At 33.6% G+C, this 253,216-nt stretch overlaps 1 protein-coding gene across 2 annotated transcripts; it reads left to right on the top strand.

Moving 5' to 3' along the window:
* Window positions 1-29,704: 29,704 nt before the first annotated feature.
* Window positions 29,705-242,731, top strand: LOC140445311 (TWiK family of potassium channels protein 7). 2 transcript variants are annotated; one of them, XM_072537280.1, is made up of 7 exons: window positions 29,705-29,955; window positions 83,530-83,748; window positions 163,500-163,767; window positions 187,008-187,176; window positions 223,251-223,432; window positions 237,383-237,603; window positions 240,754-242,728. In XM_072537280.1, exons 2-7 carry the CDS (start codon window positions 83,587-83,589, stop codon window positions 240,913-240,915), a joined length of 1,164 nt encoding a protein of 387 aa, XP_072393381.1. In that variant the 5' UTR covers window positions 29,705-29,955; window positions 83,530-83,586; the 3' UTR covers window positions 240,916-242,728. The 2 variants fall into 2 exon arrangements, with proteins under 2 accessions (XP_072393381.1, XP_072393390.1); XM_072537289.1 differs by lacking the exons at window positions 29,705-29,955; window positions 83,530-83,748 and adding an exon at window positions 163,180-163,274 and having other exon boundaries at window positions 240,754-242,731.
* Window positions 242,732-253,216: the final 10,485 nt, after the last annotated feature.

Here is a 253,216-nt window from a genome sequence, read left to right as displayed (position 1 = left end):
TATTAATCAAAAATGTTGATTTATTATTCTACTAAATAATAGATACCTTTTTTAAAGTACGACCCTGTACTAAACTGTCACGACCAGCTGTTCCTAACTAAATGACTCCACCGCCATGAGGCTGTGTCGGTGAATCACCGAAATCAGAAGTTGCTATTGGACTGGGGGAACGCAGGTCTTTTGGTCTGTTTCAACTGACTTGCTTGATAATTTAATAAGGTGTATAATTCAGTACACCCAACAAAAAAAGAAAATTTATGCAACAAGAAGGTTTGTTTAGCGCTTGACGGCTGGAGCAACGTTCATAATGAACCTATAATAGCCGTATGCGTCACAGATATAGAAATAGAAAGTGAACGGGTGCATCTGATATGAGTCCATTGATACGAGTGGGAATAGTCACATTTCAGAGTATTTATTAGAGCTACTTAAAATTTCACTTAAGAAATGTGAAGAATATATGTGTACCCCGGAGGTAAAGGACACTATGTCCATTTTTATCGAAATTTAGATTATTGCACTTTTGAGTATAACTTTTCTGGCTCTACACATAGGTAAACCATACTATATCCAGAGACAATTTTACGGCAAGTTACCGACTTTTTAATAAACACCAAGTCCACTTCCAGTCAGAGGTAAACAACACCATGTGGACTTGGTGTTGTTTACCTCTACTATATGTGTGCACCGTCATTTACCATCCGGACATAGTGTTATGTACCCTTGTACACTTCCCGTCATATAAAAATGGTACACTTTTTTTTTCAATGTAAACCAGTGTTCAGACCAGAGATATATAAGAGAGCCTCTCTTACACATCTCTGGTTCAGACTGGAGACAATGGTTGGTTTAACAATTCATTGTTGCCATCACAGATAACGGAATTGCACTAAATCTAAATAAAAAAAATAACGTTTAAAAATGTGTTTAGATAAATATTATTTTTATTATTAACAACAAAAAACGGTATCTAATAAATTTAATAACCAGAGAGACGGTTGAGTTAATGTCCAAAATGTTTGAAGAATTTTTTAATAATGGAGATATGACAAAATACTATTATTTCAGCAGTTTCGAATTATAATACATATATTTAAATTCCACACTTCCACTGTAAAAGTTATTCATTTTGTATTAATTTCAAATTAAATTTTTAATTTTTTCAGTGTGTTTTATTTATTCTAGTATGCCACAACTCAATACAGTTTTGTGCTACACTTTACGAGAAACGAATGACAGCTCTCGATTTGAAATTAAACATAATAATTTAAAGTCATGTCTAAATTTTTTATTTTTAAACATTATTTTTGAATTAAAATATTTTCATAAATTATAATAAAACACGATTCAAGTCCTTCTTTTAGCTGGTTTGATGTAATATATTCGTTATAAGAAAGAAGTGGACGAAAATGATAATTTGTTTGGAGATAAAAATTCGGATATTGATAAAATCTATGAGCCTCTAAGTGGTGAAAGCTCAGAATCGGACGACAATGATATGAGACGTATAAGTAAACCAGCGAAAACAAAGGTAAAAGAGAAAGCTATTATTACTCCTACGATTAGTGGGGCAATAAAAAAAATCTTCAGGAGGATTTATCCCTAAGCAGTGATGCAGGCAATTTCAATGAACATAATGAAGTTGTTTTAGAAGAGAAAAGTGTTAAAAGAAAAAAACGTAAAAAACGTGTAGTATATGAACAAAATTGGGCCTGTAATGTTCGCAAACGAAAAATAGCTGGTGGGAAAGAGTATCTCAGTCAAAGAGGCAAAGACATGCCTGCAAAAATGTTAAAGCCTCCTTGCATGTGTCGCATGAAATGCTCTGAAAGATTGCCAGAATACGAAAGACAAAAAAATTTAAACTCATACTGGACTGAGACAAACGTTTCAGATCTTAAAAAGCAATTTATCTTCTCATGTATCGACATCCAACCTACTCTTCGATCAAGAAAAAAAGATCTAAATTCTACCAAATCTAAAAATAATAGGTACACTACACTACCATTTTACAGTGAACAATCAGCTATTGAAGGTGTGCAAGGTTATGTTTTTAAACACACTTTGTATATCTAATTTAGTAGTAGTAAATATGTTGAAAAAAATTGAGCCAGGAGGTTTAATAAAACCTGATCAAAGAGGTAGACACACGCCAACCAATAAAACTCCTACCGAAACCATAAATAGTATACATCAACATATTAAATCATTCCCAAAATACGAGAGTCATTATTCCAGAAAAAGGAGTAAGAGAGATTATCTGGGCACAGAACTTACAATAGAAAAGATGTATCAACTGTACATTGATGAATGCAATGAAAGACATGTAGATCCAAAGCTCAGAGCAAAAAAGTGGTTGTACGCAGATATTTTTAATAAAGACTTCAAGTTGTCGTTTCGGGTAAACCGCCCGAAAGAGACATTTGCGATACATGCAGTACATTCACCGCTCAATTAAAAAATAATAATCTTACTGCAGATGAACTAACCAGTGTACAGGCTGATCATGATGCTCACCTAATTGAATCTAAACCTCGGTATAACTTAAAACAATTGGACTTTATAATAGCTAAAGAGTCACCAAAATACAAAGTACTATCTGGTGATTTGCAAAAATGTTTGCCTTCACCACTAACAAACAATTGTATTAGTTTCTACAAAAGGATGCTTTGGACATTAAATTTTACATTACATGATGCCTTTGGACCGATAACTTCTATGGACAAAATAAAAATATAAGTACATATTATAATGTGCTATTTTTGGATACTGCAAATAAAGACGATCACTCAAAAGTTTTTACTGAAAGGGCACACACATATGGAAGCAGACACTGTTCATGCTTTAATCTAAAGAAAAAGAAAGAAACTCTCCAATTTGGCCATTTTAACACCATGGGACTGACAACAACTAGTTGGGCAAACATCAGGTAAATACACAGTAGGTACACAATATGGAACTTGCAGATTTCAAAAACTTCAAAACGCTGTTCGATAAGAAATTGTCATCTAATCCTCCTTTTGTAAGTAGAAAAAAAAATGTTAATAAAGACCCTGTTCTACTGTCAACATGTGTTTTCCTACAAGTCCAACAAGAACACATTGGAAAGTTCTTTTATAAGACCGATTTCAATAATCAAAATATGTATGAAGTGGACTTCATGAGGTATCGAAGACAGCAAGTAACGTTTCCAGCCCAATTAAATGAAGTCTCAGTAATCCCATTACCAATCACAAAACAAAAGTACAATGACTTAATTGCACTACTGCGTTTTGTTCCGTCAGTTTGTCATGCGTTTTATCAAAATTTAACACATATCGATGTAGCCACAAACGATTACCCACAAGAAGATGAAGATGATATGGAGCATCTTTAACAATTTTGAAACTTGTCGTCTATAATTTTACTTAATTATTATAACATTATAATATTTACCTCTAATAAAATAAGAGTATAGGCTGTTTAATGTGTTTGTATTGTTTATTTCGTAAAGACCTTAACATGCAATGCCACATTATTTAAAAAAGTTGTTAGAGGTAAACAACACTATGTCCAACTACACATTTTTAAAAAAATTTAAATAATGAACGGTAAACCTCAGGTATATAACACTTCATGGAATGAAAAACGATTATACATACCACAATAATAATATATTAATCTTGGTTGAATATAAGAAACATTTGAGTATTTACTGATTACAAATTTAAAAAATTTTAAAACTGCTCTCCTGAAAAAGTAAGAAAATGGACATAGTGTCCTTTACCTCCGAGGTACCGATATGTAATTGTAAGGTAACCAGTATAGTCACAGACAACGCTGCAAATGTGACCAAAATGAGAAGAGATTTGTTTGAGGAATTAGACAGGAAATATATAATAACTTATGGTTGTTCAGCTCACATATTAAACTTACTTGCCCGTGATATATAAGTGCCAGGAATAAAGAGTAATATAAAAAAAATTGCAAATATTTCAGAAATGTACATTTTACTAATGTAAAATTCCGAGAAGCTGGTGGTTCTGCTCTTGTATTGCCTCAGTATGTTCGTTGGAATACTTTATCGGACTGCTTAGGAAGTTACTTGAAAACTGGCCAATATTATTTCACGTTTGCTCAAACAATAGAATAAGTATTGATAAATTATAATAAAGCTTGTAAATGATACAAATTTAAAGACAAATGCCCAAGAGTATTTAAAAAAGTATATTGCAGTTGCTTTGGACAAAGTTAAAAGAAATACTTACACTATAGGACAGGCTACAGAGCGAATTTTCGGTAAGTGATACAAATAAAGTCAAGGAGCGTATGGAAATGGCTTTGAGCCCATTTTTTGGCAAATTTGCTTGATCATCACTTTAGTGGAAATAAACTTAGTCAAGAGCAAATTAATAGAAAGTGGCATGGAATATGTAGAAACTTATCATCCAGGAGCATTGCCAATTATTATAAATTACCAGGCGAAGTGTGTACCCTTTAAACCATACATGTTTTCTAAACATCTGTTTGAGAATGTAATACCATTGGCATGGAGGCGATCTATAAAAAATATAAATACTACAGCATCGAAATTTGCTCAAAAGCTTCACACAGCTATTGCATCGTCAGCGAACATAGAAAGAATCTTATCATCCTACAGTTTAGTCAATTCTAAACTATGTAATCGGTTAGGCAATGTCAAAGCTGCTAAGTTGGTTTCAATTTTTAAAGAGCTTAATTAGATAAGTGATAATGTGACTGATTAGATATCAGATTGATGACTTGGATTACAGGATTGTTAAAAGACTGAAATAGTTTGAGATATTTATTAACTCTTGCATGCAAAATGTGTTAAGATTTCCAATTTTTGTTGTGTTCCCATTATTAATAAATAACTATTATGTGATAATGTATTTGAGAATTTTTTTTCATGTTTAATTATTATATTAATAAACAAAATGAAAAAACACGCTTGTTTAATTTAAGTGTTCTAAACATATTTTAAACTGTTTTAAACGTAAGCAAATGTATAAAACAAAACAACCCTGCCTTGGAGTTATGATAAATGAGACAATTGCCCAAAATGTTGAAAGAATTTTTCCTCTAAGAATAAGAATGTTAAAATACTACGTGTTTAATACCTTATTGTATGGCGTAGAAGTGTGAAATCTCGAACAGAATAATATAAAAATATTAAGAGCTTCGGAATGTGGTGCTATCGCTAGATATTGAGAATATATGTCGATAGAATCACAGAAGCAAAAACGAACTAACAAACGGTAACGAAAAGACAATGTTCTTCTCTAGCTTAATCCTTTGTGTTCCAGTTTTTATTTTAGTTCTCTTCCAGTATTTCTTACTATGTAGAAGTAAATATGTGGTTCCACTGAGGCGCTAGTGATGGGCACTAATTTATATTTTGGGCGGTATAATAAAAAAAATAGCAATTTCGAAAATATTCATTTTGGAAGGTCATTTCGCTTTATAGACCTCTAAAACTGAATTGAATGCATCCACTGGCTTCTTCTGCCGACAAAAATCGGGTACACGTAAACTCCAATTAGCATAAATGCACTCGTAGATAGTACAAACTCATCATAGACATGGAGAGACTTGTAAACTGTTCACTGGCCTACTTGCACTTCGGGGCAGGTAAAGACCATAAAATGGGTGCTAACCGTTAATGTTTTATAATTTAAGTCCGGATGTATTAAATGTAAATACAATGCATTGGCGACTATTTGGAAATTTCATTAAATTCTATTGATAGCTACCTAAAACTATGCGAAACGAACAATGTTTCTTTATTTGGCCCTGTTCCTTCAACGTGGATTGTGAATTGCTCAATAATGACTTCTAATAGGCCACTTACCGTGAGACACCTGATATAAATATATCAGTTAAATTTTAAAGCAATTCGCTTAAAATAATTTCTGAATATAATAGATTCCAACGTAAACAAGAAGTGTAACATAACAGATAACAAATTGTCTCTTTTATTGAGACAATTTGGCCTTTTTTCAATTTCTATTGCTTCTTGAATAATTCTTGATTTATAGAAACGAATGCGAACTATGGTTCTGGAGTTTTCAAAATCAATTTTGTGACCTGTATGAAGATGGTGTTGACCTAGAGCTGAAATTGAATCGGAATTGCGAACAGAAATGGAATGTTCATAAATCCCATTTTGGATTCTACGATTTGTTTGGCCTATATAATATCGGGGACAGTCTGTACAAGGAATTTTATAAACTCAAACAATATGTGTTGTTCATTTGGAATGTTGTCTTTGATTGGTCGGACAAGAGATGAAAGTTTTTGTTGGGGTGTAAATATTGTCTGTATTCCTCTTGATTTAAAAATTTTGTCAATTTTGTCAGTGACACCTTTGATATAAGGAAGAAAAGCTTTCGTATGATGAGGGTCTGAGTCTTTGGGTTGAAATTGATGTCTGTGGATGCTACCCTTGATACGATTTTTTCGGTAACCAATTAGGCTTGTTTTAAACTAGAAAGCTCAGTGGATCTATTTACATAATCGCAAAGGCGTATTGATCTGGAGACAAGGGTATTAATGACTGAATTAATTTTTGAAGGTGGATGATAAGAGTTGGCATGCAAGTAATGATTAGTATGGGTTGATTTTCGATAAAAAATAATGAAAACATTAAGATTGGCTTTTTTTATGATATCGTCCAGAAACGGTAGGGATGAATCAGTTTCCACCTCCATCGTTAACTGGATACTACGATGTATATAATTCAGATGGGTCCGAAAAGACACTAAAGCATCCCTGGTGTGGGACCAAATGATGAATATATCGTCAACATATCGTAGCTAACATGTGGGTTTGAGCATTAATGTGGATAGTATTCGGGTCTCGAAGTCTTCCATAAAGATATTAGCAATTGGAGATAGTGGACAGCCCATTGGGACACCATTTACTTTTCTGTCGAATTGATTTTGGAAGATGGAATAAGTGTTGGACATACAATTTTTAATAAGAGATAAGTGGTCTTACTGGATGCTTATTTCATCTTCCAAAATCAACGTTTGAAACGTTCTAAACGTTTGGCATTCCTTTCCTCAGGTAGCTGTTGCTTTATTCATGGATGTATTAGTTGTTTCTCTGGAAACCACAGGGTCTTCTAACATTAATCCCATAAATTGGTCGCCTTGCTCCTGTAGTGATCATTTTCCAAGTTAACATTCTCCTATTTTAACTTAGTTGCACCGTACTGATGACGACCAAAAAGTCAGAAATGCGTATTTATGGTTGCCTTCTATCTTATACGAGTATACCTATTTTGTTGATAGATTGTTCCTATCCGTTCCGGATGTTGGCGATCATCACGGCTATCTTTTCTTTATTTATTGCAGCGCAGAACAGTTCAGTGGTAGTCGTGTTATACCACTTTCGCAAATTTTGAAGCCAGGAAATGCGTCTTCTTCCCGGTCCCCTCTTACCATTTACTTTTCCTTGGAGAATCAGCTGGAGAAGGCCGTAACGTTCTGGATTTCTCATTACATGTCCTAGATATTCCAACTTTTTAGTTTTGACGGTCATGAGAATTTCACATTCTTTCCCCATTCTACGCAGGACCTCCACATTAGTAACTCTGTCAACCCAGGATATACGTAAGATGCGCCTATAACACCACATTTCGAAGGCTTCAAGCCGATTCATAGATGCAACAGTCAGTGTCCATGCTTCCATTCCGTAGAGCAGAACTGTGAATATGTAGCAGTTCAATAGACGGCATTTTGTTTTTAATGATATGTCTCGACTGTTGAAAATGGTTCTCATTCTAACGAATGCTGCTTTTGCTTTTATTATTCTCTGTTTAATTTCTGTTGAGTGGTCCCATTGGCTATTTAAATTGGTGCCTAGATATGTATATTGCTCGACTCTTTCGATATTCTGTTGGTTGATTGTAAGTTGAGCGTTTAGTATTGGTTTTTTACTAATTGTCATAAATTTTTTTTTCTTTATGTTAAGAGCTAGTCCGTATCTGTTGCTGACTTCTGTTATGCGATTTGTTAATATCTGTAAGTCATTCAGATTATCGGCAAAAACTATAGTGTCATCTGCATATCTAATGTTATTCAACCATTCACCGTTTATTAGTATTCCTTTCGCACAACCGTCTAAAGCTTCCTTAAATACCCATTCAGAATAAATGTTGAACAACAATGGAGACAAAATACAGCCCTGTCGTACTCCACGTTCTATTGCAATTTTATCAGTTAACTGGTCTTCTATTTTAATTTTGGCCGTTTGATTGTAGTAAATGTTTCTGATAATTCTAAGATCTTTGTTGTCAATTCCAATTTCTTGCATTAGAGTCATTAATTTGTCATGTTTTACTCTGTCAAATGCCTTCTGGTAATCTATAAAGCATACGTATATGTCACAATTCACATCCCTGCATCTCTGAAATAGCACCTGTACAGCAAAAAGGGCCTCCCGTGTTCCCAGAGCATCACGAAATCCGAATTGTGGTCTTGTTAGTTGTTCCTCACATTTTGTATATATTCTTTTGTGAATGACCTTTAGAAATGTTTTAAGTAAATGGCTCATAAGGCTTATAATTCTATAGTCTTCGCACTTTCTCGCATTGGGTTTTTTTGGAAGATTTATAAAAGTTGACACTAACCACTCTTGGGGAACCACGCCCGTATCATATATACTGTTAAATATATTTGTCAACCATTTTATGCCATCATAGTCCATAGAAAAGTTATTAATCATTTTTAAAAAACATATTTTTAAAGCTATTTTTGCAACAATTAGGGAACAAATTAACGAAAATAAATTTACAAACTCTCATTTTAATGGATTTTCTATGCTTTTTCGGTAAAATTGTGTCACTTTTCCATATAATTTACCGGTTTTCATTCACATTTAGTATAATAAGATAACGTTTAATCTTTTGCATACTTTGTTTATTACATATTCTTATCACCAAATTTATCAAAACCAGTTATTAGATACCTGTATCAAAGAGTGCCACGAAAAAGGCTTTTAATTTGCTAATTTCTATGGTATATAGGCATAAGGTATATGTATAAGATAGATATGCAGAACTGGATATCACATTACTGGCCTAGAAACACAGAAGCGTCCAATTCTCGACAATGAGGCATGGTACTAGGGCAGAGTCTCAGTAATATTTTCCAATAATATAATTATTATTTCTTCTCCATATTTCGTGATTTGCTGTAGTTCACTTCCTATTTCCGATAGCAGAAACTCCGATATGAGCAATAAAGTCCGAGATATAAAATTCTTTTATCGTGAGACACGGCCGTAAATTTCAGCGGGAATGGGAATCCAATCCTAAAGTCAGCCTAATCAGAATATATCTTTTTATTATTAATAAAGAAAGAATTGACCTTTCGCAACGTAGTAAACTAGAACAGGTGGATTTTTACAAAAGGGGGAGATAAAATTATGGGCAATGGCAATACCGGCGAGGCGTTTTAGTGTAATAGACTTAGATATCATGCACGAATGGATCTCTTAACTGTAAGATAATATAGTATTCAATGAAATAAACTCCCATATCATATGGAAAAGTAAAAGGTAAACTGTATTTCATAATAATTTTATTTAGACTTCATTACTATTATGGCATATTTTAAATTATTGAAACTGAGAAAAAAAGACAAGATTTGTTGTAACGAAGACACATATATTAAATGAAATCAGGTTACTTCGGTTAAAGTCAGTTAACTAATCGTCTGAAGTGTGTATATCAGTCATGTCGTGTATTTTTAACCAACCCCTGAGTGAGCCCATCCCAACTTTCCGCTACACTTGTGGTAAGTGTCTTCAGGAACAGCGTAGGCTATTGTTTTTGGTAACCCTAGTTCGCTGTCAAAAACGTACAACCGGGGATAGTCTCCCACACAGTAACTTAAATACTCAATGTATCCGTAATACAGAAACGCGAAATGACGACGACGCTTGTCGTGTATTGTAACTATGTTGTGTATTGTTACTTTTTTGCTAGTTCTCTGTTTAGAAATCCTCTGCTACACTTTGGTGTGTCTTATTGGTAGTTCTCGTAAAGGCACTTGAGTACATTCGATTTCTACCACTTGTGATTGGATAGTCTGACAGAGCAGATTAGAGAGGACACATTGGCTTTTCTCAGATTTTGTCGGTTTAATTATTAATGATACTTTTTTTTATATAAAACGCATTAAAGAAAGCTGTGGCTGTGATCTCTCCATAGACAAGTAAGTATAATTATTGTTTAAGGTGATCGGGAAACCACAGAAAACCTATCCCTTCTTGCCTGTATCAGCTGTGTGCAAAGTTTAAAGTCCGTTATTTAACTAACGGTGTTAAAAAGATGAAGTTTTCCATATGTGAGTAATCGTGTATTTGCTAGAGGTTCGTTGCTGACAAAGGCCAGCAATTTGGGACAATTGTTTCGTCTTGAGGTCTAGGACGATGATGAGTATAGAGGTTTTACTATGTTTTGGTCTCTGATGTTTTGGCAATAAAGTTTTAAAAGTAAAACTCCTAGTCAAAGAGGAAAATCTCTTTTGAGTGTTAGAAAGTTTGATTTTCGATAAAAGATGTAGGTACTTCCACTGAAGGATAGTCTTATTGTTTGTAGTTTGTTTTACGTAGAATTCTTCTTTAAAAAATTAGCAGCTTTTATAGCTGTAGAATAACGTTCTTATATGCGTCCGTTATAAGTTATACTTGTAGAAAAAGTACAGGGCAAAAGATCAGTAGGAAGACGTCATAACTCGTGGCTGAAAGACCTGAGGAGATGGTTCGACCGCTCATCCGCAGAAATCTTTCGCGCAGCGGTTTCCTGTACTACAATTGCCGTTTGGATCGCCTACCTTCAAAAAAAGACGGCGCCATGAGAACAAGAAGCGTCTGTCCGAATTAGCCACGTAGAGCATTGGCTGGGTCGACTCCATCTTTTACCCTGTCTAGGGTTGCTTCAATGTTAGGTCCCCAGTAGTATTCTGCTGAACATTATTCTCAGGTACGTGATCTGATCAGTTCCGATGCTAGGGTGCCCATCTGTAAAACTAGCGGCCTTCGGTTTTAAAAATTTAATTATATTTATTTAATTTTTGGCAATCGTAAAAAATTTAGTATTTAGTTAAATAAAAATAATAACTTTAACACCTCAATGTTATGCGTGTGCAGTAATGTAATAAAAGTACAGTATACTTACCAAATATAATTTGTTGTTAATTTAATGCAACACTTGATAATATTCTTTTAATTACACAGTACGCTGACAAACAAATCTTGTATTGCTAAACACATAGAACACAAAATTGGCAAAGCTGCTAATAAACTAAATTTTATGTAAAATGTTTATTTTACTACAAACTATTCATTTACAATCCTAATTGCTGACACAGAACCTTTAAACAACTTCAAAGAAATTTGATAAAAAAACAAAGCATTTAAAATAAGTAGCTGTAATGATCTTAAATTCATTGTTTTAGATTATGTAGAGTGAGAAATCTTGCGAAACTCCTGAGAGTGAATGGGGTTGAAAAGTAATTTTGACTTTAACCTTGGTTCTACTATTTAATAGATATGAACGAATTAATTTGACTAAGGGAATGAGTAGGTTTAAATTCAATTGCTTCTTCAAGAGACCACCAAGCTAGATTTGATCTAAGTATTTTTCCTAAAGAGCAAAAACTATGCCTAGAACGAATTTTTGGTCATCAAGATTTTGTGTTATGTATGTGAAGATTTTAGTAAATTCAGTCCTTGTGAAGTGATCTTCGAAAGCCAAATTGGGAGTTATAAATGATGTTTTCCGTGGTAAATTTTATGAGTCTCTCTCTAAGACATTGCCGTGAATGTTGGGAAGCTCTAGCGGCCTGTACGATTCAAGGTTGGTTTGAGGTTTGCAATATTTTGAGAACAGGATAGCTACTACTTTCCAAAGATTTGTAAAGTAACAAAGTTTGGGGAAAGCGTTGAATATTTAAGTCAAGTTGAGAGTAGTGCTCAGGCGAAGTTCTTTTTTACAGTTTCTCTAACAGTTTTCAAGACGTCGTCGTGTTGTTGTTGATTGTTTGGTACATACTTTTGAAAGTTTGTTTGTCGACGAGTAGCATGCGTGTTATTTCTTGTGGATCGTGGGGGTTTTCGAAGAGCTCTTGGATTGGTCTTTCCGTAGTTTCACTGAAGGTAGGATCAAACCTAGGGTTGCCTAGAGCAGGGGTTCACAAACTTTTTAGTCGTGGCATCCTTGTAGGGCTAAAAATATTTCGAAGCAAACCAACCCTTGAAGCGATTTGAGAAACGACAAAAAATGAAAAAAATACAATTCTGAGGCTCATTTGATTTCAATATAAACTTTATTTCAGATGAATAAAATACAGTACATTTGATATTCAAATATCCTTACTTAATGTGATGAATGAAACTGTTTCGATGATGTTTTCATTATATCCTTTATAATTATGGGAATCTTTGTAACTTTGACTCTCAAGAAGTTTGCATATGCAGAGAAAGAAGACTCACAGAGATAAGTCGATGTGAAACACACAAGTTTTTTACTGCAACCTTGCCAACAACATTATTTTCTGAATATACCTGCATCCAGAACTCTTCTTGGCTTCCTTCACGGTATTTGAGTTTTAAACTGCTATCTTCGCTGATCTCAAGTAGATTTTGAAAAACTTCGTTTGTCATTCCGACAGGTTTATTTTTTGGGTCGCACGAAAACGGGTTCATCATCCAGCCATATAAGTCATCTACGTCAATGTCAGGAAAATAGTTTACAATACTTTCTTCAAAATCTTACAAATAAGTAATAACAATTTCAAAGAAGTTCGTTTGAGGATTGATTTCATTTGTTATAACAAATTCCTGTAATCGAGAGAAATTTGTGAGTTTTCTCTTTTCAACACATGCTTTGAACAATCTAACGTTTTTACGCAAGGCTTTAATTTTATCTAATTGTGCTCCTCCTTTGCCTTGAAGCAAAGTGGTGGTTTTATTTATTATTTCAAAGATGTCTGAAAGGTATCCCAATTTTAGCAGCCAATTGACATCTTTTAATTCTTGTATGAAAGACTCCTCTGTAAATGTGATAATCAGTGGATCTTTTAGTTCAAATAGTCTCCCTAAAATTGTTCCCCTCGATTGCTACCGGACCTCTGTATGGAGCAAGTGATCTATACCCATATCTTCAGCGGTGAGCTTTATTAATTAGTTAATTATTTTTACAGAACCATCCAATAGGTCTTTTAAATCTTGCGGCATGTTTTTAGTTGCCAATGAATGGCGAAGTAAGATACAATGACTATTGGAGGCATTTTATGCCACTACGTTTATTCTAGACACCGCCCCTCTAATTTTACTAACCGTTGCAGCCGCTCCATCACTGCAAATATCCACACATTTACTCCACTCTATATTCTTCTTCTTCCTATGCCTTCCCCATTAACGGAGGTTTCGACCACATTTTTAAAAGCTTCTCTGTCTTTTGCAACGTGGAATAATTCGTCTACAGTCATGTTTGTCCAGTCTCGAATATTTCGCAGCCATGACTTCCTCTTTCTACCTATTCCCTTTTTGCCATCGACTTTACCCTGCATGATGACCTGCAGAAGACTATATTTATTATTTCTTAGTATGTGTCCAAGGTATGCAGTCTTGCGTACTTTTATCGTTCTCTATATTATTCCACTCTATATTATTTTTAAAAATTTCTTCACCTGTGGCATAACTTTTAAGCTCTTTACACATAAGGAGTTCTTTTTCTATTTTAATCCCGAATGAAAACCTCAAAACACAAGCAGCAATGTCAGTACTTTCATCAATCTGTAAACTGAAGAATTCACAAGTTTTTAATCTATTTATAAGCTCTCTCTCTACAAAGTCTGAAATAGTGTGAATTCTCTTGCTTATAGTGCTGTTTGACAGCTGCACATTATCAATCTTCTTGGTCATATCTGGACCTAACATGCATTGTAAGACATCCTTCACGCAAGGTTTACTCAGTTCCTCGGCAATGGTTTTCCAGCTTTTGCAATATGCAAACGACAATAAATGATGCTTCAATGGTGTTTCCGTTTTAATTTTTGCAGACTCTTTCCATCATGCATGACCCTACCTGAAGAGATGAAGCACGACGTTTGAAGGTTTCTTCGGCCTTATTACTTTCCTAGCATCAGGAATCAAGCACCTATTAGCAACAATTTTGTGACAATTAACGCATTGGCCTTCTGGTGCCTGTTCGTTGCCAACTTGAATAAAGCCATATAACGTGAGATAGCTAGGATCATACCTTCTTATTTTTCTCCGAATTTCTTTTTGGTAAGGAACTTCCTTTCCACGAATTGAGGGAGAACAACTTGGGTGAGCTGGACTCGAATGGATCTCGTGGACATTTGCATCTTCTCCATTTCTGCTAGTTGTCACTGAATCAGTTGATTCAGATGCTTCAGTGACTTCACTACATTTCTTTTTCAAAGACCCAGATTTCAGCCAATTTTCCATTATCCTGGAATGAAAAAATGTCCCAAATAAAAGAGAGCAAAATATTACCAACAATGAAAGATATTTTTCAACCGTAATAGTGCAAGACATATTTTATGGCAAAACTAGCAACAAAAGTACATAATATTATACATATTAATGTCAATGAATATAATTACTTACGTTGTCACTTTTCTTCTGCAGTTTTATCAAAAACTTCCACTTTAAAATCTCTCTAATTTTTACAAAAACTCACTTATCGGCTGCAAGAATTAAACTGTGGAATGAATGCAGGTAGCAGTCGCGTCGCTCGAATTCAGCTGTTTGTTTCTCGGTTGCCATCGAGAATACACAAGCAGAGAACAACCGAACTTATTCTATGACACAAGTACAAATAGTCAACATGTTTCGATTGGACAGTGGCGCAGCGGCCGGTTGTTCGACTTTTCTTAATTGTTCCACGTCACCCTTGGCAAATGCTTGAGGCACCCCAGGGTGCCGTGTCACCCACTTTGAGAACCTCTGGCCTAGAGTGACAAACATGTTTTTGGAGGTGTTTTTCTTAAACCTTCTAAATATCGAAGTTGAGAATTTGATTGAAACCTCTCGGACCCGGCCTTTATAGCTGATCAGTCGGATTGTCGAACTTATGATGGTAAGGGATGCTGTTATCATTTGTGTTGACAGGTTAGTTATGGTGAATAATGTGAAGTAGGATTCCAGATAAAAGAATATTCTGCTACAAAACATACAAAAATCCTGACCTACTATTTAAGTAATAGTAACCTATTTTTCATTACGTTTCTAATGTTTTATTAAAATTAAAATCCTTTTACTCAATCAGCACTTTTTATTAAGATACCGATGTCTTTATTTCTAAATAAGCTGCATGTTTTAACTTTACTGTAGATATTACATATACTCGTTAGACCTTCAAAACGATTTCACTAAAAAGTTGGTTTATTGAAGAATTACAAAAAAAAACCAATTCCTTACTTTGTTTTGCTAAATTTAAAATTAATTGCCTTTTTATCAATATTTCTCCCGTAGTTTGGACGGATATTGACTATGTAGTATTTATCAATGTTAATATAGGTATTACAGTGTAGTTTTAACAACTCAAGATACGACCAAATTTTTATTTTTCATTTTTCACCGACTAGAAGACGTTTATAGTCATGTATATAGTAGTCTTGTACTTTATGCCCACTTTTCACGGTAATAATTTTCCACCTGTCGTATTTTCTGTTTTGCCGTTTTTATTGCAATGGAGAAACTAGTGATGTATTTATAGGTGGGTATACGTCCCAAATTCCATTCCTAATTTTCAGCAAATTCAAGTTAACCTTAGTTGTAATTATCGTCGCTAATGAAAATATATCTCCATCACAGTGGAAAGTAATAACGAGAATCGTACCAACAGCAATTTTAAGAGGATTTAAATACACGACCGTTTAGTGTTTTTGGTGAAAGATTTATTATTATTTTATCAAAATTTACGTTTTGTTGACTGAGAGTTTGAAACGTTTATATGTAACTGATAAAATTAGACTGTTTCTGTTAATGCACTGCTGAGCCTAAAATGAAGGTTTAAAAATGTAAATAAACAACTTTATTTATTGTATTTTTATTTACTTTAAAATTATTAGAGATAAGTATAAAAAAAACCATTTAGATAAATATCAGGGATAGCAGCAGGTCAAAAGCTAATTGCCTTTTTCTTTTTCTTTATTCCAGGGTTTTGAGTATTTGTTGTATGTTTCGGCATACACTTCGAGTTCGAAGTATGAACTCGAGCCAAGTATGAGTTCGAAGGTTTCTCTAGTACGGATGTGCACTTGGCACTAATCTTGTTATAAAAAAGATAGTAATTTGTTTTATTCGCACTTGAATGAATAATTTGCTAAGTCGCTAAGGCTTTAATATTTATTAAGAGATTTCTTATCAGAAATCGCATTTCACTAGGTTAGATTCTAGTTATCTTTGTGCCTTACTACCGAGCTTTCATATCCATATAAAAGAGATGTGTTGTGTTTATATACAAGTAAGCCACAATTGATTGCAATGAAAATTTCATTTTTAACATTTGAAATTTCTATTTCCACTCCGGAAATAGTTTTTAAAAAAGTCTATTTAAGAATTTTGTTAAAAAGATTGTATAATCGCCATAAAGTTGTTAATTAGGTCTATTTTTTAGAAATAATTTATTTCTGAGTGGTACGTTACTTGATTACATTGATTATAAATTGGAAAATTAAAAAAAAAATGTTTGACAAGCCAATAAATTGTTTAAACGCTTCGACAAAAAAAACTACTTCCATCGTGTAAGTTAAAACGTGAATCATAATCTGGAATTATTTTTTCCGGTATAAAATACGATGTCTTGCTAATGTGTTCTGCATTTGAAAATAAATAATCACGAAGAAATAAGTCCAGGTCACGGCCAGGTACTACCGCTTGTTTTTGTTTTTCTTCTTCCAGTACCTTGTTTCTTCCAGATCGTGTATTTGAAGGGCTCGGGTGAAAATAGTGGTATGAAAATAATGATAATTGTGTAGATATCATTTTTTACGTATAATTACGAGACTAACGAATATAACCAATTCACAAGTAGTTACCATTGTTTTCATCAATTTACATGTGCAGTGATACATTGTAAAGATCAAGCTAATGCTTTTTAATTGCATTTATTTTTTTCGAATGTTGACAAAACTAATAAGTATTTTTGAAAAATTTAAACCCAGAATGAAAGACTACATTACGAGCAAGGGATCAAAGTCCTTGAAAACTTGTACAATGTGTATTTTAATAAGTTACGGGAGTGAAAAAGAAGAGAAAATTTAGTGTGAATTTTAATTTTAAATATCTGATTCAAAAGAAACTTTTCGCTTATTCTAAGGGACTTTTTACCCTCGGTAATAATGTAATCTTTCATTATGTGTTTAAATTATTAAAAATACTTATTAGTTTTCTCAGAATTCGAAAAAATGAAAGCATTTATAATGCATTAGCCCGAAATTTTCTTACGCTAAAAAATGTTCTGTTTGTACAAATGTACAATTTCTTTTGCAGAAACATCGTAAGATATGGCCTACACCGTTATCCAACCACAATACTAATGCAGTATCTGATGAACCTGACAAGGAAAACCCTGTTTGAGGATGAAAAAGGAAACGAGGATGTAACATTGATCAGCGTCAACAAAACAAACGGAACAGTGGTCAATCATATACTTGTAAAAGAGGAAAGGGAAACGTTATACCACAAAAATCGATGGGAGAAGATTGTTTGTGCAAAAGAAAATGTTTTGAGGTAGTATCAGCAGACGAAAGGAAAAGTATTTTTCAGAAGTTTTGGGAGATAAATAATTTTAATACCCAAAATGCGTATTTATTTGGATGCATACAGATTAAAACAAAGGCCCGCAGTACCAAACCAAAGGAGTCGCCTTCCCGAAGAAGTCACTCTGTCGATTATTTAATATCAACTACAGGCAACACGAGGTATCAAATTTGTAAGAAAGCATTTCTAAATATTCACGGACTACAACATAATAGGGGTAGAGTCGAGAATATTGCTAAAAACATCAAACAAGGTTTACTAACACCGAAAATGGATAGAAGAGGACGTCATGCAAATCACAAAAAAAAAATTTTCTAATGAGAACATCCTATTTCTTAAAGAATTTATTGAAAGACTCCCAAAATATGAGAGTCGCTATTCCCGAAATGACAACTGTAACACGTATTTTATGACAATGGACTATAAAGAAGTGACACAATAGAGAAGTGCTATGAGGTTTACAAAATTGAATGTCTATCGCAAAATCAAGAATGTGTATCTGCTGATAAGTTTCGAAGAGTATTTACTGACAATTTTAATATTAAATTTAAATCATCTAAATCCGACACGTGCCACATATGTGATTCAATCTATGTTAGTATGAAAGAGGATACAATACAAATAAATGACGAACAATTCAAGCGTTAAAATTGAAGCAAGAACTGCATCACAGGAAGGCTAAAGCTGGACAAGACGCGATAAAAAATGCAACAAAAAAAGCACAAGAGAGCAACGAAACATATGCAATAACAGTTGACCTTCAACAAGCACTTCCAACTCCCAAATTGTCTACTGGTCCTACATTTTATAAAAAGAAACTTTTTTCTTACAATCTATGTATACACTCATTGTATCCCTCAGAGGGATATTTTTATTTGTGGGACGAGTCAACCGCTGCTAGAGGTGCAGACGAGATCGGAGGCTGTCTGCTTAAACACTTCCAGATGCACAATATTAAAGGACATACGTTAATAGCTATCTCTGATAACTGCATGGGCCAAAATAAAAACTGGTCTTTGGTTGGAGTGTGGCTTCGTTTACTAGCTCTGGGAAATTTTAAGGAAATAATACATATTTTTCCTCAGGTCGGACACACAATGTTACCATCAGACAGAGATTTTGCTGTTGTAGAAAAATACGTACGAGCCCATTGTCAATATGTATATTCTCCAGCTGAGTGGGAAACATACTAAGAATATACCAAAAGAAAATTCCATTCATCGTTTACAAGATGAATCAAGAAGATTTTTTAAAAATGAGAAAATATTTTGCGAAACTAATGCTGTGCGAATGCGCTTCTCTGCTGAGAACTTTGAACAAATCGAAATCGCTGATACATACGATGGTGAGTTTAATTCATACTCAATTCAAAAAAGAGGAAGAACTGGGATCCTACAAGAACATTTTATTCGAGATTTTCAGAAAAAATATGCTACACGGCTTGGTATTGAACCTAGTAAACTTGAACATGTACTTTCGTGTTTGGATTGGATTCCCAACGTTCATCACGAGTTTTACAGGTCATTATTTGCAAAGTCCCTGTAATGTTTTTCTTATTTCTATTATTGTGTCTTGTGTTTATTTCTAATAACATTTTTTAGTATATTTGTTTCATTTTTATATCCTATGTGCAATTCAATAAACGTAAAAAATGGTATCTACAGTGTTTTTTATTCAAAGTATCTTTTTACTCGTAAATTTAAAATTCGTTTTTAGCGGTGAAGTTAAAATAAGCTAGTTAGAAGATTAACCAGTATACATGTGAAAATACTGCTATGACAAATGTCATTGCAACAGAGCAATCAATCGGTAAACTTTTAAGTTCAATTTCTGAACATTTGTAGAAATGTGACTTACCATTATCTTCACCCGAGCCATTCATTTATAAAGATTTATTTCACTAAATATATTTATTACGTGGAAGAGATTAGTTTGATTTTAAATACGGTCAGTATTGAATATTAAGTAACGCCCAATCAAAATTCTAATATGGCTGTCATAATATAATCAGTCCGTGAGTATTCTTTAATTTTGATGGCTAGTTGTTAGTTATTATTGTCTAATTTATTGGTTTGTTGGTAAAATCTGTTAGAAAAACCTAGGTACCAGTAATAAAATAATTCGGGAACGATTCATCAGTTTAAATATTTGATAATATATACAACTGTAATTCTGTAATAAATGTACTGCCAACATTTTTAAGAGTATGGATCATATTATCACCCAGACATAAAATTTTTCGTTCACATTTTTTATAGTGCAAAGTTTTTAGCTGTGTTTTATGGTAAGTACATACATAGATAGAATCGTATAGCAATATGAGAAAAACTTTTCTTAGAATTGGGGTCAAGTTTAAGATCAAGTTTTGGTATAGAGAGTTGTCAGAAAGTTTTAACAACTTGGTTTTAATAAAAATATCAATGGGAATAGAGTTTTTTTATTGTATAAGCATTTTATCAAATGATTGTGTCAAAATTTTTTTGATAATTTTGCAATTTATATACAATAATTAATGCACCACTTAGAAGTAGATTATTTCTACCTAAATAATTATAAACATTGGCCTATATGTTGATAGAGCTGATAATGTGGCCTTTCCTTAAAGAAGTTTTAACCTGATTATATGTGGAATTGTAGAAGAAAAATTTCTCTGCTAGTCTTCGCATTTTAACTTACTTTGTTGTCATTGATGATTATTGCTCCTAGATATTTTAGGTGAATTTTTACGAGCCAATTCTTATAGAATCTAGTAGATGGGCACTCTGTAGCACCATACAAAATAAACGTCAAATAAGCCAGACAGCAACTCAAAGAGCCATCAATCCTCGATACTTAATAGTATCTAATCTGATCTTTATATCGATAAATTTGATTCAATAAATCTTTAATAGACATTTCTTCTTTACCATTTTTATTTTTATTTTTATTAATAGTGCCAGACCACTGTGAAATTAGAAATGTTAAGTTATACAAGTAAATTGGAGTTACAATTCGTTGGCCTTATATAAAAAGTGCCCAAGTCCAAATTACCAAATTTTACAGGAGACGAAAGAAACTGATTTAAAAATGATTTTGACTTAGAACTCTGTCTTACTTGACACAGCTACTAAGAATGTCCATCAGTCTTCTCATAAAGTTATCCCACTTTATCCCCGTTATCCTAAGAGTTGGTATGAGCTTAAATGTCATTCCAATGGTTTCTTAATGTTGAAAGAACAACCGTTAATGGTAAGTTAGTAAATAAGCAAGTTAACGAAGCTGACAAGGATATACCCATCAGGAAGTTTAAAATTATTTATGAAAGAATTGATTCTAAAAGAGTCTCCAACATTAAACTCGTTATCATCGTTATAAGCTTTATTTAAGATATTCAATAAGAACTTAGCTAGGTTACCATTAGGGGAATTGATGAAAGATACAATGAGCCTCATGCTGAGTTGGGGTTTGTGAATTTTTGGAAGACAGTGAAGTTTAGGTGAATAGCCATTATAGGAGTGTAAAAATTTGGCCGTAGGGTCATCAGTTACATTAGATCTCTTAAGTTGAGTAATATATTTATTGATTTTATTAGTGATAGTGAAAGTTGAATTCCTGGTTAATGGTTTGTATTATCGTAATATCTCATCGTCCACCAAAGTTTGGCTAAGAGAAAGATATTGTTCCGTTTCCATGGCAATAGTGGCATTGCCCTTATCACTCACAAGAACCAATAAATCAGAATGGTTTTTTAGGAAATATGGAAGTTTCATTAAAAGCCAAGCCGACCTCCGAAGGGGAGGAAAATGGTTTATGTGTACAGTTTTGAAGAAGATTGTTGCAATTGGAACGAAGGTCCGTGAGATCAAGATCACTGTCATGTAACAGGACATTTTTAATGTCTGCAAGAACATTGCAAATAGAATAATAATCCTTGAAAGGGGGATGTAGTCCAATTTTGAGACTCGCAGCTAAATCCTTAGAGACATTAATTTTAAAGGATAAATTAGTTAATCCTCATTAATAAATATTTTACTGTTTCATACCAGACATTTACTAACTTTGACTAATACTGGAGAATCAGATGCTTTCTTATTACATTTAAATGGTCCACCAGTAGCTATCTCTCAGAATTCTTCCACGACATCTAAAATCTTATCATCATCCCTGCCTGCTATATTAATTTTGAATTTATTTTCAAAGATACCTCGTAGCTCTTGTATCGATGGGCTTCCCCATTACGGTATCTACTTTTAGCTCCTTGATTAGCTTTCTATTGTCATCACTGTACACCTGGCTTATGGGTTGCTGGCTTCACCTTGTATAAAGATATGAAGTGGTGGAAGATTCAGCAGGACTTTCAACGGCTCTGTAGGAGTTATCTTATTTAGCATCCTTATTGCTCCTATTTGCTGCGTCTTTTTCTACCACGTCACAGATCTATAGGTTATCGTTGGTCTAATAACCCTTGTTTATAATCAAAGGGTCATTTTGAGGTAGACAACCCAATTTTTACAACACATCCTTCTGTATCTACCAAGGACGTAGTAGCTTTCAGTATGTGAGTATTCTATGTAAGCTTATGATCAAAATAAACCCCTAGGCACTTTGTTTCTTTGCCAATAGGAACCTTTGTTCATCCCAGCACTGGTGATTTTAGGCCTGGTAATGCTGTCTTTGCGTAAAGTTGATGATTTGTGTTTTTTGAGCATTGACTGTCAATCTCTCTTGTTAACATTAGTGATCAACTATATTTAGGGCTACTTACATTCTTCCAGATACAACCTGGGTGAATTTGCCCCTGACAACGATTACAATATCGTCAGTGCATTTTAGACAGTATATATAAAAGTATTTTGTGGACAGATTTTTGAGAAGATCATCTAACAAGGTGGCCCAAAGTCGAGGTGACAGAACTCCTCCTTGGGGACAGCCTCTACCTGCTCTTGTTTTGATGATTGTTTTACTCAGAGTGGATATTACTAGGCTATGCTCCAGAGATGCTCATATCTATCTGCATATTATCGCAGATGTACCTCTACTACTCATTCATTTAACCAAAGATTTGGTGGCAACATTATTAAATGCCCTTTTAATATCTAAAAAAGCGGCCTTTGCTATATCTTTGTCTTTTATTGACTTTGAGATAAGCCTTCTTAGATCATCCAATGATGAGTCCGTATATGTACCAGGTTGGTATGCATATTGACGATTGTTTAAAGGATTATCTTTTATCACTTCGTCTGTTATCTATCTACCTATCTATCTAGAAGTCTTTCTGGTGTTTGTAATAAAAAAAGACAGTAAGCTTATTGATCTATATGACTTTTGTGTTAGGTCTTTACCTAGATTGGGCAAGTATATGACTTTAACCTTTTGCCGTATTTCCGGTAAGATCTCCCATGCGAAACTGGCTTTGATGATCTTACATATGTGTGGTATCAGTACCTCTAATACCATATGCAAAAGTATTTAATATATGCCATCTGTCCCTGGAGACTTATATGGCTGAAATTTATTTATAGCCCATCTAATTCTGCTTGGTCTGGTGATTGCTGCGACTTTTTCCCAATCTATAGAACTTGTCCTAGTCGGCCTTTGGTCTATGTTAGTTCGCCTATCTGCATCATTAAGAATTGTTGAGGCCGAAAAGTGCGTGTTTATGAGTTCCCTAAGACTTTCTTCTTTGGTCCCCGTAAATTTGCAATTCGTTTTCATTAGGAAACCTACTTTTTTAATGGTAGAACCATCCTTTGCAGGACTTTATGGATTCGAGAGCAGGCCGGGATATCTGCAATTTCCTTGCAAAACTCTCTCCATGAATTCCTATTGGTTTTGTTAAATAAGATTCGGACTTCTGCCTTTAGCTTCTTTAAGCCGTTGTTTTACCAGACTGTATTACTGTCCGTATTCTTCCTTGTTTTTTTTTCGAACAGTTTTCATGGTAACCCGACATAATAGTTTCACTCACCATTTCTGCTGCTGAATTTATAGCTACTACGCTTTTAAACAAGTTCGTATTTTCTCTGAGATTTCTACTGAGGGATTCTCTATATCCGTCCCAGTTTGTATCTCTAGGATTTATGTATTTACTTCCATATGATGCTTTCTAAAAATTTGTATCGTTCCTGCAGTTTTTAATCCTATGATGAAGAAACGAGGTTTCAAATTTTATAACAATAAAATTTTTTTTTTGTTTGTGATATTTAGATTGGAATAAAAGATTTCCTTACCAAAACTGGTTAAAAATTGTTTACGATACCATGTCAATCATTGACCAAGTTACAATATAAAAACAAAGATGTTCTGAAACTGTTTTCTTGTAGCATGTTATATAATATTTTATATGGGAATAAACCACAATTGATTCTAATGAAAATTACATTTGTTTTAATGTTTTAATTTAAAATTCGAAAATCGTTTTTAAAAATCATTAAAATAAAAATTATCAAAAAATATTATATTTTACAGGTTAAATTTTTTGATAATTTTTATTTCAAAGATTATTGTAACGATTTCACGATTGGAAGTCAAAAGATAAAAACAATGTAAAGTGTTTCTCATTACAATCAACTGTGGTTTAATCCCGTATAAACTAATATTAAAAGAAAATTATGTAATTTTATCAAAAATTCTAAGGGTGTCCATTTTTCGTGTCCGTGAGTGTATATTAATAATTTTCTCTGTTTTCTACTCCCCCTGTAAAATTCGCCAATAGAGGGTAGCAATTTACTCCGGAAGGCGACTATATGCGCCACGGCGTTAACTAAATGTATCGAATGATTCGGTAAATTCAATTATGTAAATGTTGTCCACATTCCACAAGAAAGAGACGGGATCCGCAGTTCATGAAACGGCAAAAAATGTAGACGTTATTGTAGAAAAACTGTAACGATGCTGTTCTGCTTAATAGAACTTGAAAAAGCCTTTATTGACGCCAAAACTCATTCAGACTTGTAATTAGCAAATATTCAGTTCTGGTATTACCAAAAAAGTTAATTGGTTAAAGTTCTCGGAATGTCAATGTTAAGACAATAGAAAGCACCGTTTATACTAAATGCCTTCTTTTTTATAATTCGAGTTTGCATTAACGATACACGAAAGATGTAGATTGTAACAGTTAAAATGTTTATAAGATTTTTAGCTAAACTAAAAAATATAATAAATATAATCAATAATTAAAACGAAAAGAGAAATAAGATAAGAAGTAGAGAAAAATAGTGCACCTCTCTGAAACTGCTACATTTGTGAAGTCATATTTTGTTTACCGTTTATTAACCTTTGTGTCTATACCCACGTACCTGAGTATCCTTGGCAATTGTTTTATGTAAATCATTACGATCATCAATTAGCCTATATTTGTCCACTGTTGAACGTAGGCCTCCCGTAAAATTTTCCACCTATTCCTATCTTGTGCTTCTTGCATCCAGTTTGTGGTGATGCGCTTGATATCATCCGTCCATCTAGTCGGTGGTCGTCCTCTGCTTCGATATGCCTCTTGCCTTGGTCGCCATTCCAGAATTTGGAATCATTACGATAGTATAAATATTTTTATTACAGCTTCTAGCTATTCCCAAAATTATTTAGAACGAAGAGATTTATAATAGACACCAAAGAAAAAAAGGCACGTAATATATTAAAAATACCTGTCAAAGTTTTTACACCCGGACGTATTACGTCCACACCCGTGGCACCCGGGTTACACCAATGTTTAGTAAATCATGAAGCTAAGTGTCTATTTTTTTTATAATAAAAGTGTATAGAAACATATACACTCAGGTGCAAAAAAATCGATCCATTCCTTATTTCTTATTTATTTGAAGTTGTATAATTTTAGAGACATTAAATTACGTATGTAAATTTAGGTGTACCCTCGTATACGAGAAATAAAATAATATTTTTAATATTGCTTTTTATATTTCTTAAAACAAATTGGTATTTCAGGTTTTTGTCAAAAAGGGTCTGAAGCAAGTAGATATTTATTGAATGTTATTTTTAATTCAACAACCATACTAGTGGTTTTTAGTGGTGATTTTATTTTCAAAACGTGTTATATTTTTACTTAATTATCCTTCCTAAATGTCTCTAACTCCGACAGATGCTGCAAGGGCGGTGACTTTAGTTCAAGATGGTCGTAGCCAATATTATGCAGCTAAAATGTTGGGTGTTGAAATGTTGGGTCGACTGTTTCCTTTCCGTCTTAATCCGGGTCTTTTGCGATAGATTTGTAAATATTCCGAAGGCTCGTATAGTAATTTTTCTGTAAAGACCCAATCTCGGGAAAAACCTAATCTAGGAGATTAGATTAAATATAGTCATAAATTCAGTGTTTAATACAAGTACAGTATTAACTTCAGTGAATTAAAGCAGCAGTCGTCAGGAATAATTACTGTAAGTGACATAATTTTAATATCTCCACCTATCTGGGCAAGTAACATGGTATAGCATCATATCATCTTCCATTATCTGGACGTATCTAACGATCAGACATGTCATCAAATGTAGTTGAGAGTAGCTACTGAATTTTGCAGTCAATTAAAGAACATTCTATATTTTTTTTTTGTTACGAACCAAATAATCGACTTAACCAAGTGCGGTTTGGTTAAATTTTTATGTTTTCACTTCAGTAACTTTTTTGGATTTTTGTAAATTTAAATTTTATTAATTTTTGTTATCTTTGGTTTTTGTTATAATTTGTATTCAATTTTATTTGCTGTAATATCTCGAGATACGCCAAAACTTTATTTGTGCATGATTGTGTTATACTTATATCTTTGTAAAGGTATTTTCAAATTATATTTCTGCCTATTTTTATATGTATACCACCATTTTATAGTTGTTGGTGTATTTTTATTACTTGTGTTGCATTCAGCAGCGTCGTAATTTTGTTGTTGTTTAATATATTGTTATTGTTTTATGTATGTATTTTATTTGTCGACACCTAACAACGTTCCCTGATATATTTGCTTTTTACCTTTAAATATAACCATACCTTTGACCAGTAGAAAGATCAGGCTTATTAAGTTTCGTAGGTAAGTAAGTGTAATACCTTATATATTTATTTTTTGTTTATGTAGAGTGTTGACTAAATTTATTCAATATCTAACTGTTAATATCTTTTCTTGGGTTCGATCTCTGAACCTAAATATCTTTCCTTATCTCTTTGCTTTTCTAAGGTTTCTTAATTTTCTCCTTAAACCCCAAAAAATTAAGTGGCGCCCTGTTTCCTATCTTATCTTATCTTTGGTAATTTTACCCATCTATCTTTTTGTTTATTTCTGTATCCTTTCCAATATCTCTTATCGTATCTTTACTTATTTCTAAATACTAGCTTTACTTAAAAGCTAGTTTCGAACCCACGACTCGCTCTCCACCAACCATCTGGCTGCCGTCCACAGTGTCTCCATTGGTGACCTTTCTAGCACCATCCAAAAAAGGTTTCCGAGGTTACACTCTCTCAAAGTGAAGATGATTTAACATGTTAATTTCCCCAAAAAAGACAAAATGCATGGTTATAACAGCAAATTTAGTAAGATGTAAATAATCTGAGAGTCTGTTACTTAGATAATACTGAGAATATGCTAGGAGTTTAAATATCTAGGCATCACATTATCTAGCTACGGAAAGCTCGAAACAGAAGTGAAAGATCAAGTGAATAGAGCAAACAGAGCCGCAGCCGCAGGTTGCTTGAATGAAACAATATGGAAAAATGAAAATATCTTTACAGAAATGAAAGGCCGAATTTACAAAACAGTCATCAGACCAATAATGACATACTCGGCAGAAACACCACCTGACACAGAGAGGACAAAGAGGATGTTAGAGACAACGGAAATGAAAACACTGTCTCTCACAGCAGAGAAAAATTGATGGTAAGACACTATGTGACAGCTAGAAGTACAGATATACGACGTAGATACAAGGTGGAGAACATTAAAGACTGAGTAAGAAATAAAAGAGTAGAATGGAACGGTCATATAAGCCGAATAACGAAAAACAAAGCAGTAAAGACCGCAAGAGATGGTCCAATTAATAGAAAGACGATCAACGTGCCCTATCAAGTCCCCTTGACGTTGGCGATTAACATGGCGAAACTGTCTCTGTCTTGAGCTATTCTAAAGAGTTGCTCAGCTTTCCTCATTCCTGTCCACTCCCTGATATTCTTCAACCAAGAGGCCTGCTTTCTACCAATTCCTCTGCGTCCTTCGATTTTACCCATCATAATAAGTTGAAGAATATTATATCGGTCTCCCCTTACTACGTGTCCAAAATAGGCCATCTTTCTACATTTGATATTATCAAGCAGCTCGCGAGCAGCATTTGCTCTCTCAAGGACTGCCACATTTGTCAGCATAGTCGTCCGTGGAATTTTTAGTATACGTCTGTGCAGCTACATTTCAAAGCCCTCCAGACGAGTAATGGTGGATATTTGTAATGTCCATGCTTCGACACCGTATAAGAGGACTGACCAAATGTAGCATTTAACCATGCGCTTTCGAAGTTGAAGTTGCAAGTTATCATTACAGAAGAATGACTTCATTTTTAAAAATGTCGTGCGGGCTATCTCGATTCTACGTTTTATCTCTTGATCTGGATCTAGTTGTTCAGTAATATGGCAACCAAGATAATTAAAACTGGACACTCTTTGAATTATATGACCATCAACATATAATCGTGCATCTTGATGTGCTAAACGGCTAAACACCATGTGTTTTGTTTTTGAACAGTTTATGTTTAGGCCAAACTCTCTTCCCACTGTATCAATGGCATTTAAAAGACATTGTAATCCATTCATGTCATCACTTAAAATAACTGTATCGTCTGCACATCTGATTGTATTTATCAGAATTCCATTAACTTTCACGCCCCATTCCAAATTATGCAGCGCTTCTTTAAATATTCTATCTGAATATAAATTAAATAACAGTGGGGATAGTATACAACCCTGTCTGACACCTTTTTGTATTTTACATATTTCTGTTGATTTTCCGTTTATGCGAGCTGTCGCTGTTTGACGCCAGTAAACCTTTTCTATGAATCGTATGTCTTGACTATCAACTCCTTTATCTTTTAATATTGTAAATAATTTGTGATGCTGTACTCGATCAAAGGCCTTTTCATAGTCAATAAATACAGCAAAGAAGTCTTTCCTTTGATCTCGACATTTCTGCAGTAATACATTTAGTGCAAAGAGGGCGTCCCGAGTTCCCAGTCCATTTCTGAAGCCAAATTGTGTTTCATCCTGGTCTTCTCAGTAGTAAGACCAGGAAAACGACGGAATGACAACTTACTGAAGGAACATTGAAAAACAAGCAGTCATGTTTTACATAACGGTATAACGGAAGAAGAAGATATTAACGGTGGGAAGTTTATAAAGTAGTACGTAAGGCATGTAAGAAGTAGCAGTGACAGCAGATAGAGAAAAAATGAGAGAATTGAGCTACGCGTCGATAGAAGGAAGAGAGGCCGATGTAGAAGATCTTGGAAAAAACGTAGTGGACGAAATTATTTTAAAGCGGCGAATGGAATGACAATGATAAATAATAGGTTGAGCAGGAGAAACAAGTGAAAACTAAAACATATTAGAATGTAATACTAATAGATCCAATAAATGAAAAAAACACGAAAATGAATATTGAAGCCCAAAGTACCGAATATGGTAAAATTTATATAAATTACAATAATTACACTCAGCTGTTCTATCTTTTCGTTATTGAAAGAAATAAAGCCACAAAGCTTAATGATACCCACAATTAATTTGACATATACGATATTAACTGTGTTTATATGTTTTCCAAACTGCTTTCAGAAGTAAATTAATCACTTAAAATAGTAGAAAAACGGAAAACTATGAATAGATCCTAGTCTGTGACATTTTTTCAGTCTACCGAATAACATTAGTCGTCCAAATAAAAACAAACTACGGCGGCTGGCAAACGAAACCCTTAATGTAGCTTTTGGACGCGCCAACTTGCTAGTCACTTCTTCCCGGCGGCTCCAGAAGGACGTCGCGAAGCGTCGGGTCGACCATAGAGTATTTGATAACGCGAGAGTTGCGGAAAGTACGAAAACTTTCGGAAAACTTTTATGGTTCGGGGATTTTTTAATTAACGATGAGTAGGAACTAGAATATAGTGTTGCATTTGTTTCGAAATTTACATGGATGACTAGGTAAGTAGAAAAATGGTACTCAAATTTTGTTATGTTTAATTTGGAATTTACCTGTTTGATCAGTAATAATATTAATTACTGCAATATATTAACATTAACTGCAGCATGTTAACAATAACATTTCATGCATTCTAATTAAAAGGATGTTGCAGGTTTATGATATAATTTTATTGAGTTTATCCATTAGATTTGTTACCATTCTTCCTTAATAGAACGTTTCTAATCCTTTGATTGATTGATTTATTTATTTATTTATCGTATGACCCTTGACACATATATATTTTTGTTTTTGTCAAGTTCATTTTGAGGTCAACTTCATTGCTAGCTACATTTAGGTCGCTTATAAGTTCTTGTAGCTCTGCAGGATTATTAGCAATCAGAACGATGTCGTCTGCAAATCTTAGATGGCTGAGGTATTCTCCATCAATGAATATTTTTTTGTTCTACCAGTTCATTTTGCTCAATATATTTTCTAGAGTTGCAATGAAGAGCTTTGGTGATATTGCGTCTCCTTGTCGGATGCCTCTGGTAGTGGGAAATTCTGGAGTGTTTTCATAAATTTTTACTTTAGATTTTGCTTGTCTGTATATATTTGCTAAAGTTTTTATATACGGTTTGTCAATGCCTTGGTTGCTCAAAGCTTCTATTACTGCCTTGGAAAATATAGAATCGAAAGCCTTCTCGAAATCTATGAAGGTTAATGCTAACGGTATTTTATATTCTTTAGCTTTACTCATTAGTTCTGAAAGCATATGAATATTATCTATAGTACTGAATCCATTTCTGAAGCCAGCTTGTTCTCTTGGCTGTGCAGCATCTAATACATTTGTTAATCTGTTGTTAATGATCTTTGTGAATATCTTGTATACGATTGGTAGTAGACTTATATGTCTTTAGATTTTAATAAAATCTCTTTGCTACCTTTCTAATGAATAAGAATTATGTTTGCTGTATTCCAGTGGTCTGGTATGCACCTCGATCTTAGACTGTTCGTAAATATGCCTGCTAAGATTTTCCAGGTTTTATTTCCAGCGTATTTACGCAGTTCCCCTGTTATACCATCTATTCCAGCTGTCTTACCGCTTTTCATTTTTGTAATTGTTGATTCTACTTCTTCTGGAAAGACTTGTGGTACATCTGCTTGGTGTGCCAGGGGCATTATATAGTTCACTGTAGAATTTAGTCACGAGTTTTCATGTCTGTCTGTAATTCTGGTGTTATAAGTTTACAAACTTAAATCTAAACTATTTAAATGGCCCAGCTACCCAGAGGTCGTCGTTAGGAAGTACAATCATATTCGACTCATCCAGCAAATACTACTAACTTATGTTTTTAAATTATCGAATAAACCAAGATAAAGTTTTGATTAATGCAAAAAAATCGGGGGTTTTTATTTACTAGATTGTTTTTATATTTATCCATTGTGTTTACCGTATTGCTCCATTTGTGCTTTTAAATATGTCAATTTTGTTTCTTTATCTGTTAACCGTTCTCTTAGAAACAACGGTTGAAGCGACCGTCGGCTTTGCATGTCAGTTACGCGCGCGAAATCAATGTTCAATAAAATTTGTATCAGCTCGACGGTAAAAATTCGATATCTTTTGAATCAAGTAACTTATCGACAAAAATCAAGATGCGTTGTAAAGATAAAGAGTTCAGCTTTCTAAACACCTCTCGAAAAAAGTAAGCAACGAATGTGTTAAACTGTATTTATGATTAAAGTCTACATAGAAGTTAAATTACAAAATATTATCCCCCGTTAATAACCCTTAGTGGTTGATGCAAGTATATTTGTTTAAATAAAAAAAAACATTATTGCAGTTCTTCATCGTCACTGCTTGCAGTGATTTCATATTTCTATGATGTATCAGAATGTAGAGTTCTATAGAAGCCATGGTACATAGTAGAAATTCTTCCAGTATCGGAAAGCCATAATAACCCAGTTAACTTCTTCTTATCTATTAGCAAAAGATTTGTTTTTGCTTTTGTTAGACCACACCTGTTAGTGTGTGAAACTATTAGACCAAAATCGAAACTTAAATCATACTTATAAAAACATTTGGTATGTTATACAAAGTACTGATTTCCTTTATTTGACTGAGTTGGATTATTTCTTTTCCTTTGTCAGTTTTCCAATTTTATACATACTTTTATATATACTTTTCCGATAGTTTTGGCCATTTTTATCAAAGTAATCCCTTGTTCAGGAACGTACAAGTCCGACAGACGTTTTTTCGCGTTTTCAATGACAGCATGCATGCTGTCTCCATCATTTTGGGTGTGACCTATCTCTAAAAATGTATGAGTAATACTAACTTATAGGAAATAGATAGCTGCATAAGCAAACATTAAAAATATGGTGTGGTTTCTATTTTGCCCACCACAGTTATCCGAATAGAAGATGAAGTGATTAATTCCCTTCTTTTTTTGGATCTTTATAAACTGCCACAAACAACTAGCAATTTGGTTTGAACCTCGTTTAGCAATTTGTTCATGCCATACATAACAGAAACCGTCATTGTTGCCTATATCGAATATGGTGAAGTTGTATGTGACATACTTACTTTTGTAATAAAAATCGGTTACTATCTGTATCACATCTTGCAAGTTCAAAAAGTCTTTAAAAATCCTGTGTCTCATTACTTCATTTATTTTTGTGGTACACTTAAGCCTGCATGTTTGTTGGCAAGGTTCGCCTATTTTTCTTGCCTTAACCAGATTTCCCTGTCGATTTGTATGTTCCAACCCACGATCTAGAGTAGTTTTAGATTTTACATCGATCCATTTTTATTCTTGTCTTTCTTGTTTTCTACCCACATTAACTCTAGCTAACTATTTGTTCCTTATTATCTTTCATATTATCATATGGAATTTTCTTATTATCATCTTTTAAAGGTAAATAATCTGGGTCACTATCTGAGCTTGCATGAAAAGGGTCTTCAGTATTAACTTCAAAATGTCGTTAACTGTATTCGTTCGTTCCTTTTCTGAAAACAAAAGTCGATGCATCTTACATTTTAAATCTTTACTTATTTATATTAAAACAAACCTATAGACGCTTCGATATTAACAACTATAACTTCTCTGGTCGTATTTAGGTCCAGGTTATCACAAATTATTTCTAGAATGAGATATAAATAATTCATGTTTCTATGTAGTATATTAAAAATATACTAACCTCTTGAACAATGCGCTTGTTGAGAATCTGTTTCTCACTTGTTAGCCGTCCTTACTAAATTTACTATGAATTGACCTCTCGAGTACATTCTAGATACTTTTTTAAAATTATACAAATGTACCCTCTATTCACACGTATTATTTTTGATAGCAATTTATACATAAACACTGTTGTTAATGTACGCGTACTTTACTTAACCTCAAAATGCGATAACTGTATTAACTCACGAGACAACGACGTTTCCGTTCGGAGTGTCGTGGAAGACCATATTAACTTAGGATAGGATAGTTTTCGTTGGAAAATGTAAAGATGTACAAGTTAGTACAATATCGAAGTGCAAAATTGGTTACCTAAACATGGTGATATTAACTTAGGACTTTGTTCGGTGAAAGATATCACGGTAATCTAATTCTTTAGGGGTGTAACTCAAAAACACCAAAAATTGAGTTAGTACAGTCTTCGCTGGGCGAGTCTATGATCCTGTGGGACACTGTTCTATAATATGTCCATAATATGTCTGACGTAGAACATTTGCTGTGTTGGATTTTGATTCTGTTCAGCATAGACTATGTGTAACATGCTAGATTCAATCCTAGTGATTTTGGGTGATACAAGGCATATTGCTATTTTGTTGTTTAGTCTATTCTCGACTCCATGCGTTCTTGAAGTTAAACTCATCTTCAAATGTCTTTGCCGAACTTGTTGAAATTCGTCTGGAACGAAGTCGGTTATGGTTGGCAGCATCTATGTCTTGATAGATTAGTAGGTAACGGTTGTCGATGATCTTTTTGCACTAATTTGTAAGGGAGTGTGTGCATCGTAATTCGGGTGAAGGAATGGAGCTTAGAACTGGAGACACTGCTACTGTTGAGGTGGATTGGATAACGCCAGCAATCATTCTCTTTATGGTGTTTAATTGGGCATCTAATTTTTGTACATGTGTTATTATTATTATGTCAGACTTCTGAGTAGCATTCGAGAAGACCAGACCTAACAGATGATCGTATAGTGGATACCGATACTCTCCATATTGTACCACACAGCTTTTGGATAATATTGTTTCTAGCAATCAGTTATGGTGACGGTCACCCCTAAATACTTGGTTGGTATTTTGATATTGATATATTGAGATATTTATATTACTGAGCCGAGCTTATTCAGCGTATTTTCCGGACATAGCTCACCAGTTCAAAAACCATAACTGGACGAGCAATATTGGTGGCAAAAAATACAGATATCAAGGATCTGAACGTGACCATTCTGAATTTTCTTTCAGAAAAGTTCTTTTCGTTCAAATTTGTTGACAGGGTAGTATCCTACAGAGTTTTTGAATTCATGGGAATTGTCTGGCTCCCAGCTAACAATTTACAATTAAAAGTAGGATCGGTTGTCAGTCAAACTCGACTATGCCATGGAACGAGACTGATTGCGAAAAGGCTAATGAATAATGTCATTGATCTTGCATATACCGATGATTCCAACGAACGTACCATTTGATTTTAAGCGTTTACAATTTCATGTACGTTTGGCATTTGGAAAAACAATAAACAAATCACAAACTTGGTACGAATCTGCCATGGTTCCTACTACAATGTATGCTAAAACCTTAGTGAAAGGGTAAAAAGCTTGAAAATCTTAGTGAAAAATACGAAAAAAATAATAAGAAGACCTTTTATTGAAAACCTATTTAAACGAAAAGCTTTAAGTTCATTCGGAAATTGTCATGGACAATGTGATGCAGATCAGAAGACCAGTCTTATTGCTTAGAACAAGGAGTAGTTGCATTTTTAATATAGTTATCGAAGTATATTTATGAAATATAAAAATTATTTATTTATTTAACAGATATGTATTTAAAATATTTATTACGTTTTTAAAACAAGATTAATTAAAATTTTAAATATTTTGAGATATCTCCAAGAGTAATAGTTTTTTCCTTCACTTCGGATGCTTGCATCAACCTTTAGGACTTTAACCAATTTAATAAACTGTAAAAATTTATAACGTATGAAAAAGAAAGCTAGACGAAATAAATTATCGATTTAAAAAGTTCTGAATTTTCGCTTGACACTAAAGCTGAAATAACATTAAATAAATGTCACAATTCTCTGGTCGTAAATCACGAAAAAGTTTTCTCAAAAAAGTGAAAATTGGCCATAGAGCCAAAATCTTACATGATCTATCTGCTTGATTTTAATATTTGACTTGTAAGATTGAATACAGAAAGTTTAGTAGTTATATGCTAAGGGGAGTTAGTCAAATTCACTAAAGTGTGATTGGCGAATTATTTCAAAAATCGATATTCACTAATTTTAATGTTAATTTAAGGAGTCATGTTGCAGTTTTACGACTATTTGTTCATCTAGATAAGTTGTTTTTCTAGGAGATTGGTGGACCTGCATCTTTGAAAGTTCGTCGTACTAAAATATCAATGTTTTGTTTTGAATTTTATGTACAGGATAGCGATCGCCGTGCTAGTTCCAAAATTTGTATGTTTTTATTAAAAATGCATAGTTTGGCAGGAAAACGTAGAAATGCATAGTTTATTTTGATGTATACATTTTTGCCATCAACTTAAAAGTACCACATTTAAAACTTTCAAAAAGAAAAGAAAAAAATTCATTCATCGTTTGGTATATCTTTGAAAGATAACGAAAGGGTTGATAATTAGAGATATTTACTTGAAGCTTGCTTTTGGTTGAAATGTTCTCCTTAAAGGCCCCATACACATTTATGTATACCTGAACAGTATACATGCACAAGGTTATTGCACAAGTATACTGGAATGTGTGTTGGGCAATACTTGCACAAGTTTGTTAACTGTAAAAGCGACATGAGACTTGCGTAAGTGTAATTAAGCGTGTGTGTGAAAGACTTGTACAAGTTTGAAACAGTTAAGTTTTGACCATTCGTGTAGACGGATGATATTGTTGGTTTCGCTAGACTGGTGCAATACGAGTTTGGTTAGGACGAGTCACATAAAAAATGGACATCAAGAATGTCTCGAAGAATTTATTTCGATTTACGAACAGGAACCATGTCTGTGGTCCATAAAAAGCAAAGAGTACCACGATAGGGAAAAAAGAGAGACGGCGTATAAAAAAGTGATACAAAAATTGAAGGACATCAACCCAAAAGCAGATCTTTTTTCAAAAGCAGACCCAGTTCTCTACTGTTTTTAGCATCTGATCCAGGTGGTTTCGAGTGGAAGCCAATAGTTTTAAATCATCCATATACAATAGACGATTAAGCTTTGCAACAATAGTAGTTTTATTTTTGATGCTAAAACCAGTTGAGTTCAGTATCTGGGATCTTGGGTTCATTGCTAGACAAAACCACAGTGGGCTCAAAGAATCTCCTTGAAATAGGCCCCTCTTGATTGCAAGATTTTCAGTTTCGATATTGTTTTCACCAGGTATTTTGAGGTGAATTTTTGTCTTCCAATCTGATATTATATGTTTTAAAAAGGTCACTATGTTATCATCGATTTTATATATGTTTAATATATCTATAAGCTATTCATGCGGCACCAAATCAAACGCTTTCTTGTAGTCAATGAAAGCAGTAAAGAGATTCCGTTTTTTGCTATATGCTTGGTTAGAAATAAGTCGATAATAAGTTGTTCTTTGCAGCCCATGGAACCCTTAGCGCATCCTTTTGTTGAGGCTCTATGATATTGTTTAGACCACAGTGTTGGTTGATACGCTGGGCTACATAGGATGTGACCAATTTATACAGAGTTGGAAGACAAGTAACTGGGCGGTACTTAGTTGGATATTATTGGGTTGGGTGTTATTTTGATCTTTGGGAATTAAATAAGTTGTTCCTTGGGTTAGGAAAGATGGTATTTCCTGCGGAATTGAAATAGTGTGATTAATTATTGCTGATAAGCACTCATGAATACTATAAAACTTGAAGCTCTTATGAAGCTCTTTGATATTATTTAAAACTTCTTCAGTAGTGTTGGCAATTGTGCGCCGTATCTTCGATCCATCCAGCATTGATGTTAAGAGCAGCTGGTGTGGAAAGTTGATTTCCCCAAAAATGTGGTTGTTGTTCTTGTTGGGCTATAGCTGATTGTATGACAGGGGCCCGCCTCCTCAACACCCTGCCACCGACGTCCCGCATGCTGTCATGTCCAGCGCCGGCTCCAGACGTGCCCTGGCGATCCCCAGGCAGCGACCCTAAACATAAATTATTATACTCCATTATCATGGGTGTGCATTTTATACCTACTGACAGGTGTCAGTTTTTGTTCCATGGCAGGTATCCCTGCTACCCTCTGGGTATCTGCGATACGAATACCCAGAGAGCATCCCCCATTCGCAGGGGGCCGCTCCTGATAGAAGAACTGACAAAAAACTCCCACAGGGAGTTTATTAATATGATTTTTATTGTAACCGTCTCAAGTAAAGGCTAGCTTTAAGGAAGTAAGCTATTATAGCAAATACGCATTAGTGAGAGTAGTGTGGTAATCTGTATTAGATGGTATTAGCAACTATTGTAGATTGTAGAATTGTAGATTACCTAGACGTTCTCATAAAACAAATCCACAATTAATGAATTTTCCCATTCAAAATCACATAACAAATCCAGTTTGCAGTGAACCTATAACATAGATATTTTAAGAAACATGTTTGTTAATGTTTTCTTGTAAGACAGCCTTTTCGTGAATTCACAACTAATTCAATGTCATTTTATTATTATTTGAAAAATTTAAAACACCTCGAAATGAGAAAAAAATTCTACGGCGTCAAAAAAAATTAGAGTGAATTCATAGTAAAAGCTCATGGACTAACCTAAAGGACGTTTCTTCATTTGCTGCAATCAAAATGGATTCTTAAGTGAAAATTTTATAGCCAAATGCACTAACAGAAAGTTCTATTTGCATTTTTCTTTCCCCAACAAAAATAGCCCTGCTGCATGCATTTTATTTTATGCGTAAAAAGCTTTCTAACCGTTGCCGCATCTTAGCTTCTTATACGAGGAAAATTTAAAAAAATCTTGACCTAGTGGGGAAGAAACAAGATTAGTATTTATTAAAAATGTATTGTATGTTTAATATACTCCCTCCTAAGTTCAATACCTTCTGTGAGATTTTATAAGACCCGAATTGAGTCTCGAAGACTGCGGAAAGATTTGAAAATATTCCTTTGTCACTGCTGTTACAGCTTTACTTGATTCAATGCGTTCAACAATTATTACAATATTCCTTATATTTTGAAATAAAAGAAAATTAGGGTGTGCGAAACTCTAATAATTTATTCTTTGTATCTAAGAACGAAAATTTTTTCCATTTTAAACCAAGCTTGTTTATTCAATTTTTTGCATTTAGGTGGTCAAGATATATTTATTATATTACATTATAAAAACCATCTGATCTATTTTAAAACATCCTTATTTATGATTAAAGTTAATCGAGTGTTTTTGGATTTGGATAGTCTCTTTGAATATCCATGGAAATTCAGGCGTATGACATTCTACTAAGCATCTGTGTTTTTACACTGACCTAACAACTGAAGAAAAGCTACATTAAATTCGATTAACTCCTGGTTTAGTGTTTATTTAGACTTGTTCTTTTGTTGTCCTCATTGCTTTAAAGACTATACACTAGACAGAAGATTTGGCCAATTCTTAAGAAGACTTCACCTTTTTGTCTTCGTTGTTGGTTGATATTGTGATTGATCATCTTTTAATATATAAATATTTTGATATCACTTGGAGAAGTTGCACTGAAATGAACTTAAAATTGGTTGTATGATAATAATAATAATTTACTACGATTAACCAAGACTTTCTTGATAACAAATCGTCGAACTATTAGTTGACACCAGAAAAGATGTTCCCTGCAACCGAAAATTCATTACTCGCCATTCAGGATCAGGTTAAACCAACCAGAAATTACCTAAATGATATCGTCAAATACCCAGGCATTTGTTGCAATTGAATATATGGAATAACATGACTTAATAGGAAAGATTCTTCATCAAGAGACAGCTAACAAACTGGGAAATTGACCTACAAGCTATGTTTGGACCGACTATGCTCATAAAAGCCTCGAGGCTCTTTACGGAATAGACGAAGGCATCCTTCTAAATGGTGAAAGAGTAAACAATGTTAGATATGCCGACGACACCATGGTGATAGCAGATAGTTTAGAGGGACTTCAGAGGCTAATGGACAGAATAAACGAGTACAGTCAACAGTACGGACTAAACATTAATACCCACAAAACCAAACAAATGATTGTCAGCAAGGAGAATATAAATGGGGCTCATCTATACATTAATGGGACGCAGATAGAGCGAGTAAAACAGTATTGCTACCTGGGAACTATTATAAACGAACAGTGGAGCAATGTACAGGAAATAAAGTGCCGCATAGGAAAGGCAAGAACGGTCTTTAACAAAATGAGCGCCATCTTCAAAAGTCACAACATATCCCTGGATACAAAAATGAGACATTTGAGATGCTATGTTTTCTCTGTGTTGTTGTACGGGGCGGAGGCATGGACGCTTACAGACACCACTATTAAAAAACTTGAAGCATTTGAGATGTGGCTTTATAGAAGAATGCTGAGAATATCATGGACAGCAAGGATCACGAACAAGAAAGTTCTAGAAAAAATGAAGAAGGAACCAGAGATTGTGTTTACGATAAAACGCATAAAATTGCAATATCTGGGACACGTTATGAGAAATCAGCACCGTTACTCCCTGCTGCAGTCTATATTGCAAGGTAAAGTCAAAGGTAAGCGAGGACCCGGTAGAAGGAGAATATCATGGCTGCGGAATTTAAGAACATGGTTTAAGAAAACCTCAACGGAGCTGTTTCGAGCCGCAGCGAGCAAGGTCATGATTGCCAATATGATTTCCAACATCCGAAACGGATAGGAACCAGAAGAAGAAGAAGAATGCTCATAAAACAACCAGTGGCAATCAATAGACCAGATCTCATACTGGATAATAATTTGGAAAAAGAATGGAAATCAACACTTGCTGGTTTAGTTTTATAAATTCTACTTTTCAAGTATCCACAATAAAAATAATCTGTAGAATTTAAATCAGGTGAACGAGGAGGCCATTCAATACAATCTAGTCTACCAATCCATCGCCCGGGAATTGCCTGATCTAAATAACGCCCAACATTTTCACCAAAAATGAACTACAAGTCGTTTCCAACGCTGGTTTCTGAATTTAATTTATTTTAATAGTCATTGAGATATTCTATTTGTTTATAAGCCAAAAAATTGTTTATAATTATAAAACATATCTTAGGCCGCACAAATAATCCATTTTTAATTCTATAAAGTACGTTAGATAGGAGGATGTCTTGTTTCAATCTGAATTTGTATCATTGTTTTATAAATTAATTTTGATTAACATTGTAAAACATACACATAACGTGATGTAGACCAACATCTCTACATACTCTTCCTCTTATTGAGTCTATAACATTGTTTAGGACCCACGGTGTATTATTTAATTCTTAAGATCTTAAGATCTTCCAAATCCGCTAGAGGAGTTTTAAAAAAGGGATTTTTTAAATCTGGCCACAGAAGAAATCACAGGAAGTCAAATCACAAGATAGAGGAGGGTAAGTGAATATAATAAAATTCAAAATTTGCAGCATTGTATGAATTCGAGCCCCATCTTGCTGAAAATATCCTTCTATTAACTCATCCATCAATTGATTGAAAAATGGAGTTAAAATTTCATGACGGTATCTTTCAGTACTTAGAATCTCAACTCCAATCTCAAATTCCAAGTTTCTCTAGATATAAAGGCGTTTCAATAAAATATTGCGGGTTATCTGCACTCCACATCCTCATCTTCTGAGAATTTGTGTACCCAGAAAGATGAAACCAACATTCGTCAGTAAAAAAGGTTTTGCCTAATACATCATCATTATTATTGAGATTGTTCAAAAACCAATTATAGAAGGCTAGGCTTTGGTGATAGTCGTTTAGAGTCATTTCGTGGAAGACTTGTAAAGGATACGGATGAAAAATATGGAATAAATTCCATATGAAAGATCTACCTGTTGATGTAATGATACAATAACTGTTCTGACCAGTGGCCGTATTTTCGAATTCGTTCGAGCATATTTCGCATACGAAATTAGAAGAAATTCGCTCGAAATCCAGTTTTTTATATTTTCGAATAGTGCGTATACGAATTTTTTCGTATACGACGACACGAATGGGTATGAACCATTCGAATTTCGATGCTAGTATACGATCAAAGTAATTTTTGTCATTTCAGTTGTCACTGGGCCCGTGTACGTCAGATAAAATTTCAGCTGATAGTTTTTAATCGTTGTTTTAGATTGAACAATACAATAAAATTTACATTAATACCTACCATATTTTTACATTGAACTTTGTTTTTAATGGGTGGTTTAAATAATTTTTTAATAGAAAGAAATAGTTAACGCCCTTGCCGAGGCGATAATATTAGCGGAACGAAGAGGCAAGTTTACCAACCCATTCTTAACCATCTGGAGGACTATTCGGATGTACAATTTCAAAAATTGTACAGATTAACAAGGCCCCTCACAATGGAGTTAATAGAATGGCTTTTTTTGTTCGGCCGACACTAAACCACCATATTTCATGACCTTTTTTACTTCTTGTTTTAGATAACAAATTCACCATAAACTAGGTTAAGTAAAACTGCCAATTATTCTTCTTTTTTTATTATTTAAGTTTTGGTTGTTCGAATTTGCAGTGTTGCCGGTGCAAATTCTTTTAGTATACGTATAAAATTTCGAAGGACGTTCAAAAATATAGATTCAAATTCGTATACGAAATTTTTCTTTCGAGTTAATTCGTATACGAAAAAATTCGATTGAATTCGAAAATACGACCCCTGTTCGATGTTTTCTTCAGTTCGCACTTCAGGCCTGCTTGCCCCTGGCTTGTGAGTTACTTTTCCCGTTTCTCTACAAGCATCTACAAAGCGACGAATAATCCTGCAAAAGACGTCATAATGAATCGCAACATTGGGAAATTCTTCAAAAGCATCTCGGTTGGAGTAAACTAATTCTCCGTTAATTCTTTGGCCATTTTTAAAATACATTTCGAGCATAGATCGCTTTTGTTCATTAAGTCAAAGTTGACGTAAACTGATAAGTATCTGAATTTATGATAGACATATTATGTTTTATAGCTATCTCTGTCTTTCGGAGCCCACGATGATGTTAATAATTTTGGATCAGTGGATATTATGCAAAATCTATTAAATTGATTTTATTGAAATTTGGTGGACTGTTTTATTATATTATAAAAATTTCTAAACAAACTATGAAGGTCCTAAGTGCAATCTAAGTGGTTGAAAAACATTGAATTAGACAAGGCTTGTTTCCTCCCTTTTTTATATTTATAGCTATTTTGCAAAAAGGGTAATAAATTAAAACATCTTTAACTAGTCATATCTTATAGAAAATGTAATTATTGATATTCTGTTTAATTACAACTTTGCACAAAAAGGAATCGTTTTAAAGTTATAAGCAAGGAAAGTAAAAAAAAGCGATACTTTTTGTGATAAAAATCAGAATACCACTTCCCACATCCAAATGAAGTCGTTTTTTCACTAACGACTTTTTTCAACGTCCATACTTTAACGACATATATGTGGACAATACATAGCCTTTTAATGGCGTTGTTTTTAATTCTAACGCTATATATTTATTGATTATTAACATTTTTATTTTCAAGAAGTTGGCTCGTGCTATTGATAACTGGCATCTTATCTCCTTTGCTTGCCCTCCTTTTTTCGTTAACCATGTGCCAAAGTGCTTATATTGTTCTATCTTTTTTATTATTCTATTTGAGATACTTAAGGCTTCATAATTGTTGTTTTTATGACTTTTAGTAACATTTATAATTTTTTTTAAATCCATCTTTATTCCATAGATATTGCTTATGTTATTTAAATATTGTAGCGCCATTATTTATAACTTCTCCCTTATTATGATGCCATCTCAAATATAGCTTCCTGGAATATGTTTCTTCTTCTTTTTGATGTGCCTATCCGTTACGAATGGTGGTGATCATCATGGCAATATTTATCTTATCTGCAGCAGCGCGGAAAAGCTGCACAGATGTTGTATTGAATCAGATTCTGAGGTTCTTTAACCAAGATGATCTTCTTCTTCCTGGACCTCATTTTCCCTTGCAGGATGACTTGAAGAAGAGCATATCTGGATTTATTTCACATAATATGTCCGAAGAACTGTAACTTTCGAGATTTGATGGTGGTCAGTACCTCTCGGTTCTTATTCATTCTTCTGAGAACCTCCTCATTTGCGACTCGGACAGTCCACGGGAACTTAAGCATTCTCCGATATAGCCACATCTCAAATGCTTTCAGTTTTCTGCACATATCTTCGTTCAAGGTCCACGATTCAACACCATAAAAAAGGACAGAAAAGACGTAGCATAGCAGCATTCTTACTTTTGTATCAAGAGAGAGGTTGTGACTCTTCAAGAAAGCCCCCAACCGATTGAAGGTGGATCTAGCTTTTCCGATTCGTGCTCTAATCTCCTGGTTGTTTTCTCTCTCTCTCTCTAATCCCTTTCTACAAGGGATTGGTTGACGTAGAGTTGACCTTCTGTTATCCTTTTCTTGCTAATTATCATAAGCTTTGTCTTCTTAACGTTTATATTGAGTCCATATTGTTAACTGTAATACGTGATTTTGTTCATAAGAACTTGTAGGTCTTCTAAGTTGTCCGCAAATACTATGGTGTCATCTAAATATCTGATGTTGTTTAGCCGGTAACCATTTACTAGAATACCTTTTCCAGTTTCGTGCAAAGCTTCATTAAATATCCTTCAGAGTACAGATTGAAGATTAGAGGAGACAAAATACAGCTTTGTCTCACTCCACGCATGATTTTCATATAGTCAGTGTGTTCACCTTCAACTCTGAGATTTACTGTATGATTCTAGTAAAGATTCATACTTATTTTCAGATCTTGGTTGTTAATTCCTGTTTCTTTTAGTATTTGTATCACCTTGGCGTGCTGTACTCGATCAAACGCTTTCTCGTAATTAACCAGACATACGTATACGTCGCAGTTGACGTCTCTGCATCTCTGGAATAAGACTTGTACTGAGAACAAAGCCTCTCTAGTACCAACAGCATTTGTGAATCCGAACTGGTTGGGGGAAATTTGACTTTTACAGAGCTTGTCGATTCTCTTATGAATTATCTTTAGGAACAATTTTAGGAGATGACTCATGAGGCTTATAGTACGGTACTCTTTGCATTTTTTGGCTTCTGGTTTTTTTCGAAGTGCAATAAACTCACAAAAGTATTTCTCCAGTGTTGTACATGTTGTTGAATATCTTTGCGATTATTGCTATTGATTCATCGTCCATTAGTTTGAGTAGTTCTGCTTGTATATTATCAGGGCCTATCGCTTTACCATCCTTTAACTGTGTTATTGCGGAATAAGCTTCCTGCTGTAATATACTTGGTGCATCATTTACCCCTTCTTCTAGCTCAAAGGTGTTACCACTTTGGTCTTCAAATAGTTTTTCTAGATATTCTTTCCACGTTCTTATTTTACTCTGTTTGTCCAAGATGATGTTTCCGTCAGAATCAATAATATTTTCTTTCTGCCTTCGCCTTAGTTCCCCTGTGAGTTCTTTAACTTTTCTATGTACATTGTGACTATCGTACTTTGACTTCAGAGTCTCAATTTTTTCGCATCTTTCCCTTGCTTCTTTTTCTTTCGCTTCTCTAATTTTCGTTCTTATTAATATATTTATGGTTTTATATTTGTCCGGGTCATTTTTGGCTTCTCTTCTCTCGTCGATTACTTTCAGGATGTCATCTGTCATCCATGATTTTTTCTTCAATAATCTATCTGTCTTTAAGTGTTTATTTTGCATTATTTCTGTAATGTGTTTGATCGTTTGTTCTTCGTTCTATTCGTCTCTAATTGCAGTAACTTGCTCGTTTAACGTGGCTTGGACTCTCATCCTGGTGTCAAGGTTTTTCAGCATACGTAGGTCATATGATTGTGCTTTCCTTTTCTGCACTGTTTTGAGTTTGACTCGAAATACTCCTACCAGAGGAACGTGGTCTGTCTCCAAGTCTGCTCCAGGATAAGTCTTGACAGATGTAAAGCTGTTTCGGAATCTTTTATTTACTAAAATGTAGTCTATTTGATTCCTTATAATTCTTCCGGGTCTGACTTAAGGAGATTTCCACGTATACAGCTTGCGAGGTGGTACTTGGAAGAATGTGTTGGTGACAACTAGTTCTGAGTCTTCTGCGCGAATTTTTCTAGGAGGTCTCCTCTCTCGTTTCTGACTCCAAGTCCATGTGCTCCAATGTAATGTGTCTTATTTCCAGCTCCAATTTTGGCATTAAAATCGCCCATAATGATGAGAACTTCCTGTCGGGGAATATGTTTGTTCATTAATATCTTTTCTCAAGATCCCAATAAATTTGTCATGCCAACTCTTATAACATGCTTCTCAAAATCAATAAAGTATGTATACATATTTTGATATGTTAACAGAAAAAGGCTAGTGTATTTCTTGTAGATGTACTACCCGACGCATTCGTGTTATTAGGGGACATATTACAAAGTACGAGTAGAAAGTTTTTTTAGTACTTTTCACCCAGCCCTCATACATACTTCTGTTTGTATTCTGTATAATTTTTTTAACTTCCACCAAACTTTAACAGTAATGGTTATATTCCACTTAGTTTCAAAACCAAAGTTTTTCAGTTCAGACTAATATTTGAAATTTTCTCGATATGAGATATTTTTTCTCTTTGCAAAACACCACTGAATAAAAGATTACCAGTGTCTTATTTTACATTTCAGCTGATAAATGGCTACAGAGATTTAACTTTTTCAACATAAATTTTGTCCTAACAGCTTGATCAAATCCAGAGCGAATCCTATGCTTTCGTATATAATCACAAAATAAAGGGCCACTCAGGAGAGGGTTTCAAAAGGGATGAAAATTACTTTTTGTTGAGAGAAAGCTTGTTTATTTTAATGGTATTTTAAAATTTTGCTGATATTTAGCTCTTTAATAGTAGTGTTTAGAATGTATTTATACATACAGTGTGTAAAAGCCAAATGGAATAAATTCATTATTTAGGTTACTGTACATATTTATAAAAAATCCCGAAACACGTCAAATTTAAATTATAACTTGACATTCTTTAACGTGAAAATGCAACCCCTACCTTCAACCCCCTTAGAATGACAGGTACAACCCCCAATTTTTAAAATAGGAAGTATAGGCTTGTGATATATCGTTTGAAAGGTTTTTTCATTCTCCATTCAAAAATGTTGTCGCTTTCAAGTTTATTAAGATTAATTAAGATAAAATAAATTAAAATCATGTGGTTACCGAAATTCGCTACAATACAATCAAAAACTAAAATGTAATGCAAAACGTAATAAAATGTAGAACACGAAAAAGAACTATGAATGTTAATGAAGTAGATGTTCAAAATGTTCACCGCGAACGTCTTGGCAACATCCTAATCTCAAATAAAACTGTCTTCTAACATTATTTAACATAACAGGCGTGATCGACCTAATCGCAAGCGTTATTCGTTCTTTTAAGTCATTTAAATCAGAAGGTTTAGTTTTGTACACATGGCTCTTCACATATCCCCATAAAAAGAAATCTAATAATGTAAGATCAGGTGATCGCGCTGGCCATTCAATCGATCCTCGCCTCCCTATCCACCGAATGGGAAATATTGTATCGAGGTACTGCCGGACATTAAGTTGGTAATGTGGTGGTGCTCCATCCTGCTGAAACCATATCGTATTCGCTGGGTTTCCTGGATCAGGATATAAATTTGTCAACGTTGGAATGACATCGTTTTGAAGTAGTGCCAAATAATTGTTGCTATTCAAGTTGCCCTCAATGAAAAAGGGACCAATGATATTGTTTCCTACAATCCCTGCCCAAACATTAACCTTTTGAGGGTATTGAGTGTGTTCGTCTCTCATCCAGTGAGGATTTTCCGTGGCCCAGTAGCGGCAATTTTGCCGATTAGCATGACCGTTAAGTGAAAAAGTACACTCATCAGAAAACATAACATCTTCTAATTGGATAATATTGTTATCCAACATGTCCATCATTTGCTCACAAAAAAAAGTTCTCCTATCAAAATCGTCTTCCATGAGCTCCTGAGTAGGTATCATCTTATAGGGATGCAATTTATTTTCTTTTAATATGTTTACTATCGATGTATGGCTAGCATCGAATGTAGTGGATGCCTGTCTACTCGATGTATGTGGATTTTCCTGAAACTCAAGCAACACATCTAATTTGAGTTCATCACTCAGTGCATTGGCAGCTGCTTTTTTTATCTGCCTTACATGACCAAACTAGCGAAACTGCTTCTCTATTTTACTTGTTGTTCCTTGTGATATAGGTGGTAAATTAGGAAATTTCTCATGAAATAGGCGAGTTACTTCCTGTTGTGTTCGGGTGTTATCTCCGTAACCAATCATTTGTAAAACTGTTATTTTATGCATTTCCGTTAATCTAACCATTTTTCAGAAGGGAATTGAACGAACTTTTTACTTAAATTAAAATACTGACAACTTAAATAAAACAATTTACTAATGCGTGTTAAAATAACGTTGCCACGGAAATTCTTTAAAGTTTTTTAATGGTTACCATCTAAAAACCACATTGCTATGGTTTTTGTTCACTTTCTCATTATCAAGACCTAAAAGGGAAATACGTTTTGAGTATATTCTAGCGAATTTCGGTAACCACATGATTTTAATTTATTTTATCTTAATTAATCTTAATAAACTTGAAAGCGACAACATTTTTGAATGGAGAATGAAAAGACCTTTCAAACGATATATCACAAGCCTATACTTCCTATTTTAAAAATTGGGGGTTGTACCTGTCATTCTAAGGGGGTTGAAGGTAGGGGTTGCATTTTCACGTTAAAGAATGTCAAGTTATAATTTAAATTTGGCGTGTTTCGGGATTTTTTATAAATATGTACAGGAACCTAAATAATGAATTTATTCCATTTGGCTTTTACACACTGTATATTAACCATGTCTAGGAATAATTTAAATAACAAGGTTATTATTTTATTGTCATTTACTTATATCTTATATTATCAACCGCAAATCATTTACAAAAAAATTAGATATTAAAAATATCAATAATAATTATTCGCTCGGACTGAATCGACACTTCTTGATCAACATAATTTTTTTTTTATTCGGAAGTTACTAAAAAAATAATACAAAAAAAAGTCTTTCTTAAGTCTTTCTAAAATGATCAATATAACAATTGTAGCGTTTTCACTTTTCTATTTTTTCGTGGTTAAATAACACTACCGTTGGCATCTAAATATTGGGTATGTGTATTTAGTGCCTAGGACCTTTATATTGGTCCTTTACGGCACGCGGCCATGTTTCAACCAATAGACAGCGAAGTGCCAAACATGTATGTATATGGAATGTTACTTTGGTGCGAAATTCATATCGGAATGTTTAATATTCGTAGACCAAAAAAGACGACGACTTAAGACCAGTTAAAAGGAGACTGATTTTAAAATAAGTATTTGTAATGTATAATTGTATAATTAAAGAAACTTTTTTTTTTTTTTTTTTTTTTTTTTTTTTTTTTTTTTTTTTTTCGTCTTTAATAGAGGGGTGGTCTGGAATATTCAAAAGACATCTCAGTCCAGGACGCCGCCTGACTAACTTTAGTGCAGGATTCGTTTTCTTCGTGCTCCCGGCGATAGTTCCCGAGGTACTTTAAAATGCCCTCTCGTCGCCGAGTCTACGCCGAACGCCTACCTGCTAAACCAGACCCTCCTCTGTCATCCAGCGATCCGGAAGCAGAATGGCCGCTGTAAGGCCGGCATCACTTCCGAATCACTACCTTTATTCATTCATTCTCCATTCCCTGTCTCGTTCCAGGTAGCGCGTAGAAGACACTCATCGCTCCTAGTTCGGCATCATTCCCAGATGGGCATTTTCTTCTTCCCCACAGTCTTACTCACGCATTCTAACTCATACAGTGTGACCCATTTTTCTACCTTCACCTTTCAGAATCATTCACTCTTACCTTTATCGTTGGTCCAGCAGTCTTTCTTCCTCTTCCTTTTTCTTGATCACTGCACGGATATAGCTGTGTATTTTAGTCCAAATAATTTATTTACAATCATTCCCTCAATCATTTCTCTCACTGTAACAAAATTCACACCTGTCTCTCTCTCCATTTTGTTCCTTTCCACTATCCATCTGCTGCAATCTAACATCGTATGTGTCACAGTGTCCGAGTATCCACAGTATAGGCATTCATCTGTATCAGCCTTTCCGATCCTATAGAGGTAGTCCCTAAAATACCCGTGTCCTGTGAGCACCTGCATCAGGAAATAATAAAGTCGCCTATGGCCACAGTCCACCCAATCTCTTATGTTCGGGATCAGCATTTTCGTCCACTGTGTCACATCTTCCGTGTTATTCCATTCTTCTTGCCATCTTTTAACTGACCTTTCCCTTTCCTGTCTTCTCTCGGCCACAGTAAGGTTTGGACCTCTTCTCTCATAAAGCTCTTTTTTTTTCCACCGCCAAAACATGCAACGGAACACATCCAGACATCCAGTGATGGTCCATAAGACTGCCGCAGACACAGTCCTGTAGGCGCATGCCACTCGCAACAGACTTGTTCTGTCTACTCGTGTCATGAGACTCCTATAGGTCGTTATCTGTACCGCCTCGCTCCAGACTGGTGCCGCGTAGAGGACGATCGACTGTACAACACCGTGTAAGACCCTCCTCCTTTCGGATTTGGGTCCTCCAATGTTCGGACCCTCCCCAACGCAGCCGCACTATTCGCAGCCTTCCGGACCACCTCCCGCACGCGCTCCCCCCATTTTCCATTCTGGTGCAATGTCACTCCTAGATACTTTACTTGTTTCTTGGGTGTTAGACATGCTCCCGCACATTTTAATTCAATATTTTGCCTGTTCCTTGTCCCCTTCAGAATGATGGCTTCGGTTTTTTCTGTCGCAAGTTTCAGTCCGTGCTGCGTCATCCATTTCTTTACGACGCCGCCTGCGTTTCGAACCCGGTATTTGAGATCTGGCTCATCCCGGGCCACTACCAGTACAGCTAGGTCATCCGCGAATGCGAAGGGGGTTGTACCCTCTCCGTATTCACAGTGCATAACCCCATTATATGCCAGATTCCATAGCGTCGGGCCCAAGACAGATCCCTGGGGTACCCCGGCCGTCACGTCCACGATCGTGCCCTTTTCCACCATAATCCTTCTCTCGGACAGATACTCCGCCACCACATTGATCAGGTAACCAAGGACATTCTCTCTCCTCCATTGCCTTCATTACCTCGTTCCACTGCAACGTATTGAATGCATTCTTAACATCAAACAAAAGCAGGGCCGCCCAGCGATGTTCATCCCCTCTGTTCCGCAATGCTTCGAGTACACTCATGATTGCATCAATCGTAATTAAAGAAAACTAAAGCAATGCAATTACAGGAAATAAAACAAAATATATTTTTTTTATTTAGTATTTTTTTATTTTATTAATTACATTAATTTACTAATGTTTTTATTTTGAGAACGATTTCCGAAGTGGAAATTAAAAACGTCAATAAACGTACTTTAACCTTTAAAAAAAAAAAAACAAAATATATTTAAATAAATTATAAAAACTTAATTCCATACTATATTCCATACATAATGGGAAATAATCAGAAAATATTTATTTAAGGACGGTTTACTAGATATTATAAGTATAAATGGCGAGCGTAATTATAATTTGGAATCAGCTGAAAGCCTTTCATACCTTCGTCCATCCGCTGATACACAAGAAAAATATTTTTCTTATTTTAACAATGGAAAGAGTGACTAGTCTATCATGAGTCCAATTAGAATTTGTAATTGGCCTTGACAGTTAACTTGTAGCAAATTCAGAAATTAATCGAAAATATCGTGCAGTGCAGCATTGGCATCATATACGGAGAACTGAAAATTTGGGACCTCACGATGGAACAGTATTTGAGGTAAAGAGAGTTTTGGTAAAAGCCTCTAAAATTACTGGCCTATTCGGTTTTTTTAGAAAATGAAACAAAAAATTAAGGTTTAAGAAGCAGAAGGAATTTTAGTAAAATATAATGAAAACTCGTTTACCGTCATTGTTGTAACACCTATTATGCAACAAGCCCACAATCTTCCATTTGCAAAAGATGTTATTTTTACAGATACCACAAGTTCTTGCGATGCATTTAATCATTCGGTTTCATTTATGTTAACCCTTTGTGTAATAGGAGAAGTGCCTTTGGCAGTTATTATTACCAAAGATCAACCAATTAAAGATTATGCTGCAGTATGCCAACTGCTCAAAGGATTGATACCTAATGCATTAGATGTAATGGGGTATCCCAAAATATTTAATACAGATGATAATGACGCGGAAAGAAAAGCATTAAAACGTGTTTGGCCAGCATCAATACCCCAAAACAAACGACAACTTTTATTCAAGACGTTTCAAGCTATATTATTAGCATGGATTATAGAGAATGTCACAGAGTCATTTAAAATTATTCTTGAAAACCAACGATTTCCGCAGTGGAAGAAATATATTACTGAATATTAGAACAGAAACGAAGATTGGTGCATCGCTTATAGAGACGCATCAACACATGGCCACCAAACCAAAAATTTCAGTGAAATAACAGTAAGGCTTTTTAAAGACGTAGTTCTACATAGAAACAAAGTTTTTAATGCTATAGCTTTAATAAACTTTAGCTGTACTGTCTAAAGAATATTATAGAAGGCTTCGAAATTTTGAAAATAGTAGAGATGCTGCTCTAAGATTACCCTTTAAAAGGCAATTAGAAAAAAATAAATATTTACAACAGGAAGATATAATTAAATTATCTAAAAATGTATACAAAGGTCCTGGTGAGCAACATAATAGTGTGCTTTACGAAATCAATATAGCAACAGAATTTTGCAGCCGCGAAATTGGAAGATTAGGTGCTTTTTGCAAGCATCAAGCAGCGATTGCACACTTATCTAATATATCTTTTTGCAACGTTCCAGCTACTAGTCCTGAAGATCGATACGACGTAGCTAAATTAGCTATTGGCGAAAAAGTTCAACTTTTATTTAAAGCGGGCTTGCAGGATGCAGTAAAAGTATTACAGAACATTATACTAATAAGGGCATTGATAAAATTTACGAAAATAATTTTAGAGAATATATTATTTTAAACAAAAATGAAACAGCTGAACAACAAGAATCTCCTTTTGCTAATTTTTGCAACGTTATGAGTTTCCAGTATCTCTTTTTTCATTTTTGTACTTACTGCATTCTTTTCCACATAATAATTTTTCTCTCATTGATTCTAATTAGTTTAAACATTAAGACATAAATACATCTGCTAATTCGCTAAGCCTGTTATAGTTTTTCTTTTACCCCATTCTCTTTAATTTTTGTTTTTTAATTTTCCATTTAGAATTCACAGTATATTTAGAGGCGTGTTAATTGACTGGCTCCCCACTTACCGAATGAATATGTGTACTATATTTCGTTTTGTCAAGCCTACTTCCTACCTAATGCAAAGTAATTAGCAAACTGTGTGTTCTTCTTAGAGAGTTTATTTAAGTCGGTGTTCGTAGCTGCTAATGTCATTTTCTGCATATTTCTGAATAGCCTCGTACCATCAAAGAGATTCGCATAATCCAACCGGAAAATAGTAGAAACACAAAGGAATTAAAGAGGATCCCTTCACTACACGTTAATCAAACAACGAGTGTTTTTTAATTTTTCAGTCAGTCTGTTCAGTGTGCGAAATATGGAATAAATGTCAATTTGAATTTCCTAATTTTACTTAGTAATTAGGATTATAATAATAATAAGCCACGGTAACCAGGCATAGACAGCAGCGGTTTGAACAATGAAGTTGTCTAAAAAATGACAAAAAAAAGAACTAATAAACTTTGATAGGAAAAATAATCAGTAATATTATAATTAGACCTCGGCAAATATGCAAATAAAAATGTATATGCGCATAAATATGCACGTGTTTACCCGAAAATATGCAAATATTTTACATAATATGCATACAAATAAATAAAAAAATCGTAAAATAGTAACAATTTTATTCAAAAAAAAAAGTGTACATAACTAAATATTTCCTACTATTCATTAAGATTTACATTTATTTTAAGTAACTACATCATTTTTAAGTATGAATAAACTTATTTAGAATTATGGTAACAATAAATGACCAAGTGGTGTTCAAAATTTTCTAACAAAAACTTTTGGCTTCTGTCTGAGTACATATATTTATATATGGAAAAACTTCGTTCAACATCAACTGATGTAACGGGAGCATTTTTCAAACTAACCAAAACATTTGGTTCTAAATTAATTGTTTCCGAAATATTTCCAGCTAGAACACTGACTACTTCAGAAAGAATATGGTAACCTTTATTTTTTTCCATAGTAGCTTCAAATTTTTTTAAAATATCTTTTCCAATATTACCTCTAACGTTCCGACAACATGACGCAAATTCTTTTATTAATGCTGTACTTTCGAACAATGACAGTTTTGGTGATTTTAACTGAGTAATTGTTTTTTGAACAAAACTAAAATTTGATTTTATAAATGAAAGTTCTTGTTGAAGCAAGTTACTCTGAAAAGTTTGTTTAGAATCCAAAAGAGATTGGGAACTTTCATCTGTTAACGTATCAATTATGTTCTATATTTTAACAAAATGATCTGCATAAAAATAACCATGTTAGGAGGAAGAGGAATGTTAGGTAGCATTTCTTTATAAAGTTGAATTCTTATAGGAGATTTAAGAAATACTTTTTTGACACTGGAGATCATGGTATTTACAAGAGGAAACTTTTTTCGTATTTCCTCTGCAACTCTGTTTAATCCATGCACTACACAAGTAACATGTATTAAATCTGGGAAAAATATTTTTAAATTTTGTCCTGCTTTCACCATATAAGGAGCAGCATCCGATAAAATAAGCAGTAATTTATTAGAAGGAATAGTTGTCGGAAGAAAAAAAGTTGCTAATGTTTCTTGTATAAAACGCGAAATTGTTAAAGCATTTGTTTTCTCAAGTTGCTGGCATGAAATAAGATGAGATTTTGGTAAGGTATCTTCTTTAAGAACACCAATCAATAAATAAGCAATATACTTTCCTGAGGAATCAGTGGTTTCGTCTACAGATATGTAAAAATAATTATCTGCAATTTCTTCCTTAATATTAATTAACACCGACGAGTATAGCCCGTTCACATTATTTCTTCTTAGAGACCGATCACTTGGAACATTAAGTTTGCAATATTTTTTTAGAAACGAACTAAAATTTACATTTGCTAATTTTGAAAGCGGTATGTTTGCAGACACTAATGCGCGACACAAGTCTTCATTAAAAGTTTCTTGCTCATCTAATTTTTTTGAAGTAGATTGGAAACATTTAGCCATTGAAGTTTGATGTTTTCCTCCTATTTTTCCTTTTTTTGGCAATGTGTGAAGCAGTTCTCACATGTTGGTCTATCTGAAATTTCTTCTCACATGCTATCTATAAATAAAAATAAAAACATTTATTTTAACCCAACCTTTAAAATATAAAAATATACAAGGTGTTTTTGGTTAATCAAATAACTGGTTTGGAAAAAAACACTTGCTAAGTGTTTTAAATGCAGTATTAATCCACAAATTAGTTTTTGTTACTAACCATTAGTACATCATATAACTTATTTTAAAATTCAACAAAAGTTTTTTTTTTGTTAATTCAATTACAATAAAAATAATTGTGTTTTAGAATAGCTGACTTCATAAAAAAAAGTAAAGGTGAAAAATTTTTCTAAATACACACCATTGTATTGTACCATGGACAATTTTTTCTCACTAAAGGAAGCTATTTTTCATTTAAAAACAACCTACGAGTACTAAATTTCAAGTAAATACGTTTATTGGTTTTAAAGTTATTGTTGTTATTAACTAAAAGAATTTAATTTTTTTTAATTTTAACACCCTGTATCTCGAAAAGTAAATAAGTTTGACCCCTCATTAACTATATCGTTTTGTTCAATTTTTCGAGAAGTATCTACAGTCAAACGTTGTAAGTGTCATTTGGAAACACCCTGTATGTATGAAATATTAGATATTTAATAGAAAATATTAGATACTTACAATTTTGCCACAGACTGAACAGTAGATTTTTCCCATATCCATAGACAGCTCTTTATAAGGTTTAATCCAAGTTGAAGCACTGGTTGTTTTAGGCATTATAAAATCACAATCTTCCTTTTTGTTACGCACAACGAGTGTTTACGCTTTGAATATCAAAAAAAAAATGATTTACAAATCTGAGCATCAAATTAGAAATGTTTAGGTACCTAATTCAATAAACTGGGAGATTTTGGAAAATCCCTAAATTAGGAACAAAACTATTAGCCGTTTACCTGCTGTTAAGATACAATAAATTGTAGATAGATTTGGGGATTAGATCATAAAATGCAAATGAGCGAACCCTTAGCGATTATCCAATAACTGAATGCCTCAGTGACCGAGACTTTCTAAGAATGTTGAGGGCTACTTAAATTGATCTTCTTTGAAATTGTAAATGCTTTGTACCTGTAGAGATTACGTACTTAGATCATTTCTTGATTAAAATGACTACAAAATTTTATACAAGAATTGAAATAAATTGGTATGTTTAAAAATTTTTAAATACAGTATAAAAATCTGAACTTTTATGCACTTTATGCAAACTTTTATACAAATATGCCAAAATATGAAATATTTGCATAAAATATGCACAATATGCAAAATATGCAATATGCATATTTGCCGAAGTCTAATTATAATAAATTAAAATTATAATATACGATTCACTAGGAAATATCGGAGATCGAAGAGGTGCGGAAAGGCGCCCAAAATTATTCGCTTAAAGTCAGTGACGGCTAGTGATAATCTTGTACAAGGATTCGAGAATTAATTTGATTCGAGAATACATAAAAATAAATAGATACTTAACAAAAGCCTTCTTAAAATTAAACTCCATTGTTTTGAATTTTACCGCATATGAACCTTTCCATCACTTTTTCGTTAAAGTCAAAAATTTCTCCAGCTAAACATGGCAACAATAGAAACATGAAAATAAGAAATACAATTAATTGATTGTGCTACCATCTCTAATAAAAGCATTCTTCCCATTCGAGGTTCGCAGAATAATAATGAGTAACAACTCTCACAAAGCCCCACGATTATATTTAATCGATAGGAGAATCCTAAAACATCTATCCAGGAAATCAGTTCTCATGCTTACTATTGTTTATAATAGTGCAATACTTAAGTGATTTTCCAATCCAGTGAGAATATGCTTATATTATAATGATTAAAAAGCCAGGTAAATAACCTACAGAACCTTCTTAATATCGTCCAATAAGCTTGTTGCCCTTGATGTCCAAGATATTTAAAAGACTCCTGCTAAATAGAATAAGCGAAACTGTACCACTCGAGAAAATAATATCCGAACATCAGTTTTGTTTCATATTTAACAACCCAACAGTGTCATAGAATAGTAAATACAATCAAGAAAAGTTTGGAAGAAAAGACTCAGTATTTTTCGATATTCAGCAGGCTTTTGATAAAGTGTGGCACAACGGTTTGCTTTATAAATTAAAATCTTTACAGTCTAGCGATATGTACCTTATACTGAAGTCCTATATTAACGAACGTTCGTTCCAAGTAAAAATCAATAATGATTTCTCAACCTATCACTCAATCCAATCCGAAGTTCCTCAGGAAAGTGTCCTCGTCCTCGGTCCCTTCCTGTACCTATTCTTTACTGCTGACATACCTATTATGGATGACGTCACAGTGGCGACTTTTGCCCATGATACAGCTGTTTTAGTTTCAAACAAAGACACAGACATAGCATCTGAGAAGCTGCAAAATTACTTGCATATATTAGAGAATTGGTTGACAAAATGGAAAATTAATGTCAATAACGAAAAATCAGCCCAAATCAGATTTACAGCAAGAAGGCGCAATTTTCTACAAGTTAGTCTAAACAATGCCACCATTCCTAATAGAGACGTGAAATATTTTAAATTTTGACCTAAAGCTGACCTGGAAGCAACATATTAACGCCAAAAAAACTCAGCTCAATATAAAATTAAAACAAATGAATTGGTTACTTAGCAAAAAGTTACAACTCATTGTGACTTTGTGCCAAGTAGCCAAGTCATTGGAGAACAAAATCCTGCTTTACAAAGTCATACTAAAACCAATATAGACTTACGGCGAAGAACTCTGGGGCTGTAGCATGCCTTCATACAATACAAAAATTTTGCAGACTTTCCAATCAAAAACATTACGTATGATAGCTAGCGCCCCTTGGTATGTGAGCAATGCAATCACCCACAATGATCTAGCAGCACCAACCGTAAAATATGTCATATCACTTCACGCCAACAAGGCAAAATTCTTAATTCAACACACCACAGCCAAATTATTAGTGAATTATATCAGCCACCAATGGAGGAACGAAGACTGAAGAGGACTTGGCTAGAAAACCTGGTTACATAGGTATAAATGGAGAAATGTCGCTGGACGGTACCCAAATCAAGTCAATATTGTCATCACATTTACTAATTACTCAATGTAATGTTTATGAGTAGATTGTAAATATGCATTTAAAAATAAAAAATAAAAAAAATTAATTGATTGTAAACCATTTTTCTAGGGAGCAGGCGCCTCGTAGCGCTCACTCACCAGCCGCCATTGACATAAAACAATCGACCAACAAAACATCGATATAGTTATTTAAATCAGCGTTCACATGTTCATAATCTCATACTAAAATATTAACTGTCCTATGAATAGATAACACAAATGTGTGCCTTTTATAACTCTCAGTCTTAAAGCCTGCTAACACGAGAAGAGATCATTTCTTATTTAATAATATTTGATAAAGTTCTGTTAAACACTTCACAAAACATTAAAACTTTACCTCACTTATTTTCTCGGGGTTGCATTAAATTTTTAATGAACACATTTTCCACTTTGTCTGAAAAATGAGACAAACACGATTGCACATGACGGAAGACATATTAATCTCCTGTTTAAAGACAAACTGCGGTTATTAGCAAAAATGTACAACGAACAGCTACTGCTATTACTTAAGCTGCATTTTAACCGTTCCACCTAGGGCGAACAATTCGTTCTATTTTTTGTTATTTTACGAGAATTATTCTCTTATTTGTCTTAAATATGATGAATCGGTTTAGAGGCATGTAATTAAGTATACAGTTTCAAACTCCCATTAATGATTATCTACGAGAAAAGTTTTGTTTAAGTGGATTAGTTCTTGTATTAGTAATTAAGGGCTGTAAGAAGATACTATGTTCTTTCGTGATGTGTATAATAAGAACAAGTTAAATTAACAATGTTGATGACACGCTGTTATTTTGTTACGAGGTGGATTTAAATTACGAGGAGGATTGAAAAAAAAAATACAAGAGCTGTACAAGACATAGGATTTTGTCAAAATTGACACCGTCGACATACAGGACGATTCTTACCGGTGAAATTTTGCACTCATAAGATGGGTTACACTACTATGTAGCCTAAAATGTCTTTTAGCTCATTACTCTGTTGTTCTATCTACCCCAAGTGTGTAAATTCTCTTAGTTATTCGGGTTCTCACTTTGCATAATGAATTGGCAGCCACTATCCATCGCCATATTATAAATGTGTTAAAATATTAAACCGAACATTAACCCTTTCAGTACCGCTTTTTTTTCAGCAAACAAAAAATATTTTTTGCCTAAAATGTTCTTAACACAGTTCATATAACACTTTTTGGACATTAAGAAAAATATGAATATATACAAAAAATTATTATAGTTTCATTTGTACCCAAAACTACTTAACAAATCTAAAAAACTAGCGCATTTGAACATAAAAAAGCAATTTCAAGGTACAAATGGACATTGCACTTCTGAAATTTCCATCTTGATTTTCCTGTACAACCAGGGTTTTTGCGTAGCTGTGGGTGCTCTGGAAAATGTCCAATATTATCAAATTGCACCTCAGTAAAAGGTCTAACTTCAATGTTTTGGCGTTTTGCAGGTACTACTGAACTAAATGTATCGCTTGAAGGTCTTCTCCGTTTTCGGTTATTGAAAGAGTTGACTTTTATGAGAGCTTCACCAACTTTCATCCTAAAGTGCACAAGGTCCATGATATATTTTTGTGGAATTCCTAAAGTATGTATGTCTCGTTTATAGTCTAACCAAGAGTTTGTAGGGTCATGTCAACTGCATGAACGATTAGTCGAACAATCCACTTTCTGCAACGATTTTTTGTTCTGTAAAACGCAATAAGAGCATCTGTTTTATCTATGCCACTCATGGACTTATTATACTTTTGCATAACTTCCGTAACGTCAATAAAACATTTTGTTTTTTTATTCCAACGTTTTACAACATCTTCTGTAGTAACCCCAACGAAGTTGGATACCATTATCACTGGCTTGTTATCTAACCATCTGGTTACTACAATTCCATCAGAACAGATAATTTGTTGCGTTGATCCTCTCTCGTTTTTTGAAAAATCTTTGACATCATTTAGAGGTGTTTCACTTATGGTTTCCAAACGTGGACATTTTCAAAAGCAAACATGGACAAAATCATAAAAACCCAAAGAGCAATGAAAAGACAAATGTTGCACATAAGACTAATGGATAAAAAGAGAAACGAGTGGATAAGAAAGAAATCAAAAGTGAGGGATGTTAGACAAGAAGTTGCAAAATTGAAATGGAGATTTGCCGGACACAATATAAACGAAGCAGAGGAAGGCCTCAAATGAGATGGGCAGATGATATTAAGAAGCACGTGGGCTCTAGGTGGATGACTGTAGCGACAGACAGAGAAGAATGGAAAAGGATTGGGGAGGCCTATGTTCAAAGATGGACCGAAGAAGGCTAATTAGATATAATTGTCGTGTTACATATTGAACATTCTGTAACCATTCTATATATTTTTTTAGAGTGATGAAGTTATTATAGTTACCATCGTTTTCGCCCTGTTCATCATCATCCTCCTTTTTATTCTCATTATCCTCTTCCTCTTCCTTATTCTACCCTTCGTTTTGTTTTTCCAAGACATCATCTATCATATGACCAATTCTGTGTCTTACTTGTATTTCGTATTTCTTCTTCGCAGTCACTGTCATCACTAACACATCCTTCTATGTCGGACAATTTTTCTAGCTCTTCTAGCAGTTCCTTCTCCGTTAAATATTTTATTGGAGGCATTTTACTCTGAAAATAAAAATAACCCTTAGTCATTTTGGATACAATTGTGCCCATCGAATTTGAGGTACACTTCTATATTTGAAAAAAGTAAAATTTTAATAAAATATATTCACAATTAGTAAGAAATAACACTACTTTTAACATTGCACTGAAATATAAACCGCGATTGACTTTTATTCAAACTGATATTTGAAGAAACAAGTACACTTACTATTCACAACAATGCAATTGCCACCATGTTGCTTTTGACATTAATTTTCTTTTAGAATAAAACGATCCATGCACTATCTGGGTACAAAACGCGGAAGTATAGTACCTATAGAATATAAATTTCTTTAAACTGGTTTAAGTTACATATTCCTGTAGAATTATATATGCATTCAAATTAATGGGTACAATTATATTAAACATAACTGAAAGGGTTAAGCCAATTGCGTTTCGGTTAAGTAAATTTTCCGAAAGTTTTTAAACTGAGGATAAATGTGGGAACTAGCAACCTTAGAGACACAAACTCAACACAGAAAACTGAAATTTTTCTTTTAGCGAAACTAACAACAGACATTATGGTTACGTTACTCATTTTACATTGTAAAGGAATCTTTAATGTAACACTCTCTCACCCAGCGCTCCAAAAGTAAAATGACTGTAGGACCGAGCAACACTTCCAAAGCATTACTTTCATTTATCCACAGACTGTTAGCAAGGAGGCTCCCTGTCCTTTTTCTCTGCTACCCCTTTTTTAATGCCAAAAATAGCCGAACATTTCTTCCTTCCCCACTTGTTCGCCTCTTATCAAAACGTATTTTCTATAACTTCAACTTTTCTACTATTTTGTAATTTGAAAAAACCGTTTTCTCAGCCATCAGCTTAAGTCGTCAATTTCTCATGAAAAGTTTCAAAAAAAGAAAAAATAATCAGTTTTAATTTATAAAATCTAAAAAAAAATTTATTGTATAAAATATTTTATTTTCACATCGGCGCTCTCAAAATTTGGCTCGTCGGACAATTGCCCGGATTGCCCGTCGTGCGCTGTATATATCTACTGATAGTAAACGATCCGCAACATCTTTGAAATTGTATCTAATATAGCTATTACACAAACCGATAATAAATCGTCCAGGAGATTCATTTATACCCAAGTTTTCCTTTAAAATTCAGATGACAACACAACACAACTTTCTTTCCTGTCAATGGTGAAATTCCCACAGGGATTTCGACCTATAATGTATACGACACAGCTTGGGCGAAAGCAGAAACTTAATCTAAAAATATCCTAGCCGAAATTTGATACCGCCACCCCGAGTGTTTCGTTTGCCAAATCTAGGCCGCCACCAACAAAATGTCATAATACGAGTTAACCACTAAAAAGTTTAATGGGGCTATAGTTTTATTTTTCGAACATAAAGTTCGTGAACACGGTATGGCTGCGGATGTCATTAATTTATTTAGAATTAATGATTATTGTACTTTCTATTTATCCTTTTTCACAGTAAATACGAATTATTTATATTAACGTAAAATAAAATTAAATGAAATTATATTTGCCACTTTAAACAAAGCTTTCCGCATAACATAAAAATGCATTGATGTATCTCTCACTCTCTCTCTCTCTCTCTCCCTCTGGTGGTTTTCCCATTACTGAGGATCAATATTCCTAACAATTTATTCTTCATTGGTTTCTATCTTCAGCTGCTCTGATAGTTTCACAGAATAAGTTTCCAGCTAAATTCTTAATTGGGTCGGATCATCTAGTTGGTGATCGTCCTTTTGATCTTCCCTCCGGTGTTAGTCTGTTGAATAATGAGGAATCTGTCGACCACCATTATTTTTGTCTTAGCTTAATTAATTTTCAGATCAACTTTATTGCTTTCATACTCAACTCTTTCTTCTTCTTTGTGGCTCTATCGCCGTATCCTAAAAATACCATGGACAGCGAAAATCACAAATATAGATGTCCTTAAAAGAATAAACCAAGAACGCCAACTTTTCGAAACCATCAAGAAAAGGAAAACGGCGTATCTAGGTCACATCATGCGAAATGAAAAATACCAGTTCCTCCAACTTATAATCGAGGGTTAAATTGAAGGCAAGAGAGGAATGGAACGCAAGAAAATGTCCTGGCTCCGAAACATAAGGCAATGGACAGGGATTAACGACATACAATCTCTGATACATATTGCAAGAAATAGAGAATTAATGGAAAATGTGATCGCTAACATCCATTAGTGGATTTGCATCTAAAGAAGAAGAAGAAGAAGAAGTACTCAACTCTTTGCAGGAGATTAAACATTTCTTGCTCATTTGCTGCTATAAGTGTAGTGTCATCGGCAATCTTTTGGAGATTTTCCTACTAGCCAGTTACTCCACCGGCCCATCCATCTAAAGCCATCCTCATGACATGTTCACCATAAATGTTGAATAAATCAGGTGACAACACGCATCTTTGTCTAAAACTTTTATAGGCCTTAAATTGGTTTGAGAACTTCGGATCTAGTCGTAGTGTTGCTATATTGGAGTGATACAGGCTTTTAATAAGTATCACCAGGTGCATTGGTGTGCCCATTTCTATTAAAATGAAACACATTTATCTAGCTTACACAATCAAATGCCTTTTGGTAGTCAACGAAGCATATAATCATAGGTACTTAGAATTCTCTAGACTTTTTAATGAGTTGTCTTAGGTTCAGGATTTGTTCCCGTGTACCCTTAGGTACGTACGTACCGACAGTGTGCGGTAGTTTTCACATCTGGTAGTAGTTCCTTTTTGTGTAGCGGAATATAAATTGAGGTACACCAATCAGATGGCCATTTTCCTGAATTCCAAACAGCGACACAGATATAATGGATCATAATATGTAATCCTTTGTTACCTAGTAACTGTAGTATTTCAGTTGGTATTGAATCAATGTCTGGGGATTTATTTCTTTTTAGCGATTTAATTGCATCTTTGACTTCAGAGAGTAAGACAGTAGGCTCTCTTGGAAACTCAGAGAGCCGCTGGTACCTCATTATTTTTATATGGCTCACCACAGCAGTTTCGCCATGTTTCCAATATTTCGTCAATATCAGTCTTAAGATTACCTTCCTTATCTATTACAGACCGCGTTTGAGATTTAAATTCTCTGGTAAGGAGTTTGATCTTCTTAAATAAATCCCTCGGTTCACGTCCACAGTCATTGCTGCATAGTTCCGTCTTATTCGTTCTTTTTCTCAAGTGCATTTACCTACGGTAAGGTTGTTCCTCTTATGGAAGCTGAATTATACCCTTCAAATATCTGCTTTATTGAACTTCTTGAGTTGCTGGGAAAATCAGTTATTACAAACAAGTGACAATATAATATTTCTGTAAAAACTTTTGTAAAGTTCCACTAGCGAATCTACTATGGGGATGGTGGTACAATGATTACTATAAAAGAGTTTTCCAGAGTTATATGAAAATAACATTAGTTTTTGATAAGTCAGCATTACTCCTGAAGATAACACTCTGTGATGTACATAGCACATACCTCCTTAGCATGGTTTCTCCTATAGTAAGAAGTAGGGAGTACGTTTCTAGCGCCTCACGTGTCGGGCCTTGAACTAAAACATTTGGCGGCTGATTCATATAATGTATTCAGATATGTTTTAAATAATTTGTTACTAACTACTCATTTAAAAGTAATGAAAAATGGATGTAGCCATAAAATTACAAATAAAACTTATTCTATGCCAAAAATATATTTTCTCTGTCCGAAAATATAGTATACACTAAAGATAGCTTTATCTTTAGCGTCTAGCAAGTTTCATACTATGCAAGTCTTTATTTTTCCTGGATTTTTCGGGGGATTTTTCGAGTACAATATGTATTATTTTGTTGAGCTACCCCAGATTAAAAAATGAAGGATCTACGTACCAAAGAAGTCGAGATATTGCAAATTTTGTCGGCGCACTTCAATTTAAATTCCCATTCTAAAAAAACGGAGCTCGTACAGTTCTCCCCTTCACTTTTTTATGTAACTTTTTGTATAAATTACTATAAACATAAGGGTTTTTACAATTATCTCGTTTAATTATGTATGTATTTTAATTTGGAAACTCTATGTATGTATTTTTATTTTCTTCAAAATGTATAAGAAACGTTTTATAGGCAAAAATTAATTTTTTTACTTTTTAAGATTGTTAAAAAAAAAACAAAGCAAAATCAGCTGTACGTCTTATCATAGATTTTGATCAGCTACCCCTCATACCTTGTTAAATCTTCAAATATCTGTGTAAGGTTCTTCATCTTTTTTTCTTCCTTAACTAGGGTACTCGTACTATCCCTCGAATGAAGAGAAAGAATATTTAAGGTGTATTTTTGGGTTTTTTTTTTATTTGTATTTTTGTATAATCATTTATTGTTAGAAGTAATTAATTAGTTAACTTAAAATGTATATAGGGTAGGATCACCTATATGTGATTATGTAACTTCTGATACAAAGATACTACTACTTGCCGTTTGAGTAAGTAATCACAACAGTTATAATATCTTTATTTTTCAAGATTCGTTAAAGAGTCCATAGTTCAGGGATTATTTTCGTGACCCAACTTTAAAATTGTCCGGTCCAATTTAGGCAACCGTATTGTAAATTAAACCAGTCCCATTTAGTTGTCATCACGTGGTAAATACGGCAAATGAAGCACAAAATATTTAAGCAGTACTATTTCCGCTCTTCGTAATGGTTCTTATAGGCTTAATGAATGTGCAAGGTTGTTTAAACCTGAAGCTACACTAAAAAGACATCTCGAAGAGAAAAACAAACGGGCAAATAATGCATCTTAAAACATGGGCAGGTTTACTGTAATTAATGAAGAAGTTGAAGCAGAATTGGCTAAGCATATTTTGATTTCCCTCGAAGAGGGAAGGTTCGGGATTCGGGAAACAATTTGACATACACTTTCAACACAGATAAACGTACGGCAGGCAAGAAAGGCTGCTGAATTTAGCAAAGCACGAGTTGATAAGTTCTATGGACTTTTGCAAAGAATTTGTGAAGAGGAAAAATTGACCGCCACACGCATATTCAACGTCGATGAGACAGGCTGCTTAACCGTACAACGACAATGTCAGAAAATATTAGTCAAGAAGGGAAAACATCAAATTGGGAGCATTTCTAGTGAAGAGAGGGGGTAAATACTACTGAAGTTTGTTGTGTTAGTGCACAGGGCAGTTTGTACCACCCATGACAATTTTTAAGAGAATACGTTTTTAAGAGGAACTTTCATTAGGTGCTCCGCCTGGCAGCATTGACACTATTAGGGATACTGGATATATCAGTAGCGATCTTTTTGTGACATGGCTTAATGATTTTATTGAAACAGTTAAGCCAAGCCCTAAGGCCCCTGTTTTGTTATTGTTGGACGGCCACAGTACCCACAGTAAAACCCTGAAAGCTCTACAAATTGCCAGGGATAATGGAATTAGGTTATTGCAGTCATACCACATACAGACTTCAACCGTTGGATGTTGTATTCTTCAGGTTTCCGGGATAATTGTAGAGGCTTATGGGCTTGCTGCAACAGTAATAAATGTACAGAACGCTTTTCGTGCTAGTGGCATTTGGCCTATAGATGAAAATGTTTTTAATGAAACTGACTTTGCAGCTTCAATGATGTTTAATAGAGCATCAAACTCTAACCATGAATCCCAACATTCTCACCCAACGAAGAGAGCAGTGTCATTCCCTAAATACTATTTCAGTTCAGGATATTTCGCCGTTGCCCATAAAGAAATCAAAATTATCAAAAGTTTTCCGCACCCAGGACGCAGTTGAATTGACTTGTTCCCCGTACAAAAATGAACTTGAAGCACAAGCTGAGGCATCTAAAGTAAAATCGGTTAAAACTACTTCTTTAAAATTGTTAAAAATTGGTTGTTAAAAACAGGTAGCAAAATTAGGTGCAGCTAAATCTGACGTCTTTTCTTCCTCATCATTATCATTGTCTAGATACACGACAATTTTCTACAATATGGAGTGTTACAAAATTAGAATAGGTCAGTCAGGCGAACCGATTGACAATCGGCGTCTTTCCACGTCCGGGGTGGGAGATGTGAAATGGGCTACCGGGCTCAATGCGACAGGGAACCAGGTCGCAGGTGCACAAAGGACTACTGGAACACTAAATAAAATCTCTTTTCGGAAAACCAACAGATTTGGAACTTGGAATATACGAGGTTTGATCCAACATCCTGGAAAGTTACATATAATAGAGAGAGAAATGGCTGATTATCGAATTTCTATGCTTGGCATCAGTGAAACTCACTGGAAGGGTAAGGGGCATTTCCGAAGCGCCTCTGGCAATACCATTTATTTCTCAGGCCACCAAACAGAGAGCATCAATGGGGTTGCAATTATAATACCACCCACATTCCAGAACTACGTAAATGGATATGATGCAGTTAATGACAGAATTATACATCTGAGACTAAAGTGCTCAACATCCATCCTCCACATCATACAAATATATGCCCCGACAGCCACGGCAGAACAAGCAACACTAGAAGACTTTTATATGGCTCTCGAAGGTGTACTTGATAAAATACCAAACAAAGACATAGTGGTGATACTAGGCGACTTTAATGCCAAACTTGGAAGAACGAATCTAGATGACCACATGAAGATGATTGTAGGGCCATATGGTCTAGGAGATAGGAATGAGCGAGGAGACCGACTATTAGAATTCTGCAACCAAAGGAAATTCTCTGTAATGAACACGCATTTCAAGCATCATCCGCGTAGACTCTATACCTGGAAATCACCTGGAGATAGAACAAGAAATCAAATAGACTTTATTCTGATCAGTTCGAGATGGAAGTCTTCAATTACCAACGCAAAAACATTTCCAGGAGCAGAATGCGGAAGCGATCACCAGCTCTTGATGGCTGATTACAGAATACGTTTCAAGAACATACGCAAAGCTTCTCCCCGTTCTTTTAGGCTAACGGACCCCGAATTAGCTACCTTTAAAGAGAGAATTGAACCAGCACTAACCAGAATAGAGAACAATCAGGCAGAACAAAGTGTGGATGAAGCCTGGACAGATATTAAAGAAACCATCGTAACAACAGTGAACCAATGTCGCCAACCATCTATAAATAATAGCATTAAACCGTGGATCAGCAGAAACACGTGGAAAGTGATTGAACAAAGAAAGCAACTTAAAGTTGGCCCCTGTGATCAACAGACATATAAAGCTCTCTCCAGAGATATTCAACGAAGATGCCGAAAAGACAAACAAGAATACATCTCTGAAATCTGTCAAGAAATAGAAAATCACGGATATCGAAATGAAACCAAAGACCTCTTCCGGAAAGTGAAAATTCTTGCGAGAGAATTTAAACCCAAGAACTATGCAATAGAGGACAAACAGGGTATTATCATAAGTGATATCGACAGAGTGTTGGAAACATGGAAAAACTATTGTTCAGAGCTCTACAGGGAAGAACACGTAAATCTAGGCCACACTTCGGCCCTCGAAAACATCGCATACAACCCTGAACCTGAAATTCTGCTGTCCGAGATTGAAGAAGCTGTAACTCACCTCAAGAAGAATAAATCCCCTGGCTGCGATGATATCACGGGAGAGCTCCTTCAGAACATGGGACACAAAGGATGTTACATAATGTGGAAACTTTGTAATAAAATTTGGAGATGCGGAAAGTGGCCCAGAGAATGGCGCACATCATTGTGCATACCAATCCAAAAAAAAGGAACAACTACAAAGTGTAGTAATTATCGTACCATCTCACTGATTTCCCATCCAAGCAAAATATTACTAAGAATCATTAAACGCCGTTTGCAACAATACTTAGACAAACAAATTCCCCAAGAACAAGCAGGCTTTGTCAAAGGGAAGGGTACGAGAGAGCAAATCCTTAATATGCGGCAGCTCATAGAAAAGGCCCGCGAATTTAAAATTCCAATAATAATCTGTTTTCTAGACTACCAAAAGGCATTTGATTGTGTGAAGTGGGAAGTTCTCTGGACAGTTCTTCATGAGATGGGAGTTCCAGATCATTTGGCAATATTAATTAAAAACTTATACGAAGATAACTCAGTTAAAATAAGAATTGAAAACCAGCAATCTGATACCTTCAAAACCAGCAGAGGTGTACGACAAGGGTGCATACTATCTCCAGACCTGTTCAATTTATATGGAGAATACATAATGAGGAACGCACTCGATGGATGGAGAGGCGGCATCTCCATTGCAGGAAAAAAGATCTCAAACTTAAGATTCGCAGACGATACAACACTGATAGCAACATCTGAAGAGGAGATGTCGAGACTGATAAAGAGAGTAGAAACCGAAAGCAACAAGTGTGGGCTCAAGATTAATAATCAGAAAACAAAAATCATGATTGTGGACCACGCGAATATCCTCCAAACAACAGGCGCCCTAAATCAATTCGAGAAAGTAGACGAGTTCACGTATCTAGGATCTTCCTTAAGCAATGCAGCCTCCTCCCATACGGAAATTCGCAGAAGAATAGGGATGGCTAAGAACGCGATGAGTCGACTGTCAAAAATATGGAAGGACCGCTCTTTATCCAAAAAACTCAAAATGAGACTGGTACGGACACTCATTTTTTCAATCTTCAGTTACGCTGCCGAAACATGGACAATAAAATCAGAGGATAGGAAAAGGATTGACGCATTCGAAATGTGGTGCTGGAGACGAATGCTACGCGTCTCGTGGACGGAGCACAGATCCAATTAGTCGATTCTCGAAGAGCTAAACATTCAGACCAGACTCTCCTCTCAGTGTCTTGCAAATGTTTTAAAGTTTTTTGGCCACATTGCGAGAAGAGACAATGACAACTTAGAAAGATTAATTGTATGCGGAAACGTAGAAGGACGTAGAGGCAGAGGACGCTCACCTATCCGATGGTCAGATCAAGTACAGAAAGCCACTGGAGAGACGTTTTCCGAGTCCATGAGAGCAGCCCAAAATCGCAAGAGATGGAGAGAATTGACAGCCCGCATTGTAGGAAATCACGATCCTCAGCAATGAGGAAACGACAAGAGAGAGAGAGAGAGAGATACACGACGCCATCTAAAGTTAGATCTAAAGTTTGCTCAGTTATACCATGGTCATGGTCCAAAACCTTTTTCTAACAGGCATTTAAAGTTCTTGGTCTTATTTGAGAAGAAGCAGATGCAACATGAGTCAAACAATAAAACATAGAAAATTGCTTCCACACATCTTTTACTGTTAAGAGCTCATTTTCTAGTTTACTCACAATAGATTTGGATGTTGCATTTATGTAATATTTTTTAAACGTAACAATTATGCCTTGATCTAATGGCTAAATAAGGCTTGTTGTACTGAGCAGAAGAAATATTATTTGAACATTTGGATGTTCTAAGTGCGAATGACCTGCTGCATTGTCAATAATTAATAAAACTTTAAAATCGAGAGATTTTTCATACATATAGGCTTCTACTTGTGGCACGAAGCAATTATTAAACCATTCTGTAAAAATAGCTGTTGTCACTCAGGCTTTCTTGTTAGCCATCCAATGCACTGGCAGTTGTTTTAAATCTTTGCCTTTCAAAGCACGTGGTCTGAGAGATTGATTTATTAAGAGCGGTTTCAACATCCATTCATCCATCCATCCATGTCCACTTACAGTTTTTTCATCCTTTGCGATGTAAGTATGGTTAGGCATTTTTTTCAATACAGTCCCGTTTCATCAGCGTTAAATACTTGATCGGTACAATAGTCTCCATCTTCAATAATTTTCGCTAGCTCCTGTGGAAATATTTTTGCTGCTGCTTCATCTGCTATAGCACTCTCTCCTGTAATCTTAATATTATGAAGTGCATTTCTTTTTACAAACCCGGTTAACCATCCTTTGCTAGCTGAAAATTCTTTACCAGCTTGGGAAGTGGAAGTTGGTGACTCTGACTGTTTCATTAACTCATAAAACGGAAGAGCTTTTGCTGGATTAATTAACCACTTACAGGAATTTTTCTTTGAATTAGTTCCTGAATCCAAATTGCAATGGCTCTTTCTGTTCTTTCTAATAATACATCCCTTGAGTAAGGTGAAAATGTGGAGCTTAATTTTGTACCAGAAATTATAGATTTTCTTATAGCAACTTCATTCGTTTTAATTGCTCTAACAGTTGATTCTCCCAAATTAAAATGTTTTCCAATTGCCGTAGATCCTTTTCTTTTTCCTAAGTGATTGTAATTGATGAAAATTGCAATTTTCGTTTCCAACGAAACTGATTGTCTTTGATGTTTTTTTTTCTAGATTGGGCCAACTAAAATATTAAAAAAGAGAAAGAGAGAGAAACCACCGCTAACAGAAAAATTATTTTAAACATTAACAGGTTATACCTTTCAATACGAAACTCGCAATGATGTAATAGGGACATCATATAACAAGGGAATTCCCGAATTGCAAACGCTCACTTTACTGACATCTGGATATGAATAGTTAATATTTAATGATAATAGTTAATAATAGTTAATAAAATACAAACCGAACAACTTTAAAATCGCATAAAAATAATCCGCCTAAAAAGAGACTTGACTGTAAATATATTTACTTAAAACAACTATAATTAAAATTCATCAAAAGTCTTTCTTCTTTTATGTAATTTCCAATCAATAAATTACATTACTATGCAGTAGTTAAGTTCAAGGCTCAAGTTTCAGCACTCGTTTTGCCAAAAGAACATTATTTATCGACCCAAACAAGATTTCTTTTCCTCTGTGTTGATTTAAATCGGTCAACGCAAGCTTTAGCTATAAAATGGTCACACCATGCATGTTTCAAATTGTTGATTACCAAACACTGGTAATAAAAACGGAAGGGTTAGCTTGTCGCAATATTTTTAACGGACACCTCGGCACTCCTCAAAAAAATCAATTCCTACAATCGACGTTGGCGATAAAAACCTACGGAAAAGCGTTTATTTTTCCTTTTAAAAATGGAAAAACTATAATTTATTGCAAACTACATATAATAAAAAAGTTTTTCCAACTTACATGGTGTAGACAATCAGTCATAATTTTTTTCACCTGTGTTATTGTGATATTTATCCCTTGTATTATTAAAAACACTCGTGAATTTGAACAATTTTTAGATTACTGTTATTGAAAACACTTAACGAAGTTCAATATAGGTACTTTTATTCTGATGTTCAAATTTCATTTAAGGATAGAAGTGTTTCGATGATGATTTACGCAGCAGAAGCGTATCTTTTAAGAATTAGGGACACTTTTATTCTTTTTAAGTAGTCTTGTCATCTTTACTGTGGTCCATAGTAAGTGGTTGACGATCTTTTATCATTTATATTAACAAGGGCTCAAAAGGGAAGATTTCTTGTTCTGGGCTATGCATACTACTGAGTAATAGAGGTTAGGTTATGTTTTAAAGAAGTATTATTAGTATATAATAATAAAACGACAAATACTACATTCACAGATAGCATGAAATTAACCGTTCAACCTCCTATCATTAATATTCCTCTTTGTTATGTGCCATCTTCACTACCAAAGTTTTTTATCATCGTGGTAATTCTGACCTTGGAGGCAGCTGCTCGGAGCAGTTAAATAGAACTGCAAGCGAACCATTCCTTACGGTTACTCAACCAAGACATTCTTTTCGTTTCTATGCTGCACTTACCACCAATCTGTCCAGGTATAATATCTTGTAGCAGTAAATATTTATCTTCACGTATAACATGTCCTAGAATTTTATCATTATAATAGTCAATATCACCTGGATTCCAGGATATTTTCAATATCCTTCATCGGATAGTAATGGGACTGTTTCGTTCCCAAGTACTCTTTTACTTAATTCTTCCCAGTAGACATTTAATAATGTTGGAGTCAACAAACAGCCCTTTTGGACACCTCTTTTGATCTTTATTTTATTTTATAAAGAGCAATTGATTCGCACTGCACCTTCCTGTTCATAGTAAATATTGTTTATTACTCGGATGCCTCTTGTATATATGTTTTATTTTTAAGTAATTGTATCAATGCCTTATGTTGTACTGTATAAAATGCTTTGTTCTTCTTCTTCTTATACGACATGGTCCTAACTATTCGATCATCTAGCTTTTATCTTGTTGATGTCTAGCTGTTAGATCACCTTTTCGGCGCTCTTCCTAGTGGTCTTTTTATATTGGGTTTATGTGATTTTACCTATTTCGTGATTTTTGTTGTGTCCATTCTGTCAACATGATTTCTTCATTTGCAGCGTCATGCTCGTATTTATCTCACCACATCCTGGATTCCAGTTTCTCTTAATACATCCTTATTCCTTATTGTATCTCTTAGAGAAATTTCTCTTATAGTTCTTAACATTTTCATTTTTGTAGTTCTCACCAATCTTTTTTTGAGCAAAGTTTTAGCTCTTGTTTTCGCTGTGTATGTAAGAACCGTCCTTAAACATGCTTTGTATAAGGATAAAAATTTTGATCTATAGTCTCATATATTTGTTCCTTCATATAATATATCCTGTATATCTGCATCATCCGCATAGAAGAGAAAGAGATTCGGACTGAGAATATCCCCCTGCCTGATTCATGCCGGCGATATGTTTATTTCTACGGTCAGTCCATGTTCCGCTTTTATTCTTGTTTTATTGCTACTTATAATTCCCTTGATTCTTGCTATTAACGTTTTTCTGCGACATGATTTGGATTACGTCGTTTAGTTAGACATTATCAGCCGCATTTGTGAGATCAACAAAGCACAGGAAAAGAAGTTTGTTAAACTCTATAGACTTCTCTATAATTGTCGTAATATAAAAAATCACGTCGGTTGTAGATCTATGGGTCCTGATTCCTTATGCTTTCTCTGATATGCCTTCTTGTTCTTCTCATTGCGCCGTCTCAAGGTTGGCGATCCAAATGGCAATTGTAGTTTTGGAAACTGCTGCGCGAAAGATCTCTGCGGATGAGCGGTCGAACTATCTCCTCAGGTCTTTCAGCCACGAGTTCTGGCGTCTTCCTAGTATGCCTAGGCTGTTAATTAACTCATGTAATAGGATTTTTGTTTGCAATTTTAATACAAACTGGTGCAGCATTATTTCTCTGTAAATATGTGGTTAGGTTTTTAGTCCTTTCTTGTTTATTGGTATTGGTATGCTTGTTTTCTATTCCTCTGGTATGGTACCTTCTTCTTCTTGTAGTTCCTTCTCCTATCGGAGGTTGCCTATCATCACAGCTATACGTACCTTATTGGCGGCTGCTCTAACAAGATCTACTGAGCTGCAACTATACCACTCTCTTAGGTTTCTCAGCCAGGAAATCCTTCGTCTTCCTATGGATGATTTTACCTTGCATTATGAGCCTTAATATCTCATATTTCGCACCTCTGGTAATGTGGCCTAAACATTCCAGCTTTCTTGTTTTGATGTGCTTTATGACCTCGCAATCCTTTTGTAGCCTTTTTAACACTTCTGCATTGGTAACTCGTTGGGTCCATGGTATTTTCAAAATCCTTCTATAGCACCACATCTCAAATGATTCCAACTTCTTTATATTATCCACTTTTAGTGTCCAGCTTTCCATTCCATACAACAAAGTCGAGAACACGTAGCATATCAAGGCTCTTATCATCAGATCCAGAGGAAGGTCTCGATTGACAAACATTGTTTTCATTTTTATAAATGCTTGTCTTGCAATTTCAGTGCGTGTCCTTATTTCTCTACCTTGGTCATTGTTTTCACTTACCCAGGTTCATGGTAATTTATCTTCTTTTTTCCTCTTGCATGTTCCATATCTTCTTTTGACCGTAAATTCGTGAATTCAAAAGTAAAAAAATATTTTACGACCGGCTGTTAAAACCTTTTAGTAAGAATAGAACATGCAGGAGTCGATTCAACTAGTTTGTTTTGTACTAACTGATCGGCGCCAGAAATAAATTTTTCTTATAATAGATATGGAAGTATTAACTCATAATGTTTGTTATAAAGCTTCACTAAATTAACTGACAACTAGAGTTTGGCGATTCAAATATTGTATAAATAATATATACAAGAAATACAGGTGTGAAAAATAATCGAGGTAATACAATTTGAGATATTTATGAGATTAAACACGTTTAAAAAGACAGTTATGTCATCGAATGCCATAGTTTGTGGACTAGTGCGCATTTCGATGCGCATCGCCCCGCCTCGAATTTTCCCATTGGCTCTTGACCTGGAAATCCCTATTTATCGCTCGAACGGCACATATAAATATTGGCGATTTTCCGGTCAGCCAGGTCAGTCCCTCACGGGCCCTCCGGGAGCTTAGTGCTCTTGGGGCGCTGCTTCCTGCTGTTCCAATTATACTCTGATGCTTTATTTCGACTTGGTGTACCTTTGTCATGTAAGAAATATCTTGTCTTTTTCAAGACAAACCATCAGAAGATAAATATTTACAAGTCCATACCCAGTAAATGGACTTGGGTAGAGGAGCTCTTGACTGCGATATTCGAAGCCCTCTACAGAGCACCCGGAGATAACAGAAGGTGTATAGACCCGTATTTGTTCCCCCGAGGTGACAGTTAACGAAACCTTGACCTTTTTGACCTCGACATTTATCGAACTAAAATTATTTGCGGCCTTTTTTTGACTGGCCACTAGTCCATATTCTCCTGTTCTTAAATGTATGTAAACATGTGAGTTTGATTAACTACGTTACATCACGTGAACCTAGTGATCTTGCAGTGGGATCTTAGACTATTAGATTAAGATAAAAAACATCTAATAAAAGTGAATAGGGAAGAGAAATTTCTAATAGAAATCGTATATAAAGTTTATTTTCTTAAATGAATAATTTTTCTACAGAAATATTTAAACGTGTTCTTATAACAAACTTTTATTTATCACTCCACCAAATCTCTAACATCTTCACATATATCGAATCTTAAATCACAACTTTTCAGATTGCCTTTGTCCAGATTGCTTAATCTACCATATACATATTCCAAACTTTACAAAAAATCTTTCAAAGAAGTGCCGGACTCTTAAGAATGATGGATCGACCTAATCTGATGTTTTCATTCTGGTCGTGTATCACTTTCACAAAAAGGGACCAATATTTAGTTTTATGTATCGTTATGTTGAGCAAATATTGGTCTTGTCTGTGGGAAATCGGTAACTTCCGGTTGTTGTTTAGAAAATAACATATTTTTGTACAAAAATAACAAAAGTAGTTGATTATAATAGTAATTACCAATATTGAATAAAAAAATAATTTGTTATGCAATTTTTTTTGGTTTTTATCTTATTGCGGAGTTTTTCTTAGGCCATCAATTGTGTTTTTTGTCGGTATAATATCTGTTGTTACCGCTTTTACTAAATGTCTGTACGTTTTTTTTATACATTAGTCTGTTTGATTACGGATTGATGACGGACTACTCGTTCAGGTGTACCTGAAATAGGGGAGAACGGGGCTTGTTATTTGGCTACGTGATCCTAAAGAGCGGCTGCTACTTTATAGAGACTCTCAGTTATGCCAGTGCAACAGGGCGAAGTGCACTTGTTCGATTAAAAATACATTAAGATAAAGTAACTTTTAACATTCACAGTATGATTGTAATATCTGTATTGGTAATCTGAAAATGAAAATGATATTACATATTTTTAATTTTGAACTATTTAATATACTAGACAATTATTAGAACTGTTTATTTATTTACACTTTAGCTTAAAAATTAGAAACAATTTTAAAAATACGACTGGGGCTAGTCACCGCAATATTTCGGGGCATGTTGGCGCATACAGCAACATTGTATTTTGTATACTTTATGTTCCGGAAAGAAGTTTAAGAAGATTTTTCCTAAAAGTAAGTCAACATGACTTGGGGTCTGCTGAGATGCCAAGAACCCATTATAAGTTATTCTAAACCACAGCAAGTAAAAAATCTCTTTTTGTATAAGTATACATCTTAATTTTCACGTGGATTAATTCATTTCGGGTGTTCACTGACATACAAGAAATCCTGCTAGCCTCTTATCTTCTTATTGCTGGCAAAGACTGGTTCACTTGTTTTACGAAATGACACAGAACATTATCGATACGAAAACCAGAAGCCACAAGTTTGGTAAGAGCTATAAGTTTGAATAAAATTAATATCAACAATTTTTTTTGAAACCTGAGCACCGTTTCAAATCGTCTCAAATTTAATTTCAACAATACATAATATCGATGAAACTGGAATTACTACAGTTCAAAAACCGGATAGAATTGCAGCCAGAAGAGGATTTAAATAAATTGGACGAATTATCTCCCAAGAAAGAGGCTCAACTTTGGCCGTTGCAGTTTTAGCTTTAGGAAAAAGCATACCTCCATATTTAATATTTCCTAAATTTCATTTTAATTTTAAATGCAAATCCTTCGGGGTGAATAGCAGCAGCACATTTTTTAGAATAGCGTAAACATTTTGTTAAGCATGTTAAGTGTTCCCAGAAAAAATTTGTTCTGCTATTGCTAGATAACCATGACTCTCACTTGTCCATTGATGCTTTAGATTTCCTAAAACAATATGTCGTGACAGTATTGTCTTTTTCTCAATACTGTTCACATAAATTGCAGCCATTGGAGAGGTCGGTTTACGGACCTCTCAAAATATATGTCAACTCGGCCTGTGATTCCTGGATTACAAATCCGTCCAAAAGGCAATATAGACAGATACTCTTCTCAAAGAAGCTCTTAGATAAGAGCAATTCGAGAAGATTCCATCAAGAAAAAAATTATTTCAAGCAAACAAAAGCAAACAAGTTCCAAAAAAAAGTCTTAGCTTACAAATATCATCAAATGTCTGCTGATTCTACAAACAACGAAGACTTTTCTTGCCTTTTCCGTTTTGACCCCTTTAAAAACAGTTACCCTGGTGTAAACTTGATCCAGCGTGTTACGTGTCATCAATACAACAGAATGCGCTGAGTAAGTTAACAGTGATTTTTCATGTATTCTTTGTTTAAATAAGGACGATATTTAGGAATAGATAATGATAAATAACTTGGTGTTTATTAAATAATATCTTCTTTTTGTATTTTTTATTAAAAAATAAAAATAGTTTAAAATTAGTCTATTAAATTAATAAAAAGAGTTTGCGGCAACGTGTTCCGACCCTGCGGCAACCTGCCCCGAAACGAGGTGGCACTGTGACACTCCAGCCTCCGTCAGGTCAGACAGGACTTGTCCTATTCGAACTCTGAAGGTCCGGTTGCTCGAGTACGAAGATATTTGTCTCATCATTGTCCCATTTTATGCATAGCATCTCATTTTGTAAATTAGCCCTTTATGCCAGACTCTATCAAAAGCTTTGCTTGCATCCAGGAAGGCTGCCCCTGTGTATTGTTTGTCATTTAATCCAGCTGCTATGTACTCTATTAGTCTGAGTACTTGTAGTTTGCTGAAGGGTTCTGACCAGAAATCAAACTGCGCCTCTGGTATTATTCCTAGCCTATCTATTTCTGTTTGGAGTCTGCCGAGGATGACTATCTCTACGATCTTGCTGATGGCTGGAAGTAAGCTTATCGGTCTGTAGTTTTGCGGGAACGTGCTGTTCTTTTCTGGCTTTAGTATCATAATGGCTTGGATAACATCGCATTGACTATGTTTGTTAGAAATACTATGGCTCTCGCCGATAAGTGTGTCAGAGCCCTATTTCTAATCTGGTCTGGTCCAGGTGCTTTCCTTGGCGAATTGTTTTTGATTAGTTCATATATCTCCTCCGATGATGTTGGAGGGATGATTTCATTTGGTCTATATCTTCATCTGGGTTTAATATCCTATCTGAGAGTAGGACTACGTTTTATACCGTGTCTTTCGTTATATATAACTATTGCTATTTCATTTGTGTGTTTTAGATTATCTATTTCTACGAAGTATACAATATGATGTTTGGACGTTTACAAAGGAAAATATGGAAAAAATAGTAAAGACCCAAAGAGCCATGGAAAGGCAAATGCTGAACATCAGGCTATCAGATAAGAAAAGAAATACTTGAATCCGCAACAAAACAAAAGTGACCGATATATTAACGCAGATAGCAAAACTTAAGTGGAAGTTTGCTGGACATACCATAAGACAGAATTACGACAGATGGAATAAGATGATTAAACACTGGAGACCATATAGTTACAAACGAAAAAGAGGAAGGCCACAAATGAGATGGTCAGATGACTTGAAGAAACACGCAGGCCCGAAGTGGATACAAACTGCCTACAATAGAGAGATGTGGAAGAAGGAAGAGGAGGCCTATGTCCAAAATTGGACAGCAAGGGCTGTATACATAGATAGAGATCGCTCGTACATGTTTCTCCCGATAGAAAATTTATATATGATTCTAAAACAACTTAAAAAAAATTTGGTACAATAAGTACGGCTACAACCGCTAAAGTATTAACTGTCAGCAAAATAAAGTTTGGTTACGCATTACTTGATCCTTGTAAAGTTTGAAACAAAACGAACGACTAGTCGACATCTTCAACTAGACCACTCAAAGTAGAGGAATTCATTCAATGATCTATTCAGATAACTTGTTCAATTGAACATCCACAAAAAACCATTTACGGTTTTTTGTTATCGTTCGTCAGAAAAACGGGAAAATACAAGTAAAGACATCCATTTGTTTGTTTGTTTATGTTTTTCCTTAATGTGTATACCTAATCTCCCTGTAGGTCAAGAAATGAAGCAATAAAAAGCTCTAAATCTAACAATTTTCCTCAGCAATATGAATTAATCTTCTTATTTAAGAATCAAATAAGAAAAAAACGTTATCACTAATAAGACATAAAATATAATTCAAACAAATTAAACAAGTTTTGATCAAACACCAACAAAAAACAAAAAAAATCTGAGTGTCCGGTTAATTTTGCACCCCAGTGTTGTATTTTTACTTAATGTATTGTGTCTGTAACCCAACGATATATTTTTCATAAAAAATCCTTGTGTTGGATCCTTGTCTATAATTTTAAATTATAATTTTATATTATAATATAATATATAAATAACACGCCTTGAAGGCAAGTTCGTTTTTTATTGGTTTACCGTTTTATCAAATAATATTTCAGCTTTACTCACACACCTACAAAAAACAATACATTCAGCAGCTATTCGTTAGTCATAACACAGTCGTACCCAAGATTATTTATTCACCAATAAAAATGTAAGAACTTAAAACTAGTTTTAATGACAAGGTGAGTAAAAAACTTGCCCCAAATTTATTTCACTAATAGCAAGTTTTGGGTGTTATCGATTTATATTTATTGGTTTTGATTTGGACGAATCACATTGGCTTATTTTGAAATAACTTTCTTTTTAATAGGAAATTAGAAATTTTTGTCAATTTGGAGGGCTACTGTTATATGAAAATAAAACAAAACAATGTGATGTTTGTTGAAGTAGTTATGTTAAGAAAATATTTAAATTTTTACAAATGCGTCACACGTAACTACGAGTATGTGTTTTTTAAGTAAGTACCGTTTTGGAATTAAAAAAAGACGTGCAAAGATATGGCAATAATTTTATTTTTACATGAAAGCCTGTACCTTAATCTACTTTTCTACATAATTTCCGTGAATATTGAGGCACTTGTCATAACGTGGCACCAGTTTTTGAATACCCTCCTGATAAAATTCTGCCGCCTGACTTGTTAACCACTGCATCACAAATGTTTTGACTTCGTTATCGTCTTGAAGACGCTGACCGCCCAGGTGTTTCTTCAAGTGCTGGAACAAATGGTAGTCGCTGGGCGCCAGATCACGGCTGTATGGAGGATGATCTAGAGTTTCCCATTTAAACGATTTGATGAGATCTTTGGTCTGATTAGCCACATGTGGACGGGCATTGTCATGCAGCAAAACGATACCCTTACTCAACTTGCCACGTCTTTTGTTCTGGATTGCACGACGCAGATTTTTCGATGTCTCACAATAAGACGCTGTATTGATTGTTTCATTACGAGGCAGAAACTCCACTAGCAATACTCCTTTTCTGTCCCAAAAAACTGTGCACATGATTTTCCGGGCAGAAATTGTTTGCTTAAACTTCACTCTTTTGGGTGATGATGAATGTCCCCATTCCATGGATTGTTGTTTCGATTCTGGTGTGACGTAGGCCACCCACGTTTCGTCACCAGTAACAATTTGGTCTAAAAAATCTTCACCTTCACTGTGGTACCGCTCAAGGAAAGTCAATGCACTGCCAAAACGTTGGGTTTTGTGCAAATCCGTCAACATTTTTGGAACCCAACGTGAACACAATTTCCGGTAATTCAAGTTCTCGGTAACCATGCGATACAAAACACTACGAGAATACTGAGGAAAGCAGTCGGACAATGATGAAATTGAAAAGCGTCTGTTTTCTCTCACCTTTTCGTCCACTTTCTGCACCAAATTTTCATTAACGACCGAAGGACGCCCACTCCGTTCTTCATCATGCACATTTGTGCGGCCATCTTTAAATGCTCTCACCCATTTCCTTACCATTCCATCACTCATAATGTTTTGTCCGTAAACTTCAACGATCTCACGATGAATATCGATCGGTTTTACGCCTTTAGCACTAAGAAATCGTATAACAGCCCGTACTTCACAATCATACATAAATGCGTCACTCGTACATAACCTAGAGCTAATTACATCTACTGTTGAACTTGTGATTTCTTAAACGTTTTTTTTTATTAAATTGTTTATTTACGATCTACTCGGTACATTCTGAGTATTAAATACATTGTGGTTGATTCACCTTGATTTGCCAGAACCTGATCTTCTGGCCATTGTCGCTTCAGTCTTCTAATTCTTGCTGGAGCATTGACAAGGGCGTTGATTAGTTCATTATCATGGTAAGTTTTTATTTCTGTATTTTGCTACATATTCATTCTTGTATACTATCTTTTATGTACGGTATTCTCAGGTGTATTCTACAGTTTGATTGGATGTATACCAAGGAGCATATTATGCCACAATTCTCAGCATTTTGGACTGATATGTTTGTAAGATGCCGTAAGATGTGTTATGACACATGCACATTGCATGTGCATTTGAAGATTTTGCATATCCCAGAATTCTATGCCGTATGTCTAGATGGGTTTCAGTACCGTTTTATGCACTATCAGCTTGTTCTCTGGTGTTCATTTTGAGTTTTTGCCAATGAGCCAGTTCATTTGTTGGATTTTGATATTTAGGGGAGACGGGTATAAGGACACATTTTTTAGGCAATGTACTCTAGCGGAATGAATCTTCGAAAAAATCTGCGTTTAGAGTTCTGTTGCCTGTGTACATTTGTCTATAAAATTTGATAGTTATTTAGAGTAAAGTAAAAATAGTAACTTGAAAATTTTCAGAAATATGCAATACTGAATTTGTTTCAATGTGTACCACCGGTGGTACAGTTTGAAACACAAGGTAGTTCACAATGAAGCGTGTTAAGAACAATGAATAAATATAAAAAATATTTATTATTTCTTCAAGTTACCAAACAATAAAATTGTTTAACTCCAAACCAAATCTATAATAGCAAGATAGTCGTTTGTTTTCTGTCTATATAGGTGCTGGAAATAACATAACAAAATCAGATTTCAAACCCATATGAATATCAGGAATATCTGAAAAGTTAAATAAATTTTATGAATTTTAACCTTTCGTACTCCTTAAATATAAAATTTAAAATTCATGAAAGTTCACAATTTCCAAAATTTTAGCTACATAATGGATGTTCTTCTCAAATTTCATAACACAAAAGAGTCTTTTAAAATTTCAGTATTTTCAGCAATTGCGTAAGAAGTTCAGTATTTTATTACTGCATCATAGGAGAACTTAATTCATCATCTAAAGAGTCAGCCGGCTTGGTCTTTTTTCTGGGAGGGTCCTTTTGACAGCCTTTTTGGGCTTAAAGCTTCACAAATATTTCGTTTCGCTTTCTTGACTGCTGTTGTTGTGGGGGTTTTCTTAATTTCCTTTTTATAAGAAAGGTGTTTAATTGTTGTTGTACTAGTTAAAATGAGACTTTTCTTTGATTTCTGTCTACGATTTGAATTTTTTCTGTATGCGGCCTTAGGAAAACCCCGTATGTCGAATGAGGTAATAAAAGGACTTTTTGACGTCGAAGGTATTTTAAGAGTTGAGTTCGGTTCAGATTCTTGTGTTGTATTAGATGAAGTAGAAGCTATATTAATTAAAGATGAAGATCCAGATGCATTTTATTCGTGATTCCTAATTCCGGATCACGTAAATATTTTAAAAATATTTTCATTTTATTAAAGTTACATATAGCCCCACCTCTTGTTTCTTCTGATTCTTCACTCAAAAAGTTTTCTGAAAGCCACTTAACATTTTCTTTATTAAATCGATATAATACTTTAAAGTCACGATCACACGTACTTCTTGGTTTATAATATCTTTTTAAACGCAAATTAAACATGAACTTAGCCATAGCTTTGCCACGATGAAACTGAAGTCTGGTAAATATTAGACTCCAAATTTATGGAGTAGATTCTCATCCTAAAGAGCATAAAGATATTTTTATTCGTACCAAAAATGAGAACATTCTCACAACAAACTGTACATAAGAGTACCTACTCAAGCCGGATATCTACTTCTGTTTTTTATTCATACCACATAGAGCATTTATTACAAAATTTGGAGTATAAACTAAATTTTCATTTTTATTCATAATCCCCAATGAATCCCAAATATTGAAGTGTGCCGATACATCGGAAGTTGAATGTCGATATGAAAATATTGATAGAATTTTAAAATTCAACGGTATATTTACTGTATCGATACATCATTACTTTTTATAAAGTTAAGTAGTTTCTGGCTACGTGGGAATGCAGCATAAAACCAAAAAAGACGTTTTCTTACTTATCAGAAATCACTATAATCTTATTTCAATTAACTTATTTAAGATTAATTAAATATTGAGTTAATTTTATAAAAAGATACTTCGTAACTCGAATAAAATAGGTTCCAATAAAACAGGTGGATTCCATTTTACATACATTATCCCACTTAGAAAAACACAGGAATTAAAACAATATACTCTGTCATTTATTTCAGGGAGAATTTTGTTTAGCTCATTAATTAAGTACTTAGTTCTAAATATAAATCATCGACATGGAGAATTTGGTCCAGACCCGCACCAGAGTGTACATCAGTTCGACGATGGACGTAAAATCGAGAGTTCGGAATTGGTGGAAGAAACTGCGGTTGAAAAATGTGTTTCAGCACCTCGGGTTGCTGCTGATCCTGATGGTGTATACGTTGGCAGGAGGACTGGTGAGTGACAATCTATCATAGTTAATATATAATAGCATTAAGTCAATAAATGTGATTTGATTTATTTTTTGGTTGTGAATAATTTGGTATACATTTATATAGTTGTTCTTAAGGGTTACTGTTATTTCTGTATATAAATACATTTATTATCCAGAAAGGTAGACTAGTTTGTAAGGTAGATTTCGTCAAAAAATATACATACAAACAAAAGTAAATAAAAGTACATAGATACAAAAACTGTAAAACAATAATTTAAATTTGTTTTCAGGATATTTCTCTTAGCATACTAGAAGTTAACATTTAACATTTTAGCTATATACTTTTCGTAATCGAGGCGGAGTAATAAAACAAAATTTTAAGGAAATTTACAAAGCGGCTCTCACAAAATATGTATATTACTAGAGTCTGTCGCTAAAAATACTGTGAATTTAAGAATTTTACAAGTACCCACCGGTATTGAGAAAATATAACAATAGCTATACTAGAGCAATGAAATAATGAAGTGACTCATAATCGTGATCTCTTGTTATCATATAATTTAGCTGTCCCTATGAGTTTTACTACCAAGAACCGTATTACTAGCAGGGAATTTATTTTTAATTTACTATATAGCATATTAAACTCATATAATTAAAAGCAATATTTAAAAAAACAACCTTAAATGGAGTATTACAAATGAACATCTAATATATCAATATAACACCTGTACGGTGTTTGTATACTGCTATCTGGTCACAAATGACCAATTATCAGTTATTTTCTGACCTAACTTAATAAACAGCAAATTCTTAAATCTAAGGGCTTACCGTATGGCTTACTCTTATTTTATCTATCAACTAATGCACTACAACTAACATGCAATAACATCATAGCACTATAAACTGCTTTACACTAAACTGTTACACATTTACACTAACTCAAATGGTTTTGTCCTTATGAGTCTTCTCTTTAGTTCAGTGTTGTCAAGAAGCTGGATTGCCTCGACCTTCACATGACTATGCAGCCTCTGCTCGTGACTTGCTGCTGTTCTCTTGATTATTTCGATCACAGTTTCCATACCCAGGTCCTGGTGGAGGTTGCTGTTACGGATATACCAAGGAGCATCCTTAGTACTTTGTTTTGAAATCTCTGGATATGTAGATTACCAGCTTTGGTACAGCCCCAGAGTTGACACCTATATACCCATACTGGCCTCAGTACGTGCTTGTAAATGGATAATTTATTATGAACGGATAATTTTGAATTTTTCCAATCAGCCAATACAATTTCTCATATATAATATCAAGCCCACCCCTTTTCTTTTTGACATGGACTTTTCAGCGCAGCCTCGTGTCTAGGGTGATGCCCAAGTATTTTGCTGATGTTGCATAAGGAACTTGGGTATCATTTATTCTAACTGGGAAATTTTCTATTTTTTTATTTGTACAGTTAATGTTTGCAGATTTAGTTTCACTTAATTTTATTCGCCATTTTCTGGTCCAGGTATGTATTGTACTTACTGATAGTTGCAACTTATCAGGTCGCTCCTTCACCAGTGTCTCCTATCGCTAGTATGGCTGTATCATCCGCGAAGGTGGCAATAGTATTTTGTTCTAGCTCTGAAATGTCACACGTATACAATAGGTACAAGACCGGACCTAATACACTCCCTTGTGGCACGCCAGCTTTGATTTCTGTATGTTTTTAAGATTACTGAATACTGTTTAGGCATTAACGTTCTTAGTTTATAGTTTAAATCCTCATGCCCGGCTTCATCAAACGCCTGTGTTACGTCCAAAAAGATTGTAGAGAAGGTTCTTTTCTTCTAATGTTTTTTCTATTATATTCGTTATTCTGTGAACTTGATCTATAGTGGAATGTTTATTTCTGAAACCAAATTGATAATTTGGTATAAGATTTTTTCTTTTTTTTATTGGTTTTAATCTTTTCAATATAAGTTTTTCAAATAGTTTTCACATCACCGGAAGGAGTGATATTGGTCGATAGGATGTCACTTCATTAGGAAGTTTACCTGGCTTGACGATCATAATGACGTCGGCTGCTTTCCAGAGTGTGGGAACCTATCTTAATCTAAAAGCAGCATTTATTAGGTGTGTCAGCTTAACTATGGCTTTTTTGGTAGATTTATTAATAGTTCTCCTGTTATGAGATCATATCCTGAAGCTGTTTTAGGATTTATATTTTTTTTTCTCTGTTAATACTTCTCTAAATGATTTCAACGTTATTCTCTCTTCGGTTTGGAATGGTTTTTCCTATCGTTGTCGTTGAATTTGAACGTGCTTTCTAAATGATCTGCAAATCGTTCTGCTTTCTGTTCGTTACTTCTAGCCTAGTTGTCATTTTCCATCCTAATAGGAGGAGACTGAATAACTGGTCTCTTCATTCTTTTTGTTGCCTTCCATAACGAATAATCTGTGTTCTAATCAGCTGTTAAATTACTTAAAAAGGAATCAATTGTTGAATTTTTATATTCTGTATCTCCGTTTTTAGTTTTTGTGCAACATTATTTAGACTAGTTTTGTCTCGTGGAGCTCTGTATTGCTGCCATTTTTTCTATTATGAGATTTCTAATTTCTTTTGGATAGTTATTCGCTTTTGTTCTAGTAGTTATTGTGGAAGTATTTTCCCAAGCTACCTGTTGGATATTTTTGATAATTACTTCTAATTCGTCATCAAGTTGCTTAGTGTTTCTCAATGGCACAGCAAGATTAATTTTGTATTCAAGGTTTATTTTGAAGGTCTCCCAGCCAATTTTTTTCTTGGTCAATATTGGATTAAACTCTTTTTTGATCACTGTATCACTCATAGTTAAAATTATCGAATTATCGATTGAGAAAATTTATCTGTGTCTCGTTTCTGAAACACATTTCCCTAAACAGTCATATATAAAATTTAGGGGATATAGCATTCTACTGTACATCCAGATTATGCAGTCATTCGTTTTTGTTCTTTTTTGTTTACTTTCCATGCCTAGTACTTCTTCAGCTGCTTCGTTCATAATGTTTCTGCACCCCTTCCACTCTTTATTTATGTTTTCGTGTTTTATTTTGTTTTCTAATTTGATGTTTATATTTTGTTTATATTCTCTATTTTTATTTGTATTTTCGAGTCCTTCTACATTGTATCGTTTATGTTTAGAACCTCTTTCCATTTTTAAATATTTAAAATTCTTACACCCTACTTTCGACCCAGTACAGTACAGAAGTGATAACTAGCATTATCCATTACTACAATCGAATATTTTAGTAACAGTTCTAACATCCGCTGAAAATATTCTTCAAAAACATTACTGTTTGCAATGCAATATTTTCATGGTAGTTTCCTGTTTTTTTAAGATTAAAATATTAAAGAACTACTTCTAAAAACCCGTTATCATTCCCAATATGATTAAAGTAATTTGACTAGAACTAAAGAGGACACGAAAAGTATGAACTTCCAATTTATAACGTTCTGCACTCTCCAGCGCTTTCTAGAACTCGACGAGCATTATAAATAATAGTGCGGGTCATGATATTTATTAGCATTTTCTATTAATATTTTCATAGTTAATAAATGATAGTACTTAATACCTTCCTAAATCCAGCTCGTTCCCTGGATTGATTGATATTCATGAAATTTTGTCGTTAATTTAGTGGTTAATATTTCACTTTAGGTCTCATTTATCTTTATTTTATGTAAAACTGTAGTTAGGAATTCATTATAGTAAATAATAATATTTTTTCTCCATTTTTTTAGTTATTTGAATGTAAAAGGAATTCTCTGAAACTGTTTTCTTGTACCCTGTTTTAAGTTAAATATTTTTTTATATGGGATTAAACCACAATTGATTGTAGCGAGAATTACATTTTACATTTGTTTTGACGTTTCGATTTTCAATCTGAATATCGTTTTTAGTCAAAAATTTGTTTTAGAAATAAGAATTTATTAGATTTAATCTGCAAACTAATTTTGCATAGGGTGATTTGAAGAGAATTTATGTCACATAAATATGCAGCTTTTCACAGTTACATCCATCGCCTGGAAACCATTCCACTTTCTCAGTCTAGCTATAAAAAAAAAAAATAATATTCTCAAACAAATAGCAGTCAATAATGGATATGATCACCACATCATCAATAAACTCATCCATAAAAGACGTAATAATAGATTAAAGTGAACAAAAATAGTTAAAAGTGTTTAATAGAAAATCTACAGTGCTTTTCACCGATTGGCCTGAAATTGCAGTGAGTACAATTAATATTTTCAATAATACAAAATACAACATATTCTAAAAATCAACAAAATTATTACAAAGGCCGCTCCGACCGGTCCCCAGAGCGACTTTTATTTAAAAGTAGAAAAAAAAAGAGATCAAGTAATCGTAAATTGTCTTCGAATCGGCCACACAATACTAACACACCAACACCTTCTAAATAAAGAACCAGCTCCGATTTGTACCTACTGCTCTACTCAACTCACCGTGAAGCATCTGATAATCGACTGTCTGCAGTTCCAACCTCAGAGAACATGCCGAGGAATTAGTGGAAACCTGAGAAGTGCGCTTACGACAAATATCTCGGATTTATTGCAGTTCCTAAAAGACATAAACATTTAAAATAAACTTTAATTAATCAAACTGTACTACTGTGTATGTCACCCCACTAATAACCCTTGGTGATTGATGTGGGTTCTCTATGTTTAAATAAAAGAAGTTACTGTTTTCAAAACAACGAACACTACGACGATGTTTTAAATCTGTCGGACTAAACACAATATTGTTTTTTGCAAATAGCTTCCCGAAAAAATAATAAATTTCAATATCGTATATTCGTTTGAACTAAGAAACAAATCCAATATGTTACAATGTGGACGCTGAAAAATGTTATTTACCATAATAGGAATGTTCAGAAAGTTTGTATTTGTTTGAGACTAGAATAATAATGTAGTTGGTTAACATAGGAATTCTTTACAAATGTGAAGTTATATTCGCTATCTGTGTAATATACTATACAAGGAGTTTTTGTGTTTGAAATATTATAGAGCAAATTACTTGTAAATAGGAATGGAATATAGGACATGTGCACTAGAATACATAAGAGGAAAGGTGGCAAATTCGGACTTTCAATTGGTTTTTACTTTTATAACAATAAAAGTTTTATAATAGCATTTATACTAAAGTAGTTTACATTAGAATTTAAGAAAAAAACTAAACTAACATTATCTAGGAAAACTTTTCTTAATTTGAAATATTTTAAAAATATATTATATTATATGACTCTGCTAATTATTGCAAAAGTTTATAAAACGGGCACTTAAAAGTGCTGTAAATTCGGGCCCTTCTATTTCCTCGTATTTCGTACCCTCTAGAAATCTAATTAGATTATTACTGGGATTATGACTGGTGTAGAAATAATTTACAGTTAAATAAATATATAAATTTATTAAATTTAAATATATAAATTTATTTCATTTATAAAATAGATTGATTAACAAACTGTGTACAAATCTCAGTTTTAAGTGACTTAAGTACAAAAATATCAAATTAAATTAGCTTTTTCATAAAAGGCGTAGGCCTATGATCGTTTTAAGTTTGAATCTAGTTCACTGGCAGAAGTCGCATGTGTAATCACCTTTTTCCGCACAGGTACAATTAACATGTGCCCAACATTGACACATTAGGCATTTGATCCACTCTTCACCCGTCACTGACTTGGACCATTTTTCATCGCGGAACATGCACGTCACATCCGATTCATCCGGTGTTTGTCCTGGTCCTACAACGAATCCGATTGAAGAGACTGATTTCGGAGATAAATGATCTTCCTTAGATGAAGATCCCTAGTGTATGTCAATCTCTGATTTTCTCTTGACCTGAGAGCTAGGTTTATGCTTTTTACACTCTTTCTGTAAGTTTTCTTTATTTTCAGCCTCAAATATCTTCTTTTTTGTTCCAGTCTTCTTCCATTTTCCTTTGGCGTCTTTATGTTTTTGACGTGACAACGTCTTAAATTAGGTTGTGGCTCGGAGTCATTTATGAAAAAGTGTAACGCCCGCTCACGTCTGTTACAGTGAGTCGCCGAACGAGAGAGAGGCCCGCCGGACCGGCGAATGCCTTGCGTCTCTCTCCCACTTAAACATGATCGGTCCGCTGCGCGCGGCACTAGAGAATTAGGCGCGTTGAATCGCTAAAGTTGAAAATCGTTGAAAGTATCGTCAGCTGTGTCTGTACTGAAAATGTGGAGTGCTTAGATTCGTCATTTACAACAACTACAACAATAAAGGTAAATAATTGTACACTAATATTTCATTATCGTAAACTATGATTGATTGATTAATTGTTAGATTGACACAAAAGTTGAGAAACTGAGTTTATAGGTTATGTCATACTATTGACAAATGTTGATAGTGTTAAGTAAATTATTAGTTTAAATCACTCTGCAATCAATCGTAATTCAGTCGATTGAGAAGAAACAGCGCGTATTGCTAGTCAAACATTTAAAATAACAAATTATAACTTCTAACCTGTTAAAACAGGGCGACCAAACAAACGAACTAAACCGACCAATCACCACTTGCGGAGTTAGAATTTAACTGTGTTTAGCAAGAATTTCAAATTCCAATTTTAGTAAATGTTTTAATTTTCAACTTTACCATTTACATTTACAAATTTTAATTAATTTCAAATTTATTTAGCAAAAATTTGAACCTTCGATCTGAATAAGTGTTTTGATTTTCAAATTGATTCTTTAAAATTAAAAATATTAAAATATATATAATCAGAAGTGAACGTCACATAACAGTATCTGTACTTATTATTATTTAATATGTAGGCAAATACATGTGACCATACTTGGTAGACACAATTGGAAATAGTAATTTTTTATAACTGAAAAAAATAAATATATAAAATACTGGTAGCAAACAATAACTTCAATGATCGATATCTCCGCAACTAATTGATATATCGAAAAAATTTTCAAATAAATTTTGTAGAAAATAATAAGATCAATAATATAATATAAAATAAATAATATATAAAATAATATATAAAAATATAATATATAAAATATAAATAATATATAAAATACCTAATAAATCGGTAATGCAATTCTTATTTTCATTCAATTCCTTGTTCCTATTGTGCAATTTAATAATATTTATATCAATAAATATTCTACCGAGAAAAAGACGTTGTCACGTAAAATCTTCGCCCGTAAAACCGACTTTACAGGCAACCGATTTTTTTGGTCTTTTTCTCCTGACAAAAACTTTTTAATAATTTCTACCTCTAAGTCTGCTTTAAGGGGACGAAGTGATTATTGTCGATTTGCAGGACTTGCGGCCTCTATGAGTTTTTTACTAGTTTGGGCACAGGCAGGAATTGAAAGGGGCTTGTGTAAACTGGAGAAGGATTTGAAAGAGAACTTGATGAGGGGAATGGCAGCGGTAGGAGACGAGGTTCTACCAACTGAGTTGAAGGGGACGCTTGTTCGTGTGCAACCCATAAACGAGAATGTGTCACCAGGTGAGAAGATTCAGGATTTTCATCATCAAGTGTGTTGTTCGAAGATGTTTTAACAGGATAATCAGATGTACAGCCATTATCATCTTAATTAATAGGTTTCTCTTTTTGGGCTTCTGCAATAAACTCGGCATCAGAAAACTTGTTTCTATCCAGTGGAAAAATTCCAGTTGTCTTGAACCCATTGATGGCTATTTTTACCATTTGACACTTTATGTAGGCCTTGTTAAGCAGCTTCATTACGTCAAATGCTATTAGAGGGCGTTGACTTATTAACAACCATTGTCTAATCTCCTGACTATATTAAGTTTTTAAAAGAGACAAAAAAACTTATATAAGGGCTGCAACCGATGAGTTAAATGAGGCGGTAAGGAGATGATTGTAACATAGTTCCACCTAGCCTTCTCGATAATGTCAATATTTCTGGTTTGACTTGAATGCTCGTGAAAGACTAGGAGAACAAGTGATTCAGGTGTAGGTTTTGTAGTACTCAAAAAATGGTCAAACCATTTTGTAAACAGTTCTGTTGTAATCCATGCTGATGGCTGCACGTGAAAGACAGTACCTAAAGGAGCTCCTTTTTGCAACTGAGAATTTATGTATTTCCGAGGAAATATCACCATGGGTGGAACATAATCACCACCAGCAATCATACAGACTACAATTGTTATTAAGGCACCCTTTTATGCTGATGTAGGAGAGCCTACCTGCCTTTTTCCTCGGAGACCAATGACTGGTTTTACTTTACTCTGAACTACTGTAAGGCCACTTTCATCAACTTTGAACATTCTGTTTGCTGGATAGCTGTGTTTTTCAAATGCATATTTAATGTTGTCAAAAAACATTGGCACATTTTCTTTGTTGAAACCTACAGCTCTTGCAAATGAGGTTCCTATTGGCTTACGAATTGAAAGTCGGCCCTTATGTCTTTTCATTAATAGGTTTAGCCACGCTTTACTTGCCATGTTGTGTTTAACAAAAGGGTGCGTTATGCCATTTCTTTCAGTCAGTTAAAAGGCCATCCGTCGAAGGTCTCGCCTAGCCAAACCAAAAAATGTAGATTCCATGACCAAAAAATACTTAACTAACTGTTCCTTTAATTCGGGAGGCAAGACAGTAGGCCTTCCTGTCCCAACAGAAGCTGCTTTTGCAGTTCTCCATATTTTTCCATTGATAAATGCATCAGCGTGGTCTTGGGTACTTTGAAAGTCTTGGCAGCCATTTGACCACAACCTCTTCTTCTTTTCTTTAGTAGTCTTCGGCATGGTTTTTTAATCTGTAAATATAACATTCGGAATTAGTTCTATCTAATTATTTTATTCCTGGTTTTATTTTCGCGTATTATTAGTTTTTGATAAGTTCATTTCATATATTTTTATACATTTCTGCTTTGGGATTTGCTCATTTCTTGGCGACCCTAAAAATTTGGAGATCTTATTTATCTAGTTTTTCTTCTTTTTGTACTGTCTTCTTTCGAAATTGGAGATCCACATGGCAATAAAAGCTTTCGAGAAAGACCGGTGCAAAAAAGATTTCTGCAAATGAGCGGTCGAAACCATCTTCTCTGATCGTTCTGGTGTATTCCCACTGATCTTTTGCCCTCTACTTTACCTCTTAGACGTGGCCACGATTAGTGTGGGTTGCAATGCTGAAAATCGCGCCCCCCTCGCATATATTTTTTTAATTTCCAACAATGATATTTTCATATATGGAAAACAGCTTACAATTATTTTCTTTTATTATCGGCGTAGTACAAGTTTTATTTTATTAGAATATATTTACAAAAATTTTGACATATATTTATGAAAATGTATGTTCGGTTTGATTTATGATGGTTTGATTTACTTAATTTAACATTTGGACAAATATATTAACCCTTAACTACAGAGATCCGGTATTTCTTACCGGTGCGCGGTCTTAACCCTTTCGAGACGGTTTGTTTTAACGAGTTTTAAAAACATATTTTTGTGGTTTTTTATTTTTATATACACAAATATACCCTTTTTTAACAAAAAATGTTAATAAAAACGTTAGGGTGTTCGTGGGGGTAGTGGTACACATATGTACCATTAGTCTTGTGTATTGGTACATATGTGTACCAACAGTCCCACATAAAAATATAATTATATACCACATAATATATTTGTATTACTTTATTACTCAAAAATACAAAACAATTACTCAAAAATACAAAATATTATTTACGGTGATATACTGCGAAACAGTTTTTACATAAAGGAATGTCACACTCTTCGCAAAGGGTTTTTGTACGTGTTTGAGTTTTATTATCAGTGCACATTTTACATCGTCTTCTTGTGCTTCCTTCAATTGGAAGATGTAATGATACACTCTCGAAACGTTTTCTTTTCATAGATATTCTTCCCGTCTTAGATAAACGTCGTATAGCAGCTATTTTTTGTCCTTCAGCTATCATTTCTTCTGCCAGAGGTACCAAAAATTGAATCAGAGGAATTTTTTTCTTATTTTTTTCATTATAAATAATCCATGAGTTTACAACTGACATCATAAGTAAGCGATGGAATACTTTTTTCCACCATTTGTTTGATTTACGATCTAAATCGTACAATCCTACCATTTGGTCTGCTAGATCAACCCCACCCATAATTTTCCTGTAGCACGCTATCATTTCTGGACAGGACACATTTACTTTCGAACCATCCCTCATGGTTTTATTGATAGATGAAACACTGTCATTATGGCAATTACTCAGCATCAAGACTTTCTTGGTGTCCTGCCATTTCACAAACATTAGTCCGTTTTCACTGCACTGAAATACGCATTCACCTCTTTGCAATTTATCTTTTATTTTTGGCAAGTTTTTTCTATTTTGGTTACAGGTCCCTATTGCTGCGTACTCTATATTTTCCAACAGACAAACCGAAGTAAAAAAACGATCAAAGCAAAAGGTTATATCTCTTTCTTTTGCTGTGGAAACAAGTTTGTTCACTACACGTTCCCCAAGAGTTCCTTCTACACATTCAGTTTCGCGACCTGTGTAGATGTTGAAGTCGTAGGTATATCCAGTAAACGAGTCTGACCTAAGCCACATTTTGATTCCCCTTTTTACTGGTTTTAGCGGCATATACTGTTTGAGTGACGATCGACCTTTGAATTTCGTCATGGACTCGTCGATACTTTGAAAACTGCTGTCTTGTCGATATTTTTGAAAGGTACCTTTCAAGCATTGTACAACGTCATCAATGTAATACGTTTTTGAGGCTTCTGTTGGTTTCTTTGGTGATGCAAAATACATTTTTGACGATATAACTTTGAATTTGTCACGGGATATTGCATTTTGAATTGAAACGTTTCCCAGTGAAGGATGAGTTGACCAATAATGACTGATTTCTGGTACACGGTTGTAGCACATAACTAGCATACAACCAAGAACTATTTGAATTTCTCCTAAGTCAGTTTCTTTCAGACGAGCGTTTCTTCTTGACTGCTTACATATTCCAATCCTTTCATTAGTGCATTGAGCAATATACATATACAAAGAACGTGGAAACAACTTTTTGAAATATTGGTATGGCGTCAAGTTAGATTGTATGCCAGCATCCAATGTACAACTACGTTGACTTAAAATTTGTTTTTTCGGAGCAAAACCTTCATTTGGTGTTGACCACAACACAAAAGAACTACTAGGTGTGGCAGTTTCTTGTAAAGTTTCCTGTGTATCACGAACTTCTAACTCTGATTCTGATTCTTCATCAGAAGTTTCGTGAAAATTATCTTTGCAGTCCTCGTCTGATTCCGATTCATCATCAGAAGGCTTATACATGTCATCACTACTTCCAGACTCGGAAAATGATAATTCTGCATAATATTGAAGTTCTTTCTGTGTAAGTGGCCTTTTCTTATCCATATCTAAAAATGACATGAATAAGACTAATGGTACACTTACATACCGTACTATAAGACTATTGGTACTTATTAGTACCATAGATTTTAAAAACAGTCAAATGTTTATTTTACTATAAATAAATAACAATCTAAATATACTTACTATAAAAAGACACAAAAACAAACAGTCTGTAAAATGATATAATACAATTTAACTATAATTTGTATCAAAAAACAATGTATTTATGCTGACTGTAGCAACCAACACATCTAAACGTGACTCAAACGATGCAATGGAGAACTGACTGGTACATTTTTAAATAATATTTAACGGCAAAATATCACTTTAGGCTTGTATGCAAACATAGTGGTACACATATGTACCTGGAGTCTCGAAAGGGTTAAAACGCGGATTTCGTGGTATCCGCACCACTTACAATTTCATGTGTGTCATACCTCTCGGGCAGTTTGTATTACAGAGCTAATCAAAGCGGTCGGCGTGTATTGTGAATATTGTCTTTCATAGCGCACATTCAAAATCTTAACCGGTAAAATTTACGGGAAGTCTGTTTTTAAGTAAGTATTTTTAATGGACTCTGGAAGTCATCCTGGACTTTCAAACAGGCTTAAATTTGGTGTGTATGTATAGATTTTCGTAAATGCTATTTTATATTTCTTTTATAATTCTATATTAGGTTTATTTCTTTAAAAAAATCTAAATTTTTGTTCATTGCATTTATGGCTTTTTGTTTCAATAGACCAAAAATGTTACCAAAATTGTCCTTTAATATATTATTATTTAAAAATCTTGTATTTTATTATTAAAATCACTCATTTCACCAGTTCTCCCATATCTAGACATTACAGAAAAATACATAATGCATTTTTTTATTAACTTTCTATTTAACTTTATATTTAACTCTGTTTTATAATGACCGGTAAAAAATACCGGTGCTCTGTTGTTACATGGTAATAATGGAATGTCTGTAGTTAAGGGTTAATCGTCATTTTGACACGTTACAAAGATCACCACCAAGAGATTTGAATAGTCGACATGTGGATGTTTTACTTATATTCAGTTCAGCAGTAATTAACGCAGTACATGGAAGGCTTCGTTTTAGAGACTGTAAGATCTGGTCTAGAACGCATCCTTGATTGTTGTTGGTAACTTTTGTTAAACGACCGGACCACTGCACTGACACACACTACCAGTGTAACGAAATTTCCCAACGATTGCTAACATTATACTTTTACTGGGAGCTGCCTTGTTAAACATTTTTTTTTATATTTTGTCGATATTTTAGACAGTTTTGTCAGATACTTGTTTCAAACTTTCACCATTATGCCGTCTATTTTCGTATTAGCGGAAATAATCAACTACGATAAATACTAATACTTTTTCCTCAGTTGGGGGAACCATGTTCACGACGGTTTTAATAATATAGCACTGTTAATATAACAGTTAATGACATATAAGCCCAATTGCATTTTTACAGCCGAATTAATTTCTGTACTATATTTATTTTGGCGAAGTATTTTTCGAATTTTTATATTTATTTTTTTCAAAATCGTCTCCTACTACCATAACTTTTGTTTTGTTGTTGTATTATTTTCATTCCGTGATGATTTGAAAGCATGTTATGTTGCACATATCCAAGTTTTTTTGCATTTGCTTTTCATTTTTCACAATAATATTCATATTAATATCCTTATAACATTACGACTCCAAAACATAACCCATATAACCATAAAATGAGACATATTTTATATACTTAAATACTTAGCAGTTCCTTCTCGGTTTCCCGTCTGTTTTTAAAGCCCCTATTGCAGTATTCTATTACAATAAAAGCAAAATAAACGTTTCTAAAAGAAACAGTTTGTCTAGTTTCCTTATTCTTAATGCGTTTCAAGAATTCAGTACTGGAAATCGATTTTAATTCAACTGGAACACATCCAATAACCTAATTTCCATGTTTGACTTTAAAAAGGGTTCTCTTCTTATGGAAATCAGCTATTTTAGACGATTATCTAAGGGAAGTTAAATAAATCATCTATTCTAAAAATGCCTTTAAATTTCGCCAAAAAAGCAATATTGAATGTTGTTTTTGACGTATATATTTAAATATATACTTTTATAACCATCTACGAGGATAATCGAAAGATTAAAAAGTGATTACAGGAAAATTCAATAAAGAACGAGTACCAAAAACGAAAAAAATATTTTTATTTAAAAAAAATGATAAATACAAATGATACATATATATATAAAATTTTATGAATGTTCTGGCCTGAGACCATGTTTTGATTTTTTCTATGCCATCATATTCGTTAAATCCTAAAATGTCACAGTTTTTTTTTATGTTTAAATGCATATGTACAATCTAATTATAAACAGTACATTGAGTAATTAGTAAATGTGATGACAATATTGACTTGATTTGGGTACCGTCCAGTGACACTTTTCTATTTTCACCTATGTAACCAGGTCTTCTGGCCAAGTCCTCTTCAGTTTTCGTTTCTCCATTGGTGGCTGATACAATTCACTGATAATTTGGCTGTGGTGAGTTGAATTTAGAATTTTGGCCTTGTTGGCGTAAAGTGATATGACATATTTTACGGTTGGTGCTCCTAGGTCATTGTGGATGGTTGCATTGCTCACATACCAAGGGGCGTTAGCTATCATACGCAGTGTTTTTTATTGGAAGATCTGCAAAATTTTTGTATTTGAAAGCTTGCTACAGCCCCAGAGTTCTAAGCCGTAAGTCCATATTGGTTTTAGTATGAGTTTGTAAAGCAGGATTTTGTTTTCCAATGACATGTGTGACTTTCTGTCAAGTAACCAATTCATTTGTTTTAATTTTATACTGAGCTAAGTTTTTTTTGGCGTTAATGTGCTGCTGGGGGGAATTGTTTAGACTAACTTGTGGACAAGTGCGTCTTCTTGTTGTAAATGTGATTTGGGCTGACTTTATTGACTTTAATTTTCCATTTTGTCAACCAATCTCTATGCAAGTAATTTTGCAGCTTTTCATATGCTATGTCTAGGTCGTTGGCTAAACTGCAGCATTCTATTATAGATAATAGTAAGCATGAGAACTTCTTTCCTGGGTAGTTGTTTTAGGATTCTCTCATCGATTAAATCGAATCCTGGAGCTTTGTGAGAGTTGATACTCATTATTATTCTGCGAACCTCGAATGGGGAGAATGCTTTTATTCTAGGTGATAGTTGGCAGGGTGCATCTAAATATTCACTAACTACATCATCAGTTATGTTTTGACCTAAATTTGGAGTAACTATATTTTCTTAATATTCTGCAAATACATTAGCTTTTTCAGTCTGCGCCCAACTTCTATCAGGTTTTCTTATTGGAGGAATTGATAGTGTCGGTTTCTTGAATTTTTTAGAGTGGTCATCTGAAGAGAGATTGTTTATAAAAAATTGTAGGTGTCATTACGAGCTTGATTTAGCGCTGACGTTAGCTGGTGTGTGTGTCTAGTTAGCTGTGTTTTATCCTGTGGATTTAGGGACTTTTGCCATTTTGCACGCGCTCTCCTTTTTTCGGTTAAAATTTGTTTGATATGTAATGGCACATTATTGTCTTTGGGATTATTCTTTTTACTTATAGGAGTAGATTCCCAAGCAGCGTTTTGTATTACAGCCGTTAAAAAAATGACACAAATGAAAAAAAAAATTCTGACTACGCTATGTATAATATTATAATTGATGTGCTGTTCTAGTCTTATACTATTCTAGTCTTATACTATATTTTTCTATGTCATCATATTTGCTAAATCCTAAAATGTTGCAAATGAAAAAAATTTTTGCCTACGCTCGGTATAATATTATATTTTTTGATGTGTTTTTCTGGCCTGCCACCAAGTTTTATTTTTTCTATGCCATCATATTCGTTAAATCCTAAAATGTCAAAAATGAAAAAATTTTTTATATATCGACATTTTTTACTGCACACATGTCACCTGCCAGATGTCCAGTTGATAAATAATTCCGGTTTTGGCTAAGGTTTCTATTTTGACAAAGCCCGGCCGGTAATGCAGGTGCAATGCTTATCGATATTGGCGCCATGTCTGTCTGGCGCAACTGGCCCATACTCCGCTATGTCATCCAATATTGTACCTTCTATTCCTATGAGTTTTTTGATTTTTTTATTTCTTATTCTCTCCCTTCTCGAAATCCTTAGCGTTCGCCTTATTACATCCATTTTTATGGCTTTCTGTCTTCGGTTTCTCTCTGTTAATCGCCATGTTTCCGTTAATGGGTATAATAGCATACTTTTTACCGGAGTTTCTTAGATACTAAACTTTCTCTTCTTTTCTTTGTTCTTGTCCCAGAGAATTTCGTTAAGGTATCCTACAGCTTTTTTGACTCGTATTATTCTGGTGTTAATTTCTTATAATCTTATAATCGAGGGTAAAATTGAAGGCAAGAGAGGAATGGGACGCAAGAAAATGTCCTGGCTCCGAAACATAAGGCAATGGACAGGGATTAACGACATACAATCTCTGATACATATTGCAAGAAATAGAAAATTAATGGAAAATGTGATCGCTAACATCCATTAGTGGATTTGTATCTGAAGAAGAAGAAGAAGAAGTTAATTTCTTGGTCACCTTGGTTGATGGTTGCTTCTCCATTGAATATTGTTTATAGATAATTGTATTCATCAACAGTCCATATCTTATTGTTATAATCTAGTACCAGATTTGCTATGTCTATTCCAATACTGAGATATTTTTTTTTCGGTATTAAGTACATATTAGTCTCCGTTTCTAATATTTTTCAGCCAACTTTCTTTCATGTACTTCATATCTTCCTTATCGATTGCTAGGACGGCTTAAACATCTGCAGTTTGTATTTAAAGTGTATATAGTCAGATATTATTTAATTCTATTCCCATACCATGGAACTTTCTTTTTTTTTTTAAGTATGTAAGGCGTTTGCTATCATCATCATGATTCTGGCTTTACAACCTTGTGTGGGTCCTAGCCTCCTCAAGAATTTCTTTTCAGTCGTCCCTATCTATCGCCTTCCTCCGCCAATCCCATATTTCTCATGTCTTCATCGATGTTATCAAGGAACCTCGTTCTGAGTCTTTCTCTTCTTCTCTGAGCAATGAGTCTATCAAGGAGCGTTTTTCTAGCTAGTTCATTTTGTTCCATCCGCATTAGATATCCTATACACCTCAGACCTCCTATCTTAATATGTTTTACGATATCTGGTTCCTGGTATATTCTATAAAGCTAGAAGTTGTATCATCTTCTCCACACTCCATTGTCATTCACTGCTCCATAGATTCGCCTTAGTACTTTTCTTTCGAAACATCCTAACATGTTTTCATTACTTTTTGTTAGAATCTAGGTCTCTGAACCATATGTTAGGACTGGGCGTATTATTGTTTTGTAGAGATTTATTTTTGTATTTCTCGATATAATTGTAGATTTGAGGAGATTGGGCCCAAAATAGCATCTGTTGGCGGTGCAAATTCTGTGGTTTATCTATGCGGTAGTATTATTTTCTTCACTGCTTCGATGACGTCATTTTATTTAACAAGTGGTTGTAGGATTTGTGGTTGCGTGCTTATTTTTATATACTTCGTTTTGTTGGTGTTTATTAATAAACCCATTTTTGTAGCTGATTCTATTAATGCTACATACGCCTCTCTTTTTAGCATTTTTTTTCTCCCAACAATATTGATATCATCAGCATAGGCAAAAATTTGCACTGATTTATTATATATTGAACCAATAGTTGTGATTTGTAACATACGTATTACTTTTTCCAGAGCCAGATTAAACATAAGAAGAAGGTCTCCCTGGCGCAGCCCGTTATTTGTTTTAAAAGATTCAGACAGTTCCCCCTGAATTCGTACTCTACCTTCAACTTTTTCAAGAGTTAGTTTTGTTAAATTTACCAACCCATTTGGTATTCCTAGCTCTTTCATTGCTTTGAACATTTTCCTTCTATTCGTAGAGTTGTAGGCTGCTTTGTAGTCTATAAATATGTGATGAGTATCTATGCCCATATTCCAGTGTTTTTTCTAAAATTTGATTCAGAGTTGCAATCTGATGAATTGTCGATTTACCACCTCTAAAACCAGCGTGGTCTTTTTTTACTATTTGTTCTGTATATGGTGCCATACGATGACATATTACTGTGGAAAATATTTTATACGCTGTTAGAAGCCTAATTCCTCTGTAATTAGAGCATTCAAAAATATCTCCTTTTTTGTGTATGGTGCAAAATAATCCAATATTCCAATCATTGGGGAGGGATTTCTGTGTCCATATTTCTTTTATAAGCTGTTGTTATGCCATTATGATGTGGCCACCTTCTTTATATAGTTCAGCTGGGAGATTATCTATTCAGGGTGATTTGTTTCTGGTTAGTTATTTAACTGCATCTTTAACTTCAAGAATCGTTGGTGGTTCCTCTTTCCTCTCGTCTGTTTCCTTTACTCATCTCTTTTGTTTTCCAGGTTTTCTTCTTCTTCTTCCTCTATATTAAGTGCCTGGTTAAATTATTCCACCCGTCTAATCAATACATATTTCCTTGTTGTTAATAGGTCACCGTTCTGACTTCTGCATTGTCTTGTGATTGCCTGCCCTGTTGATGTAAACTTTCTTATAGAATGCTCTGAATTCTTTCTCTCTGTTAAGGATTTCTATATATTTAAGCTCCTTATTTAAGTGGTTGAAGTGTTTGCTACATATATTTTTTATAGTGTTGAAGAAATGCAGCAACCTTGAGGTAGCCTTTTCGTCACAGCAAATCCAGGTGATAGGGTGTTATATATTTTAATTCGAGATTTCGACCCATTTTATAAGTTTCGTATTGCTTTTATAAGCACGTGATTTATATTGGTGTCTTGAATTACTTCGCAAAGTTTTGTTATTGGCACTGTATCGTAGGTCTTTTGCCAATCAATAAAAGTTGTGTGTACTTCCTAATTGTTTGCTGTTTATTTTTCTATGATCTACTTTAAGCAAAACACATTATCAGTACAAAACCTGCCAGACCTGAATCCACTTTGTTCTTTTCCTGGCAATTGCAGTATTCTTCTTTTATAAGGTATCTTAGTACCCTTCTACATATACGACTAAATGTACTAGTTACTAAGACACCATGATAATTATTTGTGTCTTTATTAAAGACTTTATTGTGTATTAAGGAGATGTGTGCTACGTTCCTTTGATTGAGAACAGGATCTTCATTTATAGCCATATAACAAATTTTGTGATCAAACAAAATATTTTTTCGGTACCGCATTTGAGGAGTTCGCCTCTATTGCTTATTGCTTTAGGACCACTTAGTCTGTTATTTTGTTAATAACATTACAACTATCCTTAACATGTTTTAGATCACACGCTTTTGTATTTAAATCTTTTCTTCCGGTACTTTACCACGCTAAGGTGATCTAGAATATCTAGATTATAAGAATTAATCCTAAGGACACCGGTACATAACAGGCTCCGTTGCTCAGTACTGAAGACTATGGGCGGGGTCATTTTTAGAGGTAAGTAACACAAGAAAGAATACATATATAACAACAAAAGGAAACAGAGCAGAGATTTACTCTTCAAAAGAAAAAGAGCGCCACTGTTTTTAAATTTTTGACTCGTAAAAAAAACAGAAATGGGATATTTAAGAAACAAAGAGAAAAGCAAATATCATTAAATAAAATTAAAATAAGATTTAGTAAACCAAAATATATTTAAAAATATTAATATCACACATATTAACATACATATAAAATCAGAGTTTATTGTTTATTGAGAGTAAACTACATGTAAAACCAAATACTTACCATGTCGGGATAGTCTTACGAGGTTTTTTCCTGGTTTTTGACGTGACAACGTCTTAAATTAGGTTGTGGCTCGGAGTCATTCATGAAAAAGTGTAACGCCCGCTCACGTCTGTTACAGTGAGTCACCGAACGAGAGAGAGGCCCGCCGGACCGGCGAATGCCTTGCGTCTCTCTCCCACTCAAACATGATCGGTCCGCTGCGCGCGCAACACTAGAGAATTAGGCGCGTTGAATCGGTGCGTGCTTGAATCATCGTCCTATCCTCAACAAAATCACTCAAATAGAAATTAGTTAAGTTTAAGTTTACATGTACAATGTTTTAGTAAACAAAATATATTTCTATAGTTAAAATTTGTGCAATTCTTATTTTCATTCAATTCCTTGTTCCTGTTGTGCAATTTAATAATATTCATATCAATAAATATTCTACCGAGAAAAAGACGTTGTCACGTAAAATTTTCGCCCGTAAAACCGACTTTACAGGCAACCGATTTTTTTCCTCATGATTTACTATGGAATCACTAACAGGAGAATTTTACTGTCATCATAGCATGTGGTTGTATTTTTAAAGACGAATCACATGCTATGATTTTTCTGACGGATATTTTCAAGTTAAAGTTGATTTCATGAAATGAACTATCTTTTAATGAAGTCGTCCCAGGAACGCAACTCAGCCATATTGGTAATATGATTGTCATAATAAATGAGTCAGATAAAATTCAATTATTAGAAGAATTTTTTACCAAGTAAAAAAAACAAAATTTGTTTAATTTATTAATGTTTTGTATTTTAATAACGATTTCCAAAGTGAAAATTGAAACTTCAGCGGTATAAGTAGACCTTTTTTATATTTATATATTTTGCAAATAGATAAAATTATAGGATTAATAAGATTTTTGTTTATAAATCGTAAAAATTAATTGATTTTCTGACTGTCCTGAAAATATTGCTGTTTCGTACTTATTTATTAACTTACTTAAATATACTCTTCAATTAGATGTCACACTAAAAATAGTAGAAAAAATATTACTATACATGCTACTGAACTGCTGACATTCCAATATATAGAAACAGTCAATAAACCAGAGACAAGAAAAAATATCGCTAGGCTTGCACTACGACTTTTTACCCACCAGAACACGTTGTCAATGATAATGAATTCGGGACCTTATGGCGAAATGAAAGAAAATTTGAATTTTTCTTTATATTATCTTTTTAACCAAAAAAGTTAGTAAAGGAAATTCGGAACGTCCACAAAGCCACGTACAATTTACAACTCAGTGGTTTAGCTTAAACACGTCAATTGCTCTAAAGGATATCGAAAAAAATATTTGTAAACAATTTTCTTAATAAACATATTTGAAATCCTATGTGATTTCGGCTAGTGAAGCTGAATCTGATAACAGATTTTCGTATAACATACAGATTTCCCATTTCTCCATCCGTCACATATAAAACATGAAAACTTTGTAAATCTTGCAAATATTTAAATAATGTATGAATACTCGGCTGATTAAATATGTTCAGCTGTTTGCGGAAGCATTATTTAACGCCAAGCTTTAACTCGGTTTCTAAGTAATCTGCTGGAACTGTAAAGCGAATGTGAATGAAGCGAAAGACTTCATACTTTATGGATGCAGATTTTAGACTTTATTTGCTACATAAGGTGCACATGTAGAATAATATATACACTTGTAAGCTTTTCATTTAATTTATTTTGTAGTTCGGATCTATTTGAGCCACGTAAGCCTACAGCTGTATGACTTCTTTCGAAATTTCCTTATTAAAAACTAAATAAGTAGTTTATCTTCTTATCCGATTTTTAATATGAACATATTACTGATCCCAAAACCTGTTTTTTTCTATTTTAATCGATCTATATGGTTTTCTATTTTTATTTTATTTTTTTTTTCTATATTGTGCTAGTTAAGTGATTAGCCTTCTCTTACAAAAGTAATTTTTTCCTTCGTCAATCCCTTTATCTCATCATATAGTCAGAAAGGATCTAATTTTTCTTTTTTATTCCTAGTTACGTATCATTCCTTTTAGATTCTGTTATTCTTCTTCTACGTAATTATCTCCTTTTTTCTATGAAAATTTACTGTTTTTTCTTCTTCATGTGTGGTCTCCTGTCAGAAGATTAGGAACCGTCATAGCGACTCGAATCTACGACGTCCCTGCTCTGAGCAGTTCTATGGAACTGCAGTTGCGCCACGTTCTTGGATTGTTTCGCCAGGAAAGACATCTTCTACCTTAATTTCTTCGTTCTTGTATTTTCCCCTGCATGATTATTATCAGTAGCGTTCGTAGCGTTCACCTCTTATAACATGGCCCAAATATTGTAACTTTCTAATTTTGATAGAGTTTAAGATTTCTTTAATAAAAGCAGTTAAAGCACTATACAAAGAAAACAAAGTAGCTATTAAATGTGGAAATAAAGCCTACAATCCATTTAAGACGACAAAAGGACTTCTACAAGGCTGTGCTACGTCCCCTACTCTGTTTAAAATATTCTTGGAAAAGACACTCAAACCATGGAGGAGAAAGTGCAAAGGAATGGGCATACCAGTAAGAGACGAATATCTATACACCTTAAGTTTTGCCGACGATCAAGTAGTCATCGCACAAGATGAAGAAGATCTCAGCTTTATGCTCAGAAAACTAGAAGTGGAATATAAAAACAACGGAATGGAAATAAACTTAGAGAAAACCGAATACCTAACAACAGAAAACAAGGATATGAGAAACCTAGAGATAGACGAGGGAAGACAAATAAATGGAACAGATAAATTCAAGTATTTAGGAACCGTAATATCGAACAGAACAACAGGGAACAACAGAAGAAGATATAAACAACAGACTGAGACAAACAAGAAACTGTATAAGACAACTAAACTCAGTGTTGTGGGATAAGAAAATTACGATAAAGACAAAAAAGAGAATATATAATACCCTGACAAGAAGTATCCTGACATATGGGTCCGAAAACTGGACAATAAACAAGAGAAATAGAGGTAGAATAAGAGCAGTAGAAATGGAGTTCCTGAGGAGAAGCTGTAGACTTACAAAAAGAGACAGAATTGAAAACGCAGAGATTAAGCGGAGAATGGGAGTGCAATCAGACATAATCGACTATATAGAGGAGAAGAGACTATCCTGGTACGGCCACGTCAGAAGAGCGGACAGAGGACGCTGGATAAACAAAATCACAGAATGGAGCCCGATTGGAAGAAGAAAGAAAGGAAGACCCCGAAGGTCATTCCGAGATGAAATCGACGAGGCTATGGAGAAAAGAACCCTGCGAGATGGAGACTTGAATGACAGGGAAAATTGGAGAAAACGGTTGAGTGAAGGAAGACAGTGAAAACTGTGGAAATCCTTAGTAGTAGTAGTTAAGATTTCTTTTTGTTTTCTCCTTCTTTCCAATTTTACGTCGTTCGTAACTCTATTCACCCAGTTTATTCATATCATTCCTTTGTAAGTCCACATTTCCAAAGCCTCTAATCGATTGGCGATCTGTTTCCTTAGTGCCAATGCCTCCACTCCGTATGGTAACACAGAGAACACGAACACCTCAAAAGTCTAACTCTTAAACCGATTGACAAATATCTGTTACTCAAAATGTTTTTTATTTTAGTAAATGCGTATCTTGTTTGTCCAATATATTATCAAGTTAAAGGCCACAGAAAAAGAACTTGATAAATCCACTTTTTGACATTTTTCGTTTTTAATACCACTTTTTAGCTTTAATTACATGGTTTCTAAGAGTAATACCATACAGAGTAATAACTTGGTAAGTCAAAAGATATAAGTGTTTAAAAAAACCCTGTACACTGAAAGAACTTGACATGTTTATTCACTATTACTCTAATTCTACTAGTTGGAATAATGGCATGCGACATTGGGTAACCTAATTTCTGCAGGTGCTTTCAGTTTCTGTGTTCTGAAGGTTATGTTATTGCTCACTTTGTTTAATTTTAAAGTGAAAGTGATTATTTACACCATTTGATATTTTTATCCGATAAATCAAAATAATTATGGCAGATACGGGTGAGTGTTCAAGTGATCAATTATATTGTGCTCGTGGGAAAAACTCTAAGAAAAGAAAAAGTTTTGGGAGGATGCAAGATGTTTCAAAGAAAATAAACTAACAGTCTCATTCAACTGGCGAAGCTGTAAATGTGCTAAGAAATGTTTTGATGCAATCTCTGAACATAAAAGACAATTTATTATAAAAAAAGATGAACTCTTTTAAAAATAATGAGGCAATAAACTTATATTTAGCTTGTACGGCGAAGAAGGGCTATAAAACCCGAGAATAAGGCTGGTTTCCGAGATTGCATAGTCTGTTATCAGGTGAAGATAAAACGGGAAGCTAATAAGGAAGATATCCAATTGAGCAAGAATGCTTTTGTGCCATTTCATGGTATAAGTGCCACAAACAAACCTAGGGTTACAACATCACTCCGAGATCAAAATGGATCATTTTCCCTGTAAATCTCCATAAGAAAATCCAATGTCCAAAATAGCAAATTGGTAGCAAAGTCGTACAGCTCGAAAACAGCTATACGGATCATGAGTTATGAGGTACCGATGGAAAGGGAGGGAGGACGGGAATATTAAAACAAACGTGGCATCGTGTCAAAAAGGTATTGTGACGTATTTTTATTGGATCGTGTCATACGAGATATCAAACGATTGAATTTTATGTATACAATAAAACTACCTATATAAGAATAACAAGACTACAGGGTATCTTCAAAGTCTGTAATGTCCACTGATAAATATAAGTAAACATATACAGGGTGGTCCTTAAGTAATTGTACAAACAGAAACCGTAGAATCTACACTTTAAAATATTACGATTTAAGCCAAATTTCTTTAATAAAATGTTGATATTAAGAAAGATACAGGGTGTTAAAGTGGAAATTTAACATTTTAATTTTCGCTATAACGTTTATGTTTGTAAACATTTATGTATCAAAATTCATAACTGGGTACTAATAAACATCATAAATTATAATTTGATGCATTCTTTAATGTAGCTGATAAAGGGCGCCACATATGCCACATATGTGGCATACATTTGCACTTAACTTTTTTGTTCTTTAAGTTACTGGTGTTTGTGATATAAAATATTAAAGATACATTATTTTAACAAAAAAAAGGTATACTTGTTAATAACTTCAAAACTCAACAGTTTTCGAGATAATCGCATTTTACAAATCAACTACATAATTCAGATTTAACGCAACTACTCCAAGCAACGAAAAAAAATTAGACAAAACATCAATATTTCTGAATTTTGGTATAAAATGCCTTTAATAAAGTTAATAGTTAACGAAATATTAAATAAAATAAATATATTAGCGGGATAGAATAGTAGGATTTGACAAAATAACAGAATAATTGTATTTTACATCAAACATTTTACGTTTTGTATTAAATTAAAATCATAATCAAAATATTTTATTTATAAACCAAATTAAGAAATAGTTAAACTAAATAACATAACTTTTTTATAAAGTAATTGTTCGATATGTCCACCATTTTCTTTAATTCATTTGTCAAAATATTCCATAAAAGATCATCTCATATCAAATAGCATCATTGGTTCTAAAGAAAATGCTGCATTATTTATAATGAGTATTATAAATATAATAATAAGCATTCTTTTGGGATTTTTGTGAATTAAGTAATTATATTAATATCTCACCACATGACCAAGGAATATGACTACCACGAACAATCCAACGTTCAGGAAAGTTCTATTTAAGTATGTTCTCACTGCCCTCTATAATGTGGTGGTGTACAGTCTTGCATAAACCACATATTTCGCCTTAAGTTTGATGACAATTTTTCCAATAAATCAAATAAAATCATTTTATAAAAAATGTAAATAAATCTCACCATTCAAATTACAAGGTTATTCGCATGTCCGTAAAAAATAATTACCAATTGTTCCAAACCGTACGTTTATTTAAAATTCATGTTTAAAATGCATATCCCATGGTTTGGTACCATTTGTAATTCTTTTTTATGGACATGAGAATTACCTTGTAATTTGATTGGTGAGATTTATTTACATTTTTTATAAAATGATTTTATTGATTGGTACACCACCACATTATAGAGAAAAGTGCAGTGAGAACATAATTAAATACAACTTTCCTGAACGTTGTTGGATTGTTCGTGGTAGTCATATTCCTTGGTCATGTGGTGGGATATTAATATAATTATTTAATTCATAAAATTCCCAAACGAATACTTTATTATTATATTATATTTATCATATATTATACTTATAATACTTATAAATACTGCAGCAGTTTCTTTAGAACCAATGATGCTATTTAATATGAGACGATCTTTTATGGAATGTATCGACAAATGAATTAAAGAAAATGGTGGACATATCGAACAATTACTTTGACAAAAAGTTTAATGTTATTAAGTTTAACTATTTCTTAATTTGGTTTATTAATAAAATATTTTGATTATGACTTTAATTTAATACACAACGTAAAATGTTGATGTAAAATCCAATTATTCTGTTATTTTGTCAAATCCTACTATTCTATCCTGCTAATATATTTATTTTATTTAATATTTCGTTAACTGTTAGCTTTATTGAAGGCATTTTATACCAAAATTCAGAAGTATTGATGTTTTTGTCTAATTTTCTTTCGTTGCCTGGAGTAATTGCGTTAAATCTGAATTATGTAGTTGATTTGTAAAATGCGATTATCTCGAAAACTGTTGAGTTTTGAAGTTATTAACAAGTATACCTTTTTTTTGGTAAAATAATGTATCTTTAATTTTTTTTATCACAAACACCGGTAACTTAAAAAGCAAAAAAGTTAAGTGCAAATGTATGCCACATATGTGGCATATGTGGCGCCCTCTATCAGCTACATTAAATTATGCATCAGATTATAATTTCTGATGATCAATAGTACCCAGTTATGAATTTTTATACATAAATGTTCACAAACATGAAAGTTATAGTGAAAATTAAAATTTTTAATTTCCACTTTAACACCCTGTATCTTTCTTATTATGAACATTTTATTAAAGCAATTTGACTTAAATCGCAATATTTTAAAGTGTAAAATCCATGGTTTCTTTTTGTACAATTACTTAAGGACCACCCTGTATAAAGAGTAACGTTCACTGACAGGCATGAGTCTGTCGAAACATCTATACCGAGCATAGTCAAAAGTATTGTCAAGAATTGTCTACAAGAAGACTAGAGATTAATTTCACTAACTGAAAAACTGGAATTATATTGTAAAATATTTTTTGTGACAATGTTTGCTCTATTTCCGTGTTTTTACTTTTTACAAAAAATAGACAGCCAATGATTTTATAGGGAAATAACGTGATTAGTTTTTCTTTACAGGGAAAAAACTTATTAAGTCACTTGTTAAGACAAGTAATAAACAATTTATAATTAAATTTAACTTAAATCTTAAAAACTTACAGTTCTGTGTTGATAGTTCTTGGCACAAAAGATGGAGTAGGTGATGCTTTGAATTTAAGGTGAAGATTTGCTTAGCACATAGTATTGTGTTATGAGAGATTTGAGAAACAAGATATTGTTATATCACGAAGCACTTTACTATTATCTCTTAGAAGGCAGGAGCTGTACATTGCACATTTGCACAAAGTACTGTATGATTTGAACAAAAATTTGAAATAAAAAAACATAGTATTGCTTTTACCTAGCACTCATTATTTAATTCACTTTTTTATGTTTTCTAGCAATTCTAAAATATTGTCAATTTTTTTTTATTTGGATTTATATATTTTATTTATATATTTTATAGAGTTATAGAGATTTTTCTTGTAATAGATATTGGGATCGATATTATCTCCATCTTAGCGAGGAAATTGTTTGCTTTGGTTCTATATATTAACTGTTTTTTTTAATTTGCTTTAAAATAAATTAAACACGTGTTTTGTTTGTAAACCTTTTACTCAAGTCCCCACCCGTTGTTAAATATATTGCTTGATAAAAATATACTTTTATCCCGTGTCCTTTTAAGTTTGAGCCTCGTATCAATTGCCAGTCTATTACTGTTTACATTGTTTTTTTTTTTCAGAGAAGTCAAAGGTCGTCACAGAGTTCAGCGTTTGAGATGTTTAACCTTTACCCGTTAAACTTCTAACAAACTTCACTTACGTTACTTTTTCTAAGTTTCTAATTGTTTTACTATTTTTTCACTTTTTTACAATGGAACACAAAAATGCAAGTGTTTGCTGCTACAATATGCCGTTTACCCCCATAAGCAAAGCATAAACCAAATATTTTTTTTTGTTTCAAGTGAGCCAGCAATTTTATTATGGTTTCCATCTTGCTGAAAATATGGACCCAAATATTTCGAATGGAGTTCGGTTCTGCATCGATAACTATAATATTGTATTCAATGTGGGCTCCGAATATTTTTAACATTAACAAAGTTTAATATAAGTTATAAATTGTGAATCTTAATAATATATTGAAATAAACTGTAAGTGTACAAACTCTTTACATAATATCCATTTAAAGTAGCATTTAAAGTCAGCAAATTGCAATTATTTGTTATTGTTGTCAATAAACAAATCTAGTTTTACCAGCAAAATAACCGCTTTTAGTAAAGACCGATATCCCTGTTTTAGCAGGTGTACAGGGTCGGACTTACTTTTAACTTAACGTTTAACGAAATGAATTCAAACATGGAATCACACAACAGTTCTACAATACAAGACCATCAAAGTCAAATAAACGCATCACAGTCATACTCTTTGGCAGCGTCGAGAGTGCAATTTCCTAAAGTCCCAAGCAATTATCTTTAGTGCCTTAGAAAACACCAAACTTCAAGACTGCCTTCTCCAACTTGGAAATATAATTCAACCTAAAAATATAATCTTCTCTTTTAGATTATCTAATAATCGCATATGTATGTATTTATCCAATAAACAAATAGTGGATGATTTTATGAATAATCATGGTCAAATAGAAATACAAGGTGAAATTGTCAGAGCAAGAACGTTAGTTACACCAGCGGAACGACTTGTGCTCTCCGGCGTATGCCCTTCAATACCGCACGACTTGCTAATCAATGAGTTACAAAAAATCGGCATAGTTCCTGTCTCCCCCAAAACATTCCTCAAAATGAGTGCTCCTATGCCTGAGTATAATCACATCCTTAGGTTTCGAAGACAAATCTATATCAGTCCTCACAGTCTAACACTACCAGCGTCATTTACTCTTGTTTTTGACAACACGAATATTCATTCTTCAATACAGTTTAGTTTGCTTTAGATGCAAGAAGCCAGCTCACATTGCTTCACAGTGCTCCTAACCACTAACTCAACTAAACCCCAACCAAAACAATGAAGCATCGGTATCCAGTGCAACAAATATATCCTTGCACTCTGCACCCAATGACACAAACCCTTCTCAGTGTGAACAAATGTCTATTTCTAATATCCCGGAGATACCGAACAAAGAAGATGCACCAAATAAGGACAGTCTCATAATTAATCAACCAAATCGTAACTTTGATGAAATTATTTCACCTGAAGCAGATCCATCTTCACAAGAATGTACCATTTTTCCACCGCCTTAAGTCCAAGCAAAATCTAAAAAAGCTAAAATTAGTTCAGCAAGCACTTCTGAATGCTCATTTTCTCTCTTACTTGACCCTGCTAAAAACTTAATAGAAAATCACCCTCTACCTTTCCCTCTAAACTTTGATCAACTTAACATGCCCCTAATGAATATCACGGGATCAACAGTTCCTATTACCACAATTCAAGAATATAACACAGACATATCAGCTTTGTCCCATATGTTCAGTCAAGTTTACTCCCATTTAAAGGAAAGATCCATAAAACGTAAATTCACGTCCATAAGGAAAAAAATCAATGATTATCTTGGCAGTGAGGCATCGGACGCGGAAAGCGACACATCTCAATTAAGCCAACATTAAAATTTAAGTCTCTACTTCAGTGGAATATTGATGGATTTTTTCATCGCCTTGCTATGCTCCAACATCTAATATGTATTTATATATGCATGATTATCTTGGCAGTGAGGCATCGGACGTGGAAAGCGACACATCTCAATTAAGCCAACATTAAAATTTAAGTCTCTACTTCAGTGGAATATTGATGGATTTTTCCATCGCCTTGTTATGCTCCAACATCTAATTGGAGAACAATCTCCTGATGTAATATGCCTACAGGAAACTAATCTGAATCCCCAAAAAAGAAGCAGATACTAGTGCGTGTAACGCTATCACCAGTGACGCATCAGAACCAGAGTGTCAGAGTGTCGCATTCGATCTAAAAGTTTACTTCAAAAATGAGGTGTTAAGTGCGTGGAATCGGGAGTGGAATGAATCTAGTTCGAAACTCAGAACCATCAAAAGTGACTTTTTTCATGGAAGTCCACAGCCAGAAGTAAAAGATGCCAAACTATTATTACACGTCTACGACTTGGACACTGTAGGTATACTCACGCTTATCTCTTCTCAAATAGTGAACCTCCAAAATGCGAAACATGCAATACAGTGGACAGCTAAAAGTGTACAGCGGCTGCGGTGCTACAGGCGCTCGAATCTTTTAGACCTTTCCGATAATGTTATATATGAAGCGACCGGTTGTAAAACATGTTATGTAACAAAATCTAAAATTTTCAGATGTCTGCATGAATAACATGTTAAGTTTTGATATTACAGATTGCATACTTCTAATTCATACTGTAACACATAGAAGTACGCTGACTGAAAGCGCAAACAAGCTGTTAGGTTCAGATTCTGATTTAGATTTCAGTAAAAGAGAAATATCGTCGGACAGTTCCGAAATTGAACAAATAAGTTTTAGGTCAAGCGCCCACAGCGCAACTGTTTTAAAACTACGGTCTGTAACCGGTCAGTGTAAATGCATGGGGATTTACCCACGAGGAGATCCGCCTGGGACTAATTTTTCACTAGTTTTCAACCATTATGCTAAAAGAGTTGCGTCGTGGGCGCTTGACCTTAAGGTTATAAAAACTGTTAATTTCCGTTTTATTTGTTTGTTTGTTATTAATTATTATGGTATATAATTAGTTTGTTAGTTAATTTGTATAGGTGGATGATGAGAGTTGGCATGCAAGTAATGATTGGTATGGGTGTGTTTTCGATAAACAAAGTGATGAAAACCTTGGGATTGGTTTCTCTTTATGATAACGTCGAAAAACCATAGGGATGAACCAGTTTTACCTTCATCGTTTACTGGATACTAGGATGTATACCATTCAGATGGGTTTGAAAAGACACCAAAGCATGCCTTTCATGCCAAATGACGAATGTTTCGTCAACATATCGTAGCCGTGTAGTAACGTACCAACGTAGTGTAAGAAGATTGTAGTAGTGATCTGAATTCATACAATTTATATTCCTTTATTTTCAGACTTTGTCAGTCTACATTCCCAATAGTTGTTTTTCGAATTCTAACATCGTTCAATGATGGTTCTGTATTATTGGCTCAGCAGAAATTCAGTATATATTTGTGTATTTATAGTATGTATCGGTGGGCTATATAAAGCTGTGATTGTTACCTCATAGATCTTAGTTTTAATTTCAACAGTAAAAAATAGAAAATAAACATATTTCTTTGTTTTATCCGTTTACCAAGAAATGTATTAATTTATCTTTTACACAAATAAACAGGAAGATTAGAATCATTTATGTTTTACATCCGATAACGGCAAAAGTGCCTTTCGTCCCTTGACCGCAATAATCTTAACGCTGTACCAACCCTTTCCACAGATAAGATCTTTTGTCCGCAAAATAAATTATTGATAAAACTATCCAAAACAAACAGTTCTCATACCTATATATCCTCATAAAAGTCGAGAAGAGAAAAGAATTCTGACAAATAGAAAGTGTAGCGAGCAGTCTCTGGAAGTAATTTTCCTGAAAGTCGCCAATACAACTCTAAATTTTAATCCTATCTTTGGTGCGGACTGCATCGAGAATTTAAATAGTTTAGAAGTAGAGACGAGTGAATGTTATCCAGGATAGTCTGTTAAATTTTTAGTTGTCATTGGGAGAAGAATAGTAGATTGTATATTTCGTATTCGAGTTACTATAAGATGAAAAGTTTTATTTAATTACCTTTAACTAAAAAATAAAGAATTTATAATAAGTCTCAATTGATAATATATGCCCATACTTTTCTTCATATAAAAAAGCAAAATATAGTAATAGTCTCCCGTTTTATACCGCTCGCGGCTTTGGGAGTATAGCAGGGTAATCTGCTATATCTAGGGCCTACGGTATACAAGGAAGGTAACATGGCCAGTGCTACGCTTTAACCGCCTATTATTACCCCTGGTTTTACCCAAGGTACTCATTTTATTCAGGCTGAGTCGACCTGGGGCCTATAGACATTTTTAAAAATGTCTAGTTATTCTTGCCGGCGGTAGGATTCGAACTCCGGACCACCGGCATGCGAGGCAAGCATCCTACCGCTTGCGCTATGAAGGCCCTAAATATAGAGTATTTTGTATAATAATATTAGAAAAGTCTATTAAAATGAAAGAGAATTTAAGCAAAGGTGACTTCTAACCAATTTGTGACGGATAGAAGAAATAAAAACCGATCCGGAGAAAACCAGTGCCATAATCGTACTTACAGCAGCGAACAATATGCGTCAACCCTTCCGTTTTCTAGGAATAACTTCATGGTACCTCCGATTCATAGGAAACTATTCGACAATAGCAGGACCACTAAACATGCTTCTGAAAAAGAGAATAAAATGGAAATGGACCGATAAACAGCCCCAGTGTTAGTATGCCCAGATTTTTCAAAAACATTTTACCTGCAAACAGATGTGGACTTGCATTAACGCAGTAGTATGACATACAAGTTCTTGGAACATCTTGCTCCAAGAACTGAATGACATACTACAAGAAACTGGGCTGGAGATAAATTTCGAGAAAACCAAAATGATGACCAATATGGTTCCAAGCGAAGAGATACAGATCAATAACAAGGTAGAATTAATCGATAAATACACATACTTGTTTCATGAAATTAGAATAACCAGAGACAACCAAACCTGCGAGCTAAATAGACGAATCACGTTGGGAGGGGCGGCATATGGAAGGATGAGAGACATTTTTAAAACAAATACCCCAATTCACCAGAAAAGGAAGGCATTTAACCAATGCATCTTACCAGTCTTGACCTACGGAGCAGAGACCCAACTTTAACGAAAGCTACTGCCGAAAAACTGAGGGTAACACAAAGGCGAATGGAGAGATCAATGCTGGGCCTAACCTTGAAAGATCGCGTGAGAAATGAGGAGATACGCCAACGAACTGGCGTAGATGATATTATACTGCAAATCAATAAAGAAGGAGGTGGGCTGGACATGTTGCTAGAATGGAAGACGGAAGATGGACGAAGAGATTATTGGAGTGAAGACCAAGAGCCGAAAAGCGAAGTCGAGGCAGACCACCCACCCGATGGACCGACGACCTAAAGAGAATAGAAACAAACTGAATTGCAGCAGCTAGAGATAGAGAGAACTGGAGACGTTTGAAGGAGGCCTATATCCAACAATGGATGTGAAAATGGGGCTGGATGATGATGATGATGATGATGACATAAAAAATAAAGTAATCACAATTGCCAGTCGAACTCTCACATCGGCCGAAATAAAGTACTCCACAACCGAAAAAAAAGCCTGTCGATCCTATACGGAATAAAACAAATGAGGCCATACATAGAAGGATACAATTTTAAGGTTATCTCAGACCATCAGTCCTTGAAATGGCTAAGGAACCTCAAAAATCCCTTGGTTCGATTAGCTAAGTGGAGTTTAGAACTACAACAGTACGACTTTGGGATAATATATAGAAAAGGAGTCCTTAACAAGGTAGCAGATACTTTATCCCGGCAACCACAAGAAACTCGTATACAACTTTCTGTGGCAAATGGACTTGATTCCGTGCCATTATCCTTTCTCACACACACAAGAAACTCGTATCGAAGAACCAGAGCTAGAATTATTATCATCAGCACTAGAATCGTGCAAATGGTACAATAATTTATACAGAGAGGTCCTCCGAAACCCAGACAGATATCCAGATTTACAAATATTAGAAGGCAGACTGTATAAACATATATGGAACATCCGAAATTTAGCAGACCCAGAATTTAACAATCCATGGAAATTATGCGTACCAGGGTATAAAAGGAAAGAACTTTTAGAGGAGAATCACGATACAACTACAGCAGGCCACTTAGGAATTGCGAAGACAATTTGCTGAATGGCGCAAAAATACTACTGGTCTAAAATATTTAAACAAATTGCAGACTATGTTAGAGCCTGTAGGATGTGCCTTCGGTATAAACTGTCACAGATACAACCAGCAGGAAAAACATCGACACTCTGCGCTCAAAAGTATTTATGCTGTTCGGAATCCCAAAGAAAGTCATTTCGGATAACGGTTCTCAATTCACAAGTAGCAATTTTAAAACATTTCTAAAAACATACAACGTAAATCATGTCATTACACCACCTTACTCGTCACAATGCAATCGAGTAGAAAGAACTAACAAGGTACTGAAAAAAATGATAGCTACATACGTGAAGGATAACCATAAAGATATTGCTACCATATTGCTACGCAATAAACTCGTCAAGGCAACTGGTATCATTAGCAAAAAGAAAAATTTTCCATCGATTTTTAAGATAGTTATGTCATTTATACAGATAAAGAAAAGTAGAGGACTCAGTACTGAACCTTGTGGTACTCCACATACAATGCTTTTGTAACTAGACTCAGTATTATTTGCTTTAACTAGTTGTTTCCTATTCCACAAGTAAGATTGGAACCAATTCAAAGAAATACTTTGAGTTCCGTAGAAATTTAGTTTTTTTTATCAAAATGTGATTTACACAATCAAAAACTTTGGCATAGTGACTAAAAACAGTGACAGTGTAAAGATTATTGTTTAGTGCTTGATAGACCTCATGTAGGACAGAAAACATAACATCACTGGTACATTTATTAGATAAGAAACCGAACTGACTTTGTGATAAAATGTTGTTTTCAACGAGAAAAGACGGGTTTTTTTAAGTCTCTCAATAATTTTGGATAGGACCGGTAGTAAGGCAATAGGTATATAGTTGCAGACATTAGATTTTTCACCCCCCTTATAAAGAGTAATAATAACGGCTGTCTTTAGGAACTCCTAAATATACCTTTTTCAAAGAAATCATTAATTAGTGGGACAAGGAATTCCAACACATTTTTTGGGAGACTTAAGAAAATTTTATGAATAGTCCATTAGTACTACAGAAAGATTTGCTTATATACTACTGATTGTTTGGATCAGTTCAGATTTGGTTCAGAAATGATACCTATAATCCAGTACCATAATCCATAATCCAGTCCGTATTTTTTCAATGTTTGAAAAATGTTCAGTTTGGAAGATATTTTTTAACAAATGTTCTCTCAGATTATTCGAGTAAATTGTAAAACTAAAAAGCTAATTTAAAAAACAGAACATTTTTATTATAAATTATTGCAGGGTTTCTTGTTTTTCGTACCGATTATGTATATGACTACAATATTTGTTTCATCTGAAAAGATAATTCGCTTGTTCTACTTAAAACATCTCGAATTTTGTGTTTTTTGTGGAAAATGTTTGCCAGACATTTTATGACTGTATACCATAAAAAAATCTGCAAAGGAATGTGAAGGTTAAAAACCGTAAAAGGCCTCAACGTGCGATAAAAACAAAGGAAGAGCGGTGTTTGTTAGTCTAGATAGAATTTTAAATGAAATTAAAAACAAAAATGGCTATTTTGGTCTCTTGATACTAAATAAGTGTTTTTTAGGAATGTTGTCCTTCATATTAATGTTAACAAAACATATACTCTGAATTCACAATTTATCTAATTCATTTATTAAAAGTGTAATAAAGTACCTACTATTCTCCTTTTACTTTTTTCACAATGGATTTATTTTTTGTTGCACTATGTCTACCACCAAATATGTCGTATGCAATGTTGAAAAAACAGGGCGCATAATTTCCAAATTATACGTGACTGTAGTTGCGTCAGATTGAGATCACTTTGTCACGTCAGCACTACGTATAACTTAATGCGCGCTATGTGCAACGCTTGAACTGCGTGCTACCACCGAACTACTAAGGACTGCTCTAAGGACCATATTATCCAAGCACTATTGTTGTTACGTTAGCAGCGCCGTGTTAGCAGCAAAGAACGTTACACCTGAATTAAGTGTTGTGATGGATAGCATTATTAAAGTGGTGAACTACAATAAAACACGATCCGTGAAATCAAGACTTTTTCATAAACTTTGTGGAGAAATGGGGACCGAGCACACCTCCTTAATTTATTAATGCAACTCTTGTTAGATGTCCAAAGGCAACGTACTCGCACGTGTATACTAATTAAGAAATGAATTTTACACGATTCTACATACAGAATCACATGATGATGCGCAAAACTTTATTAATTCAGAGTTTATAATAAAATTAGCATACCTCTGTGACATATTTAACAAATTAAATGATCTTAATAAGTCTCAGAAGAAGTTGCTCTTATAGAAGAGAGTTTCCATGCTTTACAAGGTATTCTACAAGAAAAATCGATAGAAATCCTTGATTCCTCTTTAAAAAATATGTTTACACAACACATGTTATCATTAAGCGAACACTTTGCGAAATATTTTCCCGAAGATATCAAGCAATATGACTAGGCCAGAAACCCTTTCCTGTCATGCACGCCATCGACACTTTCAACAGAGGAAGAAGAACTTCTTCTTCTTCTTCTCCAGCCTTAAGTAATCCAACTTTGGACATAGGCCTCCCCCAAATCAATCCAGTGTCTTCTATTTTGCGCCACTTGCTTTCAGTTGTGTCCTCCGATCTTCTTAATATCACCAGCCCATCTCATTTGCGGTCTTCCTCTGCTTCTCTTTCCTAACCATGGCCTCCACTGTTGTATTTCGTGGTTCCATCTCTCATCCTTCAGTCGGGCATTGTGTCCTGCGCAGCTCCATTTTAATTTGGCAGCATGTTCTCCTGCGTCTTTTACTTTCGTTTTGCTTCTAATCCATTGGAATGGAATGGATTAAATGGATTAGGAAGAAGAACAACTGACAAAATTGTCCTGTGATTCCAGCCTAAAGCTTTAATACAAGGACAAACTGTTTCTTTCTCATGAATATCATGCCATTAGCACTGCTGCATTAAAGCTTTTATAACCATTTGCGAGTTCGTACTTGTGCGAAATGGGCATTTCTGCAGTTGCAGTAATTAAAAACAAGTACAGGTCAAACATAAACTTAGAAAAAGAAATGTGAGTGGCAATTTCCAAACTGAAGTCCCGATTTCATAAGATGTGCTCAAAAAAGCAAGCACATCACTCACATTAACCAGGCAGTTATATAAACAAATATCTCTTTTCATTGTTGTGGCTGTTTTAATTTCGTTCTTAATTTCTAATAAAAAATATAAATGTTCAAATAGTGTTTTTGTTATAACTATAACCTGTTACTAGGCTAGTACTAAAATTGGTAAGTATTATTGGGGGTTGGGTTGAGGGGTCGTCGCAAAAAAATTGCAAAGTCCCAAGGGCGTCACAGTACGAATAAGTTTGGAAAGCCCTGGTATATCCATTATTTTTGTCATATTTTTGTGCTAATTTTTATGCAAAAGCCAAAATCTGGCAAACAAGTGTTTTCTACTCACATATTCCCCTTTACATAAATTTTATTTCCCAGAACGTTTTGGAAACGACCTTGGAAATAATGGGTTGGTAATTGAATTAACTTTTCCAGAGCTTTGATAAGTGTCATATTAATGATAATTTATATCAGTTCGATCAATCGCCAGATACACTGCACTAAAAAAATTTGGTATAATGACATACTAAATATCTATCTAGTAACGATTTTTTATTTCTGTAAAGGATACAAATAGGTAAATAGCTCTATTTTTTTTTAATATACAGTTCTCTAACAAAAATTAAATTTTAAGATGAAATGCCAAAAAGAATTTTTCAGTGTTGTAATGATTGTGTAGGATGTATGTAGATACGTTTGCTATAATTATATGATGGCAGATTTAAATTTTTTTAATATTTTTTCCAATTGTTGATAGATGGCGCTATAATCGGAAAACACGATTTGTCCCGATACGCTAGGAAAATTATGGAAATGGCCTAGAAGTGGGGCGGGGAAAACTTTAAAATCTTATATAAAAGATTTTTTATTACAAATTCGGACTGTACGTGAAAAATTGTATTCAGTACTATAAAAAAGAGAAATAAACGGTGAACAATTTGAGCATTTGCTACAATGAAGTTATTGACGCCAATCGTGAGAGGCTAGTACACCGATAAGTGAGAGGCGAGGGGACTGACTACAAACAAGTAAACCAATAAGTAAGAGTCAAGGGGACTCACTAAAAACAAGCACCCTGAAGGGAATAAAAACTATTACACGCCGTTTTTCATCGGTTATTCAAAAAGTTTTTTTTGGTAAAGTTAGATACAAAATCAAAGAAAGACGTTTACTTCTTATTAAGTGTAGAAATACTTTAGCTTACAAGAAAATATTGTTAATTTATATTTAAATGGGAATAAGCCACAATTATCTCCATTATTAGCCGATATATTTATGGAAGATTTTGAAACAAATATTATTTCTAAACAAAATTTAAAACCCTCAGTATGGTGGAGGTATGTAGATGATGTATTCTCAATATGGCCTCATGGATCAGAGCTTATTCCCATTTAAATATAAATTAATTTAAAATGCCACAAGAAAATAGCTTCAGAACAATAAGAAAATATTGTTGTTGCAATTAGAGCGCCATCTATAGGTCTACTATGGTATCATTAGATAATATTTACAAAAATATTAACTATTGTGTTTCGAAGTGTATGTCCTGAGAAATTTGACCTGTATGGTGACTTTTGATCTGTAATTATTTTTCTGTGATAACGGTGCCATCTATCGCGAACAGAGAAAAAAAATCAAATAACACTTGTTTACTTTTTTACGTAGAATCCAAATCTGCAAGAAAAAAATGAGTTTTTCTTTTAAGACTTGTTTTAAGTTGCTGCCTCTCCTAGGGGTGGCGATTGGAGTCATGTTTGACGTCATTCGATAGATTTTTATTTATTTTTTACTAGATAGATAGAGAAAAGCCAGAAGCTCTTTCAACAGCCTTGGGAAGATTCTCTGCAACTTATCTTTAAGTATCAATATACGCATAAGAATTCTTAGATGTTATGTGTTTAGTGTCCTCCTCTATGGAGTAGAAAGCTTCTGCCTTACAGAAGATGCCATAAAACGATTAGAGGCATTTGAAATGTTTGTGAAATAACTATTCTCCAGAAGCTAAGAAAAGACAAAGAAATTATTAACCCTAGAACCACACGGTTACGTCGGATCCGACATCGAGTCTGACATTTTATGCGTATAAGGTAGTGGGGTGGGGTTGGCGTCTACTGCCGTCTAGTAGCCTCCTAAGTAGTCGTTCTCTTGATGCCCACGAAGTAAGGTGAGTCAAATGTTTTTCGTTCGAATTTTATTCCGCGTTGATGTCGGATACGACGTTACCGTGTGGTTTACGTAATATTTTTTTTTAGAAAATGGAATTGTTTTGTATAAAACTTAAGAGGTCGCTGGTTAAATGATAATAGATAAATAATTATAAAGTAAAAATGTAATATTTTGTTTGTGAATAGATTAGCGACAAATAGCAAACACAACTGTAAATAAATTAAGAAATTAACTGGTCTTACTCATTATTGATGTTTGTACAAAGAATATAGACTTACCCTTTGAACTATTGGAGTCGTAGCCAAGGAACTCTCGTTGGTACCGCGTTGGGGCGCCCGCCGACGCGACTCTATGGCACGAGAGCCACAAAACTTGGTGTGTTTCGTTCGCTGTCTGGGGATGAAGTGGCTTGAGTTGAGACTTAAGACAATCAGAAACCACCCTCTGACCACGCTTCGAGGTGGTCGGTAGCAAGAGGACAAACCCATAAATCACTCTATTGTATTGTTAATTGTGACCGTAATACGAAACCGTACACTTGTGTGTATTGGCGACACAAGACAAAAGAGAAGTCAAATTCTCCGTACTTAAAACATAATACATGAGATGTCCAGTTTAACAATTTTACAGGAAGCAATATATTTTACCAAAGTCGTTGGGATACAGCATTGAATTAGTTTACATTACAGTACCGTAACAGAAAAATATTAAATGTAAAAATAAGAAAGAAATGGTAAGTACATACTTTCCCAAACAGGAATTTAATCAAAGATATTTATCTAAAAAGGAGATTTTGGAAGAAATTTCCAAAATAGAAGATGGGGAAAACGATTCATCCATAGATGACAGTGTAAGTGAAATTGAGGACAATATTTTATCAGATCATGACTATGAGGATATCGAGTATGTACCTTCTGACTGTGACAAAAATGACGAAGGTATGGACGTGCCTTTAGCAAATAAACCACTAGATGAGAGAAATTTTTTTTTGGGTACAGACAATGAAACAATTTGGACTAACATTCCATTGAGTAGTATACACTCTCGAACTCATTCGAGAGATATTATTACCCAACTTCCAGGAGCAAAGGGTAAAGCCAAACGTCTTACTGACGAAATAAATATTCTTAATCTTTTTATAACAGATGAGATGATTGAACTGATTGTTCCATATACTAATGAAGAAATTGAGAGAAAATCATCGTCATATAATTCAGAACAGTCTTACCTATCTTCAACAGATGTTACAGAAGTAAAGTCCTTTATTGGCTTGCTATATTTGCTTGGTACACTAAAAAATTCAGGCTTGACATTACTGGATGTGTTTTCTCCAGTTTTTGGTCCCAGTTTATTTCGTTGGGTCATGAGCAAAAATCGTTTTGAGTTTTTGTTGAGAGTGCTCCTCTTCGATTCTAAGATCACGAGGGAACAACGAAGGAGAACAGATAAGTTTGCTCCATTCAGAGAATTATGGAGTTTATTCGAGAATAATTGCAGAAAAAATTACACTTCATCGAAGTATATAACCGTGGATGAGACTTTGTTAAGCTTTAGGGGAAGATACCCGTTTAAAATGTATATACCAAGTAAACCAGATAAGTATGGACTCAAAATTATTTCTCTTTGTGATCCAAGAACATTCTATTTCTATGGGGGAATTCCTTACATTGGCAAAGAGAACAGACCACAAAGTGACCTGCTGTTACCAACTCAATATGTTCTCAAGCTGGTAGAACCCATTAAGAACTCAAACAGAAACGTTACCACCGACAACTGGTTTTCGTCTTTCGTTTTCATTTTTCGTCTTTCGTCTTTCGTCAACTGTCTGAGGAACTTAGAATCAATAATCTAACTTTAGTAGGCACCCTTTGAAAAAATAAGAGGGAGATTCCTAAATCCTTTATTGACACAAAAGGGAGTCATCACGATTTTTGTACAGTACAGATAAAATGATGATATCTTATGTACCTAAGAAAAATAAAAATGTAGTTCTGATCTCGTCAATGAATTCTACTGGAGACGTAAATTAAATTTCCAATAAACCTGATATAATTGAATTCTATAATATGATGAAGGGGGGAGTCGACATCTTTGATCAGCTCTGTTATTCAAAGACCACCAAAAGAAAATCCAACCGATGGCCTATGAAGTACTTTTTTGGAGTTCTTGACGCTGCTGCTGTGAATGCTTTTGTAATTTACAAACTGAATGTAGATACACCCCCATCCATCCATCCATTTTTCACACCCATAAGTGGGTGTGAAAATTGGACAATAAATAAGAAAACCAAAAACAAAATAAGAGCAACAGAGATGGAATTTCTAAGGAGAAGCTGCAGAGTAACAAGAAGAGATAGGATAAATAACATGGAGATTAAGAGGAGAATGGGCATGAACTCCGACATAATAGACTACATCGAACAGAAGAGGTTAACCTGGTACGGACATGTCAGAAGAGCAGACCAAAATCGGTGGATAAATAGAATAACAGAGTGGAGTCCGATAGGAAGAAGAAAGAGAGGCAGACCCCGAAGATCTTTCAGAGATGAGGTGGACGAAGCAATGAGTAGAAGAAACCTACAGGAAGGGGACTGGCTAAACAGGAAAAATTGGAGAAAACGGTTGAGTGAAGGAATACAGTGAAAAGTGTGGAAATCCTTGTATATATATATATATATATGTAGATACACCTGTTTCGAGATCTCAATTTTTAAAAAACTTATCGCTCGCCTTATCGGCTACTCACATGGAGCGAAGAATTCAAAATTCGAGAATTCCAGTTGCCCTAAAGACGCAAATATCTATATTGCTTGATAAAGATATCCCTTCTGCTACAAATATAGCTGCTGACGCTCAACAAGGAAGCTCAAAAAGACCAGGATTGTGTGCCTTCTGTGATCGGAGAACGAGAAAGAGAAGGAAATTACAGTTGTGGCCATTGTAATAAAAGTGTGTGTGGTGAGCACAAACGAATTGTTTGCCCCCAGCATTATGATTAATTAATAAACATTTTGTAATTTATTATTTCGTTTAACCGTATTTGTTGTTTTTTTTTTTTGTTCGATTTTATAACTTCGAATATGAAGAAATGTATTGTTTAATCGTACTTCTAATGTATTTTATAATTTTTTTTATATATCCAATAAACGTATTTTTCACTAAAATCTATTATGAATTTCATTATTTAGTTTACAATTGTTTGTTTTGTACATTAGAGTAAGTTTTCGATATAAAATAGCGGTAAAATTAGAATGATGTCGTATCCGACGTCACGGTACTAGATATGTCCCAATCATCACCGTGTGGTTCTAGGGTTCACACTGTAAAGAACAGAAAATTGGCTTATTTAAAATAAATCAATAAATCAACGTTGTAATAAATCAATAAATTTAAAAGGTTGTCTTTTAAATAAAGTCAATTTCATAACAATTTAAAAAAACCATCTTTGTTTTATTCCATTTCAAAATTCTATACCTCTAAAAAAACACACATTACATATATAATATTTTTTTCTGGTTTAAATTTATTCGAACAGTGTATATAGAATATGAGTATACTAATAAAAAAGTTCATAAATAATCGAGAGGGATTGGGAAAGTGTTTCTTGTCTGGATTTGACAAATCATGACAAACGCAATGACGAGATCAAACGACTAGACATAAATAAAGATGCCATCTTTCTATTGATTTATTTCTCCCTTTAAATAATATATATAATTTTTTGCTTGATGTATTTTAATTTAGAAGCAGATAATCTAAACAGTTTTTTTAATGAATTGATTAGATGCAGTCCATCGCAGGAAATTGGTTCCAATAACGTTATAGTGATAAATTTAATCAAAAGTAAAAAAAGTTGTAATTAAAAAAAAAGGAAATTATTTCTGGTTCTTATAAATAGTATTTTTATAAAATTACTAAAATAATGAAAATATTTTTATCAGAACGTTTTCGGTCTTATCCCGACAACTGACTGATTGATTGGTATCTGTGGTCAGACCTACACGTAGTCACCGTTTCGGTAAGGGTCAGTATGTTCCCTTTCAATTAAATCTAATTGAAAGGGAACATACTGACTAATCTAATCATCGACTTTTGGCTTCAATTTTCACTTTTACATTTAATCCAAAGATTTTCACTCATTTTAAATTGGCTATTTGTAAATGCTCAAGTTTTCACTAATGATGATCTAATTAGATCGAAAAAAGTTCTGAGGAAAATTGTAATTCTTTTAAATATTTTCATTACTTTAGTAATGTTATAAATACATATACAGTCTGTCCCAAACCCTTCTTTCAGTGCGTCACTAATTTTGACGTCATATAGGATTTTAAGAATGTCGAGAATTATTGCATGACATTTTAGTTAAATCTGACAGTTGCAGGATTGTAATCGGCTAAATGTGAAAAGATTATTTTTTTAAAATGTGAAGTAAAAACTTTAAGAATTCAAATTTTTTTTACTTTACATATTAGAGGTCCCGTCCTGTATAAAAATTTTTATTGCGCCTTATATTGGAACGGCATTTTGTCATAATTGCTATTCTATACATTCCAAAGAAAGTACTTAATTAGCTAAGATTTATTTATGGATTTATTATTATTTAATATAAACACTAAGGAATTGGAATGTTTGTTTATTTAAAATAACGCTTCCTCCTATAGAATCTTTTAAGAGTTGACTGCGAGATAAAAAAATTTACTGGCAATTGCAAGGCATCAAAGCAAACATTCCTGTGATAAAATAGCATCGATTGAAATCAGTCATATTCGGATAAGTAATTTTCGGAAAGTTTCTGTGGCAGCCATTAGTTTAATTTTGTGAAGATTTATCATAAAATCGTGAAAATAGTTTAAATAGTGAGTTATTCTACTAGATTGGATGTGCAAATGAAAGAGTGTTATGAAGTTTAAGTAAAAAAACAATGGACAGTTTAAATAGTAAAGCAGTTGATTTTTGAGTTAATCTATCAGTTTCGGTATGCAGATGAAATAGTGTTAATGGAGTTTAGTTAAAAAACAAGATACCGAATGTAAGCTTACCTTCTTTTTTATGAATAACAAAAATGAATATTATATTTCAAACAATCCACAATCCGATTCAGAACCTGATTCAATAAAATCAATGATTACAGGGGATATGTGGCTGGCATCAATTATATCTTATATTTTAATAAAATGTGGTTCTAAAAAGAACCGTTTTAATACATATGAATATCTTCTAATTGAAAATAATTTAATAATTTTAATATTACTCTTTGTTCTTTCTCGGTATATCTCGGCATATTTAAAATATTTTTATGACAATAAATACAAAATTAAATTTTCACTGTAAAATGTCTGAAAATACTAACCTGGAATGACAATTATCATTTTATCAGTTGACATTGTCATAGTACTGTCACTATTGAGACCATCTGCGTCAAATTATATTTATGCGCATCATTGATTGGATATCTATTTAGCGCATTCTAAACTCCAACCAATTATATATCCGTAAGTAGAATTCGCTTTAATATGCAAATACCCGTGAACAATACATAATTTTCTAAGTTCTATGTATAATAATCACAGACTTACGTTTTTTTCTGTCACTTCTAGCTTAATGCGTTAGAGAGAATTCGATCAACTATGACGCTCTGAAAGAAGGGTTTGGGATGAACTGTACCATTTACACTTTAATCGCACTACATATGTTTTATAAAGGTAAGGGGCTTGCTAGTTTATCAAAAAATTGTACTTAGATTTGGGTTCATTTTCTTAAAAAAAATGTAAAAAGCACAAAAATTCAATTTTTTGATATGTTTTACTGTTTTTGTCATCGAGTCCGCAAAAATTATTCTAATTGCTATTATTTTTTTAAGTAAGGTAGTCAATTGACTACCTTAGTCTAATAGTTTATACTGCGCTTGAATTCTTTCATTACTTTAAAAAAAAAAAGATTGTCGGAATTAGCCATGTCCCAAAATGGGAACGTTTGCATCATTGAGTACCTAATATACCCAAATAAATTATAATGTCGTTTTTGTTAGCTCGTAAATTTTCAAGGACAATAACGATTAGTGCAATCGCCTTTCAAGTGATAATAGGAATTTAGGAATAACAAACAGTCGATCAGAGCTGTTCAAGAAGGACACATGTGCACTTGGTTTTTTTTCTGTCTGCATTGTTTATGCTGAGAAAATTAGAATGGACACAGAAACATTTTTATGGGTAAATTTAGAAAAATAATTTTTTAATTAGAGTCAAATTCATCAGTTTTTCTTAAGTCTTGCTTCTTTCTTTAAGTAAGTACATAACTAAAAATAAAAATCTATTGGTTTAGTTTCTTTTGATACATATATTTTCATATTTTTTACTAAGAGCACCGAAGGCAAAACATAATATTATGTAAAATAAGACAGTATTATTTTACATGTACCGTTCTCTTGAACCATGTTTCTTAGATATTTCATTGTTTTAGGAAATCCGTACGCCGACAAAGACTATTACGGGATGTTTTGGAAGATGTGGAAACCTCAATATCCTCTAACATTGATGTTGTAATACTTCCTCCCACTTTAGGAGACCGATTTTGGACTTGGTTGACATGCCAATAGAGGTTCCTGGAGAAGTAGAAATTCATGATGGTGATGCCGAATCAGATGACGAAGGAGAAGTCAAACACCACAAAAATGGAGGAAATCTGAAAAAGGGGCAATCCAGCAAGAAGCACAAGATCTACCTAAAGTAGGAGCTGAGCATATGGGCAAAACTGAGTTTGAAATATTCTCTTTGTTTTTTACTCCAGAAATTATTAGTTTTATACGTAATCAAAGCGAAACTTACGCTCGAAGCGATCAAAATTTTAATAACTCCACAGTTTCTGATGAAGATATTCATCAGTTTATTGACTTGCTCCTGATTAGCGGATATCATAATCTACCCAGCGAAAATGACTACTGGTCAACGGCGGGTGCCATGCAGGCTCCAATCTTTTCGAAAACAATGAGCCGCGAAAAATTCAGAACAATTAAAAGAGAACTCTAATTTAGCTAATTTAAAAGTAGCTAAAGTTTTACCACTTTTCGAAAAATTCAAAATTAATATTCAGCAATTTGCAGTTTTTCATAAACATGTAAGCTTTGATGAATCAATGGTTCCATATCATGGCCATCACTCAGCTAAAATATTTATTCGGATTCAAACTATGGATGCTCTGTGGAAATGATGGATATCCATACAACTTTGATATTTACTGCGGAAAATCGGGAAATGCTCAAACTCCTTAGGAACTAGGAGTTGTAAATAATATGTTAGAAATTCTGTAAAATACGAACAGCCATGTTGTATATTTTAATAATTTTTTCACCAGCTATTCCCTTCTGAAATAGAAAATGGTAGACGGGCTTGTGGTACAGTTCGAGAAAATAGGATCAAGAAATGTCCTTTAATTTGATCGTCAACCATCAAAATACAAGATCGAGAGACGTATGAGTACAAATCAGATGGTGATGTTATTATGTGTCAAATGGAATGACAATGGTCCTGTAATAGTCGCAAGTAATCATTTTGTAGTAACCCCTGTTCAAAATACAACCAGAAAAGTGAAGTCCGAACATAAAAAAGATGTAACCCAACCAAATTTGATAAGACAATATAACATTGGACTGGGTGGTGTTGACTTTTTGATCGTTTAGCTGCTTCCTATCGTCCCCGACTTAGATAAAAAAAATGGTGGTGTGAATGCAGGAACAAATATAACACACCTTGAGTTTCGTAGAAACGATGCCCTAGCACTGGTAAAAGCAGGATCAGGTCAAAGAAAAAAAAAGGCGGTCCATCTGCACCTGTTCTAAGCGACATATTATAATTTGACGGGATAAATCACATTCCCAAAGGCACTTCCAAGGGCATTGTGTTATAAAAATACTAGACTACAGTGCAGTAAGTGTGAAAATTAATGTTTCGACCAATTTCATACACCTATAATAATAAATAATTGTTTTATATTTTATCTTATTTTTACTTATTTTAGACATTTGTGCTAATATTAACCCTTTTTTCAAACAGTTAAGGTTTTTATTTTTAGAAAATACATAATACCTTACATGCCAACGTTCCCAAAAATGGAAACAACATGGTGAAGACAAAATACAACAGCAATATTTTTTTTTCCTTCAAAATCTAATAAAATATGTCAAAATCAAAAGAACTTTTACCTGTTTATTCCAAATATTGCATAACGCCGCCATTAAAAGGTTAAGGTAATCAAAAGCCTTACAAAAATCGGATTCTGTAGAGTGAATCTATTTCAAATTCTCTAGGCCTTTATATACAGGGTGAGTTTTTAGTATGACATCGTTCGATAATTCCATTATGGTCACCAATTATATTCCCTGAGGGTCGGTTTCAAAAACCTACTACACTTCCGCGGTCCGAACACTCAGCACTAAACCAGGCAATAGCGTAACCCGTGGGGGAGGTTACCCAGAGGAACTCTTCACCCCCCTCAGGAGATCATCCTGGTTACGTAGTTGAAACCAGGCACTCGTTAAGGAGGGGTATGAAATAAAGTCAAGGAAAAAGATGATTATAAAGCTATTATATTGTTTTTTTTTTGTCTTTGTTTTATAAATATTTGCGGCGTAATTTAAAATATTTGTATCTTACAACTTAATTTAAGCATTTAATGCTACTGTTTCTGGTTTGTTTCTTTTTGCAACTATAATGTTCAACAATTTTATGAAACATTAGTTTAGATTACGAACATTTCTATATAGTATTAGTACTCTGCATTTTAAAAATGTAAAGATATTTATTTTTATTATTTATTTATTTATTTAAATTTGATTATAATTTTATTACTATAAATTTAACAGCGGTCCGCAAAAAACAAGTACAGGGTGATTGATAACTACGTGGTATAGCAAACATACAATTTTTAAATGGGACACCCTATATATTTTTTCAAATTTGTATTCTTATAATTCTTGTTCTTATAGTATTGGGTTTTGCATTACTATGCAGAGTATTTAACAAGTTATGGCCATTTTTATTTCGAAATCCCTATTAAATCAATAATAAAATAGAAAATATGGAAATATTAAAACATATATTAAGATAACGAATTTAACAAGAAAATTATGTCTAACAAATAGAATTAAGGCGTATTTTACGAATATGAGTTTTTTAATTTTTATTAATTTGTACAGAAAAATACGGAGAATATTGACAATGCGCCTACCAAAACTGACAAAAAAATTACTTTAAAAAAATACTGTATTGTGTTTATGTACGATCAAAGAATTTTCATCTTATGGCCCGAACTCATACTACAACACTGTGTTTGCAGGTCAAATGTCACGTTATTCTACAAATATATGCAAAAAATGTATTATAAAAGCAAATTTAATACTTATTTTAAATTTCAATTCGTTATTTTTTAAAAGCATTTTGTTATCAGGGCACGCTCGTGTCGGTCATGGAAAGTAATTAATGTCTTATAATGTGTACTTACGTGCGCGAAAAAAGGTAAAATTTAAAATATATTTGAAGATATTTATCAAGGAATAAATTACTTGAAATAGTTTGCACATAACAAACAATTTTCTGTTCTTTTAAAAACAAAAACAATAAATTATTTTAAGGGTATAAATATCATAAAACAAATAACAATGAGTTAGAATTTTAGAACACAAAAGTACCACGAAGCTCAATAACCAAACAAGACACAATATAAAAAACACAACAGCTCTCAAAAAAGTCTTAATTTTGCTGTAATCTTTTAGTTCCTGAACCAGACATAATTAGTGCTATTGAAAAAGTCTGTTATATATGATATAATTTGAAAGATATGCGCTTAGAAAATAAATTATTTATTATTAACTGCAAAAAATTAACCTACTACTAGTTTTTAGTGAAATGTAATTATTTTTAGTAACGTTCAATAACAATTAAGTAGTACAATAATTGTATTAATTCGTGAATGTTCTGTATTATTGCTTAGAATTAATTTGAAGTAGAAATGAGTGTCAAGCAAAGAATTGAAATACTCATGATGATTGGGTATGGAGACAAATCGCGAACTCAGATGGAAGTGTGTAATTTATTTAATGATAAATATCCAGAAAGACCCATAACGCAGTCAACAGTAAGTAAGATTGAAAAAAAAAATTAGAGAAACTGGTACTGTTGAAAATGCACGCAAATCAGGTCGTCACTCTGTAAATTATGATACAACATTAGATGTTCTACTTGCTTTTGAAGAAGATGCGCACAATTCTGTTCGTAAAGTTAATCGTGATCTCGATGTTTGCAAAACAACGGTACACAAAGTAATAAAGCGAGGTCATCCACGAATGCGAAGGGGGTTGTACTCTCTCCGTATTCACAGTGCATAACCCCGTCATATGCCAGATTCCATAGCGTCAGGTCCAAGACATATCCCTGGGGTACCCCGGCCGTCACGTCCACGATCGTGCTCTTTTCCACCATAATCCTTCTTTCAGACAGATACTCCGCCACCAAATTTATCAGGTAACCAGGACATTCTCTCTCCTCCATTGCCTTCATTACCTCGTTCCACTGCAGCATATTGGATGCATTCTTAACATCAAACAACAGCAGGGCCGCCCAGCGATGTTCATCCCCTCTGTTGCGCAATGCTTCGAGTACACTCATGATTGCATCAATCGTGCTTTTCCCTTTACAAAAACCAAATTGCCTCCGAGATAAACCACCTGACCTCTCAATCATGTCGTCTATGCGTACTCGCAGCATCCTTTCATACATCTTACTGATGCATGGAAGAAAACAGATGGGGCGATACTTTTCCCTAGCCTTGGGGAGCAGTATTAACCTCGATGTCCTCCAAGGCTCAGGAAAGGTTTGTGCTTCCAGCAGTGCATTCATGTGTTCCAGAAGCCACGCAGGATCCGTCCGTTTTAAACCCTTTAACGTCTCAGGTGATATCTGATCCAGGTTGGGGGACCTATGTGTGTTGACTGAACCCAATGCCTCGACAAGTTCATCCATGGTAAAGGGTACAGCCCGCTCAGCTCCTTCATTCCTCCATATACCATGCCATCTGCAGTTTGGAAAGAGCTCTTGTTTTACCTCAAGCTTCTTGTCCATAGGCATTTCGTAAGTCTAACAAGAGTTAGACTGGGATTAGTGAATCGAGTATACATATCATTTTGATTTTATTATCATTCTGCGTTTGTTATTTTATATATTATTAATGACAGTAAGCAAATTTAAATTAAGTTTTGTGTATTATTTACACTGTTACTTCAGTTACTTTCAGTGGTAAGTTTTAGGTTACGGTTCTTGTAAAAAATTCTATAAAATAAAATAAAGAAAAACAGTGTTATTTTAAAAATGTTACTAAATTTTATTTTTTGACGCTACACTCTGACAGCTCTTACGTATGGATTTCATGATGTTTACTTAACTCTACAGCCTTACACCTAACGGTAGAAGGGCTTAGGACTAAGTAAAAAAAAAGTAAGTACTTAACTCTAACATAATATTAGTCGTATAATAACCAAGCCACAGCAAAGCTTTGGCCAGGTCAGCTAGTAGATATATAAATCTAAAATATATTAATAAATCCAAAGGTGTTTAAGAAATTTTGTTGTGATACAATTAATGTTAAAAAAGGAAGCTGCAACCTCAATAATGTATTTTCAATTTTACAGATTCGACTGATCTCCAATCCAACATTTGTTAAAAAAACTTATTCTGTACAATATAATGTATTTGACAAATAAGTTGTTTTATTTTTTCAAGAAAATTCAGAATCTGAAATTAACTCTTAGATATAAAACTGAAAATATACAGAACCAACAGAATGTAATAATTAAAACAAGACAAGCAAAATCATAAAATGATTGTTAAAAACACAAAAATATTCCCTATTTACATTTAACTTCATTTCTGGCAACAATTCAGGCCACGCCAATTCATCCCGCTAAACGAAAATAACTGGAAAAGTACTTTTATTAGTAAAATAAATATTTCTACGAAATTTAAGTGTGTTTAGGATGTTGATCCAATACAATAGCGCACGAAACGTTTTATAAACTGTTTGGCCTGTGAAAATTTATGTTTGTTGAAAAAAAAAAGAGTTTTCTTTCAGCATTAAGATGAAAGCACGTATTTTGTGTGGTAATAAGTAATAAAATGTGCAGTATAACGTTTAGCAGGATATAAGTAATGAATTTTGTTGAATAGCAGATCTAAAAATAGGCGAAAATTTAATGATTTCACTAATGCACAAGCATGTATGGAAGCAAACGCATTTTTAACAAAAACTTAGTATTATACTGTGTTAACAAAGTATTATATTTTGATATTGTAATCATAACTGTTATTATTAAAGTTTACCATTAAATCTAAATAATGGTAGACTAAAGTTGTCAAATATCACAATTTTCATTTAAACTCAAATATGAGAAAAGTAACTAATTCAGACTTAATTGATTTTTGCAGGGATATCAATAAACCATAATTGAATAATATTACTATACAATACAATAAAATACAATTGAATAATTTATATACGAAATGTTAAAATAAACTTATTTTAAAGTAAACACAAAATAATAATAAATACAAAAAATAAATAATAAATACAAACATGGTAGTGTCATATTTTACGACCTAAACATACAAGAATACATACAGGGTTTCCTGTACCTATACATATACCATACCTACACATATACAGGGTTTCCCCGAAAATAAGATGCATTTCTTAAAGGTATAGGCAGAAGGCACCATGTAGAGCAAAAAAGTTCTAATATTTTTTTTTTAAATTCAATCGTTTGATCAAAAAACGAAAATACATTTTTTTTTCTTCTTCTTCTTCTTCCTCTTTATAAGCAATTCTGTTTATTCATTGGCGGATTCATACCTCTATGAAAGGTTGTCACTCCATGTTCTGCGCGGTCGTTCGATACTTATTTTGCCGATTGGTGACTTACCTGTTGCTATTTTGACGACACGGGTTTCCTCCATTCTGCTTATGTGGTTATTGCATTATTTTTTTCTATTCGTGTTCATTCATTTATACACTGTAAGTTACATTTTCTTCTAAAGTCTTCACTTCTCTTTCGATCTCTCAGCGTATTTCCTGTAATTCTTCCTAGTACTCTCATCTCTGCCGTTTACAGTAGAATTTGCGTTGCGTCTTGTTTCCGAGGCATATGTCATATTGGTCTTACACTGGCTTTATAAATTCTTGACTTCATCTCAGTGTTAATGTGTCTATTTCGCTATATAGTGTTATTAAGGCATTCAGCCAGTCTATTTGCTTTTTGTACTTGATCTCTCAATTCTTTGTCCAGGTCTTCATAGCTAGACAGTGTAATTCCCAGGTATTTGATTTCCATTACTTGTTCAATACTGATGCCATCAATTTCTATTTTACATCTGGTTGGTTCTTTGCTGACTAATATTATTTTAGTTTTCTGAGACGACATTGTCATATTAAATTCTTTTGCTCTTATGTTAAATCTATGGACCAGTCTGTGCCGACTATCTTCATCTTGGGCTATCAATATTGCGTCGTCTGCATAACAGAGTATTGTTATTTCTTTGTTTCCCATTCTGTATCATTTTCCTTTGTTAACGCTTTTGATGATTTCATCCATGATCAAATTGAAGAGCATGGGGCTCAATGAATCCCCTTGTCTTATTCCGCTACCTATTTATATGGGTTCTGTAAGTTTTCCATCTATTCTGACTTCCATTTTGTTGTTTTGGGTAGATGTTTTCGATAGTTTTTATAATATTTAAGGGAACTTCTCTATTATACAGAAGACGGATTACATCTTTGAGTCTTACTCTGTCAAACGATTTCTTTAGGTCAATCAGTCGCAGAAATGCTGGTCTATTATACTCTGGTGATTTCTCGGTAATTTGCTTTATAACGAATATTGAATCTGTACACGATCTTCCACTACGAATACCCTGTTGTTCATTTGTGAAACTTATAAAATTTTAGTTGTAAGTTTTAGCATAATATTTGCAGTTTTCTGACTGTTCTTTATCTCCTTTTTTAAATAGTAGAATTAGTTCGCTCGTTCTCCATTATTCCGGTATTTTATTGTGTTTTATAATTTTATTAATTAATGTTGTTAACTGTTCCGTCATTGCTGCTCTACAATATTTCAGAAATTCGTTTGTTATCCCATGTTTACCTGCTGCTTTTCTGTTCTTCAGGTTTTCAAGTATTTTCCGAATTTCGTGTATATTTATATTCTTCATGTTCTTATGTTCTTATGGTTTTCATTTGTGGTAATTTCTGGTGTTTTCGGTTCTAGCCTCGTTTGTTCCTCCTCCGCATAGAGCTTTTTTAGGTAGTCAATCCACGTATCCTTTTCTATGAGTTTTGGTTCTATTGGTTCCTTTATCTCCGTTCTTTGACCTCTTATGAAGCGCCATATTTCTTTTTGCAGACCGTAAAAATCATGTTCAATTTCTTTCGGAAAACGTTCCCAGTGATCATGTTTTTAATTTTTCTTACAAGTGCATGTGTTTCGTTTATAATTGTCTTGTAATTATGGTATGCCTCTTGTGTTTTGGTGAACTTGTATTTCAGGTAAGCTTTTTTCTTTTCTAAACATTTTTCCTTTACTTCTGTACAAAACCATTGAGTTCTTCGCCTTGGGAACGATTTATTTTTATTTATATATCTTTCACCAAGAACTTTCTTGGCCGAGGCTAAGATACATTTTGGAACAGATATTTTGGAACAATCGTGTTTAGTATCACCGTGAAAATGTTTTCGATTCGTAAGTTGATTAATTTTATGAAGAAGAGTAGTGTAACAGTAATTAAGCTGTCCAAATTTATGTACGTCGGTATCCCGAAAGGCGAACTCCTAATGCTCGAACTTTTGTGAATGTTTCTCAAAGATTATGAGAAACCAGAGTTCTCTCTCTCTCTCTCTCATAAACTAGAGAGAGAGAAAAGAGAGTTCAGATTTTTTTTCCAAAAGTTTATTTTAGTTACGAAGAATTTTTGGGTGTGGTGTTCAGAACTCATTATCACTTTTATCATGCGAGGATAACGTTCATTGTTATTTGGTTTGCCGACTCTATAAAATGGTACAGGACTTTCTTGACATCAATGATTTCCAGGGCTAAATTAATTGTATTCTTATCATGATCTTTCTTAATTTGTACCTCTCATGTAGGTTCAGGGACGCCCCTAATTAAAATAATGTTGGAACGTTATATGCGGTCAGCGACTTTACTGAAAATGCTGTCAATAAATTCTGCTGTAATAGAATTAAGAGTTAGACACTTGACTTCAGTAATATTCCCAATGTTTGAACTACATGCATTACAAAATATAAATATCACACCTACTTTTTGCCTCGAAACTTGATCATCGATCAACAGATTCGTGCAAGCGATGTATATTCGTTTTTTACAGCCATCACACTGGAGCTTCTAGCAGTAAACTGGAACAATTGTTCAGCAAACATTGAACAATTTGTCCAAAACGATGTATTGGGCATGATCCACTTTGTGTTAGTTTTAGAAATAAATTTTAATTATCGGTTTGATAATAAACAGCAAATCTATGTTATTACTTACTTAAATGTTAAAAAACACAATCAGAATAATTTTTTAACATAACATTTAAAAGCAATTAAATTTAATTTTTTCGAAGTGTATACGACCACTTCAATTGTAGTTTAACAAACAAAATTAATGAATATTGGTTCTAAAAAAGCATAAAACATTATACTTGACTTAATTCGACAGACAGTTTTGTCGACGTAACACCCGGTATATTCTTAAAGATATTTACCACACGTAAGATTCTGGCGGGATTTTTAATGAATATAATCAGAGATCCTGACGAATATACTCTCCGGGGAACATTTCGGGGAACATTTCGGAGAGAGTCAACTCACGTGTCACTACAATAAAACCCATTGTGCTTCAACAATGACATTATTGCCGTTCATAATAGCTTGACTAGTAATTAAAGCGCAGTGGGGATTAGATTATCCCTTTGGTTTTACGGAAATAGAGTAATTACATAGTGGCAAACAAAAAGCGGAATCGATGCATACATTCTGGAACAGGAGCAACACTAAGGAGGATGGGGCACGAACATATTTGCTGGTTTTTATGTTATATGAATAATACATTGGTAGCGAATAGTAACAGGAGACATACCGCAACCATTTAAATCTTTGTGCTTTTATGACTCTTAAAAAGTTGGCTATGCCTTATGATCGTAATTAAAGTATGTTGCGGATTTTACATGCTGATGGTTGGAAAAATTTTGCAAATCGAAAATGTTTTTGCGTGGTATTATATATATATATATAATCGAACACCTCTCTACCCTAAGGTGTGAGGTTAATACAAATACATGTTACAGATATACATTACATTACATCTCAAATCCAATGAAAATACAGAATTTTCTTTTTTTTTTTTTTTCTATTCTATTCTGTGCACGAATTTTGTCCATTCTTGCTTGTTTTTTGCCTTATTTTGAGCTTCTGACCATTCCATTCCCCTACTTTTCAAAATCTGCCCTACTTCGTCATCCCAGGTTTTCCGTGGTCTGCCTCTGGTTTTAAACTTTTTCACATTAGCCTTCCAGACTTGCTTAACGGGTCGGTTGTCGCTCATTCGGCACAGATGACCAAACCATTTTATTTGTTGTGTTTCAATAGCGTGTAGTACAGATTCTATGCCCAGTTCTTCTCTAACATCTTCATTTCTTATTTTGTCTCGTCGTGTTATTCCTTTGACTCGTCTTAGATATTTCATATCAATGGCTTGTATCTTGCTTTTTAATTGCTTTGTTAAAACCCAGCTCTCGCTTCCATATATCAAGATTGGTCGGAATACTGTCTTATAAACTGTCATTTTGGTTCTTCTGCTGATTTCAGGTTTACCTATGAATGCTCTACTAAGATTATGGTACACTTTTGAAGCACTACTTATTCTTTCTGTTATTTCATTCTGCATGGTACCTTCTCTGTCTATTGTAACCCCTAGGTATTTGAATGCATCTACTTGTTCTATGAGTTGTTGGTTAATTTCTATGTTAACATTTCGGTTCGTTTTCGCTATTAACATCACCTTGGTTTTCTTAACATTAATCTTCATGTTTCTAATTGCCAGCTCATTATTCCATCTATCTATATTTTTCTGGAGGTCTCTCTCGTTGGAAGCGCATAACATGAGATCATCTGCGAATGCACACTCAGCTATACCAACCGGTCGTAGTTTACTATATCCGATATGTACTTTGTGTATACTTGCTTTTGTTTCCTTAATTATGTCGTCAATAATCAATATGAACAGTATGGGGCTCATAACACCTCCTTGTCTTAGACCCTCGTTTATTGCAAACATCTCTGATTCCAAGTTATCCTTACGCACATAACTCTTGTTATTTTGATACAGACTTTTGATAGCACCTGTTAGTTGATGGTCAATATTTCTATTTTGCAGACTTTTCCAAACTGCTTCCTGGGACACTCTGTCAAATGCTTTCTCAATATCTAGAAATGCCATATATATTTCTGTGTTCTTTATTCTAGCTTTCTCAATTATTTGTTTCAACGTAAATATATGGTCTTGCGTACTGTGTCCCTTCCTAAACCCACTTTGTACTTCATCCAGATGTGGTTCAACGATGTGTCTTAATTTCTTTTCTAGGATGCTTTCATATATTTTGGAGACGATACTGAGTAGATTAATTCCTCTATAATTTTCACAAGAACTTGGGTCTCCTTTCTTAAAGATTGGTAGTATTATGCCAATTCTCCAATCTTCGGGGACTGTACATCGGTTCCAAGCCATGTTCATAATTTTGGTTAAAAATTCAACTCCTTTCGGTCCCATTGTCTTTAACATTTCAGCAGTGATTTTGTCATGACCAGCTGATTTACCTCTCTTTGTATTATTAATTGCTTCTTTGACTTCTTCTATTTGAATATCATTTTCTTGTCCATGTTCTCCTTCTACTTCTATCATTACAGTTTCCTCTTTCGGTTGTCTGGGTGTTAGGAGTTCGCTGAAGTATTGTCTCCATCTTTCCATAATCTCATTTGGACTGATAATCAGTGTGCCGTCTTTACGTTTCACCTGTTTCATCGTTGTTTCTTTACCTTTTCTTAGCGTCTTTAGTGCCTTGTAAAACAATTTTTGGTTACCACGACTATCTGCCTCCATCTTCATTCCAAACTCATCCCAGGCTTTCTTCTTCTTCTTCAGTACCATTTCTTTCACCACCTTTCTTTGTCGTTTATATTCTTCGTAACTATTTTCTGTTTTCTTGTTTAAGTATATTTTCCATTTCTGTTTTTTATATTTTATTTGGGCTTTTAATTCATCGTCCCACCATCGTGTTTGCTTCTTATTTCTGTTTACATGGTTTATTCCACACGTTTCTTTTGCTGTCGTCACGATGGTTTCTTTAAATTGTGTCCAAGTTTCCTGTAAGTTCTCAGTACTATGTGCATTCGTTAATTTGGCTAGTTTTTCTTCTATTTTACTTTTGAACATGGCCGCGATTTTTTGGTCATTTAGTTTATAGTTTTTAATATTCTCGTTCACTTTATTATTTTTCGTTCTTTGTTTAGTGGTTTTAGGGGTTTTTTGAGGTAGTCTTATCTTTGCCATTACCATATAGTGGTCACTATAGATTTCCGGTCCTCTTTTAACTCTGACATCAGTGACCTCTTTCCTAAATTCTCTATTAATGAGAACATAATCTAGAATTGATTTTTCATTTCTGCTCCTGACTTCTCTCGTGAACTTGTGTATATCCTTGTGTTCAAAAAATGTGTTGGTGATAATCAAATTATTCTCCATGCAAAAGTCTATCATCCTTCTTCCATTATCGTTTCTTGTATCTTCCCCCTGCATACCCAAAATATCTATGTTATCATCGTCTCTTTTACCAACTCTGCTATTCATATCGCCTAGAATGACTATTCTACCTTTCACATTTTCTATAGCATCATTGAGCTCTTCCCAATATTCTTCTTTAACTTTCAATGGTTCGTCATCATTAGGGCCATATGTGACTAATATAGTTGTTATTTCTGAATGACCTAGTGTTATCCCTATCTTTAAATTTCTTTGTGATATAAATTTCCAATTTTTAACATATGACATATAGCTTGCTCTCATTAGGCATCCTACACCTTCTGCCGCTCTACTATCGGTACTGACTCCACTGTACAAAAATACATGTTCTTTATCCAATTCATCCATTCCTTGACCTTTCTTCTTAGTTTCCGTGATTGCCTGAACATTTCGGAGAGAGTCAACTCACGTGTCACTACAATAAAACCCATTGTGCTTCAACAATGACATTATTGCCGTTCATAATAGCTTGACTAGTAATTAAAGCGCAGTGGGGATTAGATTATCCCTTTGGTTTTACGGAAATAGAGTAATTACATAGTGGCAAACAAAAAGCGGAATCGATGCATACATTCTGGAACAGGAGCAACACTAAGGAGGATGGGGCACGAACATATTTGCTGGTTTTTATGTTATATGAATAATACATTGGTAGCGAATAGTAACAGGAGACATACCGCAACCATTTAAATCTTTGTGCTTTTATGACTCTTAAAAAGTTGGCTATGCCTTATGATCGTAATTAAAGTATGTTGCGGATTTTACATGCTGATGGTTGGAAAAATTTTGCAAATCGAAAATGTTTTTGCGTGGTATTATCATTTTCACTAAAAACGTTGTTTATAAACAAATTGTATTCAAGTTTTTATTAAAAACCAATAAGTTAGATTATAATACCTCCCGAATAATTAATTTTATAGTGGTTTTGTGAACTTGTGTAAGTTACCAAAAAAGTCTACTTATTCTAAAGCAATCAGTTTTAAATTCTGTATAAAAATAATTAATTATTAATTTTTGACATTTTATGTAATGAGTTCAACAATATAGTTTCAATAAGTGAGAGCAAACTGGACTATCTTACAAAAAAAATTGACGAGATCCATAAAATAAATAACCTGCTGAATCCTGAAAATGTTTTAAAATCTATAAGGCAGATGGAACAAGATATTTTCAATACATTGTCAGTTTTTTTCTGCCGTTCTGATGACACTTCTTCTTAGAGTGCCGTCTCCCTACGGAGGTTGGCAATCATAATGGCTATTTATATTTTTTAACTTGCTGCTTTAAACAAATCAATCGATCTGCATTGATATCAATCACGTAGATTTATTCTTCAACCATGAGTTCTGCCTTGGGCCAACAGATCTTCTTCCTTGAATCTTTCCCTGTATTATGAGTCTCAAAATTTCATATTTTGGTCCCGTCATCATGTGGCCTAGGTATTAGAGTTTTCTGGTTTGTATAGTGGGAATTAATTCTGTCTCTTTACCAACCCTCTCCAGTACTTCTTTATTTGTAATTCTATCCGTCCATGATATTTTTAATACTCTGCGGTATAACCAGAATTCGAAAGCGTTGATTATTTTTAAATTGCATTTTTTTAATGTCCAAGTCTCAGTTCCATATAATAATATTGAAAATATATAACAGCGAATGGTACGTAGTCTGATCTCCAAATTTAGATTTTTGTACGTTAGGAGTGGCTTCATTCGTATAAGTGCTGATCTGGCAATCTCTATTTGCCTGTTTATTTCTGTTAGGACATATGGCATATGTCACATGTCACCTTAACATTTCCGTTAAATACCATTCTCTCTCCTGTTGCCGACAAGAATGTAGCGTAGAATAATTTTTAAATAATTTTAACCTGTTTGTCCTTGTTTTAGTGTAGTGTTATGTACAATTTATGTTTAATATCATGTTTATTACATTCTGCGCTTGCTGGATAGCCCAAATTTGACGAAATGCCCCTGATGATGCTGTAGAAAGCGAAAGTACTTGGGCAAGATTTGATTATTAAAATTGTGCTAGATATTTGCCTTTAATTTTTCAAAGTACAATTAATAATAATCAGTCCGTTTTAAGGAAGAATAAAGTAAAATATTTGAGCCTTCATCTTGACCAAATATTAACGTGAAAGTAACATAGATGAGTAAAAAAGCGACAGCTAAATATCAAAACCCAACAAATGAATTGACTCCCTGGCAAAAAATTCAAATGATCACTAGAGAACAAGCTGATAATATACAAAAGTATACTGAAATCCACCCGGCATAGAATTGTGGGGACCTGCGAAACCTTCAAATACAAAAATCTTACAAATGTATCAGTCCAAAACGCTCAGAATGATGGCAGATGCTCCTTGGTACGTATTCAACCAAAATATTTATGGAGTCCTAAGAATTCTTCTTCTTCTTGTAGTGCCTATCCGTTTCGGATATTGGCGACCATGATGGCAATCTGTATATTGCAAACCAAAAATCTTGCTTTCTCTATCCTACATTTTATTTCTAGGGAATGGTCCCAATTTTCATTGACGTTCGTACCCAGGTAGATGTACGTTTTTACTCTTTCTATTGGTTGACCATTCACATTGACTCTTTCAATTTGCTCTTCCTTCTTAGAGATCATTATACATTTTCTTTTCTTAATGTTCAGAGAAAGTCCATATCTCTGACTCACTTCTGTGATTCTATTCATTAACTTCAGGAGAGATTTATAACTGTAGCGAATACCACCGTGTCATCCGCGTATCTGATGGTATTGATATATTCTGCGTTAATTCGAATTCCGGCTTCAACATCCTGAATACTGACTGGATAATGGCCTGAGAATACCATTCATTAAAGACGCTGTACACGAACATACAGCTAAATACAGAAATGGGAAATTAAACCACGATAATAAACTAACCAACGGCCTTGTCAATGCTTCATCAAGAATTAGAAGACTGAAGAGACGCTGGCCAGAAGCTGTGGTTAAAAGAATCAAGGTGAATCGGCACATGCCGGCAACAATCACTAGCTATCATTATCAACCATTTTATTTAATACTCTGAATGTGAGATTGTAAAAAAAACAATTTATTAAAAAAAGCGTATCAGGGAACGTACGTTCAACAGTAGACGCAACCAGTTCTATAGGTTGTGCAGTTATACGAGTGACCCATTTGTAAAAAATATTTCATCATCATCATCACGTAGCGCTACAACCCTGGGTGGGTCTTGGCTGACTGTACAACTTTTTTCCAATTTGTTCGGTCTACCATCAACCTAGGATCAAATGGAATGTTCATTTTCCGGAGGTCTGCTTGGATGTTATCTCTCCATCGCATCCTGGGACGTCCGAGTGGTCTTTTGCCTGTGGAAATCTCCTCCCATACCAGTTTACATTTAAATACTTTCTTAACTACTTTAATAAACAATATATTATTTTGTTTTATTTTAATAAGACTAACAAAAATTTCTAATTTCCTACTTAAAATATAATTATTCCAAAATAAGTAACTGCCAATGTGATTGTCCTTACACACCCAACACCCACTTTTATAGTCAAATAAATTTGGGACAGGTTTTTTACACGTCTTATCAGTAAAACTAGTTTAGTTCTTATTTTTATTGGTGAATCAATCATTATGGGTACGATTGTGTATTACTAACCAATAACTGCTGAATGTATTGTTTTTTGAAGGTGTGTGAGTAAAGCTGAAATATTATTTGATGAAACGGTAAACCAATTAAAAAGGAACGTACTTTTAGGGCGTGAACTTTTTTTATGTAGAAAATTATGGACAAAAACGATTTTACTACTTAAGATAAAGTATTACAAAAGCTGTAACTTTGATTTTTTTTCTATATTGTTTTGTTACATACAAAATACATTAAATAAAAATATGCACGTTTGAATACTTTGGCTTTAAAGAATTTTTTTTGACTTAACAAGCGTTAAAACGAATTAAGTAGTTTTTTTTAATTTCAAGTATATTTTACAAACTCGTATATGGATTGTTTCATAGATGTACTAAGGACCAAGAAGATTTTTTCATAGCTGAGTTTTTCTCCTCTGTCAGTAGGCAGTTGAATCAGGCTTAGGTGAGTGTATCGTGGTCAGTAGTTTTTCATTTTGATCGAATGCTCCTTTTTCCTTCCTTTTGACCAGTGGCTAGCAAGGCGAAAAGCTGGGATAGTGAGAATGATAAGATTCTTAGTAGATTTCACCATGTTTCCGAGAACTTGACGACCTTGGAGGTCAGCAGGTGGAATTTCTGGTTGTTGCAAATAAACAAGAACTACTATCTATCTATCCAGCTTCATGCATTTGGACTTTCTTTGGTAAAATGATTATGTTAAATTTTCTAGCGGTTATATTAAATTGGTGCAGCATTCGTTGTAAATCATCTTCACTTTGACAGATTAGTATTGCATCGTCTGCATAGCAGACTATTTTAAGTTGTTTTTCTTTCATTTAATATCCTTATTTCGTTCTTAGTTTTTTTATTATTTTATCTAAGATCAGCTTACACAAAATAAGATTTAAAGAATAAACCTATCTGCCAGTCTTAATTGGGTGGGTTAGTTTAATCTTTCCTTAAGCATTTAATAATGTCCAGTTTCTTTTTTAGTTCTCTAGTAACCCTTTAACACTTTTCAGACATTTTTCTTTGTACGGTACTCAATTGAATGCACTGAATAAAATGTTTAGTTTTCTTAATAAATACGTCTGGTTAATTTGTCAAATACTAACATAAAACTGAAATTGACATTGAAATACTAGTCCAAGGAAAATAATAATCGTTATTCCATCAGTGGTGTTTCCACAAGCCGGTTAGCGTGTTACAAAATCAACCCAAGATCAATAGCTTCCGGCTAGTTGCGAGCAAGTTACTTACTCATCTTGCCAAAAATTCATTACCCTAAAACAAATTACTTGAATTCTCGATTCTTAGGTAGTTAGTTTCTTATGTTAAGTCTTTTTGTATGATTTATATAAATCACTTTCCAGCATGTTACAAAAAGAATAAAGTGGCTTAAACGTGTTTAATATTATGTTTATTTTATTTTTATTTTAAAGAAAGTCAGAAAAGTTAGGTTATGTAATATCTTCTTGCGTGTTAGTTACTAATCTACCAAAGACGAAAATTTTATTTCGCAGCAACCATAATTATTTTTTTATCGGCTTGGTATTCTTCGATAGTTCGATTTCTACATGTTACGCTATGTTATGTATTTTGTATGCTATATTCAAGAATGCAACACCCATGTAATTTTGAACATCCTTTTTTCATATTTTGTTACAGCTTTCGTCTAATCCTTTGGTATATGTCCTGAATACTATATCTCTTTTGGCCATTTTTGGATATGCAGAACTAACACTTCTTTTTCTCGATGTGCCTATCCGTGACGAATGTTGGCGATACTCAAGGTAATCTTCTCAGAAGATGTTCGTTTTGTTCCTGAACCTCGCTTTTCAAATATTTTTCCTTGCAGGATGGCTTGTAGGAGGGCATATCTTTATTCATTTCGTATAATGTGGCCGAAGTATTGTAACTTTCGAGATTTAAGTAAATCTTCTTTATTCTTTTGAGGACCTCCTCATTTGTGACTCGGTTAGTTCACGGGATCTTCGATATTGCCAGATCTCAAAATCTGAGAACTAACATGGTCTCTCCTTTCGATTTAAATATTTCGTCTATTATTTCGTCATTCCCCGGACTTTTGTTAGGTTAAAGTTATCTTTTCAGCACAGCCTTTTTGAACTTTTTTTTTTAACTTTTTAAGTCTATTATGGCCTTTGGTGACACTTCTACGAAGTCGTAGAGCTCGAGTTGATAATGCTCAAATGTGTTAAGTCTTATGCTATGCAACCCTAAGCAGTTGCAAAGAAAGTGTTTGGAACCTCGTCTTCAGCCTGACAAAAATCTGCAATCTGCATTTTCTGTCAGTCTGAGGCGCCTTGTCTGATTCAGGTACGCCTTGAAGCGACAGTGTCCTATTTGGAGACCTACGATAATTCCTATTCATATTTAGTAGATCTTTAGATCTCTTCTTCCAAGGTTCATGTATAAAACTCTTCGAATGTTTAAGACCCTTTTGTTCGTACCAGTGATTTCGTTTCATCGATTTCACCTAGTTCGACACCTTCTTTTGGCTGTGCTTCTTGCTATTTCAACGACAGCTTATAAGTCTATGAATGATTTATTCGGCCCTCTCCTGGCACGTAGGTCCGCTTTTTCGTTCCCTATAATACCAGTATGTCTAGACTCCCAGAGAAGACTTACTTTATTACTTTTTCCGATGTGAATCAAATTCTGAACACAGTGTCAAACTAATTTGAAGTCAATTCGGTTTGATTCCAGTGCCTTTAATTCTGCCCGGCTATCCGATATAATGTTTATAGATCTGTCTACTCTGATCTGTTGGATATTTCTATAAAGGGTGGTAATCAGATCCAATATCTGCTCCTGGAAATGTAGTGACTTTCTTGAAGACATTTCTGAATCGTCCACTTACATATATATATATATATATATATATATATATATATATATATATATATAATATCTATTTGATTTCTTGAAGACCCAGGGTTGTTGCCATCATCACAGAGGACTTTCCAAATATATAGTTGTCGCTTGGATAGTTTATACCAGGTGTTTGCAATGATCATATCATTTTCTTTACAAAATAGATACAAATTCTGACCTCGATCGTTAGGTTGTCCAAAACCATAAGGACCTACAGTTTCACTTGTCGACTTTATGATATATAAAATTTCGTATTGAATTAGCTTCAGTAAGATATCTAGGATTTGATCATAGAACTTTTCGACTTCATCGACATATTTCCTATCTGCAGTCGGGGCATAGATTTTAAGTATATTGGTTTTGAATGGTTGAGTAGTTATTTGGAGTAATATTATTCTATCTGAGACCGGTACGAAAGTTGGTCACATATTTTGGCAACATCAAAATTAAACTCATTTTGACTCTCAGTGTTTGTTTTTTTTTCGCTAATTAATGTATCAATTTAGCAAAACGAGTACATATTTTTTATCTTACTTTCTATGCTCCATTATCATATTATAACAAATTACTTCTGACATGCTGAAATAAACCTGATTAGAAAACAGAAAAGTTTAACTTTTTGGTGACAGTTTTGGGTAATTACCCACCCTAAACATCCCTAATCCTGAATGTTTCCCTAAAGAAATTAACTTCTGTGTGGGTATTTATTTTCTGCGTTAATGTTTCAGCTAGCCTTCCAAGGAAAACAAAAATTTCCATATTTCATGCATAATATAAAGGAAATTATTCATTGTTGAATATCTTAATCACCATCTAAAATATTGGGGTTAATTAATAAATTGTTTTTCTGACCAACCACATTGCCCCAACGACCCGATATAAAATATTTGTCCTTTCTGATTTACTGTTAGGCTCACAAATATATATTTTTTAATTACGAAGAAAATTGTCATAGGTCACTTTCCTGCATATTAGCTTTGGATAAATAAGCTATTTACTTAACGAAATTTAATTACAGATTGCAAATATATAAGCATTTTATAAAATTAAATAAAGCCCAGATTGTAGGTATTACGTGGAATTATGCTGTTTACTTCACAGATATTTGCACTGAAATATTAAATGAATTTCATTATTTATCTACATGAGTATTTCCATTTACTTTACTTACTACAAGTCACTCGTTATTTCCAGCTAACACCATGGATTTATCACTTTGATCTGTAAACAAATTTTCGAAGTAGACGTACTGCCAGCATGTATTCGTCACAACATTTATTCCAGGTGATGTCGGGAATTTATAAGATGCAAGCAAGTCGTGAGAGGAATAGTTTATCCAATAAAGTTCCTTAACGGGAATTGAAAAGAACGCAAGAGCTAGTTAAATGACTGTACAGGATTTAAAAGAGAATATTTGATAAAGCATTAATAAACATGAAAAACAACAGGGCTTATCTAGTATCAGCATTCTTGACGTGTAGTTTTAACAATAAAACCTTCTTTTAGATTACCTACATAGCTGGTAAGGAGTAGTGTCAGAAAAAAAACACCAAAATGCGAACAGTGGATTTAAAACAGTGAATAGTTTCTAAGAACATTTGTATAGATTTCGGGATTACTTGGAAAGTAAGAAAGTATTGTTTAAAATTTTACAAATAATTATACAGGATTTTGTAGCAGATAAGAATTCAAAATTAATGTTAGATATATAATGGGTTGTATATTATTTTCTTCGAAGGTAATACTATGAATAGATGATACCTTTTACAAAGAGGCATTTGCCTGTAGCAAAACCAAAGAAATCTTAGTCGATATCATATCCTGTTAATTGGGGCAAAAACCAATTACAGTAAACACGCTTGATTTCTTGAAATTTAAAATAAGGAAAATTTGAAGTTTGGTAGTGGGATGAATTTGTATGAATGAATGTTGATTGGCTAGAAAGTAGTAGGAGAGGAGAATAGGACAGTCGACTTGAAAATTGAACCAGGAGATTTGAATCATTGTGTTTTTAAGATCGATAACGAGAAGTCCACTTTAAGAACAGTGTGTGGAATCATTATTGTGTTTTTAACAGCCAGAACAAGAAGTTAATTTTGAGAACAGCGTGTGAAAAAGAAGTATAAGTTTTTGTGTGTGAGTTTAAGTTGGTGAGCAGAATAGTTGTAGACGAATCAAAACACAGGTGGGGAATCTCAAACTCGTTGTGTCGTAAGAGACTTCTAAATCTGTAAGAAAAGGAAAAACGTTATATAAAGTTTGTACAAGATAACCATTAGAGGCAGGAGACGCAAATTGCGGAAAGAGTCCCATTATTATTATTGTGAAACGAATCGGAGGTGATTATTTTTTAATTTGGAGAGAACACATAGTTGGTCTGTGTCGTTTTAACTGAAAAGAACCACGTCAAGTCTAGCAAAGAAACATGTTGCTCTTTAAGTATTAAAATCACAGTTCGAATTCGTTAGTCAAGGTGGGTGGACGTATTCGAGTTTTGTGAATTAGCTGGTAATTGTTTCTTGTAAAATATAAGAAGTGTAATTAGTTGTTAGTTTTGGTATTGATATTTACGGAGAGCATATTAGAGTTTTTTAAGGCGTAAGTGATGTCAGAAAAAACGGGCGGCGATAAGCCGCCCGATGAAAAAAACACTGATAGTGATAATAGCAGGTATGTTCAGCAAATAGATATGAATAACAGTTATAGACCAGGAGATAATGGCCCATTTTATGTGTTTGTGGAACATAAAAATAAAAATTTAGGGAGACTTTTTCCAATTAAAATAGGGCACTTTCTACTTAAAGATGAAATTTTAAAAAAAGATGTAATAGACAATAAACCGGTAGGAGTTAATAGGGTAAAGGTTATTTTTAATACCTTAGAAATAGCCAATAGTTTAGTTAACCACGAAGTTATATTAAAAAATGAGTTAATAGCATTTATACCTAAATTCTACACTCACAAAAAAGGTGTTGTCAGGATGGTAGATACTTTCTTTTCTGAAGAATATTTATTAACGGCTATCAAATCAAACAAACAGGTATCAAGTGTCAATCGTATGAAAAGGAAAATTATAGACTCTGATGGAAACGTAGTTTTGGTAAATAGACAAATGATAATAGTAGAATTTTTAGGAAATGAAATTCCAAAATGTATACAAATAAATTTATGCAATTTTCATGTTGAACCTTACATACAACCCGTTGTACAGTGTTTCAAATGTCTGAGATATGGCCACTCAGCTAGACAATGTAAATCAAAAAATGAGAGATGCCAAAAGTGTACAGATACAAGTCATACAAAAGAGGATTGTAAAGAAAATAATTTGTGTATTTATTGTAATAATAACGACCACCCCTCAATTTCACGTATTTGTCCTGTATATGCAAAGCAAAAGGGGATAAAACAAATTATGTCAGTTGAAAACATTTCTTTTACAGAAGCCGAAAATATATACAATAATCCATCATATGCGAAGGTGGCTACGAATAACCGTTTCTCTATTTTAAACAACGATAACAATTTTCCAACTTTACCGAATACTTCTGGCGACAGTCCATCATCTAATAGTACTTTTAAAAAACCAAAACCAGCTTCTAAAGTGAATACTGTTAAAACAATTAAACGAACACACCCAACCTCTCCTACACCAGATACGATGCCTGTAAAAAAATCTTTTAAACCTAGTCAAAAACCTAAACCCATTATACCTAACCCCTACAGAGAAGAATTTATGGACTATAAAGAGAAAACTATAATGTTAATTACCTCCTTCATAAATAAATTTCAAAAAAATTTTCAATTACCACCAAATACTCTCATGGAATCTAATATCCGGGACTTTGTAGAAAGTGCGTTTGTTCCAAGTGATCCAAATGATGCCATGGAAACATATAGTGAATCAGATTCAAGTGAAAAACTATTTTACTGATTAAACTTTAAAAATGGCTAATAAACAAACAATTAAAAACCAATTAGTAATTTTGCAGTGGAATAGTAGATCAATAACATCTAATAAAAATAATTTGTTAAATTACCTTAATAAAAACCATGTTGATATTATTATACTTTCCGAAACTTGGCTTAGGTCTAATAGTAATTTTAATATTAAGGGATATAACTTCATTAAAAGGTGTCGTGATGACGGATATGGCGGAGTTGGTATATTTATCTTACAAACAATTAACTACCAAGAAAGTGAAATTATTCAAAATTTTTCAAGGGGCATTGAAGTATGTGCAGTATTTTTTCCAGATATAAATATTTCTTTCGTTTCAGTATACAAACCTTCAGACATAGCAGCCACAAAAAAAGATTGGTTAAACTTATTGGTACAGTTTGATATCTCTCGTACAATTTTTTGCGGCGATTTTAATGTACACCATTACAGGTGGGGCCCTATTCCGGAAGATCGTGGGGGAAAGGATTTAACAGAAGCTTTAGATTTTTTGGAACTAGTTACTTTAAATGATGGATCGCCCATTAGAGTTAATCCCAATGGTAATCACTCTGCAGTTGATTTAACTCTTATCTCCCCTTTTTTGGCAGATTTGGTAAATTGGTCCGTATATCAAGACACTTTAGGTTCTGATCACTACCCTATTCAGATTCAGCTTCAAATTGCTCCCATATCTATCGAAATCAATCCGGCAACCAAGTGGAATGACGGTCGTGCCGATTGGTCAGCCTTTCAAGCATTTATTGAAAATGAAATCAGTTCAAATTTATCTCTAAATGATTCAGATAACTGTCAAATAACAAAAAAATTATTTGAAGTTATATCTTCAGCAGCATCTGCATCCATGCCCGTTAAAAAACCTTTCATTCCTTCTGTCCCAAGGCCCTATTGGTGGGACAAAGAATGTTCTGATATAGCTGAAAGTCGCTCCCACGCACTTAAATTGTTCAGAAGACAAGGAAATATTACAAATTATCTGAATTACCAAAATATCGCAGCAAAGGCTAAACTCATTTTCAAGTTAAAACAAAAAAATAGTTGGATAACCTTTCTTAATCAACTCAATAGATCTACACCCCTTTCAAACATTTGGAATTGTGTAAAAGCTATAAGAAACAAATATCATAAACAAAAGAAACCTCCATTGCACGAAGATTTAATTGAGGATGTTCTGAATCAGCTGGCCCCGCCTTCGATCTCTAATGTCAATGTAGACAATCAAAAAAATTTTCATTTTTGTTCTACTTCAGATACTATGTCTAAAACTTTTACTTATTCAGAGTTAATTTTGGCATTAAACCAAACCAGAAGCACGGCTCCCGGTTTGGATGGTTTCACATATAAAATTTTACACAATTTTCCAGTTTCAGCTAAACAAATAATTTTAAAAATTTTTAACAACTAGTGGGTAAAACAAGATTATGCTGAGGATTTAAAAAATATTGTTATATGTTTAATTAAAAAACCATCTAAAGATCCAAAATTACCCTCATCATATCGACCTATATCGTTAATGTCTTGTCTGACCAAGACTTTTGAACGCATGATTAAGTTTCGCCTAGAACATTTTATTGAAAGCAATTCTCTCCTACCCACTACACAGTATGGATTTCGGAGAGGCCGTAGTACGATAGATGCATTGACCCATATGGTTACAGATGCACAAATATGCTTATCTGATAACAAATACATGTTATGCCTATTTGTGGATCTAAAAGGTGCATATGATGTGGTTGATTTGAGTATTTTAAAAACAAAATTGTGTAAAATGGGTATCAGCAAACAGGTATCAAATAACTTAATAAATTTGTTTCTAAACAGAAAAATTTATATTCGTGACCACAGAAATGTACTCCACGGGCCAAGAACAGTATATAACGGTTTGCCGCAGGGATCAATATTGAGTCCACTTTTATTTAATGTATACACAGCAGAGCTGCATATTTTGATGAATGACACTATAAAAGTTATACAGTACGCGGATGATATTTGTTTCTATACTATCCATAGTTCATATGAACGATGTATTACAGATTTAGAGTATATTTTTTGCTGCATGCGTGATTGGTTACATACTATGGGTTTTAGTGTTTCACCTCAAAAGACAGCGGTTATGTGTCTTACTAGGCATAGACTTAAAACACCCGATTTGTATACCATAGGTGATTTTACTATACCCGTAGTGAAAGAATATAAATATCTTGGCATCCATATAGATAATAAACTCCTATGGACCAGCCACATAAAACACGTAAAGCAAAAATGTGAGAAAGGGCTCAATCTTCTGCGTGTAGTTTCTAAATATAAATGGGGTGCAGATGTTAAAATATCTCTTACTTTTTACAAGTCATACATCCGCTCAATAATAGATTATGGATGTACTATTTATGCCTCAACTAGCAAATCAAACTTATTAATCTTAGACAGAATTCAATATAAGGCAATTAAAATAAGTCTAGGAATTATGATGTCGTCACCGAATTGTGCAGTTCTCGCTGAAGCACAAGAACCGCCTTTGTGCCTTCGAAGAGAGTACTTAGCTAATAAACAGCTAATAAAGTATAGGACGTTTAGTACATTTATGGTCAAAAAAATATCAAATATAGTGGTCCAGAATCTTACAAACAAATATTGGAGAATTAAAACGTCTCCCCCCCTTGCTGATGCTTTTATTGACACTGAGAGACATAAAGAACTAATACATAGTCAAAAAAAATATCCTATTTACGAAATCAATTTTGCAGCCTTAATATTTAAACCAACCATTATAATTCCAAACTATCCAGATAATATATTTCTATCAAAATTAATTTTCAAATCTATACTCTGTAATTTAGGAGAGAATAAAATCATCATCTATACGGATGGATAAAAAAAAAGATTTAAAACAGGCTGTGCATTTTTAGTTTCTAATATTAACCATGTTGAGCAATATCAAGTCCCTTATTATTTATCGATTTTCAGTGCAGAGGCTATAGCTATTAGCAAAGCTTTAGATTGGTGCGAGATGAATTTACCTTTATCTGTGGTAATTGTAACAGACTCTCTCTCAGTTTTGAACGCCATTAAAAGCCCTCCTTTTAATCATTATAATAAAAATATTCTTCTATCTATAAAAAATAGTCTATATAAACTGCAGGAGTATGGTGTACGAGTTACACTAGTCTGGGTTAGAGGTCATTCAGGGATAACTGGGAATGAGGCAGTTGATATCGCAGCTAAAAAAGCACTTGACTCAGAATTGAAAGTAAACATGAAAGTGCAACCCATCAGATCTTATTAATTTATATAAGGCTGATGTAAGGGTTAGATGGGAAACTCAGTACAGTAAATTTTCAACTACATCAGAGAACCTCTATTTTAAACTTCAACCGGTTTTACCGACGAACATTCCTTACATCAACTCGTGGGATTATAATAGATATAAGTCATCAATTATATCACGTTTAAAACTTAATCATGGTCGCTTGCCAGCACATTTGTTTAGGATTGGTATCTTAGATTCTCCGTGTTGTCCTCACTGTCCAGAAAAACCTTTAGCCGATATAAATCACGTTTTCTTAGAGTGTCAAAAATATACTGCACATACAGATATGCTGTACCAAGAACTGAAAAAGTTTGTAAGTCTACCAACTAACATTCCTACTTTATTAGCACAACAAGAGAAAGAAATATACAACCTTTTAATCAAGTTTGTTTTAGAAGCAAAAATAGATATTTAGCTCATATATGGTTAAATATGTGTATATGTATATATGTGTATATAAATATGTGTTTACAAACATTATGTAATTAGAATCCAAACCTCTGTTTTACCCCATTTGTTAATACCTCCTGCCCGTGACCTAGTCTAGTTTGTCTTAATAAAAATGTCTTGATGGGTCCCTAGACAAGAAACGAGTGGCCATGTTTTTATCCCTATCCTATCCTTAATAATAATAATAAAAAAAAATACAAATATTCTGTGGCAAATAGACAAGTTCTAATGCCATCCACTATCTACACACACACACACAAGTATTAAAATCTTTATCTATTGTCATCGACCTAGGGTCGCATTAAAATTTAAAGTTTTAAACATGTAAAACCATATATTGATGTCACCGCTACTATTTTAGTGTTAGCTTCAAGTACAAAAAGAAGGCACTGAGGATGATCTGAACTATATCGAAAATGTGACGTTATGCACCTGTAAATTTTGGACGACACTTTTTAAAAAGTTTTAGATTAAATGTTTTAACCAAGATACAAATTTGAAGTGTTTTACTTCTGTATAAGTCATTAAAATTTTATTTGGTATATTACTCTTTTGTAAGTCTTGGATCATTTTTCTTTCTCTTTAGTTTGTCGAACGCCTGTTTGAAAACTAGGAAAAGTATATGCCTGTCTATAGACCATATGGTTTTTAGGTAGAGATCAAATTAAACATTTAAGTATGCAATGTGGAAGATCAGCGGCCTTTTGTTTTATTATAACAAATCTAGAACCCAAATTTATATTATTAAAAACCGGCATTGAAAAGGAACGGATCTTCCAATTAAGGCTTATGAACTTTAACAGAATACATAACTTGGACAGTGGCCATAAAGTTGAATTTGTATCTATCAAATTGGTTATCATTCAGTTTGTTTATTCAAATCACGCTGGATGGAGATACCGTACAGCACCACGTGCAAATGGTAAATTTGTTTTATTAAAATGAGTTCTGTTCCGGCAACCTTCTCGCGCCTCGCTTGTTTACGGTCGCCATAATGGTCTTATCAAAAGAACCATCAGAAGTATGGTGGATAAATTTGACTCCACTGATTGAAACCAATCGTAAAGTAAACAATCAACCAACACATGTAAGTTGACGAGACTCAAGATGTATCAAAAATATCACCGCTGTCTGAGAGACGAAGCAGGAAAATCCGGAGCAGTCAATTTCATGCCGCTCATATGAATTCTGCTTTCGCAGATCACAACTTATCTAATTTTGCATCTTGACTTGGGCCAAGTCAAGATGGATTGGATTGTTTGACCCATACAAACTTCAACTGACCCAGCAGCTGAAGGTAAACAAACATAGACATCGAGGTCTGTTTGCTGAGTAGCCTACTCTAGAGCAATTGTTACTGCTCTGACCCTTATTTTATCTAAAAATCATCTTCAGCGATAAGGCCCATTTTTGGATGAATGCCTACGTCAATAAACAGAATTGTCAAATTTGGGACTTGCTTGATGGCATTTCGGAAGCGCTCACTTACAAGTAACTAATTTATTTGATTTCTTGAAGACCCAGGGTTGCTGCCATCATCAAAGAGGACTTTCAAAGTATATAGTTATCGCTTGGGTAGTTTCTACCATGTGTTTGCAATGATCATGTCATTTTCTTTACAAAATTGATACAACTCTTGTCATCGATTGTTAGGTTGTCCAAGACCATAAGGACCTACCGTTTAACTTGTCGACCTTATTATATATAAAATTTCGTATTGAATAAGCTTCAGTAAGATATCTAGGATTTGATCATAGAACTTTTCGAGTGCATCGGTATATTTCCTATCTGCAGCCGTGGCATAGATTTGAAGTATATTGGAATGTCCAATAATTATAATGCATCCTGAATAAGTTACTGTTTGGTGTGGATTTTGGGTTGGCGTCATCGGTCAAAATTTCTTTGAGAACGGCGTTACCCAGGTCGTCACCGTTAACGACTAGGGCTTTACGTTCGACAAACGCTCACGTGGAAGTGACGTCAACTGGCCACCAAGTTCGTACGATTTGACCCTGTTAGACTCTTTTTTGCGGGATTTTATTAAATCGCAGGTCTGTGTAACTAAGTCAAAAATCATAGCGGAGCCAGCATAAGACATGTCATTGGTAAAATTCAGTCTAATTTATGCGGCAAAGTCATGGAGAATTGGACATTTTGGATGCCGTGGCGGACATTTGAGTGACATTATATTCTATAAATAATGATATCGAGAGGACTTTTAAATAAATAAAAATTTCAGCCGTTCATAATATCTGAAAATAATTAAAAAATCTTTTAAAGGATAACATGCCTGCATATATTTGCTTCGTGAACCTAATACATGCCTTTGATAAAACAAAACCGAAGGATATAATAAATAGAAGAAATAATATATCAAAACAATACGTAAAAGTTATAAAAGTTGTGAATAAATTGTGAGAAATCTATCAAAAGTATGACCTTATGTCCTACCTGCTTAAAACGATTGTGAACCCGTCATAAAGAACACGAGACAGAACATATTTTAGACATTATTTTTAATATTTTTTTTATAGATATCAAGATTATAAGTAACTTATATTAGGTTTTCAACACTTTTATAAATATAATTAAAAAATTTCAGGAACATCTGAGTTAATTATGCAGTAAACTGAAACTGCGACATGCCGCAAACACCGCAAAAGCTTATAATGTGGTATTAATTTGAGCGTGAGCATGTTTGCCCAGTTTCCATGCGATTCTATTATGTAGTTCACAAATGAACCCCGTTACGGTAATATGTTGTGGGTAAAGGCAATTCCAGATCTCCAAACTACATACGGTGGTTTACTTCGATGCTTTGGCGACTTTTCGAAAACTGACAAGGTTTTTAATCAACTTTTTGTGAGTCTCTAATGAATTGGAACAAGATAAAGATATATTATTTACAGTAAAAGCATGTGTTTCTATTCAATAAAGTGTTTTTAAATGAATCAGTTATTTATGAAACATAGTAAACCATAAAAATTAAATTTTATAGGAGAAACAAAAAGTTTTATAAGGAGATTAGATGTTATAAATTATATTATATTATAATTGTTTTTTGCACTTTTTGCCTTTTTTCGTAAATTCCGCCTATTTGTGTCTTTTTTAAAATTTCATGGTACCACCCATGATATTATTCTATTACTAAACCATTCTATAATAAAATTTTGGGTCAATAATAAAATATCAATGGTTTGTTTATATAACAGATTTCTAGGAAAATGTACTTGATCGAGACTTAAGGGTTAACTATTTGGAAATCCCTAAGCTTTATTAGTTTATTATCAGTTGTACAGTCGGTTACTGTATCAGAGTTTAGTCACAAATTGCTATATCCTAGTTTAGTTTTGTTGCGTATACCGAAAAGCAAAGAACACGTTTTAAAACGTTTTAGACATTTGTGTGAAAAGATGACATCTAAATTAAGGCTATGGATCGCACCTTATTCGAAACTTTCTCTAGAAGAAGATGGAGCATTTTGTAAACCATGCGGCAAATCGGTAAGTTTTATTTTTTCTCTTTTTTTCTCGTTCCACAACATAACTAAATTCTAAAGCGGTTTTAGAATTCTAATTATTTTTTTTTAATTCTCAGATTTCAAGTAGAAAAAAGTACTTTATTGACCAGCATTGTGGAACCCCACTTCATAAACGTAATTTGGAAAAATTAAATTCCTCTAAGTTAGCCCAAATATCTCTGCGGGATAGTTTAAGCAGTTCAAAAAAAAAGGAGGAAGACGCATTTAAATTTGATTTATGCCAGATGATGATTGCATCCAACATTCCTCTATATAAAGTTAATAACCCTAGTTTTAAATGCTTTTTCGAAAAATATCTTAATAAATCCTTACCGGACGAGAGTACATTGAGAAAACATACTGTGGAAAAATGTTATGTGCAATGTATTTCATAAATTATGATGAAACGACAGATGTATGCGGCAGGTATATAGCTAATTTAATGATTGGAATTTTAAACGAAAACTTTGCGAGAAAACTTTATTTAGTTGCCGTTAAAGAATTGGAAAAAACAAACAATTTAACAATAAGTCGATTTATACAAGATAGTTTAACAAACCTCTTTTTACCCAACGCTATACCAGTGAATAAAATAGTTTTAATGCTTTCAGATGCTGCGGCATATATGTTAAAAGCTGCTGTTAATTTAAAGATTTTTTATCCTAATTTAATTCATTGCACTTGTGTAGCCCACGGGGTAAATAGAATTGCTGAAGAAATAAGAAATCTGTTTCCGTTGGTAAATAATTTTATAAATTTTATGAAAAAAGTTTTTGTAAAGGCTCCGTTGAGGGTGCAAATATATAAAGAAAGACTTCCAGGTATCCCTTTGCCACCTAAACCAGTAATTACAAGGTGGGGAACCTGGCTCGAAGCAGTTTTTTTTACTTTGAACACTGCAATGAAATAGAATTAGAATGTCAGAATTTGATGATATTTCCGAAGCCATTCGAGAAGCAAAAAAAATATTAAAAAATCCCAAATTGAAACAGGAACTCGCTTATATCAATAACAATTATAAATTAATAGTTACCACAATTACCTTATTAGAAAAACAAGAGATAAATTTATGTGAGTCAGTAAAATTAATAGATAATTTAAAGACGAAAATTAAATCGGCACCTGGAAGTAACGGTCAATTAATTTTAAAAAAATGAAATATGTTTTCGACAAGAATGAAGGTTTTTCGTTTTTATCTAATGTTGCTAAAGTTTTGAATGGCACATTTTCCGAGGAATTTCAAATTATGCCAGATTTATTATCCGCTCTGAAATATGCTCCAATTACATCTGTCGATGTCGAACGTTCGTTTTCAATGTACAAATTAATTTTAAGTGATCGAAGACATAGTTTTAAGACCGAAAATATTGAAAAACATTTAGTTGTTTCTATTAATGATAAAATTTTAAGTGGTTACAATGTTTAATTATTAATTTACAGTTATTTAGTTACTAGTTTATTTATACTAATGTTATGATTATGATGTATATTTTGCCTAAATCTTAATATTCCTGCCTTTTTTAATAAAAATCTTTGCCTATATAGGAGCCTTTTTCTTAAATTTTTGTTGCCTATAAATCCGAGCTTTAATGATAAGGGTAAAATTACAAAACTTTGAATCTTACTTTAAGAATAATTTTTCAATTAAATGCTATGACTTAGTATGATTCATAAATACATAGATAAATAAATATAGTTGTTGTTACTGAGTATATATTTTTTATCTAAAACATAAAAATAAGATATTAAACGTAAAAAATAAGAAACTATTGCCAAAAAACCTTTATGTGCTTTTATAAACTTTAATTACATGTAGGAAACTATTCCCTATTGGCGAGTTGGCCAGTCTTGTAACGTATTATAAAATTATTTGTGCTCTTCTGGTAAGTACTGAAGTGTCTTCTTTAAATCGAGTATCTTCTCTTTCAAAATGGGACACTTCGATTGATAAGCTTGAGTAGTAGGTAGTTGAACATCATACTGCCCTGGCTTTTTTAAAGTAAACGTACTCCTTATAGCGCCACCAATAAAATTACTAACAGTAACAGTACCTACCTTTTGTTTTTGAGTCAAATACAAATTCGTTGTATTCTGAAATTTTAAAAGGTTCTTTCCTTTGTGCTTTGTTCGCAATACATTCAAAAGAATTGGTAACTTTTTTGTAGAGAGTGGGCCACCATTTTTGAAAATCAAGAATGTTTGTATTATCAACTAACTTTTAGCCAGGACGTAGTATTAGTTCCATGACTTCTTTGACAGTGTAATAGCGATCTGTTCGATATAATACACGCTTAACCAGACCAGTCTCTATCATTGGTAGGAATGAATGACGTCTTAAGGGCAATCTATAGAAATTTTTTTTGAATCGGCCCATATCTGTCAATGACAAGAGAAAACGTATCGTCGAATGATTTTTGTTTTGTTGTGCACAATTGTCACTGTACAGGTACAAATTTTCAACGCTAGGCAAAGCAATAATATTCAAGTAATCCAATAGGAAGGAGCAAACTTCGTTTGGTCCTTTGTTAGCAAGGCCTTCATGGTATAGGTAAAACATAGCAGTTCCATCATCAACATTATGAATTGAGACTGGAAGCACGGATAATTGCCTAAAATAGTACATGTTTTTATAACTATTTAAAAGTAGGAAAAAGTTTGTCTACGGGGTATATATACAGGGGTATACAAAAAATAAATGAGAATAGAACTGAAATAAATGAAAATTTAATTTAAAGAATAATGCCTAAACAGAATATTTAGTTAATAAAAAAAATGAGCGCCTACTAGTTTTAGAAAAAAAAAATAATAAAACGAAACACAAGGTTAACAAATAAATAAAATTAAAAAAAATGGAATAAAAAAATTTTTTGAATAAAAATAACGATACAGTTTTAAAAAAATTACTTTTCTAGAAAGTTTAGAACTTTTAATCAGCAGAAATCTACTAATTTACTGATTAATCAAGAATTATTTACAAAATATTACATTTTTAGCAGCAGCTAGTTTAGTACCATATGCTTATCGATTACGGCTATTACCAAACTCGAAAGCAGTTGATTTTAACGACTCCATTATTTCCGAATTAAACCGTTTACAAAAGTTTCATTCTAATTTAGTATCATCATATACTTTTAATGACTTAGGTCTTCGTCGATGTAACTTTCATTTTCCAGGAATTTGTGAAGCCCTCATTAATAGACCACCATGTTTACGACCAATATAGGCCATGTTTGCGTGGTGCTAGTAATGAAATTCCCATTTTCCGATCGTATTTCGTTAAAAAGGGTCCTGCGCGACCTTGATACAATATTTTCCACTCATTGTACGTGATTTATGCCCTTTCGTTATTTGCTTATTATCTTTTGTTCTGAAATAGATCGTGTACGGTGAAAAAATACGTAACTCTGTCGAATAGTGGCGTGCTTTTCGGTTTCGGTTCATGTCTTTTGGTTGTAGAGTGTGATATGAGTGGGGATTGAAGCTTCTCAAACATGGCGCAGTTGACAGAAGCAACAGATTTTTATGATATATGAACCGGCGACTATTCATTTAAGCGATACAATTTTTGATTAATTAGGACGCTTGTTATCACTGCTACTTTAATAAATTACAATAAACTTTTTATCATAAAATTTTTTTGGTCGAATATGCCAGTGTCAGTCATTTTTTTCGTATTTTTTTTTGTGTAAACGTGCACGTTATGCTGCCTTTGAACAAACAATTAAGATATAAACCGGAGCGTGGCACTTGGGGAGTACCAACTGACGTGAATACCCCTTATACCGCGGTGTTACTACTGGAGATAAAAGTAGTTCAAAATGTGGCTATACAGAAGAATCCTAAGAATATCATGGACGGACAAGATAACCAACGAGCCTGTACTACGAAGAATGGGGAAAGAAGAAGTGATGTATACGATTAAATAGAGAAAGTTAGAATATCTCGGACAAATAATGAGAAACGGCACTAAATACAGATTTCTGAAAATAATCCTTCAAGACAAAGTATTCGGAAAGCGAGGAATTGGGAGAAGAAGAATATCATGGTTAAAAAACCTGAGAAGATGGTGACTCGACGGATCTCGATATTTCGTGTTACGGTAAACATTATTTTGGGCCCGTACAAAAACATCATATAATTTAAAGAAAACAAAAAATTGTAAACAAAACGTTTAGTTATGTAGATTTGTATTATAATGTATTTTAGTATGAATTCGACTAATATCCTAACAGAATAAATTGTCATTGCTTAGCCGCTTCCCTAACTACGATTTTACTTGTCGATGTCTCTATATATTTATTAACAATGTTCTTTTTTGTTGCAGATATTTAGGCACTTCGAATATCCAGCAGAAATATCCAGAGTGAGGTACTACCAGTCAGCCTTACACGAGAAAAGACAGTATTTACTAGATTTATTAATAAATAACAATAGTTACGTAGCTGATGTGATTTCTACGGAGTTAGTGGAGTACGAGAAAATTCTCGAGGACTCGTTCGTAGCAGGAATAATGAGGTTCTCCGATGACGAAACGGAGAAGTGGACTACCCTTAAAGCTGTGTTCTTTTCATCAACAGTGCTCACTACCATAGGTAAGATATAAGTTTTCATACCAAACTGTATTAGGTACAGATATACGTGGAGTATTACCTATATTTTGAAGTATTGAAAACACAGTGTTCTCCAGATTTATGAAAAACTGGAAGACCAGTGCATATATTATCTGTACTCCAATAATATGAAATTTGCGGACACTTGATCAATCCACTGAGAAGATATAGCGCTATAAATACATACATTTCTTCTGTTGTCACTGGTTTATAAGTTAGACCAAAAACTTTCATGGCGGTGTGTGGATTATCATTAAAATATTTATCAGCTACATACATTTAGCGGAAAAAGATATGCACTATAAAATTAAATTCTCATTACAATCTATTGTGGCTTAATCCTATATAAACATAATATTTAACTTAAACATGCAACGGAAAACAATTTCAGACCCTATTTATTTCCTGTAAAATTTTGCTTATTTCAACTTATAACGTTTATGTAGTTTTAGTTAAGACAAATCCATGCACCAACACGTGATGCACGTACACAGAACTCAAATATGCTGCACTGTTCTTTTATTTCCAGATTTTCACCGTAATAAATGGCTCCGAAGCGGCGGCGGCGAAAACAGCCAAAAGACCTTGAATGAACACTTGCATCATTTGTTACTTTTGCGGATTTCGTAATAAAACGTTTCAGCGGTTTGATTATAAGATTAAATTTTGGACTGATGTTTTTATCCTAGCTATATCATAGAAAAGAGGTAAATGTTTACCTGTAAACGGTAAAAAGTTTTGACTAATTATTGTATATAATGTTATTATAAATAACTAAGATACAGTAGGACCTCTATAAGTCGAATATCAAGGGAGACACCAAAAAATTCGAGTTATAGAGTTTTCGAGTTATTGAAGATTTTGATTCGACATAAACAGGTAGAGATTTATTCTTACTAATTTTGAGTTAGAGAGGTAAAATAAATAAAAATTTAAGTTACAAAGGTAACTTATTTTTATTTATTATTTATAATAACCAATAATTAAATTTAATATAACCATATTTTTATTTATTATAAACCAACATTATTAAAAACATCCTTAAAATAAAAAATATGGCATTAAAAAAATTTTTTTTTTGCTTTAGATAATTTGGTTGTTCTCTATCTATAGCATTGAGTGAGAAATACAGAACAGAAAATTATTGTTCTTTAGAGTTGCTGGTTTGCTCTATAAAATTCTGTGTAAAGTATTCAATGTTGTTCTTGCCAATTTGATAGAAACCCATGGAGTGCATTATAGTGTATTTTTATGTATGAGAGAGTAATAAAACAATAAATTATGTATGCAAATCCCTAAACTGTTGATACGGGTGACTCAATGAAAAACAGATATTTGTCAACAAGTCTACAGAAGTATATAGGAAAACAATTTTAAATTGACTATGACCACCAGGTATAAAGGTTGGAGCAGAATAGAATACAATAGTTGTGAGGGTTACTAATCCCTAAATAAGGTTGCCAGTGTCGGAGTGATGGAGGTTAACAGCTACTAATGAATTTGCAAGAAATGTAAGATGTTTATTTTATTGGTTATATATAACCAATAAAAGTTTAATAAGTACCTACCTATTTGCAAAATAAAGTTTAATTCTTTAGATAAAATAAAACGTTTTATTTTATTTGAAATGAGTGCATTTCACGAAGTAAGGGTTTCAACAATCAAACATTTAATTCTTTAATTCCAGGAATCTACGACAGTAATTGACTAGATAATTACCTTCTAAACTTATTCCACAGAAAATGTGATAGTGGGTTTTTCCATTTTGTAGGAAGGTCCAAGTGGCGTATTCAAAATTCTTAACAGTTCACTAAAAGTAGGTACTTCGGTTGCAAGGTGCAGTTTATTGCGTATACTAGTGTTATGGAAAATTTGGAAGTGCCGTGTAAACGCCGAAAAATTGGTCCTTTAACAGTTAATGAAAAAACATTAATATTTAATTGTTTTAAATCATTTACAGACAAACGTTTATGTGAAAGTGTTGATGAGACCGTTGAGTTAGTTAGCAGTACACTTGGTGTTGGGAAATCTACGATTTACAGAGTTATTAAAGAAGAGAAATGTGGTAGTTTTCAAATGCCACGTAATGCTCCAGGGAAACCAAAATTTCAAATAGAATATCATTTAAAAGAAGGACTTCGACGGAAAGTGCATGAATTCTTCTTTAGACAAGAATTTCCAACATTGGATAAAGTTCTTGTCTCAGTTCGAGATGATAAGGATTACCCAGAAATGAGTCGAAGTACGTTATGGAAACTTTTAAAAGAAATAGGCTTCCGCTGGAAAAAGAATCCCAGAAAGTCTATTTAATTAGAAAGAAGCGATATTGTCATATGGAGAAGACATTTTCTAAGAACCATAAAGGAAATGAGAAACCAAAAAAGAAAAATATTTTATCTTGATGAAACATGGATCAACGAGGGTCATACACCAAATAAATTTTGGCAGGATGAAACTGTTACAAGTTAAAGGCACGCTTTTGTAAATAACTTATCTACTGGTTTAAATCCACCATCAGGAAAGGGACGCAGGCTGATAATAGTACACATTGGCAGTTCAGACGGTTTTGTTGAAGGTGATTTATTAACTTTTGAATCAACTCGTAGCGGTGACTACCATGAAGACATGAACGCTGATGTCTTTCAAGAATGGTTCGAACAAATGATAGATCTTCTTCCTAAGAACTGTGTAATAGTAATGGATAATGCAAGTTATCACTCCAGACTTATAGAAGGACTGCCCACAACCAAGTGGTTAAAAAAAGACTTGCAGAATTGGCTGAGTTCAAAAAATATTCCGTACCATCCCGGATCTATAAGAAGGGAACTTTATACGTTGTGTGCCCTTCATAAAGAAAAATTTAAAAAATACGAAATTGATGAAATTGCCAAAAATCGTGGAATGACAGTACTTAGATCCCCACCATATCATTGTGAATTAAACCCGATTGAACTGGTATGGGCACAGATAAAGAGTGAAGTTTCAAGAAAAAATACCACTTTTAAAATTCATGATGTTAAACAGTTGTTTTTGGAGGCCGTAAATAATGTAAAACCTGAAAACTGGGAAAAGGCAGTAAATCACACTATTAAAGAAGAGGAAAAAATGTGGAAGCTGGACAATATTACTGATAAAATGATCGAGCCAGTTATTATAAATCTTGGTTCTGAAAGTTCATCTTCTGAATCTGATTTGGATTTGTAACAAGTAGCTGTAAGTTTTATATTAATATTTTTATTCATCTATTTAACATACCTTAGACGGTTTTAAAAACTCTTTTTCTCTTTTGTAATTTTTAAAAATTTAAAAAAATGTGAATTTTTTAAAACCCTTTTTAATGTAGGCCAGTCAGTTCTAATATAGTGTGTGATAAAAGAGGTCACTTTTGTTTACATACACATAACACTTTATAACACTGAAATAATTCATTTATTTTTTACAATTATTCAAAGTAATTTTTCAATTAATCTTGAGCACGCCCATGGGGTGGTCGAAGGTACCAGTTAAAATTATGCTAATTACTCTCTCGTTCATAAAAATAAACTATAGTATTATATGTTGTCTAAATCGTTATTATCGGTTTTCTGAGCTACTGAATCAATAATGTTGTTATCAGATGATGTCCCAGCAGTCATAAACTCTATCATCGCGCGTAACAAAGTCCTCAAAGGATATTATTGAGTCAGATACCGCTGTATTCCATTCTGCAGGAGGTGAAATAGAAATGTCTTCGGATTTAGCTTCTGATAACGACGATAAAAAACCACAGTGTACATAACAGTTTTTATAGTAGTGGCAGTCAAATATCGTCAAGCTTTATCAGCTATTATCATGGCTTGCAATACATTTATAGTAGAATTCTTTTTTCTTCCATATGAAGTAACACATCCTTGACAACTTCTTTTCGATACAATGACTTGAAGTTTCCAATGACACCTTAATCTATGGGCTGTAATTTTGATGTGCTATTGGTGGGCAGAAATTGGATTTTAACTTTTAATTCTTAAACAAACCCTATCTCACCGTCAGGCATTCTAGTAATTTTCGATATCGTTTTACCCTTTACAAACTTTCTATAGACAAAACTCTAAACATTCTAAAAACTAAATACAGTATTCAGCCAAACCACTTATGGGTTCCCCACTATTTCCAGTAATTGCCAATACCTTTATGAATGACTTCCAGACCCGAGCAATATTCACATCAATGCTCAAACTCACATTTTGGCTACGATATGTTGACGATACATTCGTCATTTGGCCTGATGGCAGGGATGCTTTGGTTTCTTTTCTACCCCATCTTAATGGTATATATCCTAGTATCCAGTTCACAATAGAGGTGGAAACTGAATAATCCCTACCGTTACCATAAAGAAAAACCAATTCCATGGTTTTATCATTCTATTTATCAAAAACCCACCTATACCAATCGTTACCTGCATGCCAACTCTCATCATCCCCCTTAACAAATTAATTTAGTCATTAATACGCTTGTCTTCAGATTAATACGCCTTTTAGATGATGCTAGTAGACCCGTTGAGCTCTTTAGTTTAAAACAAGCCCTCATCAATAACGGTTACCGCGAAAATCACATCAATAGGAGCATCCTCAGACATCAATCTCCCACTAAATCTCAACCCAAATGCTCAAACCCTCATACAAAAGCTTTTAAGCTTTTCTTCCTTACAACAAAGGTGGCACTGATAAAGTCGATATTTACCCCCCCCCCCCCAAACAAAAACTTTTATCCCCTGTTCTATCAATCAAAGGCAACATTTTTTTAAATTAACAATACGGAGTTTATGAAATTCCTTGTGCAGATTGTCCCCGAAACTATATAGGTCAAACAAATCGTAGAATCCAAAATAGGATTTATGAACATTCCATTTCTGTTCGCAATTCCAACTTAATTTCAGCTCTAGGTCAACACCATATTCATAAAGGTCATAAAATTGATGTTGAAGACAATAGAAATTGAAAAAAGACATTGTCTAAACTGTCTTAATAAAAGAGATGAAGGCATACGGTAACCTTCGACTTGGAGAGCTGTCATAAAGAAAATACCGTCTACTCCACCGTTAATTTTAGCTCTAGGTTTAATTGTACTAACCGCGGAAAGCTTTTGGATTATATATATATATATATATATATATATATATATATACAGTGTGGAAACCACTTATGGAATAAAATTGTTTGTGTCCTTATTTTAGAAAATAATAAAAAACGTTGAAATACCTTAACTTTTAAATTTAAATGTGAGCTTTTTAAACATAAATTTGAATGTACAGGGTGATCCACGCAAGTCTGGCATAGTCTATAATCTGTATTTTAAATGAAACACCCTGTATATTTTTATGTTTTTAAAAGCTCCTTAACAACCTTATCTCAACGAACTATATCATGTATCGTCTGTTATGAATAATACAAGGTGAAATTTTGTAATTAAGTATAATTTTCTTCAAGACAATTAATTCATAGAATACCCGAGGTAATTGATTGGATTACATTAAAATAAATGCTCAAAATGTACTCCACCTTGTTGCTGGCAATAACACAGTCCCCTATAAAACTCGTCCCGAACTTTGTTTAAAGTTTGAGGTGAAATATTCCGTATTTCTGTAGTTTTCTTTGAGGTCTTCATTGCTAGTTGGTTGTGTTGCATGTACTTTGTTCTTGAGATAACCTTACAGAAAAAAATCCAAAGGCGTAAGATCTGGCGACCTAGCTAGCCAGTCAATAGTACCCCTTCGTCCAATCCATTTATTGGAGAAGATTTCATTCAAGTAATTTCTCACCATTAACGCATAATGGGGTGTTGCACCGTCCTGCTGGAACCAAACAGTTTCATGCGGTAGGATCGGATCTATTGGATTAAGATATAAGTTAGCCAACTGAGGAAGAACATCGTCTCTTAGCATGCTTAAATATTTTTCCGCTGTCAAATTACTATCTACAAATTAAGGACCAATAATATGATCTCCTATAATACCTGCCCAAACATTCAACTTTTGAGGTTACTGAGTGTGTGTCTCACGCATCCAATGAGGATTCTCCGCTGACCAATATCTACAGTTTTGTCGGTTTACCTCTCCGTTCAATGTAAATGTTGATTCATCAGAAAAAAGACTTGTACCAAGAGCTATTTCATTTGTGTTAATTTTATCCATCATTCTTTCGCAGAAATCCATTCTACGATCTGGATCGTCTTCTCTTAGCTCCTGCACAAAAGTCAATTTATATGGATGAAGTTTTTCTTCATGGAGACACCTTAGGATAGTTGTGTGACTCACATTATTTTGACGTGCAATTTGACGTGAACTTTACATTGGATTCTCTGCGACGCTTAACAAAATATCCACTTTTACCTCATATTCAATGAAGCAATGAAGTTCGGTTTTCTTTTTAATAGTTTGACATGTCCAAGTTGTCTGAATTGTGCATAAATTTTAGACACAATACCTTGTGCAATATTAGGCAACTGAAGATACCTCTGAATAAATAAGTTTGCTACTTCAACTTGACTTCTACAATTCTCCCCGTAACCGATCATTATTAAAATCAATTCGGTGGGTCTCAGTTAAATATTTCATTTTTATTCCTGCAAGAAATTAGCTTTTAATTAGGAATGTAAAATGTCAACACACCAACAACTGATTGATAACAATCCGCATTATTTACCAATCTAGTTTAATTAGCAGACTATCTAGACACTTTTTACCCATTCATGACAAAAAATGTTAACACGGTTACTAAACAGAAATTTTCCCCAATATACTGACACTTAGAGTAGAAGTGTATTGTCTGTATTTAGCTAATTTAAAATAATACCATAACACGTGATAAATTATTAATTTCAAAATTTCACCTTGTATTATTCATTATAGACCCTACATAATATAGTTCGTTGAAATCAGATAGTTAAGTATCTTTTAAAAATATAAAAATATACAGGGTGTTTCATTAAAAATAAGGATTATGGACGATGCCAGACTTGCGTGGATCACCCTGTACATTTAAATTTATGTTTAAAAAGAGCACATTTAAATTTAAAAGTTAAGGTATCTCAACGTTTTTTATTATTTTCTAAAATAAGGACACAAACAATTTTATTCCATAAGTAGTTTCCACACTGTATATATATATATATATATATATATATATATATATATATATATATATATATATACATATATATATATATACACTATATATAAATTTTTTTACATAATATATTATCTCTTAAAATTTATATTTTGTTCAATATTAATTATTTCAGATCTTTTTGATAATTATTTAAATTTTCGTCCTCTTAGGATTTTCTCTTGGTATTTATTCCATTAGCAAATATTGTTCTTCTGTGGCAATAAAGAAAAACTTTTTGTGCATCTAGCCTTTAATAGTAAAACTAATTTATGAAAATGCAGCATGGCGTGTTCCCCAGAAACACGGAGGTGAGCTTATCATCAAGACTGCATTATGATTCGAGCTAATGCACTTAATTTATATGCGCCATCTTATTAAACGCCATCAAAAAATGGACGTAGATGAAGGTAGAAATTATGCATACACTTTAACAATACACACAATATGTACAACGGTATGAAACTTAAAAATATAACATTAAATTTTTCATTAAGTTTAATATCCGTTTAGAAGAAGTAAACAACCGTATTTTCCTAGTATGTACAGTGAACTTAATAAGGTACAGGGACGACTGTAATAAGGATTACAATCAATGTTATTTTCACTTTTGACAAAGCGTTAAATAACAGCGCATGCCGGTTTCTCTTCTTCTTAAGTTGTTATGATTTTTCTATAAATATGGTATTAAAATTCTATTATAGATAGATAGATCTTTAAATAGGAAACCTATACATACAATATTGAAAAAAGTGATAGATTATACCTTGAGTACGTTTTTGTAAGAAAAGTACTTTAGTATTTCTAGGGTAGTTGGTAGTCTGTCGTTATTCAGAAATTATAACAGTTTAGAACTTTTACAATGTTATTACGGGAGGGCTTACATATTGTTTTTTCATCATACAAGTATCGACAGTAGTTCTATAAGTTCACTAATAAATAAAAAAAAAAAGTTTTTAACAAATCTTTATTTGCGTGCTCTTGCCCTTACAAATAGGGCAGTAGTATGCAAGTGCGTATTTTTACCCCAAAACTTAAATGTATAAAAGCCCAAATAAAAGAAACGGTAGGCGTTTAAAAGAAACCAATCTTTATTGAAAAAAACCAAACGTAAAATACAAAACGTCAATCTAAAAGACAACTGAATTTGGCGAGGTCGTCAAAGAATCCTACAGAATTTGAAAATCTAAAAGAGCTTTTATTGGCTTTGAAAGCTTTAAAACAATATCCTCCTTTCGAAAAAAGGCATCTTCCGTTGTCTCACGAAAACGAAATGTGGGCAGTCACTTAAAAAATACGCCTTCATAACCATTATCATTTACTTGGCAGACTTTGGTGACAAATAATCTGTATGATTTTTTTTCCAAAAAGCTTCAATACGACTAGGTCATCAGGTAAAATATTTGGTACAACATTAACGTCTTGCTCTTCATCGTTATCGGAAGAATGAATGTCACAATAATGAATACTTTCGTGATAGGATACTGCTGCTGATTCATCAGAAGATGATTAGTCCTTTTCTTTTGGCTGCACGAAATTTAGCACTTTGAGATTTGATCTTTTGATTTTTCTCCTTCTCTTTTTCTGCTTCCTTCTTTTCTTCTAAAAGTCGCTCCTAATTAGGTGTCGAGGTTAGTAGGGTAGACTTAAAACTGTTCCTGGTTCATTGCCTTTTATCTTAATTTTTGGGAAGGGAATAATGTCTGAAGGTGAAATTACTGACTGTTTTGATTTTGATGACGGCTGGATCTCTTTCGTGTCAGTAACAGTTTATTCTTCAATATTTGAAGGACCAGGTCCAGACATTCTGACTTCCGATTTTGATGACGGCTGGGGCTCTATCGCATCAGTAACAAGTTCTTTTTCTTCTTGATGAAATTGGATGAAAACATGACCTACATCGTCTGAATATTCACCTAAATCTTGCTCTATTTCTTCCGCTGGCATAAAATCTACGTCCAAAAAAATATTTTTATCTAGTGGGTAGGTTCCTGTAGACCGAAAGCGAATTGCTATATCTACAGTAGCAGTTTTTGCAAATGCTGTAGAAAAGAGACCAGTCACATGGTAAATGCAGAGAACCTGTCCTGGATGGAAACTGGTGCAGCTGTCAGCGCTCATAATTAGCTTTTAATGATTTAAAAATGCCCAATTGAGTGGCTGGGTCTTATGGCTGCTATGTGGTGGCAGACTTAATAGATGGATAAAATTATCTTTTGCAAATGTTACTGCTTGAAGACTTGCGTGCGATACATGATTATCTAGAATTAGAAAAACGGGGTTCTCCTCTGTTGGACTTGTATATTTTTTAAAATGATCCAGGTACTTGATAAACGTGGGAGTGTTCATGTAATCACTATCAGTAAAAGTTATGTCGCAAGCAGTGGGCCAGTCTTTGATTAGAAGAAGATTCATCTGTTTTCGAGCAAATAAGAAAAATGGAGGGACATGGTGACCAGTTGCACTCTTACAGCAAACAGCCGTAATTGTTTGTCATCGCTTATGTTTGGGCAGACGGTTTGGGACTGTCTGAATGTCAGTTTCATCGACGGTATAGATACGGTTGGGAGGTAACTTATATTTTTTATAGTGTTCTCCAAAATTTCAAAATACTTAACTAGTTGCACTCTATTGAAGCCCATGGTTCTAGCAATATTTGTTTTTCGTGGAACTCGTAAAGATAGTCGGTTCCTTTTCATGAAAGATCTACTAAAGTTTCAACCAGTCAACTGATTTACAGGTGAAAACGGATGCTTAATACAGTTTTAAACACAATAATAGTATATAAAAAAGCGCAATGATTTCAGCGTCATTCCATAAAATCGATTGTCGAGTTCTTTACAATGCTAAACTATTTCGTTTTCTTGGATCTTGGTTGCTTTAAATGTGCCTAAAGACTGGACACCATTTCCTTTTTTCAACCTTTGCCGTAGTGTCGCTTCATGAAATCCCACAGCTTTTGTTCTCTGACGTATAGAAATGCCATTATTAATAAGTTCACGAGCTTCGCATAAGATAACATCTGTCAAAGGCTTGCGCTCTGATTTTCTTTTGTAGTTTCTGGAAAACAGAAACCAAGATTTAGATGAATTGAATATTTAATTCCGAAATTAGTAAAAACAAAATTAATTTATGATAATGGGGAAAAAATACGCATTCGTATTTTGCCCCATAACTTTCATGTATTTTTGTCATTCGGCAACACTGTTAAAACCATCTGTTGGGATTTTAAGGACCTAACCTCAATCGAAAACTCTTAACCTAATAACCCACAATCAAGCCAAGAAAACACCCGAATAAACTAATTTAACGAAAAATACCAATTTGCTTTTATCACGAATTAATTTTGTTATACCAATATTACATTGTAATAGTAAAAAATGATGATTTACCTCATAGATTGTAACCAACGCCTGGAATCAGTTTTAAACTTGGAACAACACATATGGCACATTGTTACCAAACGTTTGTAACTAAAATCGGTTCAAACTGGACATTAGCGACAAATTTAAATGAGGTGCGTTATTTTGCCCCGTACGTGTTTTTACCCCCAACTACTCTATCAATTAAAAATAAATTCATCATCATCATCCAGCCCCATTTTCACATCCATTGTTGGATATAGGCCTCCTCCAAACGTCTCCAGTTCTCTCTATCTCTAGCTGCTCCAATCCAGTTTGTTTCTATTCTCCTTAGGTCGTCGGTCCATCGGGTTGGTGGTCTGCCTCGACTTCGCTTGTCGGCTCTTGGTCTCCACTCCAATAATCTCTTCGTCCATCTTCCGTCTTCCATTCTAGCAACATGTCCAGCCCACCTCCACTTTTGGCCCAGCATTGATCTCTCCATTCGCCTTTGTGTTACCCTCAGTTTTTCGGCAGTAGCTTTCGTTAAAGTTAGGGTCTCTGCTCCGTAGGTCAAGACTGGTAAGATGCCTGATTTGGTTGTCTCTGGTTATTCAAATTTCATGACCCAAGTATGTGTATTTATCGATTAATTCTACCTTGTTGTTATTGATCTGTATCTCTTCGCTGGGAACCATATTGGTCATCATTTTGGTTTTCTCGAAATTTGTCTCCAGCCCAGTTTCTCCTAGTATGTCATTCAGTTCTTGGAGCATGTCTAGGTCTCTCCCAGATTATCTGACAGAAGCACGATATCGTCCGCAAAACGTAGATGGTTTAATCTTTCTCCATCGATGGATATTCCTTTCTGTTGCCATGTTAGTCTTTTAAATGCATACTGAAGAACGGTAATGAACAGCTTTGGTGACATAGTATCACCTTGCCTGACTCCCATTTTTATCTTTATTTTATTAGTTGCTGAATGTACACTTATGGTTGTTGTGGCATTTTTATATATATTTTTAACTATGTTACAATATCTGTGGTCGACCCTGCAATCTTGTAGTGCTCTTAAGATGGACGGTAGTTCCACTGTATCAAACGCCTTTTTAAAGTCTACAAATATCAATGCCAAGGGACGGTTATATTCGTTAGTTTTTTCTATCAGGGTTTTTAGGCACTGCAGGTGATCGTTTGTGCCGTAATTAGTTCGGAAACCGGCTTGTTCCCGAGGTTGGTAAAAATCCAGCTTTGTCTCTAATCTGTTCGTTATTTTTCGGGTGTATAATTTATAACGATGGTTAAGGAGACTGATTGGTCTGTATCTTTCCAGACAAATAAAAATAAATTGCAGGGTTAATATTTTTGCTCTTAAAGAATTTAAGAAAGTATTTAAAACGTTTTGATATTCGTTTTAAAATGTGTCAAAAAATAAATTAGGTACATCAATATTGATTTGTTGACAAAATTACCGTACAATCCTTGTATATCATAATATAATATATTTTGTTCTTGAATAATTAATCATTTACCTAAAATCCCGTTTTACAAGATTAATTCGATTATAGTGGTCAGTCACGTTGACCTTCGTTCTTACAGCACATAAGACTTTCACAACAAAAATGGACTTTTGCTGGACATTATCGCTCGCCCCATTCTACACTCGTATCGGAAAAATAATTTTCGTGCTACTTTCACTTAGGTAATTTTCTCCAATAACTTACAGATCCTTTGTACGTGACTCCGGGTGGATAATGTCTTGAGGCTTGTACCTGATGTGGGTAAAATACGAACACCAAAAAGGGTGTGTAAACTATAAGAACCATTAAAACTTTGGGGTTGAAAAAGTGGAAAAATAAGTGTTTTTTTCTTAAATTATTATCTAGTATATCAATAGAGTACTGAAAGTAATAGTTTTTAACAATAAATTAAAACCCACATTTGCACTTCTTGTGAAAAAGAATTTTCAACTGATCAGTTTTAATATGGTAGGTAGCTGATACTTTTATATTGCTGATAAACGTTTTTAGATTTCTTCTTTTTTTAAACGAACTAGGTCCTGTTTAAGACAATATGTTTTTTTACCAACTATTGCTCTGAAACTAATTTCTTAACACTTATACCAACATTTTCGATGTATGCCTACTGATCTTCGTATGTTTGGTTTTTGGGTGTTAATACATCTTTAAGAGAAATGGTCTCTGGTGGAAGTTGTTCAAGAAATTAAGATGGCGATCTTACTACCATTTAGAGAGGAATTAGCAATTTAATAAATTAAAGTTCGAAGGACCAACCACTGATGTGGGAATAGAAGGATAAATGCACCCCAAGGAGGTGAGAATAAAAGATTAGAGGAATTAACAAATATTTAATTGAATGGCCAACTTTCTTACTATTACTAAAATAAGGTCTGCTCAAAGTCCTTTCGGAAAGTTCTTATCTCACCTACTTAAAACCGCATATTTTACTTTACAGTAAAAGGTAAATAAATCGGGTATGAACCAAGGACGTTGTCTTTAATAATAGTCACTATGTAAAACTAAGCGGCATTTGCTAAATACTAAATTTTATACAACAAATTAGCGAGAGTTAGTACTCTAAACTAATACTATATTTATACATACTATTTAAAAGAGAGGTCCACACTTGGTGGAATCTAAACTTGTACTGTTTGCTAACTGCATTCAAAATGATAACTGCAGTTTCTAAGCGGGGTTTGTGGACCAACTACCCAATAGGAATATTACTTACGGCAAAGAATATTTGACCGTCAGTGGCGAAACCAAACATTTGGAAAAATTTATTTATCCAGTCTAGATGACAATGACATGATGAGTGTTCAACAATTGTATTGACATTAAAACCCACACTTAAGGATTGCCAAGGAATTACCTTGTAGAGAAGGTTCACAACTATAGTGCCGCCATTATCCTGATGACTTCTTGAAAATGATGGTAAAGTAATAAAAATAAAACCCCTTTTAAATATTCTATTATTTAAAATTTGTCAGGACTGACTTAAATCCTAACTAAATAATTCTGCAAATTTAAAGTTGGAGATTATACAAAAGTTGGAGTGTGGAACGTCTGTATCTCATATATGTATCAATATGGCATAAAAAAGAAAACTGTTTAGGACATATAAAAAACAAACGCATAATAAATAAATGTAAATTAATGTATGATGTAGGAGAAAACAGCAAACTCAGAAAAACGAATGAAATTGGTTCCTGAAACTTCACTGGAAGAAGCAATCTTAAAATAGCACGGCCAACAACGTTCTAGTGGGGTCCCGGTCTGGGCAGTCGAATTGAAATCTGCTGCAATTAATTAGCAAATCATATGGAGATACCATTCAGAGTAAGTGATGGATTCCTCTGGCGCTTTGTCAAAAGGCACGGAATCATGAATAAAAGAATTTACGGCGAAGCTTTAAGTGCACAAAAGAAGAAATGGAACCTTTTAAGCAAAAATTAGTAGAACATATAAGTAACGAAATGCTATTAGAATCTCAGATTTACAATATGGCGTACTTTGCTGAATGCACAAAAGCCTCCAAATATAAATAATCAAATTCTCGAAGAAAAATCAGCAAGGATATGATTTCCTGTAATGGTTGGCAAATCTCATAAACCTATAGTTTTAAAAGATATCATGCATCATCTTCCCTTTTCATATTATAGCTCTAAGAAGGCATGGTTCATCCCAGATATTTTCAAAAAATGGTTTTTCAAAGAATTTGTACTTTTAGTGAGAAAATTTCAAGAGAAGATATTGGACATCCCGCCAGAAGAGGTGAAATGTTTATTGCTTTTAGACAACGCCCCTGCTCACCCCTCTGAAAATATTCTACATTTAGAAGAGGGCAGGTTTAGCTGGATGTTTTTGCCAAAAAATACAGCATCGTTTATTCAACCCATGGATCAGGGAATAATTTTGACAAACAAACGAATATATCGCAGAAAGTTTTTAGACTAAGTAATGGTTGTATTGCATGATGGAGATAATGCAGAAGATACAAGAGGGCAGTAAAAAGCAAACATTAAAAAATGTTTGGAAGAATTTTTTTGATGACCAAGATGCAGACATAGATTTAGAAGGTTTGGAAGTTACTGATTTCTGTAGGTCAGTACATAATAATGCCGGAGAAACCCTGAAACAAATTTTAGAAAAAACACTGGAATGTGGCATATATACTTATCACATATTTATAGACTACAAAGCATCCTACGACTCTGTGAATAGAAGAAAAATGTTTAACGTAAGGAAAGAGCTAGGAATACCAAATCAGTTGGTAAATTTAACGAAACTAATTCTTGAAAAAGTTGAATGTAGAGTACGAATTAAGAGGGAACTGTCTGAACCTTTTAAAACAAATAACAGGCTATTAGCAGACCCTCTCTTCTATATACTGTTCAATCTGGCTCTGGAAAAAGTAAAGCGTATGTCACAAATCACAACCATTGGTTAAATATATAATAAATCAGTGCAAATGCTTGCCTATGCTGATGATATCAATATGGTTGGTAGAACGGGAAACGCTGTACGAGAGGCATATGTAACATTAAAAGAATATATATATACAAGGATTTCCACAGTTTTCACTGTATTCCTTTACTCAACCGTTTTCTCCAATTTTTCCTGTTTAGCCATTAAAAGAATCAGCTACAAAAATGGGTTTAATAATAAAAACAAACAAAACGAAGTTTATGAAAATAAGAACGCAACCACAAATCCTATAACCACTTGTTTTAGAAAATGACGTCATTGAAGCAGTGAACGAATTTATATACATGGAAGCGCTCCTTAACACTGAAAATAATACTACCGCAGAATTTGCACAACCAACAGATGATATTTTGGGCTTAATCTGCTCCTTAAATCCACAATTATATCGAGAAATACAAAAATAAAACTCTTAAACAATAATACGCCCAGTCCTAATATATGGTTCAGAGAGCTGGACTCTAACAAAAAGTAATGAAAACATGTTAGGATCAAATGAAATCGTAGGCTTCCACGGCCAGAGTCAGAATTATAGTTTATTCGTCTTCCGGGTTTGGACCGTGTCATTTGTGAGTGACCCAAAAGTGGGTTCATCTCGACGTTTCGCTACAATTGTATGTAGCTTCTTCAGGAGAACAAAAAAGAAAGAAAAAGAAACAAAAGACAGGAAGATGGGTAGTTAGCAACGGTAACTCAGTTACTCAACGCAACCAGAGGCGAATACTAACTACCAAGATGGGCATTTGGTCACAGTAACTCAACTACTCAACGCAGCCAGAGGTGAACACCAAATGCCAGGACAAGGATTCACGTCCAACAGCTCAGAACACTAACGCGTCGAGAGGCAGGGAGTGAATCCGACGATTACTCCGCTACCGCTCTATTTATAGTCGCGGTGACCTGTCGTGTCGGGACGTATCGGTACATTCCGTGGCGCGAACGTCAAGAAGCGCGCGCTGGCCAATCATGTGGCTGCATCGTGGTAGCGGGACCGGACGGCGGCTCTAGACTGGGATTCCAGATGGGAGACAAGTAGTATCCTTCCTCTCGATTGATATTATGTGGATTTTTTCGGATCTCTAGAGATTCGCGGATTTTCCTGGAATAAAAGAAGGGGCTCTTAGAAATAATATGAGTTTTTTCGAACAATATGGAATGACCGGTTTCTTGGCAGTGTTCTGCAACTGCAGAATGGGAGAAAAGACCTGATCGAATGCATCTTTGATGCTCTTGAATCCGAGTTTTGACGGAACGACCAGTTTCGCCAATATACACTTGTCCACATGAACAAGGAATAGAATAGACACCACAGGGAGATAGGGGCGGTAATGGGTCTTTAGGAGAGGGTAGATATTGTGAGATTTTCTTGGGTGGTCGAAAAGTAGTCCTGATACCTTCCTTGCGAAGAATTTTGCCACGGAATGTACCGATACGTCCCGACACGACAGGTCACCGCGACTATAAATAGAGCGGTAGCGGAGTAATCGTCGGATTCACTCCCTGCCTCTCGACGCGTTAGTGTTCTGAGCTGTTGGACGTGAATCCCTGTCCTGGCATTTGGTTTTCACCTCTGGCTGCGTTGAGTAGTTGAGTTACTGTGACCAAATGCCCATCTTGGTAGTTAGTATTCGCCTCTGGTTGCGTTGAGTAACTGAGTTACCGTTGCTAACTACCCATCTTCCTGTCTTTTGTTTCTTTTTCTTTCTTTTTTGTTCTCCTGAAGAAGCTACATACAATTGTAGCGAAACGTCGAGATGAACCCACTTTTGGGTCACTCACAAATGACACGGTCCAAACCCGGAAGACGAATAAACTATAACATGTTAGGATGTTTCGAAAGAAAAGTACTAAGGCGAATCTATGGAGGAGTGAATGACAATAGAGTTTGGCCATAGGATATTTTGATTTTACTGTCATAGAGTATGTGGATTTCAATTATTATTTTTTAGTAAGTTTAAGACCCATTAATGTTGTACGCTTCTTTGCACCCGTAGGGTATTTGGGTTTTAATAACTTCTCATTGGTTTAATATATCGCTTAAAATAATTATTGAGAAAATGACGAATATTGAGGCACAAATCATATCAATCGTAAAGGTGCAAAAATCTAAATCCTCCATGACCCCTCCGACAAAAATTTCTGGATCCGCCACTGGAGTTTGGAGAAGACGATACAACTTCGAACTTTATAGAATATGCCAGGAACCAGATATCGTAAAACATATTAACATAAAACGTCTGAGGTGGATAGGGCATGTAATGCGGATAGAACAAAATGAACCAGCTAGAAAAACGCTTCTTGATAGACCAATTGGTCAGGGAAGAAGAGGAAGACCCAGAACAAGGTTCCTTGTTAACATCGATGAAGACATGAGAAATATGGAAATACGTGCCTGGAGGAAGGCAATGAATAGGGACGACTGGAGAGAAATTCTTAAGGAGGCTAGGACCCACGCTATGTTTTAAAGCCAGAATGATGATGATGATGAAATAAATATTTAATTAAAATTTAATAAATAATTCATATTCTTTTATTTCTTCTGTTTATGTGTATGTGCCCAACTTTTTTTATAAAAATGGGTAATAATTTTAGAACTTCATAAATCAGGGCACTATATTTGTGAATGTACCTTACATATCTTTTCTAGGAAGGACCACGCCTTGTAGCCCTCCCTCATTAGTTGCCACTGCATATAAAGACAGAAGACGATAAAACTAAAAATAATGAGCATACAGTATTTTATATTACAAATGACAATTTGTGTTAAATAAAAAAAATATTTGTGAGATTTTCTGTTAACATTTATGATCACATATATACAATTAATGTTACTTGGCAAGTCCCTTATAACTAATTAGTACATTTCGTTAGACATCCTTGTCACAATTCGTCTTTTCTAGTGCTAATACCCGATGCACGAACTTTTCCTATAATAAAAATCGACCATATATCTTCATTACACGGACGTGAAGACGTTTATGACATTATATATCGGAACTATTGTCTTAAATGTTTCATCGGACTCGCATCAGCTAGCTATTACGTCTTATTTTCTCAATTTTGTCACTTCTTGCTTTCTGTTGAGGGAGTCAACGCTCTCATGCAAAATGGAACGAATGATTAGGGTATGCTCAATATTTGAGAAGCGTGGAGAGTATAGGATTATGAAGATGAAATTGCATTTTTAATAAGAAATGGTAAATAGGTTTGTTGAAAGCAACATTAAATAGAGAATGAGTTTGGGAAGAATAGTGTTAAGGTATATTGTAAAACTCTTTTGATGTAAATATTTTCTTAAGTAAAGGAAACTTAAGGTCGATATTTTATAACCCTTACATGGGGCTGCAAAGAAAAATCTTTTTAAACTATGGCAACAATCGTTAAAAAAATTAATCACGTAAATTTTTCCTTTAAATTTGTATTTTTCTCGAAAATGGTAAGTTTTATCTAAAAAACCTTAAAGCAAAGTTGTAGATCTTAAAATTCTCTACAAAACTAGTTTTTATAATTTTTTCCTAATAGTTAAGGTTCCTGAGATATTGCGATTCTAAAAATCACATTATAAAGATAGTCAGTCCCTAAAACGCGGCTTAAAACACATTAGGCGGTTTACCAGAGGCAGTAGTTTTGCCATTGTATTCGGTGTTGTCAAATTTAGTCGAGTTTTGGACGTAGAATGGTATAATGATGTCTCTAGAATCATCTAGTGAAAGTGACGACGATTTGTTTTTCCTAATAAGTGCAACGTTTACTTCATATTAGATCAAAGAAGAAGAAGAACCGCAGGTATTGGATACATCCCATAGTAAATGAAGGAAAAAATAAAGGAATGTTTTACACGTTAGTTAAAGAAATTAAAGATGACCCAGAAAAGTTTTTAAATTTTATCCGAATGTCTAAGCAATCTTTTCAAGAGCTATTAGAAATTATTAAAGAGCCATGTTCAAGAAATAACACCCATATGAGAGAAAGCATATCACCAGAAGAAAAACTAATACTAACACTAAGGTAAGTTAACTACGTAGTTGTCACATACTTTTTAAGTATCTTAAAAATATATTTGTAATTTTAACTCGTTGACTGCGCATGTTTTGTGATTTTTATTATGTATGCATTATTTATGTGTTTTGTTTATTTAATTTTTAACAATGTTTCTCCCGTTTGTTGTATTTTTTTAAATAATAAATATAAAAAAAATACATTTTATAAAATAAATTTTTAATTTTAATTAATTTATCGATATCTATAGCTTCCATAATATATACAAAATTTGGTAAACACTCACAAAAGCAACCAAATAAAACCGCTGCAAAACAGTCACACGCAGAGAACAACCGAACACACGGTTCGGTTTTTCTATGTCACACGTCTGTGTTGAAGCACTAGATATCTATTACTGATGTGCCGCCAGAAGTCTTAAAACCGCCGACGGCGCATGGTACTCAGCATAGGCCGCGCGGATGCCGATGCGGCGAGCTGACGAACGACGGCTCGTCTGTGTTGCACAACATAAGTGCCATAGACGAGAGACCGCTTTCAACACCGACGCGACGCAAACCGTCCTGTCTGTGTTTAACCTTAGGGTTCAGTTCAAGTGAATATAGTTACTTAACGTATTACAAGCGTTTACCATTTAGGTTATTTGTGCTATTTTATAGGTCTAAAAAATGTCCCAGTTTTGTTTTACGTGCAATAAACTTTTAAGTGAAGATAAAACAGTTGTGGTTAATCGTGGAATGCCAAATTTACACCCGAAAAACTTCAATCGTAGCAGTGAAAAACCAACGTGAGGAGGAACAGGCTAGTACTTCAACAATAAGTCCACCTCGTACTAGAACACGAGTAAGTGAATCAAACTTTTGTTTTAAAAAATACTGTTTTTTTGTGGCAAAGAAGCCAACGAAGAAACTAAGAAAAAGAAAGCACAGCAACTTCGAAAATAACTAGCGTGACTACACTAAAATTCAAAGAATCCCTGTTGAAAGTTCTGATGATGTTTCAAAGGCTGTTCTTGAACTTATTAGTTTTGAGTATGATTTAGTTGCTGCTTATGCAAAATACCATGACAGTTGTTACAAATCTTTCTTAAAACCTAATACTGGTGGTAAAATTGGTCTTCTACAAGATGAAACTGTAAACTTTGCGGTGAAGAAAATTCTTTAATGCATAGAAATGAGTAATGATTGCCAATTTTCGTTGGATGAATTAAGGAATGTTTGTCAAGATGTAGCTTTAGATGACAGAACTATAAAAAGACGATTGAGATTGAAGTATGGCAGTAGAGTTATTATTACAGAGAAGCCTGGAAAATTAACATTTATTTATTTTATTGATACTTACCTAGATATTTTTTTAAGTCAAGTTTCATTCTGGTCTTGTGAAGTATCTAAAGAAATCAAAAGAAAAGTTAACCCAATAGTCAATAGCAATATCAATAATCAATATGTAACGAAATTATTTTGCCTGTCATAGGGTATGAATATAGGGTAGAAATAGGGGACAGAAACTATGGGGGCGAAGATAGGGCAAGCAAAACAATCGTTACTGATGCGAACGGCACTCAGGGGGTTGTTGGAGAGCTGGAGTCGTGGATAAGTCAATGGCAAGGGGGTTGAGATTGGGGTAACTACCAAAATATGAAAACAAGGGGTTACTTGCTTAAATCTCCTGGACAAATGGGCAAAAAAAGACAAGAAGAAATACCTCTAGCTATTTAAAAGGGACGCCGCTTCGAGAAAACTTCCTGCTGGAGGAAAGAAAGTTTCTTCCTTCCTAAAAAGTAAACATACAAAAAGGTTAGGAGATTTTCTAAAATAAAAACAAAAATGGATCAGAGAAACAAATCAAAACGTTTATTTTTGTCTCATACAAACAGTTATCAACACATAAATGGCATAAAAAATATACTATATAAATAGTTGCCAAATACAGAATAAAAAAAAACTTACATGTGTCCGTTTACAAACTCCGTTTACAAAGGGGTTGGAGATACTACAAAAACTTACAAATGTTACCGCGCAGAAATTAACCTTTGTTTAAAACAAACAAAATAAATTAATGTCGAAACAAATAAAGCTAGCTGTCATATGTTACATACTGTTATATGCCTTGATGATCGCCAACATCCGGACCGGATAAGGCACTGAAGAAGAAGAAGAAGAAGTCATATGTTAACATTAAATTAAAAAAAAACAATTAAAATGACAGCTAAGTTAAACCATAAAATTTACAATTTATTATTTATTACAAATCCTTTTAAATTTTAATGAAAGCAATTATTAATAATTATCAAAAATGTGTCTGTCTTTACTTTAAAATTTAAAATGTTAATTGTTACCTTAATTTCACTGTTTATCACTTAACTTTCAAAAAAAACTTGCTACTATCTCTGGGATTGGAGCTACAAAGGACAAAACTCTCAAATTGGACAGAAGAAAACCATTTCCATACTTAGGCAGGAACGATTGAAACAGGGACTTGGAGGAGGAAATCAAGCTGTCGACGGGGACATTCTATATAATACTTTACAAAATTTCTTCAGTTCCGGTGCACAAATCTTATGGTGATTACTCTGTTCTAAGCTGCCATTATGCAAAAAGTATTATCACCTTAACCGGTCTTAAGACATAACACGAAGAAATTTGAATCGACTCGCGATTCAAAATGGCCCAAACATCTATCTACTCTGACATTCCTTGCTTGACTCCTCATGTCTTACATTTTACAAATTTCAACGCAAAATAAATTTCCCTTTACGTCTCACAGCTAGTTTTTGCCTACAAACTTAAAACAAACAATCTACCCTCCACTTGACCTAGTTCTTAGCAACGAACAGACAAAAAATAATCTCGAAACATCTACTTTTAAATTGGGTAACTTGGAAATTTTTTACCTCACCATACATACAGAGAATAGGGGAATATTAATGTAAACAACGACAAAAAAAATATTCTCAGTTAATACGTCTTAGAAAAACCGTTTACCTGACTTGCAATATTATATTAGGGGACTCGAATGTAAACAAATCGTTTTCAACGAAAAAAACCACTCTTTTAAATTCATCGAAATAACACATAACACGTATTATATTGATTTTAGTTTTAACCGGAATAATTTAACCTTACAATGTAACGGAGACAAAAACAACTATATTTTGAAACAACTGAAGACAAAACTTAAAACAGAATTTATTCTATTAAGTATATAGATATCAAATATTAACAAATTTAAAATGCTACAAATATTAATAATAAGGTAATATCTAGAACTTGACGGGTATTACCTCCTTAAATTATCCTAAAATTGTCAAGACAGTTAGTGAAGCAGGCCTACAGGGGAAACCACGGTAAAAAAACGCGCCACTACTTCCCAGGTGGCGTGGAAATGTGTGCATATATCATGTATAATGTGACTCTTAGAATCGCGATATCTCAGGAATGGTAACTCTTAGAAAAAAAATTATAAAGACCATTTTTGTAGAGAATTTTCAGATCTACAACTTTTTTTTTATAAAACTTATAAAAAGAATAACTTTTGCAGCACTCATACGATCGGTGGCGATTTTTAAAACTTTATTTATAATGGTAAACCCCAGCTCTCCACCAATATTGGCTTTCCGAGAATTTATGATATTTTAAACGGCTATATTGTACCAAATCTATGGTACACTACAAAAACAGGCAAACAATACAACATAAAAATACTCCAAAACGATTAATAAGAGAACTCTACTATACCGTCAAGACAAAAATAATGTATCTCTGTACCAATCATTTTCCACCCACTCCCGAATATGTCTCTTCCAATTGCTTCCATCTTGCAAAAATCTAATTTACTCTTTGTCTGCCACTGCTCTTATATTTATCTACCCATCCTTTTTTAGGTCTTCGTATGCTTTTTGTCGTTACCCTTGGTCTCCATTCTAGGACTCTGATCTTAGAACATCCTGTTCATCGGTTATTATCATATCTAGCTATGTGGCCGACTTATCTGGGTGTCTCTCATCCTGTCTCTTATTGATGTTTCTAGTTTTTTTTAGCAAATTTTGGAATAAGGGATACTGTCTATACAACCCATAGGTAAAAACTGGTAGAATGCAGGTGCTTATACAAGTTTTAAGTCAGTTCCGTTAAAATCTGCTCAACGAATCTTCGGCATAACCGACTTTTGCTGTACTCTGTTATATAATTAAATATTAACAAATAATTAGAATGTTAACAAATAATTTTTTTCAGGTTACGGACACATCGTTCCTATGACGACAGAAGGTCGTGCCTTTTGCATAGTTTTCGCACTTATAGGAATACCCTTAACGTTAACCGTCATTGCTGATTGGGGTCGATTATTCGCCGGCACTGTCTCGACCCTCTTTAAGCATATCCCACCACTGCCATCAAAATTCAGGTAAGTCAGGTATGTACCAATTATAATAATATGGATTTATGTCATTATATGTTTCACATAATTTTTTGAAGTGAAAAAGAGTGGCGAAAAGAGTGGTTTCCCTAAAAGGAAAGGATGTTTGATTATGATGGTAAATTCGAGGTTCTGATGTGTATTCTGTAATATTTCCGTTAAATTTAACTTTACGGTCCTCTTAAACCTTTAGGTAAAATTGGCATTCTATTAGGACATATTATAGAGGAGCGCTAAAATAAAAGGTTTGCAATTAAATACGGCAACGTCGCCTGTTGATAGTTTTTGAACTACTTTTAACGTAGAAATTGACCAAAAACTGACTGTTGGGTACCAAAAAACTTACGAAAGAAGAAAAAAGTAAATTGACAGATAGCTGAAAATAATATTTAATTCTATTTGGTTCCTTCTTTGTTGATAATCGTTTTCTTCTTTGTGTGATAAAATTTTATTATATCTCTTGCTCCAAGAACCACGAAATCTTATAAATAATTTTTAATAAATTTCTTAGTTCTTGAACTTTAATAATCATTAGTTGTTTTGAGTCCACTGCTAAACATAGTCCTCCCGTAAATAATTCGATTGAATCCAATCTTGAATCGTGTCTAGGTCTCCATTCTAAAATTTTCTTTTTTCTTTCTTTCTAGACATGACTTTGTTTTACAATGTGCCTCTAGTAAGTTGTCGTTCCTTCGTTTTCGTGGTCTTCCTACTGATCGTCTTCCTATTGGGAAACCTTCTCTTGCCGTCTTTACTACTCTATTTGTTGTCATTCGGCTTATATGATCGTTCCATTCTACTCTTCTATTTCTTTCCCAGTTCTTGATGTTATCCACCTTACATCTACGTCATATATCTGTACTTCTAGCGCTGTGCCATAGTGTCTTACCATCAATTTTTCTAAGTGTTTTCATCTCTGCTGTTTTAATATCCTTTATGTCCTCTCTATGTCAGGTCGTTAACTGCCGCATGTGTCATTATTGGTGTGATTACTGTTTTGTAAATTCGGCCCTTCATTTCTCTCCCGGTATTTTTATTTCTCCATATTGTTTCATTCAGGCAGCCCTCTGTTTGTTCTATTCGCTTGATCTTCCATTTCAGTTTCGAACTTTCCGTAGTTAATTATTTTAAGGTGTTTTTCTTCCATTTGGTATCCTTTTTTAGTTACAATTTACAATTCGTGTAAAAGAGCTCTGAAGGTCTTGAAGAAGTTGATAGGCATGATCTACTTGAACTTTAATATATAACAATAAATAATTTAACACTAAATAATGATCACTTCCTACTTTTGTAGAAGTTAGACCAATTTAGCTACTTTAAGTGTATTATTTAACTTTATTAATACCAGTTTAAAAAAGATCACACTTTCGTATGATTGGCTCTGTATATAAAGAAATATAAAACATATTTCCATACATTCTGACATTGATGGTAATTAATTGATATTCATGTTATTAGGATCTTATAACTTGGTTGAAGCGAAGATAATGTCACAATTAATCATCGTACCGGCAACAGCGAAAGGAACATCTGATAAAGATTTTCCCGTCTAGAGTGAGTTTCTTAAAATACATCATTTCCGTGGGTTATAAATATTAAGCCTTGAAAGAATTTCTTCGGGAATAGTGAATGATAACTTCCACTATTTCCTACCTCGAAAATAAAAATACGGTAAAAAATCAGCAATAACATAAAAATATTTTAAAACAAGTTATGGTGGTATACTTAAACTACTCTGCGATGTACATACAGGGTGCGCCAAAGGTCTGGCTTTCTTTGATTACGGCTAAACTAAGGGGAGGGGAGGAGGGGGCAATTTTGAACGTGGGGTGGATTTGAACAATTCAAATTTCCCTTTTATAAACACCGCAATATGAGTAATTTTTGTTATACGGTGTTGGCTACATATTTACACTACTAGTGTGAAGTTGGATGAGAGATTATTGTTGTGTTTACAAACAAAACAGCAAAAGTAGAGTTTTGAGTATTTAAACGCATCTGTGTGTAATTTTGGTTATAAGGATAATGCAAGTAAAATATTCGGAACTAGGTGGTGCGGGCAAGCCTGCAATTCGCAGGGGTTTTCCAAGGTATGTGTTCGATATTTAATCTCGTAATTCTAACCCTAAATTTTTAACTTACCTAAATTTAAAATCTGTGGAATGGGGCACCTTTGAACTTTGTCCCATTACTGCAAGCTCCATTAGGAAGTTTTAAAATAAATGTTAAATGTGGATTTTTAGGACCTGAGATGGTACGTACACACAAAAGAAAACGTGCAAAAGTGTCTCCAACTGAAGATGATATTCAAAATTCCATACAAGCAGTGGGGGGTGGCATAAAACTTCGCACGGCAGCTGCAACGTATAGAATGAAACATACGACACTATTTTATAGAATAAAAAGGAAACAGGAACGAGAAAGAGCAGAACAAAATGGTGTAGTTTATAATGATCTGTCGAATTATTCAAGTTTGTATTCTACTTGTCAAGTTTTTAACAAAACTGAAGAAGACCTATTAGTTAGTTATATATTATTAAAATCTTCAAAAATAAATTACGGTTTAACATACACCCAAATCAGAATTTTGGCTTATCATTAGGCAAAAAGACTAAACAAACCTATATGCACCAGTAAATGGGATGGCAATAAAATTGCTGGTATAGACTGGCTACAAACATTCTACAAAATTTGACATTGAGGATATCCGAAAACACTAGCCTTAGCTGAGCTATCAGTTTTACAAAAAAAAATATTGGGACATTTTTTGACAATTATGAACTTGTTTCAACCCACGATTTCACACCTGACAGGATCTATAACTTAGACGAAACTAGTATCAGCACTGTCCTGCTAGCTCCAAACATTGTAACGCAAAAGAGAAACAAACAAGTTGGGCAGATAGTTTCCCCAGAGAGGGGCATCCTGATCAATATGTGTGGGATAATTAATGCATTAGGAAATGCTGTGCCTCCGGTGTTCATATTTACAAAAGCCCGTTTTCATAATACAATGTTGAATGGAGCTCCCTTGGAAAGCCTGGGTTTGGCTAATTCGCCAAGTTCTGGATGGATGATCAAGGAACTGTTTCTGAAGATTCTTAATCGCATTAAACGTTATACAGAGTGTTCTTCTGATTCCAAAATTTTGTAACCTCGGAAACCTTTTTTGGATGGTGCTAGAAAGGTCACCAATGGAGACACTGCGGACGGCAGCCAAATAGTTGGTGGAGAGCGAGTCGTGGTTTCGAAACTAGCTTTTGGAACCGGGAATGGGTCCAACGGACAAAATAAGAGGAAAGATAGGATAAGAGATATTAGAAAAGATACAGAAATAAACAAAAATATAGATGGGTAAAATTACCAACGATACGATAAGATAGAAACAGGGCGCCACTTAATTTTTTGGGGTTTAAGGAGAAAATTAAGAAACCTTACAAAAGAAAAGAGATAAAGAAAGATAGTTTGGTTCTGAGACCAAATCGAAGGAAAGATACCAACAGTTAATTATTAAATAAATTTGGTCAACACAATATATAAACAAATAATAAACATATTAGGTGGACTCCGTCCATCTACTTACCTACGAAACTTAATCGCCCTGATCTTTCTACTGGTCAAAGGTATAGTAATACTTAAAGGTAAAAAGCAAATATTCAGAGTTATGGTTATATCAGGAAACTTGTTAGGAGTCGACAAATAAAATACATACATAAAACAAAAACAATATATTCAACAACACAATGATGTCGGTAGCTGAATGTACATACAAGTAATAAAAATGCACCATCAATTATGAAATGGTAGTGTACACATAAAAATAAGCAGTAATATGAATAATAAGTACCTTTACAAATACAACAATATAATAATGCACAGGTTCAATTATCAGCGAAGAGAGCTGATAGTGAATAAGAAAAAAATTCAACCAAGGTTGATTTAAGAAGGCCTCTCTTTGCTGTTTAATGGCATATCTCGAGACACTGGGTTAAAAATGCATAACAATTATAGCAAATAACAAAAATTAATCAAAGCTAAATTTACAAGACTACAAAGAGGTTACCGAAATAAAAATTTAACCAAACCGCACTTGGTTCAGTTGATTATCTATCTCGCACTGTTATTTAATGATTGAGAACTAAATGTTCGTAATTATGTTTATTCAAATTTCTTAGTAGCTGATGGAAAGTTCGTAAGAAAATATTGAATGTAAAAATCAGTGGTGACTCTCAACTACAGGTAAAGACATGGATGCACTTAGATTCGCCCAGATGATTGAAAAAAAATATGATACCATACCATATTATTCGCCCCGATAAGTGGAGATACTAAGATTATGGCAACTTACAGTAATTCCTGATGACTGCTGCACTAATTTACTGAAGTTAATTTATTTTACTATAATACTTTACTTGTATCAAGCACCGAAGTTAGTTAAAATTAAAGGTACTCTATACCAATATTTAATCTAATATGATATTAGATTAAAAAACTCAAATATACAAGTGTATACACACTTAGAAAGAAAATGCACAGAGAACAGAGACGATAAGATATGAAGAACGTCTTTACGCGTCTGAGTGCCCACTCAGAAGTGAGAACGAGTGCCCACCGGGAAGTGGTCTCCTTTCTACAAAAATTTACCAAACTACCCAAGAAAAAGGTGGGGAAAATGACAATCAGCCTGTATCTATTTCTAAGAAGACAAAAAGATTCTAACGAACATCAAAACTAACGGTACCCTTCTAGCTAGGAACGTAATGAAATATAAAATCCTTTGCATTAGGTTATTATAGAAAAACATTTCTACGTGCCCCGACGATATTTAACAAATTTATCATAAAGGAACCCGGCCTTACAGCCGGAAGGAATTAACCGAGGATTACCTAAACAGTCGTTTTTAAATAAGTAGGTAGATTGTTCCGTAATATTTCGGTAATTTTCAATAAAATTTCCTAATGGTCAACCGACCAACCGCGTATATATTATTTGCAAATACGGCCATCGGCGTCTCAGCAACGGGTAAAAGGATTAGAAATAATTGAATATATTAACTATAAAAAAATTTTACAATTTTAATATTGATGGACAATCACGAAACTCATTGTTCTCTTGAATCCGTAATGTTTGCATTAGAAATGCATCCGAAAATGGTATAGTATTAGTTACTTTTCCACCCCACACCTCACATCGCCTTCAACCGCTACATGTAGCGGTTTATTCGTCATTTAAATCAAAATTTGCCATTGCTATGAACGAATTGATGATAATGCATCCTGCTCGAGCAATTACCATACATGACTTATCAGCTATTACAAACACCACATACACTTCTTCATTTACCATGAAGAATATAGTTAAATGTTTTAGAAAAACGGGCACTTGGCCCCTTAACCGTCGTGTATTTTCGAATGACGATTTTGACTGTGCTTTTGTTACTGACCGGCCACCACCAGGAAATAATGTAACAACTCAACAGAAGCTGTTCCATCTACATCAACCACAGTAGCCCCTGAAATTGAAATTGTTTCATCTATATCAACCTCAATCATACATCAACACCTGAAATTGTACGACCTTTCCCAAAGGCCTAAGGTTAAATCTAGAGTTTTAACAGAAACACCAGAAAAAAACAAAATTGAAGAAGAAACTCTAGCAAGAAAACAAAAACAACAGAAGTTGCAAGCAAATAAGATGAAAAGAAACATTTGGAAGACTACGCTTACTACTAAGAAGAATGCGAAGTTAAATACCACAGATTGAAACTTCGGAATCTGATGAAGACATCGTTTATGCTAGTTCAGAAGAATCGGAGGACTTCACAGAAATTGCCAAATATGAACAGAATGACTATATTTTATGAAGTGTGTTACTAAAAAGCTGTGTAATTATTATGTGGAAGAGATCACTGAAATATTTGCTGTGGATTCAGAGTTTGAAGTTAAATTTTTGAAAAGGATTAAGGATAAAGGGACGTTCAACTTTTCACTTTCCAGAAAAGGAGGATATTTTGATAGTCCCCATTGAAGATTTAGTTTTAAAATAACATCCTATAAACAATTTAAATTTAGGCACTAACAGAACTCAATCATTGATCTATGTTTCAAATTTGATGGATAATTACAATGTTTTTTTTTATTTAATAAAACTCCAACAGGAATCTTATGATTATTGCTATTTGATTATTCACTATGAACAATAAGCAAGTTAGTTCTATATACAAAATATTACAAAAAAACTTATCTAAGGTTACATTCAGCAATATTCTTTATGCTCTAATACATTATAGTACTACTAGCTAACGTGTACACTTTAGCCGCACTTTGCTCTGCTTTGTCACTTGCACTCACTTATACCACTAACTCAAACGGTTTCGTTCTCTTAAGTCTTCTTATCTGGTTGGCGTTGTCTAGGAGTTTGATGGCCTCAACATTCACGTAGTTGGAGAGCCTTTGTTCATAACACTTATTGTCTGGATAACCGTATCCATCTGGAGGTCTCGATGAAGATCACAGTTTCTGAAGTACCATGGAGCGTTAACGATGTTCCTTAATAATTTATTCTGATATCGTTGTATAATTTGGATGTTACTTTCTTTTGGACAACCCCATAGCTGTATCTCATATGTCCATATCGGTTTAAGGACTTGCTTATACAATAACAATTTGTTATAAGTAGACAGAGTGGATTTTGTTCCCATCAACAGTGCATCTTTCTGAACTTAATTTTTAATTCCTCTTTTTTTTTAATATGTGCTTTCCAACGTAGCTTGGAATCTAATGTCATACCCAAATATTTTGCAGTATTTGCATAAGGTATTTGGTTTCTATTTATACTAACTGGGGTATGTTGTTCTCTTTTGTTAGTAAAATTGACATGAATAGATTTTGTTTTATTCAATTTGATACGCCATCGCCTGGTCCATATGTTAATTTGTTCAACAGAGTTCTGTAGCATGGTTGCTGTATCCTCGCGGTTTTGTCCGACTGCTAAAATGCATGTGTCGTCTGCAAATGTCGCAATTGTGTTAGGTTCTAATGATGGAATATCGCTGGTATAGAGCAGGTATAGCACTGGCCCCAGGACACTTCCGTATGGAACTCAAGCTTTAACTTCTCTTAATTCTGAATATGCTTCCTCATATTTAACTCGAAAGTATCTGTCAGATATATATGATTCTAGTAGTTCAGAATATTGTTTTGGTAAGTAGCATCTCATTTTATGATATAATCCGTCATGCCACACTTTGTCGAAAACCTGCGAATTAGATTTTTTTCTCTATAATCGGTTTTAGTATATTCAAGAGTAATTTTTCGTATATTCAAGAGTATTTTTCGTCATTATAATTTCTGCCACCTTCCATAACTTTGGTACGTCTTCAACTGCGTGCAAACCATTCACGGAGATTGCGTAGAAACGAGATTTTACGTCTGCCTACGTTTCTTCTGCCTTTGATTTTACCCTGCATTATATTCCTTACTAGTTCGTATTTTTCACCTCTCATGATGTGCCCCAAGGATTCCAATTTCCTGATTTTTATGGAATTTAAAACTTCGTTTGGTACGTACCTCAGCCTAAAGGAAGCGTTTATAAGATGTGTTAATTTTATTATAGCTTTCCTTGGAAGTTGCTTTAACACTTCCCCAGTAATTAGATCAAATTCAGGAGCTTTCTTTGGATTTATATTTTCTTTTATTTCCAAAAATACTTCTTTTGGAGTTACAGGGCTAATCTGCATTTCATTGTGATTGGGGAGCTCCCAGTTAATTATTTTTTGTTCTTCATTTGGTTGAAAAGTATTTTCTAGGTAGTCAGCAAACTTGTTGGCCTTTTGTATATTGCTTCTTGCCCAGCTACCATTAGTATTTCTAATTGGTGGATTCTGTAAGATTGGCCTTTTTAATTATTTGGTAGCCTTCCACAATGAATAATCAGTAGCGCTATCATTTGATAGTTCACTTAGGTAGATGCTAACCAATTCGTTTTTATTTTTTTGAATTTCTCTTTTAAATTTTTGTGTGGCATTATTTAATCTAGTTCTATCACCTGGTGCTCTAGACTGATGCCACTTGCGTCTCAGTTTTCTTTTTTCAGTTATCATTTCTCTGATTTCTTTCGGGTAGTTATTTCCTTTTATTCTTTCGACACTGTTCGTGCTGTTGTTCCAAGTAGTTTGTTGTACATTTTTATTAAGTAATTCTACTTCTGCCTCTAGTTGACCAACGGTTCTTAATGGAACTGAAGGTTAATCTTCTCTTCAAGGTCTATCTGGAAACTTTTCCAGTCAGTATTTTTATTAACAAGTCTAGGGGGGCTTTTTTTAATAACAGTGTCACTGAGTGTGAGAATAAATTACAATGCAAATTAATAATTAATAGTTTTTGTTTGAATGTCTATACCTTAGGCACTTAGGTACTTAATGTATTTTTCACGTTTGTGTATTTTATTGTGTCCTTTCAATAATAAACTGTATTTTTTGGTTTGATTTCAAAGTATTTTTAGGTCATTCAAATGTGCCCCTTCTTAGTTTAAAGCTACTCCTATTAGGGGCACTTTTGAACATTTTTCTTGTTGTGTTTCACCCGAAATTATTGTGTAATAAATGAAAGACTGCTTATACCGGCAATCATTCAGGTTGGAGTAATCTGACTTTGAGTAGTCTCCATTGAATATTGAACAAAAAGAGCTTTTTAATGTTATATTACCTGCCATTTTATTCCATCTAAAATTACATATTTTACAAAAACATGTTTCCCACCCGTCATTTTAAATAATTACAGCAGTAAAATATTATAAAAACAATGTACAACGTTAGTTCAGGTACCTAAAAATTTACTGATTTAAGTTTTATGTGTCAAAAAATAGTTAGGTCTGATAGGGTTGACTTTAGACGCACACTGTATGTTACATACTCAACTGTATTTGGCGTCTTTTCGAAGTACCTCTTACAAAGTCTGCATCTCATGATATTAGAATAATTCCAACATTTCTAAACATATCGATACACCCAAACTTTGAAAATTGATAAAATAGAATTTTAGAACTTTAGTCGACCTTCTTGGAAAAATAATTTACATCGTTGTTAAAATAATTACGTCCATTTCGTTAACAGCGCGGGAATTTATAGCAGATTTCAGGATTTACTTTTCATTTAAATTCGCAGCAGTTAATGTTTATTTTCATTTTTGTAAATTATGACTTTAATTTAGAACGATATAAAAGTATCGTACTTTATTTTTGTCGTTAAGTTTTACGATTTCTTTTTGGTATTTTTGTGATTAGCTTGTATGAATTGTTGAATTATAAGGATATTTATATGCTAAGGGGTGATTCCGGGACGTTTAAAAAATGCATTTGAAGTTTAAGGGTTAATACTGGTCGTTAGAAAGATTAATGTTAAATCCAAGTTTACAAAATGTTTTTATTAAATCAGTGAAAGAACAACTTTTAGGCAAAATTCGATCTTATTTATCAACATAGCCTCCTTTGAAAATGATCCACTAATTTCAATGAATCTCTTACTACCTATACATGTCTACAGAGTAGGCTTTACCGATCAACAGCTGTTCGGCTCAATCGGCCCACTTTGCTTATATATTTTGTTGCTCTTGTGCTGTGCTTCACTAAATATGCATTTTAAAGTTATTTTATAAAAAAAAACGTTCTTCTTGCCTCTACTGCAATTAAAATTATGGCTGTTGTTCATGTACCTTTTTCTTAACATAATACGAAATTTAAACTTCTAAGTGGTTGATAGTAAAAGACTCCAATTAAATAATCTTCGTTGAAGCAAGCTAACAGGTAGACACTTTTCTACGATCCAGGTAGAGAATAGGCCTACTTCAGGGAAGCGACCCTGCCCAGCGCGAGCCATGCTTTGCTCACAATTCCTTACTGAGAGAAATCATGCTTCATCCTATCAAGGGCAGCAGCGATCATCAGAACTAGCTCAAGGCGCAGAGGAAATGATCCTGGACCGGCTTAAAACTGGAATACTACAAGCATGGCTGGAGCAGTTTGAATGGCTCTAGTACTGGATCACAATCCAGGTATAATGGATTTTAGACTAAAAAGGTTTCTTAAAGTTAAAAGGGAAAAAGTGTCAAGACAAATAGACATCTCACAATTGAAGAACCCTGAAAAGAAAAATGAAATAAGTATCAAGTTAAAAAAGGAATAGAAATGGTTGAGAATTTGGTAAAGACAGACGTTGAAGTATTATGAACTGCTCTAAAAGCTAAAAGAACAAATATCCAAGAAAACGACATAGGTTTGACAAAAACAACAGAAAACAAGAATGAATAACGCAAGAGATCATGGACCTCATGGACGTAAGACGAAAACATAAAACAAATCCAATAGAATACAAATGAGTCCATAAAATCATTAGGCAAAAGTGCAGAGAAGCTAAAGAACACTGGATGTCAACCAAATGCCTAGAAATTGAACAACTTCAGAAAAGATACGACACCTTTATTGTTCATAAAAAAGTGAAAGAAATAAAATGTAGACAAAAAAAGAGACAAGAAACAATATTAATAAATAATAATAACGGGATAATTATAGGTACAGAAGACAAACTGGAGAGATGGAAAGAATACATTCAGACAGTGTTTGACGATTGATTGACCTTGTTCTCCACTATCCAGGGACGAAAGGTTCAAAAATAACAAAAGAAGAAGTTATTTATGCAGTAAAAGCTCAGAAGAATGGAAAAGATACCGGCCCAGACAATATCTATATACAAAAATTAATTGCAGATAACGAAAGTAAATGCCTCGACTTAATAACAGCACTATTCAATAAGATATATGACAGAGGTAAAATACCATCAGACTGGCTAAAATCAACATTGGTAACATTACCAAACAAATTCAATGCCTCACACTGCGATGACTATCGAATATTAAGTATGATGTCTCATGTCCTTAAAGCTTTTCTCAGAATCATTCATACACGAATTTACAAGAAGTGTGAGTTTCAGATGAGTGACACTCAATTCGGGTTTCGAAATGATTGGGAACACGAGAAGCTCTTTTTGTCTTAAATGTGTTAACACAACGATTTATAGACATAAATGTAGATGTATATGCATGTTTTATTGATTATCGAAAAGCATTTGACTGCGTTAACCATCAAAAGATGATCGAAATTCTGTGAACAACTGGAATTGACGAAATAGACTTGCGAATTATCTCAGAACTATATGGACACCTAACGACAACAATGGAAATAGAGCACACAACATCCGAAGATGTACGAATCCGACAAGGAATGCGACAAAATATCACCGCTATTATTTAATTTGTAGTCGGAATCTATATTCAGAAAAGCATTAGACGAGGTTCAAGGTCGAATCAAGATTAACGGAACCAGCATAGACATCAGGTACGCTGATGATAGCGTTCTAATAGCAAGCAACGCACAAAAACTACAAAATATAATAAATGCGGTAGTTCGTCGTAGCGAAATGTTTGGTTTGCATCTAAATGTTTCCAAAACTAAAATTCTAGTATTTTCAAAGATGCCAACAAACGTACATTTGTACGCCAAAAGGCAAATATTAGAACAGGGAACATTCCATAAACTATTTGGGAGCAAATATTAACAGCCAGTGTAACCCAAAAAAAAAAGAAATCCTATTAAGAATCGATCAACAGAAGAAAACATTCATGAACATGAAAACATTTTTTACAAGATTAGACTTTATTCTAGAGCTCAGAATTTAAATAATCAGATGTTACGTTTTCTTTGTTTTGCTGTATGGCTGTGAAAGTTGGACAATGGACTCTGAAACAGAAAAAGAATAGATGCCTTTAAAATGTGTATATATAGATGGATGCTGAGAATTCCATGGATACAAAAAGTTACCAATGGAGAGGTACTTTGGCGCATGAGTAAACAAAAAAAAATTCTCAGCATAATCCAAGAGAGAAAAGAGGATGGGCACCATACATTTTTGGAGTCACTCTGTACTCTCTGTGATATAACGACTCGCAGTCATGTTGTTCAATTTTTTCACATGCGAAAAATCATGTCATTTTTTCGCTGTATTACTAGCTACCATTCTACCACAATTTTACAATTATTTCCCGTTCTCCAACCCTTCCTACTCACATTTTAACCCCACTCCATTAGAAATACAGACAGTTGTAAGATAGCAAAGAAAGTCACACCCTCTTGCCTGTTGTCTCTCGATGATAACAGACACTCTCTCTTGACTGCTGACTGTTGCTAGAGACAGTCGTCCTCTCTTTCGTCTGCTGAGTCCTACTAGGCAGACGTATTATCTCTCTATCAATCGCTACCTATCGCTTGGTACAGACTTACCACGCTTTTTCTCTACTCTAATTATCTCTCTCGCTTATAGTTACGCGAACAATACCGCAAGTACTATTTTAAATCGTGTACAGACGCAAATGTGCTATATCTCGTGTGATCTAAGTGTTAGTACCGCGAAACACGTCTTCAGAAACCGGTAACCGGACAGTTTCCCCGTATGAAGAACAACCGCGACTGAAAGCCTCTAAATACCGCGAGTGTGTGTATGTGCAGCAGAAGAATTGGTAAGACTTTGTATAAACTTTTTATTTGCTATAATCTGTATAACCTTTTACCACCTATCCTAATTTATTTGAACCAGCCCTATGTAATACAGTCCTCTTTAACTGAAATTATATTCATAATTTCACATATGTACACCCTTTTTGTACATATTGTGGTCTATTCGAGTCGGATATAAATCATAATCTCTCTCTCTCACTCTCTATCTCTCTGTCTCACATCTTGATTCTACATAGTTTGGTACACTTTTGAGTCATATGTAAATCCTCATTCTCTCTGTTTTATCTCATGCTCGATTGAACATATTTTGATCTAATTCGGTTCAGATAAATCTTACCTCTGCTGTAAATCTCATTAGTTTTGGTCCTTCGAAATTATGTATTTCTATATATGTGTATATGTTCTTTGATATATATGTATATACGTATGTATTGATAAATCGATATATTGATAGATCGTTGTTTAATAATTCTTATCTGTGTAAATTCCAATTTTATGATTCTATTGTTAAAGGACGTTAGGAAGTCAGGTAGAATGACCCATTGATAGATACCTGTGACGTAGTAAAAATCCCAGCCTTTGTCAACCAAATATTCTCATTATAATCCCAACTAATTGTATTGTTCTCTGACACGTTTTGCCAGAGGTACACGTCTAGGTAAATAATTTGGGATTTTGTCCTATTGTTCTGAATAATAAATTTTTACAAGAATTCTCCGCTGTTATTGTCATTAATCCCTAGCATAATAATTGCTTTATTCAAATCGCTCGATAACACAAACTAAATTTTTACAATAATCTCTGCTTTTAGAAAGTATTTGCATATTAATTGCTTTATTAAATCAACAACAATTATCTCTATTAGTGTTATTTTAAATTTAATTCACGATACCAAATGTAATTTTCACACAAAAAAAAAACAAGAAACTGATAATCTCATTACACTCTTATATATACATATTTTTTCTCTTCTCTTTGTGCCCTTTCCAAGGGTCGCTAGGTTTTATTCTCTTTATCATTCATCTCTGACTGGTACACTCTTATTATACTCTCATACTCCAATTCAAAATGGCAGAAATTGCAGAGTATTTTTATGCAATGCACGTTTCACAAAGAATTATCGCCAGAATTGCGAACGTTGTTAGTTCAAATGAACAAGGCCTCTCTAAATGTAGAATTAGGGAATATATTACTCAGCTTAGGGCAGCTTATAAATCGTATTTGGATGCTTTGGAAAACCTGGCTGACGACGAAACTATTCTCGAAAGTGAGGAAGTAGATATTACTTATGAAAAATATATGGATGCTTTATGTTTCTTAGAAGAAAAACTGGAAGCTAAACAGGCTTTTAAATTTAATACAAAATTTAAGGCGAATACTTCCAGTAAACACATTGTTAAAAGTACTGATTTGAATATAAATGGCGAAAAAGAAGTTAAAAATACATTTTACTCTGACTCCCTCCCCAATCAGTTCAAACAGATGAAACAAATAACTGTAAGTACTTCGTTTAGTTCTGCAATTGTTCAAGCTCAGACGCAAGAGCTTCAAAAGCCGACTTATAAAAACACTTCTAATAACATTAGTACTCAAGATGTAATAGGCCAGCCTCTCTTAAAAAATGTGTTACCAGCACAAACAGTCACTTTTCAAACTACTCCAGAACAAAATATGATTACTGAAACTGTAATATCTGCATCTCCCGTGCTTCTTAACATTTCTCCCCCACAAATATTACAAGAATCCAATACCTTGGTTTCAAGTCAAGTTTTACATACACAAAATGTTTTAATCTCTGCTCCTATTCTAAAAACTGTCAATTTGTCTCCATTGGTTATTGAAAACTTAACTCAAGTACCGCCTTCTTGCGGTGTGCAAGCGGAATTGGCACAAAAACCTCCCCAAACTCGTATACAAATTCAAGATATCTCTCAACCTGAAACTTTAAATGCTCTAAATATACGACAGGTTAATAAACTCTCTATTCAAGCTCAGAATATATTCACTCCCACTTTCTTACATTTCAATAAAATTCCTACACAAAAATCTATTGATTTATTATCAATTGCAACACCTTGTAAAGGTGATGTACATGTCAATTTTTGGAAAATGATCCCTTCTCGGAATAAATCCATTGTTCCTCCACTAACACACGAAAATCAAATACTCCTCTCACAGCCTCGTATTGACACGGCTGTCATCAAAGTTCTCTCAATAGAAACTGTTCTTACTCATACCACCTCACAATCTAATTCATTAGATTCAGTAGAACCTGCCCTTTCTTCTGTTACCGTGGCCCTACCATTCGTAGAGGGCCAAGTAACAACAGCTCCTGCAGTGCCCAACCATATTCTGTTACTGGAGGCCCAGTGTGCATTGCCGCCTCCTGATATGGTGAACGTTAATGTAACGTGCCCTACTCCGTTGTTTACTGTCCCTCAGGTTCAAACTTTTGTTAACCAAACCAAACACTCAGTAGCCTCTCATATTATAAAAAATTATGCAAATATCGACAATATCGTGACCAGCGCCAATAACTTGGAAAGGTTACACATACTTTATTCTCAACTACGCTCGCTTCTGAACATTCACGGTTTCCAACTCTATAAAATATATTTAAATTCTCGTGCCTTTTCAAATGAGCATAATATGATCTTCACTTCAGAAGTTAATCTTGACTTAGTTAGTAGCTTCTCTAACGTCCTAGGTATTAACAGGTTAGCTTATCAAGACGATTTTTCTTTTAAGTTGCCTATTTGTGAAGAGGCGCCTCCCTTAACAAAAAGAAAATTATGTACCTATGTTTCTCGAATGTATAACTCCTTAGGAAAACTCTTATCTTTTAGAGTACACTCTAAATCTTTCTTACAACTTATCTGGTCATTGCCCTTAGACTGGTACAGTGATATACTGGATGACCTATTGATCCCGGATTGGAAATCATTATTGGATACATTCCAATCAATATCTAAAATAATTACATTTCCCAGATGCCTGACACTTCCACTGCCTAAATCGGATATGCAATTACATTGTTTCACCGATGCCTCTCAGGACATTTATGCTGCTTGTGTCTATCTTCGAGTCGTGTATAGTGACAACACAGTCACGTCTCGCCTCATAGCATCGAAAACTAGAATAGCTCCACTAAAAAATAAACTAACTATTCCTCGGTTAGAATTGTCTGGTATCTTATTAGGTGTCACTCTTACTAGAAAGGTACTTGAGGTTCTTTCAAAAAACGTCACAATATCTGAAGTTCACATATTTTCAGACAGCCTCATCGCTTTAACATGGATTTTAACAAATAAATTTACATGGAATCCATTTGTACTTCATCGTGTCAGTCGAATCAAAGAATTAAGTAAATCCTTTTTATTTCATCATGTAAGTTCCTCTTTAAACGTAGCAGATTTGCCCTCTAGAGCCTCAGATATCACTCAGTCAATTTTAAAAAAATTTTGGACCGAAGGTCCCCCCTTTTTAGTTTCCAGTGTAATAGACTACTCTCAATTCAGGATAAAAGAATGGACGGGAGATTTACTGGAACTCAGACACACTCAGGTTACTTTAAGCACAACCTCTGACATATCTCAAGTGAATAATACGCTTGAAACCCTTTTTAATAAATGTTCGTCATTTTCAAAAATTCAGAGAACTCTGGCATATGTTTTTCGTTTTCTCTCAAATCTAAGAAAAAGACATACTAATTCACCTTTAGAATTAGGACCACTGCAGGTTTGTGAAATAAGCTCCTCCACCACTGTGATTGTTAAGTACATACAATCACAGGCCTTTCCTAAAGAATTTCATGAGTTAAAACATCGGAAAATAATCTCTGATAAAACTATCAGGGCACTAAACCCCTTCCTCTCTGAGAAAACTGGACTTCTTCATGTAGGTGGTAGATTAGAATTTGCCCCTATCTCTTTCGAACAGAAACATCCCTTGCTACTACCATCTAATCATTCAGTTGTCAAATTAATGATAAAACAAATGCATGTTAAATTGGGACATGCAGGTGCCTTGACCACGTTGTCAAATTTTCGTTCGAAATATTGGCCTATCTCTGGACTAAGACAAACAAAGAAGATAATACACGACTGTGTGAAATGTTTCCGTTTCATGACACCCAAGTCAACACAACTTATGGCAGATCTCCATCCCGATCGTGTTCTCTCGACAAGACCTTTCCAAAAGGTCTCAGTAGATTACGGAGGTTTTTTCATGATCCGATCCTCTCATCTTAGAAAGGCTCCATTATACAAAGCATACACAGCCTTCTTCATATGTATGACCACCAAATGTGTTCATATCGAACTTGTCACCGGCTTAACAGCTGATGCTTTTATTCTCACCCTTAAAAGATTTATTGCAAGGCGGAGTGCTCCCGAGATTATATGGTCAGACAATGCTACTAATTTCTATGGTGCCCGCAATCAGCTTCTTGAGTTAAACGAACTCTTTAAAAGTAAGAACTTCTCGCAGAGGATTACTAATTTCTGCTCTGAAAACTCTATTCGTTTTAAATTTGGAGTGCCTCGTAACCCTTCTCAATTTGGGCTGCTTGAGGTAGGGATTAAAGGTGCCAAATACCATCTTTATCGTCTTGTAGGAAATCTTCGTTTTACCTTTGAAGTTTTTTATACAATAATTTGTCAAATCGAAGCCATTTTAAACTCAAGACCTATCACTCAGCTCTCAAACGATCCAAATGATCTCTCAGTCTTAACGCCCGGACACTTCCTTGTAGGAAAAAGTCTCACAAGTCCACCAGAACCAGATCTCTCAGAAATACCACAGAACCGTCTTTCCCTCTTTCAGCATATCTCGAAAATTCATCAAACCTTTTGGAAAAGGTGGTCGGTGGAATATTTGCATATGACCCAAAGTAGGAGTAAGTGGAACATCGCTACTGATCCTTTAAAGATAGGTGATGTTGTACTAATTAAAGATGAAGAGACTCCCCCACTCCTCTGGCCTCTGGCAAAGATTATCGAAGTGCTCCCAGGCAAAGACTCTCTTGTTCGAACTGTTAGGGTATCCACACCTAATGGCGAATATCTTAGGTCAATAAAGAAAGTATCTAGGTTACCCTTTAACCAATAGTGGTACTTTCTGCCAAACATGTATATAGTTTCTATAGACTTTAGTTTCTCTAGATTTTAAATAGTTTTTAGTTATCTTAGTTCATTACAACAGTACCCCTAATGTATACTGGTTTACCCTCGTTCTCGAAGTTACTATTTGATACCCTATCCCAGTGGCGTAACTCTTCTCGCCCGCCCCCAGTATGTTCAATTTTTTCACATGCGAAAAATCATGTCATTTTTTCGCTGTATTACTAGCTACCATTCTACCACAATTTTACAATTATTTCCCGTTCTCCAACCCTTCCTACTCACATTTTAACCCCACTCCATTAGAAATACAGACAGTTGTAAGATAGCAAAGAAAGTCACACCCTCTTGCCTGTTGTCTCTCGATGATAACAGACACTCTCTCTTGACTGCTGACTGTTGCTAGAGACAGTCGTCCTCTCTTTCGTCTGCTGAGTCCTACTAGGCAGACGTATTATCTCTCTATCAATCGCTACCTATCGCTTGGTACAGACTTACCACGCTTTTTCTCTACTCTAATTATCTCTCTCGCTTATAGTTACGCGAACAATACCGCAAGTACTATTTTAAATCGTGTACAGACGCAAATGTGCTATATCTCGTGTGATCTAAGTGTTAGTACCGCGAAACACGTCTTCAGAAACCGGTAACCGGACAGTTTCCCCGTATGAAGAACAACCGCGACTGAAAGCCTCTAAATACCGCGAGTGTGTGTATGTGCAGCAGAAGAATTGGTAAGACTTTGTATAAACTTTTTATTTGCTATAATCTGTATAACCTTTTACCACCTATCCTAATTTATTTGAACCAGCCCTATGTAATACAGTCCTCTTTAACTGAAATTATATTCATAATTTCACATATGTACACCCTTTTTGTACATATTGTGGTCTATTCGAGTCGGATATAAATCATAATCTCTCTCTCTCACTCTCTATCTCTCTGTCTCACATCTTGATTCTACATAGTTTGGTACACTTTTGAGTCATATGTAAATCCTCATTCTCTCTGTTTTATCTCATGCTCGATTGAACATATTTTGATCTAATTCGGTTCAGATAAATCTTACCTCTGCTGTAAATCTCATTAGTTTTGGTCCTTCGAAATTATGTATTTCTATATATGTGTATATATGTTCTTTGATATATATGTATATACGTATGTATTGATAAATCGATATATTGATAGATCGTTGTTTAATAATTCTTATCTGTGTAAATTCCAATTTTATGATTCTATTGTTAAAGGACGTTAGGAAGTCAGGTAGAATGACCCATTGATAGATACCTGTGACGTAGTAAAAATCCCAGCCTTTGTCAACCAAATATTCTCATTATAATCCCAACTAATTGTATTGTTCTCTGACACGTTTTGCCAGAGGTACACGTCTAGGTAAATAATTTGGGATTTTGTCCTATTGTTCTGAATAATAAATTTTTACAAGAATTCTCCGCTGTTATTGTCATTAATCCCTAGCATAATAATTGCTTTATTCAAATCGCTCGATAACACAAACTAAATTTTTACAATAATCTCTGCTTTTAGAAAGTATTTGCATATTAATTGCTTTATTAAATCAACAACAATTATCTCTATTAGTGTTATTTTAAATTTAATTCACGATACCAAATGTAATTTTCACACAAAAAAAAAACAAGAAACTGATAATCTCATTACACTCTTATATATACATATTTTTTTTCTTCTCTTTGTGCCCTTTCCAAGGGTCGCTAGGTTTTATTCTCTTTATCATTCATCTCTGACTGGTACACTCTTATTATACTCTCATACTCCAATTCAAAATGGCAGAAATTGCAGAGTATTTTTATGCAATGCACGTTTCACAAAGAATTATCGCCAGAATTGCGAACGTTGTTAGTTCAAATGAACAAGGCCTCTCTAAATGTAGAATTAGGGAATATATTACTCAGCTTAGGGCAGCTTATAAATCGTATTTGGATGCTTTGGAAAACCTGGCTGACGACGAAACTATTCTCGAAAGTGAGGAAGTAGATATTACTTATGAAAAATATATGGATGCTTTATGTTTCTTAGAAGAAAAACTGGAAGCTAAACAGGCTTTTAAATTTAATACAAAATTTAAGGCGAATACTTCCAGTAAACACATTGTTAAAAGTACTGATTTGAATATAAATGGCGAAAAAGAAGTTAAAAATACATTTTACTCTGACTCCCTCCCCAATCAGTTCAAACAGATGAAACAAATAACTGTAAGTACTTCGTTTAGTTCTGCAATTGTTCAAGCTCAGACGCAAGAGCTTCAAAAGCCGACTTATAAAAACACTTCTAATAACATTAGTACTCAAGATGTAATAGGCCAGCCTCTCTTAAAAAATGTGTTACCAGCACAAACAGTCACTTTTCAAACTACTCCAGAACAAAATATGATTACTGAAACTGTAATATCTGCATCTCCCGTGCTTCTTAACATTTCTCCCCCACAAATATTACAAGAATCCAATACCTTGGTTTCAAGTCAAGTTTTACATACACAAAATGTTTTAATCTCTGCTCCTATTCTAAAAACTGTCAATTTGTCTCCATTGGTTATTGAAAACTTAACTCAAGTACCGCCTTCTTGCGGTGTGCAAGCGGAATTGGCACAAAAACCTCCCCAAACTCGTATACAAATTCAAGATATCTCTCAACCTGAAACTTTAAATGCTCTAAATATACGACAGGTTAATAAACTCTCTATTCAAGCTGTAGTTTATTATACCATGAGGCAGACGTATTATCTCTCTATCAATCGCTACCTATCGCTTGGTACAGACTTACCACGCTTTTTCTCTACTCTAATTATCTCTCTCGCTTATAGTTACGCGAACAATACCGCAAGTACTATTTTAAATCGTGTACAGACGCAAATGTGCTATATCTCGTGTGATCTAAGTGTTAGTACCGCGAAACACGTCTTCAGAAACCGGTAACCGGACAGTTTCCCCGTATGAAGAACAACCGCGACTGAAAGCCTCTAAATACCGCGAGTGTGTGTATGTGCAGCAGAAGAATTGGTAAGACTTTGTATAAACTTTTTATTTGCTATAATCTGTATAACCTTTTACCACCTATCCTAATTTATTTGAACCAGCCCTATGTAATACAGTCCTCTTTAACTGAAATTATATTCATAATTTCACATATGTACACCCTTTTTGTACACATGTATTATATGTGTGAAACAGTCCCACTGCATGGTGTCCCTTGACTGGCACCTAATAAGAAAATCTGTTGTGGTTCCTGCTTGTTTTTCGCACTACTTAAACCCTATTAGCACATGTCTGTCCAATATCAATTTTGCAATGTGTTTGACCATGTATGTTTTACAGTGAGAGTTATGTGTCCTGCGGATACATGACGAATCTTTTTAGCACTTCCAGGACTGGCTCCGAACCAAAATATTTTGTAGATGATGGTGTTTTTGCAGCGTGACACTGATATATTTCGCCAGTTTATCGAGTTCCAATTGACATTACCACACTAGCCTAAAGTCCATCTTAGGGCTTAGAACAGCCTCCATGGCAATTTGTTCATATATTAATATTATATTTGGGTACCATCTTCTGGCATTATACCACTGATGCAAAAGTAATTGTTGTTTTTACCATCATATTAATAATTCAATATAACTTGTCTTATTTTAAACCCGACATTTTTCCATAAGTGCGCCTGGCAATTAACGTAGTAACTCCTGTCTTGGTTATTTGTTCTATCTGCTGATTCTAAGAGTGTAATATTATCCCAAGATACCAGATTTAGATGTCTACTATTTAATCTTAGGGGACTCAATCCCTCTCAATTCCCACTTCTGGTAGATTCTATGATTTTGGACTTCTGGGGGCCTAGGCCAAGCCCTACATTTAAAGTCTATTCTCTAGCTATAGCCAGAGCCTGTTGCATTCTATCTCTGATTGTGATATTAAATTTGCCATGGGCTCGTAGGAGGTGTTGTCCCTGTATGTCAAGTAAAGCAGCCATCATCTCTCGGTTTTGCATAACGTACTCCATCTTCTATAAAGATAATGCAGTATCATCTCCGTAGAGAGTAATGATATTGTATGATATACTGATGTATTGAACTTTCAACCAATATCTCATCTCTAATATGCCCATCGAGCAGTTTTTCTAGAGTCTTCAGTACGAATAATATTAGACTCGGTCTCAGGAACTTAGATTTTTCCTGTCCAGTTTTGCCAAGTTTCGGTTAACAAATTACACTTCTGAGACTCCATGTTTTTGGTATGAACCCAGGCATAAGCTAGCCTATAGTATAATACATAATTTTTTATAAAGAAGGTCATTTCTCATCTGTATAAGTATTGGTTAAACCCTGTCGGGATCCATTGATCTATATAGCTCAAATAAGGTTATTGTCCATTTGATTTTGTGTTTATTTACCACTTCATTTGTATTTACCTTTGCCCTCTTATTTCTAAAATATCTAAAAGTATAGAATTGTCTCTTATAGGTATTTGTTGTAGAGGCTGCTCTATTTTTCGTGTTCCACGCCAGCTAGAACTATCTGTAGCTTTAGTGGGTGTTGACTTTCCAAGTATCTTCTTCGAGTTTGCTTTTTAATCGAATGTTAAGGCGTTTTTAGTTTTGATGTGGCTTTCTTATAGTTCCTTTTATTTGTTGCAGTTCTGCATTTTTACCATTTTTTACAAAGTCTCTTTTTTTCTGAGATTTTTTTTTAATACAATAAGTTTTCATCCTTATATGTAGTGTTATTCATAGATAGAATTGCACACCAAGCAGATGTTTGAATTCTGAATGTCATGTTTTCTAATGCTACTTATATATCATGTTGTATCCTTCAGAATGCGACGTGAAACTTATCCTCCAGTTAACTTCAATGATAGTGAACTAACACAAGCAGATTACACAAAATAGCTAGGTGTACATCTGGATAGATGACGAAAACAACCTTCTTTTGACACAGGCCAGTTTTTTCTAGAATCTTAATTCATGGTATCCAGTCTAGTCTGCTGCCATGTGTCTAGTCTCTAGTCGTATCAGTTTTGTTTTAGACTTTTCGCCATTCTGAATGCATTCACCGGACTCCTTTTAGAGTGAAGGAGTACTTATCTGGGAGCTTTAAGAATCTTTGAGAGAACTTTATAGAGACTTGACATTCCTGCAGTTTATTCTATCTACTCGCAATCCATGAGTCTGAGTCTATATTTACATTTCTTCCCAATCCTTTATTATATTCATTAGATGTTAAGATTGTCAGAGGTTATTAGCAATGATTGATATTTTACCAGGGAACTTTCCTGTTGAAATGTCTTACTATCTTCGAACGCTGATATGACAATGTAATTGTTCGGCGACCATGTTTAGGTCCAGTGTATCTTTATCGTCCATTTAACTCTGCCTAAACAAAACTCCAGGTCTGCTTGATATGCTTCACAGATTGTTTTACGAGGGTTGCGTGTTTCCTTAATAGGCTTATTACCAATTATTTCAAAAGAGATGTGTCGATGGTCTGAACAAAACACCTCATCATCAAGACACATTTCATTTTTTACCAGTTTAACAGTTTTAACCTTGTAAGTCGAGGCCACGGTTATACCAATTACCTCCTTTCACTATAAAGTTACGTAAGTTTGTTTGTTTACACTACGTTTGGTATGTCTAACTGGAACCACCAATACACTGAGATCTATTTTTTACAAAACTAAACCCAATAACATTGTAACCGTTTCAAAAGATTTAACAGAGAATCATTATAAATTTCGATTATTTTTTTTAAATAAAACTACTAACCCCATCTATCTGTCAAGTACCTGTAGCCGACTCAAGGATTCTTCTGTAATTCCCAAATATATCCGGTAGATGAGCCCATTCATCAACTTGTCACTCACGCCCAGATTCAGAGAGCGCAAGAATAGCGTATCCCTCTTTTTTCTTAAGAACGTCCAACCGTTAAGACGTGTTTCCGAATTGGGTCTCATTTAGAGGTGAGCTAAGAAATCATTTTCTTGTCCATATTTCAGATAGATATTTATTTTTAGACCCTTATTGGAGAGGCTATAATGCTGATATATTTCTAATACATGTCTTAAAATAATACTGGTATGGAGTTATTCCAGATCCTGGCCCAGTAGCGATATCTTTTTATGGAATACCTAACCCCTCTTATCTGGGATGGTGGTGGATTGATATAGGATGGAGCCGAATCAATGGTTTTATTTGGTTGACTGATTAAATAAGAAAAGAAACAGAGCAGATTCAGGTTGTACCAATTTTTATTATATCTTCTATCAAGAAAACGAGAAATCATTATGAACTCAAAGAATGAAAATATAGTGAAGTGTTTTAATTTTATTTAAAGGTTTATTTTCTCTAATATTCCTAGTTGATAAATAACTATATTATTTTCAATGTAAACAAATTTCGAAGTTTGGGGTTAAAATATATATTCATTTCCTTTATAACTAATTCTTAATTTAATACGATACAAAGCTTTTTTGTTTATGGTAATGTAAACATGAAATGGTATTTTGGTATCCTTTTGGGATGACATAACTTTTAATGTTTTCTTTTTGTTCATTACTAAGAAATAATAAAGTATAGTTTTCTTGTAAACCTTCGATAAATCTAAATTTTTTCTTTGCTCGTCCCCTTCGAGGATAAACCAGGGGTGGCGTCAAATAATAAATTATAATTTCATATTATCTAATTGTGCTTGGATTTAAGATACGATATAGTTTCTATATGTTTAAAAAAACCCCGCCCACTCTCTCCGACGATGAGCGATTCTGGCCTTGAATATATCATTGTAGTACGCGATGTTACAAAAATTGGCGCCCAACGTGGGGCGTGTATCTTCATTATAATAACGACGTACAGTTTATTCGTTTCCCAAATTCCCATCAGTAAACATGAGCACGTGTTGATATTCGCCGTCTCATTCGTCAAGAGGCTATAAAATATAATTTATTACCGTAAGCGAGGCAGATTCTCATGTTACAGATCCCAACTTGTGAATATTTTAAATTCTAATTGTATCGTGTTGATTTTTAAGTTAATATATTGTCTTATATTTATGTTATAGTTATTGTTAAGTTATGTACTGGTCGTGATATTTTTTAGAGTTTAGTTTAATTGTGATATAATGATTAAATTTCAAGAAATTGTTACACTAACAGTTTCAAAAGTAAATATTTTTAAAAATCATATGATACATAGGTCGTACATCAGTACGACCCTGTTTGGCTTACACGTGGTTCTATTGACGATTGGGAATTTGTAGAATGAATAGGGTTTAGTATGTTTATGTTCGTTTTATTTTGATGCTGATTTTGATTTCTGTTTACATTTCGTATTTTAGACTTTAGAAGTTGTTTGTGTATAATGATGTCATATTTGAGTTGTTTTATCTGCTGTTGTGGTATTTATATTTTTAGATTGGATTGAAAGCTTTTAAGTTATACAGGGTGATATAAAATAATATTAAAATATTTTTTTGATAAATAAGTTTGATTACAGTAAATAACGGTTACAACATACAGGAAAAATCAAAGAACTGCATTTATAAAATACAATGCGAATAGAATAATTTTTATCTGGGAGAAACTTTTAGACAACTAAGTGTTAGAATAAATTAACCTAAATCATGTATCCAATATAAAGACTTTCACAGATCCCGATAAACAAACATGACTGGGATAATGAGCACAGAGTCTAGTGAACATAGGATCAATAGTCATGAAAGGAACAGGCAGCAAAAAGAGGAAAAAAAATAGTAGAAAAATAGTAGGAAAAGGTAGCAAATGTAGCAATAGAATGTAGCAAGATCTAGTTTCCAATAACAAAAGAAATAGTTAGCAATAAGAATATACCAACATTAACAATTTAATAGTAGGTCAGACATGACACATAGTTTATAATTACCTACTACAAACACAGAAAAAATATTCTGATTAAGAAGTTTTATAACGTTTTATTAAGCAGCCGAAAATGGAAGAATCGCTTATTACTTAGCACAAATTATTTTTTAACCTCCGTGCTTGTATTAAACCTTGCTAACAGTTTTTTAACTTTTCGATACAAATTAACTGTCACATTTCGTCCACACACTATATTTCACGACCGATAATTTATATTCCCGTAGTATTTTCCGTCTAGACCGCACCATATAAGAAGTGATGACGTCGGGCTCCAACGTACGGTTATTTTGAAAACAGCAAAGTAAGACAAGCAGCAACATGTTTTCCATTTAATCAAATAAGACAAACTTCGAAAGAAAACTTGGAAAACAAGTTTAGAAGTGACTGCAGCGTGTAACGGATAACTAATTGGAATGTCGGGAAAACCTTTCACATATCGTACAAAAATAATAAGAATCTTATTTGTTTGAGAAAGGTATTAAGATATTCAGAATTATAAATTAAACTTTAGCAATTGTTTTTCTTAGAATTGAAAAAAAATACTTTACCTTTCAACGACCGAATTTTAAATTTTTTGATATTTTTTAATAACTTTTATTTTTATAAAGTTTAATAGCACCAGTTATACAGTATATAAATATGTATAAATTAATCTATATACGTCAACATTTTCATAAAGGTGACTATTAGGCTATGGCTCCACGAGCGACAGATTTTCGCTAGCAGTAGCAGTGAAATTACGGCGGTAGTAAAGCAGTAAAATCATGGCTCCACGAGCGACAGTTTACAGCGCGCATATCGCCGCGTTTTGGTCTTGTAGTGGCTCCATGAGTATCTTGTCCGTTTATATAATGTCCGTGTATATAGCAGATAAAATAAATAAATAAATAAGTAAAATAAATTCACACCGATAATACAATAATATAGTATGGATAATCTATCATTCCAACAAAAAGTTGCTTTAATATTGGCGTTGTGCCGTCGACGTAGAGTTAAAAAACAACGGAAATGGTGGATTCGCCCTGTTCTAGTGCCTAGACAGACAGAGGGAAAATTTTTTCTTTTACACAACAAATTAAAAAAATATCCTTGAATATTACAGGATGTCAGTGTCTTCTTTTAATTTTTTATTATGTGAAATAAAAGATCTCAATACGAAAACAGGATACATCAATGTGTGATAGCCTAAGCCCAGAAGTAAAATTAGCAATTACCTACCTTAAAGTAAGATTTCAAATTACATATTTTATAATCCTATACATGTATCTACCTACTTCTTACTGTACTGTAATTAGCTACTGAATTATCAAGTAGATCGACGGCTCCCATATGTCGATTATATTCATTTATCATATTGGGTTGATGTAATGAATCTTCCTTTTCCAATATCTAACTTGCTTTTTTATGTTACAATCATTCAAAAAATTCTGATGCTACAAGCCAAGCTATCGAAAACGAAACATTAGTACTGAAAGATAATAAAATTTTACTATAAACAATAATTATTAAAATTTTATTTATATAACATGATTAGCCAATACTAAAACCATGAAAAGCCAATACTAGCCATGAAAACCAATACTAAACGCTCAACTTACAATCAACCAACAGAATATCGAAAGAGTCGAGCAATATACATATCTAGGCACCAATTTAAATAGCCAATGGGACCACTCAACAGAAATTAAACAGCGAATAATAAAAGCAAAAGCAGCATTCGTTATAATGAGAACCATTTTCAACAGTCGAGACATATCATTAAAAACAAAATGCCGTCTTTTGAACTGCTACATATTCACAGTTCTGCTCTACGGAATGGAAGCATGGACACTGACTGTTGCATCTATGAATCGGCTCGAAGCTTTCGAAATGTGGTGTTATAGGCGCATCTTACGTATATCCTGGGTTGACAGAGTTACTAATGTGGAGGTCCTGCGTAGAATGGGGAAAGAATGTGAAATTCTCATGACCGTCAAAACCAAAAAGTTGGAATATCTAGGACATGTAATGAGAAATCAAGAACGTTACGGCCTTCTCCAGCTGATTCTCCAAGGGAAAGTAAATGGTAAGAGAGGACCGGGAAGAAGACGCATTTCCTGGCTTCAAAATTTACGAAAGTGGTATAACACGACTACCACTGAACTGTTCCGCGCTGCAATAAATAAAGTAAAGATAGCCGTGATGATCGCCAACATCCGGAACGGATAGGCACTTTAAGAAGAAGAACATGATTAGACAACCACTTATATAGAAATTAATCACCAGTTCGAAAAAGGAAATCCAAAAAATAGATTTTCGGGAAATCAATAAAAACTGTTTATTCTCTCTATTCAACATTTTCTTGTTTAATAATGGCATCTATTATAAAGTACAAATTGATACGGATAATTGGGATTGAAAAAAAAACATCCATTGATTTTTGTTATCTAGAATACCGATCAAGAACATATTGGATTTATTTCTTTCTTAGAACTTATAATTTTTTGTTATGATTTGAGACACAAAATTGTAAAAAAAAACTTTAAAGTAATTTATAAAAACAAAGAAACAACTTAACAAACACAGAGAAATAAACAAACAAGAACAAAAATATCCGATTAAATGGCAATTACCGCTACAAGCGACAAATTACTGCTAGTGGAGCAGCAAACGCGCTGCAAATTACTGCTAAACAATAGGTCCGGATCTATTCGAACGCGATAAGACCTTGACGACGCGTCCCGGTCTCGAAACGAAGCGACAATCTACAGCGCGTGGAGCCACTCAGTATCACTGCTGTTGTTTTCATTTATCAAGCTACATTTTACTGCTACTGCTAGCGACAATGTGTCGCTCGTGGAGCCATAGCCTTACCATGTGATCACTTTGGGTTAATATTTAATAAATAGAAACTTTTTTTAAAATCTACTTTTATTTAGAAAAACACATAACAGATTTTTTAAAGCTAGTGATATTTTATGATAAAATTCTTCGATCTCTAGAGATGGGACGCAGACTTGGATTATCTTTGTATCTTTTGTTAATCTTCAATATTGTATTATATGTGCCACTGTAAATAAAATTAGTTTTATGGACACAACTAGAGTTCGGATTTAAAAGCACAAAGAAACGCAAAAAAACGCTTGTAAAGCATAAGGATTTTATAAAAAAAAGCATGAAAATAAGCATATAAATTTTAAAAAAACATTTTTTACGAAAATTAGCCTAAAACATATTATATAATAATTTCTATGCTCACCTTAAGAACTATTAAGTACTTCATCATCGTTATGGCATCTACACTCCTAGCGGAGTGATTGCCGCCCTCTTTGGGCTCTTCTGATTCATTTTTCGCTGGAAATCAATCCGCATTAACATTTTGGTTTTACAGTTGATTGTGTGACTCGGCGTCTTCTATAATATTTCTTCTTTCTTTCCTGTTTTTACTTATGATTTTCCAATCTCTAACTCCCGTCCTATTAAGGTCCGCAATTATCTGATTTTCCCATCTCGTCTTCGGTCGTCCTCGTGGTCTACCTGATACTTGTCTCTATTTAGTCATTTTCTTGATAACTGCTTCTGAATTTCTCCTTTCTAGATACCCCATCTATCTAAGTTTCTGTGCCTTGAGAAATTTGACGATGTCTTTTCTTTTTAAAAGTTCTCTTACTTCATGGTTCATTAGTTTTCTAAATTCATTTTTACCTAAGTTTAGTGAGCCTGCTATTCTCCCAATGATTTTTCTCTCTAAGATCCTCAATTTATGTTCATAGTTCTGTGTCAGGCACATTACTTCAGCACCATATGTTAATACTGGTCTAATTGCTGCTCTGTGTATTTTCAGTTTAGTATTTTAAGTAAGCTTCTTATCTTTGAGGAAGTTTTTGTATTTCCAGTAAGTTCTGTTTCCTGACAGAATTCTTTCATTGATTACTACGCTTCTTTCATTAGCTCCATTGACGGAGAGACTTTTAAAGCTTTTATGATGCATTTGCCTCCTAATTTTAGCATTTCACTTACAATACCATCTTCTCCAGGTGATTTGCTATTCTTCATACCTTTCAACGCTGATTTCCTCTTCGGTTATATCTGGAAGTTCCTCTGATCCTTGATTTTGTATGGCTAGTATTTTGTATAATGTTCTATAGTACTCTTCGATAATTTTCATAATAATTTCTTGTTGTTCTAATATACAGCATGTCCTTGTCTATTTTTTAGCTTATAAATGTTCCTGTTCCCTGTCTTCAACTTTCGTTTTAGAACTTTAAGGTTTTATTTTGTTCTATGGTATTAGTTGTTTCTTTAGTGTTAAAATCCCTTATGTTTTTCCTAACAGCTTTTGAAGTGGTTTTATTTAAATTCCTCAGCTCTGCGATGTTCACTGTGTACTTATCTTTCATTTCCCTTCTTTTTTGCATTAGGTTCCTTGTGCTTTCTGTAAGTTTTTCATATTTCCTTGTTTGCTTAACTTGACAGTTCTTCAGTGCCTTCCTTAGAGCGTCCACCAACCTTTCGTTAAGTTGTTCAATATTGGTTTTATCTTGCACGTCATTCTAAAGGTTTCTATTTATTTCTTCCTGGTATGCCCTTGTGTTAGTAATCGCAGTGAACGTAACATTTTTAGTCCTTGTTACCCTATTTCTTCGTTCCTTCTTTACGTTCAAGACTACCTTCGCTCTAACCATTCTATGGTCACTTCCGGTTGAAAATCTATTAAATAGAGTTACGTCTTGAACAGCGTCTTTTTTGTTAGTAAAGATAAAGTCAATTTCGTTTTTGTTCAAGCCATTTGGTGATTGCCAAGTCCACTTTCTTTGAGGGCTTTTTTTAAAATGGGTGTTCATGACATATAGTCTGTGTTGCAGAAGAAATTCTGTAAGAGTTTGACCCCTTTCGTTTCTGTCGCCATATCCGTGAGGTTCAAGTACAAACTCCGAATCATCCTGCTTGTGGCCTATTTTTGCGTTTAGGTCTCCCATCAGTATGGTATAGTTGGTGGTTACCTCTTTTAGCGCAGTGTTAACGTCATCGTAGAACCATTCAACTTCTTCGTCTGTGTGGGCACTGGTAGGTGCGTAGACCTGGATGATCTTTAATCGAATTTTTTCGTTTATTTTGTAGATAAGATAAATAACTCTATCACTTATGCTTTTAATTGTAAGTATATCCTTCGTGTGTTTTTTATTTATCATAAATCCGACGCCACCATTGGAAGATTCTCCTCTATGGTGAAATAGATTTCCCGACGAAAGTATTATTTGTTCTTTTCCTTTTCGCCGTACTCAGATAATTCAAGAATATCTCATTTTATAAGCTTCAGCTCGTTTTCAAGTTCCTCAAGTTTTTCGTCCTTCATCAATGTTCTGGGTTTATATGTTGCCATGAACCATATTCTTTGCCATTGTAGTTTATATAGGTAGCCTGGTCCACTCCGGAGGTTCTTAGCACCCTCTGTCCCTCTACCTCCGTGACTGCTACCATAGCCTAGTTTCAAGGGACTGCCGGGGACTGAGGGCCTTGCGTCTTCATCGTTTCTCATTTTATTTTACGCGGGTTCATAGCCGTTTCTCTACCACGCTGGCCTGTGGGGGTTGGTAGACGGATGTTAGGATGGGTTAGGAAATTTTGGGTTCTTTGACAATGGATGATCGGTTGGGACGTGATACGTGATACGTGATGACGGTTAAAGGGAGTGAGAGTGAACCACGGCTCACATACGCAGGGCAGGGTCGCGAACCTGTAGTAGACCTAACTTTACCGAGATCATTAAGTGTATCTACCCGTTACCCTTGGTATGTGTTTACACTTTATAATTTATTTATTATTTTCTATTGAAAACTAATCTCAAACTAATCTTCCTTTTTGTTGAATTGAGGCATATAAATTTATATACGTTCTATCTCATAGAACATATTGGGGTCTGAATAAAGGAATTAGAATAATAAGTGAAAATATAAAGTTAATTAAAGAGCTGAGCGCCAACTATTTTTTAGAATAAAATAGTGAAATAAATAGATAAAGATAAAGGTAATAGATGAATAAAATCAAAATAAAATAATTATTTAAAGAAAAATAACAAACATACAAGGTTTGATAATCCATCCAATTGCTAGGCAATAATATTCATTTGGTAGTAGTGTAGTTTCTATGTATGGATAACTCACTTTTCAGGGGACCATTTCTTGCTTCGTGGTTAGCCCTGACCTAGCCTTCTACTTGGTGTTGTCATTTCCTAATCTCTGACAAAGTTGCTCAGGTTTCCAGTTTCATCCTTGTAACACAGACCATACTTTGTGGAGGTGAGGATAGGGGTTGAGTAGGAGAGGCTAGTATGCTAACTACTGGAAATAGCATCTGATGAGCATCATTACTTCTTTGAATGTTATTTCTTGAACAATCCTTTTGTTAGCATTTTTAACTAGTGCAGAATTCTTTTACTGTTCTAAATAATTTAAAGAGTCACTTTTATATATCGTGTTATCTACTTCCTCACATTTTTTATTAATAATTTTTTTTTGTTATTTTATTTGGATTTAAATTTTCTTTGCAAATACAAATATTCCATTTCATCTAACTTAGCTATTCTATATTTAACTATGTTATTCAATTAACTATTTTTAAGTTACGCCAAAGAAAACTCAAATTAATCAAATTCAAAACTAACAAACTTTGAAAACACAAATTACAAACTCAAATAAGTATTATCATTCTGTTCTATATTTCCAGAATTGGCCCGATTCTACAGAATTTCTCCCGTTGCCTTCAGATTAACTTTAATTGTAGCAGTAGTTCTGCTGCTGCCAGGATTCCCGCTTTATCCGACTTCGGTAAAGCGTTTACGATTTTACATATTTTCTAGGAGTCGGTGCACCAATTTGCACTGAATTTTCCCTCTTATTTCTTGAAGGTCGAGGTCAGTTTACTTTGCCCTTAATCCCTTTTGCAATTTGTTTCGATTTAAACAAAAATAGAAACATGTTTTAGAGGGTTGTCTAAAGCCGATATCAGAGTAGTGACTTAATAAATTATGTTAATACAAACTGAATTATGTAGGTGAAGTAATTTAATCGTACTTGCCTGAAATTTTATTGAAAACGGGATTTTTTTAATTTACAATATAATTATTTCCCATTCATTTTAAACGAAAAGAAAAAAAAGAGTCTATGAAAGCTCAGGAATGGGTCTTTTACTGCACGAGAAATCTTAAAACGACATAAGATATCGAATATATCAGTCACATACTACTGAAGTATGATTAAGTGTGCATAAAAACAGAGTGTGCTTTTTTTATGTACACTCACAACGCATTCCTATCTCAGATAACAAAGATAACCGACAGGGAATGGTATAAATATTCAAAACATCGGCTGAGATATACAACACAACATAATTCTGGAAAAAACCGTTCACCAAGCCCGTTCTCCTCTTAACACCCTCTGAACACCCCTCTTCCGCAGAACACCATCAAAAATACCACCAGGACGAACAACTAATGCCGCTATCCACAACTTCCAAACAAGTGCCAAAGAGGCGACAAAAGTCCCCTAAATTGGACTCTACTTAGTTGTGTACCTTTTTAATATCTCCAATGTTGTATTATAGCTTTTTAACGTTGGTCTTTTTCTAGCAGTGTGGCCTACGAAGGTCCGTTTTAGTTTGGTAATTTTTGTTTTGCAGTCTTTCACTTTTGTTTTTAATCTTACCCAGTTCGGTCAACTTAAGAAAATCTGGAAAGATACGGACATAACCAGGAACATGAAACTGCGCCTAGTACGGACGCTTATCTTTCCTATCGCTACCTATGCGTCAGAAACTTGGACCATTAAAAAGTCCGACTCACGACGTATATTGGCCTTTGAAATGAGGGTGTATTGTAGAATGATGCATACCCTGGACAACACATCGCACAATGTCTCATATTGACAGAACTCGACATCAATACTAGGCTTACCACAATCATCAACCAAAATATATTGAGGTACTTTGGACACATTACCAGACGAATGGAAGGCATGGAGAGGTTGGTGGTTGAAGTCAAGGTAGATGGTAAAAGAACCCGAGGAAGGTCGGTTGGTTAAACCCGATGGTTAAATCAAATAAAGTGTCGCTACCGGTTACTCTCTGTCTGAGGCCGCACATCGCGCCCAGGAGAGAGTATAATGGATAGCAACCATTCGTCAAATACCATAACAGTGACCACATCCTTACGAAGGATAAAGGATAGAGGAGGAGGAGGAGTCGTTCATCTTTCGATCTGACAGTCGTATATCTATCATTGTCGTTTCCATTGCCCTTGCTGTTGTGGCTATTTTGTTTATATTTGCCTTAGTTGGGGTCCAGGTTTGACATCTATATGACATGATAGGAATAATGCACTGGTTAAACACTCTGCTCCTCAAGTATTGAGGTATTTTGTGATTCCCAAATCCTGACCATGCCAGTCTTGGTCTTTTAGTTATCCGCACTTTGGTTCCCTTTGTCAAGTTTTAAAATTTGGCCTAGATCGATATATTATTGAACTTGTTCTATCTCATTACCATTTATAGTTATAGGTATGTCTGTAGTCATCTGTGTTTGTCATTGGCTTTGATTTTGTCACATTCATTTTTATCATATCATAGTTTGTAGTTCGTCGAATGTGCTCGCTATTAATTACTATGTTAAAGGCGCATATTAGGTGGTTTAACTTGTTGCCATTAATGTTGATGCCATATGTTGACCAACTTGTAGTTTTACAGACGTCTACTTGGTCTTGATTAAACCGCTTTGGCGATATTACGTCACTTTGTCGAACTCAAATTTGTATTTTCGTCTAGTTGTATTATTATAGTTGCGGTTTCTTAATATATTATGTATTAGTTGCCTATATCTCGAATCTGTTCTGCAATTATTAATAGCTTGTTCTATGAACCGCATGGATACTGTCAAATACATTTACCTTCTTCTTCGTTACTTTTATGATCACTATATTGAATCATTACTAAACATATTTTTTCTCCTTTTTCTTTAACCCTTTCATGTGTCCAAAACTACACATTTTCAAGATTTAAAAATCAAAATTTCCTTCTTATATTAAAAAAAGCAAAAAAACGATAATTTTCCTATTTATCTGTAATAAAAATCTTATATATACTTTCATAATTTTCAAAACATAAATACTCCAGTCGTCAGAGACGAAAATGCCACTCAACTTCTAAAAATCGTACTAACAAGCAAAATTTTGCCAGAAATATTAATTTTATGATCCCAAAAAAAGGGCAAAAAAGTTTTTTACCACTAACCCTAAAACGCTCCTCGTAGAGGGATAAAAAAGCAAACCTATCCATTTACTACGATTCTGTAGGCCGTAGAAAAAAATGTTTTAATTACAAATTGTAGCTGAGTTGATTTTAAACAAAAATTATTATAACTTTTTCTGTAGAATAAACCGTTCTCTCAGAAACAACACTTGAAGCAATCGGCGATTTTGAATGTCAGTTACGTACGCGAAATCAATATTCAATAAAATTTGTATCAGCTCAACGAGAAAAATTCGATATCTTTTGATCCAAGTGTCCTATCGACAAAAATCTAGATGCGTTTTATAGGTAAAAAGTTTAGCTTTCGTATGCAATTTTTGTGATTTGCCGCAAGTAAACTAAAGATTTTATAAAGGTGTTAAATAAAGAAACGTGTCGCGATTTTTGGCATTTTTTATGATTTTCATGAGATTAATACAATCTATTTCTTTTATTGACTGGCCACTATAAAGTTTCGATAACTAGAGCCTAACCTTCAAAACTTTTTTGGCGTTGACAGGACATTTGGCAACAAATGTGATGCATTTGAAGCATGCTCAAAAAGCACTGGATTTAAACTTTCACATAACAAACAATCTAAAACGTTTAAAACTTTTATTTTTCAGTAAACCTAGTACGTTTTTCAAAACAATCAAACTTCTGCTATAAAGTACACCCAAAACCGTCTTCTTAAAAGCATTTCTCGTGACGTGCGGTTTTTTCCTTTAAAACGCATCTTGATTTGTGTCCATAGGACAGTTGGATCAAAGGATATCGAATTTTTACCGTGGAGCTGATACAAATTTTATTGAACATTGATTTCGCGCACGTAACTGACATTCAAAATCGACGGTCGCTTCAAGCGTTGTTTCTAAGAGAACGGTTCATTCTACACAAAAAGTGCTAATTAACATTTGTTTTAAATTATCATAGCTACACTTTTTAATTGAAACATTTTTTTCTACTACGTACAAATTCTTGGTAAATCAATTTTTTGTGTTTTTACCCCCCTACAAAGGGGGTTTTAGGGGGAAGCCCGGGGGTAAAAGTGGTAAACTTATTTTCATCTTTTTTGTGGTCTTAAAATTAATATTCTTGGCAAAATTCAGCTTGTTCGTATGATTTTTAGGGGTCAATTCTCTGACGACAGGACTATAATAGTAAAACATAAAAAAAAACATAACGGATCTTCTTTTTTTTTTCTAGACATCTAGCGGTCGCAAGAAGGACATCTTCTTACGCTCTGAGTGCAGTCTGCTTTCTTTTTTTGTATTTAGCAGTTGGTGCTGGCCTCTTCGTCATCTGGGAAGAGGACTGGACGTTCTTCGAAGGATTCTACTTTTGTTTTATTACAATGACCACCATAGGATTTGGGGACTTCGTACCAAGTAAGTTAAACTGATTTTGATAATAAGATTATAAATAAGAAAGAATAAAAAAAACAATTTTTGCTGTATTTATTAAAAGATTTGGTACTTGCCCTGTAGAAAACCTAAGAATTTGGAAGTATGCATAACTTTTATTGTGTATAATAACAATTTTATTGAGTACTCTTTACTACTGAATAAATTGTCCTTTATTCGAGCACAAATGATTTAACCCTTTAATCGGCAAGACCGTCTACAGACGGTCTTTACTCTAACCTAAGTATTTTTTTAATAACGTGTGTAATCGAGCTGAACGACAAAATTGTTTGTAGGTACTGAAAATACGAAACAAACGGTACCAGTTTGAACACTCTAGCTTTAGTTGATCTACAGTAGCTGGCATTTGTGTCGAGATATTCGTATGATTGAGACGCTAAAATTATTTGTGTTACGGGTAACAACAATGAATTTTAAAAAAGTACTTTCTAGTTGAGAAATCAATATGAAAATTTTTGTGGTGAGTAGTTATTAGGTATATTTATTGATTTACTACTGTGTGTTGAGGAAATAAACAGTGGATTTGAAATATCGCGCATTTAATGAAGGCCGTCTGCAGACGGTCTTGTTGCTTAGTTGCTCGACGTTTCTGCTCATTTCTTATTAGCATGCATATTTTTGTTTTTATTTTACCTACTAAACCTGTGGTTATCGTTTTATTATGTAGAAAATGAAGGGTAAACATGGTGTAGAAGGATGTAGGAGAGCGTGGGCAATAGGAAAAGGATTCTATGTCTCCACTCTGAGTGAAGAAGAAGTAACAGACATTATGGAATCGTTTACGGATGAAGAATATGTTGATGACGTAGACAGTGATCCGAATTACAAGTGTGATGAAATAACACCTTAGGATGATGAGATGATAACTGAATGCATGCAAAACTTAGATTCAACCACTAAATTTGTACAGGCTGCAAACTCATCACTGAATATCAGTAGTACTTCACTCAGTTCGATCGATGCTACTCCAATAGTTCAAACTTAGCGGCTATTGTAATTAGAGATGAATCTCCACCAACTACAGCAGCAGAAACAGTAGCATCGACATCAGAAGACACAACCATGGTAGCAACAACAGTAGATATGACAGTAATAGCAACAACTTCAATAGAAACACCTGCATCTACATTCAAACCACCAAAGGGACCAACATCATTGTTACCGACTTTGGAAGTTTCCGGCCCGAGAGTAGTACCATCAGTAGGTGGCTTCACTTGAAGAGGTCTGTACATATTATGAATAAAAAAAATGAGATCTACTGATTATTTTTTCTTTCAGCGTTAAAAAATATTGCAAAGGTTTCACAGGAATGGAAGAATATTCTGTGGCGTCAACGTTCAGTGTACTTACATGTAAACGAGGTTGTACAAATCATTTGAGAATATAACTCCCACATGGGAGGTGTAGACCTCATGGATTCATATATGGGTCAAAATGGACTTAGTATCAAAACAATGGACATGGTCATCAGAATTTTTTACCATCTACTGGAAATGGCGATTACCAATGTCTTAGGTCTTTATCGATGCGTAAATGTCGAGAAAAATCGGAATGTCTCCGATGAAGGTGAAAGACAAAGACATAACGACGCAACAATTTCGATGAAAAATTGCTAAAGAGCTGTGTGCTACTACTGAAAAACGTCCTGTTGGACGACCATCGTCCGTTCCACAGCCGTCTAGTAGTTCTGCCGCCGGTAGACGAGCTGTTCTTCAGGTGAATAGTGTAAGATACGGCTGATTAAATCATTGGCCTGAATAGGAATCGTAAAAGTCGTGCAAACTGTGTATAAAGTCTGACACTCATTCCTTTTTCACCAAGTGCAACCTTTATTCCTCCAACAGGAAAGGTAAAAATTGCTTCACATAGTATCACACCAAAGTCTGATACCTTTTTGTTTATTTACTTGTAATTTTTTTTCAATATAAATATTAATTTCGTGCAACTAATAAATTATGGTGGTTTCATAAATTTTCCTTCTGAACGACAAGACCGTCTGTAGACGGTCTACCATTTATTGAGTTGACGACCCCACACACACCCAATATCGCCAAACTGACCTTAGATTCATTTTTCCCACACCCAAATTACCCTAAAACCAAAATTCCTGAAACTTAAAATCTGCTATTTCTATCTTGCCGATTAAAGGGTTAAATCTTTTTTCAAAATCTCTTCTCCATTTTAATCACATTGTATAGTAGTGGTCCTAATATTAAACCTTGGGGCACACCTCATCTTAAGTGAAGTTTATTGCTGTTAATATTATTTATCCTAACAATTCTTTGTCTGTTTTTCAAGTAAGACTTCAGTAAATTATGAGCAGTGCCGCGTATTCCACTATATTCTAGTGCTTCTAGTAGTTTTGGATGGCTTGCAGTATCGAATGCTTTTGCCAGGTCTGGAAACACACAAGTTGTAGGTTGGCTATTGTCAATTCGATTGTGTATTTCATTGATGAGTTCTATTATTGCGTCATTTGTCGATCAACCTTCACGGAATCCAAACTGCGAAGACGATAATATGTTGTGTTTATCAAAGAAAGATGTTAATCTGATTTTAAGACATTTTTCAAAGATTTTTGTTAAAGTGCTAATTAGTGAGATTGGTCTGTAGTTTGACAAACTTAGTTTATCTCACTTCTTGTATATAGGAATTACAACTGTTTCCTTAAATTTGTCTGGACTTTGACCAGTTTTAAATAATAAATTTATTAGGTCCACCAACGGTTTGATGATTTGTTTATCTAAAATTCTTATTGTTTCGGCTCTAATATTGTCAATACCGGGTGATTTTTTCTGTGTTTTAATAATTCCCTCAATTTTACTTTCAGAGACCGGTCTTAAATACATAGAATGCATTACGCTGTTGTATTGTGAGAAATACTATGTCGGTGGTGTTATATTTTTGGCATAAGTTTCTTCAATTTCTTTAAAATAACGAGCAAAAGAATTGGAGATAGTTTCACCATCTGTTACAGTAGTTCCTTCTTGTGTCAAAATTTTAACAATATTCCACAGGTTTTTGGAAGCATTCTTGCTTTTCTCAATTTCATTTCTGAAGCAATCTTTCTTAGCATTTTTTATTAATATATTTAGGTGTTTTCTATAATCGAAATATTAATTTTTTTATTAACATTGTCAGGATCTTTGACATATTTACGATACAAGAGATATTTTGTGTTTATGGATTTAACCAGTTCTGCAGTTATCCAACTTTGGCGCCTCTTCTCATGTTTTTGTGTTTTTTTATATAACTGTAAGTTTATATTACTGTAAGTTTGTTATGAATTTCACATAATAAATTGCATTTGACATTAACATTTTTAGAGGGATTATATTCACACCAGTCATGTATATATATATATATATATATATATATATATATATATATATATATATAATACATGTAATACATGTAATATATATTGTTATGATGTGTTTTTTGTTTGAATGATGAGCAATGAGTATTTTTAATAATATAGGGTTTTTATCGCGGTTCTCAAAGAATTAGTTTGTAAGTACTTTTTTTTTTTAAATTATCTTTATTATAACTATTATGAAACACACATATATCTCTAACCTAGCCAATGTAAATTTAAAATAAACTATCTTTAAATTGATACTCTTATAAAACTAATTAAATTCTATAGACAATGTAAAATTTAAACAAACTATCTTCAAAATTGAAATTGTTATGACATTAACTAAATTATATTAACAAAATTTTGTACCTTTCTTTCACTGAATGCCTAAATGAACTGTTTTCCACTATATAGATTCTAATCACCACTGAATGTCTTCGTACTTCGGTTATCCTTGTTTTTGTGAAATTACTTTTTCCAATTCTTCTAAGCTTCTACCAATTTAAGATATAGTTTTCTTCACCAGCATTTATACACCACCAGCAAACACCATTTATATTTATTCTTCTTTTCAATATACCAATATCCAATTATTATAAGTTGATTTATACTAATCTCCTATCATAATATAATTTTAATTCCTTCCAATGTCCATCCAATATTCTTCTAATATACTTTTATAATCTTCAATAATTATTTGTGTATAATTATAAATGTGCATTAAATATATGCATAATTTTTAATCTTCATTTAACTCACTATATTAAACAATTGGACTATCTCCAACTAACTTTCATATTTCTTATTAAACTGCTTGACTGACTTACTAAAACTGTGAACAATTGACTTCACTAACTAATTTGTGTCTATCTTCTACTAACTTTCATAATAAACTGCTTGACTTCTGACTAAAAACTGCTAAAAACTTCCTTCTTGAATCCAAATCACGGGTATTTATATCCTTTTGGATATTCCAAAACCATCTGGTAAGAGATCATGTTCCATTCGTTCTATTAACTTCTATATAGATGTTCTCGAAAAAAATATCTGTTCGATCCACCGCCATAATCATTATTCCAGAATGTTCCAACATAAACACAGGTCAAATTCTGCACTCTGGAGAATTCGTTAATGTTCCATTGATAATTTTGTTGACATTTAGGCTTTTCAGATCAGAATAAACATTCAAATTAGTAACTAACACTCTAATTTAATAAAATACACATTTCAAACAATATATTATTATAACCCCACTTTATATTCCCAATTATTTCCTAAAATGTCAACTTGGAGACAGAGTTTGTATAGTTGGTTGCCTAGTCACATGGCTCACTTAAATGTATCTACCATATTATAATTACTAAAATACAACTTTTTACAATTATTATATGCTAATTTCTTAAAATGCCCTCACATAAATATATTTTTATAAATTTCTCTAGTATATAACTTATTTAAAATAATCAAATACTTTTTTATATCTAATATTATGTAGTATATAACTTATAAATTATTTTCTATAAACCCCAATCGTCACAATACCCCAAAAATAATATTTAAAATAAATAATTTACTTATTATTTTTTTAAATATTAATTTTCTCATACCTTATTAAATTTAATAAATCAATTTTTTTTTTATTTTATTTATTTAAAATGTGTTAAATACATCCCTGTTCGCTGTCTATGTCAAAGCAGAGAACAACGGATCACAGTTCGGCTATTCTATGGTCAAACTGTCATGTCAAATGGAGAGAATAAAATATAACCTTAATTAAAAATATAATGGATATTGTGTTCTGTTTATTTATAGACAAAATCTAGGAATTATTTCCATTCAAAATAACTTTCGTCAATATAAATTGGTAAGTTTTTCCACTTTATTACCTATATTAGAAAGACATTTTTATAGCAATTATAGTATCAATTTTGTGTCTAACCCCAAATTATGATTTTTAGGGTACAAATTAATTTCCATATATACAAAATTCAACAAGTATGATGTCAAATTGATTCAAAATAATGAAATCTACCATCTATTTAACAAATCAAGTCTATTGAATAAAATGGATATATCAGTAAGCTGTTAGTATTAAGTTTATAACCTAGATATATCACTACTTTTTGAAAAAATGTACATTTTTCTTGATTTATTTTAAGTCCAACTTTGTCTAATCTATTTATTATAATTTTTAGGTGTTTCTCATGATCTTCAGCCGTTTTAGAAAAAATTAATATATCACCAATGTAGTGAATTATAAAATGTTCATATTGATCCAAAATATCATGAAGACATCTACATAGAACACTGCAAGATGATTGAAGTCCAAATGGTAGTACTTTGAATTGATATACTATTCCATCTATCTGAAATCCTGTATACTGTCTACTTTTTCTTTCTAGAGGTATTAACCAAAAACTATGCTGTAAATCGATTTTAGTGAAAAATGACATTTCTGTAATTCTTCCTAGTATTCCATCTTCTAACATATTATTAATTGTTTTGTTTACTTCTTCTTTGTATTTATATGGTATTGGGTATGATTTTGTTTTAAAATCTTTTTCTTCTTTAACTTTTATACTATGGATATAATTTTGTGCAATTCTATTTTCTTTATTGACAAGTCCCTTGTGTTGCTGCAATATGGAAATGACTATTGATTTATATTCTTCAGGGCAATTTAAAACTTTCATCATATCTTCTTCTTTACAAATAACATTATTCTTCATTATGTACTCATTATTCCTTGCTTCCAATTTAACGCACTCCGCCTCGTAGGCATCCATCTGCTTAAAATTTCCATTCCTTAAATATTCACTACAATAATTATTCTTTACATTCTTTTGGGACATATCCCTATCATCAAAATACATTTCTTCTTCATAAACATCATTATTTTCTTTTAATAATATCCTATCAACGCTTATTCCTTCTTCCACCTCATCTTTCTGCATAAATTTAATTATTTGCCCTTCCAAAGTTACCATTTTTTTTTCAAAATCTATCTTTACTTTCTTCTTTTCCAATTCATCATTTCCCATTAATATATCAACACATAAATCCTTGACAATAAATCCTTGCATATTAATTTCTTTATTAAGAATATTAATTTTAAAATTGGCTAGTTTATCAATTTCACCCAACTTCTTATTATTTGCACCAACAATTTTAATTTTTGGAATCTTTATTATATCTGATAATTTTAATGTATTAAAAATAAAATTCTCCGAGACTAATGTACTTTCTAAACCAGTATCTATCATAATTTTAATCATTTTATTTTTGGCCAAAGCATTTATATAAATTAAATTAATAGATTCAATAATTTTCTCTTCATCTAAAGAAATAAATTCAGAAGGTTTTTCATAATAGCAATGGCCTAACTTGTAATTCAGAAAGTTTACTGCACAAAATTTTGATTGTTAGAGTTGTCAGATTGTATCTGACCACTTGGATCTGATGTACTATGTCTTTCCCTACTATGACTTCTACTCACATTTTCTTGCCTTGTACTATTTCGTTCCCTGTCTTCGCAGCTTCTATTCCTTCGAACACAATTTACCTGTCTGTTATAGTTAGGTCGCTCTGTATTTCTTCTATTGTTAAAATCTTGTCTATTATTATTAGTACTGTTATTAAAATGTTGTCTATTATAATTACTGTTATTATTATTAAAATTTTGTAAATTATTACCATATCTATTATATGATTGTCTATATTGTTGATTATCATTTTTATTATATTGAAAGTTATTATTGTTTTTTCTGTTGTTATTATTACTTGTCATATTGCCTCTTTGTATTCTTTGAATAAAATTAATAAAACTATCTATTGTTTGAATATTTTGTACAGTTACGGTTTGCACAACATCAGCATCAAAATGTCTAGATACATTTGACTGTTTCATCCTCTCTAAGTGGTGGTTCTAAATATTTTGCAACTGTTATCAATTTCAATGCATAATCTACCATATTTGATTTTAAATTTTGATTATACTTTCCAAAATATAGAATTTCTCTAAACTTGGCTTGCTCTAATTCACCCCAATAATAATTTAAAAATTTATTTTCAAATGTTTGAAAATTATCTAAATCATTCTCAATACTAGCAAACCAAGTTGCTGCATTGTCATTTAATGTCACTCTAATATAATCTTTAATATCATTAATATTATTCACCAATCTTAATTTATGTTTTAAACTATTTATGTATACTCTAGGATGCAAATTTTTTATATTACCAGAGAATTTAATCCCAGTCTCATTTGTTAAATTTAAGTAAGGTCTCCCTATGTCTCTCATTTGTGAAATATCATCTATTCTCTGTTCCACATTTCTTATTTGATTACAATTTATTTGGATATTTTGTTGTATATCGTCTAATTTTTCTTCTGTGTTTCTCCTGTCTTCGTTAATTTTTACTTCTAAGTTACATTTCTGTAACTCTATTTTCTGTTCTATATCTATCTTATTATCTTGAATAATCCTCTTTACTTCTGTCCTCTCATTGTCTATCCTTTTCTTGTAGTCATTCCGTATACTTTTTATTTCATTTGCTACTTTTTTCTCTACAGCTTCAAGTTTTTTATCCATTTGTTTTACAATTTTATTATTATTATCTTCTATTTTCTTTTCTAATTTTCTATAATTCTCTTCCAATTTCTGTTCCATTTTTTTCATGTCTTCTTTGACTTCTTTTGAATTCTCTTCCAATTTTTTCGTATTCTCTTCCATTTTCTGTTCCATTTTTTTCATGTCTTCTTTGATTTCTTTTGAATTCTCTTCCATTGTCTTGTTCATCTGCATCATTAATGACATCAAAGCTGCCATATTGACATTTTCCTCTCTTTCTGGATTCATTTCTGCAGTATCTTGTGGAACTTGAACTAAACTCTCCTCTTGTATAGGTTGTGTTTCTACTTCCACATCTTCTTCATTCTTTTTGCTTCTTGTACCTTTCTTTCCTTGAGACATTTTGAGACTTTACTTGTTCAAATATAATTAAAAATAAATTCTATAATTTTTGCTTTCTAATGAAAATTAATTTAATTATATGAGAGCACTTATCTTCCCAAACTAATTCTTTTAAATAGAGAGCCACCGCGTTGGGTGCCAAATTGTTATGATGTGTTTTTTGTTTGAATGATGAGCAATGAGTATTTTTAATAATATAGGGTTTTTATCGCGGTTCTCAAAGAATTAGTTTGTAAGTACTTTTTTTTTTAAATTATCTTTATTATAACTATTATGAAACACACATATATATCTAACCTAGCCAATGTAAATTTAAAATAAACTATCTTTAAATTGATACTCTTATAAAACTAATTAAATTCTATAGACAATGTAAAATTTAAACAAACTATCTTCAAAATTGAAATTGTTATGACATTAACTAAATTATATTAACAAAATTTTGTACCTTTCTTTCACTGAATGTCTAAATGAACTGTTTTCCACTATATAGATTCTAATCACCACTGAATGTCTTCGTACTTCGGTTATCCTTGTTTTTGTGAAATTACTTTTTCCAATTATCAGCTTCTACCAATTTAAGATATAGTTTTCTTCACCAGCATTTATACACCACCAGCAAACACCATTTATATTTATTCTTCTTTTCAATATACCAATATCCAATTATTATAAGTTGATTTATACTAATCTCCTATCATAATATAATTTTAATTCCTTCCAATGTCCATCCAATATTCTTCTAATATACTTTTATAATCTTCAATAATTATTTGTGTATAATTATAAATGTGCATTAAATATATGCATAATTTTTAATCTTCATTTAACTCACTATATTAAACAATTGGACTATCTCCAACTAACTTTCATATTTCTTATTAAACTGCTTGACTGACTTACTAAAACTGTGAACAATTGACTTCACTAACTAATTTGTGTCTATCTTCTACTAACTTTCATAATAAACTGCTTGACTTCTGACTAAAAACTGCTAAAAACTTCCTTCTTGAATCCAAATCACGGGTATTTATATCCTTTTGGATATTCCAGAACCATCTGGTAAGAGATCATGTTCCATTCGTTCTATTAACTTCTATATAGATGTTCTCGAAAAAAATATCTGTTCGATCCACCGCCATAATCATTATTCCAGAATGTTCCAACATAAACACAGGTCAAATTCTGCACTCTGGAGAATTCGTTAATGTGCCATTGATAATTTTGTTGACATTTAGGCTTTTCAGATCAGAATAAACATTCAAATTAGTAACTAACACTCTAATTTAATAAAATACACATTTCAAACAATATATTATTATAACCCCACTTTATATTTCCAATTATTTCCTAAAATGTCAACTTGGAGACAGAGTTTGTATAGTTGGTTGCCTAGTCACATGGCTCACTTAAATGTATCTACCATATTATAATTACTAAAATACAACTTTTTACAATTATTATATGCTAATTTCTTAAAATGCCCTCACATAAATATATTTTTATAAATTTCTCTAGTATATAACTTATTTAAAATAATCAAATACTTTTTTATATCTAATATTATGTAGTATATAACTTATAAATTATTTTCTATAAACCCCAATCGTCACAATATATATATATATATATATATATATATATATATATATATATATATATATATATATATATATATATATATATATATATATATATATATATATATATATAAATGCAATTATGTGAAGTGCATCCCACAAAGGCGTATTAAATCATCAATTTGATTACCTTATCAGGATCCTTAGGGAGCGATCGCTTACAATACGCACATTAAAGATACATTTTAACTCCCATTTCCTGCTAGATACTGCAGATAAACTGCAGGCGCGGCATATTATGTTAACTTTATTGAGCTCATATCAATACCAATATACGAATCTATAGGAATAAATGCATGAGTGATATTTCCCCAAAAATTTCCCTAGGAGATTGTTAAGGAACGAAAATAAACATAAAAAGAAAATAACGTTATTATTTTCTTTGAAAATATTATTAAGCTTTATAAACTTTTGGAAAAAAATACCCTAGTTTATATAAATATATATTTTTTTTTATTTTCGGAGGTAGCGATATAATTTCCTTTCTGAATTTTACTGTCATGTTTGAGTGGTGTTGTCTTTTTAAAGAAAAATTAGATACAGTAATTTTCAGATATCAGTCTAATTTATTTCAAATATTTTTGCGTTCTTTGCCCCTTGTTTGTTCATCTTATTTTTCGATATATTTATATATTTTGAGACACCTAATAAATAAAAAAGTTTAGTATGTCCCACCTACCTATAACATAAAAATATATTTATATTCCATAAAACTTCTTAAACTATTCTACTGTGCCATTTATTTTGCCGATTCTCTTTATAGAAAATATATCTTATAAAAAAGTTAGGAAACGACTCCTCGATAGCAAACCAATTGAAAAAGTTGTTGCTATTATAAAAGTGATTTAGTAAGTTATCTAATGGAAACATTTTACCATGTGACGACTTTATATATGTTCACAACGAACTTCAAAATAATCAAAAATATCACTAAATATCAACTTATTGTAGATTTCATTATATATAATGAATTAGTTGCCTTAATACTGTAGCAGATACCTAAAAACTATAATATATTACAAGTTTAAGAAAAAAACATTATGATAATACTCACAATAGTAAAAAATCTAGGTGCGGATTTTCACTATCTCCAGCTAATTTGTTCCACAGAAAATGGAGCGTGTTGATTGGTCTTGGTCAGACTTACCTTTACCAAACGCTTGTAATACTGTAACCTGAGCAAACTATTTACTCAAGTATACTAACAATCTAGGTCCTTCTGCTCGATAGTGTGGGTGCGGTTTTTCAAAATTCATATAGAAGTTGTTTGTATTATCTTTAAAAATAAAATGAAATGGGTGCCATCCCTAAGTTTCTCCTCGTAAGTGAGCTCAAAGAATTGAAATGAAAAATTTAAAACAAAACTATCCTTTTGTTATTTTTTAATGAACAAAAAGTCATGACAAACGTTTTTTGTTTGTGTTTTGAGAACCATTTTCGATATGGAAATTGAAACGTCAATAAACTTATTTTAACCTTCAATTGTGGCTTATTCCCATTAAAATAGTATCTAATATATCATAAATAGTCCTCAATTTCTTTTTTGGATTTGCACTGCATTTTTCAATTTCTCGTTGAATTCTAGGGGCACTTTCTTGAGCATACATTCGGTGTAAGTGTTACAGTTTTGGTGTTATTTAACTTTTTTGGAAGTAATAAGCGATTTTGGATACTTGGTAAATTTGTTGTTTGTTAAAAATATCTAAAATATAGGTAAAGCTAAAAACTTAATAGAAGACGACTTTATTGGGGTGATGAGTTTTTATGATCTACGAGTGAATTTAAGCTAACTGGTGACCAGTTTGCGTGTACCCTCTTAATGATCTAGAACAACAATAGATCTGAAAAAATCGCAATAAAATAGGCCAAAAGCCACTTTATTATAAACCCTTACGATCTTCATCTTCTCACAAGGACCCTTTTCTTCATAAAACACCACAACGGGGCATCTCAAGAAACTATGTATTCCTTCCTTTCTTTCTTCCAAGCAAAAATGTTGATTTGCCTTCATCCAAAGGCTCTTTAGACCCAAACTGATTTTTGGATATTTTGATTTCCTCAAGTATGCGTCTGTTAATTACTCTCCCCCATATTTTCATGATATGCAGTATCTTTAATAGTACGAGCCATATTTTTCCGTAAATTATACTAGGAATCCTTTTCATGATCCTGCCCATTTTTCTATTATTTCTGCCCTAAATAAACCTTCTTTCTTCTATGACAACATCCACCATTTGTTCTTGTATGGCTATATCCAATATTTTGATTTTATTTCACTTCTTACTTTAATGTCAAGTATAAGCAACTTACGTTGTTGGACTGAATATTAGCTGGCTGTCTTTATATTCGCATATATCTTTTTTTCTTGTACGACAACAAAGCTTAAAAGCAAGTAAAGCGACGGAATCTCTTAATGATACAATCTGGAAGAAGAAACACCTAAGACTCGACATAAAAACAAGAATCTATAAAGCAGCAATTAGACCTATATTAACATACACGGCGGAGACAAGACCTGACACATCTAAAACGAGACGACTACTAGAAACAACAGAGATGAAAATACTCCGACGAATATCAGGCAAAAGTTTGTTGGATAGGGAGAGAAGTGAAAACATAAGAAGAGCATGCAATATAGAAGACATAAATGGATGGGTGACAAAACGGAAATAGGAGTGGAACGAACACTTTAGTAAAATGGTAGAGGATAAGATAGTACGAACAGCACGAGATAAATCACCAAACGGACGAAGAAGTTTTGGCAGACCAAGAAAAAGATGGTGCGATAATTTAAACAATTTAGAAGGCTAATATTGAAGAAGAAACAGGCTTTAAAGCCTACATACAAAAAGGAACAAGATGGGAAGAAGATATTTTTTCTTGTCATAAAATAGTTTATTTAATGATAATTTCGTCAAATTTTTTGTGTAATAAGTCTACTTTCTTTATTTTGTAGAAATGTATTAACGATCGCTATATATTATTCTAATGTTAGTTCCAATATTATTTCGATTACCATCACCAAAGTATCACTCTTAGTTCCAAAACCTAGTCCTCCATATATAATTTCCATATGCTCTCTTGAATTGACCCATATATGTATCAAAATCACCTCATAATATAATTCTCCCCTCTGATGGAAAAGTATGCACTCTTTTTTAAACATAGATACCAACACCATACTCTTACTTGTAAGACTTTCAAGTCACTTTTCATACTGTGATTTTTCTAACTCGTAGTGATGACAAAAATTTAATAATAATTTTAAAAAATTAGCCCCTTTTTAGAGTTTCCAGTATATGAAACTTGCAAGACTACATCTAACGACAAAAAGGTTAATTGACTTCTGACTTAGTGGGACTTTCTAAAAAAAAACGTATTGGCAATTTCTTTATAGCCGAAAGAACGGCTAGAGAATATAGCGTATATAATGATTTAATCTATATTCATATAAACAGAGATATGAGAGACATACGAGTTATGCCGAGAGATCAACAACTCTAAGAGTTCATTGAAAACCATTGCAAAAAAAGAGCAAAACATTAGCGGCTGGTATACTTACCGAAGTTATAAGTATATGATTATTAAACTCAAACCGGTTTTTATTTTGTATTTTATTTATAAATATAGTTTTTAGATATATATATATATATATATATATATATATATATATATATATATATATATATATATATATATATGTATATATATATATATATATATATATATATAAATATATATATATATGTATATATATATATATATATATAAATATATATATATATATGTATATATATATATATATATATATATATATATATATATACATATATTATTGATCTTACGTATATTATTTGTATTAAACTTTTTTAGCGTTGGCGATTTAAAATATGTCTAATAGAGCTATATTTAAGCTAAACAATTATAATTTTCTTTTCAGAACAGCCCAAGTATATGCTACTTTGTACCTTATACATCCTGGTAGGCTTAGCTTTAACCTCAACAATCATAGAGTTGGTCAGAAGACAGTACGCGCACTCCTGGAGACAACTGCAAGCCCTCAGAGGTCCGCTAGCTGAGAATTTCAGGAAGTTCGCTGAAAATGCTCCGGGACTTGACGTTCTGGCTTTCCAACAGGACCTGATGAAAGTCTTGACAGTGGTAAATAATGTTTTGAGTTATGTTTTGTTTAACTGGTAAATGTTGTGAAGATCAAGGCTTTTTTAGAGCACATTTTCTTATAGATCTGCTGTCTTAAACACTTTTAAATCTATAGAGATGCCTCCTGTTAATTTTTGGGGGTTGAATAGAGACAAATTTAATTATTTGGTAAACTAAACTTTTATGCCAAATTTTTTTCAGAATCTGAATTGCAGTTAGGAGAATAGACACACGTTTCCTTTTCTTCTGATTTTTCTATTATCTTAATTGTTATGTTGACCTACCTGTCGTAGATGATTTTCTCCCCTTTTGATCATTATCTTTACTGCAATTAAGTCTAAATATATTTTTAATATGGGTAGCAAATCTTTTACTTTATGTTCGTCATCAGTCATCGTTGAAAATACTATGTCAACTCAACAATAGTATTTTTAGTATGCAAGCTTGTTTTCTTCTTAATTTCATTGGTTAATTGATTACAGGGGCTAAAAAACTAATATATTCACGAAAAAAGACGTGGTAAAACATCAATGGCAGAAACTGCTAAGAGTTCAAGCAAGAAAAATTAATATCTAAAGAAGTTGACAACTATATGGACAACTATGGCGTATGAAATAAAGATAATAAGGGAGAATTAGCAGAACTCGTAAGCACATTGTCTCCTCTTTTCTTTAATGTATACTCCGAACAAATTTTTAGGCATGCCATAGAATATGTCAACAAGATGTCAAACCGTAGGATATTCTAGTAATACACAACATCAGACATGTAGACGATACATTTATATTTTTAGCTTCTATGAAAGGGAAATATTAATGACACGCATAACAGAATTAAGTCAACTATAAGGGGCTAGGCCTGAATATAAAAAAACCAAATACATGATCGTCAGTAAATGCTCAGTTGTAAATACTCAGCTATTGGTATACAATCATTAAATCGTAAAGTCGAAAGATCACTGTAATTGAGAATATTGATCAAGGAGAAAGAAGAAGTAAAAGTAACAATGGACTCGTCAACAGCAACTGTCAGAGTACAAAATAAGCTCACGGAAAACTTTTCAATCAACGGATTAAAACAAAGATACGGGCTAGCACCGACACTATTCAACCTGACTCTTAAAGATGTGATAAGACAGCTGCATATAGGAAAAGGTAATCTCCTAACAAATAAATCAATACAGATTGCCGCCTATGCCGATGACATTAGCATTATGTCTCGCAGAGCAGAAAAGGCGGCAAAAATATATTCACAATTAAAGACAGGGGCAGAAGAGACCAGACTATAAATAAATATTCAAAAGACAAAACAACTAACACAGGAACACAGGCAAGAGCTAGGGTAAACAGGCTTCCAGTTCAATTAGAGGACGATATTGAAACTGAAGAAAGTTTCACATATTTGGGAGTTCTATTAAACACAGATGAAACAGAAGAACCAAAAATTCAAAGAAGAATTGTAAAGGGAAACAAAGCTTACTTTTCACTCGCCCGTGTATTCCGCTACAAAAACAAACACTGGAGATCGAAAATCGAGGTCCAGAAAACTATTATCAAATCAATAGTATCTTATGGATGCGAGACATGGGTAATGATACAAGACACAAAACAAAAGCTGAAAGTATTTGACAGAAAAGTCCCAAGAAAGATATTTAGACCTATTTACGAAAACGGAGTATGGAGATCCTGGTACAACCATGAACTTTACCAGATGTTCAAAGAGGCATCGATCTCAGAATCCGATAGACTTCAGAGACTTCGATGGGCTAGTCATGTAGTGAGAATGAAGACTGAAAGATTGCAAAAAAGAGTCCTAGAAAAGAAAGGTCACGGAAAAGGTAGGAGGATGAAGTGGTAGCGGACGTGCAAAATTTGCTAGACGTGAGAACCTTGAGAGGATCGGCAAGGTTGGAGGCATAGTTTGGAGAAGACCAAGGCTCGATTTGGGCGTACCGCCATTGGAGAGAAAAAGAAAGGGATAGATAGAGAGAGAGAAGAATGAAAATACTATTTCGATCTTTTAATAGAAAACATTTCCTGCAATATTTCTGCATTTCTTTCAGTTCTAATGACTGTGAAGTAATATAAAGAAGTAAACCAATGTCAATTACAATGATTTTAGTTGTAATAAAGTTATAAGTTAAAAAAATACATTAAAAACTTCAAGGAAACTACAAAAATAGATCAAAAAATGAAGCTAGGAGAAACACTTACTTATTTAAATTTATGTGACGTGATAATAATTAGTATTGTAAAAAACTTATTTAAAAATTTATTTTTATTTTTTTAGAAATCGCTGACAAAAAAATCTATTTTTCCAACATTACATTAAAAATCCATTAATTTTTAATGTTATTTGTGGGCTCTTAGATTAACTGATCATACAATCTATGTTTATATGTACATAATTCAAAAGACATTTGACAGATGACTCCATTTTTAGTCCATAAAAATTTAGACTGCGAAAAATACAGTGACGTGAACAAACAAGCGTGTGACGTCAGAGTGGGAGAAGCTTGCATTGTTATTGAGATGCAAAATGTTCCCCGGCCCGAGCGGCATATACTCTGCTGTACTAAAATTTCTGAGAAAAATATTGCTCCCATTTTTAGTTCCTAAAAGAGATAAAAACGGTGACGATTTCAGTCAACGATAATTTAAAGAAACAAGCATGTGACGTGAAAATGGGAGGAGCTTGCAATGCTATTGAGGTTTAAAATTTTCTCACGCCCAAGCGACAGATACTCTGCTGCACAAAAATTTAGTCTACGAAAAATATGGTAGCCATTTTTAGTTTCTGAAAAACAGAGAAAAACGGTGATGATTTTAATCAACGATAAATCATAGAAACACGCGCTATCAGAGTGGGAGGAGCTTTCAATGCTATTATGATATAAAAAATTTCCAGGTCTAAGCGGCTTATACTCTGCATGGATTTATTAAAAAAAAAATGCGCCACTAAAGATACCAATCGACGTGCCCGAGCGTTTTTTTAAACATGACTCCATTTATTAATTATGGAAATTATTCCAGTTGGTTGTTCTACTCTGCATATTTTCCTTGTATATTTACACGGTGTTTCGATCTAGTTTTAGTGATATCATTTAAATATTTATTTATTGCTTACATTCAAACCGATTTTTCCTTTTAGGTTACCATGCCAAAACTGTCGGGAGGCAAAAAGGGCAAGAAGATAAAAGAACAAGAATGGGAAAACGCTATAGAAGCTGCCATCCGTGATCTCACTGCTAATGCTACAGAACACAAACCTCAACAAGTGCTACAAATTGTTATATACGAGAGTTCAGTCTAAGAGAGCAAGTAATATCTTCCAGAACTGACTTCCATGTTTTTCTAATGAATATTTTTAAGAATGTAACAACTGGCATCGAGGGTGTAACCTAAAAAAAAACAAATTATTTTGATTAAAGTTTAAATCAGAACATAATTGGATAATTTTAGTTTTTTTTATCACACCAAAAGGTCTATCGTCGCAATTTTTTTGCCGTTAAGAAATAGTCTACATTATACATAGATATATTAATGGGGGGCTTTAATGCAAAAATTGAGAAAGTCAATGAGGTCAAAAAATTGATTGAGGAATTGAAATTGAGAACTGTTGAACGAATTAAGACCAACAAAGTTGCACAAATAGAATACATAATCTTATGAACTATCTCGAAATATAATAACTTTTCAGATAATTGTGCAATCGGAATAATAAATACACTTACATACAATACAACAATATTACACTCTAAATCTGTGTCTTCTACATTTGGAAATGTACGGAATTATTACCTAGTGATTCGGGAAGGTAGTCATTTTCAACAGCATCCTTAACCCTTAACTAGTCGCGTCACGAAAAAACACATAATTAGGCGCCTGTGGTCAATATGACCGATTTGTGTTAAAAGCAATAGAAATTGGCTTATTTAAATGTGAAACGTTTTATTGATAAATTATTAACTGATTATTTATTATTATTTTTCGTTGGGAACTTTCCACATCTCCCACGGGATGGTCCAGATACATTAGATTGGAGCACTACTTGTTCAGATATATTTTGCTGCCGTTGAATACGCTTTCGTAAATTTTTCGGGATATATTGAGAGGAACTGTGAGTTAACTGAACATTTTTTACGAGTTCTTGTGACAATTGCTTCAAAAATGTTCTTCTTTGAGTTGGTCTTGTATTGTTTGTATTAGATTTATATATAACTAAAGCATTGCTTTAGTATACAGTGATGAGTGTCTTACCACCCGGCAAAATAGCGGAAAGGATAGAAGACAGATTAAGTTGTGAGATAGTACGAGATAAGGATAGTTCTTAGACGTGTCTATTTGACTTCAGTCATAATTATACGGATGACCTCGAAAATATTTTATTTTAATAATTGATGTTAGAATAAATGATTAAATATATTAAAATATATTAGAGTAAAAAACATTAATTAGTAGCGATTTTAAATTATAAATCTTTAAGTTTATTTAATAATAAAAATACCTCAACTGAAATATTTGACTAAACTAAATAGGTATGATCAGTCCGAAAACAATTATTGTATCTAGAATTGGTGTAATAGTTAGAGACGTTGTCTATCGATAAGAACACTGGGGTTCAATTCACACCAAGGGTAAAATTTTTGATTTACTCAATCAAAAATAATAGAAAATATGATACATATTAGGTAACAAGTTTTCGAAAAACTCATTATTTACAATTTATTCTTATTTCAATGTTATAAAATAGAAATACAAAATATTTCAAATTCAATTCCAGTTTTACAGTCTTCAGTTGTGAATGGAAAATAATCCATTGAAGACTGTTTAATGTCAAATCCATCACTAAATTCTCAGTGTTAATATCAATTTCTCTGTACAGGTAATGATTTTCAAAACAATTGACGACATTGGAATGGATGCGCGCGAACAGCTACCTGCTTTATAGCTAACCAAATCATCAAGCCTTCAAGTTATCAAATAATAACACATCGAGAAGTGTTTTTTACGGTAAACAGAAACTTTTTATTGAAAAAACAATTCGTGAAAAGGATTTTAACGGTCGAGGAAAAAGTGCAAATTGTTGTCTGGCATGTGAATGGATTATCAGACAACAATTTGTAAATATGTTTCCAAATAGGCCGGCTCCAGCACGATCAACAATTCAGTCTATTATACGTAATTTTTTTACTTCGTGTTCGATCCAAGAGGAGTTCGCAGACGAAGGGAGGTAAATCCAGATTTGGAACTAAGGGACACTTTGATTTGTGCAAGTATTGAGCAAAATCCTACCCAATCAACACCTCGTCTCGGAGAACAATGTGGAATTCCAAGATTTAGAGTAGGTGAAATTTTGTAAAGACATCGATACCGTCCCTATAAACTTCATAAATCCAACGAACAATTTCCTGGGGATCAATATAGACGTTTAGAATTTTGTCAAACTGCAATGGAAATGTCACATCAAGATGAAAATTTTTTAGAGAACGTTTTGTTCACCGATGAGTGTACGTTTTCATTGCATGGTCGTCACAATTCAATCAATGCTAGGTATTGATCTCGAGGAAATCCTCGTCAGATTTATGTCGCTCGTACTCAGCGTCTTCGAAAAGTAAATGTTTGGGGAGGCATAATAGGGAATCATGTCATTGGTCCATTTTTTATAGACGGTATGTTGACTGGGCGGAAATACTTGGAACTTCTGCAAAATGTAATTGTCCCAGCCCTTTGTAATTTACCAATACCTTTCGATTCCATATGATTTCAACACGATGGTTGTCCTGCACATAATTCTCGCATCGTCAGTGAATATCTCAGTGCGACTTTTCCTAATCGATTGATTAGTGGCCACGGATATTTTTTTATTTTTGTAGAATTTTTACTTATTTAAACATTCTTTAAAAGTTTTTACTTTATTTTCGAAAGTACGACGATACTATTTTGTCAATAAGATTTTTTGTTTTAACTTTAGTTTTTGTTTAGTTTTGTTTAGGGATTCAAAGCAAAACGATCTTTGCATAATTTCAAATTATTAAAAAAAAAAAAAAGAAAACCACATGTGGGTTTTGAACTCTAATCGTCTGCGATGTCTGTATCGCAATGTCGAATTCTTACCACTAATCCACGAAGGATTTATAATTATTCCGTGACAAGAGTGTATGAAACTCCTCAAATCATAGTAGAAATTATTCTTGGTTAATAATTTAAAATTTTAGATTAAATAATCACTACACATTTTTGCTTTATTGTGGTCAATCAGTTTTTACTTTATGCGAAATTAAAAATGGAAATACGTTACACATTCGACGTTACTCATAATAATTATGACCGAGATGATTTAGCTCGAATATAACGTCTAATGGTGTGAGACTATCGTTAGTGGTAATGTAATGTAATGTAATATAAATTATAGGTTTTTCCGATTATTTCTCACCTCTACGAGTTTCATCTCTTTTTATTTCACAAGGTAACTGTGTTTTCTATCTCTTACGTTAAAAAGCCGGGTGGTAAGACACTCATCACTGTATATAATACGACATCGGCACATTCGAAACCATAGTCATTTCCTCCGTAAAGCCAAAAATCCAACTCCTAGCTTCTCTTTTTTATGTGGCATGAAATCTTTGGGGATCTCCTTTTTATTTTTTCGAAGTGTACCTACCATTGTCAACTTATAATCGATAAGCAGGGTCCTTAGTTAGTTTAAACAAAAAAGGAGTATAAAAATTAGGTATGAAAGAATCTCAACTGCAAAACCAATAGGTATAATAATACGGACAGATCAAGGTTCAGTAAGATAGAAGTTACAATCTGCTGGATGCCCACTGGAAATTCTAAGTAACTGAATACAACGTTGTGGAACAGCACGATTAAGGACTGAACGCCCAAATATGATCACAATGATGAAATTGTGTTTTTCAGGAAATACTCAAATATAAACAACTCAAATTAACAATAAATCGGAGAATTTGTTTTATTAAGGTTACACTCTATCACAATCATGTATAAATATATTTATTTCCAGTTAAAATGTTCACCTGTATTTTCTTCTTATTACATTAAAATTAATATAAATAAAAACAAAAGACGTATTCGATTTTCCTTATTTTTCCCAGATTATTTCTACTGTTTATGTATGGTTCGAATATCTACTAATTATGGGTGGTTGCCGCATTAATTTTTTAAGCTACAATAGAGATTTATAATGTTATTCTTTTATTAAACAAAATACAAAATTCAAAAAAATGAGAGTTACTTCATAAGAGACCCTTTTCAAGGAGCAGTTTTTGAAGTTAAAACTTCTATGGACAGGATTGATAAACATATACGTCTTTAACTTCGGGCAAATTTCAATTGGCCATCAACAAAAAATCGGTTAAGTTGTGATTCATTGTATACAATTATTGCACTGTAAGTTGCATACATTTGGCGCAAATCAATGATATTCAATGGAAGTCGACCAAATGTACATACAGTGTTAACATTTGGATTGGAAACCTTAAAATTTGCACAAACTGCGAGACAAGTCGATTTTTAAATTTAGTTTTACTTTTATTTTGGGTAACCGCAACTAAAAGGTTTTTGAAATCTATATTTTTTCTGTTTGGTTTAAATCTCTTAGTGATGATATGACACTGTATCCTATTAGTGTCACTAGCCTCTCCTACTCAATTTCGACTCTCACCTCCACGTTGTGAACTCCGGTAACCTGCGTAACTCTGTGAAAGATTGTGGTAACCAAACCAACCCCAGTGGGAAGCCGAGTCGGGGCAAACGACAGTGGGAGAAATGGTCCTTCGATTAGGGAATTGCTAGGGAACTTAACGCAAAAATTGGCAAGCGCAATTTTTTTAGAAGGGTTGATACTAATAAACTTTGCCAATCCATGATTTAACCATGATAATAAACCACAACCATGATAGTAGGAGGAACAAGATTTCCCCATAAACATAAAATGATACACAAAGGAACATGGAAATACCCTGACAACAAAACCCTTAACCTGATACAAATTAAATAACATCCTAATAGATGCAAGGCATTCTTCCGATCTATGGAAGTCAGAAGCTACCGATGTCCAAACATAGACAGTGAGCACTTTTTTGTAATGGCAAAAATCAGAGGAATAATATGAAACCTAAACAAGGATAAACATAAGAAATAAGACAGAATTAATGTTGATAATCTGCGCATTGAAACCGTGGCGAGAGATATTAGGAGACAAATGGATGAGAAAATGAAGAGCCTAGAGGCGGGGGAAAATATGGAGGAATTGTGGACAAAATGTAGAAACATATTATAGTGTATTTTTATGTATGAGAGAGTAATAAAACAATAAATTATGTATGCAAATCCCTAAACTGTTGATACGGGTGACTCAATGAAAAACAGATATTTGTCAACAAGTTTACAGAATTATATAGGAAAACAATTTTAAATTGACTATGACCACCAGGTATAAAGGTTGGAGCAGAATAGAATACAATAGTTGTGAGGCTTACTAATCCCTAAATAAGGTTGCCAGTGTCGGAGTGATGGAGGTTAACAGGTACTAATGAATTTGCAAGAAATGTAAGATGTTTATTTTATTGGTTATATATAACCAATAAAAGTTTAATAAGTACCTACCTATTTGCAAAATAAAGTTTAATTCTTTAGATAAAATAAAACGTTTTATTTTATCTGAAATGAGTGCATTCCACGAAGTAAGGGTTTCAACAATCAAACATTTAATTCTTTAATTCCAGGAATCTACGACAGTAATTGACTAGATAATTACCTTCTAAACTTATTCCACAGAAAATGTGATAGTGGGTTTTTCCATTTTGTAGGAAGGTCCAAGTGGCGTATTCAAAATTCTTAACAGTTTACTAAAAGTAGGTTCTTCAGTTGCAAGGTGCAGTTTATTGTGTATACTAGTGTTATGGAAAATTTGGAAGTGCCGTGTAAACGCCGAAAAATTGGTCCTTTAACAGTTAATGAAAAAACATTAATATTTAATTGTTTTAAATCATTTACAGACAAACGTTTATGTGAAAGTGTTGATGAGACCGTTGAGTTAGTTAGCAGTACACTTGGTGTTGGGAAATCTACGATTTACAGAGTTATTAAAGAAGAGAAATGTGGTAGTTTTCAAATGCCACGTAATGCTCCAGGGAAACCAAAATTTCAAATAGAATATCATTTTAAAGAAGGACTTCGACGGAAAGTGCATGAATTCTTCTTTAGACAAGAATTTCCAACATTGGATAAAGTTCTTGTCTCAGTTCGAGATGATTAGAAATGAGTCGGATTACCCAGAAATGAGTCGAAGTACGTTATGAAAACTTTTAAAAGAAATAGGCTTCCGCTGGAAAAAGAATTCCAGAAAGTCTATTTTATTAGAAAGAAGCGATATTGTCATATGGAGAAGACATTTTCTAAGAACCATAAACGAAATGAGAAACCAAAAAAGAAAAATATTTTATCTTGATGAAACATGGATCAACGAGGGTCATACACCAAATAAATTTTGGCAGGATGAAACTGTTACAAGTCAAAGGCACGCTTTTGTAAATAACTTATCTACTGGTTTAAACCCACCATCAGGAAAGGGACGCAGGCTGATAATAGTACACATTGGCAGTTCAGACGGTTTTGTTGAAGGTGGTTTATTAACTTTTGAATCAACTCGTACCGGTGACTACCATGAAGACATGAACGCTGATGTCTTTCAAGAATGGTTCGAACAAATGATAGATCTTCTTCCTAAGAACTGTGTAATAGTAATGGATAATGCAAGTTATCACTCCAGACTTATAGAAGGACTGCCCACAACCAAGTGGTTAAAAAAAGACTTGCAGAATTGGCTGAGTTCAAAAAATATTACGTACCATCCCGGATCTATAAGAAAGGAACTTTATTCGTTGTGTGCCCTTCATAAAGAAAAATTTAAAAAATACGAAATTGATGAAATTGCCAAAAATCGAGGAATGACAGTACTTAGATCCCCACCATATCATTGTGAATTAAACCCGATTGAACTGGTATGGGCACAGATAAAGAGTGAAGTTTCAAGAAAAAATACCACTTTTAAAATTCATGATGTTAAACAGTTGTTTTTGGAGGCCGTAAATAATGTAAAACCTGAAAACTGGGAAAAGGCAGTAAATCACACTATTAAAGAAGAGGAAAAAATGTGGAAGCTGGACAATATTACTGATAAATGATCGAGCCAGTTATTATAAATCTTGGTTCTGAAAGTTCATCTTCTGAATCTGATTTGGATTTGTAACAAGTAGCTGTAAGTTTTATATTAATATTTTTATTCATCTATTTAACATACCTTAGACGGTTCTAAAAACTCTTTTTCTCTTTTGTAATTTTTAAAAATTAAAAAAAATGTGAATTTTTTAAAACCCTTTTTAATGTAGGCCAGTCAGTTCTAATATAGTGTGTGATAAAAGAGGTCACTTTTGTTTACATATACATAACACTTTATAACACTGAAATAATTCATTTATTTTTTACAATTATTCAAAGTAATTTTTCAATTAATCTTGAGCACGCCCATGAAGTGGTCGGAGGTACCAGTTAAAATTATGCTAATTACTCTCTCGTTCATAAAAATAAACTATAACTGAGAAGGCAACGGAAATATTAGGGAAGACCAAACCAGTTAAACAGAATGAATGCTTTGACAAGGAGAGCCAAGAAACAACAGATATCAAACATAGAGCATACCTATAGACAAATCAAGCTGGATGCACAAGAAGAGGAGAGGAGGAATAACGGAAATTAATAAGAGACGAAAAAAGTCTACATAGAAGAAAAACAAACTAAGAAATCAAAACGAAACTCGAAAGTTCTACAGAAATCTAAATAAAATGAACAAAGAGTTTAAGTCAAGAATATTAAGCTATAAGAATATAGAACGAAATATCATAAGTGAATAAAGATGCATACCAAACTTCGCGTGTACAGAGCAATTGTAGAACCAATTACCACATATGGTGCCGAATGTTGGACGATGACAAAGAATGAACGAGATAAAGTAGACGTTGTGGAAATGGATTATCTTAGAAGGTCATGTCGAGTATCGAGAATGGAAAGAATCAGGAATGAGGAAATACGAAACCGTACAGGAATTAGAGATACTCTTTCAGATAGAATACAAGGAAGGCAATTACAATGGTATGGTCACGTGATGAGAATGGAGGAGCGGTGGCCAAAGAAAGCCTTAATGTATGTTCCGCCAGAAAGAAGGCCACCAAATTCCTGGAGAAGAGAAATTACAAAAACAATGCAATCTAGAGGCTTAGAAGAGGGAGATTGGAGAGATAGGAAAAGATGAAGGCTGAAATGCGGGAAGCGGCAATCGCCGTAGGACCCCCGTTATATGATGATGATGATATCATAAGTGATACGGCTTCAATCTTAAACGGCTCTTAATGGCTCTCATATCAAAGAAGCAGATAACACCTAGCAGATCGAAATGATTAGAATCTATTCAACCCAAACGAAAGACATAACACATACATAAAAAAGACGATCAGCTCCAGAGTGACAACTACAAAGGTATAAATAATTCTGTTAACAATATTTCCAAATTGCTTACATCTTTGTAATATCTTAGAAATTCCTGTTTTGGTAATTGGTTTCACGTGCCGATATTTATTATTGAATATATTACATACATTTGAAAATATTCGAATCATCTCATCACATCTTCTTAAGATTTAATTTCTTTTTATCCCTTTATTTTTTTTTTGCCATCGTTTAATCCACTTTTAATAAAAGAAGACTAGAAAAACTTTACGTCCAACAGTAAATATTCTATTATTTTCTATTTAGATTATATCCTAAAAATAAATTAAATTCTGCTCATGGTTAGATGTTTAGAAACTATAACCCAGTTAAAACAACTTTTTTGATTGTTAACGCCTTGTATCTCAAAAATTACTAACTTTATGGCAATACTGCCATATACATATTGCTGTTATTAGAATTCCATTGTCTATTTAATTTTGACAGGAAAAGTTTCTACTTAAAAAAATAAATGAATGGCTGCATCACAATGTAATGGTGACGTCATCATAATTATCTACAATAAAAGCAAAACTAAGTTTAAAAATCGAATTGTTTTGGTGTTTTTTTGTTTAATGGTACCGAACAGATATTGTAAAGTTTCCAATTCAATAAAAATTGTATAAATATTGTATAGAATATAAAAATGTTTGCTAAAATCTGGTTACAAAAAACATTCTGAAAGTGAAATCAATTTAATTTTTGACGTGAAACCGTTTCGTATTTAATTAATTACAGTTGAATTAATATCGATATATTTTTTAGTAGCAATTGATTTTAAAAATTTGGCAAGTTGGGTGGCGATGAGTGTACCTAATTAAGAATACAGTACAAAGGATTGTAGCAACAAGAAAAGAAGAAGAAATGAAATAATGTCTTCCCCTGTGTTTTAAAAATTCCGTTATAGTATTTTCTTGCTTTTTGTTTTTTCAAATACGGCGTCGTAATGATAACTGTTTTTCCTTTATAATAAATTAAGACAAATATGTATAAGTCCGATAAAACTAAAAGGAAATTTTTTACTTTATAATTTCAATATTTTGCCTTTAAATCGTATAATTACAGACCATGAAATATATCCCGATAACGTCAGACAAATTATATCAAAACATTGATTATCTTACTATAATTTTAATACAAAGGTTTTTTCGAATAAGTTGAATAACAAATCAAGAGTTTATCTCAAGGGCGAAATAGATAAATCTTGGAAAAATTTCGCAAAAAATGCTGCTGATATAGCGGTTAAAATAACAATTTATATTTTTATAAAACTAAATAATGTGTCTATAATTAATTCAAAAATATTTGGTTTAATTCTCCTTCTTTGAATTTAGGTAAAGTTATAGTCAAGAGAAGTTACCCGCCCACACATTTTTTCGTATATACCATAGGAGAGAAAATTGTGCCGGCAATATTTTCGACTAGTATGAAAGTTTGTTGCCTGGCATTTTGCGCGAACTAAATTTTGACAGTTAAATCACGAGACGTCAGTCGAGTGTCAGAGGCAGGCAGGAAGAAAGTTTGCCTTTTTTGGCGAACTTTCTTCCTGCCTGCCTATTGAACCGTTGCTGCTGCACTTCTCCAGATATTTTCAATAATTGCACAGTTAAAATTAGCAATCAATGTGCCAGTGTTTTGAATCTTAATATTCTCAGAATTCTTCTACAGCTAAGAATTGAAGACTTTGGGACCAGAAGGAACAAGCCACAATTTCGTCCAAAATGAGTTAAAGTAGAAACCGCACACTTTAAAACCATATTAATGTCCCAAACAGAAAATTTCAGCTGTTGCCTCATATATGGCGTCGCTGTAGTAAGTCTTGTGTCACTCTTACGTTATAAATGGTTATATTGCAACAGAAGGAGATAAGCCACAGTAGTAATCAAAATGGCGGCGGAACATTCTCGTGCATGTAAACGGAAAATAGACTTTTCTAAGTTTGATTCTGAACACAGTGACCAAGATCCGTTTTTAAATGAACACGAAGATGACAAAGATTTCACAGTGTCCGGAAGTAGCAGCGATTCGGAAAATATAAATATAGGAACGGTAAGTTTATTAAATGTGTGGCTTGTCTCCTTATGTTATATTTTTCGAACATAAAAATATTAGGATTGTGCTAAAGGTTTTTTAGTAGAAATTAATGATTACCCCAACGCAAAGATATATGTCCCTGGAGAAGAAATCGAACAGGTCAGGCAATTTAAATACTTGGGTTGTTTGCTGAACGAGGGTTGGGACCCCGAGAATGAAATAAAGAGCAGAGTTGAACAAGCCAGAAATGCTTTTTTGAGGCTTCGTAAGTTTCTGACTGATCTCAAATTGGACTTCAACCTCCAATACAAGATGCTTAAGTGTTACGTGTGGCCTGTTCTCTTGTACGGAATGAAAGCATGGAAGTTAAAGGCCAGTTCCATTAACAAACTTAAAGTGTTTGAAATGTGGTGCCTGCGTCGAATGCTTAGAATATCATGGACGAACAGGGTCAGAAATAAGGAAGTACTCAGAAGAGCGGGCTTACAGGATAGGGAACTTTTTAGTTGTGTAAAAGGTAAGAAGACTGCATACTTGGGACACATATTACGAGGAAAAAGATATACTTCTCAGCAACTGATACTCAAAGGGAAGATAGAGGGTAGGAGAGATCTGGGACGTAAAAAAATGTCATGGCTGTGCAATATTCGACAATGGACAGGAATCCACAGCTATGAAATGCTTCGCAATGTTGCTAAAAACAGAATGATTTAATCCTGACTATTTAACATCTCACCTAACATATCGTACGGTGGACGCCTACGCAGAAATGTACGGCACCTTAAGAAAATGAAAGGTTTTTTGTGGCTTATCTCGTCTTAGTAAAATACCTATTTTATTGTAGGAAAATGAAGTGGTTTATACCCTACAGACTTCTCGAGGTGTCTTGCCACATCCAGAAAAGAAACCGCCTTCTAGATGGAGACACAAGAATACCCAACTTCATAAAAAAAAATAAGCGCAAGACTAAAAGAAATCTAGGTTGTGATTATATAAATATAAAAGGAAAGAAAATAGAACCAAAAAAGTTAGGTGCACCTTGCGGTTGCACAAAACAGTGTAGACAGCTTTTGGCGGGCAAGGAAAATGATATAGTTAATGCCTTCTGGAACCTGGGTAATTATGACAAGCAAAATATTTACCTATTCTCAACTATGACAGTAGTTCCAAAGAAGAGAAGTTATCCAAAGAAAACAAAACGAGTTCATTCATCCAAAAATGTTTCAGTTAAATATAGAGTCAAAATAAATGGAGGTGAAGTTGAAATTTGTAACAAAGAGTTTCTTGCCATATACGGCATTTAGAAAAAAAGTATTAAAAGACAGGTTGACCAAAATAAAGCAGGTGCTTCTACTCCAAACAAAGAGGAAAGAGGTAGGCATGACAACAACAAGAAGAAAATACCAGAAGAACACTGTGAGAATGTTAATTTAAAACCAAAATACACAATGCATTACAGCAGGCAAAAAAACCCAAAAAAAGTCTACCTAGATTCCGATCTTTAATTTCCAGTTTATACCATAATTAAAAACCTTCTTCTTCTTGTGGTGACTATCCGTTACGGATGTTGGCTACTAGCATGGCAATTTTAACTTTATTGACTGCAGCTCGAAATAGTCCTGAAGTGGTCAAGTAAAACCATTTTCGTAAGTTCTGGAGCCAAGATATTCTTCTTTTTCCTGGTCCGCTCTTTCCGTAGACCTTTCCCTGTAATATAAGTTGCAGCAGGTTATATCTATGATCGTTTCGCATTACATGTCCAAGATATTCTAGCTTGCGTTGTTTCACTGTGGATATAATTTCACATGTTTTATCCATCCGACGTAGAACCTCAATGTTTGTTATTCGGTCCATTCAGGAGATCCTCAGTATCCGTCTATAACACTACATCTCAAACGCCTCGAGTTTTCCCATGGATGACTCGGTTAGTGTCCATGATTCAACCCCATAGAGCAGCACTGTAAATACGTAGCATCTCAATAAACGAATTTTCGTTTTTATTAAAAATAATT

This window comes from Diabrotica undecimpunctata, chromosome 1 (assembly GCF_040954645.1).
Source record: "Diabrotica undecimpunctata isolate CICGRU chromosome 1, icDiaUnde3, whole genome shotgun sequence".
Classification (NCBI taxonomy): Eukaryota; Metazoa; Arthropoda; class Insecta; order Coleoptera; family Chrysomelidae; genus Diabrotica; species Diabrotica undecimpunctata.
This window is presented reverse-complemented; position numbering and strand designations above follow the sequence as displayed.

What these genes read in the sequence shown, in the direction of transcription:
- LOC140445311 (XM_072537280.1), top strand. Translation starts at nt 83,587, where the DNA reads ATGGAGAATTTGGTCCAGACCCGCACCAGAGTGTACATCAGTTCGACG. An exon ending in ATACGTTGGCAGGAGGACTG is followed by an intron (nt 83,749 to 163,499) that starts GTGAGTGACAAT and finishes TTTTTGTTGCAG; the next exon opens with ATATTTAGGCACTTCGAATA. An exon ending in ATTTGGGGACTTCGTACCAA is followed by an intron (nt 223,433 to 237,382) that starts GTAAGTTAAACT and finishes TTTTCTTTTCAG; the next exon opens with AACAGCCCAAGTATATGCTA.